Below are 288,358 nucleotides of genomic sequence, written 5' to 3' on the forward strand. Positions count from 1 at the left end.
CCAGTATTAACCTGGTAATACAAGCAAAGAAAATTGCAGGAAAATAAAACAATAGAATAATTACATTTTCCCCCCAAATACAGATGCAAACATTCTCAATAAAATTGTATCAAACCCAACATACAAAATCCATAAAAAGAGAAAATATATCATTTGGCAATTTATAATTGACTGAATAATACAAAGTTGTTTTAATATTCAAAAATCAATGTAATTTACTGTATTAGCAGACTAAAAAAGAAAAATAACATGTATTATATTATCAATAGACACAGAAAAGATGTACAAAACACTCAGTAAAGCATAAATAGAAAGAACCTCCTCAACCTCCATAAAACTGCAGAGAATATCACTCTTAATGGTGACAGACAAAATTGTCTGCTTACAAACAAGAAAGAACAAAGCAAAAATGTTTACTTTCACCACTTCCACTGAACATTTTACTGTAGGCTCTAACCAGTGCAAAAGGCAAGAAAAATGAATAAAAGACATCTAAATTGGAAATGAAGAAAAGAAACAATCTATGTAAACAACTGCACACAAACTACCAACACTAGTGAGTTTAGCAAAGTTCCAGAATATATGATCAATACACAATATAATTGTATTTTTAGGTACTAGAAATGAAGTTAAAATTCAATACCATTTACAATGGCACAAAATATATGAATAATAATTAAGGATAAAGCTAACAGAATATATGCAAATATGTTTACACTGGAAACCATAAACATTGCTGAGAGAAACTAAATAAAACCTAAATAAAAGGGGAGATATACTATGTTTATGATTTAGAAAACCCCTCTAAAGTGATGTCCAATCACTATTTCTACTTCCCCTCTTCTTGTTCTCCCTATATATCTTTTTTAAGCTTTTTATTGTGAAAAATATCAAACAAATCCAAAATAAAGGATAACGGTGTAATAAATATCCATATACTCATCACCCAGCTTCAACAATTATAAACTTAATACTTCATAATTCTAGTTTCATCAGTGTCAATAATTATTACTCTCTCCCCTGCCACAGGATTATTTTGAAGCCAATACCTGTTATAACATTTCATCTATAAATAAGGTTTCTTTTAAAAAAACATATATACACAACATAATTTTACCTTAAAACATTGACCATATTCCCTGATATCATCAAATAGATCATCACTATCCCAATTTTCCAAATTACCTCATAAATATTTCTTTTACAGTCTGTTGTTTCATTAAAATGAAGTCTATACCTGCATTTGCTTTATGTATCCTAAGTAGGTTGACTTTGTAATTTGTTGTCCAAAGTGGAACACATCTGAGAGTAAAAGGAATCATTATTAATAACAATGCCAGATAATAAACAGTATAATCGCAGGCAAACTGAAATGTGTGGTCACCATATTCCTCAATCTGTTTTAATCTAGGTGATTCCCCTTTTTCTTTACCTCTCCCCTTGCCTCCCATCCTAATGATAATGTGTTTATTGAAAAAACCAGTTCCTTTTTTCTAAGTTCATGCAGTCTGGATTTTGCCCATGTTGTTCCTGTCTTGCATGCATTTCCTAAAATCTAGTAGGTCCAGAAGGCTTATCTAATTCTGATTTTTTTTACAAGAATACTTCATAGAAGACTTTCCTTTCTCTCTTAAACCCACACCAGTCTTTTCTCTCAGCCCTAAAACAAAAATGCTGCTGTCAAGATTTCTTTAACTCCTTAGCTCTATCGCTAAACCCAGTTCTCATCTTAATCTATCAGTTTATGACTTGCTCCTTGTTGATGCCCTTTTATTGTTTGGCTTTCAAAGCTCCACATCTTTTGTTTGTACTTCAGTTTCACTGCTCCCTCCTTCTTAGTCTCCTTTGCTGGCTTCTCCTCTTCTCTCTAGCCTCTTAATGTTGGAATACATTCAACATTTGATTATCTCATCCAGACTCCTGGCTTTAAAAGCCATCTATAAATTGACAACATCCAGCTCAGTGTTCTTCCAGAATTTCAGAATTTTATTACTCATCGTGTAGAGTAGTAGTAAAGTCAATATCTCTACTCTGATATTAAATAAATATATTAAACTTTTCATGACCAAGACTAAAACTCCTGATTGTCTCATTAAAATTTATCCCTCCTGGCATAAGAAATAACATGGAGGACATTGGTAGATGGAGCGCAGAAGTGAGTTGGGGGAAACTGGAGGAGGAGACAAACCATGAGAGACTCTCAAAAACAAACTGAGGGTTTTGGAGGGAAGGGGATTGGGGGGTTGGGTGAGCCTGGGGGTATTATGGAGGGCATGTATTGCATGGAGCACTGGGTGTGGTACATAAACAATGAATGCTGGAACACTGAAAAGAAATAAAATAAAATAAAATGGGGGAAAAAAAAACCCAAACCTATTTCTCCTCAATTTTTTCCATCTCATTTAATGACAACCCACTGTTTCCAATTGCTTGGTCCCAAATAAACTTATAATCATCCCTAACACCTCTCTTTCATATCCCACATCATATTCATCAATAAATTTTGTTGGGTTTACCTATAAAATATATCCAAAATCTAACCAATTTGCACCACCTCTCCCATTACCATCCTGGTCTAAATCTCCATCATCTCTCACCTGGATTACTGCAATAGCCTCTTAATTGTCTCCACATTACACTCTTACCTCTAGTATTCATTTAACAGCAGTGAAAGTGATCCTTTTAAAATTTAAGTCATACTATATATCACTCCTTTACTCAAAGCTATCAAGGATTTCTCCTTTTCTTTTTTTTTTTTTAAGATTTTATTTATTTATCTGACAGACAGAGATCACAAGTAGGCAGAGAGGCAGGCAGAGAGAGAGGGAAGCAGGCTCCCTGCTGAGCAGAGAGCCTGATGTGGGGCTCCATCTCAGGACCCCGAGATCATGACCTGAACTGAAGGCAGAGGCTTTAACCCACTGAGCCACCCAGGCATCCCCCAAGGATTCCTCTTTTCAAGCAGAGTTAAGTTCAAAGTTCTTACAATGTCCTACAAGTCTCTATGGTCTCTCTCATGTTAATTCTGACCTCTTTTCATACTCCTCACACACTTACTCTTTTATAGCCATACAGGCTTTCTTGCTGTTTCTCAAACACACTAGATACATTCTCATTTGAAAGACATCTATTCTAGTTCTTCTGAAACATTCTTCTCCCTGATGTCCACTTGGCTAACTCTTATAAAAAGATCATCCTCTCCATGAGACCTACTCTGACCTCCTTTTATATATTGTAACACTCTCTAGGCCCCTTAATTTGCTTTACTTTCAGTTTTTCCACATCATTTACATCATCTAGCTTATTATGTTATTCATTTATATATTATGTTTATTGTTTTTTGTGTATCTTCTCCCACTAGACCAAAAGCTACTCAAATGAGAAATCTTTGCTTTGTTCCCTGAAGACCCCCAAGAGCCTTGATCAGCCCCATCTAGGATAAGCCCTCCATGCAGTCAATTTAATGTTTGTTGAATTAAAGCTGAATGAATAAAAGATTACTCCTACTATTGTGTGAATGCTTAATTTCAGTGGGGCAAGTATTGGGTTACTGCAATGGTCCATATGAGAGACACTTGTAGTCTGCTTCAGGGTGGCAGTAGTGCCGGTGAAAGGAAGTAACACATTCAAAACATAGTTCAGACATATAATGATGGATCAGATAAGGGATGGGAGGTGGGAGAAGGGAAAGAATCAAGAATAATCATTAGATTTCCTGGATGAGCAACTGGGTGGCTAATTATGTTACAGAATGGCTAAAGGTTGTGGGAGGAAAACAAAATAGGGGATGGATGAGGAGTTCATACTGAATGGTGAGTTTGAGATGCCTATGAGCCATCTGACAGGTAATTTCAAGTAAGTCATTAGATAAAAGAGTAAAAATTTAAGTTGCTATATTCAAAAATTTTGGAATTGTCGATATAAGAACAGAATTTAAATCTGCAGGAATGGGCTGATGAGAGAGTAGGCATATTTTATGCATCTTTTGAAGAGAATCTTATTCTGGGCCTTGGTAAAGGATACTAAGAAGAAGCAGTCAGTGAAGTTAAAGCAGAAGGAAATAGCATGGTGAGAGCCAAGAGACAAAAATATTTTAAGAAGCTGTCAAGCGTTCACTGCTTTTGGAAATACAGATATAATTAATGCTATCACTGGTAGATGTGATAAGGAAAATCTGTGCTTTGAGGTGGCTGACCAGTCCAGCAGGGGAATCCCAGTCCCAGCTCCAGGGCCATTCCAGGCTTTCCCCTAGCCCCACTGGCCACAGTGGCAAAAGTGGCACAGAAAGTACAAGTGTATAAAAACCCTCTTTGTTTGTGCTTAGGGCTCAGACCTTGAGAGATTACTCTCTTCTGGGCCTGCAGCATGAAATAAATATCTGATCCTCCAAGGTCTCAGAGTGCCGCTTGGTTTTTTTGGCCAGGATCCAGTCTGTGTTCCATAACAGATGCAGTCTCTGTGAAACGGTGAGGGTGGAAGCAAATTATGTTCCAGTATACCTCTATCTTTCCTTGTCATTTTATTATAGCAAGAAATAAAATTCCTACAATCCTTCAATCAGGTCAACCCAGTTACACACTTAACCACTCCAAGCTAACAAAATATAAGAGGTGGCAGACAAGTAGTATAGATTCGAAGTTGCCTTTTGAATCTAGAGATGTGGGTGGGTATATTGGGCTAATGGTAGCACCAAGTGGTACCGCCATTGCATCACAGAATCTAAGAAGGGGAAAAAATATTGAAGGAACATCTCAGAGAAAGGAAATGCAGGGCATGCAAATCTATTTTCATTAATCACAGCACTTATTCTTCATGAGCTGAGATAGTCCCACAGGCCCATGAGACTCCAGGCAGCCCTTACCAGTTGATCACACTTGGCATGGGAACTGAACCAATTTGCAATCCTTATCCTAAATCCAACCAAGTCCCATCTCCTTGCCTAATCCCATTTATTTCACCTCTAAAAGACCACAAGCAGTCTTTCAGCTTCTGCTTCAATAGGGATAGGAAACTTCTTTCCTTTTTTGAAGTAGAGCTAAAAGCTGCTCCCACTACTCTCCACTCCTTAGAAGTCAGTAGGACTCCAAGAACCACCATAACCTTTTTTAACCCAAATGTCAACCTCTCAGGTTTTTGAAGACAGCTGTTAAGTTTTCCCAGAATTTTCTCTTTTTCCACAGAAATAACGTTAGCATCTTTATCAAAGTATTTATTATTATGTAGTTTCTCCTCACGTATCACCTCATTCACTTTACCAGAACTCCCACTTGCCTGAAAACATACACACCTCCACAATTAAGCTTTACATACGCAGACTGAACTAGAAAACTGAAATACTGACACTAAACAACAAACAGAGAAAAGCATCTATATCTAACTTACGTGTAATCCCAGCTACCAGATGCTGGAAGTTTCCCCCCAAGGACAGCAGGGGAGTAAGAGCAAGTCTAAAGGGCTCCATGGGGATAAAGGGAAATCTTGCAAAGCAGGAATATGTTCCAGCTGTTGGAACTGCAGCAGTCTTAACTACAGAGTGGAACAGATGATATATTCCAGGACATTTTTCCCTTGGGCCATGTGAATTTTAGGATTGAAGAATCTAGCAGAATAAAAATAGTTTCTGAATAAAATTACAGCATATTGAAGATGAATAAATTTGTCTCTAATAGTCTAATAAAACAGGCTGCATTATCTTTTAGCCAGTTTTTACACAAAGGAAATGCTATTATCAAGCCCCTTTGAGCATTTGAAAGGAAAGACTTTTGCTTGATTTTCCAAGCTTCATATGAATTAGTTTATTAGGGCAAGATGGAAAATTAATCAAAACAAAAGCATTATATCATACTTCCAAATAGATTTTAACAAGATTTTATTTATTTATTTAGCGGACCAAGAAAGAGAAAGCAAGAGAGCGGAATCAGGGGGAAGAGCAGGCAGAAGGAAAGGTAGAAGCAGATGCTCCACTGAGCAGGGAGCCTGATGTGGGACTCGATCCCACGACCCTGGAATCAAGACCTGAGATGAAGGTATATGCTTAGCCAACTGAGCCACCCAGGTGTCCTTCCAAATAGATTTTAAACACCTTAAGAGCAAGGACCATTTTTTCCCTGTATTTCATCCAGTCACTAGAACATGGAAAATACTCAAATTTTGTGCTTATTAACATAAAAATAATTAATGAATAAATGAAAACATTTATAAGCAAAGGAAATGTCTGAAACTTTTGGTTAGTCTTCAATGTCTTTATTACTGGATCTGCATAAATAACCAAAATTTTCAAATTGTTCTTTGAGTTTTGATCTCTCTTGTGTATTTCACTGATAACCACAGTTATCATCCTACTGAAAAGCATTGAGGCCTTCCATTTGCACAGGACAAGAGGAAAATCTTATTTCTTAATCTTCTCTTCCTTGGCTCTCCAGTCTTTGCTAGTAACTTTTTATGATCATCAGCAGTTTCTCTTAAATAGCATTCTGTTACTCAAAAACCTCAACTACAGCCATCTCTTTACAAGACATCATGAATGTTTTAGTTAGTTTGGGTTGAGAGCCTCACAGCCTTGCTTTTTCCCTTTTTCTTTATTCAGTGTTTGACCCCATTGTTTCAGTTTCCAGTAAGTATTGTCACTTCCACTAATAAGAAAGAATGGAGTCACACTGCCTTAGATCCCATATCTCATGAGGAATATGTCTGCTGGCTATACATAAAACTTTTAAATTAATGAGGCTTCTTGAATAAGAAGTTGTCAAAATAACATTGGCAATAGTTGAGTAATTTGGAAAGATACTTATTAAGGGTGAGTTTAGAGAAGCTTGGCTTTAACCTTTCTCAGATAAATACTTATCAAATGAAAAATTCTTAGGATAAAACCGTTTCACACTATGGACAGGAAACTAGGTGATAAATATGTTATAGTCTTAAGGACACAGGAATACAGAGGAAAGGATGTTATTAAACAGTTCATTCATTGCCCTACAATGATCCTAGTCTTCTCCTACCTGGTCTAAAATTCCCATCAGCTTCACAACGCCTGGCACTTAATGGACTTATATGAATTAATCAACTGGGATTAGGTAAATGGAATCATTGCTCCTGTATGAACAGTGTTAACACTGGGCTGGAATGAAGAAAAATTATGAACTAAGCACAATAAGTCTCTGATATCCCTTTTGGCCTCTTGCCCCCACACCCCTTGCTTTTTTCTTTTACAACTTCAGAGGACTCTTTAGCTTCTAAAGTTGGCTCCCAGCACCATTCCTATGGGGGGTTTTAATTCCCAGCAATGACCCAGATCTTCCTACATTACCACACTGACTAGCTAAACTTATGTAACATGTCTTCTATTAAATCTATGTTAACAAGGTTCTGCTGTAGTAGACTATAATCAAGAGGCCACTACCACTTGCCCAATCCTTCAAATAATCTATAACTTGCTAGAATTTCAAATAGTGAGCCATAATATAAGGTTCCCCACATCTGCTAGCTTTAAAATACTGATCCCAATTGAGTAATTCTAGAATAGCAATGAGTCATAGGTAGGTATGCCCCTTCTCCAAACTCAGCCCCTCAACAGTAAACCATCATAATTCTCCTAGTTATTACCTTTGTTTCACAAGAGCTCCTAGATGTCTCCCACCAGAACCTCTCAATACCCTTTGTTCCTTGACATTCTCTTGTGTCAACAGCAAGGATTCAAGTAAAGAGTATTTTAATTTTTTTAAAGACTTATTTATTTATCTTAGAGAGAGACTATGAGCATACATGAGTAGGGGAGGGGCAAAGAGAGAGGGAGAGGAAGAGAATCTCAAAAGACCCTGGTCTTTTGACTGCAGAGCCTGACACCGGACTCAATCCCACAATGCTGAAATCATGACCTGAGCCAAAACCAAGAGTCAGACACTCAACCAACTGAGCCACCCAGACACCCCAAGTAAAGATCACTTTAGTTATCATCCAAAAAAAGTTTGTGAATTTTTTTCTCTGGCTAATCTAAAGATCTCTATTTTATAGACATTTAGAATATGTCAATTCACCCTTTCCAGTATTGTTTACTTTGGTTTTTTAAGATCAGTTGAAGTTTCCTGATCTTAATCATGTAGTTAATCATTCTCACCTAGAAACATTGACAAGAACAATTATAACAGAATATTTACTGAACGCTCCCTGTCAGTTAGCTAAACATGGTTTATGTTTAAACATGGTTTGTGTCATGAATTATTTTCAACCCTTTGACCTATATGCTATTAACATCCCTTGTTATGTTGATGTGGAAATTGCTAGATATGTGATCTTGGGAAAATTACCTATATCTTTCTAGATTTCTCTAAAATGGGAAAAATAGTAATCTCATTGAGAATTCAATAAAATAATCCATAATCCACATAAGATGTTTGTGCCTGACTTCCAGTAAGTACTCCCTAAATGTTAGCATTTATTGAGTAACTTGTCCCAGGTCATACAGCTAGTAAGTGGTGAAGCACAGGATTAAAGCCAGGTTATCAGCCTCTAGAAATGCACTCTACTGTCTCTAAAATAATATGTAGAAAGTACTTCTAAACAGTAGTTATTATCAAACATGAAAAGTCTAGATTCTGAAGCATGAAAACAACTATTTCCTTGCAGTTTGCTTTTTCCAAATGAACTTCAAGTTTGAATCCTAAGGTTTTAGTTTTACCATCTCCTTTTACAAATTTAAAATTCTGCAGGAGAAACAGTCTTATTCATTATAAATGCTGGCACATAAATGTTGTCAATAAAATCTTAAGTTCAAAACAAAATTAACAAAGTATGAACTTGTAGCAAGGAAACCCATCTTTTGTTTCAACAGAATTTCAGAAGTTTTAGTAAGGAAACTAAGTTTTATATGGGAAATACTGAGACAATCTCTGAGTGTGCCAAGTGTTCTCTATTATGGTGGGGATTTTGGAAGTAGAGACTTTCTAAATGGTCTTCAGATAAGTGGACATTCCTTGGCTAAATATAAAAACACTAGCAGAAGTTTAGGGACATTTCAAAAAGACGAAGGAAGAATCCTTTGCTGCTCTTTGGGGCAGAGGATCATCAGTAGCTGGGTATTTCCTGGAACAAGTGGGGTTGATGGTGGCTGTTATGGCAAGTCATTTCTCAATATTTCCAAGTGATCTTCATCAGAATCCTGTAAAGAAGATGCAGTCATTCTCACGCCCTCCATGGCCAGTAAAGAAATAGTAGCTGATAAATTAAGGCTTTCCAAGACCACACAGCTAATAAAGTGAAGCACCTGGACTAGAATCTACATTTTCTCATTCCTATTCTTTGTTCTCTCCACCACGTCATGTTGATTCCGTAAGTTTTTTGCTAATTTAGACATGTTTTGATTGAAACTAGGACTCCTTTATTTAATGTCGGTGCAAAGGATATTTTTGTCATGAACTTGAGAAATGATTTGGAAATCATTTTATTCCCACTAGCCATTAGAAAGGATTTTACTTTCAGAAGATGAAAGCCCCTGTAGAGGTATTCAAAAGTGTCTCCTGTTGACGTCTAAAACAAAAATTTGCTAGTCTTATCTTTTGTGCCCCCCTAGATATCTCTTAAAACAATGTAAAAACTATTCAATCACTATCCATTTTGTACACAAATAAATGTATTTCATATATAAGAGGTCATTTTTCTTAGTTTAGCCTTTCTAAGGCTTATTTTGTATGTCTTATTTCCTCTTTGACAGCTAAACCTACTGAGTTAAAGACTCTTTCTTGTAACTGGTGAAGTGGTCAGTAAAACACATGGTGACTTTTTTCCTCTGCATACAATTTCTTCTTCATTTTTGTAAGGTCTAGCCTCAGGCAATTTCTCCTTGCTCAAAAATAGAGTGACATTGTAGAGATACCTAAGTAGATTGAGGTCATTTAGGTGCCGAGCAATAGAACAGGCACCAGGAGACTTGCATAACTGATTTTAATAATTTGCATAACTGTATCTTTAAAATACAGTTATAGAGGGGTGCCTGGGTAGCTCAGTGGGTTAAAGCCTCTGCCTTCGGCTTGGTTCATGATCCCAGGGTCCTAGGATCGAGCCCCACACCGGGCTCTCTCTGCTCAGCGGAAAGCCTGCTTCCTCCTCTCTCTCTCTGCCTGCCTGTCTGCCTACTTGTGATCTCTGTCAAATTAATAAATAAAATCTTTTAAAAATAATACAGTTACAGAGTTCATATTCTAAAATATTTTAAAACTGTCAAAGAATTAGTAACTGTAGAAGAAAATGCATGCTGGGACCACCACAATCTCGATTATTTCATCCTCTTTCTCTCCCTTCCCTCTACACTCACCAGCATGAAAATTATTGATACTGGCAAGTGAATTAAAAGAATTAAAATCAGCATTCCCAAGAAAATCATATCCATTTTGATTACTGAAATTAGTAGTAATTACTATATTCCATCTATGGTAATGTAAGTACATTTTCTGGAAATTGCAAAGAAACTAGATTAAATTTTAAACTAAAAATCAACAGAGGAAGGTTAATATAACCTCTGAGGAATTTTTTTTTAACTCAATTGCTGATTTTTGAGAAAGGAATTTAGTTAATAATTTGTTATTAGCATGCATTAAAGAAAAAGAAGAGGATTCTAAACTAGCCAAACTATAAAGGCAAACTAAACCTTTTCTGTGGTTATGTGAATAGTCTGGGAAAGGGGAAATGGAAAGGATATACCAATGAGCTACCTGTTCCTGAAGCACTGCTTCATTGGCTGCTGAGAAAAAGAAACCAGACACTGAGGGCAAGATATTCCAAAGAGGGATCATGACTGCCTCTCATGAGTGCTCTCATTTCAAGCTAAAATTTTTGTGGGCTAATGGAAGCAACTGAAGGATTAGTGAGAAAGATAATGGATTGTACCTTAAACATTTATCTCAATACTTTTTTTTCTAAGTTATCATCTTTAAAAGAGTAGGGGCTTAACATTGTTTAAGTTTGACCACTCAAGAGCAAAGCTTGTTTTTATATAAAATAAAAATACACAGAAAAATAACAATTATGGGATGCCTGGTTGGCTCAGTCAGTTAAGCGTCTGCCTTCAGCTTAGGTCATGATCCCAGAGTCCTGGAATTGAGCTCCATGTTGGGCTCTCTGCTCAGAGGGGTGTCTGATTCTCCCTCTCCTCTGCCTCCACTTGTGCTCTCATTTGCTCTGTCTCTCTCTCTAACAAATAAATAAAATCTTTAAAAAAAGTAACAATTAAACCATAAAGAACACTACTGCTTAGAAATCCTAAAGAATGGTCCTAGAATTTAAATCTTTTAGCAGTAGCAGCTATTGTTACCTGGTGGCAGCATATCTCAGTAGCAGAATAATCTTTTTTTAAAAAATGGTATTAACTACTTGAATATAGAATCCAAAAATGAAGACATGAAATGATGTCTAATGAATTGTCATGACATATTTTTTGGGTGGGGAGCCTGGTTTTAATGATGATTTGCTTGTTTGAGGTCTCCTTTCATTTACTCTTTTTCCCTCATATTTTGTTAAATCTGAGAGTAACATTGTAAGAGCTAGCCTAAACTTCCGAGCATGTTTACTTGGCTTAGGAAAGAATTCTACAAAGTATTCTGAGGGTCAATTTGTAGAACAGTTAATTGGATCTAAATAACTACCTAATTTGATTACTATAAAAGCTCAATTATTAGAGATGAGAAATGGATGATTTCATAATTTTACCCATATTGCAACTAAACTGAATAGGCCATGTGGCCCACATATTAATTACTCATTAAGACAAGCAAGAAAATAATGAATATTGTACTCATCTGTGAAGACCATCATAGAACATCTTGTATGAAGGCTTCTAGTAGTGACTATATGAATATATATATATGATTTATATAGTACATATAATATATATGGATATATATGTTTATATTAAAGATTATTTGTTTATATGATTTATACAATATGTATAATATAGAACATATTTATATTATATATAATTTGATTGTATGATTGTATATGACATATAATATATAATTATATGTGATTAATATATTAATTATTAATTGATTACATATATGTGTTTTAGGATTTTTCTTTCTCTTCTATAGGACTTTGCTCATAACATACAAATTCCAGACAAGTTAGGACTGAATTGTTTAAGGTCCAAAATTAGGGTTGAATTTCCAGCTGCCCACTAGTTTTTGGTTATCCTTTCTAATAGTAAACTCAAGACCAAAGACAAAGGAAACTACATGTACCTAAGTCCTACTGTGTCAGGAATTTTTATTTATAGCATTGATTGAATCTTCACAACTAACCAGCATAAAAAGTATTATTTCCACTGTCCAGAAGAAGACCTTCAAGCTCCGTGAAGTTAAGGAATCAGCAAAAAATGCACTAGTATTAAGTGACAAAAGCACAAGTCTCCTCCATCCATACCCCTTCTCAAGTGGTTTTAAATTTCACTTTTTTTTTTTTATTTGACAGAGAGATATCACAAGTAGGCAGAGAGGCAGGCAGGGAGAGCAAGGAAAGCAGGCTCCCTGCTGAGCAGAGAGCCTGATGTGAGGCTCAATCCCAGGACCCTGAGATCATGATCTGAGCCGAAGGCAGAGCCTTAACCCACTGAGCCACCCAGGTGCCCCTAAATTTCACTTTTCAAATGGAAATCTTTTTCTGATGACATGTAATCATTGTAAAAATTAAATCATACAAAGAAAATTAAAAGATAATCTTTCTGCCAATTTAGTCAAACACAAACACTCCGGATATGACCATATAGCAATCCTGGCAGCTTCCTCCCTCCCTATGAGGAAGTATTCCTGACTGTTCAATTATTTTAATTTTTATTGAGCTGAAGTCAAATATGCTTACGAGGACTGCAGAACAAATAAAAGTTTTCTTCTGTGTTAAAAGTTTTTCCAACGTATCTGAAAACAATTCTCATGCCCCAACTTAATATTTTCTTCAGGCTTACCATGCTCAGCTCCTTCATCTCTCTCTCTCATATGACAGGATCTCTAACCCTACAATTTTCCTAGATATCTTAGAATTAACAATATTTCAGATATAGACTGATCAGCTGCAGAATACTTAACTCTTTCAATTTGGACACATGATTTTAAAGCACTTTCTTGAGCATAGTACTTTTATAACTGAAATTTAGCTTTGCATTTACTTCCTAGGGCATCTATAACAAATTTTCTCTTCCTAATGAGTTTACAAACAATTGAAATGCCTAAGTAATTTTGCCAGATTTTCTGCCTTCTATATTTGAACACTTATCTGTCTTAATCTAATTGCATATCCTCCACATTAATTCCTATCATATTACTATTATTTGCCTATAATCCAAATCTGCCAAAAATTTTTGAATCGGTGCTATCATCCATTATATTAATTATCCTTTCCATGTTAGCTCATTTCCAACTGAACTCATTCACCTCCTATGTCTTCAGGTCTTCAGGTCACTAATAAAAATGTCAAGCAGGTTAGAACAAAGGTCATATCCCTCAATTTGTCACTCAAAACACCCGTCTGACTTGATTATCAAGCCATTTATCAACTGCCTTTGTGTACTGTACCATGCCAGTCATTCAATGGTATTTTGAACTAGCCTAAATATCTCCTATGCTTCACTTAATGACTGCAGCATAAAATATGATAAAATCACAAAGCATTTGTATTCTAGATGACACATGGCCATTTTTTGTTGTTGTTGTTCATAGTTATACACTTCTTATATGGTATATTAGAAAAGATATCAGTGGTATATTATGAACCTGTGGCCTAATAGATATTTTCTTTTAGAATAAGGCAAGTTTAAGTCTTAAAAAATGAGCTGATTCAAAGAAAAATTTTAGGTATATAAAATAGAAATGGCATGTGAATGTGGCAAAGAAAAAAATTTAAAGTGTTAAGAAAATGACTAAAAATAGGAAACCCTGAATACAGAATATATAGAAAACCCTGTAGTTTTCAATACACAAATGCATCATCTGATCCTCATAAAATTATAATAGAGAGTATATGAGAGACATCAAATACATACAGAATGCCTTACAGAACACACAGCTACTATTCTCAGTCAGTAAGTTTCAAAAATAAAAACAGGAAAAGAGTTTCACACAATTTTACTTGTCTTATGCAAACATTTATAGGTTCCTAGGAATCAACATCTGCTTCTAATACTTTACGAAAGGACGCAGGGCTAAAATGTAACAATAGAAATGTACTTTTTAGTATTTTCCCTAAAATTCTCACAAGCCATCTGTCTAATAATCTGCTCTATAATTCTGTATGGCCTCAAGCTTTTGAGTCTATAATTCTAGTATACTTTTACACCCACCATGAAAATTGGAATACTGCCTATCTTCAGTCTTTTGACACTTCTATTACCCAAAATTCCTCCAAGATACCTGGCAATAGGTTCTAAATCACAGATGGAATTTTTTTGCTACTCTAGCATGTATTTCATTTGACCCCAAGGACTTGAATTAATTCAAACCATCTGCATACTCTCATCAATCAGTCAATAAACATTTTGAACATTCACTAAGTGCTGAGCAATATGTTTAAAATTGTTTCCCCTGAGAAGCTCAGGGTTTAGCAGGGGGGGATATATATGTAAATAAATATATATTTACTTACAATATTACAAGTATTGCAACAGAAATATGTATATAATACCATGTGGATACAGAGCAAAACCATCCACTTTACATGCTTTAAAAAGGTGGAGGTATGAGTTAGGTCTTAAAATTGTCCATGAATTCCCCAGAAAAAGAGCAGCATTTGCACAAAATCCAATCTTGAGGAAACACTGAGAAGTCTGGCAAAGCTGGAACTCAAAAAGCATGAAAGTAGTAGACAGATGAGATGAAAAAAAAAGCTCAAAACATTAACATGATGGGCTTTATGTACAATGATAAGAAGTTTGGGGTTAGTTCTATAAATTATAAAGAAAGAAAAAAATGTTTTTAAGCAGAGGAATGACAAGTTTTATTTTTAGAGAAATAACTTGTGGGAGTAAAGAAGTTGTTTTCCTTACTTGATCGGAGAGTGAGGGAAGGAAATGTATGCCAAGTAGCATCAAGAACTTTTAAAGAGGCTGCTGCGATAACACAGGAAAACAATAATGAGGGGACGAATCTATGTGCTGTCCTATTTGAGCCTTCAATTTCTCATCAATGTGTTCTTCTAACAATTTAATAATCAATCAGTTTTGATAGAAGAGGTTTAAAAGAGAGAGAGAGAATTAATTCTACCATTTCTCTATCATCTACTAATATTAGAATTTTCCCCAAGCGAGAACTATCACCTTCATTTTCTATGTTTATAAAATTTACAAAATTTTTTAAATAATCAAAAGCCAATTTTTTAACCATTTTCAATATGCTTTAGATTATTCTAGGCTTTTATCCTTTCTGACATTATTATTAAAGGTTTCTGTTATTCTCCTATTTGAATTTGGTTACATATATGTGGCAAAATTTACTAGCTTCCCAGTGCTATGTGTCTATCTCCTTTTAACTTAGTAACTCCAAAGAACTTAGAATTCCAAAACTCGAGGTAGAAACACAAATATCCAGATTTAGTTTGCATTTTCCAGCCTTCAGTATAGCTAGGTGCAGCCATCTGACTAATTTTGGCTGAGAGAAGTAAGAGCTAGTATGTGCAACTTATGAGTATCTTTATAGGGTAGAGAGAGACATGTGCTTTTTCCCTTCCTCCGTCCTGGTGGTTGGAATATACATGTGATGACTGGAACAGAGAAGTCATATTAGACTATGAGGTAACCTTGAGAATGGCATCCAAATGCAAAGGAGCCACACAGAAGCATGGGTCCAAAAGAACCTCATGAAGCACAGATACTATACCAGTCCTGGATTATCCACCTTCAGGCTTTAACAGGAAAGAGAAAGAAATTTCTATCCTGTTTAAGCTATTATAACTTTAAGTTCCTAGCAGCCAAATGTAATCCTAAGTGATGATACCCTTTTGAAATTTTAAATTTTAATCTCTTCCATCTTCTCTCTAAAGATCATTTAAATGCAAGTAGAATATAAGTACAAACACCACTGGCACTCTATCTCCCTATCATCCATTTCTTGTTACCACATAATTTATTTGGTGTCTCTCTTTCCTCCCTCATTGGAGTAATCTCAAATTTTAAAGTCAATATATCATTTGAAGGTCTGTCGTTATTACTGAGATGTCATTTCTTTTAAGTTTACAGGTCAAGGGAGTCTACTTATCTTTTCTAAAAACTCTTAGAAATCAACATTCTAGAAAAATAGTTCTAAATGCAAACTGCGTGGATTCAAATCCAGCTCTGCTAATTTTCTGTGTGATGTTGGGCAAATTACTTAATCTTTCTAAACCACAGTTTCTTCATCTTAAAACTGGAATAACAGATGTTGTGAGGATTAAATAATATAATGTAAAATACTTAGTACAATGCCTTGTATATTGCAACTGTTCAATAAATAAGAGCTATCATTACTGAGCATGACTTAGTGGGCTTGACATTCCCCCAATGCCTTTGTATAATTTACAAATTGCAGAAGGACATGGTCACTCTGATCCATGGTCTTTCACACCTTTACAACTCCAAGAAGTTATCTCTCATTGATCAGATTAAGTTCAGACAGGAGATTTGAATCACTGTTTCCTCTCCTTTTTGAAGGATAAAAATTCATAAGTATATTACCATTCTTTTGATATATTATTTGAATAAGTGTATCATTATGCCCTTTCAATATTCAGTTCTATTTCTAAACCCCATCCATTCTGATCTCAAGATAATAATCACATCCTTATCTAATATGTCAAGTTCACTTTCTTCATTATTTATGTTCTGCATTGGCATGGAGATATTTAAGGCCACAAGTGTTACTAATGACCCTCTTCCTATTTTCTCCAGCGAAAACAGTGTTAGACCTGCTATTCTATATATTATTTGGATTTAAAGTTTTTTTTAATAAACATTATCTCTATCTCCAAATTCCTTTTAAACCTGTTAAAAAATACTGCAGGTTTATTTCTAGTTTTACGAAATATATTCCAACTTTTCCCAAGTACCCAATTAGTCTGGAAAGCCTATTTCTAACTCCTGATACTATATATTCAGTTAGCTATTCACTAGTAATAAGTCCCTTTTCTTCACTATTTGAGTTTCCAGGATTCTAAGGTCATTTATCAAACATTCTATTTTTTTAATTTCCCTTAACACCAGAAGTGAATAATTGCCAGTAGTTTCAATGTCTTTCAGTTTTTCTGTCTTCCTAGTAAATCTTCATGCAGGTACAGGCATATTCATCTTCCATAAAGTGTAAATAAACACCCACCATTCAGACTTTTTCTCCTAAGTCATCAGGGGCTTTCTTAAATATATTAACTCTTCTGAATTCCTAATGTTAATTTTTAAATATGAAAACAATTTCAGTGAGGTTTCCAGTCACAGAATTATGGAACCATAATTAGAAGCCATTGTTCTTTCTGCTATACCACACAATCACAGAACTTAAACAACTTCATGCCTCAAACTCTTAAAATCTACTTAGAAACTAAAAGTAATACACATGGAGTAAATAATAAACAATAAAAGTCCATAAATTATATTACACAAAGGTATAAAAACCATTATATACTAAATAAGGTCAGTGCAAAAACATGAATACAATACTATAAGACAAAGAGATCTAGACAGAAGAGATTAGTAATGCTGTCATTAAGAAGTTTTAAGAATTTTAAGAATTCTTTAACTGTTAACAGTAAGAATTTTAACTGTGACTCATAATTCGGTAGGCAATAGTTTAGAGGAAGGTTTTCCAGGAAAGTAAAACATATACTAGGAATACCCACAACACATTCCTAAGAAGACACAGCCTAACAGTATCAGAAGGCACATGTTGTCACCAATGGTGTTTTCTAAGTAGAAATGATTCACAGTATGGTGGACCTTAAGGATCAGACATTGGAATGAGCATGGCATACCACAGTGTTTCTGTAACTGATACTTTATAAGCATAGCCTCAGTAGTCCACAAGTTTTCTGAAAAAATTTTTAAATTTTATGTTTTTCATTTGATTATTGAAGCAAAATTTATAGTTGGTGTAGATTTATCCATATGCCACCTCAATACCAAGTACTGACATGAGATCTCGGCACCTGCACATCTGTGTATGTAAGTATGTGATTATATTGGTGCTAATTGCTTTCATTATTGAGGGTTCCTGAGAACAAAATAGAAGTTGACTCAATACATAAGTGATGTATTCACACCAAACAAGGTCTAAACTTTGTCATAGAGTAACGTATGAATAAAGGTTCTGAAGCAATTCAAATGGAAAAAAAATGATATCACACAGTGACACAGACCTAACAAGGCAAAAGACCTATCTGTAAAATCAATATTATATTCATATGTTAAGCAGAGATTGGTTTCAGCAAAACATTATATGTTTCATTAAATTTAATTGAAATTTTACTAAATTTTTAATTTTGTTCATATTAAATTTATAAGATTTGTCTTTGCTCTTATATAAGAACTATAAACATAAATGGATTACATAAAGCTTTCTATATATTTATTTTAATTAAATAAAAATAAGTGAAATCAGTACTGGCTATCTATGAAAAATTTTCTTGTCTTTAAAAATTTCCAGGGACTAGAAATGCATAGCTTGATTTGAGTGGTAGTTAGCTGGATGAACATATATTTATAAATTCACTGAACTGAACACTTAATATTTATATACTTTACTGTAGCTATATCACACATCTCAATGAAAAGGTGACGAAAACCCCAAAACCCAAACAAAAAAACGTAGTCTGTATACTTCCTCTGTTTGAGAAAATATTGATACAGCAGCAATAGACAGATTTAACTCCTACTTGCAATTCTATCACTTACTAGCTGGGTAACATTGGACAGACTTCTTAGCCAGTATAAGACCCATTTTGTTCAATTGTAAAATGAGGATAAAATAGATTCTTATAATGGTTATAGGTAAATATAGGATTATAGATAAATTCTGTAGATAAAATACTAAAACAGACCTAATATATAGTGGTGCTCATTAATAGTGATAAAAGAAAGGAAGGAAGAGGGCATGGGAGGGAGAGAGAGAGAAGCAGAAAGGAAGAGAGGGGGACACAAGCAAGGTTTGGTTTAACATGATAGATGCATGCAGTGCATATGCACACAAACAACCACATGCACACGCATGATTCTGAAGGTTTTAAGGAAAGGAGAAAGGAGATGAAAGCAGTCCTTTAGAAACTGCAGTGTGACAGTGTTATTGAGGAAGGGTTAGAGTAGAAACTAAAGTATAGGAAGTCTACTAAAACTTCATCACAACTTGCAATAACCAAACTGTATAAATCAGTAAATTACATATCCTGCAATAAGAATTTAGAGAGCTTCAAAGACTATTTAGTCTATCTGGATTTTTCTCCAAAGTTTAAAAAAAAAAAAAAAAAACCCAAACCATTTATTTAGTCCTATTCGCTAGAGAACTAATAAAAAAGGAGCATGTTTCTGTCTATTTTGGAACATAGGAGCTAAAAGAATAGATAGGTCAAACAAATCATTAAAGTTAAAAAAATTACATATTCATTTTAGATTCAAGTAAAGAAATAATGGCTTTGGATCTAAAAGACCCAGGATATCAATTGTCAGCACTGTTTAGATCCCAGAAGAAGGGGAGGGCTGTTTCAGATAAGGTGGTCAGCAAAGGTCACTATGAGAAGATTACATCCAAGCAGTAGAAGAAGCAGCTAGCCAAATGGATGTTTGGAAAAAGAACATTCCTATAAAAAGGAAGAAGCCTGATGTATTCAGGGAAAAGCAAAGAGCAGAATGGGCTAAAGAAAAAGAAGAGCAGAAAATGAAATCAGAAAAATTGTGAGGGATAAGAACTTTTAGTTTGATTCTGAATGAGTTGAGAAACCACTGAAGAATTCTAAGCAAAGGAGTGACCCAATCTAACTTGAGTTCTTCAAAGAATTACTCTGGCTACTATTTTGAGACAAAACTGTAGGGAGCAGAAGACAGAGGAAGGGAGAATATTTGATGAGTGGATTCATAAAAGTAGAAAGCTCATTGGCTTTCTTCTCTTCCTCCAGTAGAAGAGCCACTAAAGAACCACTCTTAAAGACTGAAAGAACCTTAAGAAAGGGGAGACAAACATCTTACTTCTGGGGGTGGTATTTTGCTGAACCATAAAACCCAGAGGACCATCTTGGTATGACCACCAAGGCTGGAACTCTGAGAAGTTTAATATGTGACCCCAGTATTTGGGAATATTTGAGAATAGGAAAATAGACACTTGCCTCCCACATAAAAGTATCAAGTGACTGGAGCTTCCTATGATGGCAGCAGAGAGAGGAGATGAGAGGGAACAGACTACTTGTCTCCCATTGTTTGGGGAAAATACTGAATTCCTATGAGCTAATACAAAACCACAGAAGGTAACCAGGTTTAAGCTACCCTCAATACCTAACTTTCTGCCAGGAACAAAGAAAACCAGGATAAAAAGAGAGAGGGTATATCTCTAGGGGCAGAGGCTCAGGTTGGGTCATAAGAGCTCAGGCTAGATACACTCGTTGCAGAGTGCCTTCTTTTACAGGCAGGTTATGTAAGATTTTTCACTTTTCCTATACTCTTCCTTCTCTCACCATCTACCCCAGGGGAAAAAAACAAAACAAAACAAAACAACAACAACAAAAACAAACAAACAAACAAACAAAAACAAAAGTAGAAAAGAGGTAAAAAATAAAGTGATCTATTGGAAGAACAGCTTCCACCCCACCTTTCTTTATTTCATGAATGCTAACCCTTGCTATGCTCCATAAGCATTTGGGGGGAAGAAAATCATACCTAAAGGATTGCTTGTCTTTGGAGTCACTGCTACTCATTTCTCATTATAACCCAACTTGCATTATAAGGACTCAAGGTAGTTTACATAATATTTGGAATCAATACCATAGCCAAATATAGAAATGAGGGTATTTTTTTTCCTAAACAGAACATACAGAAAGAAGGTCATTCTTGTTTTCAATCTAAATGTTTCTGTCTTTGTTTGATCTTGACAGAAATTTAAATGCAACTGCTTGCATAATGTATAACAATACTTTGTTACCTGTAGGGAGCCAAAAAATGAAGCTTTAGAATTTCAGCTACTTAATACCCATGCACAGAGAATCATATAGCTAAATAACAGAGAAATTATATATATACATACACATATATATATATATACATATATATGTGTATGTATATATATAATAGAGAGAGAATAAATGATAGAGATCAATGATTGTACTGTATATTAAATACATGAAAGAATATATATTCATTCATTCAATAAGTACATGTTGACTATTTACTATGTGGTGGGCAATAAGTATTAAGTAGAGTCTTTACAATCCAATGGGAGAAATACATATTTTAAAAGTAAACCCAGAGGGTGCCTGGGTGGCCAAGAGGGTTAAGCCTCTGCCTTCAGCCCAGGTCATAATCTCAGGGTCCTGAGATTGAGCCCCACACTGGGCTTTCTGCTAAGCAGGGAGCCTGCTTCCACCTCTCTCTCTGCCTGCCTCTCTGCCTCCTTGTGATCTTCTCTCTCCATCGAATTAAAAAAAAAAGTAAACCCACAAATCATTATATAATTCTAAATTCAGATGAATACTATGAAGCCAAGGACAAGACACAGTGTAGCGTCAGGAACTCTTTACATTTGGGGGACAAGGGAAACTTCTCTGAGCAAATGACATTTAAGCTGACAACTGAAGGACAAAAAGGAACAGCAGATGAAAAGTTGGAGCAAAGGCCCTGATGTGGAAAAGAGTGATGTTCATCAGAAATTTGAAGAGAGCCAGTACAACAGTATAAAATAAAGTTGGGAAGAAGGGAAAGATGGAAGGGGAGTAGGAGACCAGAATTTCATCTGGTCCCAGGAATTCAGCTAGATAGCTATCAAACCATTCTGAACACCTGGAAACTCAATAGGATATTGAAGAAAAGAACAGCAGCAAATCTCTGAACAGAAAAAGCACCACTTTCTGGATGGTGAGACATGAAGAAAAGTGAATATGAGGTTATATATGGGAAGATAGACCATAGGGGGAAGGGAGTCTCACTCAGTCAACCACAGGCAAGTGATAGAAAAGCAGAGTACAAAATCAGAAATTTTTAAGTTAATGAAGAAAGTTTTAATTACTAAATAACAATACTGGATTCTCAATTAGAAATCAAACCCAATGCTAGATTCTTATTAAAAATATGACCAGCCATCACAAATTAGTGGTCCTAGGGCCAAATTCAGCCTATACGCTTCAAGCAGGGACCCAGCAAGGAGCAGATCCAGGGAGACTCCTCTTCCTCTTCCAGGAGGAGCAGCATGGGAGTGTCACAGTAATCTGCTGTGTTTGTAGACTCCAAAGGGCGTCATGGGCCAGAGATAGAAAAGCTTGCTCACAAGCCTGGTGAGTACTGAAAGCAGCAGGACACCAAGAAGACAGGAATAAATGACTGCTTTTCCAAGAGGGTGCACTGAGGAGTGGGTCCCTGAGCTACAGAGAGATTGAGAGGCCACCATTTTCATTCTCGTCCTCTACTGCTGTACATAAAGACTTCAGAGAATGAAAGCTATCAAGCTTTCAAAAGCTATCAAGAGCAAATACGAGCAGGTTAAATAGCCTGGCAACCAGTAATGGTAGTACAATTCCACCTGGGGCAAATGCATTTGAGACTCAATGCAACATGCTCCTCCCCCAGAAGATCAGCAAGAACATCCAGCCAAGACCAAGTAACCAACGTTACTTGTAATCAAGTAAACTGTTAATTCAGTGAGAACTGCAAACCTCCACCACTAGAGGAATAAAACACACAGAATTCATGGCTTTTTTTCCCCATGATTCCTTAGTTTTTCAAAGTTAACTTTTTAAAAGATTTTGTTTATTTATTTATCAGAGAGAGAGAGACCACAAGTAGGCAGAGAGGCAAGAAGGGGTGGGGGGGGGGGGCGGGAAACAGGCTCCCTGCCAAGCAGAGAATCCACTGCAGGGCTCAGTTCCAGGATAGTGAGATCATGACCTAAGCTGAAGGCAGAGGCTTAACCCACTGAGGACCCAGGCACCCAGGCACCCCTTAAACTTAATTTTTTTTAATTTTCTTTATTTTTTCTTTTTCTACTTAAATTTTTTATTTACTTTTTCAACAAATTTATCTTATCAATTCCTTCTACAATACAAAATCTTCTTTAACTTTCATTTTTATAGTCATATTCTATCCCTTCATTGTATTTAACCTTACTTCTTGTGTATCTATATATCTATATATCTATATCTATCTATCCATATATATATATTACTTTTTTCAAAATTTTGGGATACAGATTCTTCTAGCAGACCAAAATATACCCTAAATCTAGTGTATGGCTTTGTTGTATTGACCGACTTCATCATATTCTCTCTCTCTTTTTTTTAAATTTAATTTTTCTTCTATCCTTTTTCAACCAACTTCTTATCAATTCCTTTTCTAAATATCTTTTTTAGTTCTCATTTTTACAGTCCTATTCCATCCCTTCATTGTCTTTACACTTATTGTTGTGTATATGTTTTTCTTTCTTTAAAATTTTGGGAGGCACTTTCCTCTACCAGAACAAAATACACCCAAAATTGAGTATAAGATTCCACTCTATTCACCAGCCTGGTCATATTATTCTTGGTTGTTTATTTTTTCTTTTTCTCCCTCTCCAATTTTGGGTCTCTTCTGATTTGTTTAGTGAATATTTTTCTGGGGTCATTGTTATCCTTTTAGCATTTTATTCTCTAGTTCATCTATTCTTCTCTGGACAAAATGACAAGACAGAAAAACTCACCTCAAAAAAAAAAAAAGAAAGAAAGAAAGACAGAACTGACTGCAGGGAGCTAATCAACATGGACATTAGTAAGATGTCAGAACTAGAGTTCAGAATGATGATTATAAAGGTACAAGTTGGGCTTGAGAAAAGCATAGCAGATACTAGAGATACCTTTCTGGAGAAATAAAATTGAACCAAGTTGAAATCAAAAAGGCTATAAATGAGGTGCAATAAAAAATGGAGGCTTTAACTGCTAAGATAAATGAGTTAGAAAAGAGAATTAGGGATAGAGAAGACAAAATTATGGAGAATAAATGAGCTTAGAAAAAAAAGAGACAAAGAACTACTACATCATGAGGGGAGACTTCGAGAGATAAGTGATACCATAAGACAAAACAATATTAGAATAACTGGGATCTCAGAAGAAGAAGAAAGAGGAGAGGAGCAGAAGGTATATTGGAGCAAATTATAGCAGAGAACTTCTCTAATTTGGCAAAGGGAACATGCATTAAAATTAGGGGGCACAGAGAACTCCCCTCAAAATCAATAAAAATAGGTCCATACACTGACATCTAATAAAAAAACTTAAAGTCTCAGAGACAAAGAGAAAATCCTGAAAGTAGCTTAGGACCAGAGGTCCAAAGTCTACAATAGTAGAAATATTACACTGACAACAGACCTATCCACAGAGACCAGGCAAGTCTAAAAGGACTGGCAGGATACATTCAGGGTACTAAATGAGAAAAGTATGCAGCCAAGAATACTATACCCAGCTAGGCTATCATTTAAAATAGAGGGAGAGATAAAAACCTTTCAGGACAAACAAAAACTAAAAGAATTTTCCAACACCAAATCAGCCTATGAGAAATACTGAAAAGGGTCCTCTAAGCAAAGATAAAACCTAAAAGCAACATAGAACAGAAAGGAACAAAGACAATATACAGTAATAGTCACCTTACATGCTAAATACAATGGCACTAAATTCATCTTTCTATAGTTACTCTGAGTTTAAATGGGCTAAATATCCCAATCAAAAAACACAGGTTATGAGACTATATTAAAAAAACAAGTCCAATCTATATGTTGTCTGTAAGAAACTCATTTTACACCAAAGACACCTCCATATTTAAAATGATGGGTTGAGAAATATTTTACCCTGTTAATGGACATCAAAAGAAAGCAAGGTTGACAATCCTTATATCAGATAAATTAGATTTTAAGCCAAAGACTATAATAAGAGATGAAGAAAGATGCTATGTCATATTTAAAGGGTCTGTCCAACAAGAAGATCCAACCATTTTAAATATCTATCCCCCTAACACAGGAGCAGCCAATTATATAAACCAATTAATAACAAATCAAGGGAACATAACAACAATAATACAATTAGAGTGGGGAAGTTTTACACTCCCCTCACTGAAATGGACAGATCATCAAAGCAAAAGATCAAAAAAGAAATAAAGGCCTTAAATGGCACACTGGACCAGATGGACATCACAGATACATTCAGAACATTCCATCCCCAAAAAGCAGAATAGATATTCTTCTCTAGTGCACATGAAATATTCCCCAGAATAGATCATATCCTGGGTCACAAATCAGGTCTCAACCAGTACTAAAAGATTGGGACCATTCCTTGCATATTTTCAGACCACAATGCTCTAAAGCTAGAACTCAATCACAAAAGGAAAGTTGGAAAGAGCTCAAATACGTGGAGGCTAAAGAGCATCGTACTAAAGAATGAATGGGTCAACCAGGAAATTAAAGAATTTTGAAAATTCATGGAAACAAATGATAATGAAAACACAACTGGTCAAAATCTTCGAGATGCAGCAAAGGCAGTCCTATGAGTAAATAGCAATACATAGCAATACAAGCCTTTCTCAAGAAACAAAAAGGTCTCATGTACACAACCTAACCCTACACCTAAAGGAGCTGGAGAAAGAACAGCAAAGAAAGCCTAAACACAGCAGGAGAAGAGAAATCATAAAGATCACAGCAGAAATCAAAGAAATAGAAACCAAAAGAACAATGGAACAGATCAACAAAACTAGGAGCTGATGCTTTGAAAGAATTAATAAGATTGATAAAACCTTGGCCATATTTATCAAAAAGAACAAAGGACCCAAATAAATAAATCATGAATGAAAGAGGAGAGGTCACAACCAACACCAAAGAAATACAAACAGTTATAAGAACATATTATGAGCACCTATACACCAGCAAATTTGACAATCTGGAAGAAGTGGATGCATTCCTAGAGACATATAAACTACCACAACTGAACTGGGATGAAATAGAAAACCGGAACGGACCCATAACCAGTAAGGATATTGAAACAGTCATCAAAAATTTCCCAACAAACAAGAGCCCAGGGACAGAGGGCTTCCCAGGGGAATTTTACCAAACACTGAAACTGGAATTAATTCCTAGTTTCATGAAACTGTTCCAAAAAAATAGAAATGAAAGGAAAAGTTCCAAGCTCATTTTATGAGGCCAGCATCAACACCAGACAAAGAACCTATCAAGAAGAATTACAGACCAATATCCTTGATGAACACAGATGCAAAAATCCTCACCAAAATACCAGCCAATAGGATCCAACAGTACATTAGAAGGATTATTCACCACGACCAAGTGGGACTTATTCCTGGGCTGCAAGGTTGGTTCAACATCCACAAATCAATCAGTATGATACAATACTTTAGTAAAAGACAGAACAAGAACCAAATGAGACTCTCAATAGACGCTGAAAAAGCATTTGACAAAGTACAGCATCCTTTCTTGATCAAAACTCTTCACAGTGTAGGGATAGAGGGTACATCCCTCAAAACCATCAAAGCCATCTATGACAAACCCACAGAAAGTATCATTCTCAATGGGGAAAAACTGAGAGCTTTCCACTAAGGTCAGGAACACGGCAGGGATGTCCACTATCACCATTGTTATTCAACATAGTACTAGAAGTCCTAGTCTCAACAATCAAACAACAAAAAGAAATAAAAGGCATCCAAATCAGCAAAGAAGAAGTCAAACTCTCATTCTTTGCAGATGATATGATGATACCTTATGTGGAAAACCCAAAAGACTCCACTCCAAAACTGCTAGAACTCATACAGGAATTCAGTAAAGTGTCAGGATATAAAATCAATGCAGAGAAATCAGTTCCATTTCTATAGACCAACAGCAAGACAGAAGAAAGAGAAATTAAGGAGTCGATCCCATTTGCAAGTGCCCCCAAAACCATAAGAGACCTTGGAATAAATGTAACCAAAGAGGCCAAGAATCTGTACTCAGAAAACTGTAAAGTACTCATGAAAGAAATTGAGGAAGACACAAAGAAATGGAAAAACATTCCATGCTCATGGATTGGAAGAACAAATATTGTGAAAATTATACTAGCTAGAGTTATCTACACATTGAATGTAATTCCTATCAAAATATCATCAATTTTTTTCAAAGAAATGGGACAAATAATCCTAAAATTTATATGGAACCAGAAAACACCCCAAATAGCCAAAGGAATGTTGAAAAAGAAAGTCAAAGTTGGTGGCATCACAATTCCAGACTTAAAGCTTTATTACAAAGCTGTAATCATCAAGAGAGTATGGTACTGGTACTAAAACAGACACATAGATCAATAGAACACAAGACAGAGCCCAGAAATGGACCCATATCGACAAAGCAGAATAGAATGTGAATGGAAAAAAAAAGATGCTCTCTTAAACAAATGGTGTTTGGGAAAATTGGACAGCCACATGCAGAAGAATGAAACTGGACCATTTCCTTACAGTACACACAAAATATACTCAAAATGGATGAAAGACCTAAATGTGAGATAGAAATCCATCAAAATCCTTGAGGAGAACATAAGCAGCAACCTCTTCAATCTCAGCTATAGGAACTTCTTCCTAGAAACATCCCAAAGGCTAGGGAAACAAAGGCAAAAATGAGTTATTGGGACTTCATCAAGATCAAAAGCTTTCTTACAGCAAAGGAAAACAGTCAACAAAACCAAAAGATAATGGACAGAATGGGAGAACATATTTGCAAGTAACTTATCAGATAAAGGGCTACTATCCAAAATCTATAAAGAGCTTATCAAATTCAACACCCAAAGAACAATAATCCAATCAAGAAATGGGCAGAAGACATGAATAGATATTTCTGCAAAGAAGACATCCAAATGGCCAACAGACACATGAAAAAGTGCTCAGCATCACTTGGCATCAGGGAAATACAAATCAAAACCACAATGAGATACCATCTCACACCAGTTAGAATGGCTAAAATTAACAAGTCAGGAAATGGCAGGTGTTGGTGGGGATGCTGAGAAAGGGGAACCCTCCTATACTGCTGGTGGGAATATAAGCTGTTGCAGTCACTATGGAAAACAGTATGGATGTTCTTCAAAAAGTTGAAAACAGAGCTACCCTACAATCCAGTAATCATACTACTGGGTAGTTACCCTAAAGGTAGAAATGTAGTGATCCAAAGGGGCACATGCATCTAAATGTTTCTAACAGCAATGTCCACAATCGCCAAACTATGGAAAGAACCTAGATGTCCATCAATAGATGGATGAATAAAGATGTGGTGTATATATATATACAGTGGAATACTATGCACGCATTAAGAAAATGAAATCTTGCCATTTGCAATGATGCGGATGGAACTAGAGAGTATTGTTTTAAGCAAAATAAGTCAATTAGAGAAAGAATTATTGTATGATCTCTCTGATATGAGGAATTTGAGAGGCAGGACAGGGGTTCGTTGCGGGAAGGGAGGGAAGAAATGAAACAAGATGGAATCAGGGACAGAGAAAAACCATAAGAGACTCTTAATCTAAGGAAATAAACTGAGGGTTTCTGGGGAGTGGGGAGATAGGGATAGGGTGGCTGGATAATGGGCACTGGATGGGAATGTGCTATGGTGATGCCATGAGTTGTATAAGACTGATGATCAACAGAACTGTACCTCTGAAGCAAATAATATATTATATGTTAACAAAAAAAAATAAAAGAAAATGGGGGTTCCTCAAAAAGTTAAAAATTAGAAAATAGACTAAAAATTTAAAATAAGAATTACTATCCAACCCAGTAATTTCACTACTGGGTATTTAACCAAAGAAACTTAAAACACTAATTCAAAATGATATGCACATCTATGTTTATTGTAGCATTACTTATAATAGTCAAATTGTGGAAGCAGACAAATACCCAGTGATAGAGGAATGGATAAAAAACAAGTGGTATATGTATACAATGTAATATTACTTAGCCATAAAAAGAATGAGATCTTGCCATTTGCAAAGACATGGGTAGAACTAAAGAGCATTATGCTAAGCAAAATAAGTCAGTCAGAGAAAGACAAATACCATATGATTTCATTCATATGTGGAATTTAAGAAATAAATGAACGAAGAAAAAAGAGAAACTAAAAACAAAAAACAGACTCTTAAATATAGAGAACAAACTGATATTTGCCAGAGGGGAGGTAGGTGGTGGGCATGTATGAGATAAATGAAGGGGATTAAGAGTACACTTATCATATGAGCCCTGAGTAATGTATAGAATCAAATCATTATATCCTATACCTGCAACTAATATAACACTGCATGTTAATTATACTGTAATTTAAAAATAATATCAATTCAATACAAAAATAAATGAAATATCAAAATAGTTACAAAATAGAAATACCATACAATCCAGTAATTCCACTACTGGGTATTTAACCAAAGAAAATAAAAGCACTAATCTGAAAATACACAAAGTCTACTATATTTCCTGCAGTATTTTTTGCAATAGCCAAGTTATGGAAGTAATCTAGGCATCCATCCACAGATAAATGGATAAAGAAAAGTGCTGTATTTATACAAGTGGCACATTATTCAGGCATTAAAAAATGAAGATCTTGCCATTTGCAACAATATTGGTGGATCTAGAGGGTATTATGCTGAGTAAAGTAAGTCAGGCAAAGAAAGACAAATAGTACATGATTTCACTTACATGTGGAATCTAAAAGAACAGAACAAATAAATAAAGCACAAACAGACCTGAAAAATACAGAGAACAAACTGATGGCTGCAGGAAAGAAGGGATGGGGGGATAGGGAAAATGGGTGAATCATAGCAGATACAGGTTTCTAGTCATGAAATTAATAAGTCAGAGGACAAAAGGGACAGCATAGGAAATATAGTCAATGATATTTTAATAGTACAGTATGATGGTAGCTACACTTCTGGTGAACACAGCATAATTTATGGACTTGTAGAATCACTATGTCATTCACCTGAAACTAATGTAACATTGTGTGTCAAATACACCTAAATTAATAACAAAACAAAACAAAAAATGTTATTGGGACACCAGGATGGCTCAGTTGGTTGGGTGTCCGACTCTTGATTTTGACTCAGGTCATGATCTTGGGGTCGTGGGGTTGATGGCTCATGCTGCGTGGAGCCTGCATGGAATTCTCTCTCCCTCTCCCTCTGCCCCTCCACATGCTGTCTCTCTCTCTTCTCTCTCTCTCACAAAAGGGGGGGGGGAGAGAAGTTACAGTTCAAGTTTAGCTGTCAACTAATTTTTGTTCTGCTTAAAACAAAGATGATAGGTAAAAAAAAGTGGTTAATTTTAAAAATTCCACAAAGGAAATGTGTTTGGATCTCTGAAAGGTTGGAAAGAATAGACAAGTCAGCTGTCACGTTTGTAAATTTGCAAAACATAGATAAGAAATGCCTATCGGAGTCCAAAGATTTTGCTAAAAGGGAGTAAAATTACTAAGGAAATCAACATACCAGAATTACAGTTTAAAGACAGCATCATATTTTTTAGCAAAATGGATTGGCTTTGGTGAAAAGAACTAGCCATATTCAGAAACTTGTTATTTTAAAGAAATATTGATTCCTTTTTTTCCTCATTTTATTTCTTTTCAGTGTTCCAGAATTCATTCTTTATGCACCACATTCAGTGCTCCATGCAGTATGTGCCCTCCATAATACCTACCACCAGGCTCACCCAACTCCCACCCTCTTCCCCTCCAAAACCCTCAGTTTGTTTCTCAGAATCCACAGTCTCTCGTGGTTTGTCTCCCCTCCAATTTCCACCAACCCACTTCTCCTTTTCATCTCCCAATATTCTCCGTGTTATTGCTTATGTTCTACAAGTAAGTGAAACCATATGATAACTGACTGGCTCTTTCTGCTTGACTTATTTCACTCAGCATAATCTTTTCCAATCCCGTCCATGTTGATACAAAAGTATCAACTTTCCGATGAAGGCATAATACTCCATTTTATATATGGACCATATCATTTTTTATCCATTCATCCACTGAAGGGCATCTTGGCTCTTTCCACAGTTTGGCGATTGTGGCCATTGCTGCTATGAACGGTGGAGTACAGATGGTCCTTCTGTTCACTACATCTGAACATTGGGGTAAATACCCAGTAGTGCAAGTGCAGGGTCAAAGGGAAGCTCTATTTTCAATTTCTTAAGGAATCTCCACACTGTTTTCCAAAGTGGCTGTTTTGTTTGTTTGTTTGTTTGTTTTGCTCTTCCACCAACAGTATAAAAGGGTTCCCCTTTCTCCACATCCTCTCCAACACATGTTGTTTACTGTCTTGTTAATTTTGGCCATTCTAACTGGTATAAGGTGATATCTCAATGTTGTTTTGAGTTGAATCTCCCTGATGGCTAATGATGATGAACATTTTTTCATGTGTCTGTTAGCTGTCTAGATGTCTTCTTTGGAGAAGTGTCTGTTCATGTCTTCTACCCATTTTTTGAAATGATTATCTGTTTTTTGAGTGTTGAGTTTGAGGAGTTCATTATAGATCTTGGATATCAGCCCTTTGTCTGTATTGTCAGATACAAAAAGATATTTGCGAATATCTTCTCCCATTCCGTGGGTTGCCTCATTGTTTTGTTGACTGTTTCCTTTGCTGTGCAGAAGCTTTTGGTCTTGATGAAGTCCCCAAAATTCATTTTTGCTTTTGTTTCCTTTGCCTTTGGAGACATGTCTTGAAAGAAGTTGCTGTGGCTGATGTTGAAGAAGTTACTGCCTATGTTCTCCTCTAGGATTTTGATAGATTGCTGCCTCACATTGAGGTCTTTTGTCCATTTCAAGTTTATCTTGGTGTATGGTATAAGAGAATGGTCAAGTTTCATTCTTCTATATATAGCTGCCCAATTTTCCCAGCACCATTTATTGAAGAGGCTTTTTTCCACTGGATATCTTTTCCTGCTTTGTTGAAGATTATTTGACCATAGAGTTGTGGGTCCATATTTGGGCTCTCTGCTCTGTTCCACTGGTCTACGTGTCTGTTTTTGTACCAGTACCATGCTGTCTTGGTGATCACAGCTTTGTAGTAAAGGTTGAATTCTGGCAATGTGATGCTCCCACTTTTCTCTTTTTCAACATTTCCTTAGCAATTCGCATCTTTTCTAGTTCCATACAAATTTTAGGATTGTTTGTTCCAGCTCTTTGAAAAATGCCGGTGGAATTTTGATCAGGATGACACTGAAAGTATAGATTGCTCTAGGCCGTATAGACATTTTAACAATGTTTATTCTTCCCATCCACAAGCATGGAATGGTCTTTCATCTTTTTGTGTCTTCTTCGATTTCTTTCATGAGTGTTCTGTAGTTCCTCGAATACAGATCCTTTACCTCTTTGGTTAGGTTTATCCCCAGGTATCTTATGGCTCTTGGTGCTATAGTAAATGAAATCGATTCTCTAATTTCCCTTTCTATATTTTCCTTGTTAGTGTATCAGAAAGCAATTGAGTTCTGTACACGGATTTTGTATCCTGCCACATTACTGAATTGCTGTATGAGTTCTAATAGATTGGGGGTGGAGTCTTTTGAGTTTTTCATATAAAGTACCATGTCATCTGCAAAGAGAGTTTGACTTCTTTGTCAATCTGAATATCTTTTATTTCTTTTTGTTGTCTGATTGCTGTTGCTAAGACTTCTAGTACTATGTTGAACAAGACTGGTGAGAGTGGGCCTCCTTGTCTTGTTGCTGATCTCAAAGGGAAGGCTGCCAGCTTTTTCCCACTGAGAATAATATTTACTGTGGGTTTTTCATAGATTTTATGAAGTTGAGAAATACTCCCTCTATCCCTATACTTTGAATCATTTTAATCAGGAACGGATATTGTATCTTGTCAAATGCTTTTTCTGCATCCATTGAGAGGACCATGTGGTTCTTCACACTTCTCTTATTGATTTGTTCTATCACCTTGATTGATTTGTGAATGTTGAACCACCCTTGATTCCCATGGGTAAATCCCACCCGGTCATGATGGATAATCTTTTTAATGTACTGCTGGATCCTATTAGCTAGGATCTTGTTCAGAATCTTAGCATCCATATTCATCAGGGATATTGGTCTGAAATTCTCCTTTTTGATTGGGTCTTTGCCTGGTTTGGGGATCAAGATAATGCTGGCTTTATAAAAAGAGTCTGGAAGTTTTTCTTCTGTTTCTATTTTTTGAAACAGCTTCAGAAGTATAGATATTATTTCTTCTTTTAATGTTTGGTGGAATTCCCTAGGGAATCCATCAGGTCATAGGCTCTTGTTTTTTGGGAGGTTTTTGATGACTGTTTCAATCTCATTACTAGATATTGGTCTATTCATGTCTATTTCTTCCTGATTCAGTTTTGGAAGTTTATAGGTTTCCAGGAATGCATCTATTTCAACTAGGTTGCTTAACTTATTGACATATAACTGTTGATAATAATTTCTGATGATTGTTTCTATTTCCTTGGTGTTCATTGTGATCTCTCCCTTTTCATTCATAATTTTATTAATTTGGGTCCTTTCTCTTTTCTTTTAGATTAGTTTGGTTAATGGTTTATTGATCTTTTTGATTCTTTCAAAAAACCAGCTTCTAGTTTCATTGATGTGTTCTACTGTATCTCTAGTTTCTATCTCATTGATCTCTGCTCTAATCTTGATTATTTCCCTTCTTGTATGTGGGCTTGGCTTAATTTTGTTGTTGATTCTCCACTTCTTTAAGGTGTAAAGAGAGCTGGTGTATTCTGGATTTTTCAATTTTTTTGAGGGAGGCTTTAATGGTTATGTATTTCCCCCTTAGGATCACCTTTGCTGTATCCCATAGGTTTTTGGACCAAAGTGTCATCATTCTCATTGGTTTCCATGAATTAAGTTCTTCTTTGATTTCTTGGTTGATCTAAACATTCTTAAGCAAGGTGGTCTTTAGCTTCCAGTGTTTGAATTCCTTCCAAACTTTTTCTTGTGGTTGAGTTCCAGTTTCAAAGTATTGTAGTCTGAGAATATGCAGGGAATAATCTCAATCTTTTGGTATCAGTTGAGCCCTGATTTGTGACCCAGTATGTGGTCTATTCTGGAGAAAGTTCCATGTGCACTTGAGAAGAACGAGTATTCTGTTGTTTTAGGGTGGAATGTTCTGTATATATCTATGAGGTCTTTCTGGTCCAATGTGTCATTCAATGCTCTTGTTTCTTTATTGATTTTTTTGCTTGGATGATCTGTCTATTACTGAGAGTGGTGTGTTAGGATCCCCTACTATTACTGTATTCATATCAATATGATTCTTTATCTTGATTAACAGTTGTCTTGTGTAGTTGGCTGCTCCCATATGGGAGGCATAAATATTTACAATTGTTAGATCTTCTTGGTGGACAGACCCTTTAAGAATGACATGGTGTCCTTATTTATCTCTGACTGAAATATTGATTCCTAATCCCTACCAATGAGTCATTTTTTTCTGATTCCTTTATTAAATTAATTATGAGATAATATCAACTAGATGCAAATATTTTATATACCTTCATTTGTAATGGTACTTAAGGCAAAGTAAAAAAGTCTATCATTATAGAGTCTACCAGAGTTGGCAAGTATGAGTCATAATTTTGTTGATGAGTAGATAAGCCCTGCCCCAAACTGGTTTACCAAACGAAACCAAAGAGAGATTGATAGCTTGTATGATTGTGTGAACTGAAGAAAAACATTTGTGTTTGACTTTGTTTTTAGACTACTTATAAATGTAGGAGAAATTGGAAATTAAGTTCTTACAAAAAAGGACACATTAATGTTGGAAGTGACTCATTCAAAGACATTCACTGGCATCTTCCAGGTGCCAGGTCCCTCATGGAATTCATGGAAACTGAATGAGATAGTTGGAGATGAGCAGAAAATTAGCTCATGGGGGGGGGGGAGAACCCCCTTTATTGTTCTAAGTTCATGACAGAAACATGGATTAATAATATTTAGTATTCAGTACAGTTTTTCACAAAGGAACACTTTATAATAAGGAAGAAGTTCTTTCACCAAGTTGGACATTCCAGTCTTGACAGGTGAGAGTCCTTGCAGAGAAAAGTAACCAAAATATTAGACTAGTCTCAAATTCTACCATTTTCATCAACTAAAGTTCTCTGATGACCTCTTCTCTTCAAACATTATATCAGTGTTACCCCCATGGTTGATGTGTTTGATCAGGCCAAGCAACACTCCCATCATCCAATAGCTCTATCTACTTTGCTTATCTATTTTCCCCTCTTCAAGTATGTTTCCTGAATTCAAGGAATTTTTTTTTCATAATGTTATAGAAGGATACCAGCATGATTTCCCCTATATCTAATTCTATTCTCACCAGAGAAATTATGCCATTAACTTTTACTACTACTACTAAGAAGAAAGAGGGAGGGAAAGGAGAAAGAAGAAGAGGAAGAGAAACACTTACTGCATATTTATCATGTTCCTGGCATTGTCTCATTTAATTTTCACCAAGATAAATTGAACTTTGCTATAATTAACTCCACTTATAAATAACAAAACTAAAGCCTTGAGAAGTTAGATACCTTGGCTGAGATTACACAGTTTAAAATTACAGGAGCAGAGTTTAAACCAGCAGTCTAATGGATCCCACATGCTTAGTCCCTCTCTTACTGCTTCCTTAGAATCAACCAATAATCTTTGAGAGAGCTAGATAAGACTCACATCAGCTGTAAATGAAATAGTCAGGATTCAATCCCTGGTCCTCCAAATACAGAACCCACCACTTAGCCACTATCTATCCTCGCTTCCAGCACCGTGTCTCCAGGTTACTGAATGTTTAAACTATCAATAGAATAACCTTTCTCTAGCTTTGTCCCACTTTGTTAACCAAACCAGAAACAAAGAATTCAGACATTAATACCAACATTATAGCTAGGATACTCAGTGATTCCTCCAAAATCCTTCCTTTCCTCAGAAGTTTTGGTTTAGGGAGTTCTATAATCCTCCCATCCCCAAAATTGGGTCAGTCAAGCTGCACCTCATCTTGTAAGAATTAGATCAGCTAATCCTGTCAACATTATCAAATCAATAGCTGTAGAATCTTAAATTTAAAGACAAAACTTTGAATTTTCTTTAACCCTTAAAACATTGTAGACTATATGGTGCAATTACTGAAAATTCTCAATCGAATTTGTCAAGTGGGAAAACTAAATACATGGCCCCTTATTTGATAACCCTCCTCCCAGATTCATCATGATTGCTTATAACAAAATGAATTTTGGAAGATAAATTACCCCATCCTCAAAGCTTCAAAACCTTTTATCATAATATATACATTTTTTAAAGATTTTATTTATTTGACAGAGAGAGAGATCACAATTAGGCAGAGAGGCAGGCAGAGAGAGAAGGGGAAGCAGGCTCCCTGCCAAGCAGAGAGCCTGATGTGGGGCTCGATCCCAGGACCCTGAGATCATGACCTGAGCTGAAAGCAGAGGCTAAACCCACAGAACCACTAAGGTGCCCCAAAACCTTTTATCATAAATCTTGACAATTTAACTTTAGTAGAAATAAGAATGAGTAGGCCATAGGCATTTTGGTTAATGCCAAAAGTATTTCTGAATATCCTATAACCTACAAGAATTTTTATTTTTGATGTTGATGCAGCTGTGTGATAAGACACATCCAGCATTTCTTAACATACATGTTCTCCCTTTTAAGGTCTTAATTCTATAGCCTTTTTTAATTTACATGCTTAATGAACTCTTTGGAAGCTCAGAAATCTCAGTAAGCAAAGGCCAGATCTGGAAAGATTCTGCAAATCTTATTTATATCAGAATTAGGAAGAATGAATGCTTCCCAATATCTCTCCCATATCACATTTTAATTATAGTTTAATACTATTAAATAACAAAAAAAATTTTTAAAGTTTAAAGCATATAGCATTCTCAAATTCCTTCAGGACACAGGGATATAGATGTATATGGGGTTGAGTAGATATAAAAACTTAGAAAGTGGTGCTGCTTATGGTGAGCTACAGTGTACATGACTAGCCTAAAAAGGCATTCAAATTTAAGGATTTAAAAATACTCTCCACACTAATCCAAAAGAAAAGAGAGAAAACCCAAATTCATAAAATTATGAATGAAAAGGGAGAGATCAAAACGAACACCAAGGAAGTAGAAACAATCATCAGAAGTTATTATTAACAGTTATAGGCCAATAAGCTAAGCAACCTAGATGAAATGGATGCATTGCTGGAAAACTATAAACTCCCAAAATTGAACCAGGAAGAAATTGACCACTTGAATAGACCAATATCTAGTAAGGAGATTGAAGCGGTGATCAAAAACCTCCCAAAAAACAAGAGCCCAGGACCTGACAGATTCCCTGTGGAATTCTACCAAACTTTCAAAGAAGAAATAACGCCTATTCTCCTGAAGCTGTTTCAAAAAATTTAAACAGCTGTGAAGTGTGTAAACCTGGCGATTCACAGACCTGTACCCCTGGGGATAAAAATATATGTTTATAAAAAATAAAAAATTAAAAAAAAATTGAAACAGAAGGAAAACTTCCTGACTCTTTCTATGCAGCCAGCATTACCCTGATCCCCAAACCAGGCAAAGACCCTACCAAAAAGGAGAATTTCAGACCAATATCACTGATGAATATGGATGCTAAGATCCTCAACAAGATCCTAGCAACCTGGATCAAAGAGCACATTAAAAAGATTATCCACCATGACCAGGTGGGATTCATCCCTGGGCTACAAGGATGGTTCAACATTCGCAAATCAATCAATGTGATAGAACAAATTAATAAGAGAAGAGAGAAGAACCACATGGTCCTCTCAATTGATGCAGAAAAAGCATTTGACAAAATCCAGCATCTGTTCCTAATTAAAACGCTTCAAAGTATAGGGATAGAGGGAATATTCCTGAACTTCATAAAATCTATCTATGAAAGACCCACAGCAAATATCATCCTCAATGGGAAAAAGCTTGTAGCCTTCCTGTTGAGATCAGGAGCACGACAAGGATGCCCACTCTCACCACGCTTGTTTAACAGTATTAGAAGTTCTAGCAACAGCAATCAGGCAACAAAGGGAAATAAAAGGTATCCAAATTGGTAACAAAGAAGACAAACTCTCTCTCTTTGCAGATGACATGATTCTTTATATGGAAAACCCAAAAGACTCCACCCCCAAGCTTCTAGAACTCATACAACAATTCAGCAACGTGGCAGGATACAAAGTCAATGTACAGAAATCAGCGGCTTTCTTATACACTAACAATGAAAATACAGAAAGGGAAATTAGAGAATCGATTCCATTTACTATAGCACCAAGAACCATAAGATACTTGGGAATAAACCTAACCAAAGAGGTAAAGGATCTGTACTCGAGGAACTACAGAACACTCATGAAAGAAATTGAAGAAGACACAAAAAGATGGAAGACCATTCCATGCTCTTGAATCGGAAGAATAAACATTGTTAAAATGTCTATACTGCCTAGAGCAATCTATACTTTTAATGCCATTCCGATCAAAATTCCACTGGTATTCTTCAAAGAGCTGGAGCAAATAATCCAAAAATTTGTATGGAACGAGAAGAGACCCCAAATCGCTAAGGAAATGTTGAAGAACAAATATAAAACTGGGGGCATTACGCTACCTGATATCAAGATTTGGTGATCAAGCTGTGATCACCAAGACAGCATGGTACTGGCATAAAAACAGACACATAGACCAGTGGAACAGAGTAGAGATCCCATATATGGACCCTCAACTCTATGGGCAAATAATCTTCGATGAAGCAGGAAAAAATATACAGTGGAAAATGGACAGTCTCTTCAATAAATGGTGGTGGGAAAACTGAGCAGCTATAAGTAGAAGAATGAAACTCGACCATTCTCTTACACCGTACACAAAGATAAACTCAAAATGGATAAAAGACCTCAACGTGAGACAGGAATCCATCAGAATCCTAGAGGAGAACGTAGGCAGTAATCTCTTCGATATCAGCCACAGCAACTTCTTTCAAGATATGTCTCCAAAGGCAAAGGAAACAAAAGTGAAAATAAACTTTTGGGACTTCATCAAAATCAAAAACTTCTGTGCAGCCAAGGAAACAGTCAAGAAAACAAAGAGGCAACGCACGGAATGGGAGAAGATATTTGCAAATGACAGTACAGACAAAAGGTTGATATCCAGGATCTATAATGAGCTCCTCAAACTCAACACACACAAAACAGACAAGCATATCAATAAATGGGCAGAAGATATGAACAGAGACTTCTCCAACCAAGACATACAAATGGCTATCAGACACATGAAAAAATGTTCATCATCACTAGCCATCAGGGAGATTCAAATTAAAACCACATTGAGGGAGGAGTCAAGATGTAGAGAAGTAGCAGGCTGACACTACTTCAGCTAGCAGGAGATCAGCTAGATAGCTTATCTAAAGATTGCAAACACCTGCAAATCCATCAGCAGATCGAAGAGAAGAAGAACAGCAATTCTGGAAACAAAAACAACCACTTTCTGAAAGGTAGGACTGGCGGAGAAGTGAATCCAAAGCGACGGGAAGATAGACCCCAGGGGGAGAGGCCAGCTCCCCGCAAGCAGTGGAGCAACGGAGCACAAAATCAGGACTTTTAAAGTCTGTTCCGCTGAGGGACATCGCTCCAGAGGCTAAACCGGGGCGAAGCCCACGCGGGGTCAGCGTGGCCTCAGGTCCCACAGGGTTACAGAAGGATCGGGGCATCTGAGAGTCTACAGAGACAGAGACAGAGCCGACAGTAAGATCACAGCTCAGGGTTACCTTGAACCGGTCGCAGGCTCGGTGAGCTCGGAGCGTGGCCGGAGGTCGGGCAGACGGGAGTAACTGGGCGCTGTTCTCTGAGGGCACACTGAGGAGTGGGGCCCCAGGATCTCGGCTCCTCCAGGCCGAGACCAGGAGGCCGCCATTTGTATTCCCGTCCTCCGGAACTCTATGGAAAGCGCTCAGGGAACAAAAGCTCCTGAAAGCAAATCCAAGCGGATTACTCAGCCCCTGGTAAGGGCAGTGCAATTCCGCCTGGGGCAAAGACACTTGATAATCACTACACCAGGTCCCTCCCCCAGAAGATCAACAAGAAATCCAGCCAAGACCAAGTTCACCGACCAAGTAGTGTGGTTTCAATACCAAGGAGTGCAGCAGAATTTCAGAGGAGGAGAAAGCAAAGCAGGGAACTCATGGCTTTCTCCCTGTGATTTTTTTAGTCTTGCAGTTAATTTAATTTTTTTCTTTTTCATTTTTTTTCTCTTCTTCTGCTAAAATTTTTTTTAACTTTTACTCTTTTCTTTTTTAACGTTTTTTAACTAGTTTATCTAATATATATTTTTATTTTTTATATTTTTCTTTATTCGTTTTCTTTTTTTTAATTCTTTTCGTTTCTTTCTTTTTTCTTTTTTTTCTTTCTTTCTTTTTGAACCTCTTTTTATCCCATTTCTCCCCCCTCACGATTTGGCATCTCTCCTGATTTGGTTAAAGCATATTTTCCAGGGGTTGTTGCCACCCTTTTAGTATTTTACTCACTCCTTCATATACTCTTATCTGGACAAAATGACAAGGCGCAAAAATTCACCACAAAAAAGAGAACAAGAGGCAGTACCGAAGGCTAGGGACCTAATAAATACAGACATTGGTAATATGTCTAATCTAGAGTTCAGAATGACAATTCTCAAGATTCTAGCTGGGCTCGAAAAAGGCATGGAAGATATTAGAGAAACGCTCTCGGGAGATATAAAAGCCCTTTCTGGAGAAATAAAAGAACTAAAATCTAACCAAGTTGAAATCTAAAAAGCTACTAATGAGGTACAATCAAAAATGGAGGCTCTCACTGCTATGATAAATGAGGCAGAAGAAAGAATTAGTGATATAGAAGACCAAATGACAGAGAATAAAGAAGCTGAGCAAAAGAGGGACAAACAGCTACTGGACCACGAAGGGAGAATTTGAGAGATAAGTGACACCATAAGACGAAACATTAGAATAATTGGGATTCCAGAAGAAGAAGAAAAAGAGATGGGAGCAGAAGGTATACTGGAGAGAATTATTGGGGAGAATTTACCCAATATGGCAAAGGGAACGAGCATCAAAATTCAGGAGGTTCAGAGAACACCCTTCAAAATCAATAAGAATAGGCCCACACCCCCGTCACCTAATAGTAAAATTTACAAGTCTCAGTGACAAAGAGAAAATCCTGAAAGCAGCCCGGGAAAATAAGTCTGTAACATTCAATGGTAAAAATATTAGATTGGCAGCTGACTTATCCACAGAGACCTGGCAGGCCACAAAGAGCTAGCATGATATTTTCAGAGCACTAAATGAGAAAAACATGCAGCCAAAAATACTATATCTAGCTAGGCTATCATTGAAAATAGAAGGAGAGATTAAAAGCTTCCAGGAGAAACAAAAATTGAAAGAATTTGCAAACACCAAACCAGCTCTACAGGAAATATTGAAAGGGGTCCTCTAAGCAAAGAGAGAGCCTACAAGTGGTAGATCAGTAAGGAACAGAGACAATATACAGTAACAGTCACCTTACAGGCAATACAATGGCACTAAATTCATATCTCTCAATAGTTACCCTGAATGTGAATGGGCTAAATGCCCCTGTCAAAAGACACAGGGTATCAGAATGGATAAAAAACAAAATCCATCTATAAGTTGCCTCCAAGAAACTCATTTTAAGCCCGAAGACACCTCCAGATTTAAAGTGAGGGGGTGGAAAAGAATTTACCATGCTAGTGAACATCAGAAGAAAGCAGGAGTGGCAATCCTTGTATCAGATCAATTAGATTTTAAGCCAAAGACTATAATAAGAGATGAGGAAGGACACTATATCATACTCAAAGGGTATGTCCAACAAGAAGATCTAACAATTTTAAATATCTATGCCCCCAACGTGGGAGCAGCCAACTATATAAACCAATTAATAACAAAATCAAAGAAACACATCAACAATAAAACAATAATAGTAGGGGACTTCAACACTCCCCTCACTGAAATGGACAGATCATCCAAGCAAAAGATCTGCAAGGAAATAAAGGCCTTAAACGACACACTGGACCACATGGACATCACAGATATATTCAGAACATTTCATCCCAAAGCAACAGAATACACATTCTTCTCTAGTGCACATGGAACATTCTCCAGAAGAGATCACATCCTCGGTCCTAAATCAGGACTCAACTGGTATCAAAAGATTGGAATCATTCCCTGCATATTTTCAGACCACAATGCTCTGAAGCTAGAACTCAACCACAAGAGGAAGTGTGGAAAGAACCCAAATACATGGAGACTAAATAGCATCTTTCTAAAGAATGAATGGGTCAACAAGGAAATTAAAGAAGAATTGAAAAAATCATGGAAACAAATGATAATGAAAATACAACGATTCAAAATCTGTGGGACACAACAAAGGCAGTCCCAAGAGGAAAATATAGCGGTACAAGCCTTTCTCAAGAAACAAGAAAGGTCTCAAATACACAATCTAAACCTACACCTAAAGGAGCTGGAGAAAGAACAAGAAAGAAACCCTAAGCCCAGCAGGAGAAGAGAAATCATAAAGATCAGAGCAGAAATCAATGAAATAGAAACCAAAAGAACAATAGAGCAAATCAATGAAACTACGAGCTGGTTCTTTGAAAGAATTAATAAAATTGATAAGCCCCTGGCCAGACTTATCAAAAGAAAAGAGAAAGGACCCAAATAAATAAAATCATGAATGAAAGAGGAGAGATCACAACTAACACCAAAGAAATACAAAGTATTATAAGAACATACTATGAGCAACTCTATGCCAACAAATGTGACAATCTGGAAGAAATGGATGCATTCCTAGAAACATATAAACTATCAGAACTGAACCAGGAAGAAATAGAAAGCTTGAACAGACCCATAACCAAACAAAAGCCCAGAGCCAGATGGCTTCCCAGGGGAATTCTACCAAACATTTAAAGAAGAACTAAATCCTATTCTCCTGAAACTGTTCCATAAGGTAGAAATGGAAGGAAAACTTCCAAACTCATTTTATGAGGCCAGCATCACCTTGATCCCAAAACCAGACAAGGATCCCATCAAAAAAGAGAGCTATAGACCAATATCCTTGATGAACACAGATGCGAAAATACTCAACAAAATACTAGCCAATAGGATTCACAGTACATTAAAAGGATTATTCACCACGACCAAGTGGGATTTATTCCAGGGCTGCAAGGTTGGTTCAACATCCGCAAATCAGTCAATGTGATACAACACATCAATAAAAGAAAGAACAAGAACATATGATACTCTTAATAGATGCTGAAAAAGCATTTGACAAAGTACAGCATCCCTTCCTGATCAAAACTCTTCAAAGTGTAGGGATAGAGGGCACATACCTCAATCATCAAAGCCATCTATGAAAACCCCACCGCAAATATCATTCTCAATGGAGAAAAACTAAAAGCTTTTCTGCTAAGGTCAGGAACACGGCAGGGATGTCCATTATAAAAACTGCTATTCAATAGAGTACTAGAAGTCCTAGCCTCAGCAATCAGACAACAAAAGAAAATTAAAGGCATGCAAATCAGCAAAGAAGAAGTCAAATTATCACTCTTCGCAGATGATATGATACTATATGTGTAAAACCCAAAAGTCTCCACTCCAAAACTGCTAAAACTTGTACAGGAATTCAGTAAAGTGTCAGGATATAAAATCAATGCACAGAAATCAGTGGCATTTCTCTACACCAACAACAAGACAGAAGAAAGAGAAATTAAGGAGTCAATCCCACTTACAATTGCACGGAAAACCATGATACCTAGGAATAAACCTAACCAAAGAGGCACAGAATCTATACTCAGAAAACTATAAAGTACTCATGAAAGAAATTGAGGAAGACACAAAGAAATGGAAAAATGTTCCATGCTCCTGGATTGGAAGAATAAATATTGTGAAAATGTCTATGCTACCTAAAGCAATCTACACATTTAATGCAATTCCTATCAAAGTACCATCCATATTTTTCAAAGAAATGAAACAAATAATTCTAAAATTTATATGGAACCAGAAAAGACCTCGAATAGCCAAAGGAATATTGAAAAAGAAAGCCAAAGTTGGTGGCATCACAATTCCGACTTCAAGCTCTATTACAAAGCTGTAATCATCAAGACAGCATTGTACTGGCACAAAAACAGACACATAGATCAAAGGAACAGAATAGAGAGCCCAGAAATAGACCCTCAACTCTATGGTCAACTAATCTTCGACAAAGCAGGAAAGAATGTCCAATGGAAAAAAGACAGCCTCTTCAATAAATGGTGTTGGGAAAATTGGACAGCCACATGCAGAAAAATGAAATTGGACCATTTCCTTACACCACACATGAAAATAGACTCAAAATGGATGAAGGACCTCAATGTGCAAAAGGAATCCATCAAAATCCTTGAGGAGAACACAAGCAGCAACCTCTTCGACCTCAGCTACAGCAACATCTTCCTGGGAACATCGCCAAAGGCAAGGGAAGCAAGGGCAAAAATTAACTATTGGGATTTCATCAAGATCAAAAGCTTTTGCACAGCAAAGGAAACAGTTAACAAAATCAAAAGACAACTGACAGAATGGGAGAAGATATTTGCAAACGACATATCAGATAAAGGACTAGTGTCCAGAATCTATAAAGAACTTAGCAAACTCAACACCCAAAGAACAAATAATCCAATAAAGAAATGGGCAGAGGACATGAATAGACATTTCTGCAAAGAAGACATCCAGATGGCCAACAGACACATGAAAAAGTGCTCCATATCACTCGGCATCAGGGAAATACAAATCAAAACCACAATGAGATATCACCTCACACCAGTCAGAATGGCTAAAATCAACAAGTCAGGAAAAGACAGATGCTGGCGAGGATGCGGAGAAAGGGGAACCCTCCTACACTGTTGATGGGAATGCAAGCTGGTGCAGCCACTCTGGAAAACAGCATGGAGATTCCTCAAAATGTTGAAAATAGAACTGCCCTATGACCCAGCAATTGCACTACTGGGTATTTACCCTAAAGATACAAACGTAGTGATCCAAAGGGGCACTTGCACCCGAATGTTTATAGCAGCAATGTCCACAATAGCCAAACTATGGAAAGAACCTAGATGCCCATCAACAGATGAATGGATCAAGAAGATGTGGTATATATACACAATGGAATACTATGCAGCCATCAAAAGAAATGAAATCTTGCCATTTGCGACAACATGGATGGAACTAGAGCGTATCATGCTTAGCGAAATAAGTCAAGCAGAGAAAGACAACTATCATATGATCTCCCTGATATGAGGAAGTGGTGATGCAACATGGGCTCTTAAGTGGGTAGGAGAAGAATCAATGAAACAAGATGGGATTGCAGGGAGACAAACCATAAGTGACTCTTAATCTCACAAAACAAACTGAGGGTTTCTTGGGGGAGGGCGGTTGGGAGAAGTGGGGTGGAGTTATGGACATTGGGGAGGGTATGTGCTTTGGTGAGTGCTGTGAAGTGTGTAAACCTGGCGATTCACAGACCTGTACCCCTGGGGATAAAAATATATGTTTATAAAAAATTAAAAATAAAAAAACTGCATTGAGGTATCACCTTACACCAGTTAGAATGGCCAAAATTAGCAAGACAGGAACAACTGTGTTGGAGGGGATGTGGAGAAAGGGGAACCCTCTTACACTGTTGGTGGGAATGCAAGTTGGTGCAGCCTCTTTGGAGGACAGTGTGGAGATTCCTCAAGAAATTAAAAATAGAGCTTCCCTATGACCCTGCCATTGCCCTCCTGTGTATTTATCCCAAAGATACAGATGTAGTGAAAAGAAGGGCCATCTGTACCCCAATGTTTATAGCAGCAATGGTCACAGTCGCCAAACTGTGGAAAGAACCAAGATGCCCTTCAACGGACGAATGGATAAGGAAGATGTGGTACATATACACTATGGAGTATTATGCCTCCATCAGAAAGGATGAATACCCAACTTTTGTAGCAACATGGATGGGACTGGAAGAGATTATGCTGAGTGAAGTCAGTCAAGCAGAGAGAGTCAATTATCATATGGTTTCCCTTATTTGTGGAGCATAACAAATAGCATGGAGGACATGGGGAGTTAGAGAGAAGGGAGTTGGGGGAAGTTGGGAGGGGAGGTGAACCATGAGAGACTATGGACTCTAAAAAACAATCTGAGGGGTTTGAATTGATGGGGTACCAGGTGGTAGGTATTATAGAGCGCACGGATTGCATGGAGCACTGGGTGTGGTGAAAAAATAATGAATACTGTTATGCTGAAAATTTTAAAAAATATATATATATTCTCCAGGGCACCTGGTAGCTGAGTTGGTTGAGCTACTGCCTTTGGCTCAGGTCATGATCCTGGAGTCCCAAGACTGAGTCCCATGTCGGGTTCCCTGCTCAGTGGGGAATCTGCCTCTCCCTTTGGCCCTCCCCATCTCATGGTTGGTCTCTCTCTCTCAAATAAACAAATAAAATCTTAAAAAAAATAAAAAGTAAAAATTAAAAAGCACTATCCAGCGAAATGCATATATCTATAGGCTGAATTTGGCCCTAGGACTACTAGTTTGTGATGGCTAGTCATATTTTTAATAAGAATCCAGGACTGGATTTTATTTCATTTTTTTAAATATTTTATTTGTTTATTTGACAGCTAGAGAGAGAGCACAAGTAAGCAGAGTGGCAGGGAGATGGGGAGAGAGAGAAGCAGGCTCTCCGCTGAGAGCCTGATGCGGGGCTTGATCCCAGGACCCTGGAATCATGACCTGAGCCGAAGGCAGCCGCTTAACCAACTGAGCCACCCGGGCGCCCCTGGATTTTATTTCTAATCAAGAATCCAGTATTGTTATTTAGTAATTAAAACTTTCTTCATCAGGGCGCCTGGGTGGTTCAGTGGGTTAAAGACTCTGCCTTCTGCTCAGGTCGTGATCCCAGGTCCTGGGATCAAGCCCCGCATTGGTCTCTCTACTCAGCAGGGAGCCTGCTTCCCTTCCTCTCTCTCTGCCTGCCTCTCTGGCTACTTGTGATCTCTCTCTCTCTGTCAAATAATTAAATAAAATCTTTAAAAAAAAAAAAAAAGAAACCTGTTTTAAAAAAAAAACTTTCTTCGTTAACTGTTTTTTTTTTTTTTTTTTTTTTTTTTATAAACATATATTTTTATCCCCAGGGGTACAGGTCTGTGAATCACCAGGTTTACACACTTCACAGCACTCACCAAAGCACATACCCTCCCCAATGTCCATAATCCCACCCCCTTCTCCCAAACCCCCTCCCCCCCGGCAACCCTCAGTTTGTTTTGTGAGATTAAGAGTCACTTATGGTTTGTCTCCCTCCCAATCCCATCTTGTTTCATTTATTCTTCTTCTACCCACTTAAGCCTCCATGTTGCATCACCACTTCCTCATATCAGGGAGATCATATGATAGTTGTCTTTCTCTGCTAACTGTTTTGATACAGAACTCACAGTTGAAAGCTATTATTTCCCTTTCCATGTGTTCTGTTACCCTGAGTCTAACTGTTCAAATAGCTGGATCAAGTACTAAAGATGCTAAAAGGGAATAGAGAACTTTTTTCTCTCACTGCCTTCTGTGAGGACTTTCTATAAATTGTATAGGCTAAAATGTGCTCTGTCTGACCTATAAAACCTCAGGATTTGTAGCCTGTGGTAGATTTGATAAAGATTACCTGGAAGCCCCCCCGCCAAAAAAAAAGTCTATGACACTATCATGAAATGCATTACCCAGAGGAAGCTAAATACAAATGCTTCACGTTTTAGGCCTATTGTAAAGAATGTATTTCTTTAAAAATGTGGACTACTACAAGTTTTATTAGGAGGCTCTGCACAGGGATGTCTGGGTGGCTCAGCTGGTTAAGTGGGTGCCTTCGTCTTAGGTCATGAACCCAGGGTCCTAGGATCGAGTCTCATATTTGTATCCTTGTTCAGCAGGGAGCTGCTTCTCTCTCTGCCTGCTCTGCCTGCTGTTCCCCCTGCTTGTGCTCTCTCTCATTCTGATAAATAAATAAATAAAATCTTTTTTAAAATTAAAAAAAAAAAGGAGGCTCTGCACAATAAATGTAGATAAGATTCAGTATTGCAGGAGCTTTGGCAAGCAAAATAGAGGTATGACATGTTTCCACAGACAACAATGTGGCTTCTCTTGAATTTATAATCCTATGAGATATTCACCTTACAATTTTTAGCTCCAGAATTAGTAATGAAATCTAGATGATGTAGCCAAAGTGTTTTATGTTGGTGTTCGTGAGAGGTAAAAGTTTTAATATTATTAATTGTTGTTATGACTATGACTAGGCTATAATTTTAAATTCACATGACATCATTATCAATCAAAGAAAAATGTTCTTGTAACAAAATTCATCATTGGCAAGACATTTTAAAAATTTGGCTGCAGTGTTAAGATACTGGTATGGGTTTTTTGTAAGTTTATTGGTAATTTGTACTTATTTTGTAAAATGTCTATTCAAATCTTTGCAATAATTTCTTGGGTTTTTTTTTTAAGATTTTATTTATTCACTTGAGAGAGAGAGAGAGCACAAGCAGGGGAAGGGGGTGGAGTGAAGAAGTAGGTGGGGGTGACAGAGGGAGAGAGAGAAGCAGACTCCCCACTGAGCAGGGAGACTGACGCAGGGCTCCATCCCAGGACCTGGAGATCATGGGATCTCAGCTGATGGCAGATCATCTGAGCCGTCCAGGCACCCCAAGGGTATCTTGATTTCAATCAGTTTTAAAACAGTAATGATAACACTGCTCATGACTTTCTTTTTTAGGCAAACATAAAGATGTAACATTAAAAGTAACACCTCCTCTGGCACCTGGGTGGTTCAATCATTAGGCCTCTATGTTCTGCTCAGGTCATGACCCCAGGGATCCTGATTGAGCCCTGCATTGGGCCCTGCATTGGGCCTCCCTGGAAGCCTGCTTCTCCCTCTCCTGCTTCCCCCGCTTGTGTTGCCTATCTCGCTGTCTCTCTGTCAGATAAATAAATAAAATCTTTTAAAAAATTTTTAAAAAGCCTCCTCTCCTTTCACTAGCCTCTCCTCACTCCAAAAATCTCTTTCCATAAATTTCCTAGGCAAACGTGAAACATTATATATATGTATAATATAAGCAAATTTAAAATTTAAGTAAATGTAAACAAACATGATTTCTTGTTCTTTATTATTTATCAATATACTTTGAGAGCCTTTTTCCAAACGAATATCCTAGAATTTATAGTAAACTATTAATGAACATTTCACTTGTTTCCATGTTTTTGCTATTACAATCTATGGCACATATGATTTATTTTAGTCCAAGTCTCAAGTAGAGTAGGTAGTAGAAATTTTACAGATCAGATGTTACGTTTACCTCTGTTCTGTTACCTGTGTATTACCAAATTATTCTAATAGCTATGCTATATTCTAAACCCTAATGGTAGTCATGCCCAAGTTATATTATAATGAAGGAATAGAAACATGACCATAAAGATAATATCACAGTAGATCAGTGTACTTGTTAAATTTATTCTCTGAATATATTACTCCATACCATTAGAATAGGGTTTAGCATGCCTTGGTACAAAAAAAAGCGTATAGATTTTACCAGTATGACATGACAGGCATAGTTAAATTCCCACAAAAACTTTTTTTTCTTTAAACAAAGGACTGAAAATCTTTTGTTTACAGGAACAAAAACAAATGTCTCAGCAATTAGAAGTAGTTTGGTATTTGGCAGCTTTTTATTGTACTAGGGAGGGTAGGGACAGGGAGAGAGAGAATCTTAAGCAGGCTCCATGCCTAGCACATAGCAGGATGCAGATCAATGCATGGCCTGATCTCACTCTGAGATCATGACCTAAGCCAAAATCAAGAGTTGGATGGTTGACTAAGCCACCCAGGTACCCCTGGTACTTGACAGCTTTTTAAAGGACACAAATCTTCATTAGAATCATGATTTGGTATATAACAGATAATATTATTGTCTTTTTGGTTAAGTGATAATTGATTTTTAATAGTATTTCTGTATCAAAAAACACCACTGAGCAAAAATTTCAACAAGATACAATATTTCTAATATTTTTGTTTGTCTATTTAGGCCTGTCAATATTCCAGTGTAATAGCTCTCACTATTTGTGAATAAATTATAATTCAATATTTTCATCATGCAATTAATTTTATATAATAACTATCCAGACACTCCATGAGATTTCTGGACTAAAAATAATTTATTGACATTTTTTAGTTCAATCTAATTATTTCAAGTGAAAACATCATTGTGAAAAATGCACAAAAAGCACGAAGGAAATTTTCAAGAGACTTATTAGTAAGTATCATTACTAGTATAATCACTACTTTGAATGAAGTCACCAAATTGTAAAATATTTGAAACTATCTATAAATTGGGGGGATTTTTAAGATATTAAATAATAAATGTAAGTTTTCCTAAAGTATGTTTTTTACTAATTTTTTGACACTTCCTGCCACTGTATCCACTGTATAAATATGTGTGTGTGTGTGTGTGTGTGTGTGTGTGTATGCTGAGGGGGCATATGGCAAAATGTTCTCTCCAAATTAAAACTCATAAAAAACAATTTCAGGAGCAAGATGAAACAAAACTCAAAAGAGACAGCACAACTCAGCATCACTCAAATGGCCAAAATAGAACTACAGAAAAATCAATAATTTTGCTAATGTCTAATCATGATGAAATGGTTCTAAGTTTGCCTAATATTTTTAAGTTATTTGTATTGAAAATTGTCTATTTAATTATATTCTCATAATTAATTTTTAAAGTTTATGGAGAAACATTTTTTTATATCAGAAAGGATGTTATACGGTTATAAATAAAGGTAGTACCTATGAATAGCACAATCAACTATTTTGATAACACAAGGAAGAAGAGGTACCTTGCATTCTGCACTGAGGTTTTGTTTTTGTTTTGGGGATTGGGATGATTCAATTTTTCAGTTTTTTTGTCTTATTTTGTTATACTTCTTAGGAAAGGCACTGCACAGAAAGATGTCTTCCTAACTAAAATGTAGTATTACTTCTCATTACGATAAAACTGATTAACCACTTTAAGTAAGGGAAATATTTTATTTCTAATAAATTTAAACCCCATTCTGTTGATGATGAATTTCAAATTTCAAAAAACTGTTACTCTAATTTACTCACTGAATATATTTCCCTTCAGATAGATGCAATATCTGGTCATTTTATTTATTAAAATAGCAGTCCTGTATCTTACTTAAATTACTTATATCCTGGATATCCCCCAGAACTTTACCCTTTCTCCTAGGCAAGTTGTAGGTCTAGGTCTTTCTTAATCTAATCTACAGTAAAGAGACCTTGTGTCAGTTCGCCTAGGGCAATTCTGTTTTACACAATTACTGCATAATTGATAGGGTTTCCCTCCTTTTCACTTCAGAACAGTCCCAGTTTGGAAAATAAACTATATGGTCATTCACTGTAATAAAGAACACAAGAACTTCACCCATAGACATTCTAATCTTTGCCATTGTCATGCTTTTTTTCCTAATTAAGAGCCATATTAAGAACTATTTATGGCTTTTTAATGAAGCCATATCAGTTTTTAATTACTTAGCAGAATTGACACTACTTAAATTTCATTCCCATTGTTACAGATCTCAGATTTTCCTTGCAAACAATAGCCTCTTGATAAGAATTTAAAAGGAAAAAAAAACTTGCCTTTTGAATTTATACCTAAATAATGTGATACATTTTTCTTCAGCAGCATGTAGAAACATCAGCTTCATAGATGTGTCTTTCAACTTAATATTGAGGGTTAATGTGGCAGTTACTCTGCTGGGCATCTCTTCTGGGTTGATGGTATGGAAGAAGTAGTAAGAGAGAAGAAATTTGAAATGTGGAACTTCCAGTTAAATGTAATAGAAATTCCCTTAAAATGACATTAGAGGAGACCAAGTGGACAAGTATTAAAAGCAAACTTCTGGAAGGGAAAACCAACAGAGAAATGGTATCTCACAAAATAATTAGCACTGGAGTGGTTGGATAGCAAGAAACAAACCAATTCCTTCCCCAGAATCCAAGTATGGAGGCAACAGGAAGCTATTAGACCATATGTTTCAGTAAAATGAGGAGTCACTTAAAGAAAGAAAAAGAAATGGGAATCTGGAAAACAAGAAACCTGAAACAAGAGAGCAACAAAGGAAAATTTCAGGATGACAGCTTACACCAGGCCAAAGAATAGTCATTCAGATTTCTGCAGAGGACAGACCTTCAGGAGGGAGTTCTACAGTGCTGAAAAGAAAAAGAACTGACAGACTGGAATTGTGTTTGAACATTTGAAAAGCTTATTCATAGACTTAAGAGATCTGAGGAAGCACTGAAAAAATAGTAAATGCCACACTGAAAATAATTGTAATAAAAATGACTATAGATTGTGGCTAAGGAACAACCAAATAAATTAAAACTATCATAAAGCTAAAACAAAACAAAACAAAATAAAAAAACCTTGAAAGAAAAGAATTAAATTAAAAAAAATAATGCAAATTATAATCAGAGTGTAAAAATATAAGTTGAACCCAATCATGTGATGAAGAAGATAAAACATGAAAAAGACTGCTTAAGTACCAGGTAAGGAATTGCAAAACTAAACTCAAGAAGACAGCGTAGATTTCCAGGTCTCCATATACAGTGACAATGAGAATGATTCCAGAGTGCCCATTTATAATTTGGATAGAGTCACACTGCAAATTTACAGTCCTTAGGTCTAGCCTAGAATGTCTGACTTCCAAGAAAACACACTGAAATATGAAGTTTTTTATTCTAGTAAAATGCATTCCTTTTAACTTGGTTAAATGAGTTTACAACCTCTAGGAACTTGCAGAATTAACTACAGAAGTCAGAGTTTTTTGCATTTGTTCTAAGATACTATTATATAAAATGTTTATATTATCTGAGAAAATCTGACATATCAAGCTGTGATTTTAAGGTCTCAGGTATAGGAGAATTTTGCAAGTTGGTAAAAATATTAGAACACTTTAGATAATGTTTCTCTCTGTGTAATTAAGTTTATAAGGGTTGCTAAAGTTCTTGGGAAGTTTTGTTCACTTGGGCTATAAATCTGTCCTTTTGGATATTTGAAAGGCTAAAGTATTGAATATGTTTAACTTAATAATGAAATTTTAATGTTTAGGGCAATTTAAAAGTCTATTAATAGAACAAATTGTTTAGAGGAATTTAATCTGTCCCAACTGAATTACTTGAATTTTAATTCAAAAACAATGAAAAGAAATGTTATTTTTATTTTTAAAAATGCTTGACTTTAAAGGCTTAATGAAAACCAGATTTTGTAATATATAACTTTAATCAATCAAACATTGGTTTAAAACCACAAAATTATAAGATATTTTTCCATTTCCTCAATAAATATGTATATATGTGTTTCATATTATGCTTTTTAAGAAAAATTGTCTTATTACCTTATCACTAGACTTCTTTGGCCTCAATTTCCTTGTCTTTGTGACTAATACTATCTCCCTAATAGAATTACATAGAAAAATTAAAGGTACTTATATGAAAGGTTTTTCTAATTAAAACTAAAAAGGCTAAACAAGTATAGATGTTAATCCTATTTTATAACTGTGGTATCTATATAATATGAGGCTCCTACAGAGAGCCAGTAAATTTAGTAAAGGATTTTAAAAATGAGAACTGAAAAAAAAAAAAAGTTAGGGATGCTATTATTTTTAACCTAAAAAACAAAAATAATGAAATAATAGTTTAAGGTGCATATATAGAGGAAGGATTTGTATGCATAATATATTGAAACAGGAGTTTTAGGTGTCAGTTAATGTGCCTCTCCTCTCCTACACTTCCCTGTATGTGACCACGTCCCCTTTCATCCAGAGACATACATTATCACAAGAATGATTTACAATGAGGGATTTCCACAGTTCGGGTTGTTCTTCAAAAAGCCTACAACATAGCTAATAGCCCTGAAAGTCAAGGTTTTGTTTCAACAGGTGGGCTCTTAGGAGAAAGAAAAGTGGTTTTTGAACCCCAAAAACTAAAATCTTGATGGTTTCATCCCATAGCGCACATACTATAAACCATATAATGTGGAATAAAGAATGACAATGTAGAAACCTAGTTTTCCTACACATGTGAAAAAATATTTAAATCAAAACAAAACAAAAAAGCCTTTGGACTAAAAAGAAAGGAAGCTGCAAAGAAAGGGAAAAAAGAGAACCTGAACTCAGGTATGACACCTACTCTACCCTAAGCTGAACTTTAAGTCCCTCCTGGAAGAAGGAAAGAGGAAGGAAAAGGACAAGACCCTTAACTGATGATGTATTTATTTAAAAAAAAAAAAAAAAAGTGAGACAAAATTCCCAAGTATTTATGTTGACCATTTCTTAATGACTAGTTAAATTCTCTACCAACAGCAGGTTATGGAGGTTTAAGAACTAAGTATAAAGGAATAAATTTCCATTTTTGCATACCCAACTTTGTAGCTATGAAATTTCTACCCACTATAATGGCACAATGATCTTACCCTTCATTTGCACTAAGACAGAACAAGAGGGGAAAAAAATGTAAGCTAAATTTCTAATTATTTCATATTTTGGGTTATCTATACTCCTCTAATACAAAAAGTCATGAGTTGACTATATTAAAAATTCCTTCACTATTTTATTCTATGGAAAATATTCATATAGAGTCATAATGCATTCCAGATACTTCTAGGCAGTATTTCCCTAGGCAAAACAGTTTTAGACGGTATGTAAGCGTGTGTTTTTTATCTCAACATATGTCAAGAAAACACTTGTACAACAAATTATTTCATGGACATTATTGGTTGAGAGAAGACACAGAAAAAGCATTTAAGTTTAGTAATAGAATCAACCTAAACAATAATAAAGAAAAATAACATACGTAAACACTGCAAAAATAGACAAAGTGGTACACACATGACTGAAGTCCATAAAACAGTGTACTAAGGTAATGGATTGATCATATTATTAAGAAAAAAGAAAAAGAAAAAGAAGGTATGGTTCAGTGGAAGAGAACTAAACTAGAATTTGGGAAGCCTGGATTGTTGTGCTAGCTTCACAAGTGTGTGGTTGCAAGATCTTGTATAGGTCAGTCTTTCTGGTTCTTACTTTACCTATAAACCAAGGCAACTGAATTAGGCAACACTTATGCTTCTAATTCGAAGATTCTGTTATTTGTATAATAGTCTTTAAAGCATATTTATAGGTATCAATTTTATTTCAATATTACCACATTAATTATTGAATATTTTCTACATGCTGAATAATGTTCGGGATTATGCTTGGGATGCACAGAACAGATGAAAATGTGTACAAAACAGATGAAAATTTTTGCTGTCTCAAGGGGCTTATATTTTAGCTCTCATCTTGTAAGGTAAATATTATTTCCATTTTTTAAAATTTAAATCCAATTAATTAACATATAGTGTCTTATTAATTTCAGAAGTTTAGTGATTTGTGAGTTGTATATAACACCCAGTACTCATTACATTAAGTTCCCCCCTTAGTGCCCATCACCTAATTACCCCATTCCCCCCAACTCAATATAATTTCCATTTTACTGGGGAAGAAGTTTAAGGTCAGATGAAGGCAACTTCCCTAGACAAGTTAGTAGGAAATCGAGTTAAGATTCAGACTCCAGACTTCCAATTCATAGATTGTGTTCTCTCTGTACATTGTAAAGAACATAATTCAATAGGAAAACAACTTTAAGAAAAATAAAATCTGCTGCTAACTGAGATGGCTATTAGATAATGTTATCATATGTTCTTATTTGGGGGTCTTTGATGAAGTTCAAAAATCTTTTTTTTTTTAAAGAAATGAAACCCCTGATGGTACTAAATAAGGAATAGGTCTTATGAAACAGATGGTTTAGCAGATGGCAGATTGCTCCTTTTCTTCTTGGCACCTCTTGCTGAAAAAATGTGATATGCAGGATGGTTAGGTATGTTTGACTTCTTGGGTCTTAACTAGTGTATATTTCTGGAATAGATGCTGCTTCGTTATCCTGAGCTCAACAAATTCACAAGTACAGTCTGTAGCATTTCCTTTTCTGCCATTCTTCTCATATTGTGTCCAGTTTTATCAACTCTAGTTAAAATACTTTACATTAAAATATGATCTAAAATGAGTAAAGAGTTTCAGGATGAGTAACCAAAATTATTAGAAGCCCCCAGTTTTTCCCAATAAGATGTAAAGCAACTGCAACCTTTGGGCAAGTCAGTATTGCATTAAATACATCTTCCAAGCAACAGAATTTATTAGGCAAAAACAATGTGCAAGCCACTGGAAGATACAGGGATGATAAGATGTGATCTTGGTCTTCAGGGATTTTGTGGCATAGGACAAATCACTGTAATGCAAGGCAGACAGTGATAATTGCTATAAGGCTAGGTCAAGGAAAGAGTTAGGGAACTCAGACAAAGGAGAAATCACTTCCTCTTGGCTGGACTGGGATGCACCACAGTAGAGTTAGAGTAAAAGCACTTGCTAAGGTCAGACTTTGTAGGATGATGAGGATTCCTGCAATTAGAAATAATAGGGAGGACTTTTCAAATAGCATGTCCTTAAGTGCAGAGGTGGGAATGCTTACAGAAAAGTTATCAACTTTGACTAGAGCATATAAAATATATGAAGGAACTAGTTTGTGATTGATTTGCCTAGCAAATCAAGGCAAGCTATCTGAACTTAGATCACATTATAATACAAAATTATTGAAGGATTTTGTGCAAGAAGATGACACGATCCATGCTTTGGTTTAGCAACATTAGTCCTCAGGGGGTAGGTGACAGAAAAGAAACAGAAGGCAGTGAGACCATTTAGGAGGTTCTTGTTACACGCCAAAAAAAAAAAGAGATGAGGATCTGAAGTAGATCTGATACTTGTTAGAGAAAGAAGAGGAAGAAGATTACGAGAGATATTCACTATTATTTCCCCCATGAAGAGAGGAAAGACTGTGCCTTTTGCAAGGATTGAAAACCAAGACTTGATCAAGGTTGCTAAGAGACATTAAGTAAGTAAATCACTAAGGTAGGAGCCCTAGGGTTGATCAGACTACTTTCCCCTAATTTTATAAATTGCTAGAGAATGTTTATATTTAATATATACATCCAAATGATTTAAGGATCTCCTGAGCATTGAATTATTATTTAAGTACAACCTAAATGATAAAAACCTAAAGCAGAATTCAAAATTAACTTTTTAAAAAATATTTCATATTATGTAATGTAAGGTGCCCTCTAATTCTTCACTGTGATTATTTATGAGCATGCAGTATCATAAAAAGCAGGTATTATTAAATATTAATACATTTGCCTCTAACCAATCTTCTATCGAACATTAATACAAATATGTTAAAACAAAGTTGAATTTCTTATAGTATGTGTCATCCAAGGTTTTTTGTTGTTTTTTTAATTAAAAAAAAATCTCCATCTTTTAGAACTAAACGTATCTGAGATGTTCTGAGATCTGACACAAACCCATGAAACAAATCCAGGTTAAGTTCTTCTGAGCGAGACAAAAAAAAGAAGAGTGGTCTGTTATTGCTTAGAGCCTATAAAAGAGTTCAACAGCTCAAAGCTACCAAAGGCTCAAAGCTACTAAATCATGCTCCAGTCAGTCCCAAACATTTTAATCTACTACAGATCAGAGACTATTTTTTCCAACCCTGAACTTCAACCACATGAAATAATGTTAAATAATACTGTAGGTTCTAGCCAAAAACAATTATTATTCACTTTTCTTGGGACACCCTCCTGAACTCCCCATAAATCCTTTTCACATCTTCACTGCCATGTACTCTTCCTTAACTCTAAACCTCCATGGCCGTCTGTCTGAGCTACATTTTCAGGTTTGCTATTTTCTTAGTTTTAAATATTATTTTAAGGGTAGGTCATCTCCCCTATAATACTGTCAAGTTCCCTGAGGGCAGAGTCAAAATCTTGTTTTCACAGCTTTATGGTATCTAGCACTGGACTCTTTCCACACAAATCACTCAAGAGAAGCTGGTGAAGAAATGCCTAGGCCTCCATTCTGTAAAGAGAACTCCATTATTCAAGAAAGGTGGGGAGGGAGGGAACGAGGGAAGAAGAGAGAGAGAGAAAGGAAAGATGGAGGGAGGGTGGGTGAGGAAAAGGAAGGGAAGGGAAGTAGCAAGCAAGGGATGGAGGAGAAGTAAGGGGAGAGGGAAAGGGAAGGAAACAGAAAGGGGAAGAAAGAAAAAAAGAAGATTCTTTAAAACTTACCAACCTTGCTATAGAAAATTGGGTGACATCTCCTGGGTCTCAGTATCAATTACTATCACTCAGATCTATCTCAAGCTAAACCAACATTTCTCCAGTGGGATCAGGACTGTGGTTTTCATGTTATTCTTCCTTCCTTCCTTGTCATTTTTACTCCTTCCCCTAGGTTCCCATTAGAGATTTTAGAAGGACAATACAATATAGTCTAAGTATTTTCTTTTTCACAAATTGAAGTTTTTTTTTTTAATCGACTTTTTTTTTCAACATTTCACTAAAAAAATGAGAGAGACACAGTGAGAGAGTCTCACTGTGGGGAGTGAAAGAGGGATAAGCAGGCCTCCCACCAAGCAGGGAGCCTGACTCGGGCTTGATCCCAGGACTCTGGGATCATGACATGAGCAAAAGGCAGATGCTTAACGACTGCATACCCAGGCGCCCCTGAAGTTTTCTTTTTAGATGATCTTGTTTTGCCTTTTCCAGCTTGTCTTTTCCAGCCTTTATCACAATAATCTTTCCTTTATACAAAGATCTTTGCCCTCCTGGGAAGCAGTCATTGTGTTTTGAACTATAAATGGAAAATAATGTTATTATACAACATTGTGGGGCTGCTGTTCAAATTGCTACTTCTTTTTTTTTAATTTATTTTTTATTTTCAGCATAACAGTATTCATTATTTTTGCACCACACCCAGTGCTCCATGCAATCCGTGCCCTCTATAATACCCACCACCTGGTACCCCGACCTCCCACCCCCAATCAAAACCCTCAGATTGTTTTTCAGAGTCCATAGTCTCTCATGGTTCACCTCCCCTTCCAATTTCCCCCAATTCCCTTCTCCTTTCTAACTCCCCATGTCCTCCATGCTATTTGTTATGCTCCACAAATAAGTGAAACCATATGATAATTGACTCTTTGCTTGACTGACTTCACTCAGCATAATCTCTTCCAGTCCCATCCATGTTGCTACAAAAGTTGGGTATTCATCCTTTCTGATGGAGGCATAATATTCCATAGTGTATATGGACCACATCTTCCTTATCCATTCGTCCGTTGAAGGGCATCTTGGTTCTTTCCACAGTTTGGCGACTGTGGCCATTGCTGCTATAAACATTGGGGTACAGATGGCCCTTCTTTTCACTACATCTGTATCTTTGGGGTAAATACCCAGGAGTGCAATGTCAGGGTCATAGGGAAGCTCTATTTTTAATTTCTTCTGGAATCTCCACACTGTCCTCCAAAGAGGCTGCACCAACTTGCATTCCCACCAACAGTGTAAGAGGGTTCCCCTTTCTCCATATCCCCTCCAACACATGTTCTTTCCTGTCTTGCTAATTTTGGCCATTCTAACTGGTGTAAGGTGATATTTCAATGTAGTTTTAATTTGAATCTCCCCGACGGCTAGTGATGATGAACATTTTTTCATGTGTCTGATAGCCATTTGTATGTCTTTATTGGAGAAGTGTCTGTCCATATCTTCTGCCCATTTTTTGATACGACTGACTGTTTTGTGTGTGTTGAGTTTGAGGAGTTCATTATAGATCCTGGATATCAACCTTTTGTCTGTACTGTCATTTGCAAATATCTTCTCCCATTCCGTGCATTGCCTCTGTGTTTTCTTGACTGTTTCCTTGGCTGTGCAGAAGCTTTTGATTTTGATGAAGTCCCAAAAGTTTATTTTCGCTTTTGTTTCCTTTGCCTTTGGAGACATATCTTGAAAGAAGTTGCTGTGGCTGATATCGAAGAGATTACTGCCTACGTTCTCCTCTAGGATTCTGATGGATTCCTGTCTCACGTTGAGGTCTTTTATCCATTTTGAGTTTATCTTTGTGTACGGTGTAAGAGAATGGTCGAGTTTCATTCTTCTACTTATAGCTGCTCAGTTTTCCCAGCACCATTTATTGAAGAGACTGTCCTTTTTCCACTGTATATTTTTTCCTGTTTTCTCAAAGATTATTTGACCATAGAGTTGAGGGTCCATATCTGGGCTCTCTACTCTGTTCCACTGGTCTATGTGTCTGTTTTTATGCCAGTACCATGCTGTCTTGGTGATCACAGCTTTGTAGTAAAGCTTGAAATCAGGTAACGTGATGCCCCCCGTTTTATTTTTGTTTTTCAACATTTCCTTAGCGATTTGGGGTCTCTTCTGATTCCATACAAATTTTTGGATTATTTGCTCCAGCTCTTTGAAGAATACCGGTGGAATTTTGATCGGAATAGCATTAAAAGTATATATTGCTCTAGCCAGTATAGACATTTTAACAATGTTTATTCTTCCAATCCAAGAGCATGGAATGGTCTTCCATCTTTTTGTGTCTTCTTCAATTTCTTTCATGAGTGTTCTGTAGTTCCTCGAGTACAGATCCTTTACCTCTTTGGTTAGGTTTATTCCCAAGTATCTTATGGTTCTTGGTGCTATAGTAAATGGAATCGATTCTCTAATTTCCCTTTCTGTATTTTCATTATTAGTGTATAAGAAAGCCACTGATTTCTGTACATTGACTTTGTATCCTGCCACGTTGCTGAATTGTTGTATGAGTTCTAGAAGCTTGGGGGTGGAGTCTTTTGGGTTTTCCATATAAAGAATCATGTCATCTGCAAAGAGAGAGAGTTTGTCTTCTTTGTTACCAATTTGGATACCTTTTATTTCCCTTTGTTGTCTGATTGCTGTTGCTAGAACTTCTAATACTATGTTGAACAAGAGTGGTGAGAGTGGGCATCCTTGTCATGTTCCTGATCTCAATGGGAAGGCTGCAAGCTTTTTCCCATTGAGGATGATATTTGCTGTGGGTCTTTCATAGATAGATTTTATGAAGTTCAGGAATGTTCCCTCTATCCCTATACTTTGAAGCGTTTTAATCAGGAACGGATGCTGGATTTTGTCAAATGCTTTTTCTGCATCAATTGAGAGGACCATGTGGTTCTTCTCTCTTCTCTTATTAATTTGTTCTATCACATTGATTGATTTGCGAATGTTGAACCATCCTTGTAGCCCAGGGATGAATCCCACCTGGTCATGGTGGATAATCTTTTTATGTGCTATTGGATCCTGTTTGCTAGGATCTTGTTGAGAATCTTAGCATCCATATTCATCAGTGATATTGGTCTGAAATTCTCCTTTTTGGTAGGGTCTTTGCCTGGTTTGGGGATCAGGGTAATGCTGGCTTCATAGAAAGAGTCAGGAAGTTTTCCTTCTGCTTCAATTTTTTGAAACAGTTTCAGGAGAATAGGTGTTATTTATTCTTTGAAAGTTTGGTAGAATTCAAATTGCTATTTCTTGGAAATTCAACATACACTGGGATTCTCTGTCTCTTCACAGTGGCTGTTGTGTTAATCCTGGAAAAGCGCTATGGGCTTCTATCTCATCCATTTCAAGTCTATTTGTATAACACTTTATATTTAGTGTCATGAGCCTAGTGTAATGGCTCTGAAATTGCCAGACGGTGTGGGTGATAGATGGACTGTCACCGTTTAGTTTCCTATACATGCTGATCCAAGGCCTTTAATTTACTTGCCAGTTCCTCTCTGACTCTTGCCTTTGGACACACTAGGGATTAATAACAAAGAGGAACATCCTAAGCCTTCTTTACATGAGAATTTAGTGTGCACAGATAATATGTTAAAACAATAAACTGAAATTAGATATACAAAAAAAAAAAAAGATTAATCTGGCCGAAGCTGAGGGATTACCCAATCCAGCTTCTATTTTCCCTCACAACTCATTATATCACTAAGAAAATATTCAGGGTATAGGAAATGTCCTTCAAAGCTTGATTTGTGTTACTTTCCATCTTTCAACCCAAATGAGTTGACAAGGCATTATTCAGTTCCATTGGACTATTAGCTTAAAAATTCAAATTATCTGTAGTGTTCATACATGACAATGAGATTTTTTTAAAAAAGTTTAATTCTGGTATAGTTAATATATAGTGTCATATTTATTTTAGGTGTACAATATAGTGATTCAAAAAAATCTATAAATTACTCAGTGCTTATCATAATAAGTGTACTCTTTTAATCCACTTCATCTATTTCACTCATCCCCCACCAATCTCTCCTATGGTAACCATCAGTTGTTCTCTATAGTTAAGAGTTTTGTTTTTGGTTTGTCTATTTTTTTCCTTTATTTGTTTTGTTTCTTAAATTTTGCATGTGAGTGAAGTCATATAGTATTCATCTTTCTCTGACTGACTTATTTTGCTTTGTGTAATGTTCTCTAGATCCAACCATGTTGTTGCAAATAGCAATATTTCATTCTTTTTCATGGCTGAGTACATATATACCACCCCTACCTTTAGTATCAACGGACACTTCAGCTGCTTCCATAATTTGGCTATTGTAAATAATGCTGCAATAAATGAAGGGGTACATATCTTTTTGAATTAGTGTTTTTATTTTATTTTTTGTTAAATATTTTATTTATTTGAGAGAGGGAGAAAGAGAACATGAGCAGGAGGGAAGGACAGATGGATTGGGAGATGCAGTCTCCCTGGTGAGCAGAGAGCCCAACTCAGGGCTCGATCCCAGGACTCTGGGATCATGGCCTGAGCTGAAGGCAGATGCTTAACCAACTGAGCCACCCAGGTGTCCCAAGTGTTTTTATTTTGTAGTGAAATTACTGCATCATATTTTAAATTTTTTGAGAAACTTCCATATTGTTTTCCAGAGTGACTGCACCAGTCTGCATTCCCACAAATAGTATATGAGGGTTCCTTCTTCTCCATATCCTCGCCAACAGTTGTTATTTCTTGTGTTTTGGATTTTAGCCATTTGAGAGGTGTGAGGTGGTATCTCACTGTGTTTTGATTTGCATTTCCCTGAGGATAAGTGATGTTGATCATCTTTTCATGTGTCTGTTGGCCATCTGGATGCCTTCTTTGGAGAAATGTCTGTTCATGTCTTCTGCCCATTTTTAATCACATTTTTTTTGGAGGGGTGAGTTGTATATAAATTCTTTATATATTTTGGATGTTAACCCTTTTTTGGATATGTCATTTGCAAATATCTTCTCCCATTCGGTATACTGTCTTTTACCTTTGTTGGCTATTTCCTTCACTGTGCAGAAGCTATTTATTTTGGTGTACTCCCAATAGTTTATTTTTGGATAAATTTGACTTGGGAGACATATCTGGGAAGAAGTTAATATAGCCAATGTCACAGAAATTACTGTGTTCTATGATTTTTATAAAGACATTAGGTCTCTATGGTTCCACATTATGTCTTTAACCCATTTTGAATTTATTTTTGTGTGTAGTATGAGAAAGTAGTCCACGGTGTCATCCTTTTGCATACAGCTGTCCAGTTTTCCAACACCATTTAAAGACAGAAGAGATTGTCTTTTCCCATCGCATATTTTTGCCTCCTTTATCAAAAAATAATTGACTATATAACTGTGGGTTTATTTCTAGGCTCTCTGTTCTGTCCCACTGACCTTCGTGTCTGTCTATGTGATCTATAGCTTCCACTGATTTTGTGTCAGGACCATACTATTTTGATTACTACAGCTTTGTAGATTATCTTGATATCTAGAATAGAGATAACTCCAGATTTCCAAGATTGCCTTGGCTATTTGGGGTCTTTTGTGGTTTCATACAAATTCTAAGATTATTTGTTCTAATTCTGTGAAAAATACCACTGATATTTTGAGAGGGATTGTATTAAATCTGTAGATTGCTTTAGGTAGAACAAACATTTCAACCATTTGTTCTTTCAATCCATAGGCAAGGAAAGTCTTTCCATTTCTTTGTATCCTTTTTAATTTCTTTCATCAGTGTTTTATAGTTTTCATGCTGCAGTTTTTCAACTATTTAGTTAAGGTTATTCCTAGGTACTTTATTACTTTTGGTGCAATGGTAATTAGGATTCCTTTCTTAATTTCTCTTTCTGCTGATTCATTATTAGTATATAGGAATGCACCAGATTTCTGTACATTGATTTTGTATCCTGTGACCTTACTGAATTCATTTATTAGCTTTTGTAGTTTTTTCATGGAGTCTTTAAGGTTTTCAATCTATAGTAACATATCATCTCCAAACACTGAAAGTTTTACTTCTTCCTTACCAATTTGGATGCCTTTTCTTTTTGTTGTCTGAATGCTCTGGCTAGGACTTCCAGTACTATGCTGAATAAAAGCAGTGAGAGTGAACATCCTTGTCTTTTTCCTTGTCTTAATGGAAAAGCTCTCAGTTTTCCACCATTGAGAATAAAGTTCACTGTGAGTTCGTCATATAAGGCCTTTATTTTTCATATAATCATATATGTTTCATCTAAACCTAATTTGTTGAAGTTGTATTTTATCAAATGATTTTCTGCATCTACTGAAATAATCATATGGTTTTTATCATCTCTTGTTGCTGTGATGTATCACATTGATTGATTTGTGAATACTGAACCACCCTGGTATCCTAGGAACAAATTTCACTTGATCATGAAGAATTATTTTTTTAATGTATTGGTGAAACCAATACTTTTCCAATATTTTTTCACCAATATTATGTTAGCGTTTTTTCCATCTATATTCATCAGAGGTACTTGTCTGTAGTTCTCTTTTGTTGTAGTGTCTTTATCTAATTTTGATATCAAAGTAAAGCTGGCCCCAAAGAATGAATTTGGAAGTTTTAATACTTTTTCTATTTGGAGTAGTTTGAGAAGAATAGGTATTAACTCTTCTTTAAATTTTAGGTAGAGGGGCACCTGGGTGGCTCATTGAGTGCCTTTAGCTCGGGTCATGTTCCCCAGGTTCTGGGACCGAGCCCCACATCAGGCTCCCTGCTTAGCAGAGAGCCTGCTTCTTTTCCCTCTGCCTGTTGTTCTGCCTGCTTGTGCACTCTATCTCTCTGTCTTATTTATAAATAAATAAAATCATTAAAATAAATAAATAAATATTTGGTAGAATTTGCCTTTGAAGCCATCTGGTCCTGGACTTTTGTTTGTTGGAAGTTTTTTGCTTGTTGATTCAATTTCTTTGCTGATTATCAGTCTGTTCAAATTTTTTATTTCTTCATGTTTTAGTTTTGAGAATTTATGTTTCTTGGAGTTTATTCATTTCATCTAGGTTGTTCAGTTTGTTGGCATATGATTTCTTGTAATATTCTCCTACACTCCTTTGTGTTTCTGTGGTGTTGACTATTACTCTGCTTACATTTCTTACTTTGTTTATTTGAGTCCTTTCTTTCTCTGAGCTTGAGCAGCAGGAGAAGGGGCAGCAGGAGAAGGGGAGAGAGAATCTTGAGCTGGTTCCATGCTTAGTGCGGAGCCCAACACTGGGCTCAATCTCACAACCCTGAGGCAAAGTCAAGAGTTGATAATTAATCAAATAAGCCACCCAGGCACCCCAGAGTCTTCTCTCTCTTTTTTTGATGAGGTATGGCTAGAAGTTTATCAGTTCTGTTAATGTTTTCAATTAACCAGCTCCTGTTCTGGTTTTTTGTTTGCTTTATTCATTTTGTTTGTTAGTTGTTTTGTTTCTATTTTGTTTATTCTGCTCTAATCTTTATTATTTCCTTCCTTCTGCTGGTTTTGGGTTTTGTTTGTTCTTCTCTTTCTAGCTCCTTTAAGGTGTAAGGTTAGGCTGTTTGAGATCTTTCTTGCTTCTCTTGAGGTAGGCCAGGATTGCAATAGTCATCCCCCTTAGAACAGCTTTTGCTTCATCCCAAAGATTTTGAAGCACTGTGTTTTCATTTTCATTGGTCTCCATGTATTTTTTTAATTTCCTCTTTGATTTCTTGCTTGACCCATTCATTGTTTAGTTGCATGTCATTTAATTTCTGGGTATTTGTGTTTTTTCAGATTTGTTCTTGTAGTTGACTTCTAGTTCACAGCATTGTGGTCAAAAAAGATGCATGGCATGACTTCAAATTTTCTTATAATTTGTTAAGATTTATTTTGTGCCTTTATATGTGATCTAGCCTGGAGAATGTTCCATGTGCACTTGAAAATAATGCATATTCTGCTGTTTTAGAATGGAATGTTCTGAATATATCTGTTAGCTCCATCTAGTCCTATGTGTCATTCAAAGCTACTGTTTCTTTGTTGATTTTGTATCCCTCAATGTGAGTTGTCAAAGTCCCCTACTATTATTGTATTACTATCAATTACTTCCCTTTGTTATTAGCTGCTTTATGTACATAAGTGCTCCCATGTTGAGTGTATAAACATTTACAGTTACTATATCTTCTGGTTGGATTTTTCCCTTTATGATTATGTGATGTCCTTTCATGTCTCATGTTACAGTCTTTGTTTTAAAGTCTATTTTGTCTGATAGAACTATTGCTACTCCAGCTTTCTTTCCACTCCTATTTGCATGATAAATGTTTTTCCATCCCTTCACTTTCAATCTGCATTTGTGTTTGGGTCTGAAAGGGGTCTTTTGTAGGTAGCATATAGATGACTCTGGGTTTTTTTGTTTTTTTCTGTTTGTTTGTTTGTTTTTGTTTTTTAATCTATTCCAGCACTCCACATCTTTTGATTGGAGCATTTAGTCCATTTACATGCAAAGTAATTAATGCAGGTATGTCTTTATTGCCATTTTGTTATTTGTTTTATGACTGTTTTGTAGCTCTGCTCTGTTCCTTTCTTCTCTTGCTCTCTTCCCTCATGATTTGCTGGCTATCTTTAGTGATATATTTGGATTCCTTTCTCTTTATTTTTTGACATCTATTACTGGTTATTGATTTATAGTTAACCATTATGTTTATATATAACATCTTATGTATAGAGCAGCCTATATTTAAACCATTCTTTACTCTCCCTTCCCCTCCCCCCCAAATTTTAGGTATAGTGTCTTACTTTACATCCTCTTATTTTGTGAATCTCCTGATTTTTATAGATTCACTTAATTTTACTGCTTTTATGCTTCCTACTTCTCTTACTCCTGCTTATATTCTTTCCTTTAACATTTCTTATAGCGCTGGTTTAATGTTCATGAATTCCTTTAACTTTTATTTGTTTGGGAAGTTCTATCTCTCTCTCTATTCCAGATGAAAGCCTTACTGGATAGAGCATTCTTGGTTGCAGGTTTTTTTCTTTCAGTACTAAAAATATGTTATGCCACTTTCTTCTGGCCTGCAAAGTTTCTGCTGAAAAATCAGCTGATAGCCTTATGTAATTTTCTTTGTACATAATTGGTTTATTTTCTCTTGTTGCTTTTAAAATTCTCTCTTTATCACTGCTTTTTGTCATTTTTATTACTATGTGTCTCAGTATGGACTTCCTTGGGCTAATTTTGTTGAGAATTCTCTGTGCCTCCTGGATCTGGATTTCTGTCTCCTTCCCCAAATTTAGGAAGTTTTTTAGCTATTATTTCTTCAAATAATTTTTTTTCTTCCTTTTCTTGTTCTTCTCCTTCTGGAATCCCTACAATGCAAATGCTATTAAAGGTGTCACTGAGTTCCCTAAGACTATTCTCATTTTGTATAGCTTTTTTTTTTCTCTCACCTGTCCAGCCTGATTATTTTCCTTTAATCTATGCTTCAGGATGCTGATTCATTCTTGTGCTTCATAGTCTACTATCTGTTCCATCTAGAATATTTTTTATTTCATTTATTGTGTTCTCATCTCTGATTGGTCTGTTTTCATCTCATTGTTAAGGATCTCACTGATAACTTGGACTTTTTTCTCAAGTCCAGTGAATATGATCATTACTTTAAACTATTTACCAGACATATTATTTATCTCTATTTTGCTTAGGTCTCTTCTGTGATTTTGTCCTCCTCTTTGGTTTGGGACATATTGCTCTGTCTCCTCATTTTGTCTAACTTCCTGTGTCTATTTCTGTGTTTGGAAAGTCAGCTATGTCTCCTGCACTTGAAAGTAGTGGTCTTATGAAGAAGAGGTCCTGTAGTGCCTGCAGTGCAATGTCCCCTGTTCACCAGAACCTGATGCTTCAGAGGTGTCAACTATGTGTGTTGCATGTGCCCTACTGTTGTGCCTAAGCCACATTTGTTTTTAGTACAGTTGTCTCAATGGCTCTCTTTGCTTGTTGTGGGCAGGGTTTGGTTCCTGTGTTGTTAGTGGTCCAGTCTGGAGTTACCCTGGACTTGAGCTGAGTTAGACCAGGCATTTGCCAGAGACAGTAGCACCAAACCACAGGGTGCTTTCTGTGTGTTGCCCCCTGAGAAATTTTCATTGGTGGGACCTGAAGTTATACCCAATGTCTTCCCCCAGCCCACTGCTGGGGCCACAGCTGGAACAATGTATGTGGTTTTTTTCCCCTCTCTCTGGTGCAGGAGTCAATTTGGAGTATACTGGCCCCTCAGGGTTGCTTGCACACTGTCAGGCCTATGGCACCACTTTGAATGGGCACTGGCCAAGGGTGTAATGGATAGGGCAGGTCCAAAGGAGAACATGGGGGCAGGGTATGCGATACCAACAAGGTCTGCACTGATCTGCTGTGGGATGGGGCCTCCAACCACCTGGGAGAACTCCTGCCCAGTCCATAATAGAGGGTGTATTTCTTTTGGAGTGGATCATGCTCTTAGCATTCCAGGTGGAAAGTGCTTATATTGAGCTGGTTCCTGCTGTATCCAGGCTTGGGGGCAGGGGAGGGAAATGGCACCTACCAGCTGCTTTGTTCCTGGAGAAGTCCCTCAAAGATCCCTGCCCCTCCAGCACAAGCTCTAAGATTAGTAATAAATCTTCATGCATACCTCAGGAATTTTTCTTTTTACTTAAAACGTTAAGATGGTTTCCCCTGGGGCACCTGGGTGGCTCAGTGGGTTAAAGCCTCTACCTTCAGCTCAGGTCATGATCCCAGGGTCCTGGGAACGAGCCCCGCATTGGGCTCTCTGTTCAGCAGGGAGCCTACTTCCTCCTCTCTCTGCCTGCCTCTCTGCCTGTCAAATAAATAAATAAAATATTAAAAAAAAAAAAAAAAGATGGTTTCCCCTTCCTTTGTGGCTTAGGCCTTTTTCAGACTATGCTGAAAAGTATGGAAGGGCAGATTATGCACAGTTTTTAAGAACATGGCCGCTGGAACTAGATTACTTTGGTTTAAATTCTACCCCTGTTATTTACTGGCTCTGGAAGGTTAAGCCACTATGTTTCCATGCCTCAGTTTACCTTCTGTCAAGTTAGGATAACAACCTACCTACTTGTAAGTTTGTTGTGAAGAGTGTGTATATATCTATATCTATATCTATATAATGTATGTGAAGTCCTTAAAAGGTGCTTGACATGCAGTATGCTTTTTGTTTCTAATAGAGCTAGTTTTATCACAAGGTGATGTATTTAAATCTCACAGGCTATATGATCTGGTATTTTTCTGGCCACAACTGAATATTTGGCCAGTTGTCAGAAAATTGAATTTCTTATCTCTAAAGAAGTGAAGAGGACTTAGGTTTTTGATAATCTCAGCCATACCTATGTAACCCAGTTACTATCTGAATTCACACTGCCTTTGAGTTTAAATAAAATTAGAAGGACTATCCATTAGCCCAAGTGCTATGTGAAAGTGGTTTGGCAGTTTCTCCTTCCAACATAATCACCTTCATCCACCTCCTCTGCTGCTGTTTTTGCTCACCTATACCCAGAAATCCTTATTTATTTCTTATTCATGCTTTCTCTGAGGGCATCACTTTTCCACCTGACAAAGCAGTTTATGAAGATATTTTTCTAAACAAGGAAGTTCCCTTCCCAACAGGAATTCTGATGTCAGTTAATAAAATATTATTTTCTCTATTTACATATATTACATAGTATATTTTTATCACCACAAAAATATGGATTCAAACATACTTAATCTATTTCACAAATACTTATTGAGGTCTGGTAGGGGTTTCTGAAATATCAACAATGGATCCTGCCCTAGAGAGATGTAGCTCTTTCTAGCCACAACAAATACAAGATCAAAGTGATAAAGGATGTGTGAAAAGTCCTGAGAAAGTGGTATGAGGGTTTAGATTTAGATGAACTACTTAAAAGGGACCAGAGAAATGTTTTCAATTACTAATTCCATGTTCAACTTAAAAATGGTTGGTTATAAGTCAGTGAAACCACAAAGACTATCTAGCAATACATGAGAGAGTAAGGGTTATATATCTCTCAGGGATTATAAAACTTGTTATAATTTTCAGCTTTCCACTCAGAGTAGTATCAGATAGTTTATAAAGAACTGAAATTTTATTGTCTATAAATTCTATTCAATTCCTATCTCATTCTAAGCATGTAACAAAGGCAAAATAATGATGACCATTTAGCCAAAATGTGTGTATTAAGAAAAAAGACAAATATTTATGCAAGGAAGTTGTTAACTTATAAAATGATATAATTGTAAAATATTAAAATGTATAATTAAGTTTTATATTTAATTACATAATTTGATTTTTCATTATTTTGGCAGAAGAATGATCAAAATGAAATGATTCTGCTAAATTAAAAGGACACCAAGAGGGGGAAAACAATGTAATCAACTTTAAATAAAGAACAATGGCCTGTAATTACAGGGAGGAAAGATGGAGACACGTGAAGCACTCCTAAAGCAAATTAGGTCATTAATCTTTTGACTAGTAAAACAAACAATATAGCTAAGTGAGTTATCTATCTAACTTGGTATTACTAATTGTAACAGTTCTATATAACCATCATAAAAGAAGACTGAAATACTGAATTCATTTTTCTCTTGTTATAGGCTATTGGCTTTTAGGATCTATATTCAGATGAAGAAGATTTCAGAGATACAAGGGATTTTAGAGGTAAATTTTTCACTAAGAACAGTTATCTCTGTTACTATAACAACTCTGATAGTAAATTAGCATAAATCCTTTTAACATTAAATGTTTATTTAGTGCTGAATTTTAGGGAACCATATGGTCACCACCCTCCTAGGGCTCATTTTAGTAAAGAGGACCCTACTTTCAGACTATGCAGCCCTGTTTCCTTTTTGAATGACTTTAAATATTGAATTTTTTTTCTTTTATTGAACTAAAATCTGTGTCCTTAAAACCTTTATTCAAGGGGGCTCCTGGGTGGCTCGGTGAGTTAAAGCCTTAGGCTGAGGTCATGATTCCAGGATCCTGGGATTGAGCCCCGCATTGGGCTCTCTGCTCAGCAGGGAGACTGCTTCCCCCTCTCTCTCGCCTGCCTCTCTGCCTACTTGTGATCTCTGCCTGTCAAATAAATAAAGTCTTAAAAAAAAAAAAAACTTTATTCAAGTTATGCTTCTGTAATCATGAAAAATAAATTGAATCTTAAACCTTATCCTACAGGCAGAAAAGGCCTTTGAAAAATTACTCTATCAAAGTCACTTAAAAAATGTTAATAGGACAAGGCCAAATATATGATACTGAAGCCTACCATTAGTAAATTCCTTCTTAGTTTACTTCATTTTCTGCATACTGAACAAATTTTTTACAGAAACATGTTCATTGGTGATTAAAAAAAAATACATAACAAAGAAAATTTAAGAAAAATGGCAGTTTCATGCAATATTATATAAATATTTGATTTTTTTCAGCTAATGTTTACATAAGAATATGTGATCTTCACAGAATATTAAGTGGAAGAAAAAGTTGAAGAGACCAACTAGTCGCATACTGAACACATGAGTTTATCTTTAATTCCCTCACAAAATCCCACTATAATGCCAATAATTTTTAAAGTCATAAAATCAAAAGGATAAAACATGGAAAACATGATAGACAACAAGAGGTGATAAAAATAAAATTCTGAATTTGAAAAGTAACCAACATAGCAGAACAAAAGAATGTGGTTTAGGGAGCCAAAACATTAGCTGATTGACACCATATAATCCCAGAAATACTCATATTACAAAAATAAGGCTAAAAGTAGGGGTACAGGTAAGACTAAAAACACAAGGATTAATTGGGACTCCATATATACATGTATACATACTTACTTTTATTTGCCTTTATTTAAAAAGAGGAAATGATAAACCAAAGAAGAGAAAAGTAGAGAAATGCCTTCAAAATTCTAAAGAAGAAACATTCCCTACCTAGACATCTATGCCTGGAAACTATCAATCAAGCGTAAAGGTAAAATAAGGACATTTTGGACATTTAAATCTCAAAAAGTATACTTTGATGAATTACATCTCAGAAAGTCATGGAAGCTTATGTTCTACCAAAACAAGGGAATAAACTTTCAAAGAGCAAAGCATGAAACCCAGAGAAAAGGGGAACCAAGTCAGGAAAAAGATAAAGGTAATCCTTAGGATGACTGTGAAGGGAAGAAAGGCCCAGGAAGCCAGCTGAACAGCAGACTCAGAGAGTAACTCATCCACACTGGAGCATAAGATCAGATGGCTCCAGAATTACCACCAAGATAGGTCCTCCAAATCTGTCTCCAAGGAAACAATGAAACATGGCTTATGTGTTTGAATGATTAATAAGCAATTTACTTAATGACAGTGTATTAAAAACAAAATAAATTTAAAAGTTCTCCATTAAAACAAAAAATTTTAGAAGAAAATAAAACCATAATATACTGAAAAGCTGGATTAGAAATGTTTATATAATCATCATAATGAGAGACACTATATATTTACTTCTTAAAAAATTATGAGAGCTGCCTGGTTGGTATAGTCAGTTAAGCATGCAGCTCTTGGATTCAGCTCAGGTTGTGATCTCAGGGTCATGAGATCAATCCCTGTATCAGGCTCTGTGCTCAGTAAAGTCTGCTTATAATTCTCTCTCCCTTTCCCTTTGCCCCTCTCCTCCAAACTCACTCTCTCTCTCTAAAATAGATAAATAAATCTTTAAAAAAAAAAAAAAAACCTATGGCATAATAACATGGGAGAAAACAAAGTGGATGTGGTCTATGTATAAGTGGAGACTAGATAGTACTGGAGCAATACAGCAAATGCTCATCTTGAGTAAGGGACAGGGGAGGTTAGGTAGGGAAAAACACACAGGGGGCTACACAACCAGGCTCAGAGAAATCCCAGATGTGGAGAAATGTTATAGACAAGATATTAACCAGAGAGAATGGAACATAACAAACCCACCTTGTTTTTCTAAATATAGATATTTTCACAATATTTACATATCCACCTTATTTATCTTAAATATTATAGACAATATATTTACCAAGTTCCCAGGTCAGTTTTCTATAAAAGACCAACCATAAAAGCTGTCAATGGCAATCCATTCTCACTCAGTTCTGTTTTCACCTTCACCTAATAAACTTTCACTTCACTTAACCATTTTGTGTCTGCGAGATTCATTCTTTGACTGTGAGACAAGAACCCTGCAACAATTTCCCACAATAAAAAGTCAATAATTCTTAAAAGTCACATCATCACAGTAAAAGTCTGCTATTTATAAATACAAAAGTAAGTTTGCCCCCGCAAAAAGAAACAGTTAAATAGTAGTTGCTTCTAAGTTTGAAAAGAATAGATCAAGATACCTCTAACTTCCATTAGAAACCTTGAAGAACTATTTGATAAAGTGTATTAAAACAAATGATATTTGTACAATTTTTTGGACTTAATAAAAATTAAATCTAAAAATTACCTCTAGGGGCACCTGCGTGGCTCAGTCAGTTAAGTGTCCACCTTAGGCTCAGGTCATTATCCTAGGGTCCTGGGACTGAGTTCAGCAACAAAGCTGCCTGCTCAGGAGGGAATCTGCTTCTCCCTATCTCTCTCTCTCAGATAAATAAATAAATAAATAAATAAATAAATAAATAAATAAAAATGACCTCCAAATATTGTGTGCAAAAGCCCTAAAAGTAAGGACAAGAAATATATACAAATGTCAATGAAGTTTATATATAATTTGTTTTGTTACAATTTTCTTGGTGAGTCAAACCTTCTTTAATAAACACACACTACTAATATAATGAAAAATTTTAAATAAAAAGGAGCAAACGAGTATAACTTGTTCTTTGAACACTTGATATTTCATAATATTTAGCAGATTATTTCTATGTACATAAAAATCTACTCCAGTTTCTTTTCCAGAATTCTTTTAGAAATTGCTGTTAAATTCATTATTTTATTCCTAAAAATTCCTAAAAAACTTTGCCTACCCTTATCTAACACATACCCTTTACACAATCGAAACAGCTGCTATCTATCTATCCTGTCCATCTGCATTCTGCAGGGACTTTCAAAGTCACAAACTGACCTGTGACCATGATCACAAGCTCTTTCATACCCTGGGATTCAGTTTAATTAAGACTAAATATTTGAACTTAAAACAACTTATCACTTTCTTATTTATCTTTTCATAGTAGTCTGGAGTTTACACTATACTTTCCACTCTGAAGAGTCCTTTTAATGGGACACAGTAAAAAATCAGTGCATACTTATGTATTTTTACTGTGATTATTTAAACTTTTGAGAGTTTTGAATTGTTTCTCTTCAAATTCCATATAGATTATTAGCAAAAGTCTGTTTATGAAAAGGGAAAATTTCATTTTTAAAAAGTTTATCTTATATAATAAAGCCTTAAAATATCAAATACCCTGGGGTACCTGGGTAGCTCAGTGGGTTAAACCTCTGCCTTCAGCTCAGGTCATGATCTCAGGGTCTTGGGATTGAGCCCCACATCAGGCTCTCTGCTCAGCAGGGAACCTGCTCCCCACCGCACCCCCCTGCCTGCCTCTCTGCCTACTTGTGATCTCTGCCAAATAAATAAATTAAATCTTTTTAAAAAATATCAAATACCTTTATACTCTCATTCACATGCACTCCTTTACTCCTTTTCCTATCATCACTGTCTGAGCTCAGACTCTCATCAGTGTTCCTCTGGATTATTTCAAGTAACCTTAAAAGTGATTCCCTAGATGCTAAGATTTCCAAGCTATTACCTGTGTTTGGAGCACTGCTCCAAAGGATTTGTGCCTTCCTGCCTTCTGTATCTTCCTTATGCTGCTCAAAGTGTCCCAATGCTTGAAATCTTCTTCCCTATTCCTATAGCTGTAACTCAAATTACTAGATCATTTTCTCATGGTCTAGCTCAAGTTCCAACCCCATGAACCATACCCAACTTTTGTTGCTTGGAATTAGTCTTGCTCTTTATCTATTTCCCCTCTAAAATTTTTTGTACCTTTATTATTATTTCTATCTCAATCTATTTCAAATTATATATCATCTTTGAGTCACCCAAAATATCTAGCATAGGACTTTATTCATGGCAGAGGCACAATCAATGTTGGGTTAAAGCTCAAATGGACAAAGGTAGATCAAGTAAAAAATACCTGATAATACCAAAAATGAGACTAGAAGAAGACTATTTACCTTGCAACCATTGTAACTCTTATCTTTTCATAGAAATTTCTTTATTTTTAAGGGGATGCTTAGGTGGCTTAGTCAGTTAAATATTTGCTTTTGGCTCAGGTCATGATCTTGGGGTCCTAGAACAGAGCCCCACATGGGACTCCCTGCTCAATGTGGAGCCTGCTTCTCCCTCTCCCTGCTTGTGCTCTCTTTCTCTTATGTTCTTTCTCAAATAAATAAGATATTTAAAAATATATTTTTAAATTTACTTATCTCATAGGTACTTGGCAATTGTTTAAATTTCAAGATCTACTTATTAGTTTAGAGAGATGTTAGTTCACATGCACACATTTATTTTTTCTTTGATTCATTTTTCCTTCATATGGGAAATCTATTTTTCTGTTATCTAGATGAAAGAAAATTAGTCTGTCCACTGAATTGAATAATGCCTTAAATAAAGGACAAGTAAATGTCTGGATAGCTGTACAATTCTACTGTTGCACTCCATTTCCTTAAAGAGCATTTTAGGGAAATGAATGGAAATTATCTCAAAGGGCTCCAATGCTTTATCATACTTTTGGCATTTAATAAAAACAGGTAAAAAGGAGAGCAAACCACAGTGTGAACTTCAGGTTATTTTTTCACTCTGTCACCAGAACTCTGTTACCAAAAGTATCAATAAATAAAAAACAAGTTTAGAAACCAATAATATCAATAATGATCCCATAATTCAACTTTTTAAAGTTGGGTTTCCTTCAGTAAACTCTTTGACATCAGCCTCAACAACTCCTTTCTAGATGTGTCTTACCAGGCAAGGTAAAGAAAAGCAAAAATAAACTATTGGGACTACATTAAAAAATAAAATTTACATAATAAAGGACATAATCAACAAAACAAAAAGGCAAAGTATTGAATGGGAAAAGATATCTGAAAATGATATAGCTGACAAGGGGGGTAATATCCAAAACACATAAAGAATTTATACAACTCAACACCAAAAAAAAGAAAAGAAGAAGAGGAGGAAGAGGAAGAAGAAGAAGAAGAAGAAGAATCATCCAATTTTTAAAATGAGCAGATGACCTGGATAGAAATTTTTCCAAAGAAGACATCCAGATGGCCAATAGACACATGAAAAGATGCTCAACATCACTCCTCATCAGGCAAATGCAAATCAAAACTACAATGAGAGATTACCTCACACTAGTCATAATGGCTAATATCAAAAAGACAAGACATAGCAAGTATTGGTGAGGATGTCGAGAAAAATGAATACTTCTGCTCTCTTGGTGAGAATGTACAATAAACACTACTAGGTATTCACCCCCAAAAAATGAGAATAGCAATTCAAAAAGATATATCCACCTCTATGTTTACTGCATCATTTACAATAGCCAAAATACAGAAGCAACCTAAGTGTCAATCAACTGATGAATAGATAGAGAGAATTCGGTATAGTTATATGATGGAATATTATTTAGCGCTAAAAATGAAAAAGGGCTTGCCATTTACAACAACATGGCTGGAGCTAGATAGTATTGTGCTAAATGAAATAAGTCAGAAAAAGAGAGGGGTGCCTGGGTGGCTCATTCAGTTAAGCATCTGCCCATGTCTCAGCTCATGATCCCAGAGTCCTGAGATCAACTGCATTGTTGGGCTCCCTGCTCAGGGGGCGTCTGCTTCTCCCTCTGCTCTTCCTCCTGCTCGTGCTCTCTCTCTCAAATAAATAAATAAAATCTTCCAAAAAAGACAAATACTTTATGATTTCACTTATACATGAAATAAAAAAAAGAAAAAGACAAATGAACCAACAAAAGCAAAAACAGACCCATAAATACAGAGAACAAACTGGTGGTTGCCAGAGGGGTAGGTATGGGAGGATAGGCAAAATAGGTGAAGGGGAGTGGGAGAGGTACAGGATTTCAGCTATGGAATGAATAAGTCACAGGGCTAAAATGTACAGCATAACAAAATATAGTCAATACTAATATAATAGTGTTGTATGGTGACAAATTGTAGCTATACTTGTGGTGAGCTTAGCATAACATATAGAGTTCTCAAATCATTATGTTTTTCAGCTGAAACTAATGTAATACTGTATATCAACTATATTTCAATAAAAAATTAAAATTAAAAAAAATTAAGTTGACCTTCCTAAGCCTCCAGTGAAAAGGCCCTGTTTTGACTTGATGAATTGCCATAAAGATGCAATTTTTAAGTGTCATGGTCTTTAGTCCACTAAAAATTTTACATATATAGTTAATAAAATTTAAGAAGTTTCCTGTAAGAGCCTTATTCAACTTAGATGCAGGTAAATTGCATTCTTTCATTTCCTTATTTATAGTATTTCTCCAAATTCTTGGGATAAAATATGTACAGAACATCCTCAATTCATTAATACATTCTGTATCAGCCAGGGTACTCTAAAGAAACAGATCCAAGATAATATAGACATAAATACAGATATATAGGATAAACTTTATTTTAACTACCACATGATTGTGGGAACTAGCAAGTCCAAAATCAGTAGGGCAGGCTGGTCAGCTGGAGACTCAGACAGGAGTTAAAAGTTACAGTGTTGAATCTGACATTTGTAGGGCAGGCCAGCAAACTAGAAATTCGAGCAGGATTTCTCTTATAGTATTTGGTAGAATACCTTTTTCTCCAGAAACTTCCAATTTTGCTCTTAAGACCTTTAGTTGATTGAACGAGGCCTGTGGACATTATGGAAGGAGAAAGTCTGATTATACTGATTATAAATATTAGTCACATTACTAAATACCTTCATAACAACATCTAGACTAGTATTTGACCAAGACACTGGGAACTTCAGTATAGCCAAACTGACACATTAAATTAACAATCACATATTCAGTCATTAAATATTTATTGAGTATCTCCTATGGGCCTAAAACTTCTCCAGACTCAGACCTTATCCTCAAGGTCACTGCATTATCATATGCAGGACAAGCAAGTAAATTAACAATTATTTATCAGTGTGAAGCACTATGTTGAGGTTAGATTAAGAGCATCAAATTCAGCCACAATGATTTTGATAACCATTACAAAAAAGTTAATGACTGAACCAAATTTTGAAGGAAGAAGAAGAGTTACTGAGCTAGGCAGGAGAAAGAGGAGAGACAACGCCATATACAAAAGTTATCTGCATGGGAAAAAAGATGCAGGTGCATTTGATTTGTCTAGAGCAAAGGATGCAGATGCCACTAAGGCAGAAAACTGAGCTGAGTAAGTGGTCAGATGCCACAATACAAAGGGCTTCATGTGCCAAGCTGTGCCATCTGAACTATATCCTGAAGTCTATGAGAATTCATCCAAAAAGGGTTATACATCAATTCAGCATATCAGAAAGATAACCTTGACAGAGATGGAGCTGGGGCCAGAGTTGGGAGAGTGAGGTGGAACTGAAAGCAGAAACCAGTTCGGAGAATAATACATAGCTGAGAAACTGTGAAGACCTGTAGCTGTGGAGTGAAAAGGAGGTGGAATAAATAGGATTAGCGACTACCTGATGAGGGCTGAAAGAGATGGAGACATGCGTGATAAAATCAGATTTTGGAGTTAGATAAATATGAGCCTGAGGGCGCCATATCATAAATCTTGGTTAAAGAGGTCAAGCATGATGAGAAAGGTGGAAGAAGGTAAAAGGAAAAAATGAAGTGAAAAATACTCAAGCAACAACTATTACATCTTTCTGCATTAAAAGCAGATTAATTAAAATGATTTCATAGATTTCTTCCTAATCCTCTAAATTTCCTTAAACATGGACAAACTATGCTTTGTGCAGAACAAAACAGGTTTCTTAATGCTCCAGGGTACATTTGGTACTTAAGAATTTACTTGCTCGGGCGCCTGGGTGGCTCAGTGGGTTAAAGCCTCTGCCCTCGGCTGGGGTCATGATCCCGGGGTCTTGGGATCAAGCTCCACACTGGGCTCTCTGCTCGGCAGGGAGCCTGCTTCCTCCTCAATCTCTGACTATTTGTGATCTCTGTCAGATGAATAGATAAAATCTTTAAAAAAAAAAAAAAAAAGAATTTACTTGCAGGTGCCTGGGTGGCTCAGTTGGGTAAGCATCTACTTTCAGCTCAGGTCATGATCCCAGCATTCTGGGATCAAGCCCCACATCGAGCTCTATGCTCAGCATGGAGTCTGTTTCTCCCTCTCCCTAAGCCCCTCCCCCATCCTGCCTGTCCACACATGCACTCTTTCTCTAATAAATAAAAATTTTTAAAAAAGAATGTACTTGCAAAAGAAATTGCTCTGCTAAAATTATTTTTTGCTTCCTTAGAAAAATGGACAAAACTAAAATGCTGAATGGATTAGGTGATAAAAAGGACAACTGTTAGCTTGCTGCCCAGAAATTTCACTCTGATAATTAAACTACAACAAAAACAACACATAATGAAATATATCAGAAATATGCAGAATCTTAAAGAAACAGTTAGTTGTATTAAGAAACATAAACAATGTGTCCACTTAGAATTGAAGCAGAAATAAGTTAATGCTGTAGAAACAAACATAGGTAGAAGTAAAACAAGCATTTCTCAAGGAGTAGGATGAACATCTGGTCTTCCTGGCATGTATATTCCTACTGCTGAGATGCATGAATAAAGCTATTAAAATCTGATGCAATTAACAATTCAAATTCAAACTCCTTTTCCTATGATTACAGATGCGTTACCAGGTCACATGCTTAAAATTTGGCTTCTGAAGTAAATATCTATTTTCAGTCTGTCCCATACCATATCTTCTTCTGCATAGAACACTCCACATTCCTGAATCCCTTTCTCTTTTTCAGGGAACCACTCCTTCTCTTCTTCTAGCAATATAATTCAGCACCCACCATGCTCTTAAAAACTCAGCCCTTAGTTATGGTAGAAAACAATAGCAAACTGAGCCAATGAATGCAGAAAAACAGTACTGATGACATCATTTAAGCCTTAGGTTCAAACTGTATTTGAAAGCCAGCCATACTTCCTAGACCTTTTAGTCACATTAGGTATTAAATTTTGTATTTTGCTTATGCCACTTTGAGTTTCATTTTTTGGAACTTGCAACCTAGAGCCCTTATATTATACACCATTATACTATGAATAGGGGATATACCCTATCTGTAACCTATCTGTGAACTTGAAGCTCTATACATGATGAGTTTCTGGCCTTATAAAAAATTAGCTGAAACATCAAAACTACAATACCAACATAAAACTCCAGTTAATAAAGCAATCAAGTCTGACCCTCCAGGCCATAAAAATCTATAAAAAGTGACCTGAAAAGAACACTCTTCTCAAATTATGGTCTTTTTTTTTTTAATTGCAGGTAGAACAAGTAGAGAAAATTTTTATCTTTATCATTTTCCAAGTTAGAGAAAATGGAAGTGATAGTTTTATCTTAATTCATATAGAGATTACTGGAGTTTAGCTTCCATAGAAAGCCAAGAACACTGCAGCTTCCTCCCCTATGGGAGATTCCCCCTCTCTTTTTTAATTTAAGAAAATTACTCCAATGTCTCATTATTGCATTACTAAAGCATTCATAAATTCAAGTCAGAGACAGGGTAGATGATCTTCAAAAGTAGAATAAAATAAACTAAATAAAATTTAGCTTAATTATGTATTAAATGTGCTTATGAAGGCATAGTTCAAAAACAAAATGAATTATATATGAAATTGAGTTATGTTGCTGCTTTGATATCAAAGCCAAAATGTCTTACGGAGTCCACATGTAGGGAGTTATTAGTAAATACAGAAAGACAAGTTTGATTATTTTTGACACTGATTATATTTTAAAATTTATCATAATTTTATGAAAAGTTTTATCCAATGGCAAATACTTGTTTTCCCCTTTCCTACTAGGTTTGACAACTTAAATCAATGTCTACATAATTCTGATTGAGATCATATATCATAATTTCAAATCAATATTCTTTAAATCTTGGGTAACAGAAAGTATTTATACCCCTACACAATCTTTCACATAATAAAAAAAAATAATGACATCCTCCTCAAATATTATATCATGTACTATACAACCTCATTATAATAGGTGCAGAAGGAATTTGGAGAGGAGTATCCAGTAAAAATAATGTGTCTATATAATCTTCCATGCTCAAGGTCAGGAGACATAGCATTTGAACTGTGTTATAACATATCATCAAGCAACAATAATGGGTAAATATGTTCCAAACAGAGAGAACAATGGTTCTCAATATGGAGAAGGGGGTATTCCATGAGACAATATTGAATGATGTCTGGAGACATTTTTGTTTCTTGAACTGGAGGGTGCTACTGGCATATAGTGGATAGAAGACAGTGGGCCTGCTGAACATCCTATAATGCATAGGATGCCCTACAAAAAGGAATTTTCTGGGCCAAAATGTCAACAATGTCAAAGTTGACAAACCCTGAGCTAGGGAAATGGGAAAAAGAAATAAATTAATGTGTTTATTATTATCTAGTAATTACCTATTAGTTATCTACAAATGACTACAAATTTAGCAGTTAAAACAACATACATTTATTATCTCTATGGATTTCTGTGGGTCAGAAATTTGGGGACAGATTATCTGAGTCCTCTGCTTCAGGTCTCTCAGGAGGCTACAAATCAAAGTGTTGGCCAGGGTTGAGGTCTCATCTGAAGATTTGACTGGGAAGGATTTGATGCCAAGCTAACATGATAACTATAAGAATTCAGTTTCTCAGATTGAGTTCTTCAGTTTCTGGCTGGCTATAAGCTAAAGGCTGCACTCAGTTCCTTGCCATATGGGTCTCTCCACAGGGAAGCTTCTTTCATCACAGCCAGCAAGGGAAACAGTCTGTTAGCAAGACTATCTCTAACAAAATGATGAAAAAAATAGGCACTCAATAATTTGTTGAATCTAGATGAAATAAACATTAGATATCTGATTGATTAAGCATCTTCTTTGTCTGAGAAACTACTAAGTACTCTGAAGCCTCTATAGATAGATATAGATATAGATTATACAGATATAGGTATAGGTTTAGGTATATGGCATAGGTATATGGCTAAAGGCTCTTGACAAAATAAACTATAGTTAACAAAATATTAAATACATAATCATCAATGAACTTTAGAAAAAGGCACATTAAAACCAAATCAAGGAGTGTCTGGGGGACTCAGTGGGTTAAGACTCTGTCTTTGGCTCGGATCCTGGTCTCAGGGTCCTGAGATAGAGCCCTGCATCAGGCTCTCTGCTTAGCAGGGAGCCTGCTTCCCCCTCCTCCTCTGCCTGCGTCTCTGCCTACCTGTGATCTCTCTCTCTCTGTCAAATAAATAAAATCTTTTTAAAAAATCAAAAGAACTATGAGAAAAGAGATCAAATATCTATTCAAGGACTTCTGTGTACTAAGTAATTTTCAAACATTATTTTTAGCAAATGCTCATAAGACCTAAAACAACTCTTATAACTCAACAATAAGACAAATTAACCCAATTATTAAAATGAATAAAGGATTTAAATAGACTTTTCTCCACAGTAAATATACAAGTAGAAAATAAACACATGAAAATATATTGAACATCATTAGTCATTAAATAAATACATATTAAGGCACAATGAGATATTTGATAGTCAGTAGCTATACTAATAAAAAAATAAAATGGAAAATAACAAGTTTTGAAAGTACTAGAGAAATTAGAACTCTCATACATTACTGATGTGAAGGTAAAATTAGGACTCTCATATATTGTTGGTGTAGCCCACTATGGAAAACAGTTTGGTACTTGCTCTAAAACTTAAATATTAAAGTAGCATTTGAGCCAAGAACTTTAGTCCTAGACCCAATAGTAATGAAAACATATGTTCACACCAAAACTTACACACATATGTTCATAGCAACGTTATTCACAATACCTATAAAGTAAAACAACCCAAATGCCCATTGAGTGTAAATTTTAAAAATGTGACATATTGTATATGTGTATGCATATATGTGGCAATCTATAATTTCATAAGACTTATTATAAGGACAGTGAAAAGAAGAAATAAATGGAATATTATTCAGCAATTAAATAAAATGAAGCTCTGATATATGCTATAAGAATGAATCTTGAAATATAATACTAAATGCAAGAAGTCATTTATATGAAATGACCAGAATAGGCAAATCTATGGAAAAGACAGATTAATGATCACAGTCTAGTGTTGAGGGGTTGGAAAAAATGGGGAATGACTGCTAATGGGTACAGGGTTTCCTTTTTTTTTTTTTTTAAGATTTATTTATTTATTTTGGAGAGAGAGCAATCACATGCACTCTCACAAGCCAGAGCATGGGAGTGAGGTGGCAGAGAGAGGCCAGAAGGGGCCGAGGAAGAGGGAGATAGAAACCTCAGCAGATGCCACATTAAATGCAGAGTCCAACTCAATGCTGGTGTAGATCCTACCATCCCTGAGCCAAAACCCAGAGTCAGAAGCTCAACCCACCATGCCACTCACACACCCCTAGGTACAGGGTTTCTTTTAGCAGGGGTAACAAAATGTTCTAAAAGTAGATTATTGTTATGATGGAGTAACCCTGCAAAGTTGCTTAAAAAAAAAAAAATCCACTGAATTGTATACTTTAAATTGATGAATTGTATGTAATTTTAATTGTAACTTAATAAAGGTGATTTTTCAAAATAGATGTAAAGCCTCCAAAGTTTGGCTCCAAATCCCTTGCTACTATGCCAGTTTGTAATCCACAAAGAAGATTAAAGTATAGTTATGTTAAAGAAAAAAATACTTTGTTAAGTAAATTCTATTCCTGAAAAATACAAAAGGTAAATAGCTAAACAGAAAAGGATAAATTCTCAACATAATTTTGTATAAGCATTTTTTCATTTAATTTTTTAAACTGTATCCTTAGAGGAAAAAGATCAGGTCTTATCTTTATATACCCTTTACTAATTTTCACTTAATTATAAAAAGCTATAATCTAATAAGCACTAAGATGTTCACTTCTTTATGTTCCCTATTAGAATTAAATTAAATTAAATTAAATTAAATTAAATTAAATTCTAGTCCATACTTTGGACTGTTCAGAACCAATATAAATTTTTCTTATTCTACATTCATTAGACCAAAATGTAAGCATGACTTTTATATTAGCATTAACCCAAAGTTAAATCCAATGAAAATAAGTTTTTTGTGGAAAAAAATCAATAGCAAATTCGTAATTACATTATCATTGGTCAGACATAATCCTTAAAATCTACAGATGATAATGAAAAGGAAGGACTTTTCATTATCTAAAATGATAATGGGCTAAAATCATTTCATTCTGGGCTAAAATCACTTAGCCAAAAACCATGAGTCTCAAAGGACTCACAAAGCTTCTAGTCACCTTCAAACTGCTGTGTTGAAGCAACCTTGAGCTCTGAGCCTTTTTCCTCTGGGCTAGCATCTGGTTGTTTCCCTCCAGAGAGACTGTAATTCATTTCCATCATCCCCATCCTCAAAAGAGGCTGAGATATTTAACTTCAACTTCTTCAACTTAAATCCTACCTCTCAAAAATAAGAACCTTAATTATCACCCAAGTTGGTCTGTTTATATACTGGGCTAATATTGTCAACTCTCCTTGAGATCCCACAGACAAACAGACTAAACCCTTGATATCTACAAGGTATAGGTCTTGGTATCTTGGACAATCTCCAATTTGGAATACTATGCCAGAAAATAATTCTCCCTATAACTTGCACTAATGTATAATTTTATAAGACTCATTATAAGGACAATAATAAAAACAAAACATAAAAACCACATAAAGGGCGTGCCTGAGTGGCTCAGTGGGTTAAAGCCTCTGCCTTCGGCTCAGGTCATGATCCCAGGGTCCTTGTATCAAGCCTTGCATTGTGCTCTCTGCTCAGCGGGGAGCCTGCTTCCTCCTCTCTCTCTCTGCCTGCCTCTCTATTTGTGATCTCTGAGTGTCAAATAAATAAATAAAATCTTCAAAAAAAAAACACATAAAGAAATAATAATACCACCTACCATTGATTAAACATTTTCTCTATGCCAGGTACACTTTATCTGTATTAAATTTTTTAATCTTTGCAAATACTGAATAGTATTCTAAGCTCACATACCACAGCAGTGTCCTTCTTCTCCATAGAAACCACTGACTGTGCAATTAAAATTTGTGTCTTGGAAAAACAACTATACATTATGATATTGACCTTTTAGGAGGTTCACAAATAATTGAGACCATGAATGAATACCAAAGTTGATCAGACTGATAACCTCCCTCATCTTACTTATACCCCCACTTCCATCTTATACCCCTCACTTCCATCTCACAGCAGTATTCCAATAGTTCATCATTTCTTTATGACTGGCCTTAGTTCTCTTTCCACACAATGAGGAAAGGAAATAAAAAAAAAGTGGTAATTCTCTAATTAGAGTGTCCTCTCTCTCTTATACACATACATACATATATGTATATGCATATATTTCATAGGCATATTCAACAATAACCAGGACCAAAATTAGCTGATTTTTATGCTTTGTTATTGGGAAAACTTGACCAATGCCCAGTCAGGATAGCTCCCCTTGAAGCAGGAATTCCTCCTTTATTTCACAATTTCACTTTTCCTCACTGGCCTTATAAATTAAAATGCTTTTGCTTCAAGGACAGTGGGAAGGATATTGTTTTTGTTCATCATTATTTGGAGCCCTTCTTTCCAAATGATCTTCATGTTGAGACCTTACTGACAGGGTATTGGAAGGAGTAGAACCCAACCACCTGACCTCCCCACTAAGGAAACTTCAGAGAGATTTTAGCAATCATGGGTAGAGATGCACTAAATTGGGAGAAAAAAAAGCTTGGATCAGAGATCGTAAAAGTGCAGCCCCTTGGGCCAAATCTGCCTTGTAAATGTGTTTTGTCTGATTCACAGTTTTTGTTTTTCTTTGTTGTCAGCATTTCAAAATTGAGATTTTTTACATAAAGTATGTGGATTACCAGCTTTTATTTAAAAATCAAATGATCAAGGGGCACCTAAGTAGCTTAGTCGGTTAAGCAGACAACTCGATTTTAGCTCACAATATTGAGCTCCACATCTAGTTCCTCACTGAGCATGGAACCTGCTTGGGATTCTCTCTCCCTCTCTCTCTCTGCCCCTCCCTAACCCCACCCCTGGCCAGAAGTAAACTCTCTTAAAAAAAAAAATCAGATGATCTGGCTATACTGAGCCCCTGTTTTCACACATAAATAATCAGCTAGATCTGTGTTTCAGTGACTCTTTCATGTAAGCTGCATGCAACATTCCCTAACACCCTCTTTTATGTTAAAATACATAACCCTTAACTGTTTTTTACCTGGCCTTGGCAGCAGTTGACTTTGTGATCACTGACCAAGCTTCTAATAAACACTATGCTACCAATAAGCTGACTGACCTTCAGCAAGTCATTAAATCTCTTTTGGATTCAATGTGTGTGCTTGACACTGGGAAGGGGAGCTTAGGGCACATGATATCCTCATCTCTAAGAGTACTTCTAACTCTAATATGTATTCTAAAATTTAGAATACTCTTGACAGAAATGGACTTCCTGCTATAACTTCTACTATCAGTGAAATCCTGTCTTGACTATCATTAAACTAAACTTAAAGTAGTCAGTTTATTGAACTGAACACCTGGGGTCTGCAGACTTCAATTAGATTACAGCTGGTATTGTTCATTGTCTATTTAAAGCCTAACAAAGAAAAGAGAAAGGGATATAGTCAGTCTCTTCAATTAAATCTTCCACACAACTGATTTAGAAAGTGATTTTACCCATGATTTACCCAAGCTTTCTGTGTCATAATTACTTCACATTATCTAATTTGGATTTGTTTTCAATCTATTATTTCAAAAAATTAAGTCACTTAAAAAGCACTAATTTTCTTGCTAGTATCTGCCACTTTAGATACACTCAAAAGTGTATTTGCTGGATCAGACTACACACCAAGTGTATACAAAACCACTATCTTCAAGGATCATCAAAAAACCAATGATGATTTTCTAGGAAATAAAATACTAAATACGTGCTGGGAAGCGTATTAATTGTTCTGTCTTCACTTCTCATTACAAAAGGTCATTTTTATTTCTCCAAGTGAGAAGAATTTAATGCCTTGCCACACAAAGTGTAGTTTGTAAATAAGCAGCATCAGCATGCCCTGGGAGCCTGTTAGAAAAGCAAAATCTCAAGCTCTGCCCCAGACCTGCTACATAAGAACCCACAGTTTAGCACAATCCTCAGATGACTCATGTGCAGATTAGTTTGGAAAGTACTGATCTGAACACAGGAAGAGTACTCTTGTTAGAATGGGGAGCCCTGAGTTCTAAGCCTAATACTGTCTCTTATTAGCTGCACTTAATTTTACCTCAGTTTTGTCATCTGCATAGTAAGAGTAAATATTAATTATGTCAGTGGATGCCCCTGATTTTATCTACTTATTACATCTGACAACCATGATACAAAGTCTGTAATAAACACTTCCCAAGTCTAGCTACCATATATATATATATATATATATATATATATGATCACCCCTATAAAAATTCTGACCCTACCTTGAAGTTAAAACTCAAATGTACTTTTACAAATCAACTTTTTACCATGAGCTGAATCAGTTCATTTTGATTACAATATGGAATTATTTTCTTTGATGTTCATCTTAAAGCCTTAAATGAAGATTAAAAGAGAAATGGTTTCCTTCCTCTTCCCTCTCACTTCTCCGCCAACTCATCCCTCCTACAAACACAAATGAAGGTGAGAGGCCTAAAGAGAAAAAAACTGATTGAGCACTGAAGTGATTTTTCAGGATGTCCAAATGAATGTAATTAAATTAAATTTCAAAGCCCTATATGTAGCCCCAAAGGATCATGCTGTTAAATAGTTAAGTGATAAGATAGCAACAAAAAGCAAACTATCGGGGCACCTGGGTGGCACAGTGGGTTAAAGCCTCTGCCTTTCGGCTCTGGTTGTGATCCCAGGGTCCTGGGATCAAGGCCGCATTAGGCTCTCTGCTCAGCCGGGAGCCTGCTTCCTCCTCTGTCTCTCTCTGCCTGCCTCTCTGCCTACTTATGATCTCTATCTGTCAAATAAACAAAATCTCTAAAAAAAAAAAAAAAAAAGCAAACTTATCCACATCACAGATGCAATGTTTGGGTAAAAGCCTTGATCTGTTCAGAGAGAAGGCAGCAAAATAATACCAGAGATTCACTAATCTAAATGAGGAAAATCAAAATACACAACAGTACCAAATGTAACAAAGACTGGGGTGACTGGGTGACTCAGGTCAGCGTCTGCTTTCAGCTCAGGTCATGATCCAGGGTCCTAGGATCGAGCCCTGTGTAGGGCTCCTTGCTCAGTGGGGAGTCTGCTTCTCCTCTCCCACATCCCTGCTTATGTTCCCTCTCTCAGCTCTCTCTTGTCAAATAAATAAACACAATATTTTTATAAATAAATAAATAAATGTGACTAAGACACCATAATGGATACCTCCGAGTTACATGGATAACATATGGGATATAGGGGATGAACAGTCCCAGGCAGCTCCTGAAAAGAACCCTTTGACCAACATGGGACCCCAACTTTTGAACTATGGCCACACCAACAAACTGTAATATTCTATCATATTTGTAATACAAGAGAAATTGTTCTTCCAATTTTGGTTAATAATGGGTTTCTATACAAATAATGATCTTAGATTTCAAAATTTATTTTATAAAATACATTTTAACTTGAACGACTCCCTAGTTAACATTTGCTCATGGAGCTTAAACATGACTAATGTTTTTTCCCCATGCCACTAGAGTAATAGACCCCACTTGCCAAATAGCAGCCTTTCCATCCTCTGGCATCTCCTGGACATTACAAAGTGGTTGGGAATATCTCACATTGGATTTATACAACTTTCTATTTCAACTGCCCTTAAACTCTGGCTCTAAATGTTCCTCCCAAATTGTAACAGAAGATAATATAAGAACATAAAATCAGCCAAAATAAAGAGCTATTTATTGCATACAAAATTGACAAAGTTTTTGAAATGATATGTCTAAGGTTGGTAAGGGTGGGTAAGGTAAAAGAAGCTTCTCACATATTATTCACAGAATGGACTTTTTAGAGACCCATTTGGCCATTTATGGTGAGAATTTTGACACTGCTCATATCATGTGACTTAATATTATCACTCGTAGAAATGTTTAACTCTAAATAAATAATCAAAGATAAGGACAAGTATTTATCTTCAAGGATTTCAGCATTATTTATAAAGCTAGAAAATTGACAATACCCTAATTAACCAAAAGTAGACAAATGGCTCAATCAATTATGGCTCATGCATGTGATATTACACTGCCAATAAAAATCAAAGAATATTTACCACATAAATAAGTGCTACTCACATAACATTTAAAGAATGAGACATTAAAGATTACCACAATTTTATACAGGAAAACAATGTACCTTAAAATGCAAAAGGAAAGATACTAAAAATTTAATAGTGGAACAAGTCCTTGAAGAGTTTACACTTGAGTTGGTAGATATATTGAATTGGTATGTATATTATGTGTACACATAATATACAATAAACAAGTAATATATCAAAGCACAGAAGCTTGACCAACTAATTATTATCTGTGTACAGGAAATATTCTTTTCACTGAATCTGGAAGAATAAGTAGTTTTCCAGATGGAGAACTAGTAGAAAGGCATTCTTAGAGGAAGAAATAACGTATGCAAAACCACTGAGTTGTCCATTCCTGGTATCTAGGTCAAGGGCCAAATGCTCAATTAATGTTTGCTACATAAACTAATGAATGAATTAAAAAGAAACATAATTTCATGTTCTCTGACTTTTTTGTCTCCTATGTTTCAGTCACTAAAAGCTTACAATAACAACATAAGGATACATTACAAACATCCAAATTAACTAATTGTATATCAATTACATCTTAGATTACTTTTTTCTTGCAATTTCTTAATTTCATCAGTAATTTATCAGTAATTTATTGAATAATTAATGTAAGAGGAGTACCCCTCAGAAATTATTTAAACGTATTTACTCTTTACCTTATACTTATGGAACAGGTAACATTTAGACCAAGTGCCCTTTGTCTACTCACCAACTATAAATCGAAAGAAGAATATAATTGAGTTTGGACACATTTTCTTAAAAAAAAAAAAAAAACAAACAAACCTACTACAAGGAGATTGATATAATTTAGGCTTCTTTTAAAAAGATTTGTTTGCTGTTGTTTATTCTTCCTAAAATAATAAAGTGATATGTTGGCAATGTAGATGGCAAAATTGATATTAAAATCCCTGTACAGTTACTAAATTTCTGAGTCATTACTTAACTTTTTCACATCCATAAATACTGAAGTCCATCATCCTTCATCAGCAAGTAGAAGATGGAAGGTTTGGAGGGAAACTTGCTAATGTTTTTCTAATCTAATGATAGTTGACAGAAAAAAATGTCTATAGAAAGGAAAAGCAGAGGGATACAATCCCAACCAAGATTTAATGCATAGATGGAACTTATATTCAAGCAGATATTTATTATTAAAATAATAGTAACTAAAAACCCTTTTCTAGCCATTTTACTTACTGAATAACTCTATAATAGAGTATTATAAATCAGTATATACTATATATTATATATATTATAGCATTAGTACTAGTATTAATTAATATTAGTATTAGCAAAATGTTATAGATAAGGCATAGTGCTCCCACAAGGTATGAAATCTAACAGAAGATCCCCACATAGGGGTGCCTGGGTGACTCAATCAGTTAATCATTCAACTCTTGATTTCAGCTCAGGTCATGTTCTCAGGATTGTGAGATCAATCTCTAAGTTAAGTGTTTGCCTTCAGCTCAGGTCATGATCTCAGTATGGAGTATGCTTGGGATTCTCTCTCTCTGCCCCCCTTCACCCCCCCTCAAATAAATAAATAAAATCTTTAAAAAAAGAAGAAGGTCACCACATATCACCAAGAGCTACCTTCTGAACCTCAATAAGAGTTTATAGAAACAAAGAGCTCTGGCACCAAAGAGTACCTTTTAACTGTGAAATGTACTTTTAATTGTAAAAATGTCAAACTTCTATCCAAAAGAGCAAAGTTGGCCACATCCACACAAAGGGAAAAACCAAATGGATCACTCTTTGCTGTACAAATGGAGGTTTTGCAGTAGAGATGAATGTTGAATAAACCAAGTGATCACATGCATATGGATAGTTACTCATGCAGACTCATGAGACTCTTCACTCTTGAAATCAGCACCATATCAATATTGCAATTCATGATTTAGAGGGGAAAAAATGTCATAGTAAATCAATGTGGCTCATTTAAATTGGTTTTATACTTTTGTTTGTATTTGATTTGCAGGTTTTTTGTTTCATTGTTACATAAGTCTTGGACATTGTTACATAAGTCTTGGACATATTTTAAGGGTATTTTTTAACAATCTTTTTTTTTCCTTCAAGAGAGACTATGGACTCTGAAAAACAATCTGAGGGGTTTGAAGTGGCGGGTGTTGGGAGGTCGGGGTACCAGGTGGTGGGTATTATAGAGGACACGGATTGCATGGAGCACTGGGTGTGGTGAAAAAATAATGATACTGTTATGCTGAAAATAAATAAATTTTTAAAAAATTTTTAAAAAAGAGAGAGATAGAGGGGCACTTGGTGGCTCAGTCAGTTAAGTATCTACCTTTGGCTTAGGTCATGATCCTAGAGTCCCAGGCTCAAGCCCTATGCTGAGCTCCCGCTCGGTGGGGAGTCTGCTTCTCCCTCTCCCTCTGCCCCTCCTCCCACTTGTGTGCTCTCTCTCACCCATTCCTCTCTCAAATAAATACATAAAATCTTTAAAAAAGAGAAAGAGAGAGAGAGATACACGCTTTGATGGAATATAGGGTGCAGCTTTGCTAGGAACTGGCTTATCATTTCACTTCTTGTGCAGATCCACCTATATAGGGTGGAACTGTCACTCTGGCCGGAATGTGCCAGTAGCTATTTCCAATGGCAGTTATGGTGGCCATTACAAGTTGTGAAAGTAGTACTCTGCCCTATGTATCAATCTGTATGAACCTGGTTGAAATAGTTCTACCCTGAGGCAGGAATACAACTCAGATGAATTAAGTTGAACTATGTGAAACTGTCAGTTTTGTAAGTCAAAAAAAGTCAAATATCAGCATTTGCTTATCATGCAACCTAATATATGCTCAAGTTTCTTTTCCTTCAAGGACAGCCTGACATAAATCAGTATGAATGCATCAAAATAAAGACCTCTTAATGGGCAACTAACCTTCTCTGATGTAATCCTGATATTCACCAGTGCCATTTTTTCAAAGTAGAATTAAAAAGTAAAGGCTTTAAGGTACCTGGGCGGCTTAGTCCATTAAGCATTTGCCTTCACTTCAGCTCAGGTCATGATCTCAGGAGCCTGGGATGGAGCCCCGCATTGAGCCCCACATCAGGCTCCATGCTCAGCAGGGAGTCTGCTTCTCCCTCTGCTTTTGCTCATGTTCTCCATCTCTCTCTCAAATAAATAAATAAAATCTTAAAAATAAATAAATAAAGGCTTCTTTGTCTCTTCCTCAGTGATGCCTGTGGAGGCGACAGCCATTTTCTTCTCAGCATCATGGCTACCCTCAGACCTCTCATGAAGCCTGAGATCACTAAAAAGAGGACCAAGAAGTTCAACAGGAACCAGCCAGCCCGATATGTCAAAATTAGGCACAACTGGTGGAAACCCAGAGACACTGACAAGAAGATTCAAGGGTCAGATCTTGATGCCCAACATTGGTTAGAGGAGCAATAAGAAAACAAAGCACATGCTACCCAGTGGCTTCTTGAAGCTCATAGTCCACAACATCAAGGAGGTTAAAGTGCTCCTGATGTGCAACAAATCTTGCCATGCAGAGATTGCTCACAATGTCTCCTCCAAGAATCATAAAACCACTGTGGAAACAGCAGCCCAGCTGGCCATCAGAGTCACAAATCCCAATGCCAGGTTGCAAAGTGAAGAAAATGAATAGACAGAGAGCTTATGTGTATACTGTACTTCTGTTAATAAAGCCATAAAACTATATAAAAAGGCTTTTTTATATATAAAAACAATATAATGAACAAAACAGCTATTGAATACACTTTAATTCAATATCAAAAAGAAAGAAATCCAGAAGAAATATAAAATTATACATTAAAAATGGGACACTGGAGTTTTGAGAAAATGGTAGAATAGGAGGATCCTGAGCTCACCTTGTTTCACAGACACACAAAGATTAAGGCTACATCTATGCAACTAACTCTGAAAACAATCTGATGACTGGCAGAACAGACTTTCCACAGTTACCCATAGAGAAAAGGGCACATGTTAAAGGGCAGGAGGGGGAGAGACCCAGTTGGGAATGAAACCACCCCCCCCACCATGTGACCAATGACAAATGGAAGGGACATCACAAGCATGGAGAAGTGCTAAGGCACCCCTGACACAGGGCACCCCTACTGGGAAGACAATCTCCATAACACCTGGTTTGAAAACCAGTGGGACTCAACTCCTAGAAAGCATGAGGGCAATAGGAAACTGAGTTCCCATCCTTAAAGAGCCAGTATACTAAATAACTTGGCCCAGACACAGCAAAGAAGCAGTAGTTTTAAAATTACCTGGGGTATATGTGAAGAAGATTTCTGAATAATCATAGAACATGTGCAGAAGGGAAAGGGATCTGCAAGACATTTCTCTGCGAACAGAAGTGTTCACAGGCACCATTTCTCTTCTCCTTACCACCCTACTCTCCAACCTAAATGGCCGGAAACATCTGGAAATGAGTGCTAACGCTCTCCATCTTCTTTGCTAGCACTTCATGCCCCATCCTGGCACTCCCCTGAAGACCCAACCTGTCAAATTTACCTGCTTTGGTAGGCTTCTGTCTCCAAATTGACTCCTGCTCTGCTACACCAAGCAGGCAGCCCCAGCCAGAATCAGTGCCAGCCAAAGGTTTAAAAAAAAAAAATCAAAGCTTTTTAATATAAGATCAGGAAAAAGAAAAGGATGTCCACTCTCACCACTTTTATTCAACATAGTACTGGAAGTCCTAGCTGCAGTGACCAGAAAAGGGAAAAAAAGAAAAATCATCTAAACTGGTAAGAAATAAAACCCTCTATTTGCAGATGACATGATACTGCATACAGAAAGCCCAAAAGATTCAGCTTACTTTAGATCTGATAAATGAATTCAGTAAAGTTGCATGATACAAAATATACAGAAATCTGTGGAATTTCTATAGACTAATAATGAAGTAGCAGAAATTAAAGTTAAGAAAGTTAAGATTCCATTTATAACTCCCACCAAAAAAAAATAAAATATCTAGGAATATCTTATACACTAACAATGAAAACACAGAAAGAGAAATTAGAGAATCGATTCCATTTACTATAGCACCAAGAACCGTAAGATACCTGGGAATAAACCTAACCAAAGAGGTAAAGGATCTGTACTCAAGGAACAACAGAACACTCATGAAAGAAATCGAAGAAGACACAAAAAGATGGAAGGCCATTCCATGCTCATGGATCAGAAGAATAAACATAGTTAAAATGTCTACACTGCCTAGAGCAAACTATACTTTTAATGCCATTCTGATCAAAATTCCACCGGTATTTTTCAAGGAGCTGGAGCAAACAATCCTAAAATTTGTATGGAATCAGAGGAGACCCTGAATTAGTAACGAAATGTTGAAAAACAAAAACAAAACTGGGAGCATCACGTTGCCTGATTTCAAGCTTTATTACAAAGCTGTGATCACCAAGACAGCATGGTACTGGCATAAAAACAAACACATAGACCAGTGGAACAGAGTAGAGAGCCCAGATATGGGCCCTCAACTCTATGGTCAAATAATCTTCAACAAAGCAGGAAAAAATATACAGTGGAAAAAAGACAGCCTCTTCAATAAAGGGTGCTGGGAAAATTAGAGAGTTATATGTAGAAGAATAAAACTCGATCATTCTCAAAATGGGTAAAAGACCTCAACATGAGGCAGAAATCCATCAGAAACATAGAGGAGAACAGAGTCAGTAACCTCTTCGATATCAGTCACAGCAACTTCTTTCAAGGTATATCTCCAAAGGCAAAGGAAACAAAAGCAAAAATAAATTGTGGGGACTTCATCAAGATCAAAAGCTTCTGCACAGCAAAGGAAACAGTCAACAAAACAAAGAGGCAACCCACAGAATGGGAGAAAATATTTGCAAATGACAGTACAGACAAAAGGCTGATATCCAGGATCTATAAAGAACTTCTCGGGTGCGCCTGGGTGGCTCAGCGGGTTAAAGCCTCTGCCTTCAGCTCAGGTCATGATCCCAGGGTCTTGGGATCAAGCCCCACATCGGGCTCTCTGCTCGGCAGGGAGCCTGTTTCCTCCTCTCTCTCTGCCTGTCTCTCTGCCTACTTGTGATTTCTGTCTGTCAAATAAATAAAATAAAATCTTTAAAAAAAAAATAAAAAAAAAGAACTTCTCAAACTCCACATGCAAAAAACAGATAATCATGTCAAAAAATGGGCAGAAGACATGAACAGACATTTCTCCAATGAAGACATACAAATGGCTATCAGACACATGAAAAAATGTTCATCATCACTAGCCATCAGGGAGATTCAAATCACAACCATATTGAGATACCACCTTACACCAGTTAGCATGGCCAAAATTAACAAGACAGGAAACAACATGTGTTGGAGAGGATGTGGAAAAAGGGGAATCCTATTACACTCTTGGTGGGAATGCAAGTTGGTGCAGCCACTTTGGAAAACAGTGTGGAGATTTCTTAAGAAATTAAAAATAGAGCTTCCCTATGACCTTGCAATTGCACTACTGGGTATTTACCCCAAAGATACAAATGTAGTGAAAAGAAGGGCCAATGTTCATAGCAACAATGGCCATAGTCGCCAAACTGTGGAAAGAACCAAGATGTCCTTCAATGGACAAATGGATAAGGAAGATGTGGTCCATTGGAGTATTATGCCTCCATCAGAAAGGATGAATACCCAACTTTTGTATCAACATGGACGGGACTAGAAGAGATTATGCTCAGTGAAGTAAGTCAAGCAGAGAGAGTCAATTATCATATGGTTTCACTTATTTGTGGAGTATAAGAAATAACACGGAGGACATGGGGAGATGGAGAGGAGAAGGGAGTTGAGGGAAATTGGAGGAGAAGATAAACCATGAGGGACTATGGACTCTGAAAAACAATCTGAGGGTTTTGAAGGAGCAGTGGGGGCAGGGGGAGTTGGGTGAGCCTGGTGGTGGGTATTATGGAGGCACATTTTGCATGGAGCACTGGGTGTGGTGTGTAAACAATGAATTCTGGTACACTGAAAAGAAATTTAAAAAAAAATTTTAAATCTAGGAATAAATTTTATCAAGGGAGTGAAAGACCTACACTCTAAAAATATAAAATCATACACTCATGAAGAAACTGAACAAAAATGAAAAGATTACCAGCTCATGGACTGGAAGAACAAATACCATTTAAATACCATTAAAATGACAACCTAAAGCAAGATTCAATAAAATTCCTATCAAAATACCAACAGCATTTTTCACAAAACTAGAACAAACAATCCTAAAATTTGTATGGAACAAAAGACTCTGAATAGCCAAAGCAATCCTGAGAAAGAATAACAAAGCTGGGGGTATCACATTGCAGATTTTAAGATTTTAATGGGAGTCTCCTTGGATCTGCCTCTTGTGGCGTACCTGCTCCCAGAGCAGTGGCCGGACTGTGCCTTGGATGACAGTTTAAGGTAATCCTGATCTGAGACTCCCCTACCTCCTCTGGGAGGAGCAATACAACAGGAATCTGCTGGGTTTGGAGACTCCAAACAGGGCTGTGCACCAGAGATAGAAATGCTCAGTCACAGGCCAGGTGAGCACAGAGTGCAGCCAGAGACCAGGGAGATGGGAGGGATTGACTGCTTTTCTCTTAGGGCACCCTGAGGAATGGGACTCTGAGCTCTCAGCTCCTCCAGGCTGGAGGCGATTTTAAGCCCAAAGATACTTCCAGATTTAAATTGAGTGGGTGGAAAATAGTTCACCATGCTAACGAACATCAAAAGAAAGCTGGGGTGGCAATCCTTATATCAGATAAATTAGATTTTAAGCCAAAGACTACAATAAGAGATGAAGGAGGACACTATGTCATACTTAAATGGTCTGTCTAACAAGAAGAGCTAACAATTTTAAATATCTATGCCCTTAAAATGGGAGCAGCCAATTATATAAACCAATTGATAACAAATCAAGGGAACAAAATGACAATAATACAATTAGAGTAGGGAAGTTTAACACTCCCCTCACTGAAATGGACAGATCATCAAAGCAAAAGATCAACAAAGAAACAAAGGCCTTAAATGGCATACTGGACCAGATGGACATCACAGATATATTCAGAATATTCCAACCCAAACAACAGAATACATATTCCTCCCTAGTACACATAGAATATTCTCCAGAATAGAGTATATTCTGGGTCACAGTTCAGGTCTCAACCGGTACTAAAAGATTGGGACCATTCCTTGCATATTTTCAGACCACAATGCTCTAAAGCTAGAACTCAATCACAAAAGGAAAGTTGGAAAGAGCTCAAATACGTGGAGGCTAAAGAGCATCGTACTAAAGAATGAATGGGTCAACCAGGAAATTAAAGAATTTTGAAAATTCATGGAAACAAATGATAATGAAAACACAACTGGTCAAAATCTTCAAGATGCAGCAAAGGCAGTCCTATAAGTAAATAGCAATACATAGCAATACAAGCCTTTCTCAAGAAACAAGAAAGGTCTCAAGTACACAACCTAACCCTACACTTAAAGGAGCTGGAGAAAGAACAGCAAAGAAAGCCTAAACACAGCAGGAGAAGAGAAATCATAAAGATCACAGCAGAAATCAAAGAAATAGAAACCAAAAGAACAATGGAACAGATCAACAAAACTAGGAGCTGATGCTTTGAAAGAATTAATAAGATTGATAAAACCTTGGCCATATTTATCAAAAAGAACAAAGGACCCAAATAAATCATGAATGAAAGAGGAGAGGTCACGACCAACACCAAAGAAATACAAACAGTTATAAGAACATATTATGAGCGCCTATACACCAGCAAATTTGACAATCTGGAAGAAGTGGATGCATTCCTAGAGACATATAAACTACCACAACTGAACTGGAATGAAATAGAAAACCGGAACTGTCCCATAACCAGTAAGGAGATTGAAGCAGTCATCAAAAATCTCCCAACAAACAAGAGCCCAGGGACAGACGGCTTCCCAGGGGAATTTTACCAAGCACTGAAAGAAAAATTAATTCCTATTCTCATGAAACTGTTCCAAAAAAATAGAAATGAAAGGAAAAGTTCCAAACTCATTTTATGAGGCCAGCATCAACACCGGACAAAGAACCTATCAAGAATTACAGACCAATATCCTTGATAAACACAGATGCAAAAATCCTCACCAAAATACCAGCCAATAGGATCCAACAGTACATTAGAAGGATTATTCACCACGACCAAGTGAGACTTATTCCTGGGCTGCAAGGTTGGTTCAACATACACAAATCAATCAGTGTGATACAATACTTTAGTAAAAGACAGAACAAGAACCAAATGAGACTCTCAATAGACGCTGGAAAAGCATTTGACAAAGTACAGCATCCTTTCTTGATCAAAACTCTTCACAGTGTAGGGATAGAGGGTACATACCTCAACACCATCAAAGTTATCTATGACAAACCCACAGCAAATATCATTCTCAATGGGGAAAAACTGAGAGCTTTCCACTTAGGTCAGGAACACGGCAGGGATGTCCACTATCACCATTGTTATTCAACATAGTACTAGAAGTCCTAGCCTCAGCAATCAAACAACAAAAAGAAATAAAAGGCATCCAAATCAGCAAAGAAGTCAAACTCTCACTCTTTGCAGATGATATGATGATACTTTATGTGGAAAACCCAAAAGACTCCACTCCAAAACTGCTAGAACTCATACAGGAATTCAGTAAAGTGTCAGGATATAAAATCAATGCACAGAAATCAGTGGCATTTCTATACACCAACAGCAAGAGAGAAGAAAGAGAAATTAAGGAGTCAATCCCATTTGCAAGTGCACCCAAAACAGAAGATACCTTGGAATGAATGTAATCAAAGAGGCCAAGAATCTGTACTCAGAAAACTGTAAAGTACTCATGAAAGAAATTGAGGAAGACACAAAGAAATGGAAAAACATTCCATGCTCATGGATTGGAAGAACAAATGTGAAAATGTCTATGCTAGCTAGAATTATCTACACATTGAATGTAATCCCTATCAAAATACCATCCATTTTTTTTCAAAGAAATGGGACAAATAATCCTAAAATTTATATGGAACCAGAAAGCACCCCAAATAGCCAAAGGAATGTTGAAAAAGAAAGTCAAAGTTTGTGGCATCACAATTCCAGACTTCAAGTTCTATTACAAAGCTGTAATCATCATGACACTATAGTACTAGCACAAAAACAGACACATAGATCAATGGAACAATAGAGAGAGCCCCAAAATGGACCCCCAACTCTATGGTCAACTAATCTTCAATAAAGCAGGAAAGAATGTGAATGGAAAAGACAGTCTCTTCAACAAATGGTGTTGGGAAAACTGGACAGCCACATGCAGAAGAATGAAACTGGACTACTTCCTTACACTACACACAAAAATAGTCTCAAAATGGATGAAAGACCTCAATGTGAGACAGGAATCCATCAAAATCCTTGAGGAGAACACAGGCAGCAACCTCTTCAACCTCATCCACAGCAACTTCTTCCTAGAAACATTGCCAAAGGCAAGGGAAGCAAGGGCAAAAATGAACTACTGGAACCTCATCGATATCAAAAGCTTTTGCACAGCAAAGGAAACACAATGGAATACTATGCAGCCATCAAAAGAAATGAAATCTTGCCATTTGCGACAACATGGATGGAACTAGAGCGTGTCATGCTTAGCGAAATAAGTCAAGCAGAGAAAGACAACTATCATATGATCTCCCTGATATGAGGAAGTGGTGATGCAACATGGGGGCTTAAGTGGGTAGGAGAAGAATCAATGAAACAAGATGGGATTGGGAGGGAGACAAACCATAAGTGACTCTTAATATCACAAAACAAACTGAGGGTTGTTGGGGGGAGGGGGTTTGGGAGAAGGGGGTGGGATTATGGACATTGGGGAGGGTATGTGCTTTGGTGAGTGCTGTGAAGTGTGTAAACCTGGTGATTCACAAACCTGTACCCCTGGGGATAAAAATATATGTTTATAAAAAATAAAAAATTTTAAAAAAAAGGAAACAGTCAACAAAACCAAAAGACAACTGACAGAATGGGAGAAGATATTTGCAAAGACATATCAGATAAAGGGCTAGTATCCAAAATCTATAAATGATTTATCAAACTCAACACCCAAAGGACAAATAATCCAATCAAAAAGTGGGCAGAAGACATGAACAGATGTTTCTGCAAAGAATACATCCAAATGGTCAAGAGACACCTGAAAAGATGCTCAACATCACTCAGCATCAGGGAAATACAAATCAAAAGCACAATGAGATGCCACCTCACACCAGTCAGAATGGCTAAAATTAACAAGTCAGGATAGGACAGATGTTGGCCAGGATGTGGAGAAAGAGGTACCCTCCTACGCTGTTAGTGGGAATGCAAGCTAGTGCAGCCACTCTGAAAAACAGTATGGAGGTTCTTCAAAAAGTTGAAAATAGAGCTACCCTATGACCCAGCAATTGCACTACTGAATATTTACCCTAAAGATTCAAATGTAGTGATCCAAAGAGGCATGTGCACCCGAATGTTTATACCAGCAATGTCTACAATAGTCTACAACTATGGAAAGAATCTAGATGTCCATCAACAAATGAATGGATAAAGAAGATGTGGTGTGTATACACACACACACACATACACACACAGGAATACTATGCAGCCATCAGAAGAAATCTTGCCATTTGCAACGATGTGGATGGAACTAGAGGGTATTATGCTGAGCAAAGTAAGTCAATCAGAAAAAGACAATTATCATATGATCTCTCTGATATGAGGAATTTGAGAAGCAGAGCAGGGTGTTGTGGGGGGAGGGAAAGAAAAAGTAAAACAAGATGAGATCAGGAGGGAGACAAACCATAAGAGATTCTTAATCTCATGAAACAAACTGAGGGTTGCTGGGGGGTGTCGGGGTAGGGAGAGGGTGGTTGGGTTATGGACATTGGAGAGAGTGTGTGTTATGATGTTTGCTGTGAAATGTGTAAGGCTGATGACTCACAGACCTGTACCCCTGTGGAAAATAATATATTATATGTTAATAAAAATAATTTTAGTTCCAGTTATAAAATAAATATAAGTCATGGAGATGAAAATTACAGCACAGAGAATATAGTCAATAATATTGTATGTTGGCACTAACTGCCCCTATTATGGCGAGCACTGAGTAATGTACAGAATTGTTTAATCAATATGTTATCCATCTGAAACAAATACACGAATATATGTTAGTTATACTTTAATAATTTTCAAAGTAATAAATAAATAAAAGTGGGACACTGACTTGAACTTCTTGGCCACTGATTAGGGAGCCCTTCTCTTTAGGTCAGAAATTAGTCAATCTTTTTTTGTGTAAAGTAGTGCAGGAAAATTTCAAAACTCCCAAAAAGACATCAGTCAGTATAGTTTTTCAAAAAAGTTCTTTTTATCTTCTAATCAAAACAATATTAAGAAAGAATTAATTATTATACCCTCAGTATTTTCTCAGCCTTTTTTGGTGAGGCACCTTTTCTTTTATTATTTCAAATTTCCTAATAGTGATGAATTCCTACCCACATCTAACTGTAGGAAAAGAGGATGAATAAAGCTTTGTCCCATTATTGCTTCATTTGAGCTGAGGTGATCTGCTTCCCTGTTTCACATCAAACATGATTGTTAGTGACAATATCCAAATGTAACTTTTCTGGTCCCATTTGGGGCACTGAAATGCATATTCCACTTTCTCCCAACAAATATTTCAAAATAGAAAGCATGACAAAATCCTATGTTATATATAGGGCAAGAGATGAAGAAATCTGAGGAACACATCAAGTCCGTGTTACCTTTCCTGTTTAATGTTCAAAACCTATCTCTTGAGAAGGATATACCCCAAATCTTGTGTATAGTAGCTCCATATCCATTTGGTCCCCAAATAAAGGAGCAGCCCCTTGACAAACAGCCAATAAAGCCTGGCCTCAGAAACATGATATTCTATGACTTCTCTGGCATGACACCAAAGAGCTGAGGTTAAGAAAAAGGATATGTATTCACAGAAAAAAAAAATGTGATATGTTGAATCTATGAAAAAGAACTGAGTAAAATTATAATAAATGATAAAATATTCCTGAAGTTCTGTGATAGTAAAGTTATTCACTTGTTTATTCATTCAATAAATGTTTACAAGAATCTATTATATGTAAGGTATTATATTGATACAAATAATTAACATTGCTATTTCAGGTTATCACACTGATATTTTATGTACCTTATCTCAAAATTGTTATGAATTAGGTAATATTATCATCCCAATTCTCCAGAAGAAAAATTTAAAGTTATAAAGATTAAATAACTTGCTCAAGATCATAAGTGGCAGTGATGGAATTTGAATTTTTTATCTATTTTCTTTTTACCATTAGAACCACGTAAGAACATTTGAAGATTGAAGGACTATAAATATTCAGAGTACCTACCAATACAAAAATCAATACTATGTTTAAGTAAATATGAATCATTTTGAAGTTAGCCACCTAAATTTCATTTGGGGTCAAAAGCATAAATATTGAAATACTTTTTCAGTTGACAGTAATGTTTCCCAATCTCCTTTGTAGCACTTGCCAACAGCCAACATGAAGATGAATTTTATAGGGGTAACTGAAAAATTATTATTTTGTTGGCAGTGTGGAAATTTCCTGCTGGTTCCCTGTGGCAGTGGATTTGCCCTTCAAATCTAAAAAGCCTAGTCTGGGGGTGCCTAGGTGGCTTAATGGGTTAAACCTCTGCCTTCGGCTCAGGTCATGATCTCAGGGTCCTGGGATCTAGCCCCGCACTGGGCTCTCTGCTCAGCATGGAGCCTGCTTCCCTCTCTCTCTCTCTACCTGCCTCTCTGCCTACTTGTGATCTCTCTCTGTCAAATAAATAAAATCTTTAAAAAAAATTTTTTAAATAAATAAATAAAAAGCCTAGTCTGCAGAATGCCCAACACTGAGCTCTTCCCTATGTATTTGCCAAACAATAACCAGGAGTGGCAGCTACCCAATTCTTCTATTTTGACTTACATGTTAGTGGACTATACCATGATTATTTCATAGAGAACATGTGATTATTATTTTATGTATATAATAAACTCTTACTGAGTATCTATTAATGCAATCTATATGACAGGGATTTGTGTTCATTTTCTTTTTCTTTTTTTTTAACTAGCAAAATAAGTTTATTCAGGAATACCAGAGAATTGAATTTGGGACATGCAAGATATGGCAAAACCATAGAGAAGTTCAACAAAGGAGAAGAATATTATTTCATGAAGGAGGAAGTTCATTTATTTTAAAATAGTCCCATATAACCAAAGAAAATGTAACAAATAATAATTTGCAAATCTACATCCTAGCACATTTAGGATCATTTCTAATACTCAATTTGCATACATGCTCTATGGAAGACATGTTGAAAAGAATCTGTAACTACTTCCCAGTGCTCTAAATATCTCAGATCTTATCAGAAATAATATGTGCCTTTTTCACTATCTACCCCAAGCCTCATGTATATGCTTTGCATAGCTATTTTATACTAAAATAGTAAGTTTGTTGAATAAATGAGCTCTATATCTTTTCAAATCCTCTGACAGCATCCTTTTAAAAAAATAATAGTAGCCTGTGGGTCAGAGGCTGTGGCTCTAGTCCTGACAATATGTTGAACCACCATCTGACTTTAAACGAGCCATAGTAACAGACTGCTTCCATGAGACTCAGTGGAACAAAATGGGTGGCTTAAGTGTTAAAGAATGGTACCAGATGCTCCTTGGTATAGCACTAATGGCTTTCAGCTCATTTCTGAAAGAATGAGCCATGTAGATGAGGCCCTCCATCAGAGAGCACATGATGAACAAGCAGCCTTTTGGAGGTGACACTGGGAAATACTAGTGAGTGGTCCAAACCCTGAAGACCTAGAAACTATGGGGAAGATGACAAACTTTGGACCCTGCTGTCAGAATGGGCTCAGGAGTTCTAGCAAGAACGGCACAGTCCAAGGACTAGATGGCCCACCTAGTGGGCCCACTAGTGTCCCCTAGAGGGTTAACTCTAGGAGATAAAACTGACACTGGGCAATAAAAAGAAATATAATCATCAAAGTGTAACAGGTATCCTGGAAAGCCAAATAGGTGGATGGTATCTTCCAGAAGAAGTAACCAGTTTGGCCCCCCCTTACAGATAAAGCATGTTTAGAGAGAGTCTGACAGCAACCTACTTTCTGGAAGTCTGCAAGCAAGTGAAGTTTGCAGGTGGGGTTTGGGAGAAGAACTGTAGAGGCAGTAACTACGAATGGCACACAAGGTCAAGGCAGGACTCACCAAGGTTGGACTAATGTCTGACAGTCACAAAATTTCCCAGGGAGAGCTCTTAAAATCACCCTGCTACTCACTCCTTATACCAGTACTCACAGTCTGTGAAACTGACAACTGCTTTATGCAGGGAAAGTCTATTTATTTAATTCTATTTTTAACGTTTCCCTCAACTCCTGAGCTACCTACAGCCAATAGTTTTCAAATGGTTCTATGGATGACTCCTTTGACTAAGACTCAATGAAGACAATTAAAAATGGGTACATGATCACTTAGATCCTACATTATTCGGGATACTGGGATCATCATAGATCCCAAGATCACTGATGCCCCTCTTCTCACTATACATGCAAAGAACTACAGTGCAGGGAGGTTGAGTGACTTTTTTTTACATAGGCCAACTAGTTAGAGGGAGCATTTGGCCTAGAATCCATATCATGAACATGAACATGCCTAGGTCAGCACTTTTGTCACTGCACAGTACTGGTCCTATTATAATGAACACAGGAAACAGTAAAAAGGAAACTGTTTACTGTTTCCTGTCTTACACAAGACTTCATGAAGTAATATTCTTATCAGAGTATATTTCCCAAATAGCTTGCTTACTAAATCTCTCTTACTAAAGTAAATGTTTTATTTGTTGGACTTCTGAGTCTTGCCTTTCACTACTAAAAACAAACCAAAATTGTAGTGTCCAGTGGGTTTATACTTTTCTGACCATATAGGACTCAAAAACTATCAAATGCAATTTATGTATGGTAACCACTGTTAATAATCAATGACAATACAAAAATCATTAAATGGCTTAATTGATGGGATATTAAATCTTAGAGGGCAGGAGAAACTAAGAAATTCACATTAACGTAAGGACAGAGATCTAAAAATGCAGTGAAAATTATCAAAGGAGGCATTCCAGCTTTGCCACTAATTAATTCTGTAACTTCAGTGAACTCATTTAACCCCAGGTTAAAAATCAAATAATTCTTGATTTTTGCCTTTCACTCCACAACCTATCAGCAAGTCCTCTTAGGTCTGTCATTAAAACAAAGCCAGAATCTAACCATTTCTCACTACTCTAATGCTTTTCACATGATGCATCTTCATCCACATCCTCACCTGAAATATTGCAATTATCTCCTAATTGGCATCCTTTACTTTTAAATTTACCCTTTCACAGTCTAAACTCCACATGTGAGTAATCATTTTTAAAACATGAAACAGATCACATGAGCCTTCTACTTAAAACCTTCCTATGGCTTCCCATCATATTTAGAATGAAATTTAAACTCCTTACTAAGGCCTAACTTCACATGATCGGGCCCCAACTACCTCTCCCATCTCATCTTTCCCCGCCCTCCCCAACTTACTTCACTAACTTTCTGCCTGTTCCTCAAATATGCAAACTCATTCCTACCCAGACCCTATTCACTGGTATTTCCCTTTGCCTGGAATGCTCTTCCCAAAGACATTTATATGATTGGCATCTTCACATCATTCAAATCCGTGACTAACTGTATCTTCCACAAAGAGCAACACCTGACCACCCTATCTAAAACAACCCAACCTTTCATACCCTCCTCTGCATTTCTCCTCACAGCATTTGCCATCGCCCCAAATCACATTTGTAATTTAGCTGATGATAACCTTTTTGAGGGCAGAGACTTACGGTGTCTTGTTAACTAATTTATCTTCAGTGCCTAGACAGTACCAGCTATAATAGTAAATGTTCAATAAATATTAAACCAAATGAATTATCCTACAAGCTCCATCATTTTACGACACTGTGATACTCACAGGATCAGTAGAGTAGACTGACAGGCAGACTCTGTCAGATTCTGAATAGACTGGTAACTTCACCACCCATCTATCTTCGGGCACATTGCTTGGATTTGCTGCCCATAATGGCACTTTCCTTTCCAAATGCAGGTAGATGCTCCTATATGCCCTCTATGATGCTGCTTTTGTCCTCTATCCTCCTCTCCCCAGGATGGTCAGAGAAGATTTTCACTGTGTTTTTTTTTTCCTTTGAGATGGGTATACTTCCTCAGGTACTTGTTATACATTTTGCTATCTCAGTAAAACTTCCTGAAGTCTTAGAACTTCTGTGATGATGTTCTGTATTTTTTTCCTACCAAAATATAACTGTTATATATTTGCTGGGTGAGAGTTAACTCATTATCATTAAATGCTAAAATATTTACTGCATTAAAATTCCATGCCATGTGAAGACATAGAAATGAAAGCTGCCTCCTGCTTCTGCTCTTGACAATCTCTGTAAATTTTCTAGACTGCCCTGAGAATTCTTTTTTTTTGTCATGTGACTTGCTCAACAATCTTTTGTGCTCCAAATATTGTTTATTTATCATTACAAATGATAAGTTTCTGGCTAAGACTGATGTTTGTCAGCTCAGATGGAAACGTTGGAATAATTAATATCATTTATTTTTAAAAAACTATAGTTAGGTGGCATGCAGAATGTATTAAAAGGAAAAGCTGCAGCTTCCTGGAACCTGATTTCCTCATTATGAGAGATCAAAGAGGTCAAAGATAGCTAATACACAAAGCTGAAAAAGAAGCCCTTGTTTCTAGTGATAGTTCAAGAAAGTGTCTTAGAAGATCCCATTCACATGTTCCAAAAGCGTTAATTCTCACTTAAACATCTATGGAAGCAACAACTACCCAGTGATTTAAAAGACCATAAAACAGATACAGCCCATTTTCTTTCCATTAAATATCCCACTGCAAATTCTACAATTTCACTTTCATATGTTCAAGAAACAATAAAACTAAAAATTTCTAAACTGGCTGATTCCTCAGTTCAACCATAGAAGCTGAAACAAGTTAGTTCTTTCTTGATATCCAAAATAATATTAAGAGCAACAATCTTTTTCTATGTGCTTACAAGAACTGTGAATTTAATTCTCTAAAAAAGATATGAAGTCGTGCCCTCTGCAAACCTTCTACTGAGATTAGATCTACACATTTTAAATTCTATTTGGACAATAGACTACAGTTTCCGTGCCTCTGTCATTAAAATCAACCCAATGTAAACTGTAATCACAATGAACCAAGGAATTAAGGTGAGATACTTAGTAATTCATACAAAAGACAAGTTAGATTCCCTGCTGTCGGCTTCAAAGGTTATAGGTAATAAACTAAAAACTACAAGCAAATTGAGACAAAGGAAGAGAATATAACTCTTAAATTTGACTTAGGTCATTGGATCACTTTATCATATCTCTCCCAGATGACAAAATAGAGACTTGAAATGTTGATATCCTAACCAGACACAATATTAAAAATATTTTACAACAATCTTGATACCAGTACTGACCTAGTAAAACAGACTCGAACTTCACAAAGAGCAATTACAGCCCTTTTGGTCTTTGAGGACCCTTTTGTGGCAGGCATCAACCATTTAGTGGCTGATTTAGGGGAAGTCTCGTGGGTTCTGTAGGAAGGTCTAGGGCCAATGCAGTGAGGATGATGATAGGGCCACTCAAAATGTTTGTAGTAGAAGCTCTTTACCAACCAGTAAAATATTATTTCAGTACTTTAACACCTGGAAGAGCCATACCATGAATGCCAAGTGAACATTACCCTTTGCACTGTCATGAGTTTTGAGTGACTGCAGAAAGGAGAAAGGAAGGGAAGGGAGGAGCAATGAACATATCAGTCCCTCTAAAATATTTTTTTTTACTTTGCTATTTCTCCTCCCTTAGTGAGATCCTACTCATCCAACAGAATTCAAATGTCATTTATAAAGTCAAATTCCTCGCTCCCAACACAAATTCCCCACTTGCCTTGTTTTCATTCTCCCCTCACTGTAATCCTATGTGTATATTTGTTCAATAGTTATTTGTTTAATGTCTCCTTCTCTCTTTAGACTCTAGGTCCCAAGAGATCTTAAGACTTGTTCTTTGGCTCACCATTTTCTAACAAACAGAAAAAAATACTTGATGCACATTAAATATTTTTTGAATAAACAACAGCAATGTTTAAAATGCTACATACCATATAAGGTAAAATGAAACAGCAATTATCAATAGTTGCCTCACAGTGAAGGAGAAAATCATGCATGTAAAAAAAAAGAAGATAATAATTATAATATCTAACATTAATCAAGTTCTTACTAAAAATATTCAGTGTGCTAAAGTGTTTCAAATACTAACTTATTTAATTTTCCCAAAACCCTATGAGGTAAGCACTATTTTCAATGTCCCCATTTTGTAGATGAGGGAATTAAGGCTTAGAGGAATAAACTGTTAAAATTCCAGAGATAGTCAGTGATAGAACAAGGATCTGAAGCCAGGCCTATTGAGCACCAGAAGCTGAGTTCAGTCTCCACATATTCTGCTTCTTCATGTTTAATCCATCTCACATATGCCCCCTTCCTTTGGAGTGGATGAGCTGGCAGACATTTTGTACTTCTATACAGATTGGATTAAGTATGCATAAGAACCAAAGCAATACATTATAAGAGGAAAGATAACAAGGAAAAAAACTGCTGCAGATATATTCTGGTATCTATTCACTGAGCAGATGGTGTACTTCTGAGAAATACCGGGATATATGAAAGAAAACATTAGGCAACTGATGTTTATGTGGGTGTGGATTTCTGGCTACAGCAGATGCCTGTTGCTTCCTGACATCTGCCATATTCCACTCTAAGTACCAAAAAAACATACAGCTGACAAAGTTGCATAGATTGTAGCTTTGCATGTTAGTAAGTTGTACTTACTGGTCTTATAAGGCATCATCCAACCAAGAAGTCAAAAGCTAAAATTGATCTCTCAGATATCATAGCACAATAGAAAAAACACAGACTTTAGAATCCAACAAGCCTGATTTTAACTCAACACCAAAACAAACAAACAAAACAACCAAAAAACAAACAATTAAAAATTGGCAGAGACCTGAATAGATATTTTTCCAAAGAAGACATCCAGATGGCCAACAGACACATGAAAAGATGCTCAACATCGCTAATCATCAGGGAAATATAAAGCAACTCCACAATGAGATGTCACTTTACGCCTGTCAGAATGGCTAGAATGAAAAAGACAAGACAAGAAATAACAAGTGTTGGTGAGGACATGGAGAAAAAAGAACATCTTGCACTGTTGGTGGAAATGTACATTGGTGCGGCCACTATGGAAAACAATATGTTCTTCAAAAAATTAAAAAATAAAAATATCACATGATCTAGCAACCCCTCCTACTGGGTATTTACCCAGAGAAAATGACAACAGCAATTTGAAAGGATATATGCACCTCTCTGTTTATTGCAGCATTAATCACAATAGTCAAGGTAGGGAAGCAACCTAAGTGTTCACTGATCGATGACTAGATAAAGATGTTGAATGAATATTACTCAATCATAAAAAAGAATGAGATCTTGTCATTTGCAGAAACATGGATGGAACTAAAGGGTATTATGCTAAGTGAAATAAGTCAGACAGAGAAAAACAAATACCATATGATTACACTTATATGTGGAACCTACAAAACAAAATAAATGAACAAACAAAAGCAGAAACCGACCCATAAACACAAAGAACAAACTGGTAGTTGGCAGAGGGAAGGGGATGGAGAGATAGGCAAAACTGGTGAAGGGGAGTCAGAGGTACAGGCTTCTAGTTATGAATACATCATGGGAATAAAAGGTACAGCATAAGGATTATGGTCGAGGATATTGTAATAGTGTTGTATGATGACAGACATTAGCTATACTTGTTTTGAGCACAGCATAATTTACAGAGTTGTCCAACTGCTGTACATCTGTACTGTACATCTGAGATGAACATAACATTGTGTTCCAACTATACTTCAATTTAAAAATTTTTAATTAAAAAAAATCCTGAGTTTATAATCTTAGGCCTGCCATTTACATTCTGTGTACTCTTGAACAATGTTTTTTTAACCTCACAGAGCTTAAGTTTCTTTTTAATAATATGATGCAGTATTGCCTAACCTGGTTGCTATAGGATTCAAGTAGAAATAAAGTGCCTTACAAACAGTAGCCACTTAATAAATGCTACCCAAATATCCCAACCAAACCGAAGTTTGGTACAGATGATATGATGGTTACTTTAATGTGTCAATTTAGGAGGTGTTTTTGGATGAGAATAACATTTAAATGGGTCAATCTTGAGTAAACAGATTACTTATGAGGGTGGGTCTCATGCAATTAGCTTAAGGGCTAAACAGAATAAAAAGAGCAACCATCCTGACCAAGAAGGAATTCTCTAGCAGACTGCCTTCAGACTTCATCAGCACCACTGACTTTCCTGGTTTTCAGCTTGCTAGCCCACAGTGCAAAAGCCAATTCCTTATTACACACACACACACACACACACACACACACACACTTATGCATGTATACACACATCCTATTACATACACATCCTATCCTCTCAATTTATACATGTATGTGTATACACACACACACATACAGAGGCCTATCCTATTGGTTCTATTTCTCTGGAGAATCCTGACTAAATGTTCTTCAATTCTCTGATGAAACAGAACAATAAATTTTAGATCTAAATAAATATTAGATCTGGAGAGATGGAAGATAGGATTGGGCCCATGGAAAAAGCAGGTCTTGAAACTAAAGGAGTAATACCAAGTCAAGCCTAAAATATCCATCAGCCTAAAGACAATCTCCGTTTGGGGCAATCACTTAAGAAAAGGCTCAGAGAAAGTGAATAAAAGTGTAGGGAGTGGGTCTGCCAACAGAGAAGCTAAGAAGTAAATTCTAGGAACAGGCTATGGGATAAATCTGATGATTGCCCCTCTTGTAGGATAAGAGTTCCAGAAATCAGTTTGTGTTCAATTAAGGCTCAGAAGAAGAAAGGGGATGGCTGAAACAATGGCCCACTAGGTGGTAAAACCAAAGGGTTAATCTAGGACAGGGCTCTCTAATTAGCAAAATTTGGAGGTTTCCTTATAGGTCAACTCTCAGAGAAAGTCTGGGAGCTCAGAGAGATCCTTACCACACAGGAGCACCTAGCCAGAGACAATAGGCCTGAATATGTTTATGAGAAAGCAACAAGTCCCAAGTCTCCTAAATAAACAAAATCTCAGAGTAGGCTTCCTAATGTCTTGAGTAAAGTCACAGGAAAAATCTCTAATAAAATTCAGATCACTGAGATGATGCCTCTGCCAAAATCTTTGCTTCGTTCAAACCACACATTTTTGCTGAAACTGACTAATCAACAATCCATGCAGTCAAATTTGTTCCATTCGTGATTCAGCATATCAAACTTTTTTTAAGTCACTCTTACTTTGGACCAACACCAAAGTACTGGCTTTACTATATACATTAACCCATTATTAGGCAGTTGTAAACAAGAATGTATAGTCAAAATTTCCAGAGAAACAGAACCAATTGTGTCTGTGTGTGTGTGTGCATATGTGTGTGTTTGTGTGTATACACGCACGCACAGAGAAAGACAGATGGTGGGAGGAAGGGAGAAAGGACATGCTCATGTGATTATGGAGGCTAGAAGTCCCATCTGCAAGCTGGAGATCTGGGACAGCTGAACAGAGGTTTAATTCAGTTCAAGACTAAAGCTCTAAGAACCAATGGAGCCAATGGTATAAGTCTTAGTCCAAGGGCATGAAAGATCAATGTCCCAGCTCAAGTAATCAACAGAAAGGGCATATTCTCCCTTCCTCTACCTTTTTGTTAATTCAGGCCATTCTCAATAACGTGGGGCACCTGGGTGGCTCAGTTGGCTGGTTAAGCATCTGACTCTTGATTTCAGCTCAGGTCATGACTTCAGGGTTGTGAGATTGAGCCCTGTGTCAGCCTTTGCACTGGGTGTACCACCTGCTTAAGATTCTCTTTCTCCCTTTCCCTCTGCCCACCCCCACCCCAACTCCTGCTCATGCGCATGCACTCTCTCTTTCTCTAAAAAAAAAAACAAATAAATAGGTTAGATGATGCCATCCACACTGGAGAGGGCAAACTGACTCACTCACTGAACCATTCAAATTCTAATCTCATCCAGAAACATCCCCAAAAACACACCCAGAAATAATGTTTAGTCAAATGTCCCAGCATCTCATGATCCAATCAGGTTGACAAAATAAACCATCAGGAAGAATTTGGGTCATTATTCTGGGGATCTTATTTCTAAGTCCTATTGAGAAAAGTTGTAAAGTTGAGGACTGGTGATGCTGCTAATGGGGGGGGGGGGTCACTCAAATTGTTATAGTCTAGGCCAGGGGCTGGCAAACTACTCCTGTAAAGGGCCATATGATAACATTTTAGGCTTCATACATCATAAGGTCTCAGCTACTAAATTCTGCCTTTGTAGTACAAAAGCAGCCGTGGACAACACATAAATGAAAAGTGTAGTTGTGTCCCAATTAACTATTATGGACTCTGAAAACTGAATATTATATAACTCCCACATATCACAAAGATTATTTTGCTGTATATTTATTTTTCAACCATTTAAAAATATAAAAGCCACCCTTAGCTCACAGGCCATACAAAAACAGGTTACAATTTGCTAACTCTCGGTCTAGGCTGATAGTTCTTAAACTGTGGCCTTTGGTACTTTGGGAGATTCCCTTCTCCTAATGGTATCTGACTCAAAATTTTGAGTTCCTTCCTTGGTTGTTATGGACTAGATAAATGACATGAAATGCCCTAAACATATTGCTATGTACATGTAAGACTACTAACTAGTAATCTACTAACTGATTTTTTAAGCATTACTCAATTTTAATCATTAAAAAACTAAAACTGATCCAGTAGTAGAATTTCTCCCACCTCTTAGCCTTTTTAGCTTTCACAAAGATTACATGTTATAGCCCCCAAATAACCTCGCAGACATTATATGCCATCATAACCTTAATTTCTATTCCTTACCACTTACTATTATTGTAATTTAAAATCTGTCATTCCTAGTAGACTATAAGCTCTGTAAGATAAATAAATAAAATCTTTTTAAAAAAATTATCAGTTCAGTTTGTTGATGGTTGTTTACACTACTGTTTATAATGACTTCATGTATTTTAGGATATAATTTCGCATTGACAGTTCCTTGAGACTGCATGAAATATGGCTCTGAGTCATTCATACTTCTATTATTAAAAGTTATATGAAATTCACTCGTGGGGTGAGGGATGAAGGATAGAGGGGGAGGTTAATGCTTTATTTTTACCTCCAAATTCTTACTTCACTGGAAAGTGGTCAAGAGGTTTAAGAACCATTGTATTTGCAAGAGATGCTTTGTGAACCCTAGAGACGTGTATCTTTTAGTTGACACCCTTTGGTTTAGGGGTGATGCGCATTTAATTCATGCTTCTTCTCTACCCCAAGACTAGACTTTCATCCTGCTAAGCCTCACCTCAGCTTCACTTGGGGTGATGCAACCTGTACTAGCTATTTCTAAGGCAAGACAGGAAAAAGAAAGAATCCTCCCAACTCAAGACAATGCTTCCAAGTCATTAGCTCTCTATGTGTTTTGTTTTTACAAACATGCAGGTACAAAATGGAGCTCCAGGGATGATGGTGCAAACCTCCATGCCTTAAAAGCAGGCTAATGTGAAAATGAGCAAAACTTCCTTTAAAAATGTCAGGACTACTGATCTGTACTCAACAGCCTCAGATATAGTTTTAGTCTGATTAACCTCAGTATTTCTAGCAAGAAAGAGCCAATTCCAACGGTTCTTATTTTAAACTATTTCACTAAAGGCAAGACAAAGGTAATTTAGGTAAAAACAAAAGTTAAACAAAACAAGGGAAAGGAATGTTAATTACTTTAGGGAAATGTATAAACTCCCTCTTTATTGAATGCTCTATGGTTATTTGTTCTAATTGCCCTTTAGTGAGTATTTATCGTGCACATTCACAAGCTGCTCATTAGAATTGCTGATTTGATGATAAGAGGAAAACTGCAAAACTACCAATAAGTTCACCAGATAGAGAGAGCCTTGTAATCCTTTACATCCTTAACTCCTTCAGCAACCTCTGCACAAAGTTTTCAAAGAATCTAAAGACACAGTTCTGCCAAACCCCACCCTGATACTCTGATAAGTACTCAGAATTTAACCTGCAAGTTTTACACAGATTGACCCAATTTGGTAAAATTGAAAGAGGTGGCTAAATTGTTCCTGACACTATAACAAGTCCTTGAAAAGAGATCATCTTGTCAAGCTGTGATGTCTAGTGATCTCAAAAAAACAAGCTGTTTTTGTAAGTGTGGAAGTGTTTGTAAAGGAGAGAGCTGCTGCTGCTCTTCCTTTCCTTTTTTTCTTTCTTTTGAAAAATATTATAATACTGACAAAAGAAAAACTGTTTTGCCTTCCATCTTTGGCCTAGTTGATACAAGTGAACATCTCCCAGAGGGGTCTTTCTCTTGTCACCATCTATCCAGATCCTACCTGGTGTTTGATTCCAGCTAAAGCCTTCCCCTATCCCACTTCTGCCTGAGTCAGCTTCTAAATGCATCGGCCCTTACTGATTCTAAAGCAGCATGGTCTCTGATGCTCACTCTCTTTCTCTCTCTTACTTCTTGGTTCCTATGCTTTTATTGAACTGTTCCTCTTCTCCATAATCAAGAGGGCTAGAAGAGAGCTTTATTTCCTTTCCAAGCAGGAGGAGAGGAGGTATGAGAAGCTATTCATAGGGTACTGCGAGAACACCAACACAGATGGGAGGAGTTAGGAAAGACTGCCCAGAGAAGATACCCAAAAGCAACATTCTGTCATTCCTAGGCCACTGCTTAACCCAATGATCCAGCAAAGTCTCTGGTTCTCTTCATTTTCTTTCTGCCTACCCTTCCTTACAACTTTCTCTTTGAAAGTACATCTACTTTATACTCAGTCCTTTTGGTTCTTCTTCATCGATAAGACTTCCTTTCTTTTCTTCCTTGTAGGGGCAGAAAGCTGATATAGAAACAAGTCTGCTACAGGTTTAATGGGCACTCTGATGTATTTTTATTTTTCTCATACAATTCTGTATTATGTATGCCCTAGTGCTGTTGCATATGGATAGGTTCCAGGTCACTGGTTGTTAAACCTATACTCCAGTTCTGGAATGATATTTCACTTGCAGACTTCACTGTCTACTGAGCAAGTATGTTATTTGTGTCAGAACAGAAGATAAATAAATGATAATGCAGCAGACGCTCCACCCAGGGATTTTTATGTTCTGTAAGCAAGTGTAATAGTATACCCACTTTTTGAGTAGTCTCTGAGGATGGAGAAATTTTATGTATCTAAAAAGCATAGAAATGAACTTTCAAAAATGAACAAACTTTATCTCACAAGGGAAATCTAGATTTTAAAAAGGTACTGTTCTTATATAGTCACAGTCAGAGGCAGCATTCTTTATTTGGAGGTAAACTATTAAACATAGACATACAGACAGAAAAGACACAATGAAAGCACACTATAGACATTAAAAGAGTTGAAAAGAAGAGACATGAGCCTTATTACTCAAACCACACTGACTATGAAATATCTTGCTGTCAGAATGTTCTGAAATGTTCTTTATAGGACTAATTTTGGGGCTGTAAAAAAGGCTGTATGTACATTAAGGCTTTTGGATCACTGACAATATTTTTAACTATTTAATATTTTGTTACTTTGGGGGAGCCTGGGTGGCTCAGTTGGTTAAGTGTCTACCTGCAGCTCAGGTCGTGGTCTCAGGATTCTGGGTTCAAACCCTGTTCAGTGGAGAGTCTGCTTCTCCCTCTCCCCATGCCCCTTCCACCTCTGCTTGCGTGCTCTCTCTCTCTCCAAGTAAATAAAAATCTTTTAAAAAATGTTTTTAATATTTTGTTAATTTGGATTTTTATTTATTTTTAAAAAATTTTTTTAAAGATTTTATTTACTTATTTGGGGGGGCATGAGTGGGGTGAGGAGCAAAGGGAGAAGCAGACTCCCCACTAAGCAAGGAGTCTGATGCAGGACTCCATCCCAGGACCCCAGGATCATGACCTGAGACAAAGGCATTTTAAGACCGCCTTCTTCCCCTCATTTTTTTTTTCTTTTGGATAGAAAAGTAGTTCTTGGAGAGATAAAAACCACTTTATGTATTAGTTGTTTGAACCTTCTATAAGACACTTTTTGGCCACAAAAAGAGATTCCACAATTCTTAAAGATGTGAGACCTGAAACTTCAGGGAAGTTAAGCATAAAGATCTTTGGGTTGCTCTCGATACAAGTTACTTTGGCAATTCAAAGAAAATTGGAATATATATATATATATATATATATATATATATATTCGAGAGAGATAGAAAGAGAGACAGAGAGGGGGAAGAAGAATATAACCCAAAGTCATATCTGAGTTTGGGCAGGTTGGTCAAAGATGAAAATGTCCTGTTCCGTTCCTGCCACTGACATATGACACACTATGCTTTTCCTTCAAGTTCTGCAAAACACCTTAAAGAGACAGACCATTCCCTTTGGTGCATCTCCCCATGAATGTGTTTGCTCTTATTTTATTATTTAAATTGGAAACATAATTCGGATGTTGTCTGCCTTAAAGGATCAGTAACTACAGGGGTAAACTTGGCAAAAACATGTTATAATTTAGATTTCCATGTACCTAGTCTCTTGTTTCTGTCCTCTGAATAGATTCCCATCTGATCAACTTTTTGATGCATTGGAAATGCAGGTTACAATTCATCAGTCCCAAAGATGCTGATTCAGTAGGTCTAAGAATTTTAGTAGGATCTCCAGTTATTGTAATGCCCAATGGTGCTAAGATCATACTGTGAACAAAACTGCCTTAGTGAATTTAAGAAAATGCATTCCCTTTTCTAAATTATGTGTGTATATTAATTCCTATTTTCTAGTGTGGAATACACTTTTTATATTCCTATACATTGAATTTCAGATATTGTAGGTATGAGAAATATTTAGGAGCAGAGTAAATAAAAAACTACCTGGTATATGACGGTTATAGTGATTGAAAGAAAAGTTTTTAAATGGTGTTAAAATATGCATTTCTTCTAGAAAGCATTTTTTCACAGCTTAAATAGAAAAAAAATTAGGGGTCAATCTTATTTGTATAGTGCTACCTCTGACTGTGCCTATATAAGAACAGTGAATTTTTTAAAATCATAGTGTCCTTTGTGAGATAAAATGATACCTGTTAGCAACTAAAAAATAAAAATAAAAATACTGTGAATAAATCACTTTGGAATAATTACCTAAGAAATGGCCATCATCACTCTCCACCCCACCCCTTGGTGTTTCATACCCATGCCATATACGCAAGTACCCTGGGTTCAGAAAGCAACAACTGTGTGAGCAATATCCTCTGTGTGACACCAGAGACCAAAAAATGGATACGAGGGACGTTACAAAGAAGAATTGATTATGATGAAAGAAGAGCCTTTAGTTCTTCCTGACTTCAAGGATAGGAGAGGCTTAGGAGAGATTTAGGAGTCCTGCTTAAATCACAGGTTTCAAGCTGGGTAATAAGAGAATCATGATGCCACCAACAGAAACAGAAAAGAGAAGAGCTGATTTTGAAAGCAAAATGATGTGTTTCAAGAGATGATGAAATTTTCAAATTGATGACAGGATGAGATGCCCAAATAGAAATGTCTAGCAGACAACCACAGATACAATACTGCAGCTCAGGGGCACCTGAGTGGTTCAGTGGGTTAAAGCCTCTGCCTTCAGCTCAGGTCATGGTCCCAGGGACCTGGGATCGAGCCCCACATTGTGCTCTCTGCTCAGCAGGGAGCCTGCTTTCCCCTCTCTGTCTCTCTGTCTCTCTGCCTACTTGTGATCTCTCTCTGTCAAATGAATAAATAAAATCTTTAAAAAAAAAAAAAACAATACTGCAGCTCAAAAGAAGGGACAGCCCAGGAGATGGTGATTTGATTACTTTCACTTACGCAATGGTTATGGCAGTGTAATGGATGAAACATCGGAAGGGAAAGAGTGAAGAAAGACAATCAGAACATATGGCTCCAGACCTTTAAGGTAAGGAAAAGAACAAGAGAACAGGAGAATGTCAGCTGTGTGAAGCACAAGACAAAAGACCAGTGAAAATGGAGACCAAGAAAAAAAATTAGGTTTATAAATTTGGAAGCTATTAATATTCTTTAGGAGAGCTAGATTTTAGGATAATGAGGAAGTCAGAAAGAGTAGTGATATCTGCACTGGCCAACAGAAATAAAATGTGGACCACATATGCATCTTAAAATTTTCTAGTAGCTACATTAAAAACTAAAAACAGAACTATATTTTATTTAACCCAAAATTTCAATTTGCAATTTAACAGAAAAATTATTGAAAATTTTACATTCTTTTATCTTTTTTCATCTTATGGATTTAATGTATATTTTACATTTATAGCACATCTCAATTTGGCTGCTACATTTCAAGTGTTTATGAGCCACACATAAATAGTGGCTTCCTCATTGAATAACTCTGAAAACAGAAAGTAAACACATCCCATGAAACGTGGTAAAGACAGGAATGGGTCTTGGAAGCCAGTAACCAATGTTAAAAGTGAGGGATAAAGTAGGCTAAATTGATTATCTGAAGCTTGGATGAGAAATGGGAGGGCAGTGGCAGATACAGGTCTTAGAAATGACATTAGGGAGCAACGACTAGACCTCTGTTGGCAGTTCAATACACTAGGAGGAGAATGAGAAATGAGGATAAGGCCACTGTAAATGGGTTAAGGGGAAGGTGGTCCAACAGAGAGAGTCATATTTGAGTTATGTTGAAAGAAACATTTCATTATGAGTAAAAACAGTGTGGAAATAAATGAAGATCAACCAAATTAACTAGCAAAGGCTATTTATTTAAAGCTTGGTATAGCGAAGAAGTTAGCCATTATTACTCGCATTTTGGCAGACACTCAAACACGGGCAGAGGAGTGGAAAAGTTTTATAGTGGAGAAAAGGAAAGGCTTCACATATGCCTTGAAAGGAGGCTGTAGGCATGGGGAAGCCATATGCTATCTAACTACAAATGGGACATCCTATGTGACTGGTTATGGGTACATATTTAGCTCCTCTAGTTGGTCATAAATTGGAAACAGGGAAAATTTAGGAAATTATTTTTTATTAACCAAGTCCTGGCCATTTGGGGCAAATTGTAATAGAGGTTATTTTTGGTTTTCTTGATTGTTACCAGAGACAGCAATCTGACTTCCTGTAAGTCTGATTTATAGCAAGCTTTCTTGGGTGCTTATTGTAGATAATGGGTTAGTTTCCTACTTAGGTTGCTGCAAATTATGGATTAAAATTCTATTCATATATATGGTCTGGCCATTGTCCATTTATATATCCAGTTTTTCAGTAGCTTTGCTTCTATTATTCATTGGAACACTGTCCTTTGGAATTTAGTATAGCTCAGGAAGGTCATATGTTGGAAGTCAAAAGACTTGGGTCATAATCTCTATTCTTTCATTAATTAGTAATATTCCTAAACTCATCATAAAACTTCCCTATTCCTCAAATATTCTCATCCAAAAATTAAAGAAATCAAAGTTTTCAGAAATTATAAAAGGAAGGCAGAAAGAATCTGCACAGAAGAATCTGCTTGAGATTTTCTCTCTCTCCTTGCCCCTCACACTTGTGTTCTCTCTCTCAGATAAATAAATCTGAAGGAAGGAAGGAAGGTAGAAAAGGAGGGAGGGAGGAGGGAGGGGAAGGGAGGAAGGAAGGAATAAAAGACTGACAAAATTACATCAAAAATTAGAAAGAAAGAAAATAATGAACTGACAAAATTACATCAAAAATTAAGACAAAATTATAAGGTGTCCATATACCAACAGGGGCAATAAATGAGATAGGATATCATCTGAAGAGAAAGGATATCATCTGAAACTCATGAGCTAAAGAGAAGCCTAAGAAAAGAACACTAGTACTAAGGGCATTATATTAAAAAAAAATTATTACCATTAGTGTAAAGGTAACCACAAGAACAAAGAATATAAACCTTCTTAAATACCAAATCAATATAAAAAAAGGACAAAGAAAACATGACAAATGTGGATGACAGAGTCCAAAATTTACCAATGACATTAACAAATTCAAATGGACTTCACTAACATATTAAAAGAACAAGTTATTTCAGCTTATAGAGCAAACCCCAACTCTATGCTGTACATTAGAAAAACCCTTCAAACAAAATAATCTGAAAGTTTAAATATAAACAGATGTGCAAAAGTACTCCAAAAGAATGCAAACAACAAACAAAAAAGGAGGAGTTGTGATCTTAATATCTTACAGCCTAGAACTCAGTACCTTAAGCATTAAAGAAGACAATAAATGACAAGTCATTATGCAAAAGACCATGGGTATATAACAGCTTTGAATATTCATGTACCAAATTTCATTTTAATCACTTTATAAAGCAAATACTATAAGAAATGCAAGGAGAAATAACCAGAAACACACAATAATACACAAGGTTAATATACATTCTCAGTCCAAGACAGGTCAAGTGGACATAATAAAATAATGATATAGAAGCCCTGAACAACATAACCAATAAAGTAAATTATATGAATATATATCAGATTTTGCATCCCCAAAATAGAAAATACATCTTCTTTTCAAGACCAGATAAGCTTCCATATATTATGGTCCAAAGAAAATCTCAAAGAGCTTCATAAAGTAGAAATGATACAAGATAATTCTCTCATATTAAAAGTATAGATATTAATAACCAAATCAAAACATAATTAGGCCTTTCTATCTCATGTTATCTATTAAATGTGAGTCAAAGAAGAACTGAAATTTCAGAAATATTTATAAAAATAATAGATATAAAGACATTATATATCAGAATCAAAGTTAAATCAGTTAAAGCAGGGGCGCCTGGGTGGCTCAGTGGGTTGAGGCCTCTGCCTTTGGTTTGGGTCATGATCCCAGGGTCGTAAGATCAAGCCCCACATTGGGCTCTTTGCTCAGCAGGAAGCCTGCTTCCCCCTCTCTCTCTGCCTGCCTCTCTGCCTACTTGTGATCTCTGTCTATCAAATAAACAATTAAAATCTTTTTTTAAAAAAAAAGCAGTTAAAGTAAAGACCAGTAAGAAAAATCATAGCCAAATATGGTTATACATACACAAAAAATGAAAGAATTAATATAAATATCTACTTGAATAACAGACATTCCTTGTTCTTGAATAGTATTTATTTAATATCACAACAATGTCATTTCTTCAAGAGTAATATAAGCTTTAGAGCAGTTAAAAAGAAACAGAACACAGAAAGAAGGAAATATATAAAATAATGGAAAAAATGACAAGTTTTAAACAAAAAAAGTATTATAAATATATCAACATGCTGGTTTTCTGGAAAGAATCAGCAAAATCCAGAACCCACTAATTAATCAAGCAAAACAGAAGCAAAAATATGCAAAATAAGAAATAAGTAAATAACTGTTAAAAAAAGAATATTAAAATTAAAATCTTAAGACATTGTATGGCACAACTCTGTGCACATAAACTATGAAACCTAGATGAAATATACGTTCCAACAATTGACCCTCGTAGAAACAGAATGTCAAACAAACTAAATTCCATTGAACAAATACAAATAGTTTATCAAGACACTAGCCCACAAAAAGCACAAGGCAAAACAGTTTGACAAGGAATCCTAGCAAACTTCCAAAAATTATATTATCCCAATACTCCTATGTTCCAAAACATGGGGTGGGTGATGTGGAGATCTGCCTATTCTCCTAAATACCTCTTTAACCTGGCCCTATGATCTATTCTCACTACCACTGTCTGAGCACAGATTCTTAAAATCTTTTGCCTAGACTCTCCATTCCTTCTCCCTCTAATTTTTCCTACAAGCTGATGCTGGGTGTTACTTTTTTGAAAAAGAAAATATGACCACATATTCCTGCTAAGTAAGTTATAGGTGTGAAAACTACAACTGGGAAAACTCTATCATCTTAAACACATTCTGTCTAATAAGTCTAATTATCAATTCAGATGTGGAGTTTTAGGGGACCTTTGGTACATCCAGGAAGTTTGTTTGGGAGAGATTATAGAATTTAAAAGATGGCTAAAGACGGAATTATAGAAAACATATCAGAGAAAACTGAAGGAGAAACAAAGATAATTTAGTGGGGGGAAGTTAAGGGTATGAGACAGATCTTCCCAATGATTTTGTGGGGCAGTCAAATAACTAATCATTCTTATTTTGAGACCCTTCTCTCAAAACTTCTAGCGGAGGTCACTCACCTAGCATGTGATGTAGGCAGGACTAAAGCCCACATTACAGATAACCATGGCTGGCATTCCATATGCACTGCCTCTTTCTTCATCTAACAGTCCTTAGTGATCCTGTCCTCTGAAATGCCATGGCTTCTAATGTTGCCCCCTGTTGATAGCTGACTTTTCTTAGATTACATTATGTTCTTCATAAGAGCAAGAACCATACTTTACTATACTTTTTAATCAGTAAAGTTACCTAGCACACCAGAGCACTAATTTCTATTACTGAACACTTGTGTAACTTATCACTATAATATATATTTTCTTAAATCTAATCAATTTCTCTGAAGACTGGCACATATTTTTTGTGCTATTTTACTGTTGAAAGAGATTGAGAGGAAGTGTGCTACACGCATAGCAATGTTATGGCTTACATATATGTTTCTTAGGTCAACAGCAATTTCAAATATTTTGTTGCATTATCACCATCAATAGATGATATGATTTTTAAAAATCATATTCTTATTATTCAAACTGCTGTCCAAATGTGAAAGTCATGCTTTAAGTGAAGAGCCAAGAAAACCAGATGAGGTAAGAAAGTACCTTGATTAATGTAGTAAAGTGCTCTCAACATAAAGTACAAATAATATTCTGGTTCATCTACACTACTCAATATAGTCTATACCTTCAGGCTAGTATTGAATAACCACCTATTGTTAATCTTTTATATATGTTCAGCTAGTTCATTTTTTTTAGATACTGTATCACTAAAAATGTTTATCAGTGCTCATAATTCAGATTAATTAAAGAGAAGGCTAACTATGGTAAAAATTTGAATGAGAATGTTAAAATAATCTTATATACAGACTAATTACATGATACTTCATTAAGTTCTTCAGAAATTACTTCAATGAATAAATTTGAAATTAGCATATTGTAGTTGTGCCTTCCAAGGTATATGGGATGTTTTTAACATATATCTGCAATGTTGTTAATATTGCCAACTTTCCTAGGAGAAATTTTTGATCAACTAACCACAGGATATAAATTCACTGAGTGTAAATGAAGTTTTACTTGCATATAAATTGCTGCCATTTAATTTGGTGTGCATTTCTAGGTTATTTCTTTATTCATTTATTCACGGAAATTCAAGTAATCCTCTTTCTAGAACCTGGAGAGGTCAAAATGTACATTTGTGAGAGCACCGTGATACTTACACACAGCTACCACAGATAAGGAAGAAGGATTCCACCATGGTTGCATTAAAAGTTAGTTTCTGGAGTAACAGACTGGAAAGGAACCCAAAATCTAAAAATAAGTCCCAGCTAATAATATAAATACAACATACATAACTTCTCTTCACTAAAGACTTAACTAAAATTCTGTGTATTGAAAAAATTTGAACTCTTGATACTCAATTAAGCATTCACTATGAAGAAATAAATATTCAAATAGAAGAACTGATGATGAATTTTAAAACTAGTACATTAACCACTTATTTTTTAAAAATTTTTTTAATTTATTTATTTGGCAGGGAGAGAGACACAAGCTGGGCACAGAGGGAGAGGGAGAAGCAGGCTTCCAACTGAGCAGAGATCCTGATGAGGGGCTCAATCCCAGGACTCTGGGATCATTTTCCACTTATTTTGAAAACGAAGATAAATATCACTCAGGTCCTACCAGGAAGAGATGGGTCACTCAAACTAGATAATTGAGGAAAACTTAGTAGACTAGGAGAGCATGGGAAGTGTTATGGGAAATCAATTAGGAATAATGCTTTACCACATGGGTAGCAATTGTGAGGAAGTATTACTACCCTGCCTCTGATGGTGTGAAGGGAGAGAACAGCTGCTCAAATCTGGAAAGAGAAGGGCACTAGAGAAGATCTATAGCATTTGTAAGAGGGACCAGATCAGCCAACCTATGATCCATCAGGGAGACTCCTACAGAATAAATGCCCTGGATGTACACTACAGGGAGATTCCCATTGGCTGAACATAACTAGAAGCCAGAGGGCAAAAGAACTCTTTAATATAGTTCAGCTAGGTCAGTACCTTAGGGCACAGAGAGCAAAGAGTACATGGTGAATCTGAAGGACAAATGGAAAATACCCAATGTAGTACTCTTTTGCTGCACGTAACAGAAAATCTAACTTAAGCCTGTCTAAGTAAAGAAGGTAACTTATATATCTGACTTATGTATCTGAAAACTGTAGGTGTAGCTCTATCTTTAGGCCCAGCTTCTTCTAACATCTCAAAGGATGCGAGTGAGGCTCAGTATCTTTCCATCTCTCAGCTCTCTCTCAGCTCTGCTCTCTTCCATGTAGACTTTATTCAGTCTCCATGTGGTGGCAAAATATCTGACAGCAGTTTAAGATTGAAGTCCAGAAAAAATAGTAAAAGAATAATAATAAAGTAAAAAACACAAAGTTCTTAATTTAATCAGAATTCCTGGATTTGGCCCTCAGGGGCCAAGTCACTATCCATTCCTAAGCCAATCAAATTTATTAGAAGAACAAAACATGATGACTGACTTAAGTCATATATCTATCTTTAGACTCAACAGTATAAGACACCCAAAGCCCAAGGACAGAGAATGGGGGGAAGAGTGGATACTGGACAGAGAATGGGGGAAGAGTGGATACGGTTACCAGAATTAAGAAAAATGGATACTAGGCAGCTAAAATACAGTAAATAACCACTAAGGCCTATGTGGCAATCCAATTTGCTTCTCAGCTCTCAATTATCATGACATTCAGGAATATATGAATCCATTAGTTCGGGCTGATAAAGTAGCATTAGAAAAATGTGGTAACAATTTCCACCTTTCTTCTCATTTCCACATTTTATGCCAATGATGCCATGACACATTTATATATGCATATACATATATATGCTAATACCTATATAAGTATGCATATAAAACTCTCTATCATGTAATAATTTGATTTGTTTGTTGTGCTACACTACATTTATATTAACTTTCTATATCTATAAGCACTGTGCATATTCTTTTTAGGTTGTTAATTCCTGAAAAAAAGGAGCCATTTCTGTTTCAGTTGTTAGTTCAATTTTCCTCCCAAACTATTGGTACACAAGGATGAATTAATAAGTCAATTTGATGTTAATAGTGATAAAATTACACTTTGGTGTATCTTTCTCTGAAAAAGTATCGGGGGTTTTTTTTCCTAACATAAATGGTTTTGAAACCCAAATTATCACACTGTCACATAAATTTAAAGGTGGAAAGGCTCAGATTATTTAGAAACTGAGAATCAAAGCTCAAGTGACCTAAATCCAGATAGCATTTTAAAATCAATCTTGAAGAAATGAAAAGCTATGTCCCACAGAAATTACAGTGGAATAAGATAATGAGTAGAACTATTATATTTTAACCAGAGACACTAAATAAACTTGCAGACCATAGTGAATTTTATCACACAAGTGGCAAGGGACCATTAAGGCTGAGCCTAGAGGTATACCCTACTTACATCTTTCTGTTATGAGGAAAAAAAGCTTTAGCCAGGTAGATACAAGATTCAGTGCTCAGATCACATGGACTAAGTGGAGGGTTTTTTTTTTTTTTATTATTGCAGCTGTGTATTTGCTGATAAAATAAAGCGAAGAAAGCAAGTACTTAATCACCACATCTCTAAAGTGATACAGAAGACTATTTTTAGCTGTCTACTGTACTTTTTTACCTTTCCTCTCAATAATGTACCTACATATTAGTTTTTAAATCGCTTACCTACACAAGGTTCATTAGCTTCTCATAGGTTGGTAGCCTGGCTTCATGTTTATTCCTCTACAGAATGAGCACATCTCTAAAATTATCTAGTAATGAATCTAAAACTAGATGCTTAGGAAAGCAATTGGGGAGCAGGAAATCATTTTCTTTTAGCCTGTTTAACAAGAACCAAACTGAGACATACCAAAATGAAAACCTCAATACAGTAGTTCCCCTCATCTGCAGGGACACATCCAAGACCCCCAGTGGATGCCTCAAATTGTAGATAGTACTGAACACTATATATACTATGTCTATATATATATATATATATATATATGATTAAGTTTAATGTATAAATTAGGCAGAGTAAGAGAGTAACAATAATAACTGATAATAAAATAGAATAATTTAATAATACATTATTATAAACGTTTTATTAATGTGATCTGTCTCTTTTTTTTATGAACATATAATGTATTATTTGCCCCAGGGGTACAAGTCTATGAATCATCAGGCTTACACATTTCACAGCACTCACCATAGTACATACCCTCCCCAAAGTCCATCACCCAGCCACCCTATCCCTTCTTCCCCACCCCCCAGCAACCCTCAGTTTGTTTCTCAAGATTAAGAGTCTCTTATGGTTTGTCTCCCTCGGTCCCATCTTGTTTCATTTTTTCCCTTCCTATCCTCCACAACCCTCTGTCCTGCCTCTCAAATTCCTCATATCAGAGAGATTATATGATAATTGCCTTTCTCCCGTTGACTTATTTTGTTTATCATAATACCCTCTAGTTCCATCCACATCATTGCAAATGGCAAGATTTCATGTCTTTTGATGGCTACATAGTATTCCATTGTGTGTGTGTATATATATTTACATATACATATATATATATGCATATATCTATCTATCTATCTATATATATATATATATATATCTATACACACACACACATCTAGGTTCCTTCCATAGTTTGGCTATTGTGGACATTGCTGGTATAAACATTTGGGTGCACATGCCCCTTCAGATCACTACATTGTATCTTTAGGGTAAATACCCAGTATTTATGACAATTGCCATGTCGCAGGGTAGCTCTATTTTCAACTTTTTAAGGAACCTCCATGCTGTTTTCCAGAGTGGCTGCACCAGCCTGCATTCCCACCAACAGTGTAGGAGGGTTCCCCTTTCTCCACCGCATCCTCACCAACATCTGTCATTTCCTGCTTTGTTAATTTTAGCCATTCTGACTGGTGTGAGGGGGTATCTCACTGTGGTTTTGATCTGTATTTCTCCAATGCTGAGTGATGTTGAGCACTGTAATCTGTCTCTTTCAAAATACCTTATTGTACTGTATTTGTCTTTCTTGAGATGTTATGAGACTTTAAATGCCTACATGATGGGATGAATGATACAGATAGTGTGACTTAGCATTAGGCTACTATTGACCTTCTGACCATTCATCATGAGGAAGGATCATCTGATTCCTGACTGCAGTTGACCATGGTAACTGAAACTACAGAAAGTGAAACCATGGATGGGGGACCAGGGGGATAGTGTACTACTTAAGATTGCTTTCCCTTTGTCCTCTTTCTCCTCCCTGGTTGGTGTTGGGCTGGGAGACTTAAATAATGCCACTATAACATCCAGGTAGAAGGACGATTATCCACTTTGGATTTTAACTGGTCTCATTTTTGAAGCTGGTATCCTTGAAGATCATGTTTCCCCACTATATCAATAATCTGAGATGTGGCAGCATCCTCTTGATCTCTCTCCATCTTTCTGAAGGGTCTTCTCACCCTGGCTGAGAGACTGGTAAACCTCCTGAGAGTCTGCTGAGTCCTCATTTCTCACCTTTCTCTTCTGTCAAAACAGAGAACTGCTCACTGCTTTTCATACACCTCTTAGATGAGGGTTGTCAGCAGGCACTTGCTGTGCCATACCATTACTCTCCAGTTGCTATGGTGTGGTGAACCTCAGCAAGTCTACCAGAGTCCCAGAGAGAAAGGGTGATTCACAGAGAATAAACCTATCAGAGAAAGATGGGAAGAAGGGATCTATTACCTCTCTCTTCCTATGCTTGCTCCAAAATTTATTCCAAGGCAGAAATTTACACAAAAAATTCTAAAGCTCTTTCCTTGCCTCTCCCTTCATTTCCACTCTAAATCATTGTGCATATTTATAATAGTTGCTTTAAAAGTCCTTATCTATTAATTCCATCATCTCAGTCATTTCTGTTGCTACTGATAGATTTTCTTAACCTAGCTATGGGTCACATTTTCATGCTTCTTTGCATGTCTAGTGATTTTTTCTGGATGTTGGACATAGTGAAAGTTATTGCTGAGTGAGTACAAAGTTTCATTAAAGGGAGCTGAGTATTATTCTGGCAGGCTATTAATTTACTTGGAAATTAACTCGATCATATTGAAGCTTCTTTTCAACTTTGTTAGAGTGGCTCTAAAACAGACTTTATGACTAGTTTCAGCCCTCAGAACTAAAACTAAAAGTATAGCCTTTTTAGGATCTCTATTTAATTCTGATTGTCAAAAGGCCTATCCACCTTAGTTGGTCAGAATTCAAACATCCCTAAACCTGTGAAACTCTGATTGTTGCCCAGCTTACAGTTTCCCTGTAGTTGCTGTTTCTCTGGCCCTGTGAGGTCTTCTCCTATATACATACAGCTTAGCATTCAATCAAATACTCAAAGGGACATCTACGTGAATTTCCAGTTCTTTTCCTGCTTAGCTCACTCCTCTTTGGCCTTCTGCCCAATAAAACCTAACTGTTTAAGACTCCATAAACTGTTTTCTGTCTCCTCTGCTCAGTGAAGCTGCCATGCTCTTTCTGATTCTACCTCTCTGTATTGCTGTCTAGTAAATGCCTCCAGCCAGAACACTGGGCAATTGTAGGACTTAGCCAGCTTGACTTCCTTCTCTCAGACACTCTCAGATATAATCTGAAAACAGTTATTTCATATATTTTGTCCAGGGTTTTTGTTGTTGCTGTTGTTGTTGTTGTTTGTAACAAACGGGTTAGTCTGGTACCAGTCATAGCTACAAGCAAAAGTTAAGGCTTTTGATTTTTTCCATTTGTAATATTATTGGCAGTCCCTAAAATAATGGGTATCCTTCTATGCAGGTGTTCAATTGAGGAGAGAATCACCATTTAATCATTTGGGCCAGAAAAAAAAAAACAAATAATAATTCATAAATCATATTGTCACAACTTATTTCAACTTCCATAGATTTAAAAACTATATTTATAGTTAATAGTTTTGCTACTATAATGACTATAATGCAGATAGCCGATGTAGAAAATAAGACTAGAAGATTCATCCACAAAACAAGACAGAAAAGAACTTACTCGAAGGGAAAAGATTAGAAGTAAACATGACTTCGTGACTTCCTGGAGAACAAAGGAAGGATTAAATTCTCCTCCTTTATAATAAAACTAAGGAGTCTCACATTTCAATAACATAGGAACCTGCGGTCAGTGACAGATTAAGGAGCTGGTGTCCCCTTACTGCATGACTTGGGGAAAATAAAATATTGTGCACTAGAAGATAGCAAATAGAGGCTCAAGTGAGGAACATCTAAGTTCCTGGTTCCTGGTTCCTGCCAAGACTTGCAATATGATGTAGTAAGGCTAGCCCTAGAGAAGAAGTGTCACATGCACTAGGTGAACATGGGTCTAGCAAAAGTCTTAAGAGAAACTGAAATGAAAATTTATGATAGTTTTAGGAAAACTGAGAGTATATTCAGCCTAACTAGAAAAGCATGTCAAAAAGTTTCAGAGTTCTGAGAAGAGGTAAGGTGTCAATGTTTGAAAAAGATGAATAGGTAAATAGATTTATAAATAATGAGATTGCCCAGAGAATTTCAGCAGCAATATGATATCAATCCATTCAGTATTTTTGCAAAAAATATATTTTTATTTAATCATTTATAATACAACCTATCATAAGAACACTTGCTCACAATTCTACTCTCTCTCCATGAAATGTGGGAAAGGGGATTATGTTAATTCAGATATTCTATGAAATAAATTTATAGTAGATGGTAAAAAATATCACTGATTCAGTGCTTATGCTACTAATTCCAAGGGTCTCAGAGATTCTTTTGTTATATAGTTCAGGAAATGAGTTTTCCTTAATTTGGCCAGAAGTAAAAGCCAAAGACAAAGGCTTGGAAATATTTTAATTACACAGAGATGATCAATGCAATGGTATTTGTTACTGTGAAATTATACTATACTATTATGAATTTTATTCTCCTCCAAATCTTCGAATTGTAACAAAGATTTTAGATCTTTTGTACTGTGAAACTGATAAAAGCTATAAAAATAATCCACTTTTTCCATATCTAAGTCCACAGATACAGAATGAGTGATAATCAGCAATAACCATTTATGTTACCTTTTTTCAACTGGGATGTTTCTATGACTTGTTCATCACTGAATTCCCAGCACTTAGAACTGCTTGGAACAAGTAGATATTCAATAAATATTAGGTGAATGAATGAATTATGGCTCTCATATTCATTCTAGGGAACATGATACCAATGAAAATGAATACAATAAATTCTGGATCACCAGCTAATGAAAGGTCTAAGTGTCATAGAAAAATAACAACAAAAACAAAACCAAGAAAACTTTCCTAACATCACAGTGTTTGGTTTTGTTTATTATTATTGGCAAAAGGTTCAAATGTAGCCACAGAAATGGGTTTGAAATGGTTAACAGCAAAACCCTGGGCTGCTACAATTGGAAGTGATGTTTTACAGCCCAAAAAAGGAAGTGAACTGGAGTCAATGACTCATGCAAAATGGTAGAAAATTTTTTACTCAGCTAACATGGAAGTTATCTTGCAGAAGTCACTGCAGTGGATAAGAAATCTCCTTAAGTTCTAGATATTAGAAATAGAAAAATAAAAGCATTACAGGATTAGAAATTCTGTAATTGAAATTAATTGAAAGGCCCTTAATTGAAATTAATTTCAAGCCAAAAGACAATGAAATGTTTATAATCCATATTACAATTCTGATATTAGTAAGAAGTGATAATTCAACTCAGAAAGACATGAAGTATGAACAAGAGTAGAACCTGGTATATTGGTCAATGGAGAATTTCTAAACATTCCCAGTTCTTTCAGCTATTCTTCATATAATATGTTCTCCAGCTGCTTCACCATCAAGAGATTGTATTACTCCAAATAAAACTCAGTGTCTTAAAATGACAGACATTGAAGTACAACATGACAGCAATGGTTGATTTTGCACCAACTTGGGTGGGCTATGGTGCCTGGTTATGTGGCCAAACATTATTCTGGATGTTTCTGTGAGGGTATTTTAGGATAAGATTAACATTGAAATTGATGGATTTTGAGAAAGCAGAAGGCCTCCATTATGTGGGTGGGCGTCACCCAGTCAGGTGAAAGCCTGAACAGATCAAGAGACCTCTCTTTTTTTTTTTTTTTTAATTTTTTATTTTTTATAAACATATATTTTTATCCCCAGGGGTATACAGGTCTGTGAATCGCCAGGTTTACACACTTCACAGCACTCACCAAAGAGACTGACCTCTCTTGAGCAAAAAAGAATTCAGCCTGCCAAGTTTAGCCAGCAGATAGCCTGCAGACTTGAACTTCAACAATGGCTCTTCTTTGGTCTCCCACATGCTTAAACTGCAGCATTAGCCCTTCCTGGATTTCCAGCCCATGACCCCACACTGCAGATTTTGGACTTGCCAGCCTTCATAATCACATAAGGCAATTCCTTAAAATAAATCTCTTTCTATACATATACACACATGTTCCTGGTTCTGTTTCTCTGGAGAACCCTGCCTAATACAACAAAGATACAGATATTAGTCCTGTATGCACAGAACACCAGAACATCAGAAAAAACACTTTTAGAGACACAATGAAATTAACAATTAACAAAAGGTAAAAGACAAAAATCAAATGCAAACTAAGAGAAGAAAAAAATAGAAACATATATGACACACTATGACGTATCTTTTACTCTGCATGTGATATCTATATACACGCATTTGTACATTGTCATTGATTCACTCAAACATATTTATTTAATACCTGATATATGCTGGCACTGAGTAAGTTATTGAGTCCGGAGGCATGAACAAGACAGATAAGACCCTGCATTCATGGATCTTAGTGGGGAATACAGATAATAAGGAAATAAATTATGATAACTGTTTTGATGGAAAAAAAAGAGTGCTGTGATAAACAAGCTATCTTTGAGCTGAGATCTGAAAATAAAAAGAAAATTTTAAAAAGTAAGGGAAGAGCATTTCAGAAAATAGCAAGTACAGAAACTTTAAAGTGGGGAGAAAATTGGAGTATTTGGAAAATATCAGAAAATCTATGTGGTTGAAAGAAAAAAGAAAGAAAATCTATGTGGTCAGGGCCTAATGATTTATAGAGATGGTTGAAAATAGGGTAGTATACATAGGCAGAGACCATATCATAAAGGGATTCTTAGTGAATTTATTAGGGCAAAGAACAGAGCCCTCCTGAACTTGGAAACCAGATTAGCTTCTGAGAAAGTGAAACCTAGAAGGACCAAGCATAATGCACAAGAATCACCATTTGTGGAAGCGGCTACAAGCAAAGGATAAAACAGTGTGTGGCTGGAGAGTTTGAGAAATATTCAGTTCCAGAGTGACATAGTATAGACCTACAGAAGAAGGACCAGAATATGATAATAACTTAAGCTGAAACATAATCAATGATATTGAACTCCACCTGAAGAAGTAACATTAACAAGGCTGAGATAGTCCTTAAAGGTATCTCTCCAGACATCATTTAATACATGCACGGTTGGGGTGCAGGTAGAGGGGATTAATAGGTTGAGTTCTCACTATCTCTCTGTCACTGCTTCAACAAAGGTAGTTCTACAGTTATCTGTTTTGTATACTGGGCTTCCATTTTAAGAAAGTAAAATGAAAAATCCTTCAAAAGCAGCAGTTATATGTATACGGAGAATATAACTGCTAATAAAGAAAGAAAGAGAGGGCACCTGAGTAGCTCAGTTGGTTAAGCGATTGCCTTCAGCTCAGGTCATGATCCTAGAGTCCTGGGATCGAGTCCTACATCGGGCTCCTTGCTTGATAGGGAGTCTGCTTCTACCACTGACCTCTCTCCTCTCATGCTCTCTCTTTCTCTCATTCTTTCTCTCTCTCAAAAATAATAAATAAAATCTTTTAAGAAGAGACAGAGAGGGAGAAAGGGAGGGTGAGAGGGATTGGGGTGCCTATGTGCACAGATTATCTGATAGCTTTAATGGAAATACTCATATAGAGGAAATAAATGTACCAGATTATACAGTTTGAAGGAATTAGTCATTAATATCACCCAAAAGACTGCTTTTGCTCTGATTCCATGCTTACAAATAAACAACTGTAGTTGGCTTCTCATGGGAGAATATATTATATTCAATATAAGCTTCTGGTCCACATGACATCTATATTTCACCATTAAATATCATGAATATGGTTTCTAAATCAGCGTCTAGCTAGTTTGGTTAGTGCCTACCTGTTTGCTAAATCTGCTTTGAATTTTTACTCTTGAAAAATAGGATGCCAAATGCATGGACTACATCATGGAACTGTCACACTGAGACTACGTGAGACTAACCAGCCAAATTCTCTCTGTGACATATATCTATCTATCTATCTACAAATCTATCTACAGATTTTTATTTTAATTCCAGTATAGTTAACAGGTATACAATATGGTGATTCAATACTGCTGGTCTCTTTTCTAACCACAACCAACTGGAACAAGAGAAACTCATTCATTTAAAGAGACCATCCACAGTAGGAACTCACACTTAACAGCAATGCAATGCAATAGGAAAAAAAAAATCATACCGATTTCATAGAAAAAGATGCATAGTGGCTTAAAGAGAGACATGAAGTTTTAGCACTTCGATTGCTTTTATTATAAAATGGAGAACATAAAGGGTTAAATCTTAAAGTTTGCTGTGTCCAACCCCTTAGTTATATAGGTGGCAAGAGCCTTGGGAGATTATATTAGATCTCTTCTCTGCTCTGCAGAGTAGAGAGTCCAGATATGGACCCACAACTCTATGGTCAAAAAATCTTCAACAAAGCAGGAAAAAATATCCCGTGGAAAAAAGACAGTCTCTTCAATAAATGGTGTTGGGAAAATTGGACAGCTATGTATAGAAGAATGAAACTTGAACATTCTCTTACACCATACACAAAGATAAACTCAAAATGAATGACAGATCTGAATGTGAGACAGGAATCCATCAAAATCCTAGAGGAGAATATAGGCAGTAACCTCTTTGACATCAGCCACAGCAACTTTGTTCAAGACATGTCTCCAAAGGCAAAGGAAACAAAAGCGAAAATGAACTTTTGCGACTTCATCAAGATAAAAAGCTTCTACCCAGCAAAGGAAACAGTCAATAAAACAGAGGCAACCCATGGAATGGGAGAAGATACTCACAAATAACACTACAGACAAAGGGCTGATATCCAAGATCTATTAAGAACTCCTCAAACTCAACACACACAAAACAGATAGTCACATCAAAAAATGGGCAGAAGACATAAACAGACACTTCTCCAAAGGACATACAAAGGGCTAACAGACACATGAAAAAATGTTCATCATCATTAGCCATCAGGGAGATTCAACTCAAAACTACATTAAGATACCACCTTAAACCAGTTAGAATGGCCAAAATTAACAAGACAGTAAACAACATGTGTTGGAGAGGATGGGGAGAAGGGGAACACTCTTACACTGTTGGTGGGAATGCAAGTTGGTACAGTCATTTTGGAAAACAGTGTAGAGATTCCTTAAGAAATTAAAAATAGAACTACCCTATGACCTGCAATTGCACCACTGGGTATTTACCCCAAAGATAAAAATGTAGTAAACAGAAGGGCCATCTGTACCTCAATGTTCATAGCAGCAATGGCCACTATCGCCAAACTGTGGAAAGAGCTGAGATGCCCTTCAACAGACAAATGGATAAAGATATGGTCCATATATACACCTCCATCAGAAAGGATGAATACCCAACTTCTGTATCAACAAGGACGGGACTAGAGAAGATTATGCTGAGTGAAATAAGTCAAGCAGACAGAGTCAATTCTCATATGGTTGCACTTACTTGTGGGGCATAAGGAATAACATGGAGGACATTAGGAGAAGGAAAGGAGAATGAACTGGGGAAAATCAGAGGAGGAGACGAAGCATGAGAGGCTGTGGAATCTGGGAAACAAACTGAGAATTTTGGAGGGGAAATGGGAGGGGGGATAGGTGAGCCTGGTTGTGGCTATTAAGGAGGGAACATATTGCATGGAGCACATGGAGCACTGGGTGCATAAACAATGAATCTTGGAACACTAAAAAAAAGAAAAAAGTTTGCTCTGTTAAGGGACATCACTCCAGTGGTTAAGATGGGGGCAGGGGGAATCCTCAGAGAAATACTGTGGGTGCCTGAGTGTGGCAGATGTCCCAGGAATCAGAGCAGGGAAGACAGCTACAAAAATAGAGCCAGAGAGTGGGCTCTCAGCTCAGGGTTGCCATAAACTGTGACTCTCAGCACAGTAGGGCCATTAGTCTTCAAGTAGGGACAAAGTAGGGACACAATAAGTGGCAGATCCGGGGAACTCCCCTTCTTCTCCCAGGAGGAGCTGCATAGGAACCCACCATGGGAATCTGCTGGGTTTGGAGACTCCAAATGGAGTTATGCGCCAGAGATAGAAAAGTTCAGTCACAGGCCAGGTGAGCACAGAGTACAGCCAGAGACTAGGGAGACACAAGTGACTGCTTTTCTCTGATGGCGCACTGAGGAGTGGGCCCAGAGTGAAAGACCTCCCCCCCCTCGTTAACTAATTAACTGCTCTTTTGTTGTGTAAGAGTACCCCTCCTCCCCTTGCAATGAAAAGACCCTTCCCCCAGGGTTGAATTCAATGTAACTGCTCTTTTGCCTTTCTGTAACCCCTTGGCTTTTAGGGCATGATACTTGTCTCCTGTTTGAACAAGATACCTTCTCCTAATAGCCGAGGCATGGTCACGCAGGCAAGGGGGCTGCATGGTCACGTAGGTCACGTAGACAGGGGGCTGCATAGTCACGTAGACAGGATGTCTTTCTGCTGAGTAATAAGGTCAAACTTCCCCTCTTTGTTTCCCCTTCCCGCCTTTCTCTTCGCGTGAGGGGGTCTTCCAAAGCCAATCCGCTAACACCAAGTATGCCTTTTTTCAAATGTTCAAATTGTCAGCCAATCGGCCCCGTCCCATCCGGGACTTGTTTGTACCTGTCTATAAAAATCCTGCACCACCCCAGCCTGGTGTGCTCAGCTAGCAGGAGCTGCTGACCACCCGCAGGCGCCCGCGCTACAATAAAGAACCTCTTGCTGTTTGCATCCTGTGGCAGTGTTGAATTCTTGGGTAAGGGGATCCGCGGGTCTTTCAAGAGCTCCAGAGATTAGGAGGCCACCATTTTTATTCTCTTCCTCTAAAGCTGCAAAGAAAGCTTTCAGGGAATAAAAGCTATCAAGAGCAAACCCAAGCAGGTTACTTAGCCTGTTTCTAGCAAGGATGGTGCAATTCCACCTGGGGCAAAGACATCTGAGAATCAGTGCAACATGTCCCTCCCTCAGAATATTAGCAAGAACATCCAGCCACAGCTAAGTTTACTAATCAATGTGAACTGCAAAACTCCAGCTTTAGGGAATATAGCACACAGAATTTATGGCTTTTTTCCCATGATTATTTCATCTTTCGAAGTTAATTTCTTAAATTTTCTTTATTTTTCTTTTTCTATTTCTTTTTTCCCTCTTTCCTTTTTCAACCAACATCTTATCAATTCCTTTTTAAAAATCTTTTTTAATTTCCACTTTTACAGTCATATTCTATCCTTCATTGTATTTAACCTTATTTTTTGTACATATGTAAGTTTTTCTTTCTTTAAAATTTTGGGATACAGCTTTTTCTAACAGACCAAGGTATACCCTAAATCTAGTGTATGGCTTTGTTTTAGACTCCCACCTGATCACATTCCCTTTTTTTTTTTAATTTTTTTTCTTTTTTCAACCAATTTCTTATCTTGTCAATTCCCTTTTTTAAATCTTTTTTAATTTTCATTTTTACAGTCATACTCCATACCTTCATTGTATTTACCCTAATTTTTGTGTATATATTTAAGTTTTACCTTCTTTAAAACTTTGGGAGGCAGTTTCTTTAACAGAACAAAATACACCCAAAATCTAGTGTGTGGCTCTGTTCTATTCACCAGCCTGATCATGTTCTTTTTTCCTTTTTTTTTTTTTCTTTTCCCCCTGGTTTCGGATCTCTTCTGATTTGGTTAGCATATATTTTTCCGGGGTCATTGTTACCCTTTTAGCATTTTGTTCTCTCATTCATCTATTCTTCTCTGGACAAAATGATAAAACAGAAAAACTCACCTCCAAAAAAAAAAAAAACATGAGGCAACATGGACTGACATGGAACCTAATCAATATGGACATTAGTAAGATGTCAGAACTAGTATTTAGAATGATGATTATAAAGGTACTAGCTGGGCTTGAAAAAAGCATAGAAGATACTAGAGGATCCCCTTCTGGAGAAATAAAATCTAACCAGTTAAAATAAAAAATGACAGAAAATAAAGAAGCTGAGAAAAAGAGAGATAAACAACTACAGGATCACCAGGGGAGATTTGAAGAGATAAGTGATATCATAAAGTGAAACAATACTAGAATAATTGGGATCCCAGAAGAAAAAGAAAGAGAGAGGGGGACAGAAGGCATATTGACACAAATTATAGCAGAGAATTTCCCTAATCTCGTGAAGGGAATAAGCATCAAAATCCAGGAGGCACAGAGAACCCCCTTCAAAATCAGTGAAAATGGGTCAACACCCAAACATCTAACAGTAAAACTCTCAAATCTCAGAGACAAAGAGAAAATCCTGAAAGCAGCTTGAGACAAATGGTCTGTAACCAACAACAGTAGAAATATTACTCTCAGTAGACCTATCCAGAAAAGACTGGCTTGATATATTCAGGGCACTAAATGAGAAAAATACGCAGCCAAGAATACTATATCCAGCTAGGCTGTCATTGAAAATAGAAGAGATAAAAAGCTTATAGGACAAAGAAACACTAAAAGAATTTGTGATCACCAAATCAGCCTTACAAGAAATATTGAAAGGGGTCCTCTAAGCAAAGAGAGCCTAAAAGTAATATAAACCAGAAAAGAACAGAGATACAGTAACAGTCACCTTATAGGAAATACATTGGCACTCAATTCATAACTTTCTATAGTTAGCCTGAGTGTAAATGGGCTAAATGCCCCAATCAAAGATATAGAGAATCAGATTGGATTAAAAAAGCAAGACCCATCAATATATTGTCTCCAAGAGACTCATTTTAGACCCAAAGACACCTCCAGATTTAAAGTGAGGATGTAGAAAACCATTTTCCATGCTAATGGACACCAAAAGAAAGTGGGGGTGGCAATTCTTAGATGAGACAAATTAGATTTTAAACCAAACACTATAATAAGAGATGAGAAAAGGCACTGTACATATTTAAAGAGTCTATCCCAACAAAAACATCTAACAATTGTAAATATTTATGCCCTTAACATGGGAACAGCCATATATAAGCCTATTATAACAAAATCAAAGAAACACATTGACAATAATACAATAATACTAGTGGACTTTAACACCCCCCCACCAAAATGGGCAGATCATCTAAGCAAAAGATCAACAAGAAAATAAGGGCTTTAAATGACACACTGGACCAGTTGGACTTCCAGATATATTCAGAACATTCAAGCCCAAAGCAACAGAATACACATTCTTCTCTAATACACATGGAACATTCTCCAGAATAGATCAGTTCTGGTCTCAACCAGTATCAAAAATTGGGATCATTTCCTGCATATTTTCAGACCATAATTCTTTGAAACTATAACTCAGTCACAATAGAAAAGAACTCAAATACATGGAGGCTAAAGAGCATCCTTCTAAAGAATAAATGGGTCAACCAGGAAATTAAAAAAGAATTTTAAAAATTCAGGGAAACAACAAAAATGAAAACACAACTGTTCAAAATCTTTGAGCTACAACAAAGGCAGTCCTAAGAGCGAAGTATAATATAGCAATACAAGACTTTCTCAGGAAACAGGAAAGGTCTCAAATCACAACCTAACCATACACATACAAAGAAGTTAGAGAAAGAATAGCAAATAAAGCTTAAATACAGCAGGAGAAGAGAAATAATAAAGATCAAAGCAGAAATCAATGAAATAGAAACCAAAAGAACATTAGAACAGATCAAAGAAAGTAGGAGCTAGTTCTTAGAACTAATAAGATTGATAAATCCCTAGCCAGGCTTATCAAAAAGAAAAGAGAAATCCCCAAATAAATAAAATCATGAATAAAAGAGGAGAGATCACAAGCAATGCTAAAGAAATATACAATTATAAGAACATATTATGAGAAGCTATATGTCAGCAAATTAGATAATCTGGAAAAAATGGGTGCATTCCTAGAGAAGTATAAACCACCAAAATTGAACCAGTATGAAATAGAAAACTGAACAGATGTTGGGGCGCCTGGGTGGCTCAGTGGTTAAATCCTCTGCCTTCGGCTCAGGTCATGATCTCAGGGTCCTGGGATCAAGCCCCACATCAGGCTCTCTGCTCAGCGGGGAACCTGCTTCCTCCTCTCTCTCTGCCTGTATCTCTGCCTACTTGTGATCTCTGCCTGTCAAATAAATAAATAAAATCTTTAAAAAAAAAAAAACTGAACAGATGCAAAACCAGTAAGGAGATTGAAGTAGTCATCAAAAATCTCCCAATAAACAAGAGCCCAGGGCCAGACGGCCTCCCAGGGGAATTCTACCAAACATTTAGAGAAAAGTTAATACCTATTTTCCTGAAACTGTTCCAAAAAATAGAAATGGAAGGAAAACTTTGAAACTCTTTTTATGAGGACAACACCTCCTTGATCCCAAAACAGGATAAAGACCCTACCAAACAGAATAACAGACCAATATCCATGATGAACAAAAATTCTCACCAAAATACTAGCTAATAGGATCTAACAGTACATTAAAAGGATTATTCACCATGACCAAGTGGGATTTATTCCAAGGCTGCAAGGTTGATTCAACATCTGCAAATCAGTCAATGTGATACAACACATTAATAAAAGAAAGAACAAGAACCATATGATACTCTCAATAGATGCTGAAAAAGCATTTGACAAAGTACAGCATCCTTTCTTGATCAAAACTCTGCCAAGTGTAGGGATAGAAAGTACATACCTCAATATCATCAAATCCATCTCTGAAAAACCCAAAGCAATTATCATTCTCAATGGGGAAATACTGAGAGCTTTCCCCTAAGGTCAGGAACACGGCAGGGATGTTCACTGTCACCACTGCTATTCAACATAGTACTAGAAGTCCTAGCCTCAGCAATCAAACAACAAAAAGAAATAAAAGGCATCCAAATCAGCAAAGAAGTCAAATTCTCACTCTTTGCAGATGATATGATACTTTATGTGGAAAACCCAAAAGACTCCACTCCAAAACTGCTAGAACTCATATAGAAATTCAGTAAAGTGTCAGGATATAAAATCATTGCACAGAAATCAGTGGCATTTCTATACAACATCTGAATTGGCAGAAGAAAGAGAAATTAAGGAGTCGATCCCATTTACAATTGCACCCAAAACCACAAGATACATAGGAATAAACCTAACCAAAAAGGCAAGGAATCTGTACTCAGAAAATGATAAAATACTTGTGAAAGAAATGGAGGAAGACACAAAGAAATGGAAACACATTCCATGCTCATGAATTGGAAGAACAAATATTGTGAAAATGTCTATGCTAGCTAGAGTTATCTACACATTGATTGCAATCCCTATCAAAATACCATGAACTTTTTTCAAAGAAATGGGATATAACCAATCCTAAAATTTATATGGAACCAGAAAACACCCTGAATAGCCAGAGGAATGTTGAAAAAGAAAGCCAAAGTTGGTGGCATCATAATTCCAGACTTCAAGCTCGATTACAAAGCTCTAATCATCAAGACACTATGGTACTGGCACAAAAACAGACACATAGATCAATGGAACAATAGAGAGAGCCCTGAAATGGACCCTCAACTCTATGGTCAACTAATCTTCAATAAGGCAGGAAAGAATGTGAATGGAAAAAAGACAGTCTCTTCGACAAATAGTGTTGGGAAAATTGAACAGCCATATGCAGAAGAATGAAAATGGACCATTTCCTTACACTACACATAAAAATAGACTTGAAATGGATAAAAGACCTCAGTGTGAGACAGAAATTCATCAAAATCCTTGAGGGGAACACAGGCAGCAACCTCTTTGACCTCAGCCACAGCAACTTCTTCCTAGACACATTGCCAAAGACAATGGAAGCAAAGGCAAAAATGAACTATTAGGACTTCATCAAGATTAAAAGTTTTTGCACCAAAAGAAACAGTCAACAAAACCAAAAGACAACTGACAGAATGGGAGAAGATATTTGCAAATGACATATCAGATAAAGGCTAGTATCCAAAATCTATAAAGAAATTATCAAACTCAACACCCAAAGAACATAATCCAATCAAGATATAGGGAGAAGACATGAACAGACATTTCTGCAAAGAAAACATCCAAATGGCCAACACATGAAAAAATGCTCAACATCACTTGGCATCAGGGAAATACAAATTGAAACCTCAATGAGATACTGCTTTCCACCAGTCAGAATGCCTAAAATTAATAAGTCAGGAAAGGACAGATGCTAGTGAGGATGCAGAGATAGGGGAATCCTCCTACACTGCTGGTGAGAATGCAAGCTGGTGCAGCTACTCTGGTAAACAGTATGGAGGTTCCTCAAAAAGTTGAAAATAGAGGTATCCCAGGACCCAGCAATTGCACTACTGGGTATTTACCCCAAATATACAAAGGTAATGATCTGAAGGGGCATGTGCACTCTGATGTTTATAGCAGCAATGACCACAATAGCCAAACTTTGGAAAGAACCTAGATATCTATCAACAGATAAATGGATAAAGAAGATGTGGTAAATATATACAATGGAATATTATGTAGCCATCAAAAATGAAATCTTGCCATTTGCAACAACGTGGATAGAACTAGAGGGTATTATGTTAAGCAAAATAAGCTGATATAAGAAAGACAATATCATATGATCTCGCTGATAATGTGGAATTTGAGAAACAAGGCAGAGGATCATAAATAAAGAGAAGAAAAAATGAAACAAGACAAAACCAGAGAGGGAGACAAAGTATAAGAGACTCTTAATCTCAGGAAACAAACTGAGGGTTGCTTGAGTGGAGGGTGGTGGGAGGGATGGGGTGGCTGCGTGATGGAGTTTGGGGAAGGTATGCGCTATGGTAAGCACTATGAATTGCATAAGACTGATGAATCACCCTGGCACCCCTGAAACAAAATACGTTAATAAAAATAAAATTATGTTAATAAAAATAAATAGATAATTAAATATTTAATAAATATATTATATTATATTATATTATAATTAAATAAATAAATAAGTAAATAAACAAGGTGCATAGGATCATAGTTTAATCTTTACCCAGACATGCTCAGTCTTCCAATGGATTCCATTAAGGATAGGGCAATATACTAAAACAGTAATAGATTTCTAGTCTTAAAATTCTCCTTTGGTGCTGCCATCAACAAAATTAAAAAGCAGTTACTAATTAAAAGTTAAAAGGCAATCAATTACTCTTTTTCAGAGAAATGTCCAAATTGCATTAAAAATGAGTATCAAGTCAACCCAAAATGTATTGACAAAAAATATATTTATTTAGCATCAAATTGCCAATTTTTCTTGATTATAATCGTGACATGTACCCTGCTGGTGTAGTATTCTGAGAAACTGCCACAAAAAGAATCTAAGAAATGTGTGTGTTTGTATCTTTTAAGCTTTCTGGACAAAATACCTGGAGATAAGCACACTGACCTACTCCATGTATCATACACGTCTTTTTAACTGTTTTTCCTCCCCAACAATCAAGATGGATTTGTTCTGAAATATCCTCATCCTATTCTGTCTTTTTTGTAAACATAGGCAAACATGGGGAAAAAAATGGCTGGCTGAGAACAGCACTGCAGATGGCCACTGTGTATGGTCTAGTATTGCACATCTCTGGGAGTGCCACATATGTCATACATGGATTATGATGTAAACACAACAACCCCAACACCCTCATCCCATGCGGGGGGTTGTGCAATATTCACCCCTGGGTCTGTTCAGAGCTAACTGGCCTAAATAAAATTAGTGATTATCTTTCCTCTTAAAAAAATTCAAAATTACTGAGCTAATCAATCCTAGACCATGAAATCTGAGCTAACTTATATTAAAATAATAACCTCACCAAAACATTTACCAGCAACTAAAATATGGAGAAGGTGTTAGAGATATAACTATCTTAAAATGACTCTACACAGTAGGTCCCAATAACTTACTCCTGAATCTTTGTTTAATTGGCAGTAGGTTTTCTGGTAAAGGATAGAAAACTTGATACCCACAACGATCTTACAGCACCCTCATGTGGATAAATATTTGACAATGTTTTTCTTAAAGGGATGTGTTAATCTGTGATATGAAAAATAAGAAGAAAAGGTGGTATAATCCTTTCAAAGACTTCTGCATGAATGAACCTTTATCAGAACAAGTCTGAATTATTTCTCTAATAATGAGGATGAATTTTTGGCTGATTTAGCCATATTTTCCATTTAGTATTCCTCCTTCTTCCCTGAATTAACCCAGGGTGACTCTAAATATAACTCTGAGTAGAACAAAGCTCTATCTTCTATGGAAGCAAAGATGCCTTTTGCACTGTGTGCCTATGAATGAAACCAAGTGGCCCCATAATAGGGGGGAAAAAAGGTTCAAGGCTATCTTTAGAAGTTAACATAATAGGTATTTTTAAAATAAAATATGCTCTATACATGTATATTTACAAACTACATTCTTAGAGAGCATGGTTTCAGCTGACCCTCTAGATGGTATGGCATGGTAGAAAGAGTACTAGATATCCAGTAAGACACTGTGGATTCTAAAGTTAGTTTTTGAACTATTCTTAACCCTTCCATATCTGTTTTTTAATTTTTTAAATGGCAGTAGAAATAGCAGAAGCTACTAGTTGGTGGCTTCCTAGTATACTCAAGATTCCTTTCATTCCAAACCATAAATTTACTCAATTTGGCTTAAGAAACAATTAAAAAAGGGATTTTTTAAAGAAATAAATTGGGGGGAAAATTGCTGAAAAGTTAAAGGGAGGATTATTAACATACCTTTATGGTCTTATCTGGGTCCACCCACACTTCCCTGATACAAACACCTCATCCTTAACTCCAGGGGAGGATGAGGCTTTTTGATATTGTTTACATCAGAATTAAGAACTAGAAAAAAACCAGTCTACAGATTTTGTATGAAGTCATAGGTTATTTGTGTAAGTCCTTCCTATGTGGCAATAAACAAGTTTCTGAGATCCAGATACACCTCATCTTTTACATATTGTCTCACTAGAAGCTCTGCATGTTATTTTGGGAAACTTGGGGGAGCCAAGAAAAGCTACTTTAAGATATGCTGCTTTTGCCTTTACTTTTTGTGACTACCTTGCTCTAGCTAAGTTTTTAGCACAGGCATTTAGTCTGTGTGTGTGTATTCTCACACAGAAGAAACAGGGTCTCTTCCCACCAATATACAGTCTACCTGAAATGATACACATAATTAAAATGCCTGTAACTAAAATATCTCTACCTACCCGAATTTCACACTCGCTGTTTCCAGAACACATCTTTCTTTCTCACATCTCTACCTCTCTAATTATATTGCTCCCAACTCCTGCAAAGCACATACTTGCCTCCCTCTCTCCTCTCTTACCCCCATCAACTCCCAGTACTTCATCTCCCAGAAAAATAAGGGATCTAAGCAGACAACTAGTAGGTGTCCACAACAATAGTACTTACCACATGACCCACTTCTTCTTATGTCTAATCCTTTATTGGACTGTGCACCACTTAAAAATCAGGAGTTGTTTTCATTTTTCTATCTCCAAGGCCTAGAGAGTATGTTAAAAGACATACATATATGTTTATTTAAAAATTCAATTTGATACCACATTAAAATGGGCCCAGGATCAGACACCAAAGATCTGACTGTCTTGAATGCCTTACCTCACTTCCGTCCCATATAGTCATTTGATTATTCATACCCTTAATCTGGAAAACTAATCAAAAAATATTTTTAAAAGAATCTTTTAAAGGTCAGTAAACAAAAAATTAAAGAAAGAAGTGAAAGAAAAGTGTTTTCTGTCTATGTCTGCCTTGAGAAATCCTGCACATGGGACAAGTTTCTCCAAAATGAATTTCTCCAAAATGCTACTGTTTACTTTTGTTCAAGAGGACTGTACTAAACTATCCATATTTAAGTGGCACAGATTTTTAATATAGTGAAATAAAACAAAGTCATATTATCTCAAAATCAGAGAAAGTTAGGCCTTGTATATGATAAATATCCTCTCTTTCCCCTCACATCCTCTCCTCACTCCCTCCAGTCCTATGTCAACCACATAGTGCTCAGTCCCCTCCAAAGTCAAAGTATATCTATCCCAGCAGAAAATTAGCTCAAGTCCATCCATAACTGAAAAAGGCCTAACCCCATGCTGTGGGAGTAGTATTTGGAATGTGAAGACTAAGGTTGTCTCTGGCACTTAACTACTGCTGGCCCATTCAAGGCCAACACCAGCCAAAGATAGGACCCAGCTTGAGTCTTGATTATCACTGCTATGTACACAGCAAGCATTTGATAAATTTCACTCTTGAGGAACACTGCTTACCCTCTAAAAGCAGTTACTTTCTCCTGTTTCCATGCCCATACCTCAGCAATTTTAGATATTCAAGACATGGAGTCATTGTTTACTAGGCTGTTAAAATTAGGAAAAACAATAGACAAATCCTATAGTGATGAAGGAATGTTCTACTCAAGAATGGCTTCACAAGTTGGCTCTCTCAGGATAAGGGCCACTGTCTTCGCATCTGATTCTCAGATGCTGGGCTTCTCAGTCCCTCCAGAGATAATTAGATCCTTAATAACAGATCAACTCTAATGAAAATAATGTAACTTACCGGAATATCTACATAGTTCATTTTTGTGGTTGGCTTTCAGTGACAGTACCATCTTTCCTAATATCAGCCATTCTCTAGAACTGTAGCTTAACACCAATCAGTCTGTACCATTAAGTAAACTTTCCTCATAGTGGCTTAAAATGTATTGTTTTTTAAACTTGCATCTTTCTTCGTTGCATCTTCTCAAGTCTCCGTAAATGATTTGTCTGGATTTTTCACAAAATAGTGTGAAAGAATACACTGTATTCTGGACTGGGTCTTCTATGCAGGTGATGAGACAGTGAAAACACATAGCTGGAGATGAGGCAGAGTAACTGCTACTGTTTACTTTTGTTCAAGAGGACTGTACTAAACAATCCATATTTAAGTGGCACAGATTTTAATATAGTGAAATAAAACAAAGTCATATTATCTCAAAATCAGAGAAAGTTAGGCCTTGTATATGATAAATATCCTCTTACTCTTTCCAGCAACGGCGTTTGTGAAGATCTATTAAGACCAAGGTTGGAGGGGCGCCTGGGTGGCTCAGTGGGTTAAAGCCTCTGCCTTGTCTCAGGTCATGATCAAGCCCCGCATCAGGCTCTCTGCTCAGCGGGGAGCCTGCTTCCTCCTCACTCTCTGCCTACTTGTGATCTGTCCGTCAAATAAATAAATAAATCTTTAAAGACCGAGGTTGGAACCCTAACTATAACGTTTACCAAGTGAGTGACAATGAGCAATTTATTGAGACTCTCAGGCCTGTTTCCTTAACCTCTAAAGGGGGAGTAAAATGAATTAAGGTAATTAGGTTCTCAAGTCAATAACGGGGGATGGGAAGAAGGGGAGGAGAGAGGGGGAGGAGGGGAAGCCTAAATCACAATTACCTTTGTAAATCACTTTAATTATCTATAGTTTATTGACTTTAATGTATACAACACTACACTGTATATCTTATGGGCACTACGTTTTTAGAAGCCACAAACTAAAATAAAAAAGAATGCATATATGCATATGTCTAGACATTAAAGCCATTCTGATTTTAAGCTAACTTTAAAAATGACTACAATGAATGGAGTATGGATAGAGAACACAATTCCGGTGCTTAATAAATGTTAGTGTCCTTCCTTTCTTCTGGGCTTAGATTACCAAAAACTCTCCCACAGCAGTCATTTTTACGTGGTTATGTCTGAGATGCGGACAGTGACTTAACCAGCGAGTACTCTGAAGGAAGAAACTTTGAAACTCGTTTGGGGTTCTCACCCTGGCACTGGAACTTAAAAGCGCCCCAGTAAACAGGTGGATGAATTATTACTTAGCCTAGATTAAAGCCCAGGCCGTCTCAACGTAAAAATAATAACACCACAGAAATTTTAAAAAACAAACTTCACATCACTACCTCGAAGCGGTACGCAGCCCTTAACTCAGGAAATGCTTAGCCCAGTGCTTCCGGCTTCCGTAGTCTCGCTCCATTTCGCGAGACCGAGGCGGAGCTTCTCCGCGCAGCTCCTCGGTGCCGCCGCTTGGGGCGGTCCCGGAACACTTCCGGGAGACGGCTGTGTAAGTGTCCGTGATGTGCGCTTCCGGCCTCTTGCAGGCTCATTCCTTAGCCTCCGGGACCACCAGGCTGAAGTAGTGGGTACGGAGCGGGGTACTAGCGGTCCACCTGTCGTTGGGTCCAGCAGCCTCTAACCATGGACCGGGACCTTCTGCGGCAGTCACTGAACTACCACGGGCCGTCCCTGCTATCCCTGCTCCGCAGCGAACAGCAGGACAATCCGCACTTCCGGAGCCTCCTGGGGTCGGCGGCCGAGCCTGCCCGGGGACCGGCGCTCCAGCAGCAGTTACAGGGCAGGTAATGGGACGGAGGGCTGCGCCGCTGCGAGACCGGGGAGGGGACGCAGGTCGGGGCCCCAGTGCTGCAGCCGGGTGACTGAGTCGAGAACGAGCAGAGCCGCGGCCGCGAGCACGTGAGGATTTGCGGAGCTGCTGCAGAGGGCGGGTTGGAGAAGGCTCCGCTCTCTGGGAGTGAGGGAAAGGGGGGATGTGGGCTGAACTTTTTTCTTCGGTACTGCGTAGCAGAGGTACGGAATCTTTAGCCAGAATCCCTTGGGCTTCGTTATCGGGAGCTTCGGGAGTTACTTTGTAACTTTCCTCGCCCTCCACCTACAGGCTGGCGAATGAGGGAATCCCTGATTAAAACTTTTTCTTGGAGGATGTACGGTCCGGAGCTTAGGATGGACCCGATTGGGCGATGAAAACCATGAACTTATAAGCTTGGATGTACTGAAAGGTTTTGCCCATAAACCAGTTTTCATAAATTTTGTTTCCTTTTAAGAAGAGAGAAGAGAGTGGACAACATTGAAATACAAAAATTCATTTCCAAGAAAGCGGATTTGCTTTTTGCACTTTCCTGGAAATCGAATGCACCTGCAACATCTGAAGTCAATGAAGACAACGAAGGTGAGTTTTGTTAAAACATTTTGATTGCGGTTTGGGGTATTTTACTGCACCTGGGATGAAGCAAAGTACAATGCTCTTGTTAGTAATTTTCCTTTTTTTTTTTTTTTTCAGATGGTTATGCAGTCATGCCACCTTTAGAGCAGTTCATGGAGATACCTAGTATGGACCGGAGAGAGCTGTTTTTCCGAGATATCGAGCGGGGTGATATAGTGATTGGAAGAATAAGTTCCATTCGGGAATTTGGGTTTTTCATGGTGTTGATTTGTTTAGGCAGTGGCGTCATAAGAGATATATCTCACTTAGAAATCACAGTAAGTTACTTTTCAGTTATTTGATTGCTTCTGTTTTTGGTAAGAGTCCTGTCAATGCAAGAATTATGTCTTGCATCCACTTGTGCTTGGGTGTACGATGCTGACACAGTTTTGAAAAATAAATATTAACTGGAGAAAAAGTATGTTTTCCTTTTTAAAAAATGGTAACGATTATCTAGTTAGTTTCCTCCTCTATTTCTGGTTTCTGGAGGTTTATTTGGTTCCTTTGGTTGGCAGGGATAGGGTCCTTCTTTAAATGCTCAGAGATATCAGTGGATATGGTGAGAGTGGTTGGTATACCAGGCATATTTCTTCTAGCGGAACATGTTCTTATTTAGTATTTGGAATTAGACACCTACATGTGGATAATTTGGAAACAAATTTCTTATTTTTATATTTACAGTAGTTAAATGTAAATTATTTGTACACATACATTATAAGATACTTTGCCAAAGATGAATTGTCTTGAATTTGAAATAGTGTGTTAATTTAAAAGATTTGATAATTTGCTGTCTGTCAAGGCAGATGATCCAGGAAGAAAAAGCAGAATAGACTGGATAACGGACATAAACTTTGGAGAATTCACATTTAATTTTCATTAGAATTCTACTTTCTGGACAGTTTCACATTTTTCTTTAACAAGTATAAAATATAAAATATAAAAATATTGTTTCATAATCCGTATTTATATTTGGTTCCTGAAACTAATTGCAAATTTCATGAGATTTTAATTTTTGAACTGAACCAGAAAACTTGTTTTACTATGTTTGGGTACAGGCATTGCTTATAATTAAAATCCTTATTTTAGAGTGCTAGTTTTTTTTTTAACATTCTTGTCAACTATTAGCTGATTGTACTGAACAACTAGGGTAAAAAATTATACTTCTGGCATTTTAAAATACTTCTCCTTGCAGGCTCTCTGTCCATTAAGAGATGTACCTTCTCATAGTAACCATGGGGATCCTTTATCATATTACCAAACTGGTGACATTATTCGAGGTGATCATTTTCATCATATTAATAAAAAAGTAACATTTCTCAGATTTTTGTTTATGTTAATTTGGAAAATCTGTCTAATGAGAGTAGTGTTTGGAAAGATTTATGTATTTTTATGTTAGTTTGCATTTTCTTGTTAATCAGCTTAGTTTCCTTATTTTTTTAAGCTGGAATCAAAGATATTGACAGATACCATGAAAAGCTTGCAGTGTCTCTGTATAGCTCATCTCTTCCACCACATCTGTCTGGTATTAAATTAGGTGTAATTAGTTCTGAAGAGCTTCCTTTATACTACAGGTAACCTATCTACATGATTTAAAGAAATTAATTACAAAACAGTTCTTGATTAAAAAATAGCACATTATGTCCAATTTCTAAAATTAATTTCTCTTATTTCAAAATATGCTCATTTTATTTTTATAATCCTTAAGAAGCCAAAATAATATTTCCATACCTTCATGTATAAAAATGATATGAGTATTTCTTTTATAGAAATGGGACATACTAATTATGTTTGTCATTTTTATATTTTGTTCCATGTGTTTTGTTGTTTTAGGAAAAGTGTTGAACTAAATAGCAATTCTTTGGAATCCTATGAAAATATCATGCAGAGTTCCTTGGGATTTGCTAATCCAGGAGTAGTTGAATTCCTTCTAGGAAAACTAGGAATAGATGAATCTAATCCACCATCTTTAATGAGAGGTTTGCAAAGGTATAGTATATTAGTTATTATTAAGTGGTAAGGTAAATGGTGCTGAGCTCAAAATCTATATAACTCAGAGACATATTTGACTATTTTAAGCCTGATGGCAGCAATATGCCAAAGAGTGAATGAACCAGGTGATCCCAGTTTCCTTCTGGAATGGACTCTGTTGTGATTACATGTATAGAGAAAGACGAACAAAGTTTATAAGAATGTTTATATATTTATGTTAAAAATACTGTTGAATAATAATAGTCATTCCTGAGAATTTAAGAATATTGTTTTATATGAGAGGGAAGTAAACCATAAGGGACTCTTAATAAAAACTGAGGGTTGATGGAGGGGAAGTTAGGAGGAGATGGCCTAAATGAGTGATGGGTATTAAGGAGGGCACCTGTGTTGAGTGCTGTGTATTATATGGAAGTGATGAATCACAAAATTCTACTTCTGAAACCAGTATTCCACGCTACGTTAACTAATTAGAATTTAAATAAAAATTTGAAAAAAAAATACTGTTTTGTGGATGGAATATAAATTTTTTGCCTGGGATTTACTTTTGCGGTGTTGAATTTTTATCTATAAAGTATTACCCAAAAAAAGAAATGTATCGTTTGACTTTGATTTTCTTTGAATAGCAAAAACTTTTCTGAAGAAGATTTTGCTTCTGCATTAAGGAAGAAACAGTCTGCATCTTGGGCTTTAAAATGGTATGAAAACTTTGTTTTTCAACAATTGCATTATCTAGTCTAAAAGGCAGTAATTTTTAAGTCATTATTAAGACCAAATTCATTTATAAATGAATTGAAATGATGCCTTTTGACATTAACTTTTTTGTAGGTGTAAATGGTGTTATAAATTTAAGAGACTTAACCATTTTCCATGTTTTTCAAAAGGAATTAGTATATTGTTGTATTGATTTCATAAATATTTGTTAATGAAATTATCCAAAAGCAGGGTACTTCCTAGGTATATTGAGAGTACTGAAGACTAAATATTAACCACATTAGATTTGTTATAAAAATTTATTCATGCTAACATTGTTTGGATATTCTGAGAAATGTGTGTGATGCTTTACAAATATCTTTTTAGTGTGAAGATTGGAGTTGATTATTTTAAGGTTGGACGCCATGTAGATGCTATGAATGAATACAATAAGGCTCTGGAAATAGACAAACAAAATGTGGAAGCTTTGGTAGCTCGTGGAGCATTGTAAGTGAATCACAGCTTTTAAGGAATATTGATAAGATAAATGTGTATAAGATTTATGAGTAGCTCACAAGATAAATTCTCCTAATTTATTTCCTATCTCTAGATATGCAACAAAAGGAAGTCTGAACAAAGCAATTGAAGATTTTGAGCTTGCATTGGAAAACTGTCCAACTCATAGGAATGCAAGAAAATACCTCTGCCAGACACTTGTAGAAAGAGGAGGGCAGTAAGTAAGATTTTGTTTAAAATTAAGTAGAGATCTAATGTTCATCCAACTACTATAAATAAAATCTTGTACTTAACATAAGGAAATAGCATCTTTAACTCAATTCAGAACACCCTTAGTTTCAATTTTGGTTTAAAATGTTTTTCAAATGTAGTCCTCTTTAAGCTTTTTAGTCTTTTTTTCCGTATTACTGAGGTTCTTTATGATTGGAGTTTGGAGATATTTTAGTGTCTTAAGTTTATTGTTCTGAACATCTGTTTTCATTATGTAAAAGACAAGAAATTAAGTACTCTTTTCCTGGACATACAGAAGAAGTTTTTGTTTTAAACTGAGGGTTGCTAGAGTGGAGGGCGGGGTAGGAGGGATGGAGTGGCTGGGTGATGGACATTGGAGAGGGTATGTGCTGTGGTGAGCATTGTGAATTGTGTAGGACTGATGAATCACAGACCTGTACCCCTGAAACAAATAATATATTATATGTTAAATAAATAAAATTAAAATAAAAAGTTTTTGTTTTAGTAGGAATTTGATTTCTAATTCTTTTCTCATTCTGGTAATATAATGCCAGAAGTATGAATTGAGAGTTCTGCAGTTAATTGTGACTATTTTGCTCTTATGTTTGCTGTTTGCTCTGCTCTATGCAGTAAAATCCACAAACTCAGATTAAATGGAAGAGCAAATCATTAAGAACAAACCCTGCAATTTTTGTTACTATTCTGATATGCTGGCAAAATACCTAGCATAGTACTTGTGTTATAAATATTTAATGACTAATGGGCTAGTCTAATTCCTAAAATATTGTGAAGAAATAATATTCCATTATAAATAATTTTAGTAAGTCTGCTTTAATAATTAAGAATTTATAACAATAGTATCTTTTTGCAGCTAATTTTTTTAAATAGGATTATCTTCTTTCTGTTTCTTGAATTTGCCTAATTAATCCAGTTTGTATGATCATTCCAGAATTCCACATAAAGGAGTTTTGCAATATTTGTTTTTAATTCAACTTTAACTTTAGACTCAAGTGACTGTAGCAGCTTTTTACTTTCTCACTAGGTAGATAGTTACTAAAATATGGCTGTCTTATTACCCACATATTGGTTTCTTCTGGCTCAGTGGATAGCAACGTGATCTGTATGTTATCCAAGCCAGAAATGTTAATAGCTGATCCCTTTCTGCCCATATCCAGTCTGCTACAAAAGTGATCCTGTTGAAGCCCTTGGATTTTTGTGGGGTTGGGTTTTTTGTTTTGGGTTTTTTTTTCTTTTTCCTACTGTTAAAAAACTGAAAATATTTTCCAAATTCTTTTCTGCTCTGTATACACTTCCTGATTCCAATTTTTCATAGCAGAGACATGAGTTTCATCTAATAATTCTTTCTGCCAGCTAGTTGTGATATAACATGTATGTGTTGGTATTTCCAACTTCATCAGTGAATTTTCCTGGAAAATTTTCTGCAGAAAGGAAAATTCTTAATAAACTACTAGGAAAAACCAACCTGTGTAATTCTATGCTAAAGCTCAAGATTATACTAAATTTAGAAAAGACATTAGCTAATTGTGTTTTCATGTATCATACTGAAATCCCAAAGCTGGACATACAATATGGCTTTAGTTACCAGTAATGAATTGCTACTTTTTTTTTAATTGAGATATAATTGGCATATAACATTAGATTCAGATGTACAACGATGATTTGCTGCATATATATATATTTCAAAATAATTACCAAAACATTTGGTTAACATCTCTCATCACATATAGTTAACAATTTTTTTTTTAAAGATATACTCTTAGCTATATTCAAGTATGTAATATAGTATTACTAACCAAAGTCACCATGCTATACATTACATCCCCAGGACTTACTTATCTTTTAACTGAAAATTGTACATATTGACCACCTTCAGACATTTCACCAGCACCCTCCCAACCCCACACAACCACCTGTCTGTTCTCTGTATCTGTGAGTTTAGATTTTTTGTTTTATGGGATCTTTTTACCAAAGAAATAGCAGTAAGAAGTACATGATTTAGGAAATGCTAAATTTGGAAAATGTTACTAAACATGGCTATTCTCTAATAAGTTCTCTCATATAAGCTTCTGATCTATATGCATATTTGAGGGTTTTTTTTTTTATTTTTTTTTTTTGTTTCAAATTTAGGTTAGAAGAAGAAGAAAAGTTTTTAAATGCTGAAAGTTACTATAAGAAAGCTTTGGCTTTGGATGAGACTTTTAAAGATGCAGAGGATGCTTTGCAGAAGCTTCATAAATATATGCAGGTGATTCTTTATTTCCTCTTAGAAATTTAGTGATACTTGAAATTGATACCCAAACTTAACTTTCTTACAAGGAATACTATTCTAGATTACTTAGTCAAGACATTATGAAAACTGTCTTTTTAGATACAGCTTCTACTTGGGTTTGACAGTACTTCATAGTTCCTTTGTAGTTGGTACCCAAAAGTAAAAATAGCCCTATGAGAAATTCCTACTGCCTGCATGTGGTATGTGGTTTTCCGAACTATCCTTGTAGTGAGCTTTCCTAGTAGTTACAAATTCAGTGCTGTTGCTATAATTGAGCTAATTATAAATATCTCTTTGAGAAATATTTTAAATTGCCTTTTCCTGTAATACTGATGATGATGTTTTCTCATGCATTTTCTTCTGAATTGGACCATTGCTGCTGTGTCTGTGACATCTGGTGCTGCTCATCCCCATCCTCAAACTGGAAAATGATTTCTTATGTAATCATGCGTCCAACTGGGCTGTGCTATTTTTTAAATGGTTTGTATTTGAACATGGTGGTTCCTCCCTCAATTCACCTTAATGGAATTTATTTGAATTTTATTTTATAAATTTGCATCCTGTCTAAATTTTTCAATTTTTTTAAAAAATAATTTTTCATGTATTATTTATTTTATTTTTTTCCCTTTCTTGCACTCTGGGTCATGGGTACCAATGCAATGGCTTCCCCTTTTTTCATGGAATACCAACTGCAATATGGTCCTCGATGCTGTTCTGGCTATTCCAATGATTAATGCCAAACACTTGTATGATTAATTTTTACATGTTAAAAATACTTAATGCTGGATATATGGTGATTTGGGTGTACCCCATTTGGTTTCTGGTGGGGGGGGTCTTTTGGAAACTGGGTTTTATATATTCTGCTATTTTTAACGTGTGGTTTTTTCCGATATCTGGGTTCTAAAAGAAATCTTTGGAATTAAGAGAAAAACAAGCTGAGAAGGAAGAAAAGCAGAAAACAAAGAAAATAGAAACAAGTGCAGAAAAGTTGCGTAAGCTCTTAAAAGAGGAGAAAAGGTAAACTATAATATTTAGTATTTTTTTAACTTAAAGCAGCTACTGAGTTGAACCACAGTGCCATATGGAGGTTAAAGTAAGTAAAAAAAAAAGTATTAACATAACCAGTGATACATCGTAAGTATGTGTACCACAAATTTTTCTGTAAAAGAAAGAAAGCAAAGTGGAATCTAAAGGTAAAATTCTGCCCCCCAAAAAGAAAAATCTTAAAATATATAATAGATTGTTTTAATTATCTGTATTTGGGGAGAAGTGTTTTAGAACTAGAGCAGTGGTTCTCAACTGGGGGTGCCTTTTTTCCCCCAGGGACATTTTTGGTCATCATAACCGGTGAAGTAGTACTAACATCTAGTAGATAGAGGTCAGGGATGCTGCTAAACATCCTATAGTGATACCCCTGCCTCTACCATCACCCTGCCTTCCTAACAAAGAATTATTCAGGTGAAAACGTCAATAGTGCTGAGGTGGAGAAACTATTAGAGGTAGCAGATATAAAACTTTGTTTCTCTCCTTCATACATTCAGATGGACTTAAATTTTTTTGAAAATGTTGGAAATGTGACTGTCTCTTCAGAAATAATGATCTGCTTTCAATGACAGTTATCTACACAGTATTTTTTTTTCCCAGAAGTCATGAGTGATAGTAAAATTGGATATTGTAGTAACTGAGATTTACAGTAATCACTTATCTAAAGCCACAGCTTTTATGAAACCTTTAAAGAGAACAAAGTAGAACTAGAATCTTTATGGATAATCAAGAAACATTTTTGTACTTAACATATTTGATGGGCTAACTATATTTTTTAGGCTAAAGAAGAAAAGAAGAAAATCAACTTCTTCCTCTTCAAGTGTTTCTTCTGCTGATGAATCTGATTCTTCATCATCATCCTCTTCCTCTTCTGGTCACAAAAGGCATAAGAAGCATAAGAAGAACCGTTCAGAGTCTTCTCGAAGTTCCAAAAGGCATTTAGCTAAGGCCTCCTCAAGTCAAATAGATCAGAGTAGGAAAGATGAGTGCTTCCCAGTTCCAGCCAATACTTTAGCATCTTTTCTTAACCAAAAACAAGAAGTGGAAAAACTACTGGAAAAGCAGGACAGGTTACCATATCAAAAGAAACAGGTAAAAGAGAAAGATAGATGCCCTCTCTCTTCATCTTCAGTTGAAATACCGGATGATTTTGGAGGTAGGTCTGAAGATCCAAGAGATTTTTATACTCAGGCAAGTAGTAGCAAAACTGAAAAACCATATAAATCAGAAAAACATTTTTCCAGTAAAAGAGATTACTCAGATTCCTTTTACAGGAATTCAGAGGACAAAGTGAAAACTTACGGTTATAGAAGACTTGAAAAAGATACAGAGGGAAGAAAAGAGCACTATAGAAGGTGGGAGCCAGGTTCCGTGAGGCATTCCACTTCACCAGCAAGCTCAGACTACTCTTGTAAGTCAGTTGAAAAATATAAAAAATACAGTTATTCTGGATCACGTGATTTCAGTAGACATGAGCAAAGATATCCATTACATAAAAATCAAGGAGAATATGAAGTAGAGAGTAGTTATGAGGAGGACATTAAAACAGAGGTTCCAGAAGCAGATGGACTAAATAGAAAAGAGCAGTCAGAAAGTGGAATTAAAAAAAATTTACCTCAAAATTTACTCAATATATTTAATCAGATAGCTGCATTTGAGAAAGAAAAAGGAAATAAGCCAAAAAATTAATATGCCGGGGGATTCAGCACCATTACACAAAGGCTGTTAATGAAAGTTTTAGGTCTTCTAGTCTAGAAGAATCTCTGCTCCTAAAGCTATTTGTAGAGACTACAGAAAGCAGATACTTTTTTAGCTGTTCTCAAAGTATATTTGATTCAGTTGTGGGTCTCCTCACAGCTTGATTTTTTAGGCTTTTCATGTGTATGTTTCCATATACTATTTCTTACTGTAATGATTTAAACTTCACCTAAAAATAATTCTCAAAGTATTGCTTCCTCTCTGTATTATAGTGTATGAGAATTCCTTGGGTTCACCTTATCCTGCTGCTTGAGAAAAAATTAAATTTGTTCATTGAACACTTGGATTGTTTTCTTCAAAAATTATTTCATTGTCTTTTCTGTTAAATTTTCTTTTCCCTCAGCTTTTGAAAGAGATACACAGTATTTGATTGTTCCTTAAGTACCATTTTATTATTGATCATTTATTTAAATATCAAAACTTTTTGTATAACTTCTAAGATTATATACCGATTACCTGTCTTGCCTAATTGACTTCTAAAGCTTGATTTAATTAAAAATGATTTTTGTGCCAGCTTAACAAGTACTTTAGGAATAAAGCCATGAAAAGTTGAATAGGGACTCATTTTGCTTTTCTCTCTCTCTTTTTAAACCTTATTGTTAGCAGTATAGCCCTAAGAAATTTCTTAACTTTAAATATTGGCAAGACTTAGGGACTGTATACCAGGCAAGATTAGGTCAGAATAAAAAAAGAATCCTTTTATCAAAAACAGCAGTGACAAGAGAAACACTATAAATCTGGTTTTCTCCTAAGGGAAAGAAAATTGGGAAACTGTCCTAGTATTGCGTATGTCCAGTTGGGAAGGCACTGGGCATGTTTATAATTAGCCTACAGCTGGCTTACATTTCCTTTTTTTTTTTTTTTAAGATTTTATTTATTTATTTATTTGACAGAGCACACAAGTAGGCAGAGAGGCAGGCAGAGAGAGAGGAAGCAGGCTCCCTGATGAGCAGAGAGCCCGATGCGGGACTCGATCCCAGGACCCTGAGATCATGACCTGAGCCAAAGGCAGCGGCTTAACCCACTGAGCCACCCAGGCGCCCTTTCCTCTTTTCTTAATACATCTTTCCTGACAGTTCCCTTGATACCTCCTTTTTTAGGGTCTGGTTAAATGACAAGGCCAAAAAAGCCTGGTTTTACTCAAATTCCAGCAACTATAGCTGAAAAAGATTATGAAAAATCCTCCCAAATTTGAAAACAGAGATTTGGAGATAGACATAGGAGTCATGGTTGTTGATTTATAATGATCTTTAGAATCTTTCCAATTTCAGATTCCAGTGTAAGTGACAAGAGGCCTTTAATGCTACCTCTTCAAGTCATTCTGACCGGTTGTGTCCTGTTTGTGGACTTCAGACTTAAGCGTTGGCAGCCAAATGGAAAAGCTAAAGTTTGTTTTACAGTGGAACAGAGAAACTGGTCAAAAACTATGGGTAATAGCGGTAGAAAAGTCACTCACTCATCTTTGTACAAGAAACTCTTCTTAAAAGAGTCCCTGGTTCTTTCTGTGTATTAATAGTTCCTGTATCATTCCTACATAGACCTACATAGATAGTGGTTTTTGTAAAGAGTGAACAGTATCTCAACATGGTCTTTGACCTTTAGGAATTGCTAGTACATCTTCAGTATTTTATGTACACATTTACTAAAATCTCTGAGCATCACTATCAATCAGCACTATAATTTTCTAAGGTGTCTTTGTGACTTAATGTTACATTCATATACCAGACAACTAGGATAGTACCTAATACAAGCCTGCCTGAACTTAGGAATTCCATCTTCCCCAGAGTTTCTTTCCTGGAACATAACTAAACTTCAGAGTATACAAGCCAGTTTCTAAGGATGTGTTCAGGAAACCCACCACAGCAAAAGAATATGAAGGACTGACTTACCAAGAATTGTTAGTAATTATCTTTAGCAGTTTCTTTCCTTATCATTATGTCTATAGTTTGTACACACCCAGACTGTGTCTGGACTCCCACAAATAATTTTCTAACATAATAGGTAGATGTTAAGATAACTCCACATTTGGAGATAATGGGTTTGATCCCTGTGCCACCAAATTTAGCATTATTACACATACAAGGTTGGAACTGTTTGTTTAAGAGAGTTAAATAGACTTGTATGCTGGCCCAGAACCAAAAGAACCATTTCACAAATACTGTGCTAGCCTTTGGGTGGTAACTCAGTAATAGGAGTTACTGTGCAGTTCTTATGCCAGGACCTGTACATTTTGTATGTATTTGATCATTTCAGTAAACTTGTGTAGGTAATTCTTACTGTCTCAGTATGACAAGGAAGAAAGCATAGAGAAGCAACTTTGCCAAGGTCATAGAGCTAGTAAGACAATCCCTGCCTCGGTAAAACAGTGTTTAATATTGAATTGCAAGTTCCAAGTAATTTCCAAAGTAATACAGGGCAGAGAATAATAACTTGAGCAAACACACAAAATGACCATAAAATTAATCAGTTTTTCGATCTTAAAAATCTTACGCATTTAGAACCATATTTTACAAAAATATTTTACTCATTGGATTTGGTTATAGCATTCGCTGGCTATTTCTAAAAACAATAAGATACTTAAATAACAATCAGCACAAACAGGTTTACTGCAACTTCTGCCTTTCAGAAGGAACTGTAAATGACACTTCTAAATAATTAACAACGGTTGTGACAAATTCTTTTGAGGGTTGAAGGAGAAATAGTTAAGTATATAGTTTCTAAGTATATATAGCTAAGGATTTACTTAAAAGCCAGTTTTATAATCATACTCCACACTCTCCAAGAGTTGAAAATATTGGGCTCGTGTTTTATAGTATATTAAATGGAGTAACATTCTAAATCTGGTGGTCTACCTCCACTGTAAATTTATGGGATTCCTGTTGCAAATCAAATCACACCTAGTTCTTTGTCTACTACAAGAATGTCCTGGGGAAGAAAGGTTGAAAGTACATTCTTAACTCTTTATGCTTGGCTGTATCTTAACAAAATAATGTGTTTGACTTCTTTCAAGATCAGAATTAAGTAATTCCTAGAAATTTAAGCTGCATTTTTATTAATGTGCAGTGCTCTTTCCTATTGTTTTTTTTGGGGGAGGAAATAAATGCTATTTGGGGGTTAAAATCTTTAGAATCCTACCGAAAGAAGAAACAAAAAGACTTCTCCCCCCAAAGCCCAAAAAACATGTTTCTCTGACTAAAGCAAACCTAATTTTAGGATTTTCTAGGGTAAATGAGAATTTTAGTATTATAAACTATCACAGGACAGCAAATCTTAACAAATTTCCAGAAACACTATGTCACATTAGAACTGAAGTTGTTTCATGGCTAGCATGAAATAACTGAAGCAAAGTGTTTTCTAATCTAACAAACATCAAAATAACAGTGAAAAACATCATTTTCTCTGCTTATAAAACATGTAGCCTTGTTAAAGAATCTGCTGTTACTGCTTTCCTTTTCTGTGAAGAAAATAGTATGGCAAAGGCTAAGGAAATTAAGCATTTCTTTGTCATATGTGAAACCTAAATTGCTTGACTTTTTTAACTGTTTCACATTTTCTACTAAGTAAACTTTCATCTAGTTATTGCATATTTCTAACATGATCTCAGTGGGCCTCTCATCACTCCACAGCACCCAAAAGCGTAGGGTGGAATTCACTATCTTAAAAGTAAGATTTTTGCTTTTGTGTTTACAACTTATACAAAGAGGTTGAAATGTTTATTTGCTGTCCTTTTTGTTTTTATCATTATTGGAGCTACTGGTTGCACTTGGCGGCCTAGAAATGTCAGTCACTGAAGAGGAGGCAGGGAAGTTCAGCTCTAATACTTTAATTGAAGTCTGAGAGGTAGTACTTGTGGTACTTCTCGATGACCTACAGGAAAAGAAAAACAGCACTATTTTAAATTTAATTCAAAATCTATATTACTGAAGACCCCCTCACTAATGGCATTAGATACCATAACCCCATAAGGAATTAGATAAAAAAATATATACTAGTAATACTACTAAATTTTGGAAGCATAACCATTAATGTCAAAAAATTAGTTCAAAAGAAAAAGTAATGAACATAGAGTTTCAAACTAGTTCAACAAATATTTATGAAAAAAATATTTTCAGCTATAATCAATTTAGAGGTGGAATCATTAAACATTAAAAAGGTTTTGTAAAAATCATTAAGCATAAAAAGGCCATGGGAATTTGGGTGCTGGCAAGAGTGACTATAATAATAGGTTATGTAATCTAAGCTAAAGATAAGAAAATGAGACCTATTGACAGGATAAAGTGGTGGGGTCATTTGAAAAACATAACTAGCTATACAATGCTGAAATGCTGAGATTTAAAAATACGGAAATACAGTGATGATCAGGTGATTGCTTACCATGTTTATATAGAGAGAGTTTTGTTCTATTTTAATACTATCTTTTAGGGATACCCCTTTTATATTCTGAAAGTTCTCTGTGGACAAGTGAAAAGTAAATGGCTACTAAACATAGGAGGTTGGGAATTTTTAAACATAGGAGGTTGGGAATTTTAAAATTAGCATCATCATTAATAATTTTTATTTTGTCAGCAAATCACAAGAGTTGATTAAATATCAATCTACCCGATAGAATTCTGGGTAAATATAAACTGTAGAAGTAAAGAATAATTTCCTTTCTAGCAAAGCAGCAAAAATGAAATAAAATTCTGACTACTTAAAAACTTCATAATGTCGTTTTAATCATAAAAATCATACTCCATATGTCTGTACATCTAAGTTGCCTTTTTATAGTTTAAAAAATTTACTCCAGAGGTGCCTGGGTGGCTCGGTCAGTTAAGCAGCTGCCTTCAGCTCGGGTCATGATCCTGGAGTCCCTAGATTGAAGCCCACATCCTACATAGAGCTCCCCACTCAGCAGGGAGTCTGCTTGTCCCTCTCTCTCTGCCCCTCACCCTGCTCATGCTCCCCCCCCCTTTCAAATAAATAAATAAAATCTTAAAAAAAAAAATTCTCCCCATACTTAGGGTTAACCATGCAAGATGTAACCTCCAAAATTTTACCCTGCTGTATCCTACTGAAATAGCTAAAAGTCACAAAACACTCCATGTTCTCATAGAAACTGTGACTTCAGACAGAAACCAGAAGGAAAGAGTCTTGCTCTGCTGGCTGTTATCTGCATACATGATACTAACAGAAAGGTGGGTAAGGGTAAGAAGAGCACTGGTAGATATGGTGGCTGTGGTGGTATTTGCATAGGATAGAGTTAACGAGATGATTTTTAAACTTAGACTTACCTTGTTGATAACAGTGAAGTCTGTGAAGGAGATCTAGAACTCTGGCGACTGCCTTTTGGACCAGCTGTAGGTAGTTCTAAACCATTCTGGAGGAATATTCAATAGCGATCACTATTAGTACCACTCCATTTTCAAAAGAATATTTTTAATTAGACTTCACTTTATGATAAGTGCCATATTTATTTCATTAAATGTTTAGAAAATATTTTAGCTAGAAGGTACTATTGTTACCTGTTGAAAGTATGTTTGAAGGATAATACGGATCTCAGCATTTTCTTCCATGACATCAACTAGCATTTCATCAATGATCTTGTGGAAATGTTTTACTTCACGAAGTCTGATGTCTTGTTCTTCTAGTGTTTCATCTTTTGTGTCTTTCAGAAGTCGGATTTCCTTGATGAGTTTTGCACACTGTTGTTAGTCAATAGTAGTCAATTATTATTTAAAACTATTTCCCAGAACTTAATATTTTTTAATGGATGAAGGAGGATTTGGAACTCCAAAATAGATAAATATGACAGGTTTTTAAAAAGACAGCAATACCTGTTTAGTTACTCTCTCTAATTTTGGCTTCTGCTCCTCAGTTTCTCTATTTAGTTGAGATGAATAAGCCTGCTTCTCTGATAATTTTTCTTTGACACTATTTGTTAAATGTTCTATAACTTCTAAAGTATTTTCCATGCTCTGGAGAAAATAAAGTGTTAACATACTTATTGGTTAGAATCAATAACATAAAACTTTCCATTTTTCAAGTATTCATTTAATTTTAATTCATTTATTTTTGTATATAAATACATTATATTGGTAGTTAATAAGTATAATGGTCTTTGGATTAAGTTTTATATAGAATCCCACTAGAAAGTACTTTTTTGGTACTTGGGGGAAAATAAGTCAAACAGTGGCTATTAAAAGTATGCAATTTTCAAAGATTCAAAATTCATACCATTGGTTCCTTCAAATATTAGGAAAAACATTTTTAGTTTTTATATAGAGTTTGCCAAGCACATTGTTTTCTCTTTCAGTGATGTAGCTTAGTAACTACTTTCTACTAGACTATTTTTATCTTTCAAATTTTATTTAAGGGGGAATCTTTAAGGTAATCTTTAAGGAATTAAATGAAATAAAAGTTCATTAAATAAGTTAGTAGATATATCATGATTAGCTGGCTATGATTCAGCATCTAATTAACCAATCATTATCTGCTGTCCATCCTATGCTTAGTACTGTGGTTTTAACTAATTTATTTAATACTTTGGCCACTTATTTTTTTTTTCTCACTTTAATTAAAATGAAACTTTTACTACCTACTTTTAAAAATTATCTTCTTTGTACATGATAATAAGACAGTAGACATAATGATAGTTAACTTTCACTAAGGGCTTATTTCTAAAGCCCGTAGAATTTACCTGGATATCTTCCTGCAGTTCCCTGATTTGTCTTTGTTTGTATCTGTATTTTTCATCAATAGCTCTTTTTTGTTCTTCTAGTTGGATTTTTTGTTCATACTCATCACCTAAAATTAGAGAATTCTTTAAATTTTTAACATGTTATGTAGAAAGCAAGCTTCAAGTCTTACATATATTAAACTTACAACATCTTTGTATAGGTTAAAATCCTTATATCTCCTTGTTGAAAAACAGTATGAGCATGTAATGTAATAGCCATTCTTTTGTCAACACACAGCAGCCAATAGGCCGCCATTTTCTTCACATTTGAAATTAATTCGCAGAGAAGGGATATGCAATACTGCTAAACTAATAATGGAAATAACAACTTAGCCCTTAAAGGGAGGGGGGAGGTGATTTTCTGACTCAATTAAACATGGTACATTTTTGTTTTCCATGTCTCACAATGTTCCTCTTTAAAAATAATTAACTACCCTTTAATTGCCACATTCATAAAAAAATTTTAAAAACTCCTACATACTGGATGGAGTGACTTTTTTAAAAGATTGTTTGTAATTGTTGTTGCAATTTCTCAGCACTTGCAAGGTGTTTTCTAAAGCATAGATTTCTTTTTCAGCTTTGTTGATCTTAGCATCCAAACTGTCACCTTCCCTTTGAAGTTCTTCTTTTTCTTGAGCGGCCTGTGAAATACGGAATAGAAGTGACTGCACAAAAGTATTGTGGGAGAGAATGTCTGCTTCCAGGGCAGGAAATAGTTTACTCCCAACAATACCAATTTACCTTGGGGCCTACATGCAGCATTAAGCATTCATTCTTGCACTTGATTTAGAGTAGAAGACTAAATCCCCAAGGTCTTCAAAACAGAGTACACAGGATATAAACTGATAGAAGTGTAGCAGGTAACCAAAGCTTACATTGAAACTTTCCAACAAAAATTACCAGAAAGCTAAGCAGATACAAAATTTACTGGAAAGAGATAGGGTTAACTGGGACGTGGCTTCAAACTAGATCTATTTAATAAGGAGAATGCATGTTTCTGGCCTGAAAGAGGCTTAGAACACTTTCTCATTTTAAGTCTTAGGAATATAAGAAGTGAGTAAGGTACATGTAGAAAAGTAAATGCATATTATTTCCAACACAGTTATATTGTTATTAGAACTAGGATCTCAACATTTAACATTCAAATTTATGAAGCACTCTATATTTTCAAAGGAGAACACTGCATGATTCCACTCACATGAAGTGCCTATAATAGTCAAATTCACAGAAAGTAGCATGATTGTTGCCTGGGTTTGAGGAGAGGGAAAAATGGGGTCTCTGTTTAATGGGTAGAGTGTTTCAGTTTTGGAAGATGAAAAAGTTCTGGAGATGGAGGTTGGTATTAGTTGCACAACAGTGGGGATGTACTTCATACCACAGAACTGTACACCTAACAATTGATAAATGGCCAATTTTATGTGTATTTTGCCACATTTAAAAAATGTTTAAAAATTAGAGAAAAATAATTGATAAATATGGCTGGGAAAAAATGCAGTCTATAAATTGTTGAAAACCAAAAATTCTCAGTAGTGGACATACTCAGTGACTTTTTTCAGCTTAAATGTTACTGGGCTAAACTCTCTAGAGTTGTATCAAAAAAGTTCCAAAGGACTTCCGCAATTAAATGTTGGCAGGGATAACATGAATAGATATTTAAAAGTGCCAAAACCCATTTTTAATCAAAATTAAATAATTTCATTTGTTAATTTATCCAGTCCCAAGAATGTGTATTTAATACACATCAGAATGTGGCCATCTGGACAGTGTTTTGGTAATTCTTTATCTCTTAACATTTTCATGGATATTTATTATACTTCAAAATATATTAACACATTTTTACAGTAAATAATACATAATAAAAAAAGAGTTAATAAAATTTCTTAGATAAATTATAATCTATAGTCTAAAATTGGCAACCTTTTCATTTAAAAACATACTGTAGTGGAAGAGACCTAGTATGAATCAAAACAGCTAGATTTTAGTTGTGGATTTCTTATGAACGAGATGAGTAACATTAAATTAATACATCCTCCTTCTCCAAGTTCAGTTTCTTTATTTGCCAAACAAAGGGGCTGACGTTGTACATTTATATATATTTCTTGATCTAATTCCATATATACCTTAAACTTCTAAAAACTCTTATGATTCTATCTGCTTCTAAATCAGATTATAAAATATATACCTTTTATCCTAGATTTGAAAGCTTATATTAGAAACAAATTTTTATACCTTTCTGTCAGCATTTTAAAACATTTTCTAGTAATTTCATTTTCTAATAATTTCACTAAATTGTGGTCAGAATTGGACTCTATCCTTATGAAGACCACATAAGACACACTAAGTCTAGCTACAAATAAAGTTTCATTTTCACAAATCTGGCACATGTGAAGTCTTAAGAGTAAAACATTTAAATATGCTATGTATTGGGGCACCTAGGTGGTTCAGTTGTTGGGTGTCTGCCATTGGCTCAGGTCATGATCCCAGAGTCCTGGGATGGAGCACCGCATCAGGCTCTCTGCTCAACAGGGAGTCTGCTTTTCCCTCTCCCATTCCCTACTTGTGTTCCCTCTCTCACTGTGTCTCTGTCAGATAAATAAAATCTTAATAAATAAATAAATATATAAAGCTGTATAAAAATAAATTAACAAATAAATATGCTGTATAATGTGAAATGGAATAATGTGGCAAGCTGCAGACCCTAGAAAGGATGAAAAGTGAAGAGTGGCATTAGAAAATTGGGAAGGTAACTGATTGACTTGATTCATCTTACATATGCCTTATGCTGATATTTATCCAGCAACTTTGCTGTGAACAGAAGAAACACACACTTCGTCATAAAATCTGCCTGTTTTCCTGAGAAGTGGATGCATCAACATCAATCATCATCATCACAGCAATAACAATAATGACAGCTAACATTTACTGAGGGCTCATATTATTCCAGACACTGCTTAAGGGTTTATGTGTATTTCTTCACATATTTACTTCTCACAACAAAAGTAATAATATCCTCATTTTGCAAGTACGGGAACTAAGCCCACAAAATGATTAAATAACTTAATCAAAGTCACCTACTTTGTCAGTGATAGAACCAAGATATGGACAAATGCACTCTAACACGAGAGCTTTTCGGTAACATCACAGAACTTGTTGAAAGAGAAACTTAAGTGGAATTGTAATATATATATATTCTTCCCAACACTGAACAACCTAGAACCCACCCTTCACCCCTCAACCTTTAAAATCTGAGAGGAGGAAAGTCTTGTTAGTATCAGATCGAAGCCTGACGTACTACAGACTGATGAGTTACTAGAACGGTTTGAGAACTGGGATTCATTTCTCATGTAAGTTAGGTGGAATTTCCTGAGGCAAAGTGGCAGGCATATCACACTCAGTGTGTGTGTTGGGGCACACTCAAAGAAGGGCTAAGAAGGAAAGTGGAAGATTCAGTACAAGTCAAAGGAAAGGGAACATCTGTCTAAAAGGGCCATCCCCTAAGGGTGTGAATTGGGAGATCTTTCTACTCCCATCGGTGTATGATAGAGGAAAAATGAATTAACATTAAAATTTCCATTCCTTTCTGGTGTTTTAAGTTCCCAGAACTCTGTGTAAAGGAAATTACACCTGTTCAGTTTCTACATGGGAAAAAGGAGTATGGCAGGAAGGGAAATGCATCCAATTCTTGATCACTTCTCTATTTTCCCTTATGGGTTACTAGGTAAAGATAACCATGAAATGGCAGACAAAGCTCAAACACCAGAAGACAGCACGTTCACCACCTGACCTTTCTCTCTCCCATCTATCACGAAGACAAAAAACAGGTCTCTTCCTCTCTGGACATTTGCCATACCAGAGCTGCACTGGTACATTAGAGAATAAGATTTCAAAGGTGGTACAGCTCCAGGTGATGATATAGTCTAGGATGTAGCCATATGAATGGATGGCTATAGTGACATAAGCCCTTGAGCCTGAGGTGTTAAACAAGTTAACACATGAATAAACACATGAATAGTAAAGATAAGAAAGTGACAGCAGGTTGCAAGGCAAAACAGATTATGAATCTTGAATAAATGGGGGGAAATGACATGACACAAATGATAGCCCTCCCTCCAAAAAAAGATCAAAGAGCAGTCAAGTCCAGACCTCTTTTTGACCTCGTGGACTTGAGGTATATAAAAATAATAACTTCAAGGTGCCTGGGTGGCACAGGCAGTAAAGCATCCAACTCTTGGTTTTGGCTCAGTTCATGATCTCAGGGTTATGAGATTGAGCCCCATGTCAGGCTCTGCACCAAGCATGGAGTCTGCTTGAGATTCTCTATCCCTCCCCCTCTGCCCACCCCTCTAAAGCAAATAAATAAATCATATATTTATATTTATATATTTATAAATTTATATTTATTTATATATATATATTTATATATAAATATAAATATATATATAATATATATATGGCTTCAGGGGGCGCCTGAGTGGTTCAGTCAGATAAGCCTCTGACTCTTGGTTTTGGGTCAGGTCATGACCTCAAGGCTGTGAGATCAAGCCAGTGTCAGCTCTGCACTCAGTAGAGTCTGCCTGAGATTCTCTCCCTCTCCCTCTGCCCCTCTCCCTACTCATGCACTATTGAGCACCCCTGCACTCTCATTTAAATAAATAAATCTTTAAAAAATTATAGCTTCAGTACCTCCATTTAACAACTAATGTTTTATGGCCCTAATTAAGGGCAATAGCTACAAAACTGCTATGAAATTTAAAGTTGCAAGGCAAAAAAAAAAACAAAACAAAAAAACAAACAAACCAGCAAGCCATTTGGTTTACAGACTACAGACAAAGATACTTCACAACTATGAAATCAATTAAGATTACCTTTATCACATAATAGGCCTGTGTTTTCTCCTCTTCTCCTTCAGGAGGCAGCATAACAACAGTAAGAATTTCATATCTGTTCTTCAGCTTATCAATTTTACTTAGCCTCTCATGAAACTCAGCACTAACATGGAAAGAAAAAGAAAAACACTGAAAAACAAATAACATACTCTCTTTTAAAGGGCTGTTTTCTTATATAAGATATTTTCGTTAATACTGAAGTTAGACGCGCCTGGGTGACTCAGTGGGTTAAAGCCTCTGACTTTGGCTCAGGTCACGATCCCAGAATCCTGGGATCAAGCCCTGTATCGAGCCCCGCATCGGGCTCTCTGCTGGGCTGGGAGCCTGCTTCCCTTCTTCTCTCTCCGCCTGTCTCTCTGCCTACTTGTGATCTCTGTCAAATAAATAAATAAAATCTCTAAAATAAAATAACGAAGTCAAACAGGTTAAATATGTTCTCACTTTTCAATTTTCTAATTAGTGGGAAGCATCTCGGGTTTCAACCTATTTGAAAGCTAAGAAGTTAGGCTGTCATAGTTTCATGGATGTTGGCAGAAGACACAAGATTCCTAGGTCAGAGAAAAAGGACTTTGCCATTCATGGTACACCAAGTAGCATGCGCCTCCTGCTTGCAGAGTTCCAAAGTCCCATGCAAGTGAGGAGGAGCTCAAGTGGATGTTATATACACTGAAGGTTTATACCACAGCTGAGGAACCTCAAGCTTACATAGTCCAAATACCTTATAATAGGAACTAAGCAAATACATCCAATCTTTACTCCAGCAAGAGGATACCACCTCTAACTTCTGAGGCTATTTACTATCTAAACATCTTTTAAAAGATAGTTTAATGCAAATTAAAACCACAATACGTTATTACCTCACAGTCTTTGGGTAGCTAAGGAAAAAAAAAGAAAACAGAAGAGAAAAAAAGGAAAGTATTGCAGGGTGCCTCGGTGGCTCAGTTGGTTAAGCTGGCCATTCTTGATTTCAAGTCAGATCATGATCTCAGATTCCTGAGGGCTCTCAATGGGGAGTCTGCTTGAGATTCTCTCCCTTCTCCTCTCCCCCTCCCACTACTAGTGTACTTTCTTGATCTCTAAAATAAAAATATAAGTAAATCTTAAAAAGAAAAGTACTGACAATAATGTGGAGAAATTGGAACCCTTGTGCACTACTGGTGGAACTATAAAATGATGCAACCACTACGGAAAACAGTATTGCAGTTCCTCAAAAAATTCCAAATAAAACTATCATATGAGGGGTGCCTGGGTGGCTCAGTGGGTTAAAGCTTCTGCCTTCGGCTCAGGTCATGGTCCCAGGGTCCTGGGATCGAGCCCTGCATCGGGCTCTCTGCTCAGCAGGGAGCCTGCTTCCTCCTCTCTCTCTGCCTGCCTCTCTGCCTACTTGTGATCTCTGTCAAATAAATAGATAAAATCTTAAAAAAAAAAAAACTACCATATGATATAGTAATCACACTTCCAGTTACAAAGCCAAAAAAATCAGAAGTAGGTACTTGAAGAAATCTCTGCACCACAGTGTTCATAGCAGCATTATTTATAATAGCCAAGAGATGAAGCAACCCAAATATTCATGGACAGATGAATGATACATTAAATGTGGTATATACATGCAATGAAATACTATTCAGCCTTAAAAGGAAATTGTATCACCTGCTACATGGACGAACCTGAGGACATTATGCTAAGTGGAATAAATCAGTCACAAAAGACAAATACTGCATGATTCCATTTACATGAAGTATCTAAAGCAGTCAAATTCATACAGACAGAAAAAAAATGGTAGTAACCAAGGGTTAGGGGAAGGAGGAAATGATTAATGTTTAGAAGGTATGGATTTTCAGTTTCAGAAAATGAAAGAGTTCTGGAGATCTATTGCACTACAATGTGAATATACTTAATAACATCACTGAACTGTACACTTAATAATGTTTATAATGGTATATTTTATGTTTTCTGTTTTTTTACAAAAATTTTTAACAAGATAGTCCAGAACAGGAACGTTAGTACATTTCCTTGCAAGACACAGAAATATGAGAAACTAGAAAGAAGTGCCTCCCAAGATTTAGACTTTTTTTAATTTGCTGATTATTTTTTTCCTTTTATTCTGGCAGATTCATATTTTATGAACTTTTAAAAAACTTATTTGCCTACTACAACCTTATGAAAGTGTACTACCCAAGTATGGTGAGAAGAAATCTTCAACCTACCAGTTTTCCTACTCCTAAAGAAAATTTGGTGGTAAAATACATTAAGAAACAGAAGTTATGGCTTTGCTTATTTTTAAGTATTACTGTTGTATCATCACAAAATATTTAGTCAACTTTTATATGATTGTAAAAGACAAGACCTGTTGGTTTCTAGCCTAAGATGGTGAACTGAGCACTAGTACATCTCTTCTCCTTCCAAAAATGGAAAAGAATAAAAGGAGGGAAAAAACCTGCCACAGTTCTGGGAAAGAGAAAGACACAATTTTGTCATGAATTCATGAAAAAAATGGGAAACAAATGGGATTTGATTGATGGAGGGAGAGGGAGGATAGAGATAAAAACCGAAAATTATTAATGCAGAAATAAGAGCCACGTTTCATCAAAGAAGTCTGGAGAAAATTCAAATCCAAAAATAAAAAATAAAAAGACGAAGAGTGATCTCTTAGGCTAATATTAAGGTAAGTAATGAAAGGATTGTCTACAGAACATCTGGGCCACTCTCCTCAACCCCTCAAAGTTTATAGAAATGTTGGCAGGAATTATTTATGCTCCAATGATAAACCCCCAAATTAGCAGAGTTCCTAGCATTGTTTGTCGGCACTGAAGATAAAAGTAAAAAAGAGCATGATATAATTCCAGGTCCCCACAACAGTGGAGATTAATAAAAACCAAAGTTTCACCCATGAAGTAAATAGTCTTTATCATCCAAAATAAACTCCTTAAGGGACAAACTACTATGGTCATTAAGGGGCAAATTAGCCCAGTGCCCATAAACAGCCCTCCCATTTAGAGAAGAAACCAACTGGAGAAAAAGATCTATCTAATTGCAGAAGAAACCCATACCAGCTGCTATATCAATCACCATGATTATTAATTAAACATTTGTTATTAAATGTAACAGAAAGGCAAGGACTATCAGACCTTTTGGAAAGTTAACAGCATGAATGAAAAGAACAAAATCAGCAAACACAGGACATACCCTAAGAGAAGCAAAAATAATGCATGGGATAGAATAGAACTTCCAAAGTATCCCAATATCTCTAAAAGATGAGAGGATATTGATTCAAAACTATCCATTAATAAGAATGGACTGCTTTAAAAATAAATGACCAGTGAAGGAACAAGAATCCTTGCAAATAGTTTCCCCGTCTCAACTTAACACTAGTAAGTAATAAAGATTAATCAAGGATCTAGAGAAAGGGGGACGAAGAATGGAGAGTAGGCCAAAAGAAAGAGACTAGGGAGGGAAAAATAAGAATATCTTAAAAAGGGGAATAAAGAGAACAGAAATTTTAAAATGAGAGTAAAGTTAAGAAATCCAGAAGACAGACCAACAACCAGTAAAAATAAGCAACAAATGCAGAACACAGAGAGTGGTATAAGGAAAAAAAATTAAAGAACTAATAGAAAAATATTTCCCTGATCTAAAGAAAAACTTGATGAAATAATTGAGAGCTCACCAAGGTTCAAACAATAAAAATGAAAGCCAAAAACAAAACGCCAAAACAAACAAACAAACAAAAAACAAAACAAACAAAAAAAACACGCACCCAGACACACAGAGAAATTCTGAAACCCGAAGGATAAAAAAAGTGTTCCAAAGCTTTTCAGACAGAAAAAAAAAAAACAACCAAGTTCCTTACAAGATAAAATGAATTAGTCTGAGTCAGACCTCTCATAAAAACACTGTCATCTAAAAGAATATGAAACAATGCTTTCAAAGTCCAACTGTAATTCAAATATGAACAGAATAAGTATGCTTTAAACATGCAAGAACTCAAAAATTTCAGAAACCATCAATTCTGGAAAAAAAAACATACTCCAGAGAAATGAAATGGGAATCCAAGAAAATAAGATGACAAAGGATAAACAAAACAGTATTAAACTAAAAACAAGTAAAACATATAGGTAGGTGGAATTATTGCTGGCAATTGACTGTATAGTTTATGCAAGCTACAATAAAGGAGTTCTTTAAAAATAGAAACATAATATTAAAAACAATAAATAACAACCTGAAAATATAATTGGTGGTTTCAACAACACAGGTAAGGAGGAGAGAGGAAATGCAGCAGTAAGATGCTAGAAGTCTTATCTCTTTTATGAAGGAAAAAAAATTGTAAGCTAATTAATCCTCAGTTTTCACAGAGAAATAGGAAGGTTGAAGTTTCTCTTGAATTTAAGAATAACCAACAAGGGGTGCCTGGGTGGCTCAGTGGGTTAAGCCACTGCCTTCGGCTCAGGTCATGATCTCAGGGTCCTGGGATTGAGTCCCACATCTGGCTCTCTGCTCAGCAGGGAGCCTGCTTCCCCCTCTCTCTTTGCCTACCTCTCTGCCTACTTGTGATATCTATGAAATAAATAAAATCTTTAAAAAAAAAAGAATAACCAACAAAATAATAAAAATTAGAATGCAATTTTTAACAATAAAACAATAAAAGAAGAAAGAAGAGAAAAACAATTAGTAAAACCAATGAAAGACAGAAAAGACAAAAAAGAATACCTATCATATAATCCACTTCTAGGTATTTATCCAAGAGAAAAGAAAGCATATGCTCATACCAAGCACATATATGTTCAGAACAGCTTTATCTGTAATAGTTAAAACTCAGAAACAATAAATGTATACACAAATTGGGGTAGATATGGGTGCCTGGGTGGCTCAGTGGGTTAAGCCGCTGCCTTCGGCTCAGGTCATGATCTCAGGGCCCTGGGATCGAGTCCCGTATCGGGCTCTCTGCTCAGCAGGGAGCCTGCTTCCTCCTCTCTCTCTCTGCCTGCCTCTCTGCCTGCCTCTCTGCCTACTTGTGATCTCTCTCTGTCAAATAAATAAATAAAATCTTTTTTAAAAAATTGGGGTAGATATATGCAATGCAATATTACTATTAGTGATACAAATCTGGGGTCAATAAATCATCCTACCTATTACATGTTTTTGTACAGCCCATGAGGAAAAAAATGCCATTTACATTTTTAAAATGTATAATTAAAGAAAAATCAAGAGGAACATTATATTTAATGAAAAATAAAAATTCTATGAAATTCAAATTTCAGTGTCTATAAAGTTTTATTGGAATATAGGCATGCTCATTTATTTCCATACTATCTATGGCTGCTTCTGTTCTTCAATGGCAGAGTTGGGTTGTTGCAACAGAGACCACATGGCCCACAAAACCTGTAATACTTACTATTTATCCCTTATAAAAAATTGTGTAAGACACTGCTAAACTAATGTTTAATTTTCAAAGTTGAAATTTAACTCTCACTCTCTGCAGATAATATAATACTTTATGTGAAAAACCCAAAAGACTCCACTCTAAAACTGCTAGAACTTGTACAGGAATTCAGTAAAGTGTCAGGATATAAAATCAATCTACAGAAATCAGTGGCATTTCTCTACACCAACAGCAAGACAGAAGAAAGAGATATTAAGGAGTCAATCCCATTTACAATCGCACCCAAAACCATAAGATACCTAGGAATAAACCTAACCAAAGAGGCAAAGAATCTATACTCGGAAAACTATAAAGTACTCATGAAAGAAATTGAGGAAGACACAAAGAAATGGAAAAGCATTCCATGCTCATGGACTGGAAGAATAAATATTGTGAAAATATCTATGTACCTAAAGCAATCTACATATTGATTGCAATCCCTATCAAAATACCATCAACTTTTTTCAAAGAAATGGAACAAATAATCCTAAAATTTATATGGAACCGGAAAAGACCCTAAATAGCCAAAGGAATGTTGAAAAAGAAAGCCAAAGTTGGTGGCATTACAATTCCAGACTTCAAGCTCTATTACAAAGCTATGATCATCAAGACGGTATGGGACTGGCACAAAAACAGACACAAAGATCAGTGGAACAGAATAGAGAGCCCAGAAATAGACCCTCAACCCTATGGTCAACTAATCTGCAACAAAGCAGAAAGGAAATATTCAATGGATAAAAGAGTCTCTTCAACAAATGGTGTTGGGAAAATTGGACAGCCACATGCAGAAGAATGAAACTGGACCATTTCCTTACACCACACACAAAAATAGACTTAAATGGATGAAAGACCTCAATGTGAGATAGGAATCCATCAAAATCCTTGAGGAGCATACAGGTAACAGCCTCTTCAGCCTCAGCTGCAGGATCCTAGAAACATCGCCAAAAGCAAGAGAAGCAAGGGCAAAAATGAATTACTGGGATTCATCAAGATCAAAAGCTTTTGCACAGCAAAGGAAAGTTAACAAAACCAAAAGACAACTGACAGAATGGGAGAAGATATATGCAAACAGCATATCAGATAAAGTGCTAATATCCAAAATCTATAAAGAACTTATCAAACTCAACACCCAAAGGACATATAATCCAATCAAGAAATGGGCAGAGGACACGAACAGACAGTTCTGCAAAGAAGACATCCAGACGGTCAACAAACACATGAAAAAGTGCTCCACATCACTCGGCATCAGGGAAATACAAATTAAAACCACAATGAGATACTACCTTGCACCAGTCAGAATGGCTAAAGTTAACAAGTCAGGAAACAAAAGATGTTGGCAAGGATGTGGAAAAAGGAGAAGCCTCCTACATTGTTGGTGGGAATGCAAGCTGGTGGAGCCCCTCTGGAAAACAGTATGGAGATTCCTCAAAAAAATTGAAAATAGAGCTACCCTACAATGCAGCAATTGAACTACTGGGTATTTACCCTAAAGATACAAATGTAGTGATCCAAAAGGGCACGTGCACCCAAATGTTTCGAGCAGGAATGTCCACAATAGCCAAACTATGGAAAGAATCTATATGGAAAGATGTCCATCAACAGATGAATGGATAAAGAAGTGGCATATTTATACAATGGAATACTATGCAGCCATCAAAAGAAATGAAATCTTGCCATTTGCAACGATGTGGATGAAACTAAGGGTATTATGCTGAACAAAATAAGTCCATCAGAAAAAGACAATTATTATATGATCTCCCTGATATGAGGAATTTGAAAGGCAGAGTGGGGGTTTGGGGGGTAGGAAAGGAAAAAATGAAACAAGAAAGGGTCAGGAAGGAGACAAACCATAAGAAACTCTTAATCTCACAAAACAAACTGAGGGTTGCTGGGGGAAGGGGAGGAGAGGGGAGGGAGGCTATGGAGAGGGTAGCTGGGTTATGGATATTGGGGAGGGTATGTGTTATGGTGAATGCTGTGAAGTGTGTAAACCAGACAATTCACAGACCTGTACCCCTGGGGCAAATAATACATATATGTTAATAAAAAATTAACAAAGTTGAAATTTATAATTAGCTAAGTGTCTATCTCAAAAAGTTAAGCACATCAGAATAAACCCATAAAAATAGAAGGAAAAAATAGTAAATGTGAGAGCAGCAAGTAATAAAATAGAAAAGTGGTGACCTGGGTGGCTCAGTCAGTTAAGCATCCAACTCTTGGTTTCAGTTTAGGTCAGGATCTCAGGGCTGTGAGATCAAGCCCTGCATGAGGCTCTGGGCTTGACTTGAGGCCTACTTGAGATTCTTTCTTCATCCCTCTCCCTCCCTTTCTGCTCCTCCCTAACTCGTGCTTTCTCTCTCTCTAAAATAAATAAACAGAATCTTTAAAAAATAATAATAAATAATAATAAAATAGAAAATGGATTCACAATAGAAAAAAATGAACAAGGATTGTTTCTTTTCAAGGAATAATAAAATTGATTAACCACTGGCAAGACTTGTCCCACCTAAAAAAGAGAAGTCACAAATAATATCAGGAATGAAAGGCTACAAACACTATAGCTATTAAATAATAAAATGATACTATAAACAATTTTATGACAATAACTCAAAATTTAGATGAAATGGAAATTTTTTCATAGGGAAAAATATAATTTACTAAAACTTACTGAAGAAGAAATACAAAATCTGTGTTGTTTTATAACCAATCAATAAATTGAATCAATAGTTGAAAATCTTCAAAAAAGTCCAGACATCCAATGGCTTTACTAGTAAGATCTTTGAAAATTCAAGAAAGATATAATTCTACTCTTTTACAAACTTACCCAGACTACAGAAAAATAAAAAACACACAGAATTGTTCTATGAAAGTTGACATAACCTTAATTACCTGATCAATTGAGAAGGACAACACAGAAAGGAGAATAATAACCACAGATGTGACAACTATATACAAATACCATCAAACAAAATCTAGAATTATAGAAAATGTAAGAGAAGTTTTGTTTATTCCTGGATTGTAATGTTGTTTTAACCTTGAAAAATCAATCACTATATTTAACTATATTAACAGACTGACGGACCTGCATCATATCAATGAATACAGAAAAAGCATATAACAAAAGTTAACATCCATTCCTGATGAAATGAACTAAAACAACCTCTTAGCAAAGAATGAAAACAGATGGGAACTCCCTTGATATTTAAAAATTATCTCAAAAAAGTCTACAATTCATATTAATGATAAAATGATTCCCTTCCAGATCAGGTCCAAGACCAGGGGACCTACAATCACCATTGCCAGTTGGCACTGATCTGGAGGTCAGTCAACAAGGACAGTGAGACCAAAAAAAGAAAAGTTATAAAGACTGAAAAGAGAGACACAAAACTGTTATTTGCAATCGATGTGAATGAAATACCTAGAAATTAGAATCTACAGATCAACTGTCAGAATTAATAACAGTTTAAGCAATGTTGCTGGATTCTTAATACATAGAAATCAACTGTATTTCTATAATGCTAGCAACAAATCAAAATGAAACGATTTAAAAGAAAATAACATTTACAGAAACATTTTAAAAAGTAACATGTAGGGGTGCCTGCATGGCTCAGACCACTGAGCATCTGATTCTTGATTTCAGCTCAGGCCATTATCTCAGGGTCCTGAGATAGATCCCCACGTCATGCTCCATGTTGAGCATGGAGTCTGTTTAAGATTCTCTCTCTCTCTCTGCCCCCTGTCCTCCCCCTACTCATGCTTTCTCTCTATCAAATAAATAATAAATTAATTACTTAATTTAATCATATAAAAAGTAGCATGTAGTCAGGAATAAATCTTTTTTATAAAAGATATACAAAACCACTAGGGCAAAATTGTTTTAATAAATGCAGCCATAAGGAAAAGCATGTTATTGAACTCTCAACCAAAAAACATACTTGAAAATCAAACAAGGGAATTAGTGATCTCATTGCAAAAGGGATAATCTAGAGAATTAGAAGTTACCAAAGGAAAGAGTGAGGAAAAACCGTAGGTTTTTCATTAAAATGTGTCCAATATATTAAAAGCCTTTTCAGGGCGCCTGGGTGGCTCAGTGGTTAGGCCTCTGCCTTCGGCTCAGGTCATGATCTCAGGGTCCTGGGATTGAGCCCTGAGTCAGGCTCTGTGCTCAGCAGGGAGCCTTCTTCCCCCTCTCTCTCTCTTCCTGCCTCTCTGCCTACTGGTGATCTCTGTCAAATAAATAAATAAAATCTTTAAAAATAGCAATAATAAAAAAAAAATAAAAGCCTTTTCAAATAAGAAAAAGATGATCATCCAGTTAGTTCTTCTGATATCACTTACATTTTCAAAAAATTTTAGCAGTATTTTAAAGCCCAAATTACCTTATGTTCTGCCGTTCTTGATCAACATATCTTATTTGTGATGCAAGCATTGTTTTGTGAACCTTAATTTCTTCGATTCGTTCTTCCATAGCTGTGTGTAACTGCTGTTTTCTTTTTTCCAGAGAAAGTACTTCTTCTGCCTTACTGTGAAGCATTTCTCGAGTACGTTTAACTTCAAGTTTTAAAAGATTATCTTCTATCATCAAATCCTATCAACATAACAAAATTGTCAGATACTTAAATTATTACTGTTATACACAAACAAAAATGCTTTCTTCTATTGCCACAAAAGTCAAACTTGAAAATACAACTTTTTCTAATTTGACCACTGACCAAGATAACTAGGATTAAATTTAGATTGCTCTCAGTGATAACTCTTGGTTTTTCTTCATATTTAAGAAACGGATTTATTCCAAGTCTTATAATTCAATTTGAAATTTAAGTTTTACTTAAAAAAAAAAAAGGAAGATTCCCAAAATCTTACAATACAGGAAATACATACATATATATATATATATATATATATATATATGTATATGTGTATATATATATATATATATATTCCTATGGATGAAAATTTTTATATTCTAAACTAAATCTCACAAAATAACATGTAAATAAATTTCTATTCTAAACAATTCAGTCATGGATAGAGTACTGACAGAAGAGTACAAAAATAAATCACTTTTCAGAATAGAAAGTCCAGGAACAAACACTCCAGAACATAAGACTTTATTATTTCAAAACACAGCTTTGCAGTTGGAGAAAAGATTAGATCCCTACATCTCAAATGTACTAAAAAGATATTCCAGATTAATGAAAAATTTACTGTAAGAGATAATACCAATGCAGTTACTGAAATATTAAACATTTGTTTGATTTTTAGTATGACAAAGAAGTTTCTAAGTATAAAAATTATTTAGAGAAAAAGTAATTGATGTTAAAAAAAGTTTTTAATGTCAAAAATCTAAATAAAAATTTAAAGATAAATGGAAAAAATATTGATAATATGATAATATTTTTACATATGAAGGTCTTTTGCAAAGCAAAATATATATTAAAAAATATAAAACTTCTAATGGAAATATGGGCCAAGATAATAAACTAGAAATCCAAAAAAGAAAGATCATGGAATATAACATACATTTTTTTGAGAGGAAGAGAGCACACAGAAGTGGGGGTGGGGGTGGGGAGGGGGGCACAGAGGGAGAGGGAGAGAAAGAATCCTAAGTAGGCTCCATGCTCAGTGCAGAGTCCACATCCCACAACTCTGAGATCACAACCTGAACCAAAACCAAAAGTCAGACACACTTAACCCACTAAGCCACCCAGTCACACCTAAACATTTTTATTTAAACATAAATATTTTAAATTTTATGTTCAAACATCACGTTGTCACCAACTTAAAAAATATAGACTAATACAATGAAATACCATGTTTGCTCATCAAATTGACAACAATTTTATGAATTACAATATCCACACCTACTGATGATGAGTAAAATAGAACGCTCACACACTGCTGTGGGACTATTAGATGAACCCTCTAGAAGACAGTTTGGCTTGAAAATTAGTCTGGGGGCACCTGGGTGGCTCAATCAGTTGAGGGCCCAACTCTTGGGTTTCGGCTTGGGTCATGATTTCAGGGTCATGAGATCAAGCCCTGTGTGGAGCTTCCTACTCAGTGCAGAGTCTGCTTGGGAATCTCTCTTTCTCCCTCTGCCCCTCCCCTTGTTCATGCGTGCACTCTCTCGCTCTAAAATAAAATGAAATATTTTTTTAAAAAAATAGTTTTAAGACACTGAAAATATTCCTTCTTTTTGAACTGCAATTACATAGTTAGAAATTTCTCCTAACTCACTGAACAATTATACAACGACATATATGCACAGTATATGATAGTACTATATTTTCTTTAAGTGGGCTCCATACCCAAAGTGGAGCTCAAACTCATGACCCTAAGAACAAGTTGCATTCCACTGACTGAACCAGCCAGGTCCACCTGATAGTACCACTTAGAATAACCACACATTGGAAATAAACACATATCCAGAAAACAGGATATGGTTTAATGTTATGGAAACTCACATGCAATAAGCTGTAGGAAGACTTTAAAAATAATTGTTAAAGAATACTTAATGTTTAATATTTAATGTTTGCCAACATACATGGAAATAGATAATATATTTAAAATTTCTTTAAATAATATATATAAAGTCAATTTTCTTCAAAAGACTAGAAGGAAATACTATAACTTTAACACTTTATCTTGTATACAGTGATTATAGTGAGTTATTTTCATCTTTATAGTTTGGTATATTTTTTAAATTTTCTATAATTAGCATTAAAATGTGTTTTTTAATATTACATACACATACGATTTACTGCACCTGTTTCAAAGCTCTGGTTTTATTAAGTTCTTTCTCTGATCTGTCATTGAAAAGGTTTAGTTCATTTATTTTGGTCATGAGGAACTGTTTTTCATCACAATTTTTACTATTTGACTTCTTGATAAAGTAAAGATCATTCTATAAAAAGGGAAAAGAGGTACATAAATATATATTTTAAAATAACATTAAATAAACATATCTTACATTAAATTATGTTCCATCAAATATTTATAATAATTGGATCTTATATCTCATACTTCATGCTCTAATGTTTCTAATATAATACACGTGAATATTCACATAGAAACATATTCCTTTTTATCACCTATTGATTTTTTGTATTTGGTTTTGTTTCAATAATTCTGCAAAATATTATGTATTGTTCAACCCAAATTATTGGGTGATTGCCATTTATGGGGAGAAATATGAAGAGGAAGCCAAGCATCAGTTCAGTATACAGCTTACCTTTTGAAGTTCCTTACTTGATTCAACCCAAGTCACAGAAGGCAAAAACCTTCAGTCTAAAAAAGCATAGGGTTTTGGTTCCCAGTACAAGTTCTAGAATCAGATGGCCTTAATTACACATTAGTTATCTGACCCTGGTGGGCAACCTACTCTTCCTTAGTTTCCTCATTTCTAAAATGGAAATGGCAGTACCTACCTGCCTGGGCTGCTGTGAGGATTAGAGATGTTACTGTCAAAGAGTATCTACAACAGTGTTTGACACACAGAAGTGCCATGAATTTTTATTATTACTTAATTACATGTATAGTTATGTATTGCTAGTGAGAAAATGGTAGAAAAGTTCTAATTCCATCAGATGTGTAAGTGTGTCACACAGATCCATCAGATATCAGGTTCCTAGCTTTATAACAGCCTCCATCTCCCTACTCACCCAGACCTTGGAACAAGGTTTGTGCTCATAATCCCCTCTGGGAACCTAAAGCAAAAACTTTCTAGTTTCAAGACGTAGTTCTGTTCCTCTCTCTCCCTCTTTTACTCTCTCTTTCTCTCTGCCTCCCGCCTATGCCTCTCTCATCGCCTGTATTTCTCTTAGGTATGAAGCGAATTGCATTGCAGCAAGACTGCAAGAGGAATTTTTTTTGCGTGTATGATTTCCTAAAATCACACATAAAAGATGTGATTTCAAAAAATTGACTTTTAGAATGAAAAAAAATTTAACTTAAGGTGATTTTCAACCAGAAGGAATTAGTTTCTATTATTCAAAGTATGAGATGGAATAGCACGGAAGAGGTAATGCAGAATGGCTTCACAATCTCATGGTACTACTGAGAAGAGCAGACCTTCATTAGAAGGTTAACTAGCTTTAATATCTTAAAAACGTCACTTGCATTTCTTGTAATTTATTTATCTCTCTAATAGGCATTAATAAAGAGATAAATAAATTACATTTAATGCTAGCATTAAAGAGAGAGGCATTAAGTACTATATAGCTGTATAATGGACAGAGCCCAAGTAGTTAAAAGGCAAAACACTAGAACTATTCCTACACAGCAAAACAGATACCATTCACAGCAGAGTCAAGAAATGTGCTTGCATGCAAATGTCACCCTCCTATCATTCAGCAGCATTCATATTCTTATCTTATTCTATGTAATTAAAACAATACCATTTATCGAACACCCCCTAAAAGCACTGTGTTAAGATACACATTGCTTCTAATTCTCCCAAATACCCTAAAATAATATCAAATATTTTCTTTCATTTAATAGATGAGTTAACTAGGGCTCAGTTAACTGGGGCTCAGAAAAGTTGAAATAGAAGTACTGAAATAAACTTTATACTCACAACCACTTGTTTTGGATTCCAAAATACATGTTCTTTTCCACAAAGTTAAGGAAACGGTTTTTAAACATTTCATCAGGAAACAAACTACTCCAAACCATAATTTTGTCATCTTAAATTTTTTTAAAAAAATTATTTTAAAAAAGTAAGAGCTCCCTTTCACCCTTGCAGTCCTGAAGGAATTCAGGGCAATCCTTCTTATAACCACTAGAGGACACCGATCACAAGCCTTTCAAACTGTAAATGACACTCCTATCTTTTGGGGTTATTCCATTCAGGTCCCTGAGCTCCTTTACTTACTCTCAGTTGAACTTTAAAATACGATTTATATTACACAGGCTCCCCTAACATAGGATTTATATGACTATAAACAGTAAAATACCGAAAGATGAAGAACATTTTTATCTTATTAACAAAATAGAATCATTCAAAAAATTGTAAGTAAAAAAATGAATAACAATAGATGACCCATAACGGTCATTTCAAAGATAAAGGGCAATCAAGATATTCTGGCAAAAAGATAATAGAAAAAAAATTTATCAATGCTTTAAACCATGTACTGTTTAAGAGTATTTTGAAGTCCAGTGGGCTAGGTATCAAATCCTAGCACTCCATGTACTAGCTGTGTACAGCTTGGTTACATGTGTAACCATGGACAAGTTACTTGATTTGTGACACGAGTATTAATATCTCCCTCACAAGACAATGATAAAGATTAAATGAGATAAAATACTCAAAGCATATAATATACTTAACATATAGTAAATGCATAATCAATGGTAATGCTATATTCTCGTAGTCAGTATAGAAACATGAACATTAATTCATACATTTGTTATATATGCAAGTAGCTTGGCAATCATCCTATCCAAGCATGGTCTTAGAACCATGTTGACTTAAAACAGAATAACTAATGACTGGGATATTTGAAGCATTAAAAGTATTTTGGTTAAGTTACATGAAGTTTCTTGATCTGTGTTTCCAAAAGGCCAAATGTAGATTTTTTCTCTTCCAAAATCTTTTTAAGTTCAACAATTTTTGTTTCAAGGGCTTGTTTTTCTTCTGAATTAATTTCTCCTTTTAACCGTGACATTCGGCGTTCCACTTGTTGAATGTAAAAATCCTGTTGCATTATTTTAAAAACAGATAATGAGAAATAGACAGTTAAAACCATTTCTATAAATGTAAAAACACAATAAACACTTTCTTAAAGTTTAGTCTTAAGTGTCATCATTTATTAAAGTCACTTTAATTCATCAGTAATTTATAGTGTAAAATCCTTCTTAGCTCTAAGCAGAGAAATAGCAAACCATTCCTCAACAATCTAGTGCATGATAATGACATAAAAGTAGGTAATCTTCTGAAAATATAAGAAGTCAGCTAGGAGGATATTCACCATACTACTAGGATGAAACCTCAGTAAAACCACTGGATTTATACAGACATGGATTTTTGAGGACCCATTTTCTAAGGGATACAAAAAAAGTCATAAATTGTTAGCCATGGATAGCTCAAATATGGTGAACTTCCAATGAATTATTTTTAAAAGAATACTTCAGCATCTGTAATTTTGAGAAACTAATACATTAGATAAGGAAATTGAGATGTAGAGAGGGATGATATTAAAGAATTAACATGAGACAAAATATATAAATGAAACATATAAGTGAAAACTTCCAAAGTGCTTTTAAACTATTAGTTTACGGGCAGGGGTAGGGAAGCCCATGTTTGCATGACTAAGACTCAACATACAGTTTTTCCAGGTTTCAGATATCTCACTCCTTGTTTTGTTTTACTCCAGGCCCAATTGGCCCAGGTTCTTCTAAAGCATGGTTGTTTCTCACTAGAATTGTCTATCCTCTCACCTGTTCATTTCAGATCAAGAAAAAAATAGCTTTTAAGGCTCCCTTACCTTACTGCTGACCAAACGTGATATCCCATTTCAACATTTGTCTATCGCTCCAAGAATGCCTTAAAAATCTTTGCTTTTTCAGGACACTATGGTATCTTAACCATCACAACTATAACAAATCAATATGGAAGACATTCATAAGATTAATATCTACCTGACTGTACATAATTTCTTGCTGCTTCAAGGTTTCAAAATCCAGTTTATGTAACTGATGGTTGAGGTGCTTTAGAGAAGACCGAGTTCCTTCGATTTCTGATACAACAGCTTTTTCTTTCATTGTCTCAGTCTGTAATTCCTGAACTTTCTTAAATAGCACCTCTTTCACTATGTTCAACTGAACTTCCACTTCCTGGTGATAAGAATAATAGTGATCAATGAAATTATAGTAGCTTAAAATCTTTTATTTTATGAACATTATAATTTCAGGGGTCATAAGTTAATCCCCGCCAACATTTTTTAGCCTTTAAAAATATAAGAATGCCCTTCCCACAATTTCAACAAATCTCCAACATTTCTTATAGTCTACTCTCTTCCAGTACCTTGATCTGTCATCTTAATTCTATACCATGTCACCCTGACCTTAGAACTTGGCCATTCCACTGGTTTCCTTAGAAAATAAAATATACCAGAGACATACAACTTTCAAGTTCACAGAATTTGCTGAAGTCTTGAGGCTGTTACAGGAAAGAAATCATATCATGCAATCTCCCACCTTATTCTGGGCACTATCCAGTGGTGAGCAGGTAAATGTTTATCCACCAGTTTTCCAAAGGATGGGAGGTTAGGGGGAAGAAGCTGATTTTTCATTGTATAAATATTCCCACTATGGCCAATTTCAAACCACTAACATGATTCCGTTAAATGCAGAGTTGGGAAGAGAGGCAGTAGCAAACCATTACATAGCATTTCCACTATACAGATATAATAAATGTAAGTAATCTTAAGAGCATAAATAGATAATAGTAAAATCTAGTAAAATAATTTTGAAGTGATGAGTGTGGAGTACTTATTTTACTTCATTTTGAATGTTATATATTTAATTATAAGTCTAAATAACTTAATTTTTAATAGTAGCTATGTTAGCAGCTGACTCGCAAAATTCCAGGAAATTCAACTATCATTCGTTTTGAGCTGGTAAGTGCTGGTCCCAACATGCTACTGGCACTACCCTTTATTCACACCTTGTCTCCAGTTGGCCTCCCTACATGTGCAGCCTTCTAGGAAACAAAAACCAGTCCTCCATTCCCACTCCTCATTTCTTAAGAGGCAGATCTGTCTTGACCTCAGGGTTTCATGACCATGTGTTCTAGGCTTCAAATAGATCTCCCATGCCAAGCAAGATCTGTTGAAAGTTATCATTTTAAATGTTGAAATAATTTCCCTCTGTGTTCTTACACCCAGATAAGCCTATTTCCTTTTGGCAACAAATGACCCTCAATATGAAAAAAAAAATCTGTGACTGGCACATTTAAATTTTGACAAATTAAAAAACAATATAATCTTAAGAATGCTTTTTTATATATAATGGACAATTTTCATTTGTTTTAAGACCTTCTCAAAGACTGTCTGGCAGTTTTAAAGTCAGTGCTTGGTAGTATAACAGAGTACACTTCCAAAACTATAGGTTAGGATTTTTCCAAACAAAAACCAACAGCTACAAAAACCAAGATTATGAATAAAATGCTGCTATACATGCTGCCATAATGAACGGCAGCACACATGCTGCCAATCCCATTTTTTCTAATTAAGCTAATTTCTTCAAAAATGTCACCAGTTTTTAATGTCATCATCAAAGGTCTACTTTATATGGATTTCAGTCTTTATAGACTTCTAATAAGTTCTAATACTGTCCTATTACATGTGCTATAAAAACTCATGCCTTAGGGGGAAAAAAACAACTTTTTAAAAAATAATGTGATTTATACTCATATACCACTCAAGTCGTGACTTCATTATTAAGGGATTTTAAACATTGAACAGCACACCGAAGAAGCTTGATTCCATCCAACAATAAGTGAAACCATATTTGATATTTATCAAATGGAGGATATTGCCATGATATTACTCAGAAAAAGAGTAAAAGCAAGAAGTAGTATAAACAGTGTCAGAACACAGAAGTCACTTCAAAGTTTTCAAAGAGGAAATGATGAACCAGCCTTGTCCAGTTCCTCAAAAATTGGCCTAAATGTTACCAAGATGCCAAAGACATTCCAACAGAGTTAAGAGAGTAGAACACTTAAGAGTCCATTTACCTATAAATGGTGCCAGACCATCAGAGATAACATATGATAAAGAAATACAGGGAAGGAATGTAGACCATTGGGGGAAATTCGATCACAAAGAAAGGAAAGAAGAAAGAAAGAAAGAAAGAAAGGAAGGAAGGAAGGAAGGAAGGAAGGAAGGAAGGAAGGAAGAAAGAAAGAAAGAAAGAAAGAAAGAAAGAAAGAAAGAAAGAAAGAAAGAAAGAAAGAAAATGAACAGTAAGGGTAGAAATCAATTTTAAAATATGGGCATTTTTCAAGGTACCTCCGCAATATAAGAGCACATATAAGAATGGCAAGCAGAGACACACCAGGCATTGGGAAGGCACAAGATTACAGGTAGAGGGCTACTTGTGAAAGAAGACATCCAAGTCAAATGTCGAAAGTGAAGCAAAAGGAGAAAGAGAAGCTTTAAGATAGAAGGCCAGAAAAATCCTTAGAAGCCACACACAAAGAGGGGTCCAACAACTCAAAATCTTGATAACAAATGTGATCACACCAGAAAGCAGAGCCTCTTAAAAGACCTCCTACTCCCTGACTGCAAGAGTCTAATTCACTATTGCAAGATTCACTGTGACTCTTAAGAACTAAAACTAAACTTTACCTTTACATTTTTTTCTTCCTCCCTTAGCATATCTTCCAAATTGGTAGCTTTCTCTTCTACAGACATTGTTTTCTCAGTTATCTGCTTTAATTTTTTTCTCACAATCTGATTATGATTTTTAATTTTCTGTAACCTAGAGAGAGTTTAAGAGGAAAGACAGAAAACATATCTAAAAAGTAATACAAACAAGAAACAGTTTATCCTAAGATTTCTTCATATAACGTGAAGGTGTCTTTTGCCATAAACCTATTCATTACCTTTCTGTGACCTTTCTGTAAACCTTATATATTTATTAAACATATATTTAATAGATCATAAAAATATTGTTCCTAAGCCTTTACAAAGAAAAACCCAGAAAAAACTTTTTTTCAAGTTTAATCATTTAGCAGCTATCAGTTTACAATTATTAACAAGAGCTTAAATATTTGATAATTTTTCTAGAAGTAGTCAAGAACTAGGGTGCCTGAGTAGTTCAGACATTTAATGTCCAACTCTTGATTTCGGATCCAGGTGTGATGTGAGGGTCGTGAGATTGAGCCCTGCATCTTGTCCCTCTCCTTCGGCTCCTCCCTCTACTTGTTCTCTCTCTTTCTCTCCAATAAAAAAATAAAATCTTAAAAAAATAGAAGTAGTCAAGAACCGTAAACATATTTAAATATCTTTTTTCTTACCTTGCTGTTTCTTCATGAATGTCCTTCTTTATTTTGGAAATATTTCTCCTTATACCTTCTAAATCACTGGAACTTCTATTCACAGTGGCTTTTAAAGAATCCAGCTATTCATTAGTTAACATACAGAAATTAAATTTTTATTCTACATCTTATAAATTAATTTCATTTTTGAGAAGTTCTATTCTGAACATGTTAGTTTTTAACCTACATCACAACCATAAATACAGTGGCCATGTTGCTGTAAAACGTATTAACAGCTTCTCTTTTTGATTTGTATTATATTCTGGATGGCTTATAGCATGATAACGGCAAATTACAGACTCTACATAGATGTACTAAAGGTACATAGAGCAAAAGCATCACAGTATTGGATTTTGGCAATGATTTCTTGGATATGATAGGCAACAAAAGAAAAAAAGACAAACTGGACTTCATCAAAATTTAAAACTTCTGTGCATCAAAAGACAGTATCAACATAGTTAAAAAGCAGTCCAAAAATGTAGAAAATAATTGCAAATCATATACCTGATAAGGGATTAATATCTAGAATATGTAGATAATTTCTAAAACTCACCACCACCACCACCACCAAAAAAAAACAAAAACAAAACAAACAAACAAAAAAACCAAACTGATCCAAAAAATGAGTGAAGGACTCAAATAGACAATAGACATTTCTCCAAAGAAGATATACTAATAGCCAATAAACTCATTAAAAAAAAAAAAAAAAAAAGCTCAACAGCATCAATCCTTAGGGAAATGCAAATCAAAACCATAATGAAATACCACCTCATACCCTTCCATGAGAATGGCTGCTACCAAAAAAAGAAAAGAACAAGTATAGGCGATAATGTGAAGAAACAAATATTTGTGCACTCTTGGTGAAAATATAAAATGGTACAGCCACTACAAAAAGTATGCTGGTCCCTCAAAAAATTAAAAACATAATTACCATAATTATCATCCAGGAATTCTGAGATAATTGTACACCATGTTCATAGCAGCATTATTCACAATAGCTAAAACATGGCAGCAACCCAGATAAACAGAGAAGCAAAATGTTTTATATATATATAATATATATATATATTATATATACATATAATGGAATAGTATTTAGCCTTAAAAAGTAACGAAAATTTGACATCTACAACACCATAGATAAACCTTGAGAACATTATGCTAAGTGAAAAAAGTGAAATAAGCCAGTCAAAAAGAGAAATACTGTCTGATTTCATGTGTATGAAGTACTTAGAGTAGTCTCATAGAGAGAGAAAGTAGAATGGTAGTTACTAGGAGCTGGGCGGAGGTGTAGAATGGGGAGTTAGAGTTTAATTAGTATGTGGTTTCAGTTTTACAAGAAGAAAAGAGTTACAGAGATTAATGGTGGTGATGGTTGCATAACATTGGGAATTTAATACCACTGAACTGTATGCTTGAAAATGATTCGGATGGTAAACTCTATTCTATGTGTACTTTATCTCAAATTTTTAAAAATATGTTATTGATTTATTTGGGAGACAGAGCGAGAAAGAGAACATGAGCAGGCAAAAGGACAGAGGGAGAAGCAGATTCCCCACTGAGCAGGGAGCTCAATGCAGGGCTTGATCCCAATACTCTGGGATCATGTTCTGAGCTGAAGGCAGAAATTTAACTGACTGAGCCACCCAGCTGCCCCTAGTTCATCTCAATTTTAAAATTTAGAGAAAAGAAATGAAGTACTGATGCATGCTACGACATGGATAAACCTTGAAAATATCATGTAAATAAAATAAAAATGTCCAAAATAGGCAAATCCATAGAGACAGAAAGTAGATTAACAGTTCCCAGAAAAAAAAAAAAAAAAAACAGTTGCCAGGGCTGGGCTGGAGGAGGGAAGTAGAATGATTTTTAATGGGTAAGGGATTTTTTTTTTTTGAAAGACAAAGATAGCCTAAAATTAGATAGTGGAGATGGTGGCATATTCTATGTAATATTCAAAAACCAGTAAATTATATATTTTAATTTTTAATATTTTTTATTTTTTATTTTTTTTTAAATATTTTATTTATTTATTTGCCAGAGAGAGATCACAAGTAGGCAGAGAGAAGCAGGCAGAGAGAGAAAGGAGGAAGCAGGCTCCCCGCTGAGCAGAGAGCCCAATGTGGGACTCGATCCCAGGACCCTGAGATCACGACCTGAGCCGAAGGCAGCGGCTTAACCCACTGAGCCACCCAGGCACCCAATATTTTTTATTTTTTTATAAACATACAATGTATTACTACCCCAGGTGTACAGGTCCATGACTCGCCAGATTTATACACTTCACAGCACTCACCATAGCACATGCCCTCCCCAACGTCCATAATCCCATCACCCTCTCCCTACCCCCCGGCCAGCCTCAGTTTGTTTTGTGACATTAAGAATCTCTGATGATCGGTGGGCGCCTGGGTGGCTCAGTGGTTAGGCCGCTGCCTTCGGCTCAGGTCATGATCTCAGGGTCCTGGGATCGAGTCCTGCATCGGGCTCTCTGCTTGGCGGGGAGCCTGCTTCCTCCTCTCTCTCTCTCTGCCTGCCTCTCTGCCTACTTGTGATTTCTCTCTGTCGAATAAATAAATAAAATCTTTAAAAAATTAAAAAAAAAAAAAAAAAAAAGAATCTCTGATGATCGGGAGGGAGACAAACCATCAGAGATTGTCTCCCTCCCGATCGTATCTTGTTTCATTTATTCTTTTCCTACCCCCAAACCCCCCACGTTGCATCTCCACTTCCTCATATCAGGGAGATCATATGATAGTTGTCTTTCTCTGACTGACTTATTTTGCTAAGCATAATACCCTCTAGTTCCATCCATGTCATCGAAAATGGCAAGATTTCATTTCTTTTGATGGCTGCATAGTATTTCATTGTATATATATATACCACTTCTTTATCCATTCATCTGTTGATGGACATCTAGGTTCTTTCCATAGTTAGCCTATTGTGGACATTGCTACTATAAACATTCAGGTTTGCATGTGCCCCTTCAGATCACTACATTTGTATCTTTAGAGTAAATATCCAGTAGTGCAATTACTGGGTCATAGGGTAGCCCTATTTTCAACTTTTTGAGGAACCTCCATGCTGTTTTCCAGAGCGGCTGCAACAGCTTGCTTTCCCACCAAAAGTGTAGGAGGGTTCCCCTTTCTCTGCATCCTCGCCAGCATCTGTCATTTCCTGGCTTGTTAATCTTAGCCATTCTGACTGGTGTGAGGTGATATCTCATTGTGGTTTTGATTTGTATTTCCCTGATGCCGAGTGATGTGGAGCACCTTTTCATGTGTCTGTTGGCCATCTGGATGTCTTCTTTGAAGAAATATCTGTTCATGTCCTCTGCCCACTTCTTGATTGGATTATTTGTCCTTTGGGTGTTGAGTTTGCTAAGCTCTTTATAGATTTTGGATACTAGCCCTTTATCTGATACATTGTTTGCAAATATCTTCTCCCATTCTGTCAGTTGTTTTTTGGTTTTGTTAACTGTTTCCTTCCTGTGCAAGACTTCATCTTGATGAAGTCCCAATAGTTCATTTTTGCCCTTGCTTGCCTTGTGTTTGGCAATATTCCTAGAAGAAATTGCTGCAGCTGAGGTTGAAGAGGTTGCTGCCTGTGTTCTCCTCAAGGATTTTGATGGATTCCTGTCTCACATTGACGTCCTTCATCCATTTTGAGTCTATTTTCATGTGTGATGTAAGGAAATGGTCCAGTTTCATTTTTCTGCATGTGGCTGTCCAATTTTCCCAATACCATTTGTTGAAGAGACTTTTTTCCATTGGACATTCTTTCCTACTTTGTCAAAGATTAGTTGACCATAGAGTGGAGGATCTATTTCCAGGCTCTCTATTCTGTTCCACTGATCCATGTGTCTGTTTTTGTGCCAGTACCATACTGTCTTGATAATCACAGCTTTGTAATAGAGCTTAAAGTCTGGAATTGTGATGCCACCAACTTTGGATTTCTTTTTCAATATTCCTCTGGCCATTTGAGGTCTTTTCTGGTTCTATATAAATTGTAGGATTATTTGTTCCATTTCTTTGAAAAAAATGGATGGGATTTTGATAGGGATTGCATTAAATGTGTAGACTGCTTTAGGTAGCATAGACATTTTCACAATATATGTTCTTCCAATCCATGAGCATGGAACATTTTTCCATTTCTTTGTTTCTTCCTCAATTTCTTTCATGAGTACTTTATAGTTTTCTGAGTACAGATTCTTTGCCTCTTTGATTAGGTTTGTTCCTAGGTATCTTATGGTTTTGGGTGCAATTATAAATGGGATCAACTCGTAAATTTGTCTTTCTTCTGTCTTGCTGCTGGTGTATAGAAATGCCACTGATTTCTGTAGATTGATTTTATATCCTGACTCTTTACTGAATTCCTGTACAAGTTCTAGCAGTTTGGAGTGGAGTCTTTTGGATTTTCCACATATAGTATCATATCATCTGCAAAGAGTGAGAGTTTGACTCCTTCTTTGCTGATTTGGAAGTCTTTAGCTTCTTTTTGTTGTCTGATTGCTGAGGCTAGGACTTCTATACAATGTTGAATAGCAGTGGTGATAGTGGACATCCCTGCTGTATTCCTGAACTTAGCGGAAAAGCTCTCATAGGGTAGCTCATCTCTTATTATAGTCTTTGGCTTATTATAATAAGCTCATCTCTTATTATAGTCTTTGGCTTAAAATCTCCATTGAGATTGATATTTACGGTGCGTTTTCATAGATGGCTTTGACAATATTGAGGTATGTGCCCTCTATCCCTACACTTTGAAGAGTTTTGATCAGGAAGGAATGCTGTACTTTGTCAAATGCTTTTTCAGCATCTATTGAGAGTATCAAATGGTTCTTATTCTTTCTTTTATTAATGTCTTGTATCACACTGATTGATTTGCGGATGTTGAACCAACCTTGCAGCCTTGGAATAAATCCCACTTGGTCATGGTGAATAATCCTTTTAATGTACTGTTAGATCCTATTGGCCAGTATTCTGGTGAGAATTTTTGCATCTGTGTTCAAGAATATTGGTCTGTAATTCTCTTTTTTGATGGGATCCTTGTCTGGTTTTGGGATCAAGGTGATGCTGGCCTCATAAAATGAGTTTGGAAGTTTTCCTTCCATTTCTACTTTTTTGGAACAGTTTCAGGAGAATAGGAATTAATTCTTCTTTAAATGTTTGGTGGAATTCTCCTGGAAAGCCATCTGGCCCTGGGCTTTTGTTTGTTTGGAGACTTTTGATGACTGTTTCAATCTCCTTACTGGTTATGGTTATGGTTCTGTTTAGGTTTTCTATTTCTTCCTGGTTCAGTTGTGGTAGTTTACATGTCTCTAGGAATGCATCCATTTCTTCCAGATGGTCAAATTTGTTCGTGTAGAGTTGCTCATAATATGTTCTTGTAATTGTTTCTATTTCTTTGGTGTTGGTTGTGATCTCTCCTCTTTCATTCATGATTCTATTTATTTGGGTCTTTCTCTTTTCTTTTTGATAAGTCTGGCCAGGGGTTTATCAATCTTTTATTAATTCTTTCAAAGAACCAGCTCCTAGTTTTGTTGATTTGTTCTATTGTTTTTTTGTTTCTATTTCATTGATTTCTGCTCTGATCTTTATGATTTCTCTTCTTCTGCTGGATTTAGGCTTTCTTTGTTGTTCGTTCTCCAACTCCTTTAGGTGTAGGGTTAGGTTGTGTATTTGAGACCTTTCTTGTTTTTTTTTTTTAATATTTTATTTATTTATTTGACACAGAGAGATCACAAGTAGGCAGAGAGGCAGGCAGAGAGAGAGAGAGAGAGGAGGAAGCAGGCTCACCGCCGAGCAGAGAGCCCAATGCGGGACTCGATCCCAGGACCCTGAGATCATGACCCGAGCCGAAGGCAGCGGCGTAACCCACTGAGCCACCCAGGCACCCCCTTTCTTGTGTTTTGAGAAAGGAATCTATCGCTATATATTTTCCTCTCAGGACTGCCTTTGCAGTGTCCCACAGATTTTGAACTGTTGCGTTTTCATTATCATTTGTTTCCATGAATTTTTTCAATTCTTCTTTAATTTCCTGGTTGACCCATTCATTCTTCAGAAGGATGCTCTTTAGCCTCCATGTATTTGGGTCCTTTCCAAATTTCCTCTTGTGATTGAGGTCTAGCTTCAGAGCATTGTGATCTGAAAATATGCAGGGAATGATCCCAATCTTTTGATACCAGTTGAGACCTGATTTGTGACCCACGATGTGCTCTATTCTGGAGAATGTTCCATATGCACTAGAGAAAAATGTGTATTGTTGCTTTGGGATGGAATGTTCTGAATATATCTGTGATATCCATCTGGTCCAGTGTGTCATTTAAGGCCTTTATTTCCTTATTGATCTTTTGCTTGGATGATCTGTCCATTTCAGTGAAGGGAGTGTTAAAGTCCCCTACTATTTTTTATTATTGTCGATGTGTTTCTTTGATTTTGTTATTAATTGGTTTATATGGTTGTTTGCTCCCATGTTAGGGACATAGATATTTAAAATTTTTAGTTCTTCTTGTTGGACAGACACTTTGAGTATGATATCGTGTCCTTCCTCATCTCTTATTATAGTCTTTGGCTTAAAATCTAATTGATCTGATATAAGGATTGCCACCCCAGCTTTCTTCTGATGTCCATTAGAATGGTAAATTGTTTTCCATCCCCTCACTTTAAATCTGGAGGTGTCTTTGGGTCTAAAATGAGTTTCTTGTAGGCAGCATACTGATGGGTTTTGTTTTGTATTTTTAATCCATTTTGATACTCTGTGTCTTTTGATTGGGGCATTTAGCCCATTTACATTCAGGGTAACTATTGAGAGATATGAATTTAGTGCCATTGTATTGCCTATAAGGTGACTATTACTGTATATTATGTCTGCTCCTTTCTGATCTACTATTTTTAGGCTCTCTCTTTGCTTAGAGGACCCCTTTCAATATTTTCTGGAGAGCTGTTTGGTGTTTGCAAGTTCTTTCAGTTTTCGTTTGTCCAGGAAGCTTTTTATCTCTCTTATTTTCAATGACAGCCTAGCTGGATATAGTATTCTTGGCTGCATGTTTTTCTCATTTAGTGCTCTGAATATATCATGCTAGTTCTTTTTGGCCTGACAGGTCTCTGTGGATAACTCCGCTGCCAATCCAATATATTTACCATTGTATGTTACAGACTTCTTGTCCCAGGCTGCTTTCAGGATTTTCTCTTTGTCACTAAGACTTGTAAATTTTACTATTAGATGATGGTGTGTGGACCTATTCTTATTGATTTTGCGGGGAGGGGTGGTTCTCTGCACCTCCTGGATTTTGATGCTTGTTCCCTTTGCCATATTAGGGAAATTCTCTGCAAGAATTCTTTCCAATATTCCTTCTGCCCCACTCTCTCTTTCTTCTTCTTCTGGGATCCCAATTATTCTAATGTTGTTTTTTCTTATGGTGTCACTTGTCTCCGAATTCTCCCCTCGTGGTCCAGTAGTTGTTTGTCTCTCTTTTGCTCAGCTTCTTTTTTCTCTGTCATTTGGTCTTCTATATCACTAATTCTCTGTTCTGCCTCATTTATCCTAGCAGTAAGAGCCTCCATTTTTGATTGCACCTCATTAATAGCTTTTTTGATTTCAACTTGGTTAGATTTTAGTTTTTTTATTTCTCCAGACAGGGTTTCTCTTATATCTTACATGCCTTTTCCAAACCCAGCCAAGAGCCTTGAGAATCATCATTCTGAACTCTAGATCTGACATATTACCAATGTCTGTATTGATTAGGTCTCTAGCCTTTAGTACTGCCTCTTACTCTTTTTTTTTTGTGGTGAGTTTTTTTTCGCCTTGTCATTTTCTCCAGATAAGAAAATATGAAGGAGCAAATAAAATACTAAAGGGCGGCAAAGACCCCAGGAAAATGTGCTTTAACCAAATCAGAAGAGACCCCAAATCATGGGGGGAAGAAAAGAGGTAAAAAGTTCAGAAAAAAAAAATTCAAAAAGAAAAAATATAAAAAATAAATAAATAAATAAATATATATATATATATATATATATATTACTGGTGACTAGAACAGGGTCACCCACTTAACTTTGGGAGTATTTTGGTCTCTTAGAAGAAATTACCTCCCCAAATTTTAGAACAGGGTCTAGAACAGGGTCACCCACTTAATTTTGGGAATATTTTGGTCTCTTAGAAGAAACTACCTCAATTTTAAAAAATGAAAAACATATATAAGGGTAAACACAATAAAAGGATGGAATATGAGTATAAAGATGAAAAAAAATTTTTAATTTCTAAAAGGAGTTGATCAGATAAGTTGTTTGGGAGGATAAAGAAAAATAAAGTGTAGAGAAATTGCCCGTGCTAGAGACTAGAATAAGCCCAGTGTTAGATTTAGGATGTATTTTGATCTCTTAGAAAAAGAGATTTTTTTAGAATTTTTTAGAAGAAAATTTTTTAGAAGAAATTTTTTAGAAGAAAAAACTCTATGTGTACATAAAAAATAAAGTTAGATACAATGAAGGATAAAATATGACTATAATAATAAAGATTCAAAAAAGATAATTTTTTATGAAAGGTATTGTTAACATAAACTAGTTTTAAAACGTTTAAAGAGGAAAGGATAAAAGTTAAAAAAAATTTAGCAGAAGAAAAAATATTAAATAAAAAAATTAATTAACTTTGCAAGACTAAAGAATCATAGGGAGAAAGCCATGAATTCCATGCTTTGCTTTCTCCTCCTCTGGAATTCTGCTGTTCTCTTTGGTAAGTGAACTTGGTCTTGGTTGGATTTCTTGTTGCTATTCTGGGGGAGGGGCCTGTTGTAGTGATTCTCAAGTGTCTTTGCCAGAGGCAGAATTGCATCACCCTTACCAAGGGACAGGCTAAGTAATCCGCTAGGGTTCGCTTTCAGGAACCTGTGTTCCCTGAATGCTTTCCGGAGGACGGGAATGAAAATGGCAGCCTCCCAATCTCCAACCCAGAGGAGCCAAGAGCTCAAGGCCCCACTCCTCAGTGCACCCTTAGAGAAAAGCGCTCAATCACTCCCAATTCCCTGGCCTCCAGCCATGCTCCAAGCTCATCCAGCCTGTGACCAAGCATCTCGTTCTCTGGCACACAGCTCTGCCTGGAGTCTCTGAACCCTGCAGATCCCTGGGCTCTTCCGGGGGATCTCCCCGGATCTTGTGGGGATCCCACTCAGAGCACTGGCCTGTACCACAGATTACAGTTCAAAGTAACCTCAGATTGAGAGCTCACTCCTCGGCTCGGTTTCTGTAGCCAGGTTCCCTGCTCTAATACCTGTGAGCTCTGCAACACTCAGACACCCCTGATCCTTCCATGACCCTGCGGGACCTGAGGCCATGCTGTTCCCGCACTGGCTTCACCCCGATTTAGTCTCTGGAGCGATGTCCCTCAGTGGAGCAGACTTTTAAAAGTTCTGATTTTGTGCTCTGTTGCTCCACTGTTGCAGAGAGCCCCCCCCCCCCCCCCCCCGCGGATTCCCTTCTCCGCCGGTCCTACCTTTCAGAAAATGGTTGATTTTCTGTTTCTAGAATTGCTGCTCTTCTTCTCTTTGATCTCCTGTTGGGTTTGTAGGTGTTCGGAATGGTTTGATAAGCTATCTAGCTGATCTCCTGCTACCTGATGTTGTCTCAGCCTGCTACTTCTCCACCATTTTGACTCCTCCCCCAAATTATATACTTTAAAAGGGTGAATTATTATATGTGAATTATATCTTGATAAACAAATAATGAGTGAATGAATTCTGACATTTTTTAATACAATTGATTTAAACTTAAAAAATTTTAAGAATAAACTATTATCAGTGACATTTAATTTAGGCAAGAAATATGCTTATTTCACTTCTTCAGGATCAAATTTAATTACTCTTCTTGGACAGAAAAAAAATCTTTCCTTCTTTATCAGAAATAAAAAATGTAGGGGCGCCTGGCTGGCTCAGTGGGTTAAAGCCTCTGCCTTCAGCTCAGGTCATGATCCCAGGGTTCTGGGATCAGGCCCCACATCAGGCTCTCGGCTCATCAGGGAGCCTGCTTCCCTTCCTCTCTCTCCATCTGCCTCTCTGCCTGCTTGTGATCTCTGTCGGTCAAATAAATAAATAAAATCTTTAAAAAAAAGAAAAAGAAATAAAAAATGTAACAACTTATACAATGAAATGCTCTACACTATTCCAATTTCCAATCCCTTCACACCATCTGTGATATGTCTGGAACCCCTCTTGCTTTCACCCAGCAGGGCTAAAATGCAGTACCCTAAAATTCCACAACATGAAGGGACATAAGAAAAAGGGACTAGAAGACAGTTCCTTAATCAAAAGAGAGATTTTATGCTTATTTTTATAGTAATTTTTCATAAATACACAAGCCAGTCTTTTTAGTTGACATACCTCATCTTTCAGCTGACTTCTGTTTGTTTCATGACGCTGATACTCCATTCTACATTTTAAAAGTTTACGATCAACAACAGAAATTCTTTTCTCATATTCTGTATTATTCCCAATCTCATTTTCCAAAAACTTGATCTTTTCTTTAACCAAATTTTCTTTTTCTCGTATTTCCTGCTTTATCCTTGTTAATGCCTAAGGTTTAAAAATATGTTAAATATATGTTTAATACAATGAACAAAAGAAAAAGGAATTTAGTTTTTATTTTTCTATATTCAGTATTCTATCAAAACTTCTTAAGACAGTATTGTCTTTAAAGAGAGCCTACTTTGGGGGCACCAGGGTGGCCCAGTTAATTAAGCATGCAACTCTTGATCTCAGCTCAGGTCTTGATCCCAGGATCTTGAGTTTGAGTCCTGCATTATGCTCCACACTGGGAATGGAGCCTACTTTAAAAAAAAAAAAAGTCTATTTTTATCTGAATAAAAACAAAGTATTAATATGTTACACTGTTACACATCAGTATCTATAAGGTCTTTTTTTTTTTTTAAAGATCTTGTTTTCTTAACTGGTACTTTGCTGAAGAGAAAAATGTAAAGCTTTCATGAACAAAAGGTAATATTCTAAAAAATATAACACTTGAATATTTTTACATAGAAAGTTGAATTTCAATTATTTTATTATAGTAATATATCACAGGACCAGTTTTTTTTTTTTCATCTTTTGAGAATAATATTTTAGTTATTTGTTTCAATAAGAATGTCTTCACTGAGGGGTTTTGCTGGTCCTGGAGATACAAAATAAATAGAATATACAAGGTAGTAACTGAGACATGGACAAAGCACCATGGGAAAAAGAGATGATGAAGTCTACCAATGAGGAATTATTAAAAGGCATTACTTAAGAAGCTTCTTTTAAGTTAGGCCTAAAAAGATTAATAGAGATGCATAAATAATGTGGTGAAAGTATAGGGAGGGCAGGGACGGAATGGGGATGTATCAGGAAGGGGTGGGTACATATGAAAGGAATGAGGCTGGAAAGGTAGAATTAGGGTCCAATTGTGAAAAAATTCAATTTTTTAAACTGCCATGTATAAGAGGTTCAATTTTTAAGTAGTATGGAACAAAGAAGATTCTAGAGCTGAGGAATAAAAAGCTCACGTGGTTTTTACAAGTGATGTTGATGGCAACATGTTAAAGGAATTGGAGGAAGAAGTAAAATTTACTCTAAAATGTAATTCCAAAATGAGGTCCCACCAAACATTTAATCCCAGAAAATTAGGTTGAGGGAGGGTATATGTTCTAAAATTAGTAACTTTTAGGAATGCTGCCTCTAGGGCCCCACGGTGGCTCAGTCAGTTAAGCATCTGCCTTCAGCTGGGGTCATGATCCTGGGGTCCAGGGATTGGGTTCCCTATAGGGCTTCCTGCTCAGTGGGGAGTCTACTTCTCCCTCTCCCTCTGCTGCTGCTGCTGCTGCTCTCTCTCTCTGTCAAATAAATAAATAAAATCTTAAAAAAAGAAATGCTGCATGTAATACTGTACATATTGGCATATTAAATGGATATATATGTCTGTAATGTACTACATTTTTTTAAAGATTTTATTTATTTGCGAGAAAGAGAGCATGAGCAGGGGAGTGGGGTAGGGCAGAGGGAGAAGAAATGGGGAATGGGGTATGGCATTGGGGGAGTAGAATAGGGCAAAGGTCAGAGGGAAAGGGAAAAGCAGGCTCCCCCCTGAGCAGGGAGCGCAACTTGGCGCTTGATCCCTGGCTCCCCAAACTGAAGGCAGAAGCTTAACTGATTGAGCCACCCAGGTGCCCCTGCAAAGCATTACATTTAAAAATCCAAATCCAAAGCAACTTGGACAACCATGTGTATGTCAGAGCATTGATTTACTGCACTAAAATTATCCACTGACTTTCTCTTGTTTCACATTTCAAAGGGGCAGGATCTAGTCTTCATAATTATAATGCCATAAGTAAATAATCTTCATAAAATCACATATCTAAGTGCAAAGAGTCAGCCTTGAAAAACATTTACCAAAACTATCGAACCCTACTAAAAAAGTGATTTTTAAATAATGTGAGTTACATTTGAAATGAATACGTTAAATACAAAAGAGAATACCACAGTTGAACATTGCAAGGACCAAACAAGTATTTTACCAAGGCACCGTTATCAATGTCTCGATCTCTCTTCTGCATCTGCTCTATTGTGTTCTCCCACTGTTTAATGAGTTCTTGTCTTTCATTATGAATCTTACGAAAATCTTGTGCCGCTTTATCCAATTCTAACTGTCAGAGAGCAAATAAGATTTTTGTGAATTTAAGCGCTTTAGTATATATCCCTTCAATAATTAAGAAATAAGGTATTTCTTAATTGTCTTATTTCTTAATACTTAATTAGAAATAAACTAACCTGTGCACTCAGAGTCTCTGTAAGTTCATTGTCAAGTACCTTTCTTCTCTGATGACATTCCAAAGTCAGTCTTTCTAATTGCAGGGTCAATGCCTATAATGTAGTTGCATGTAAAAATATTCATAATTATCATTTAACTTAAAAGCTATTAGTATATCTCACATTAAGTACTATTATATTATAGATACACACTTATTTGCTATCTAAAACAACTATACATTGTCTTTTCACCCCAAAGGGCGCAATAAAAACTCAATTATTTCTAAAAAGACTTTTAATACATTTTAAAGTTAGAAAAAATTAAACAATAATTCGCCATTTAAAATTATTTGAAATAATGTATTTGGTATTAAATCTATAGAAAATAGCATGTTTCATAATATTAACATATAACACATTGAATTACAAGTAGATTTTAAGTAATGTTATAATAATATATTAAATAATACTATAGCCTCAAATCAGCAAACACTGTATATTACATTCAAACTATTATTTAGACAAAAAAGTTAAATTATTTATACATAATTCTAATATAAAACTTTCTTCTCTGAAATGTTTTCATTTCAAAATACTTTTGAAAACTCTTCTCAGTCAGGATTCTTAAGCTAGAGTCTGTGGATCCCTAAATGGTTAGAGGATTTCAGAGGATCTATAAAACTTTCAGCAAAATTTTATGAGTATTTAAGTATACTCACTTTTCTAAAGAGAGGATCCTTGGTTTTATGAGACTGTCAAAGGGGTCTCTGACCAAAAAAAGTTCAAGAACTATGGCATTCAAATTACAAATCTAATTTAGGTAAAAAGGTTCACATACTACAGATTTAGAGAAAACCTAAGATTACAATTTATAATTTCTCACCCTAATTTTATTATCATCTTGTTGTGCATACTTCTGAAGAGTGAGGGCATCATTATCTTTATGAGCTGATTCTTCTAACCAGGCTTCCAATGCTTGCTGGTCCCAGTTCATCTGACATTTCAAACCATCCAATTTTTGAGTAGTTTTAAATATGTTGTTCTAATTTCCAAAGAAAGGGGGCAGGAAGAGATTACAAAATATTATTTACTACACAAACTAAACTAAAACATAATATTACATATTACAGAACATATAAAAAGGAAGAAGTAATCCTGTCCCTTTCCCAACTTCCATGCACATCTTATTATATAACTATCATACTTGTATTTAATTATTCAGTTGTAAAATAGAGAGGAAATGATTATACAAAATTGAGAATAGTAGTTGAGTCAAAGACGGCTTAAGAAGGCTTTAGGGAAAGTCTCCCAGAGCAATCTCTAATATTAGTCACTCCGCCAAATCCACCCCATGTGGATATATGATCTTAGTAAAAATAATGTACTTGATATGCTAACTCAAGCCCAAGTCAAGTCCCCTTCAGCTCCACTTCCAATCAGATTCTTCCCTCTAAGAGATGTCTCCTATGGAAATTTTGTATACTTCTAATTGAAATAAATATAGTTGTTAAGAAGATAAAAATATTTCTGTAAATGAATCAGTCAGTCAGAGAAAGACAAATACCATATGATTTCACTCATACGTGGAATTTAAGAAACAAAACAGATGAACATAGGGGATGGGAAGGAAAAATAAAATTAGATGAAAACTGAGAGGGAGGCAAACCATAAGAGACATTGAATTCTAGGAAACAAACTAAGTTTGCTGGAGGGGAGGTGGGTAGAGGGAAAGGATAATTGGGTGATGGACATTAAGGAGGGCACTTGATGTAATGAGTCCTGGGTGTTATATGCAACTGATGAATCACTAAATTCTACCTCTAAAACTAATAAAAAAAATTTCTGGAAATGCATTCATTTAACAAATCTACAGTCAGAAAACAGATCAATATGCAAATAAATACAAATTAATATAATAAAATATGTATGTATATGTATACATATGCATACACATGTACATTTCTACATGTATATGCACATGTAAAGAGAATTGAATTTGTTTGTTTTGTTTTGTTTTGTTTTGTTTTTTGAGAACTGAATTTGGATAGATCTCCCAAATCAGGCAACTAAAACAAAGGAAAAGATAAAAAGAGGTTACAGTAGTTTATTGTTAGAATTACAGGCTAATAAATTAATATAAAAGGTAAAAATTTTGAATGAAAAATGAAACTCAATATTAAAAATAATTTTTTATTGTGGCCTTTTAAAAATATATGAATGAATTATACCTAGTAACATATGATACTTATGAATAAATTATGCCTAGTATCACACAATAGACAGCCAGTATGGTACTCTGCACATGGTGGCTCAATGACTGTTTGGTAAATGTATAGTGGGAAAATAAATATAATATCCCATCATTTCATTCAAATGACAATGCTGTATGCTTTTCATTGTCCAAAAAACAATGTAAGTAAATGTCGGGAAACTAAAGAATGCCTTTACTATACAGAAAAAAAAAATCAGTGTTTGATTCGTAAGGGAAGAAAGAACAATAGCACAAAATTTTAAGTAACATTTCAATACACACTTCCTTATCACTTTTCTTTTCCCGTATTGAAGCCATTTCATTTTCCAGTCGTTGGATTTCATCCTTCACTCGTCCCAGTTCTCTTTCAGCAATGATCTTAAAATGTTCTTCACTTTCAATCTCATGCTCCCTCGCTTTACAAAGAGACTACAAAATAATTTGCAAGATAGAAAGACTTTTTAATTTTTAGTATTATAGAATATTTATAATAATCCATTAGCCCCCCAAAAAAGTTCACACAAAATACTTAGATTAAGTATTATTAATTCCACTTCTCTGAAACCTAAATAATGTTAGACTTTATGATTCAATGTATTTGTGTTGCGTACTAGTTATAAGAAAGTCAGTTCATGGAATGACCTAGGAGAAAATATTGTTGTCAGCAATTTTCAGATATTATGTTGGTCTAGGGAAATTGAAGAAAACCAAAGTTTATAATGGTAAGACATAAAAATGCTTGGGAAATGGGATGTTTCCATAGACTGATTACATATTCTAATTAAGAGATAATTTATAAATGACTATATAAACACTGATGGTTATAAATAGTTCCCAAAACATATTAATAAACCATCAATGCCTTTGTGTAGTTTTACTTAACAAAATAGTATTTGTTGACTGTTGAGTTTGGAGTGCTTCGAAGTTATCACCATCAGTATTATTTTTAATTATTAGAGCTCTTAGTGCTATAGGAAGTTTATTGTCTTTTGTGTCTATTATCCGATTTAATTAAGGTTTGACTATAATCAAATATACCTACAGAGAATCTCTAACTTTCAAATCCCCAACTCAGTGATTTAATAACTTTAAGAAAAGATGTTCCAGTTTAATTACTCAATCATATTAAGATTCAAAAATTTGAAGTGTTGCTTTTAAAGTTCATTAAATTTTTAGTTTCCTAATAAGACTTATACACAATTAAGTGGTTACTTATCTGTATGAATTATAAATAGGTATTAAAAGCATACTTTGTTCAATTTAAAGAATTACATATCTTTCAAAAAAAGGTAGAATGCATTTTTTTAAAAATAGTTTGAAATGGAAGTTAGTAAACTCGTCAGTGCTGATTTGCTGGGCATCATCAGGGAATGATGTTCTACACATGAACAGACTATCTATAAAACAGAAGCTTACTTAACTAATCATCTTAAGTTTTAAGTTTATTATTTGTAATAATATTTCTAAAATGGATTATACTTTCTCTGGTTATCTTAAATAATACCCTAAATACAATTTAACTCTTCCATTATCGCAAAATCCTAAAATACTGTGGTGCCCTAAGGGCTACTGAAGTGTGTGAACTATTTGCCTCTACTCAAAATGGCCCAGCAGGTTCCACTGAAAAAGTGAAAAGAAGGTAGAAATGTTATCACATGTTATATTAGGTCTATTTTGGCTTAAAATCACTGATCACTAAACCCTTCTCATATAATCTGGTAACTAAATATTATAATATACTGTTTGAATGATTTCTTCTTTCAAATATATTAGTTATTCCTGAACTTGGTAGCAGCAGTGAGTTCCTCAATGCCTTTTTTTCCTACCTATTTTCAGGTTCAAGGTTATGTTGACAATAGTTTAGCTATGCTAAAGTTTCCTGTTGGATCCCTAAAATAAAATCACAGGTGTAAATGCAACGTGAAATGTTCCATGACTACATATGGCACAATCAACATTATATTGGGATAACTGTACCTGTGTAAATGAAAATTCTTGCTTAACATTTTTGAAGTGAGAAGTCATAGCATTAATTCGATCTTCATAGTCACGTAGCTGGTCTTGCAAGCTCGACCTTTCCTCTTGCAGCTTTGACAACTGTAAATAATATGTGTAGTAATTTAGAGATTACTATGGGAAAATTAGCATTATATTAAGACAATAGAAATCTCTCAGATTTCTCAGAAATCTCTCAGGGACCATTGCTAAGATGCAATTTTCACACAGCAGTACTTAAAGGGAAAAAATGAGATTTTATTCTGTAATTAAACCGCAAGATCTCTAGAACAAACAAGAGCATAATAACAGACATAACAATAACACAAAACATGAACCATAAATTTGAGTAGTGGGACACCAAGTATAATAGCTCCTCCTGAACTCCTACACAAAACCAACAGATTTAGGGTAAGCCATATAGAACAGAAAAACTAACTCTCATGTCCTTAAACCCTATTTTTTTTTTAAAGATTTAATTTATTTGACAGAGAGAGATCACAAGTAGGCAGGCAGAGAGAGAAGGGGAACCAGGCTCCCCAGTGAGCAGAGAGCCTGATGTGGGGCTCAATCCCAGGACCCTGAGACCATGACCTGAGCCTAAGGCAGAGGCTTAACCCACTGAGCCCTCCAGGCACCCAGACTCTATTTCTTAATGTATTTTATGTGTCATTGAATTAGAACACTGAGTAGAAACAAAACAATGCAAATGTATAACAAACCAACAAAAAAAACCTTTAATTACAAGATAAATTCTCAGGACAATTAGAATATATCAACCCTCAAAGCAATATAAAAGCTCAACAAAACAAAAATATCCTTTCCTATACTCTTGATCTGCGGTTCCCAAAGTTGGGGCTACAACCCAGGAGGTATACAACAAAATCCACTAAAGTACAAATGACAATATTTGAATTTTTAAATAAGGAAGAAAGAAGATAAATACTAATGTACTCTATGCTATATCCTGTATTTTATTGAACATACTAAGTAATATTAAATGTATTTTTTTATTTTTTATTTCATTAATTTGTTTTACTTTTAATTCTACTTTGTTGTTGTTTTTAAGATTTTATTTATTTGACAGAGATAGAGAGATCACAAGTAGCACAGAGAGGCAGGCAGAGAGAGGGGGAAGCAGGCTACCTGCTGAGCAGAGAGCCCGATGAGAGGTTCGATCCCAGGACTCTGAGATCATGACCTGAGCTAAAGGCAGAGGCTTAAGCCACTGAGCCACCCAGGCTACCCTGTTGTTCTTTTTTAAATTTTTAAGAGCAATTGATGTGACTTTTTGTCACATCAATTACTATGGACTAAATGTTTATGTCACCCACAACTTCATATATTGAGGTCTTTACCCACATGTGGTGGTATCTGGAGGTGGGCCTTTGACAGGTAAACAGGTTTAAACTAGGACCTGAAGGTAGGACCCTCATGATGGAATTAATGTCCTTATAAGAAGACGAAAGACCAGAGAGCTTCCTTTCTCTCTGCCATGTGAACAAAGGGAGAAGGCAGTCAGGTGCAAACCAAGAAGAGGGCTCTCACTAGACCCCAACCATACTGTGATCCTGATCTCAACTTCTAGTCTTTCAGAACCTTGAAAAATAAATGTCTGTTTTTTAAGTGACTCAGTCTATGGTATTTTGTTATAGCAATCCAAGCCAACTAAGGCACTGATTTAAAAATGATGGCATTTATCGGCTCAGTCCTGGGATTGAGCCCCACATCGGGCTCCCTGCTCCGTGGAGAGTCTGCTTCTCCATCTGCCTCACCTTGCTGTTCTACTTGTGCCCTCCCTCCCTCCCTCTCTCTCTCTCTCTCTCTGTCAAATAAATAAATAAAATCTTTAAAAAAAATAAAATAAAAACAAAGTCATGTAAGCCTGTAAATTTTCTCTCAGTAAGATTTTTGTTATTTCTAATGAACATAGGTGTTAATCACTCTTTTTATTGTTTTCTAAAAGCTGACTTTTTCCCTATCAATTTCTCTATAATAGAAGTGCTATCCAGGAATATATATCTGAGAAATTGGCCTAATGATTTAAGATGGATGTCTTAGTCAGCTCAGGCTGCCATAATAAAATATCATAGACTGAGTGGCTTAAAGATCAGAAATTTATTTCTCACAGTTCTGGGGGCTGGGAAGTCCAGGACTGAGGTGATAGCTAGCCAATTTGGTTCTGTTGAAATCTCTCTTCCTGACACAGTGCCTTCTAGCTGCATACTCAAATGGTGGAGACAGAGTGTGTTCTGGTCTCTCTTCTGCTTCATATAAAGATACTAATCGCATCATGGGAGCCACATTCTTATGACCTCATCTAAGCCTAATTACCTCCCAAAGACCCCACTCCAAATAACATTACATTGGAGATTAGGGCTTCAATATATGAAGTGGGGGAGAATCAGTCCATAACAATGGAGGATAATTTTAAAAATTATTTATTACAAATGCTGTTGGCTTATGATTAGAGGATGTGGCCTATAAAATTCCTACCACTCAGGCATCTGGATGGCTCAGTTGGTTTTGTGACTGCCTTCAGCTCAGGTCTGATCCTGGAGGCCCAAGATCAAGTCCCACATTGCACTGGGCTCCCTGCTCAGCAGGGAGTCTGTTTCTCCCTCTCACCCTCCCCCACTCATGCTCTCTCTCTCATTCTCTCTCTCTCAAATAAATAAAATCCTTAAAAAAAAAATTCCTGTCACTCATTTCTTTAATTGTGGCAAAATACCCATAACCTACTTTTTATCATTTTAACTGTTTTTCAGTGTGCCTTAAGAGTGGCATTAAGTACATTCATGTGTTGTGCAAACACTGCCACCACCCACCTGAAAATTTTCATCTTCCCAAACTGAAACTCTTTGCCCATTAAACCCTAACTCTTTATTCCCCCTCCCCCCAACCCCTGGAAATCGTCATTCTACTTGTTATCTTTTTGAATTTGATTACTCTAGGTATGTCACGTAAGTAGAACCACACAGTATTTTACATGCACCTTATTTCACTTCATATAGTGTCTTTAAGGTTTATCATTCACTTTTAATGTATTAAGGATTTTGTCCTTGTACAGTAAATGATCCACCTTTGTAAATGTTTTACTGACATATTCTTTAAAGTATTTATTTGGGGTGCCTGGGTGGCTCAGTCAATAAGTGTCTGCCTTTAGCTCAGGTCATGATCCCAGGGTCCTGGGATGGAGCCCCGCATCAGGTTCCCTGCTCAACAGGAAGCCTGCTTCTCCCTCACCCACTCCCCCCCTTGTGTGCCCTCTCTTGCTGTGTTTCCCTCTGTCAAATAAATAAAATCTTTTTTAAAAAATAAAGTGCTTATTTAAGGGATATAATGCTCTCTGTTTTCATTTTTATTGTATTATTCATAACTTTATATCCTTATTTTTACCTATTAGAATTGTCCAATTCTGAGGAGGTCAATATTGAAGTATCCTACTATTTTTTTGTCAAAGTCTACTTGTATTTATAACATCTTTCACTTTTATGTACTTAGTTATTATGTTGTTTGGTGCATACAGCTTTATGACTTTTTTCATCAGTTTTAACTTTTATGATTGCATAATGAACCCAGAGCAAAAGCATCTGCTTTTTAAATGAAAGCATAACAATTCACTCTCCACGAGCTGATAATTCCTTCCCTACAGAATTCCCAGACAATATTTTTTGTTTCTAAATACAAAAGGTCATGCAAGGACCACCAGATATTTACTGAAAACTTATATCATGTGAGGGATATCAAGATAAACAAAAAGATCCCAGAGGAAACATAATTCAAGGCACAAAGAAGAATTAATCACACACACATGCACACACACACACACACACACACACACTCAGCCAGACTGTAAATGATATTGTACTTTGAAAACAAGACCACATACTACAAAAAAAACAACCAGCAAATAACCTGAAAATTAAAAATATGGTTGACAGGGTTGCCAAAATAAAAACTATAATGTAAAAATGAAACAAAACCCTAAAAGCTTCCAGAGATTAAAATTATAAACTATGAAGGAATGGAAATCATTCTAATATCAGATTAACCAACCAACATCGCTACTGGAAGATAACACTTTCCAAATTCTGTGCAAAAAAATATTTTTAACCTAGAATATCCTATCTAGCCAAAACCATCAAATGTGAGATTAAATAAAAAACATCTTCAGATTCAGAGTGTTCCTCCTATACACCCTTCTCAGGGACACAAAAGAAAGTATTTCATTATTTTAAAAAAAATAATAATAATAAAGGAAATAACCCAAGAAAGAAGATATGTGATCTAGAAAATAGAGCATCAACCCAGTAAAGGAATAAAGGAAATTCTCAAGTTAACAGTTGGAAAATAGGCCCAGGAAAAAATAGTCCATATTACAAAACATAGTACTCTAGAAGGAAGAAGTAGAGGGAGAAAAAAGATCTGATACTATGATTTAAATATAAAGTTAATGCAGTCAATGCAAGAAATCAACTGGCAACCGAGGATGCAAGGAATCAAAAGCACAGTACTACAGACCCTTCTTGAAACAACTATTTGAAGATAGAACCTAACCAGTCAAAAGATGAATTAAAGTGAAAAGTCCATGAAGAGGTAAACTGAATAAAACTGGCTGCATTAAGGATCATCAAATCAGTTTACATATTACACTAAGACTAAACACTTGTAGCAAATTAAGGACATTGAGCAGAATGAAAAAATAAACCTTGATAATATAAAAATAATAAAACAGCTATTTTTTAATGGGGTAAAAGATCATGGAAAGAAGTATGAGAGCTAATTTCTTTGTTTTAAAAATGATAAATGAAATGAAATGGTAAATTTCTCATAAAATTCTCATATTAAAAATGAGAAATGAAAATCAGGGAGTCAACCCTTATTGTCAACAAATGAAGCAAAGCGTTTTTTCAAACAGTAATTTAACCATTTCATTTATTTTCTTATATAGCTTTTCCTAATGTTAAGAAAATTTTTTACCAATTACTATTTGTTGTAATCAAGTAATATATACCTAAAATTCAACAATCCCCTTATTTTTGTCTCTTAAAACAAGTAAAATTAAATTAATATTTTTATTAAATAAAAATTGTTATGTTAAAAACAGTACACATAGTAGGATTCCATTCTTACAATACTTCTGTTTGTCTTTTCAATCCATGTATCTATAGACCACGATATCTAGAATATTTGTTTAATGTCTTAATAGTCACACTTCTATAGTCAACAATAGGTATTTTAAAGAGGGAATACTCCATTTTTTATTTTATGCACTTCTGTTATACGTGAATGGCTTAAACTTACCAGAGTTGCTTTTTTAATGCCATTGTTTATCCAGGTGAAGCAATTAAGACCCTCACTCTTCTTTTATTTCTCTGTGATATTTTTAAAATACCTAATATAATTAACTGTATATAAAATCATGAGACAAATATTATGGTAATAATACCAAAAACTAATATCTGAAAGTTTAATGTACATTAATGTCCTTAGAACTGTATTACAATCCCGTGAAACATTTATTTCCAGTTTACAGAAGAAGAAACAGGCTAGTAATTAAGATCTGAACAGGCTAGTAATTAAGATCTGAACCCATGGCTGGATTCTTCTTATATTATTACTCTTCAGTACTCAGTGCTAAATCTGTTATATTCCCTAATGTTGTTCTTCACTAAAACAAAAAACTGCAGCCAACTAAGTTAGACATAAGTAAAAAAGTCAGAATATTTTGAAAAAAAAATCTTCAAAAACAGTGAAGGATTTTCATTTTCATTTTTCAGAGGAAAGAAAACTCTTCCATTCTATAACATAAACATCATCTGTTCTTGGACCCTCTTCTACACAACACATTGCCATGTGATGGAACTTTAGGCTGACTGTTAAAGGTTTTTAAAAGTTTTCTGAGCTGGCTGCAATTTTTTTTTTTTAAGACTTTATTTATTTATTTGCCAGAGAGAGGGGGGAAAGAGAACACACAAGCAGGGGGAGTGGCAGGTAGAGGGAGAAGCAGGCTCCCCGAAGACAAAATCCCAGGGACGGGGGGGGGGGGGGGGGGGGCGGGTCATGACCTGGGCTGAAGGCAGATGCTTAATTGACTGAGCCACCCTGGTGTCCCCGGATGCAATTTTATTTTTAACAACTATTATGCATTGGTTGCAAGCTGGCATAAAATATTCTTTACAACGTAAAATATTTTATATCACTCTGTGACAACATTCTCAGTTGGAAAAGCTGCAAATTGTACATTTTACATTTTTACTAGACGTTCCTCTTGAAAACATTTCTCCGAGTCACTTTCAACTTCCAACGTCATAGGCAGAAACTCAAAAAGAAACGTCAACCAGAACGTGTTTTGTTTATAAACATCCGTCAACAACTGTTGCTGCAAAAACCTCAGAAGTCCCTTTGCAAGGCGTGCTTAATTCTGAGGAAGGAAAAAGTGGACGTGGGGACCAGCCTTTCCTCTCCTGCCCAGGAGGCGGGAAGTGCGTACACGGAGCAGGAGAGGAGGAGAGAGTAACGACTTAGGCTTTATAGTCCTGAATATCAATTATTGTATCAATTTACGTTTTGTAAGCTTAGCAAGTTCCGAAAAGGGCGGGCAGGTGAGAGAGAAAGATGATGAGGCTGAGAGTCCGGCAGTGAAGAGATGAAACTGGGGAAGAAGATGGGAGGAACAAAAGAGTTGGGGTATTCCTGCCAACCAGAAAACTTCCCCCTTTTACCCCGCCTTCTTCACCTGATCCTTACCTGATCTTCCAGTATCTTGTTCTCCTCATTTGCCACCGGGATAGCAAACCCATCGTCCCAGTGCAGCTCCGCCAAGAATTCGCTACTCATGGTGGCAAGCCGATAGGGGACCTCCGACAGGCTGCGGAAGAAAGATCCGTCCTCCCGTACAGCCGAGGAGCCCGGCGCCAGCGGTCCCCGACCCCAGCAAAGCTCCCAGGCAATCACCGCCGCAGCCCTAGCAACCGTCCCGCGCCCTTAGTTACCAAACAGGAAGTGCTCAAACCGCAAGGCAAAACTTCCGGCGGAGAGCTGGGTCCCTAGACCTTGAGCCGCTTTTTCTTTTCGAGCTCCTCTGGAACCTTACTCCAGAGGTTCGCTGGGGTTGCCAGGCACCAGCATAAGTCTGCCTCCAACTGCGGCCTGGTGTCCTCTCCCCAGGCACTCCCGGAGGGTGTAAAGTCGGTGGCGCCTGCAGTCTCTAGGCTACACAGGGTATGGGAATGGCGTTGCGCTACGCAACCGCCGGATCGCAAGCAGAGGAGAGCTAAGGAAAACAATAAACCAGACTTCTTCTTCTTCTTCTCCTTTATTATTTGAGAGAGAGAACGAGAGAGTGAGAGCATGTAAGGAGTTCAGCAGGAGAAGCAGACTCCCTGACAAGCAGGGAGCGCATGTGGGACTAGATCCCAGTACTCCCGGATCATGACCTGAGCTGAAGGCAGACGCTTAACGATGGAGCCACCCACGTGCCCCTTCAGTTCTTCCTAATCTCGAAAAAGGAAACAGCCCACATAATCATGAAGGCATTATTCCGCTGAGGGGGCGCCCCCATTAGACTGGCAAGCACTTCGCCAATTCGGTAATTTGAATTACCAGCTTGGCACTGGTAGACATTTGAGTTTACAGCCTCTGTTCTACAGCATCTCAGAAATGGAAAGAATAAAACGATCAACTAATCTAATCCTTTCATTTTCCAGATTTAAAAAACTGAGGCTAAGGTGAAGCGATTAAAATCAGCAGGACCTAAACCAGGATGGAGATATACTACAAACTATGCTGTCTGCAATGAGAGATGTTCTTGGCTGAAATACCTCTACTATGGCATCAGGAGCTTAAATTAATTTTGCTTATCCAATAAGTAACTGTCGCCTCTTTTGCCCTTTTGAATTATTTTACCATTATGTTGTTACACTTTTTATTATAAAAAGTTTAAATATAAAAAAGTAAGGAGGGCGACAGGTGGGAAAAAAGAATAGAGCAGGGTATAATGAATGCCCACATACTCATTATCTTGATTTAACATATTTTGCCACATTCACTTTATCTGTATTTTTTGCTGAAGCATTTTAAAATCTCAAACATCATGACATTTCATCCCTAACTACTTGACCATGCATCATGGTTTAACATTCAATGTTTAACATTCAATGTTTTCTAACAAATACAGTATAATTATCACATCTATCAAAATTAACAATATCAAAATTCTTGAATATCATTTAATAACCATTTCATGTTTATATTTCATCAGTTGTCCTGAAAGTGTCTTTTTAACATTGGTTTATTACTATATTTTTGAAATCTTATAGTTTTGTTTCCTCGTGTTTACATGGTTTTCCATATATTTAAATCTTACGGACTATTTCTCCAGTCTAAAGACTAGAATTAGCTTTTTGTATTTTTAAAAGGATTTACCTTTTATCTTCTATCTTTAGAAACATTTTATACATATGGCATACTTTACAGATGTATTAAATGCAACATATGTGGCATATGTTACTTCACTGAATGACATTACTCAGATGCAATAAAATTTCATTATTCTTAGAAACAACTTTCATGAGTTTGACCATACATAGTATATTCCATGCATCAAAGTGTAATGAACACATTCCTTCACTGAAATACTGTGCTTATCTATATATACAACTATCATTTTTAGAAAGAATTTTTATATGTGTGCCTTATGGAATATATTAAATGCAGTACAGTATGGTAAACATCATTCACTGTAAACAACACTGTACTTACATATACAACAATCTTAGAAATATCTTCTATAGGTAGTAGAATTAGCACAGCATTTTATTTCTCACTTCTGCAATGCCTAAATTCCCAAGGTGGTGGAAGAGAAAGGCAGCTAGTAGGGGGTATTTCAACCTGTGTGGAATAATGGAAATTGAGAGTTTAAATAATCTTATAAAAGATTATCTTTAATTTTATAATAGTTTAGTCATCCCTACTAATGAAAATGTTAGTATTCAGCACATATTAAGATGGCATATAGTTATTTATACTGGAGATTTGTCACAGCAATAGTGCTTCCTAAAATTATTAGTTTGTTCTGTACATATGTTTTAAACATTCTTTTTCTAATTCCTCATCCCCATTACTAATGTGAATACTGAGGCAGCTGTCTCAGCCTGTGCCAGTCTGTTGATCCACCCCTCTCAGTGTTAGCAGGAGCTGCCAAACACATGACTGCAGCTGTCTTTGCTGTTTACTTCTGTAGGCCCCAAGGACATAAGAAGTCTGGCAGACAAATCCATGCAAAAAGTCCCATTTCCCCCCTCAAGGATTCTATTTCTTGAGTTTCAGGAATTTCCTTTCCAGACTCTAAGTGATTTAATATTCAGCCTGCCTTCAAGGAGGGAGATTACACTTTATCTCCTAAAAGGAGAGTACCTACATATATTATTTGAAAATTTTTCATAGTAAGATTATCTCTTCTCCATTTATTTATTCAATTATTAATTTATAGCACTATGGCCTGATATATACTTCATACTTCGGATTCCAAACTACGCTGTTTTGTTGCTCAATTTGCTCCAGCTTTAGCCATTGGCCCCTGTCTCTTTGACATGCCTTCATCTTTTTGAGCAATGCCTTACTTTCTGGCACTGCAAAACACCCCAGGACCATCTTGGTATTTTTCCTTAACCAGCCTAAGAATTAGCCATTTCTCCAAGGAGGCCTAGTTCCTTTTGGAGGAGAACGGTTTTTAGAAACCAAGACCTGGGCTCTAGGTATGTTTGCTGCTATGGGGTTGTCATTATTTCTGGGCCCTCTCAGCAGACAGAATTAGATAACATCTGTATGTACATTAGCCCAAGAATTCATACATATCTGTAATTGTCTTTGTATCCATCTACCTATATAAACTAAACATTAGTACCTACTGATGTCTCTGCCTCCAATCTAGTGCCACAGAGTTCATTCTAGCCTGCCTTTCTTATTTGAAACTTCCCTTCAGACAGTAAGAAACTCTGCTCCCACTATTCATCACCCATTTACTTATTTCTTCAACCTCAATATATATTTAAACTAGTTTCATAATTATTAACATATACTCTCAGTACAAGTCTTTTCAAGGACATGTATTTTTATTTCTCCTCGATAAATGCCAAGGGATATAATTGCTGACCATAGGGTAAGGTGTATATGTTTAGTTTTATAAAAACATGCCCAACCTTTCTGATTTACTTAGAATTAAATCCAAACTTCTTAACCTATCTACAAAGTCCTATGTGATCTTGTCCTTGCCTATTTTTCCAACCTCATTTCTTGCCATCTTTCCTCTCATTCACTATGTTTCAGCTACTCTGGCTTTTTAAAATTGTTTTGTTAGAGCTTCGTAAAACGAAGGTGTCTTCCAGCCTTGGGGGCTCCATATATGTTGGTCCTTCTGCCTGGAACATTTTCCCTCCCATGACTAGATTCTATAGTATTCTTCAGGGTTCCATAGTCTTCAGTTTTTATATAACCTCCATAAAGAGATTTTCCTTGCCCATTTAATCCAACATAGCTCTTTCCTGTTATTCTTTCTTAAAGCAACCTTTTCACATTTAGTAATTTCATTCAGACAACTCACCACAAATGGCAGTTAATGTTTTTATTTGCTTGTTTCCTTTTTTATTTTTAATATTTGCCATTAGATTACAATATGCATGGCAGTAGGAACCAGATACATTTTGTTCACCCTATATTCAGAAACTGGAAAAATAACTATACATGGTAGTGCTGAAAGAAATCAATATATTGATTATATAGATTTATATTATATTGAATATATTGATTCAGCAAAAATCTGCTGGAAGAATCAATATATTAATAAAAAGAGGAGTTTTAAATGTTTGTAATTAAATCAATATTATAAATAAAATAATATAAAATATAAATAAAACATATAAATAAAACATAAATATCAATAGCTTTTTTTAAAACCACACTAAGGAGAGCCTTTTCCAGAAGACCCTAAAAATGATGAACACAAGTTTTTCCAATATTCTTAGAATTATATATGAAGGGGTGCCTGGGTGGCCTAGTCAGCTGGGCATCCAACTCTTGATTTCAGCTCAGGTCGTGATCTTGCCTTTCTGGAATTGAGCCCTGCATCAGGCTCTGTGGTCAGGGTAGAGTTTGCCTAGGATTCTCTTTCCCTCTGTCCCTCCCCCTTACTCACACTCTCTAAATGAATGAATGAATGAAAGAAATCTTTCTTAAGAAGAATTATATATTAAAATTTAATGCACACAAAATTTATGTTTGTCTATAAGAGTAAGTAGATTCATAGTTCTTTTTCAAAACAAATAGCAATTTCCTCAGCACCACTTACCAAATAAATATCTTGCTTTCTGACTTGAAATGTATCCTTCTTAAAAAAAAATTCTCATATATACAAAGATATGTTCCTGGATATATGGTATTTCACTGACATATTTATCTACCTCTATAAAAGTACCACAGTTTCTTAATATGGTAGGGCCAAACACACCAGCTAGCACCACCATCACAATTATTATTGTCTATCCTCAACAACTTCCTTCAAATCAAGTTGTTAAGTTCCCCATCTCCCTTCCCAAAAAAAGACGAAGACTCAGAATCCTAGGAATTTCACTGAAATCTCTCTGAATATCCATAATAATTTCAGAAAAACTGAAAGTTTTGTTGTCTTCCTATCTAGAAAAATGGTAAATGTCCCCATTTTCTCAGATTTTCTTTTATGCAATTCATTCTTAAATCATTGCATATGATTCAGATTCAGAGCATTTACATATAAACTCAGAATAAACTTCCAAGACTGCCTGTGGCCACAACATGCACTGAAGCAACAACGCTTCTATACTGCTACCACTTAGCTACTCACTCCCACCCGAGGAAATCCATTTATTATAAAATAGATAATGACCTGGATATTGACATAACAGTCTTATCAGAAAAATGTCAGAGGAGTCTCATAACTGTCCTGTTCCTCAGTTTCCTTAAAGGACTGTATCAGACACTTGGATGCTCTGCTGGACCCTATTAATGAAAAAGATGGAGATAAGTCTTTACAAAGGAACATTTACATCACTCCCAATTTTATGCACTATTTTTGAAATCATTGTTCCTTTTTTTAATGTTTTTTTCATTGTTTCTGTAATGTCACATACTTGCAATGTCAATACTTGCAAAATTAATGAATAGATTATTCCTAAGGATTTACTTCCCCTGGTTACAGGAACCCATAACTATAGTTAAATAAAACATTTTCTACTACAGATAAACAATAGAAAAAAGACCTAATTATAGACTTTCTAATATCCTTTTCTAGGAAATATATATTCACAAAACTTATTTTGCCCACAGCAACCACTAACTTGTAAAATAATATTATTAAGTTGGGTACTCAGAGGATATTTGTGTGTGTGTGTGTGTGTGTGTGTGTGTGTGCGTGCGTGCGTGCAGGTGTAAAATCAATTGCTGTAGATGGGTAACTTTAAATCATTGCTAACAATTGTCTGTGACTATTTCTTACTTGCAAGGACAAAGGGAAAAAGAAGTCCTTTATATCAAAGTATTCTCATCTACCAAAAAAACAAAGCTCCAAACCAAAGAATTGATTAAATCAATACTATAAGAAGCTCTGATATTCATGGGTTCATACTTTTGCTAGTGGAAATCCATATTTTACAGATTTTATTCATTTACTCTAATCCAGTAGATGGTGCTACATGTCTGTATATGTAAAGTACCACAAATGCACTTTTTTTCCTTTTCTTTTTTTTTTTAATCTTTTCCCTCTTTCTTTTTTAGCCAGAACTCTCATCAAGGTTTACTATTATAATGAAGCTCATTATTCCTGACATCTGAGCCAAATCTCTGGATGTAGCATTAAAAATGTACTTAAGGAGAAACCACCACTCCTCCCACCTTGCCAAATAGCAGTGGACCAAATACCACTTTTCTTTTTCCTCAGCTCATTCTCACTCTAACATGACAAAATTTTCAGTGTTACACAGAATTCTGTATCTGTAGCTCATTAAAAACAAATTAGAATCCCTCTTATTCTTCTCAGTATGGCTAGTTGCTATTATTATGAAGCAGCCATAACAATGATGATAATTAATAATGAAAGCTTAAATTAAGAATGTAATGGGTAGATCTACCGTTTAAGAAGATAACATGGCAAAAAACTTCGGTATATAAATTTTGTAAAGATAAAGTTTATTTATTTTTTTATTAACATATAATGTATTATTAGCCCCAGGGCTACAGGTCTGTGAATCACCAGGTTTACACACTTCACAGCACTCACCATAGCACATACCCTCCCCAATGTCCATAACCCCACCACCTTCTCTCTACCTACCTCCCCTCGACAACCCTCAGTTTGTTTTGTGAGATTAAGAGTCTCTTATGGTTTGCCTCCCTCCTGATCCCATCTTGTTTCATTTATTTGTAAAGATAAAGTTTATTGTTAAATCAGCTATACAAACTGTTTCTTTGTGCATCATCAAAAACTGAAACCTCTATAAAAGTAGAGATTCTGTTTAGGTATCAACACAAGTAATCCATATCAGCCAGCAACCTACAAACAGTTAATTTATGTTACTTATGTATTATAAACATGAGAACTAAACTGGGCATATAATCTGAATCAGAAGGTATGTATTTTTTGTCTCCTTTTCCATGCAGATTGTAATTAGCTCACAGATTCAAAATGCTTTGAAATCATTATATTATAAACCAAGAATAAGGGGACATCAACTACTAATTTAAAAATTAGAACATTTTCAGTACCATACTAGTTTATTGTATTAAATTTTGATTTAGTTAACTGTGATGTGATTTTATAATGTCCTTTTACATTCTTTAATTTTTTTTTTTACTCTTTTCATTGTATCCAAAGAAAAATGAGAGCTGTAGTCACTAACTTTAGAGGAGTTCTATACATAATATAGGTATTAATAATCTGCTGACCAAAGGCTTAATAAAATGGTTTTATTCAGTGAATTAGATCACTTTAAGGACCAGATTCTAATACAAATACAGAAAAGTCAAAAGTAACCTTTCAGATGACTATTTTGTCATTTATGCTTTCCTTCATTCATGTTTTCATTAACTCTTTGACCAGTCCTTGAAAAAACTCACAAAGGCAAAATTGAATTGGCTACACCGAGGTTGGCTATACAATGTGAAAAAGCCATGATCTTAATCCAAGAATGACATCTTAATGAAAAAGACAGAAAAAAATAGTCAGTTATAATATTGATAAGGTAAGGTAATATAAATCAACTTACATACCTACTGAGAACAAGGTCAGGGTGGGGTGCCACAAAATCTCTTTTGTACCTAGATTACCTGGAAGCAGTAACATTGATTCAATGATTACATGAGCCACAAGGGACACAACTTCTTTAAGGAAGTGGCTTGTTTTTTGCCTTTCTGAGGTATGATAATGGACATAAGGAGAGTTCTTCATTCATAAAAGACACATCACATTTATTAAAAGACTGACCTAGTCTTCAAGTCACAAATTTGAAAAAGTGTTATCTTTCCCTCAAAGAGTTTACCATTAAGTAGAGAAACCAACCCTTAGATAGAGAAGCTGCCTCCGAACTGGTAACTGCCTTCATAATATCTATAAAACTGTCTCCACACCACAGAAAAAATGATTCTTCTAAATTTCAAATCTCAGTACATCATCCCTCCCAAAAAGGACTCCTCCTTGGCTCTCAGTGGCTTCCTTAGCATGGTTTATAAGGCGCTCATGAACTTGTCCTGCTTCCTCCCCAGTCTGATCTCTAACTTTCCCTCAACCTCACACTGGGAATTCTAGCTCAAATGAATCTGTTTACTTTTCTTCAAGATCTCTCTCACTTCGGGGCACCTGGGTGGCTCAGTGGGTTAAAGCCTCTGCCTTAGGCTCAGGTCATGATCTCGGGGTCCTGGGATCAAGCCCCACATCAGGTTCTCTGCTCAGCAGGGAGCCTGCTTCCTCCTCTCTCTCTCTCTCTCTCTCTCTCTCTCTCTGTCAAATAAATAAATAAATCTTAAAAAAAAAAAAAAAAAAGATCTCCCTCACTTCAAGACTTGGCATGTGTTTCTTCTGCCTGGGCATTCTTTCCAAATTTGTCCAGCTAGTGTCAACCTTCCTTGACCTATTCATGCTTCCCCACTATCATGGGGCATTATGTGGTACTTAAACTTTTTACTTCTAAAAAGTGAAGACTAAGTCTATCAATTCACTATTGTGGCATTTAAACTTTTTACTTCTCCACATTCCCTACTATACAGTAAACAATATAAGTCAGAGAGTATCTAGCTTATTTAACCCTGGCTTCCAAGCATTAGATACACAGTAAACATTCATTCATTCATTCATTCATTGTATAGTCTTTGAGCACCTAATGTGTGACGTGTTCCCTGTAGTAAGTGATAGGGACATGTATCAGTGAATAGAAGAGAGGAGGATGTTGCCTTTCAGAACTTTCATTAAATTAACTAAAGCAGACCAAGTGCACACAGTTTGGCAAAGTTATCAGGACTCTTCAGGGAAAGAATGTTTTCAGGTGGGAGGGATTTGGGGACAGATGAGTCACCCCCAGTGGAGTAGGGTCTTACCTGTAACTTCAAAGATGTGGCTACAGAGGTTCCTGGTGAAAAGATGAGGAAAAAAGTTGTGGAAAATCTTAAAACTAGGAGGTGAAGGGAAGTGAGGAATTACAAGTAGTTCAACACTGAACTACGGGGATTGGAGTGACTTTTGTAGTGTGCCATTTGCCTAAGAGAGGAACATGAGTTGAGGCAGGGAAAGTTGAAAGGTACACGGCCACAAAAATATTTTCTTGTGGATAACAGGGATACATCAAATAATTTTGTTTGGGAGAGATAAATAGAAAAGAGATCAGTAATGAGGATCTGAAATAGCAAAAGAGAAAAGAGGCAGATAGTCAGGCTTTGTGACTATTTGGAGGTAGGACTAACCATGAAAATGTTCTTCTCATCCTGTCAGAAATAACAGGGACCAGTGGGCTTGGGATGAGAAAAGCTAGCTCCAACATCTGCCAGCAATACTGTGCCACAAATAGCAAACTTTTCAAAACCTCCTTAAAATTATTCCATCAAAGTGTAAATGTGTTTTTGCCTAATTTCCAAGCCTTACATATTCTCCCACATGTTTGACAATCTCACTGTCATCAGAGTACATAGTAACAACTACAGGTACCTGCATGTTTGTGTGCATCATCAGCGTGTCCTTATTCTCCAGGGTCCATGATGGACACAGAAAGACACAGACAGGAGGTAGAGATCCTGTGTCGTACACCGTCCTGGTAGTTAGTAAAGGAAATACTAGTGATGGATTGGTAATGGGCTTCTTTGCATCCAGGACTGCTCTTCAAAATAATACAAAGATTCTTTCATTTCCTTCTTTGTTCTTTTCTAAACTTTCTAATATCTTTACACTGAGCAGAAAAAATACTTTGAAACAACAATACTCCCCCCAAAATCCTTGGGGGGTAAAGGGGAGTAGTGGCAACAATAAACAAAAAAAAAATATATATATACCTACCATATAACCCCTACATAGAAAAAGGTAGGGTAAGATACAGAGAAATGTGTGTTTGTCTTGATGCTGTACACACCATACATGAGAGCACAGCATTAAAAACAAAGCCGGTATGGGGCTGCAGCTTGCACCTGCTGCAGTATGGAAAAAGCACCCCTCCACTAGGCTAAGAAACTTGGCTTTTTTATAGTTAAGTCTTTAAGAAACACTGCAGAGAGGTGGCTTTCTTTTATTCAATGAGTTATAGCTCTCCATATAAAGTATAAGTTCACTTAAAATACTTTTTATCAGCTGTCAATTTGTTTCTTAGCTTGCACTTGGCTATATTTCAGGTAGCAAAGGTTTTTGCCCTGGGAGAACTAATTGTTGCCCATTACTCTAGTGAACTGGATATGGAAGTAATTGCTATTCTTCTGCTATGTTCCATATTAGTATTCACATACAATCTACTCAGTTTAGTCCGTGTACCTAGATAGTTGGAAGTGCTTGTCTGAAACTGTCTGACAGATGTTATCAGCGTTGAGACAGCTGTGAAGATGCACTCAGTCTTTCCTCTTGGAATCTGTTCAGTGTATCTGCCTGTACTCTACTGTGGACCAAGAGTTTTATGCTACCCATTGTTTTTCTTCTCTGCACACTGAATGCTGATTTGTCATTCCCATGTCATTATCTTACTCCAAACTCTTTTGTGAATGAGTTTCTTAAGTTTCAGTGAGAATTTCTGAAAATACAAACTATTCTACCAACTCTTTCTTTTAACTCTACCTCTCACTGAGGTTCATGTAAGGGTGGCTAGTAATGGTAGGAGAAAAAGGCAGAGAGAGAGATGCACACATTAACCAACAGTTTTCTTTTATGAACAAGAAAATTGGCCGTTTTCCTATTAGCATATGAGGAACCTAAGAATGTTCCTTGTTGTCAAGGCAACAGCTGTTCCTTGGGTAGCAGCAATAGAAAAGAAGCCAGAGCAATCTTTATAGGATCAAGTCTTTTTTATCATCAAATCATAGAAAGAAACCTAAGAGTCTACCCAGCCTATTCTCTTGCCTTCAGTTAATACCTGCTAAAATAATTTAAAACCAATACCAAAAAAAATGTCCTATTTTAAATAATTCTGAAGAGATTACATAGCTTTGTTGGTAATCACTTGCAATGTTTTATAATTCACACTACTAATAAATTTTTCTCAATCATTCACACTTAAATCTTTCATGCTGCAGTTTGAAATCCTCTTCCTATAGTTCTATGCTCAGTGGAAATAAACAACTAATTATACACTTTCCTCTCTGAGAAGAGTCTTGCCTGTACTTGAAAGAATTAACAAAATTGTCTGACTTAAATTCCTCAGAGTGAATAATGCTAGGTTCTTCTACCTTTCCAGCCATTTGTACTGTAGGTTTCCTCTGATGACATCCTATACTCTGCAAGACGATCTCTAATTAGGGAACCCAGTCCACCTTGTGACTTAGAGAAAGCTGACCAGCAGTGCCCAAAAAGAGCAGGCTACCACCCCATCCTCAGTTTAACTACTCAAGTATCTTAGGTTAATTTAAACTGTAGAATTATATTCATCATAAGTATTTTTGCACAGACTGGCTAATACAACTTTTGCGGCCTGGTTCGAGCATAATCACTCATTCCTATTTGGTATTCGGGCAACTGATTTTGCTTTTAAAGTAGCCATCTATCACTTTTCCTTGTAGAATCTTGTCTTTTTGGTTCTTCCTCTCAAGATAAAGTTCACTCCCTCCTGCCCTCACACTAGCAGGTTTAATGAGCATACTTTCTGGCCTCACTGTCCATGTCACTAACTAATAAATGCTGAGCACTAGTCACAGGAAGACATCCTGAAAATATGACTTAAAAGATATGACTTTATACTGGTCCACCATGCACAAAAAATGTATCACCTAGAACCAGATACATCCCTTTACACTAGATTTTCTGTGCCATTTTGACTTATTTATGACCTTAGTGCCTCAGCTGTGGATGAAATAGTTTCTGGTCCTAATTTTTCTCATCCTTATAAATGGAGAGACTGCATAGATAGATTTCTGGATCTCTTTTTTATGCTAGGCACTATACTAAGTGCTTTATTTAAATTATTTCATCATAGGGGCGCCTGGGTGGCTCAGTGGGTTAAAGCCTCTGCCTTCGGCTCAGGTCATGGTCTCAGGGTCCTGGGATCGAGCCCCACATCTGGCTCTCTGCTCAGCAGGGAGCCTGCTTCCTCCTCTCTCCCTGCCTGCCTCTCTGCCTACATGTAATCTCTGTCTATCAAATAAATAAAATCTTTAAAAAAATAAATAAAAATAAATTATCTCATCATAGCCTCACAATATGCCTGTGAGGTAGATATTAATTATCATTCCCATTTTATAGAAAATGAAAATGAAGCTTAGTATGGCCAAAGATATCCCAAGATATCATGGCTACTGGGTGATAAACTAGAATTTGAGATAAGGTAGCCTGGTCTCCCATACTTTTAAACACTCTGCCATGGAGGCAGGAAAATGGGTCCTCCACTTATATCCTGCTATTAGGACCATACATTAGTAGAATCCTTCTGGAAGGTAGTTTGGTACTACATATCAGAATCCTTAAAGAAAAACGCATATCCTTTGCTCCAGTATTTATTTCTTCATTTAGCAATCACTTATATGGTACTTGTTATGTGCCAGGTACTGCTCTAAGCATTTTCCATATATTAAAAATGAACCTTTATGCCAACACTGTAATGGACTAATATCTCTATTTTACAGAAAAGCAAATTGAGGCACTTAGAAATTAAGCAAGTTTTCCAAAGCTTCACAATTTATAAGATGTAAAGAGGGCTGTGGCTGCAGAATCATCTATTAATATGTTGGAAGAGAAGACAGTAGATAAAATAACATTATGGTAGATCTATTTATATATTTTTTAAATTTATATATGGGCACAAAAAACAGATTAAAAGAATATAATAAGAATAACAAATATAAACAGTGGCCTGTATGTTATGAATGGGTAATTTTTTTTTCTTGAATATATTTGTATTTTTTTTACTTTGTTTCTTTTTTTTTTTTTTTTTTTTTACAATGAAAGTATGCTTCTTTTCTAATTAGCAATTCTTAACTTGAGAGCAATTTGGGGGCACCTGGGTGGCTCAGTGGGTTAAGCATCTGACTCTTAATTTCAGCTCAAGTCATGATCTCAGGGTCATGAAATCGAGCCCTGCGTTGGGCTCCACTGGATGTGGAACCTGCTTAAGACTCTCTCCTCCTTACCCTCAATCCCTCCCGCACCCCCTCCCCTGCTTGCATGTGCATACTCACTCGTTCTCTCTCACTCTCTCACACTATAAATAAATAAATAAATAAATAAATAAATAAATCCTAAAGAGAATCTAATAGAATATCTCCGGGATCTTTTTAACAGCAGAACGGTGCTTATATTATGCAGTTTACATGAACAACCATGCTTAGAAAAAAATTTAATTGGAAATCTAGTCTTTCTAGTCCATCCTTTACTGGCTAGCAAGCAAGAAGGATGATTTGGTTTGCTTTAATGAAGCTTTTATGTGAGCTAGTGAACAACTCCTAATTTATTAATTTAGAAAAATTCACTCAACATGAGAACCATTTAACTCCTCTTGCTATATTCCCCGGTTATGCTGAAGGTATTTGTGATTCTAGAATAGAGTAATGGTTAAGAACCAGGTTCCAGGGATCAGGCCTCTATAGGTTCCATCCCTAAATCCACCCCATTTTAGCTATGTGACCTTAAACTCTCCAGGCTTTATTTTCCTCATCAGTAAAATGGGTATACTATAGCATGAAGAATACAGGGCTCTTGGGAGAATTAATTAAGATAATGTATGTTAAATACCACTCTATCAGGCACATAATAGTCAGGCAAAAAATGGTAGCTGTTTTTATTATTACTGTTTAGTACTGTTTAATGTCGTTAAAAAGTATATTTGAGGTTCTCTACTAAAAGATACCATGTACCTTCTAAGTGGTATTCCCACCTAAAGAATTTAAATTTTTCTTTAGTGGGGAGATGGAAAAAAAGCAGGGAATCATGTATGATCAGAAATATTTAAACTTATTAAAACTGTCAATATTTTAAATGACCCCTGTAGGTTTCTAAGGCCAGTTTTAAAAATCAATGTGATTACTAGGCCTATATTAGTTAATAATGAACCATTTTTTTGAACTATTCAGAATCCATTGTCAGCCTGATTATTTTTATTATGCCACAGACTGTTTGCTTTTGCATACATATACATACAGTCTTGAATCAAAATGTGGACCCTCATAGGTCATAATCCTCATCTGACACCAATGCTGGTTTCTATGGGAAAGGAATATTAGGTTAAATTCTGTGTCTTACAGACAAGAAAAATATTAGCAAAATAGCTTTATCTCATAGCACACTAGGGCCTTTTCCAAAAGAGACTTCTTCCATGTATCCATGTGGGGAATAATGAATGCGTGCACACACAGGTACACACACAGACACACACTTAAACTTCTTTTGAATAAAACAAATTAAGGGAGTGGCATTCCCATCCTTCTAACACCATTTTATCTGAATTCAAAAGAAACAGCTTTGGGAAAATTCTTGCTGTCTTTTGCCAATAGAGTTGTTACACCAAAATCTGAACCAGCTTCTCAACTGGATTTGGTCGTGTGAGTCAAAGCAGAGCTTGTGTTGTTGTACATCTCCCTGCCTCTCCCCCCTCCCCACATTAGTTGAGCCTCACTGCTCTTCACCATAATCCTCCCAGCCCCACTCTCCACATTGGTTGAGCCTCACTGCTCCAACAAGTAATGCACTTCTGACACAATGGGGGATGGCAGGGGCAGTGTGGGGAAAATCAGATAATGCAGACACAAGCTTCACAGACTCGCTTCTTTTCGAGTGCCACATTATGAACTGGCCAAGTGAAACATGAAGGTATTATCCTGCCTTATCTGGTGGTTGAAAGGGGTGCAGCCTCCTTAATGGTACGATTTTTGGCTTGTTGCCAAAGGATTCTCACTTTAGCTGCTTCACATGTTCACCCAGCATGCTGTCTCCTCACCTCCGTTAGCTGTTTTGACTCAACCTTCTCTGAGATGAGAGAAGAGAACCTGTCAGGACCAGGTAATATCTCTGCCAAATGGGTTCTATGAAGAGCAGGTCAGTTCTGAAGCCTAGATAGAAATGTCTGCAACTATAGAGTGAATTTAGGGACTCTGCGTTACCCTAAAGAGACACTAGATTTCATAGTGTTTCCCACTCTCGTGCATCTCCACAGGATTGGCTTTAGTCTTCTCACAGGAAAGCTGTCATTCCTGGATCACTGTCTTCCTATTTCAGAGAGGAGAGTATAAACACACACACATACACATGCACACATGCATACAAACACACTCTCTTCAGACGACTCCACATGGAAAAGATCCAGGGTTGTTTTTTTCTACATGCTCCACAAGTCAATCTAATGCCTAATCTAGTATTTGAGAATAATTGCCCACAGCATTCCTACAGTCCTATCCAGAGACAAACTCAAGGGCTAACTTTTTAAATTTATGAATCACTCTGATAGAACAAAAACACTCTGAAGTTCAAAGTTCCTGTTATTGCTGACAATAATTAGAATAAAATGTATAGCACTACTTTCAAAAAGATACCCAAAATGGATACTTACTTTTTATTGTTATAGCTAAATAGTTCAGTTTGCCAGACCAACAGCATAGCCCTTTTACATCATAATTCTACAAAAACCAACACACAGACCATCATCCTGTTGTTGTTTTTGTGACCCTAAAGAAAATTACTTAAGGTATCTGAGGTTCAGTTTCAATATGGGTAAAATGTATTCTCTGCTTACCTCCTAAAAATTTTCTAAGGATTAAAGATAAGTAAAGAGCCCTCCCCACTATCCAGGTAGTGTATAGCAGGCACCCAATCTAGGCCGACATCTTTCCCTTCTCTGTTTCTGTGCTTCCTTCACAAACAACTAGACTTTGCTTTCCACTGGACCAGAGACCTTAATTTACCTATTCATTTATGATGCCAAATAGCCATTCTATTCGAGTAATGCATACCATCCTAGGAATTCAAAGGCGTTTTTAGGTAATATTTCATTAAATGACATAAAAGTCTGATGTTGAAGGAGGCAAAGATTCTCATCTTCATTTTACATACACTTGAATTCTTTGAGGTTTTGTGCTTCCAAGAAAACAACCAATCTGTGACCAAGATGTAATTAAAACCCACGATTTCTAATTCCCAGGCTTTGACTCCAACCTCTGAAAATGCTTCAATTCAATGAAACTAATGGCACTTTGGTCTCTGGAATTAGATCCTGTTATCAATGACTTCCACATGGAAAGATCATTCCAAAATGTGTAATTAACCAAGAAAATGCAAATAAACCAATTTGTACCTGCTATTTAGAGGTAAGACATTGAAATGGCTTGAGTTCGTTATTTGAAAACTTAACCTTTTTCTGCTTATAGTGTAGCTCATGTTCTCCAGTTCACATATTTTTTTCAAAAATTACATTTTTAGTGAAACATTTTAGATTATTTGTGATTCTATTACAGAGCTTGGAATGGAGAGAGGACTACATGTTATCAGGCACAACAGGAAGAACACCTTTCTTTCAATAACCTTTGGCAATTCAATTTAATAAACATTTGTTTTAACTCTGCTGTGTACCAGGCCCTGTATTGAGTGGGGTAGGAGTTAAGCGCTCAATCTAGCCCAGTCAGAAACATGGTAACACTTGGTCAATGTTACTGAATGAAAGACCATAGTGGGATAGGTAAATATTGAACTATATCTTCTTAGAAGCAGACAGTAATTGTATAAGACAGGTCTGTAATGTATAGTCTAGACTAGACTGCCCAAAGGAAGAAATTTTTAAGCTAACCCTAGAAAACTACTTCTTTCAAGTAACAGACACTCAAGTCAAAGTAGTTTAAGGGAAAGAAAGGGGAAAAAAAAGCAACTATGAGCTGGCACTATTAAAACAAGGACTTGAACACCAGAACTTTTAGTCTCTCCACCTCTCTTACTTGAGACATTGGGGACATAGTCACTGGCAGCTTTGGGCTAAATATCATTCCAAATTAATGACTCACAAGGAAAGAATATCTGTCTTCCTACCTTCATTCTAAGAAGGACTCCAACTGGCCCAGCTTCAGTTACTTGCTCATCCTTGGATCAATCACTGTGGCCACAAGCATGATTTGCCTAGCCTGGGTCATGTAGGCAAAATTGAGGCACTACTGTGTTTGGCCTGTCTTCCAGAAGCACATCATTGCAATGGGAGAGAAGCAAATTCTTTTAGGAAAAGAGTTTCAGGTAAACCAAAAGAATGGATTCCATCGCAGTCTATTAAGATAGATTGGCCAAACAAGATGGGATTGGGAGGGAGACAAACCATAAGTGACTCTTAATCTCACAAAACAAACTGAGGGTTGCTGGGGGGAGGGGGGTTGGGAGAAGGGGGGTGGGGTTATGGACATTGGGGAGGGTATGTGCTTTGGTGAGTGCTGTGAAGTGTGTAAACCTGGCGATTCACAGACCTGTACCCCTGGGGATAAAAATATATGTTTATAAAAAATAAAAAATTAAAAAAAAAAGATAGATTGGCCAACCTCCAAGCTAACATGGAGAAAAGGGTCATTTTAAGCATAACAGTTTCAGCAAAGGCCCAAGGGGGAAGAAGGAAGAGAAAAGGGAAAATTCAGGGTATGCTGAGGAAATGGATGTTATTGTTGGTACACAGCGGGAAAGAATGGAAGATTGGTTGGAGTCAGATAGTGTGCGTATTTGAAGATCTATAAAGAAGCTGGTGCTATGTTCTCTAAGTAAGGTACAGGGTTTTTAAGGTTTTCAGAGTCACATAATACACTCTACATTTTAGAAAAATAGTTCACTTATATCATAGAGGATATACTAGATAGAAATGCTAGAGACAAGGAGATTGGGTAGGAGAGGCATGGTGGACATGTTTTTGCCTGAAGGCATTCATTTCTTGGGGAGAACTTCCTCTCCACTTGTCTTTGTGGGACTGTCAATCACCATGTTCCACAGAACCATAAGGCTGGGTCAGTGTTAATGCTGTATTTCCTGGGACGCGACTGGTTTGTGGGTAAGCATGTAACTCAGGCAGGGCCAAATTTGGGTCCTTTATTGAGGTTTAACACATGGATACTTCCAGTCAATACAGTCTAAGGATATAGACTGAGCATTCTCAGCAACCATCTGGCCATTACAAGGAGTCTGTGTAAAATAGATGTTAATACATTAGAAGTATGCAGGTAAAAGGAAAAAGACACATCTGTCAATGTTGTGCCATCCCTGGATTGACAGTGTCTTGAGATTCCCATTTACATGTGTCAGTATTCTTCATGTGTGTGTCTTTTAATTGCATTTATTTCACTCGACAACCAAATACAGAAGATACCAGCCATTTACTAAATAGCTATTACGTACCAGACATGGTGCTGGGTGCTTTATAGGCATTATCATATTAAACCTTTACAATAACCCTGAAAAGCAGATATTATGATTCCCCACTTTTATAGAGGGGGAAAATCATGACTCAAATAAGTTCTATAATTTTATTTAGTTATTAAGAGTTGGAAATTGTATTCTAAAGATTTGTTCAGGGGCACCTGGGTGGCTCAGTCATTAAGTGTCTGCCTTCAGCTCAGGTCATGATCCCAGAGTCCTGGGATGGAGCCTCACATCAGGCTCCCTGCTCAGAGGGACTCAGCCTGCTTCTCCCTCTCCCATTCCCCCTGCTTATGTTCTCGCTCACTGTGTCTCTGTCAAATAAATATATAAAATCTTTTTTAAAAAATAAAGATTTGTTCAACTCCAAAGCCTTTATTTTTTCCACTTTACTATATATATGCCACATTGCTTCTGTTCCATTAGAAGGCTATATTCTCAATGAAATAATAAAAGCCTGAAATAAGGCTTATAGCAGCCAGGATAGGAGGAAAAGATAGAAGAATCAAGAGATATTTAAGGAAGAGAAATAATAGTTCTTAGTGATCTTTTTTCAAAGAATTTTAAATGTTGAGGAAACATAAGAAATCTAAGATTATGAAATCAGGTTAATCTAAATATAGGTATAGGAGGAAAATCTGGCTGGAAGGGAACAAATCATGTTTCATTTAAAGTAATCGTTGAGGGGCGCCTGGGTGGCTCAGTGGATTAGGCCGCTGCCTTCGGCTCAGGTCATGATCAGTGTCCTGGGATCGAGCCCCGCATCGGGCTCTCTGCTCAGCTGGGAGCCTGCTTCCCCTTCTCTCTCTCTGCCTAGCTCTCTGCCTACTTGTGATCTCTCTCTGTCAAATAAATAAATAAAATCTTTAAAAAAAATAAAATAAAATAAAATAAAGTAATCGTTGAATAGCCAAATAGAGCCACCCAGTGAGTAACAATATAATTCTGGTGATCCATAAGAAGATCGCAATAAATATATAGGCTTGAGACAAATAAAGCTATAGCAGTGTTTACAGCCTCTGAAGTGGATGAAATTGTTCACAGACGGCCCCTAAAGTGAGAAATAAAAGATGGCAAAAGATGAACCCGCTAGATGTGAAAACATCAGCATTTAAAGAGTGGGCCTTTGCTCATGCTCCCTCCCTCTGGAGTGCTCTTTTCCCTCTGTCTACCTTATGAATGTATATTCATCTATAATGACATGACACAATCATAATATTACTTCAAGGTTTTGTTGGATCTTCCATTCTTCATCCTCTAATAGAACTGAATGCTTCAACCTTTGTGCCAAGCCCCTGGGACTTTGTACAATAATATTCTTATTGTAATTCTTATAATACTTTTATTCTGTAGCATGGAGGACCAGAGCCCAGACTACAGATTTAGAAAGACCTGAGTTGAATTTCCACTCTATGATCCACTAGTTGTGTAGCCTTTGGCAAATTATCTAACCTCCTTCAAGTTACAATTTTTTTCCTATGTTAAAAAAAAAAAAGGAAAATACCTTCCTTGCAAGGTTATTTTGAGAATAAAGGAGATATGTGTAAAGCTTTTGGTACAAGGACTAGCACATAGAAAACACTAGACTAACAGTAGGTATTTGTTTATAAATTTATTTCTACGTACCAGACTTCTCCAGGGTCTTACTCATCTTTGTATCTCTATTTTCTGACAAAGTAGCTGGCTCGTGACAGCCACGCAGGAAATGTGCGGAATTCATGCACGAGTACGTAAGAAGTCAAAGAAGTAAGAGGATAGTCAGGACAGAACAGGGACATGGAAAGAAGGGAGAAGAGCATTTCAAAAAATATGTTGTGGTGAACAGTGCCAAATGCTCTAGAAAACCATGGCAGGAGATTGAGCAGATAGGAGTTGGAGGATCTTTGTAATAGCAATTCTAGTGAAATGTAGAGTTTCAAAGGAGATTACCGTGACTGTTATGTAAATGAGATGAGGGTTTTGAAGGTAGAAAGTCCAGACAACTTTCCAAGAGTTGACTGATAAAGAGAAATAAAGAAATGTGGAGGAAATTTTAAAGTGAAACAAGTAGAAGGACAGGTTTATTTTTAACAATAGGAAAAAAATTTTAAATGTATATAACCAGAAGGGAAGGCCTTAATTGTGTTAGGAAAAAATATCCAAGACATTGAAAGGGGCATAAGCAATTATTAAATGTCTTCCTAGGACCTTCCAGGATTTATCTGATTTTGTAGCAACGCATAGTACCTCTAATGGACTTTCTATAAACTAAACTGTTTCACAACTCTATAGAGGTGGAAGTTTGCTTGTTTAAAAAAAAAAGAAAATGAAGAGTAATGCAAATTGATTTTGTTAATAGCAATGCAAATAAATTTAGTCCAGTAGATATAACTGACTTTTGCCCTGTAGAAAAGATAATCTCAAACATACCATTTTCTTGCCCTAAAGAATACTAACCAGTTTTCCATCTACTGGTACATTCATTTTGGCATTCCTAACTACTTGTACATATCTCTGCTTTTTAAATTTTCCCTCAATATCATCATAATTATGTCAATGACAGTCCTATTAATGAACTGAATAAAATTTTTTTAAGATTGATTTATTTGAAAGCAAAAGAGAGAGTGAGCGGGGACGGGAGGGGCAAAGTGAAAGGGAGAAGCAGACTCTCCTGAGCCAGGAGCCCAATGCAGTATCTATCCCTGGACCCTGGGATCACGACCTGAGCCAAAGGCAGATGCTTAACCAACTGAGCCACTCAGGAGCCCCAGAGCTGAACAAAATTTTTGCTATGTGTTCACTTATTTGTATGAGAGTCATTTGTATGAAAGTATGAGCCTCGTAATTTTAACACTTTGAAAATTGTAATTTAACAGTGGAATGGTGTCACTGAAGGAAGAGCAGAGAAGAGAGAGCTCTCTGCACAAGATTTTGGAAAAGGGATCAGTTAAGGAGTGGGTCTTGATGAAACATCTCTGCAAAAGGGGGAGGAAAACAAAGAGCCTTCATTTCTTGATGGTAATATGTAAGTCCAACATTTGATCACGCATTTTCCAATTTATTCTCCACTGACTATGTAACAAAATGAGCTCATTTCATACCAGATTGCTTTCACTGTCCCCTCCTTTGTGGGCTACGATATACAATGTATGTTCAGTTGGTGTGAGAGACACTAAGCACTCGTTTATTATGGCAGGTATATCCACTGTCCCTTTCCAAATAAGTAACAAAACAAATGGTCACATTTTCCTTTAACTCAAATATCTGTTATGTATTTCTGATTTGAAGACATTTTCTAAAAATTTTCTGCCTTCTGGAAACATTCAAACACAGTTTTCCAGGAACACAGGGAAAACTCAATATACTGATATCAAGTATCACGTCAATTTGGCATTATCTATTAAAGGGATCACAAGATGTGAATTAACTTCGGATTTAGTAATTCCACTTCTAGAAACTGATTCTGCAGAAACAAAAGCTAATACTGTATTTAAAAGTGTTCACTGCTAGGGGTGTCTGGGTGGTTCAGTGGGTTAAGCCGCTGCCTTCGGCTCAGGTCATGATCTCAGGGTCCTGGGATCGAGCCCCGCATCGGGTTCTCTGCTCAGCCAGGAACCTGCTTCCTCCTCTCTCTCTACCTGCCTCTCTGCCTGCTTGTGATCTCTGTCAAATAAATAGATAAAATCTTAAAAAAATAAAATAAAATAAAAATAAAAAACAAAAATGTTCACTGCTACAGTTGTATGATAAAAGAACAAAAATAAAGTTTTTCAAAAGGGAAATGGTTCCATAAATTATAGTATAGTGGATTACTGTCCAGTCAAGAGAAGCCCATTTTTAAAGATTATATGATAAATAGGACAAATGTATGCAATGTAATGTTTTAAAAAATCAGGACACAATTACAGATACATTATTGAAACCAGTTCTGTAAAATGTATATGTAAAAATGATTAGAAGGAGATACAAAAATATTCCATGCTATCAAAATTCAGTCCTGAATTCAGATAATAAGCATTCATAGTTAGAAACAGCTGGATGTTAAAACAGTAACTACTGGGTGCCTGGGTGGTTCAGTCCATTGAGTATCTATCTGCCTTCAGCTCAAGTCTCACATCTGGCTCCCTGCTCGGTGGGGAATCGGTTTCTCCCTCTACCATTCTCTCCTTCCCATGCTTTCTCACTCTCTCCCTCAGATAAATAAATAAAATCTTTTAAAAAAATAAATATCTTTAAAAAATAAAAATAAATAGTAACTATTTCTGAGATTACAGAATATTTTCTTCTACTTTTATAGATTATGCACTTTCCTGAATTAAAGTGCCTCTGTTATAAAGTTAGTAGGATACAAATATTTCTATTTTTATAAAGAGAAAAATTCTGTCCTTTTTTTTTTTAAGAGTTTATTTATTTGTCAGAGAGAGCATGAGCAGGGGAAGAGAAAGGGGGGGGAGGGACAGAGGGAGAAGTAGGCTCTCTGCTGAGCAAGGAGGTATACACAGGACTCCATTCCAGGATCCTGGGATCAGGACCTGAGCCAAAGACAGATGTTTAACTGAGGCACCCAGGTATCCCAAAACTCTTTCTTTTTAACTTCAGCTTTTAGGGAGGGGAAAAAAACACATTTTTCTACATCCTTGTGACTCTGTATCATTTCAGATCTCAGGAAAGGCACTTTTTCTCCTTTGCTGTCAGATGGTTAGAGAGAAAACCTAAACCAAATATGACTAAGTAAAGCAGCTTATGAATGTGAATGTGCCACCCATGTGAGTCATCTACAGTCTTCTTTCTTCTCAGTCCGCACTGATCATCCATCACTAAGAAGAGCATATGTTGCCTCCTGACATTCTTCAAACTGCCTACCTCTTGTCATCACCACCACTACTGTGTTCAGTTCACCATCTTTGTCCAGAATGATTTCACAGCCCTTAACCTGTCTTTGCACTTTCACCCTGGCCCCCAGCCCCTCAGTCTGTACAATAAGCAGAGTTATCCTAAAGAACAAATCTGACAAAGTAAAATCCTCAGAAGCTTCTTATACTCACTGTTAAGTGGATAAAGATTCAAATTCTTAACACAGTTCACGTTTTTGTATCTACTTCATCTTTTTGTATCTACTCACTTCTCCAGCCCTTTATCTTCTAATCTCTTTGTCATATTCTATGCCCCAGCACATGGACACAAAGCACCAGAACATGCCATGTTCTCAGGACTAGAATGCCTTTTCTTTCTCCTTTTCCCACTGTGCCTAGCAATAGCTGACATGTGGTTTTTCTGCAGGTCTTCGTGGAGAACTTTCTGCAGAAGGCTTTCCTTGATCTCTTGGTTTGTTTTCATTTGCTTTCATGGCATCCTATTATAAGCACTTATTGTATATCATGAGATCAGAAAGTATGCTATAAGATTTGATACAGAATATTGCATATTTTACATAACTATTTCCTTTTTTCTTGATATATTTGTTTACTTGTTTAGATTTGTTTGCTGGGATTTTTTAGTTCTCCTTAACTAGACTATGAGCTCCTTGAGGAGAAGTGCTCTATCTTATTTACTTCTATAGTCTGAATGCCCAGCATAGTTTCCGATATAGAACAGGGGCTTCATATCATAGAATGACTAAATGGACAAATGAATGAGAGCATCTCAAAGCCAAATCAAAATGGCCCTCAGCTTACCCACTAGACTCTGGGTTAACATAGATGGAGAGCAGTCACTATTCCACTACGGGCATGGACAGATGAGCACCCTATTATATATAAAACATGTGAATAACATGGAAAGCAGAGGTTTAAGAAATGAAATAAAGGAATGTTAACTGACTTTTAAAAACCAGTATCTAGCTATCTTTAATATCACTCACTGGGATGCCTGGGTGGCTCAGCTGATTAAGCATCTGACTCTTGGTTTCAGCTCAGGTCATGATTATGGGATTGAGCCCCGTGTCAGGCTCTGCAATCAGCAAGGAACATGTTCCCTATTCACTCTCCTCTCCTGCTCTCTCTCTCTCTCAAATAAATAAATAAAAGTTAAAAAAAAAAATCACTCATTGTTTTTGGGGCACCTGGCTGGCTCAGTCAGTAGAGTATGTGACTTTTGATCTCGGGTTTGTGAGATCAAGCCCCACTTTAGACATAGAGACTACTTAAAAAAAATATGTATGTCCCTGTTTTTAATTAAACAGAATTTCTTTATCTTTACCAGAAACTGAAGTCACCCACTGTTTTTCTTGTTTTTTAAATTGGTTCACTGTCCTTTCACTGTAGAGATGTAGCGCTCCATTGCTGCATTGCCCAAAAGGACATTCTACATAAGTGACCCTGGGTATGTACTTTGGAAAAAGGGGTTCCCAAATAATTTTGGGAGAGGCTGCTTTTATTATTTCCTGCTGTTAGAAAGGTCTGACATAAATGGCACACACTAACAGCTAAGAAACATTTGCTAGTTTAACTTACTTTTCAAGCCTACATTATCAAAACTTTTTGAGCTTGGAGCCCAAGTTTTTTTAATGCTGACACAGATAAAGAGGATTGGATTCAAGGGCAGGAGACCAGGTGCCAATTCTATTGGTACCACTCCCTGTAAGCCACTTCAATTCCAGAGCCTCAGTTTCCTGATTTGTAAAATGAGGGCATTGCACAAAATAATGTAAAAGACCCCTTTCAGACCTATAATTCTATTTTAATTCTATCACATCAAATAATTGTTGATCTGCATTCCATGAGACACTTAAGAAAAATATGTAAAAGATTATTTAATATAATCAAAGAGAGCTGAACTTTATTGAACTTACATTCTGCTTTTTAATTTGACATCATCATCTAGACCTGTACATGGACATTCAGATAACTAAAACCTATTTGATCTTCATTCACAAAAATAAAAAATAGTTAATCTGGCCATCTCTGCAATGGTTCTCTTAAATACATAGTGACATTTCCTTCTTTTCCCTCCTGATAAGTAACTGAAATAAAACTAATGGATATACAAGTACAAAGATATCATAAGGTTGGGACCTCTGAATCTGACAAACAAAAAGCCGATTCTGTGTCTGCAGCATGCTGTAGACACATCTGGCTTACTTTAGCTCACAATGGAGAAATATGAATTGTGCTAAAAAGCACTATTTGTGCAAATGCAAATAATATTCCATCTGCTCAGGATTTTTTTTTTCTTTTATAGCTTTTGTTCCAGTGTGGTAAAAGCCTGTTTCTTTACCCTGAAGTGCTCCTGCTGATGAAGAGTGAAGTACATGACAATGAACTAAAATCCATTATCAAACAAATACAGTGAGCTTTTCAGCAAGTCATCACAGGGAATGTTGCCTTTTTCTCTGGCATTAACTTGAAAGCGATTTGTGTTCATGCAAATAAGACAAAGTGGTAGGGTTTTTAAAAATTTATGTGTGTGTGTGGTGGGGAGGGGAGTATTCCATACACTGTAGTTTGCTCTGTAAATCTTTCATTTTTATCTCTCTCTTGGTGGGGGAAAGCATCAGAGAAGCATTTTGGCAGCCTTTACATTTCCTTATGGTTTGAGTAGTGATAAGTTCTCAACAGAAGAATTTGAGCTCTGCCTTATGTTGTCTTGAATAAACTTACTTGGGAATTGGCAGAACTGCTTTCCCAGCTCTTGAGAAGAGCCTAGGGCAAGTTGGAAGAAAACTTAACCCCTGTGCTACTGAAACCAAACACAGTAAGTTTCAAAAGCTCCAACTCCGGGATTTGCTGGTGGCAACAAAAGTAACTTATCCAAGTTCAATCTTCAATTAAATGTCTCTGAGCACTCCTCCATTCCTTTCGGTCACTGGGCCTTACTCTGAGGGCTTTGGGACAATTATACTCTTCCTAAAATTAACAGTCTAGTTTTCTATTTGCAGGATGATTATAGATCTGAGTGACAGTTATACTACGACTACAACACAAGACGTTGATAAGCCAACTCCAGAGAGCAGTCACGTTCAAGAAAATGAATTCAGCTTTTTTTTCAGTCCCCTTGGCCCTTAGCTTTGACCTCTGCTGCACTTCCTTGTCCCCTTCTCCTAAGATCTATGATTTCTATTTCGACAAAACTGAAAAAAAGCAAAAGAATTTGATCCTCTCTTCCTGAGATTTGAGAAGTAGGGCAGAGGAAGATTATAAGCTTGTATGAGCATGAAAACACACTTTTATTTTACACAAAATTGAAGGCTTATTTTTTAGCATTTCTGGCTGCTTTACTTATGCCCGATAATTTTATTGAATATTAGTTGAGTTTTAAATAATTTAACTAATATTTTGGTCTCTGTAAAATTTGAAGAATATTCTTTTATGGAGCAGAACATTTTTGGAGGTTTGTCTTTTTTATAATTTTATTGTTTATAAATTTCAGATTATGTGCTGCTTTTTCAGGTTTAAGTTTTATAATACTATTTTCAATTAACACTGATTTGTGAGTTTGAATACGGATGTTAAGATTCAATGAAATAATAGATGTAAAAAGCATTTGAATTATTCCAGAAAAAGTTGCTACAGACAACTAAGGTGTTAATGCTGTTAATGCATATAATTTATAATTCTGGGGGGAAAATGATCGCCAGAAAATAAACACTATTTCTTTTGTAGAGTACACTATAAACATCAACAGATGATTATTTTCTTACAGCTTACTTTCTAGAACATATATTACACTACCTTTTATAGCACAAGTAAAACCTGAAATTTAGCACTTGAATGCACTGTTATATCAACAGTTTTACAGTTAAGCTACCTGCAAATACTAACATTATTCCACAAAGAGTTTAACTGAACAGCTAAAAATGTGATCTAAAATGAATTAGTATTTTAGAACCAAAAGCTACTAAACTACAATGGTTATCTTGCTGCAGTGTCTATAATTATATTTACAATCTTGTAGTGTATTTTAGAGCTACTGAGAATTGTAAAGAAATATAATAATATTTGCCCTAATAAGGTCTCTTATATCAAAGGTGGTTTCTTTCTTATGTTAAGGCAAGATAACTTTTCACTCTTCTCAACTTCAAAGGAAAACGCATTATTCTAAATATGTTTTAAACTTTTAACATAAAATCCTTACCCATTAAACCATTAATATACGGTTGGTCAGGAAAATGTCTCATTCCACTCACAATAATGTCTCAGTTTAATTAGACCCTGAAAAGTAAAGGATTTAAATTCAAATCCTGGCCAACATTAATTATAGAATTCTTAATATTGTAGCATGCCCTTTACTAAGTTTCTAGGATATGTCCTATGCTAAATAAAAAGGAAAATTAACTTTTGGGGACAAAGGACTGATTCTTGTAAAATTATTGTATGTATTGATATGTGCTATGTCATCCTAAAGTCCTTTCCCAAGACTCAAAGACACAACAGAACTCTGAAGTCCAGGAATTTTGAACTTTGAAGGACTGGAACTTGCCATCATTTTCCACACAGGGAGGGGAGGGTGCCAAAGACCCACTGTTTCTAATAGCTGCGAGTCTGAATATTGTATCAGTCCACTTAGTAAGGAGATGACTCCCTTTGTCTCTCTTATATGGCACCTCCTTAATCTTAGTTAAATCCAGAGTTGGTTCACATATAGCAGCTACAGCCACGGCCAGGGAAGAAGGACTCCCAGGCCATTTCATCAACAGTAAGAACAAGATCTAGCAGTGACTGACAATGAAAATGCATAGGCACATGCCAGCTCCTCTCCAGGTCTGTTCTGAGATCTTTGCTAGCCTCTTCTCATTTCAGTTAGAGATGTTTTGCTTCTTTATCAGTTAATCATTAGGGGTTTTTGTGGGGGAAGATATTAAAGTAATCTCTACACCCAACATGGGGCTCAAACCCACAACCCCAAGATCAAGATTTGTAGGCTCCACCAACTGAGCCAGCTGGGTGCCCCAAATCAGTAGGTTTTTATTAAGCATTCATTTTCATATCAGGAATTCTGTGAACTGTCCCCTCACACAGCATGCCAAAGGGCAAAAAGCATGGACTCAGCACTCTCATCCCAGTTTTACCAGTTATAAGCCTTCTCTGTGACCTTGATCAGTCCCTTAGGTGCAATTTTAATGGGGCTCAGTTTTAAACAGTTAATAATACCTGCCCCATTTTCCTCTTGGCATTGTTCTAAGAACTAAAAAAAAAAAAAAACAAGTTATGGAGAGAATGCCTTAAAAATTGTAAAATACAGGGGCACCTGGGTGGTTCAGGGGCTTAAGGCCTCTGTCCTTGGTTCAGGTCATGATCCCAGGGTCCTGGGATGGAGCCCGCATGGGGCTCTCTGCTTGGTGGGGAGCCTGCTTCCCCCTCTCTCTCTGTCTGCCTCTCTGCCTACTTGTGATCTCTGTCTGTCAAATAAATAAATAAAATCTTTAAAAAAAAATTGTAAAATACAAAGCAGACAGAAAGCAGGAGTATTATTAGACTATATGTGATTAGTAAATTTATGTAATTTCTCAAGGAATAGGTATTAAATAACTTAAAAATTGCAAAAAAAATCTATTATGAAATTCACTTCAAATATCAAATGAACACTGTCAACTCTAGCTAGTTTTGGTAAGTAGTCAAATGATTTGAAAATTATTATAGGGCAAGCAATAAATAGATACTATTTTATTTTATTTACTATTTTATTCATTTACTTCTTTTTTTCAGCCAAAAAAATGGGCAATGACTCTGAATTTCCCAAAGTCAAAAAGAAACAATTCTTGCTCAATGAATATTTTGTAATTTGGTCTTAGATTAAGGGAGTAAGAAAAATTAAGTGGGATCACTAGTGTTCAGTGCAGGACTCCTTCTTGGCATCCTTAGGATGTTTGTATGTTTTTCCAAATTCCAAATTCTGAGAGAAAATTTTTTTAAGAAGCTGGATAATGAGAAATAGGTCATAATTACCTTTTGTGAGTTAAGGCTTAATGGTGAACAGACACAAGTTTGAAGGAATCCACTACCACCAAGTCAAAAGCAGAAAATACTATGTGCTGGGGCGCCTGAGTGCCTCAGTGGGTTAAGCCTCTGCCTTCGGCTCAGGTCATGATCCCAGGGTCCTGGGATTGAGCCCCACATCTGGCTCTCTGCTAGCAGGGACTCTGCTCCCCACCCCTCTCTTTGCCTATTTGTGATTCTATCAAATAAATAAATAAAATCTTAAAGAAAAGAAAAAGAAAACGATATGTGCTAAGTTACAGTTTACCCATTCTGAAGCATGGGTCTGTAGCTTCCTCACCAATCCCAAAACCAAAAACAAAAACAAAACCAAAAAGTAACCAAATTGTATATTCTAACAATCAGGAAGTAAAATTTATAGTTTGTTCGTAGATGCGAAATTCTGCCAGTAATCCAAACCAGTTTAGTCTTTAATAGACACTTTTAACTTGTTTCAAGGCCAAAAGCAATTTAAAGCAGCAAATCAGGAAGGGGGAGAAGGGCTGCAAAAACAGACCTTAGTTTATTAACAAGAAAGGACAATAAAAAAGGAAAAGGGAAAAAAGAGACACCATAAAAAGCAAAGCCTTGCTTTTCCTCAATTTCCATGGTAGCACAAACTATTCTTATTTTGTGCTTGTATCTGTGATTACAAGGTTTGTAATCAATACCATGGCCAGAATAAGGAGAGCCATTGCATCCATAACAGTGTGTCAACTAGAGTAATCTGTTGCTTAGGATCTGTTTTTCAACTGTTTCAACATGTTATCTCATGATTGCTGCTTTTGAACAAAAAAAAACAGATTTGTATAAAGGCTGTGTCAATTTTTAATAGCAGCTCACACTTGATATCTAACCAATGATCCCAAAGCAGAATGCTCACAGACCAAGAAGACTTAAGATAATCCACTGCCCTATGGGGAGAAATAATGAGTCTTTATTTCTCTTTATCCTAAAAAGGAATAAAATAAGCCCTAATGGTGTTTAATATACACTTGAGACTGACACCCTAAATTGGTCAACCTAACACAAAAGGTTTGTCATGGTGGAGGGAAATAAGCGACTTTAGAAACAGAGAGGGTCAAAAGGAAAGCCCTAATTCTTCCACAAACTTGCAGCATATTTTGGCCTATTGCAGTTTATGTGTGAGGCTAAATATATATCCAGATGTCACTTTAAAGAACAGAATCTTTACAATATCTGAGGTAGGTTGGGAATGAGCATGATGTATGCTGGTAGTATATTATAGATGTATGCTGGTAGTTTCTTCAAAAAGAGTTGAATGTAAAGGAGAGTTGTGACACTTTAGAAACAACTGCTCATGATTTGTTGACCTTTTCTAAGATGGTAAGTATTTGGCAATGGGTTGTTATCAGCAGATACTTTTATAAAATAAATTTAATAATGATGGTGCCGTTAGTGAGGAAAATGAGTTTTCTGTAACATAAATAAAATAAATGATTTTAAATTACATATCTCCTATTTATCTCTTCTAGCTCTTATTTTGTAAATTGTTATAATGTACATAATAATATACATGATTATATGTATCTAATATAGACTATTTTTCACATGTATATACAGTAATGCATCTAATAAATAAATATATCGAAGCTGCATGCTCAAAATTTTTTGTGGTAGAGTAGAGATATGTGATCCACTAACTCATGCATAATGACAGCAACATTTTCATATCTAATGACTTGGTGATGACAACCACATGTTATTCCTGGAAATAGTCTAAAGCTATGGAATTTGCTTATCATACTAATTTTGGAAGAGGAAATATGTATCAAACAGGATGCTTACAGCTGCAATTTTTTCCCAAGTCTTATTGGGCCAAATTAGCTTATACAGGACCTTATCTAAACCAACCTCTGTTAACCATGATAAGACCACCATAATTAGCCACTAAAGTATTGGACTTAAAATACCTAGGGAGGATTTGACCATAATTTTAACCACGTGCTATTCTCCCCATTTTGCAGATCCTTCACCTTTTATTTACCCCAAATGGGATATGTAGCTTAACTAAGGTTACCTAACAAATTGACTTGATTTGACTGAACTGATAATTCTTGTCCCCGTCATAATCACTTATTGTAATAATTATTGCCAGAATAATAAAATAATTAAGATTTGTATTGCATAAAAGAACACAGTATTACTGGGTAAATACTTGCAGACAAGTAGATCTAATAGATAACTGAGAAGTAAGTCAAAAAGTATCATAAGCCCATGAGATTTATCCAATACAATAAATAGGAAAAAGTAAAAAAAAAAATGAAATAGGAAAAGTGGCCTACTCTATGGAAAAAACAAAAATAACACCATATGTCTTCATAAAAACAAAAATTAATTTCAGAGGATTTGTATAAAATGTAAAAAATAAAATTATAAAAAGAATTAATTTTAAGCAATAATGTTTCTCTGAAGTAAAACATTTGGAAGTAATATTTATAAAGTATTAAAATATATATTATAAATAGAAAAAGGACTTTTTTTCAACATAAAAATGTAAAACCAGGGGTGCCTGGGTGTCTCAGTGGGTTGAAGCCCCTGCCTTCAGCTCAGTCATGATCCCAGAGTCCTGGGATCGAGCCCCCCATCAGGCTCTCTGCTCCGCAGGGAGCCTGCTTCCTCCTCTCTGCCTGCCTCTCTGCCTACTTGTGATCTCTATCTGTCAAATAAATAAATAAAATCTTAAAAAAAAATGTAAAACCATATAAGGTTTAAAACATTATAATACTAAAAGGCCAAAACTAAATGCAAAATGATAAAGGATTTACATTTTAATATATAAGTACTTCTTATAAGTCAGTAAGGAAAAGATAGTATACCAAGAAATAAATGATAAAAGGATAAGAAAAGATGATTGACCAAAGAAGACAATTCAAATTCCAATAAACATTTAAAAAGGTCAAACCTACTAGCAACAAGAAATTCTTATTTATGTTACATAAATTTACATAACAGCATTAAATTAGAAACAATCTAAGCATTCAAAAATACCAAATGGTTTGATAAATTATTGTAATATCGTTCAATTGAATATGTTGCAATTATTAAAAATTATGCTCATAAAAATATTTAAGTCAAAAGGAACCACAAATGTTCCTAAATTAAATGTGTATCAAATCTTAGCAAATACAATATGATCTAAATTTTGTAAAAAGATATATAGATTTATGTATAGAAGCAAGCTGAAAAGACAACATATTCAAAGATCTTTGGAATATGGAAATATTTTCATTTAACTTATATTGTTCTATAATTCCCAAATATTCTACAATGAATATCTAAGGATTTTCTTGTTGAAAAATGTATTGAAATTCTTCATATATTCAGAGTCCTTTTCCTCTTTTAAGAAACAAGATCTCTGCTTCATTCATGGATGTACATATAAAGGAGCTATATATGGAGGTCATACCAATACACTATAAAAACATATAGGACTTAAGAGTACAACAACAACAAAAATATTTTTACATACCTACAAATGACTAAAGGAAAGTTATACATAGAACTCTTACCTCTAATACAACAAAGAAATGTGTAAAATCTGAAGCACATTCTAAAAAGCCTTCCATACCTACAGCTGATTAAATGAACTAAAGTAAGCCTAATGTTTATTGAGCACCTACATACTCAAAAGTAAATAATTTTCATATATAATCTTATTCAATCCTCCCAACAAACTATGAGTAAGGTATTATCCCACTTTTATAGATGAAGAAACCGAGGCTTAAGTAACATTATATACCTAGCCAGAAAAACATCACTAGGTAATACGCTAACCAAGTTTCAAATCTAGCTGTCAAATTTAAAAATTCCTAGCTTTGTACAACCCCACGCATGCTGCCTTTCAATCAATTTACAGAGAAACAACTGATCAATTAAATGATGAATTAATTTAAAGCAAACAGTCTGACAGGAAAACAAGCTACAGTTTTTGAGGAGTAGCATGTGATCGGCTTATTTGCAATACTTTATTTTGGCTTTTTGTCTCAATTATCCTGATAATTTAATTTACTTTCTACTTTCAATTTAAATTTGTTTCTTCCCAGTGTACAAGCCTTAGAACAGATAGGAAGCTGTGTTTACACAATGTCAACCATGCTGACAACTTAAACTTGTCTGAAGGAATAGATGTTTCTCTTTTCATGCAGGTGCTAGACTTTATGCAGACACCTGGGGAGAGTAATGACTCTCTTGATTGTCTTCCGTGGGATTTCTTGGTTCAAACCACCAGTATCGAGGTAAAAACAAGACAGCTAAGAAGCTTCAGCTAGTTAAGTATTTTATAAACAGAATTAACATATTATGGTTCAAGGAGTTGACCAATCTTAAAGGCTATATTTTGTCTTTTGGAGACAATTGACAAAACTAATAAATTTCACTTTGCAAATTTCAGAATAGTTGTATTTTAAAGGCATCATAAAACCATTTAATTACACACTGAACTTTAGGATTAATGATGCTGGATATATAAACTGTATTTTTCATCAATTTTTAGGGATGAACAAACATCCATACATTTTATCACTAAACTTTATCAGGAAGAGAGAGGATTCTATTTGAACACCACTGTGGACAGACCCGAAAATGAAATTATCCTCTGGTATCTTACAACAACAGATTTTCAAAAGCATTTGTATGTCTTTTAGTTGTATTGCTAGGTTTGTTTGCTTGGTATTCTTTTTGAACATTCATTTTGAATATTAGTGAAAGTTCATTGGTTACCTTTGAACGATTTCTCCCAAAGAGGCAAAAAAAACGGTTAGGTAGGATTCGGGCACAGATGACAAAAAAAGATATTTGTCTCCATTCCCATTCCACCATACTTTCCAAAAACAGTTCCATTCTTACCTCACACATATAATGCAAATACATACTCTTTTTTTCTTTTTAATATTTTATTTATTTGACAGAGAGAGAGACCACAAGTAGGCAGAGAGGCAGGCGGGGGGGGGGGGGGGGGGGGGAGTTAAGCAGGTTCCCTGAGGAGCAGAGAGCCCGATGTGGGGCTCGATCCCAGGACCCTGAGATCATGACCTAAGCTGAAGGCAGAGGCTTTAACCCACTGAGCCACCCAGGTGCCCCCCAAGCTACTCTTAAAAACTATACTTAGGCACAAAACTTATATCAAAACACTATGAAAAAGATCTTAACAGCAGAAACTAATAAGCATGTTTTATTTTCCAGAATTAGGTTAAAACACTGCTTTTGTAATGTAACCATCCTTCCTGACACAGGATGCAATTGTCTTAAAAAAAGATCTCTTTATATTGAGATTTTAGGAAATGGCTTGAAGGGTTCTTTATTTTGTCTTTTTCATTATGAACCGCAGTTGAAGTTGCTTTTCAAACAGCATTTTGATAGCTCTTTTAACATCATAGTATTGCAAGGGTAGAGTCTCATCAATGTTTACTCAGCCTTCAAAGACATGGTCACCTGATACATTCTAGGAAATCTGTGATCGTAACTGCACAAAGCAATATAATTAACAGAAATTAGTCTTAAGTGATTGGGAACTTTGGACGTAAAAATCCTCTAGAAATAAAAAACTTTTCACCTGTCCTTAAAATCAAAAGGTCAAGTATTCATTGACCAATAAAGACCACCTTCCATCAGCTAGAAAACATCCTTTGAAATCCAATTAACTCTTTCACGCTGTCTTCATTTTCTGTTTTACCAGAAAGTTAAATTTGCCATCCTATACTCCAATAAAAGTTAAGTTATTTTGATCTGATAATTGTAAGATGTACTGTATGTATCTTAATTTGTAAATTTTTAATGCTAAAGCTCAAAGCTGTTCAGATATAACAGGAGTGCTGGAAATGAGGCACAAAATGCTGGAATTCAAATTAACCAATAAATATATTTTAATATATATCAGCAGGACTCTAGAGGATTCCATTAATGTTGAAAAATAGAAAGGATTTAGGTTAATTTGGTAAGAAGGCAGGTCAGAACGTTTACAACAGTGGTATAGAATTGTATAGAGATGCAAAATTTTTCAAGAGAGCAGAATTTTTTCAAAAACGCTGACTCTAGCTGTCACAGCCCTGCCTTGGCTAAATCCAGTAGAGAGATAGGAGGACTTTCTAATTTGCTTTCCCTCTATTTTAATAATAGCTGTGCATAAGTAATTTATGAAAGGCCAACCAGGCAGTGGGCAACAGAAAATTAAACTCATTTTATCTGAAAGCAGGTGGATTTCTATATATCATTAGCATGCATAGAATTCTCACAATGTTATTTCTCATACTGATGGAATGTAACAAAATAATATATGAGTTTTTTGCTTATGCACGAGTGAAATTTTTAGATAAAAGTGCCAGCCCCAATGGCAATTTTCTGCAAAACGAAAACTAATTCTGCGAAGCTTCTTATTACTGGAAAGACTCATTTGGCTTGCATTAGAGACTGACATAAGTGACTTTAGGATTTTACTAACAGATTAGATGAGATGTGCCACATACTGTAATATCATTAGAGAATGTAACAGCACTGGAACGCTCTGGGGCACTTATTAAGGGTACCGGCACAAGTAAATTGTTTTCCTTTATGACACAAGCTTTTGAATGTTTTCTCTGATTAGAATGCTTTATTTTTACGGATTTTTTTGGCATTTAAAACAACTTTTATTTTACACTCCCCAAAATTGCACACAAATTATGTTTTGCATGATTCAGCTCAGTGTTACTAAATGCATTATCTATGCCTTATTTCGTGAATATCACCTAGGCAGAGGGTAGATATGTATTAAGAAAACAGCTTACATAATACTAAAGTCAGAACTCTTCGAACATAATATTATCCTAACTTACAGCAAAGACTAATCTTCATGGCTCTGAGGAATTTTTGCTATTAGTACCTTTCACTAACTCAATGTTTGTGTGGGTTCTACTCTCAGCTTCTAACAAAATCTTAAAATTAGATCATGAAAAATGGTGATTATAATATGAATACTCCTATTGTTCTGTTTAACTTCCATCCTAAAATTCATTCAAATATATGAAATATTATAGCTTTTTAAATTTTGATTAATCTTCCCTTATCAAAAGTTATGTATCAAGCAAAATATTTCTTGCTAAGGTAGGCAAAAATATAAGGTGAAAATGGAAATGCTTGTCACTTGGTAAAAGAACCCATGGGAAAAGCTAAGGCTACTTGGGGAATGATTTTATACTCAGTATTTTTTCCTTTCTGAGTTATTTTTTCCAGGTAGAAGTTTTTACCTCTTCCTGGCTATAGAGAGGGCTGTTTTTATTTGTTTTTCCCTTTTTAAAAATCCTTTTACACTTCATCGTCAGAGAAGGAAATCAATGAGAAAATGTACTGAAAAAGTTACCTAAAGAACAGAGGCCACGCGAATGCATTTGGGAATGAGCTACTGGGTCTCCCGATCTAGAGTGGTGTGGTTAAGAGCTGTGGAATCACACACACAGTAGATTTGAATCTCAACTCTGCCATTTTCCTACCCACCTGATTTCAGGCAAGCGGCTTTCCTTCTCTGAGGTTTTATTTCCTCACCTATATAAGGGGATCGTGATAGCAATGACCTTGAAGGTTCACTGTTAAGGGATATCACCTACAATTGGATCACCCTGTGGTTCATATTACATCTCTACAGTGGAAGGGGAGGCATCTGGAAACAGAGAGTGGCCTGATGGGTTGAAAATTGTCAGACCAATTCTGGTAGGTGTCCCAGATTTCTACAAGAACTCAAGATTGTATCAGTTATAAAACAGAATGTGAAAATAATTAATGAGACAATCCTCCATGAAGTACCCAGAGCCAGGGACTGTATCTAATCTAGGAATAAATGAAGCCAGTCATTGCTATGCTCAAAAGTCTCCTTTCTGAGACTTGGACTGGGCAGAATTATTCAGAGTCATCTGCGTGTTTCTAATGCTATTTTTATTAGCACACTTAACCACACTGTGTGGGTATTATCTACTTAAATATCTTCCTCACACCTTGAACTCTTTGAGGGCAGGGACTTTGCCTTTTCAACTTTTTAACACCAGTTGCCAGCACACTGCCTGATATATATAAAAGAGACTAAAATGAGTGCCTATGAGAATTTTGTGAACTTGTAAAAAATATCTGAAACCTGAAAAGAAAAATTTAGTATGAAATACAAAAAGCCTTAAAAGTAAATTAACAAGTAAACTGGCACCATAGTGCATTCTTCATTGCCTACAAAATTATATATTTATAAAACTTTATTACTTTAAAAAAGGTATTTCTCATCACAAAGATTTTTGAAAATATACAATAATTACCAAGAAATTACAGTCAATCTTAAATAAGTTATCCAAAACTTAAAAATTTTACATGTATAAGTATCACGATCCTTTTAAACTGTTTTTACAGGAAAAAATTCAGTTAATGTGGGATGTCTGTGCATTTTGATGTGCTATGATGAGGGGTAGGGCCTGTAAAAGTGGGAGGTCTTTAACAGTCTGATAACAGTGGAAGAGTAGGCCAGAATTTAAACAGGCTGGCTGAAGCACAGTGAGACTAATCAAGAAAAGCTTCTTAGCAGAGGTTTCCCTGATCTTCAGTATAAAGGTGGGAGAGAGAGATGGTTTGGGAGAAGGGGAGTTATGCCTCACCAGAACTAATCTTGTAAGTAAGCAAAGTAAGAGACTGGGAGTATTTTCCAAGGTGGTGGACAAGATCCCTTGACTCACCTGCACCCCTACCCCACCCCCAGGAAACTTTTCCAATATGTCTTTTGAGACTTAAAATTCTACCAGTAAAGACTAACTTTATTATCTAAAACTTATGTGGGATCATAAATGTAGATGTGCCTAAGAAACATAACACTTTAAACAATATAATTGATTTAGACAATGTTGAGTTTAAAAATCTTCTTTCTCAGGGTTAGATTTGAAAGAAAAAAGGGCATGAAGGCACTAAGTGACCAAGCAGGGGTATGACTGCAGAGGAACAGTAAACCTTTACCCAAGATAAACACAAACTGTACTGAACCATCTGCTAGAGAAGTAGGAGTTGTATTTAATACAAAACCACTGAGGGTTCCTGAGTTGTGAAGCAACCTGATCAAACAACAAGAACAATTACCTGGATCTGAGAAAGGAACAGGGAACACAGAAAACAAACAACAGCAGCCATATTCTTATGGAGCCTCTGCAAGACAGAAAACACAGATTCAACCTATCAAGTTATTAAAGATAGAACAATCAATCTTAACATATCTATAGGTAGTTGTTTTACAGATTTAATTCTTAAAGTTTATCCGTATGTCCCAATGAATAGGTGAACTAAAATGGTCTCCAGAAGCAACCTATCAATGTCACATGGCCACTTGAAATGAATGCATGTGTAATGTTTAAGGTTAGCAACAGCTGGGAAAACACCCTACTAAGGCAATACTTTTTTACAGTTATTTATTTAAGTAATCTCAACACCCAACGTGGGGCTCAAAGTCATAACCCCAAGATCAAGAGTTGCATACTCTTCTGACTGAGCCAGCCAGGTGCACCTAAAGCAATATATTTTTAAAGGAAACTTAATTTGGGGTTCCTGGGTGGCTCAGTCACGTGTCTCTTGATTTTGGCTCAAGTCATGATCTCGGGGTCATGAGATGGAGCCCTATGTCAGGCTCTCTCTCTCTTTCTCTCTCTTTCTTAAATAAATAAATAATGTAAATATTTTAAAAAGAAGAAGAAGAAGAAACTTAATTCGATTTAACAAGGAAAACCCACAGTATAATCCCAGGAGAATGGCAGACAAAAAGCAATAGTAAGAGTTATCTGTGACTCTGTAGGTCTCTCAGAAAAGTCAAGGAAGCATGGAAATACCCAGACCTCACTGTTGGGGTTGAGTAGACTCAAGAGTTCATAGGAATTCTCTGAGCTCATTAGTGTATTTCTTATTAATACCTACATTTATTTTTTTTTACTCCTATAATGTAAATATATGTAATAGTTACGAGAAGAGTTGTTTTTATCCTGTGTTTTCCATGGGTAAAATGATTGGTATCCAAGGTATTATCAATGAGTTTCCCCTTTCTCCCCACAACATTCTATTTCCTAATCTCTTTTCTCTGTTCTCACCATAAAATGCTAAATCTCATACCCTGTAATATTCAGACAATTTCAGCTCAATCAAACTGAGGGAAGCATAAAATCATTCTGCTACAGTTTATCTCTAATCTGAGGAAGAGTCTAATTATTGATCTTCAAAGGACCTTTAGGAATGTTATGAAAATGGGTTAACATTTATTTTAGGAAGACTCATCAAGATCTTATTTAAAATAAACAATTTCATCCTTTCAAAATCAGGGAATTTAAAAAAAGGGTATTTTTCTCCAAGTGTGAATGCCACAAGGGTTTCTCACATTGATTCATTGCTTATAGATAAAAACAACTTAAGCTGATTTTTGTTGTTTATAGAGTAAGTGTAAAATGTTCCACCAAAATAGGTAATGACATTTTTGTGTCCATAAATGTGCATGTAAGTCCAATTATGTGTTTGTTGTCATTTAAACATCACCACCATTATTGAAACAGAAGTGCCAGTACTAATTCTTGCTGTCACATTTTCCAAAAATGAAAATAAGGCTTTTAAGTAAAATGCTAAGGTTTTCAATGTGAATTATTCATTCTTTGCATGGCCTTAGCAGAACACCCTTAGCAAAATAGCTAAACAAAAGCCTACCAGGGTTCTGGTTTCTAATCTGGTTAAGAAATACATTATAGGATTTTTTTTTTTTTCTAAACTTCACAGTTAATGGAAAAGTTTTCCTTTCCTGAAACTCAGCAAAGAGTTCAAGAAAGCTTCTCTAACTGCCACAGCCTCCATCTAATTGAAGTACCATGAGCAGACCTTGAAAACAGTGGCATTAGTCACACAGCTAAACAAACTACCTTTGATGGCACCAGTCAACCAATCAGAACCATTCCCCATATGATCTTTGTGGGAACAGCAATCCATTAATAATAACTGAAGCAATGATCTTTCATGCCACCTTTCTTTCATATAGGACCACTCCACGGGTAATATCTTAGGGGAACTATTAGCTACTTCAGTGTCCTTCATAGAGGGCACTATGCCTGTTCCAACATTTATTTCCACTGTAACATTTTTTTCTCTCTCTCTCTCACACAGAAGTGCCTTTTAGAAATTAAAATAATTCTCACTGTGGCTCTAACAGGTAGATAGGAAGTGAAGAAAAGAAGAAATGGGTAAAAAAATAAATGAGTTGAGAAGAAAAACACCTTTTCTCCTACACCTCGCTCTGAATTTCAAAGTTATCAAAGAAAAGTAATGCACTCAATTATAACATCCAATAGTTGCTCATCTTCACCATTCCTTGTCATTAAGGAGAATAAATTTGTATGTTTCTAAATGGTTCAAACTAATTATGAATAACATTTTGCAGAATTTTCTTACCCCTGATCTTAATGTATATAAACTAGGAAAGCCAGAGGATGAGAGGGTAACCAGGAGAAGCCCAGCTGTTCTGGCAACTACTCACCTACCATGAGCTCTCCAGGGGGGTGTGTTATTATTATTGTTTTCTCAGGTCTGGTGCCTTGCACAGCATAGGTGCCAACAAAAGTTTTATGAATAAATTCTATGCCATAGGGGATAAATCAGGGACAAAATTAGCCACTATATTGCTAGATATTTGATAGCCTGCACAGTAGCTGTCTTTGTCATTTTTTTATGTTAGCGTGCATATTACCACCACTTTAATACCATGTTTTACACTTACCGGCTCCTTTCTCTTACAGGAGCTTGTTAACATTTTCAAGAGTATGGTTACATCTGTTTACACAAACTCTCAGCCATGGAGGATAATTCCCATTAGCTAAACTGTGCAGGGTAACTCATATGGTATAATCTGTATCCCAGTCCTACTCCCAAATCTGCTTGCTAATTGCTTGATTAAAAAAACTTTTTCAAGCCTACAAAATATATTAGCAGTTACAAACTTTCTGCATTACTGTGCACATCTAACATGGTGAATAAATAACCAAAGGATCTTAGGGAAGTATTAGTTATTCGTATTTCTAATCATTAAATGTATCTATATCCGAAGTCTGAATTAACTGGTTGGTTTGTGTAAAAGGATGAACTTTGATATAATAACGAGATCTCTCCCTTCCAAGAATATGTATTAGTGTGACTTTTCTCACTTGGTCAGAACTAAGCATTATTCCGAGAGGGAGGGATGACCTAAAAGAATGCAGAGTAGAGAGGCATTCAGTTCTTATTTTCTGATTGTTATAACAGGCTCTTAGAACTCATGGCTTTAAAAAAAAAATTTTTTTTTCATTATGGAAATTCTCAAATGAATACAAAAGCAGAAGGACTAAAATAATGAACTCCTACATATACACCGCCTAGTTTCAACCATTATCTACTCAAGGCCAGTACTGATTTATCTACACCCTTACCCCACTCCACTCCACTCCTTTTTTTTTTTTTTAAGATTTTATTTATTTAAAAAAAAACAATTTTATTTATTTATTTGAGATAGAGGGGACAGGGAAAGAGGAAGAAGCAGACTCCCTGCAGAGTAGGGAGCCCAACACAGGACTCATCCCAGGACCCCCGGACCATGACCTGAGCAGAAGGCAGAGGCCCAAACAACTGAGACACACAGGAGCCCCTGCCCACTCCACTTCTATCCTGAAGTTTTGGGAGCAAATTCCAGGCATCATATCATTTCACCCACAAATATTCCAATACATACCTCTAAAAGATGGAGGCTTTTTTGTGGCTCTCTCTTTCTATACCAGTCCATTTGTTGCACAAGATGTATTAGCTAGAAGAAACTCTTCAAGAAAATATAACCAAAATAGCATACTCACACTTAAAAATTAAACAATAATTCTTTAATATCATCCAATATCTAGTCACATTTCTCTGAAGGCCTCTCAAAACACACAACTTTTTACTTGCAAAATCTGAGCTTAAAGCATTTCAAAACTCTAACCTGAAGGATTCAAAATGCAAAGCTTATCTGTTAAAAAAACAAAACAAAACAAAACTAGGAGGAGACAAGGTCTTATCCCAAAGGCTAAACAGAAGTTGTCTAGACTAGAGGAAGGTAAAGGAGAAGAGAAGGATGGAAAAGAAAATAGTGCTAGATATTTTAAAATGAATTGGAGACTAAATCCTGCACCCAGCTCCTTGAACCACACCCTTGAAACCTTTAATGAATGTGCTCCATATAAACCCTCCAAGATTAGAGGCCAACTTGAATTAAGCAGAAACTAAATTCCTGCTTCTCAGTAGAATGAGAGCAAGACTCAGATATAAATTTTACCTGTGGAAAAATAAAGTGCTTCTTGCTTGTGACCTGAGTATGTGGCCTATAAATCTATTCTCAGTCCACCAGATGATGTTTTGTTCCACAGTGCGAACTGGGAGCATGGGTTTGATGGGCTCTACATAGCTAGCCAGCCTCTTGGAGGACACAAAAATAATATTCAATCACACAGCTCTCCCAGAAAAGTTGTGTTCTTACCTGAGCCCCCTAAAAGAAGATACTATAGCCCCTGAAAATGGTTCCTTTGGGCCCTACAAAAAAAGAGTTTATAAATTCTTATTCCTAGAATAATTTGGCTTCCTTGTTGCAAATTTCATACAATGCCAAAATAATAGACAGATATAGACCGTAATCTACGAATAATAGCTATCTTGATAACAATAATAATAATTATCTCTAAGACACTACCAAGCACTTTATATAGGTTGTTGCCTCATTTAATATTCGTAAAAGCCCTTTGAAGTATTTGCTGTTATTCCCAATTTATAGATGAATGCACCAAAGTCACACTGCTAATGAGTGGAAGAGCCAAGGGATTAAGTCAGTCAGGTGTGTCACTCATTGGAGCCTACAGGTCTAAACACTATTCTACCCTGAATCCCTCTCTTGGTAATTAGAAAAAAATAATAAAACAAAAATTAAAAAACAAAAAAAGAAACTTCTCAAGGATATGGTCTACAGAAATGACATTTCCTTGAACTCTTAAGTATTCATATTTTTATCTTGAATTCTCAGTTTAAACCTCAAAGTACAGAATGAGAATAAAAGATACTTAAAAAATAAATTCTTCAAAATCCTAACCCATATTGATGCTTTACTATTGTTTTTTTAAAACTACAATAAGCTTTGTATTTATTATCAAACTGCTTTTTTCAAGCTACAAGTATAGAATTTGACCTGGTATTCATGACCAGGGTTTCTGTAATTCCAAAGTCAGAGTTATAAAAGAAAATTATGAGACAATGGTTGATAATATTGAAAAAAATTCATATTTACAGGAGATTTTTCAAGTGACTTACTATGATGTCTATTCATGAGAAGAAAGCTTTTGAAAAGACAAGTATATAAAGAAGTTATCCTACAGTGAACAGAACAAAGCCCATTAATGACAATGATGTGAACATTCAAGGAATTATTAAAAGAGCCTTTCACTTTGAGGGAAAATTAATTTACCCAGAATTTAGTGCAATTGTTGAAACAAGAAAATCAGGGAAGCAAGGCAGCAGACCTCATGGTCAAACTTTTGCCTGGAGCAATAGCAGTTATGAAGGAGACAGTGTTCTATTTTTCTCTTTTATGTTTTGTCAAAAAGTACTACAGGCATATACATTAGTGGCTCATAACATTCTCATTTCTTTAATAGCACAGTTTTTCCCCCATCAGAACTTAATTAACAGTCCATAGATATTTATCTCTGTTTTACCTATGCATACTTTAAAACTCCCATTTCCTGAAAATTAAGATAAAACAGCTTTATTTCACAAAATTCCAATTTTTAAATATTTAAATACATAGAGCATTGCAAAAAAGATGTAGGGGGTTATCAAAGACACTTGCCTTGAGGCAGAAAGATGGCTTCTCTGTCTGCCTTCACAATAAGTACCATTTTTGTTCCAGAAAGTACACTTCATAGTTCTAATTCTATGTAGGCACTTCTCTCCCCAAACTAACCAACAAACCAACAAGGAATAATACTGGAAATCAGGGAGGATAAAAAGAGTTATCAGACATGTCCCTAAATTTCACATTGCATATAGTATCCCCACTAAAGGAGAAATTCCTATTTTCTCTATTTATCAATCTATAGTTAAATTGCAACCTCAGATCCCACTGTTTCAAGGAAGAAAGGACACTGCCAAAAAATTAGTGAAGAGAAACAAAACTGGCCAATTCTTGTTTTTTGAAGAGTGCTCAGACAAAACTGGCCAATTCTTGTTTTTTGAAGAGTGCCATTTTAAATGGCAATTTAAAATATTCTCAGGGATCATCCCTATCTAAGAGTCAACTCTAGTAAATGAGTTGAGCTGTATTTCTAATGTTTTTTTAGACCACATATTCAGAAAAATATGGTACTATGGACCACAGGTCACCAAGAGTCAGGGAAAAAAGTTTCACACTGGTTATGTACGAGGTTTGAATTTCCCCTTACAGCACAAATTAATTTCAGATAAAAACAGATTAGTAATCTGATCCAAGAACTAGTCTAAGCAAAGGCCGCAGATGATAAATTCAAGACTCAGCAATGACCATTTAGGTTCCCAAGAAAGCCCGCCTGAAAGGGAATCCATCAGGGTGGCCACACAGCACATGAGGTTCCTCTATCTGTAGCATATTAAATGCTGACTTTTTTCATAAATGTCACTGTGTCATGGATGGAAAATAGATAGTATTATAGGACAGATTTAGCATCATTGTTTTCAGAATTTACCTCCAGTCCTGGCGCACCTGGGTGGCTCATCTGGTTAAGCGACTGCCTTTGGCTCATGTCATGATCCCAGGGTTCTGGGACCAAGCCCCACATCAGGCTTCCTGCTGAGCCGGGAGCCTGCTTCTCCCTCCCCTCTGCTACTCCCCCTGCCTGTGCTCTCCTACTCTCTGTCAAATAAAGAAATAAAATCTTTTAAAAAAGGAATTACCTCCAATCCTTTTCCCATAAAAGGTCCATGTGCTCCTATCAAATATGTGTGCTCCCTGCTACTTCCAGATGAAAATATGTCCTCTAGAAATTGATTATCCTTAGTTTTTCTAAGCCTTTCAGGCAACTCTTACCCCTCAAGAATTAGCTCAACCATAATTAGATACCTGAAATCTTCCCGGTAACTTCAATTCCTGAAAATGCCCCTCATTCACTTTAAGTGGGCTATGTAACTTAATTAACATTACCACACAATTATAATCATTGATTTTCCTACATTTTCTCTTACAAGATGGTTGTTCAAGAACATAAACAATAACTTGTTCATCTTCTGACTCTTAAAGCTCCAATTCCGATGCTGACATGCGTTAAATATACAGTTAGAGTTTTGCTTTTTTTGGTGGAAGAGAGGAGGAATGAACTTTAACTGGGAGTACCTAGGTGACCTCAATTAAGCAGATCAGAAACTATAAAAGTAAACATTAGAACAGAGAAAGCAAGTAGGGAACTTGTTCCCCCAGGCAAGCAGTACTAGACTAAACTGTGACTAAGGCATTTTGACTCTCAAGCCTTCTTGCTTAGGATCTCCAGGACCCCTGGAACTCCCAGGATGTCCTGTGAGCTCTTCACTTGGACCTGTCCTCCCAGGCTAGACCCCACATCTCATGCCCTTTTCTATTTCCTTTCCCCTAAGCCACCATTCTAGTATCTCTCTTAGCTTACTGCTCTCTTCTAGCAAATCTTAAAACTTCAGTGTATGGAAATACATCATAGCATCCCAGGTGTGTTCTGTAGACCCAAATCCCCTCAGCAGTCTTATTAAAAGGGATCTTCCCATTAAATCTGTAAGGTGTTTATAGAAATAAAATTCCCCTCATAGACTCAAATTTTGCATTAATATTTTAAAGGCTCAGAGAAATCTTACACTAAAGAGACTTTGATTCCATTTAATCCCATATCTTCCAAAATTCTTTGACCATGAAACCTGTTTTTATACCCCCTCTTAATGTCCGATGGGACTCCTGTTCCATACAGAACACACCCCAGGAAGCACCAGATAAGGATTAGCAGTTCCAAGTGACCTCTTTGCCATCACAACAGGTGTTTTCTAAAGACACTGTTTTAGCCCAAGGCCTAATTCTTGGGTTAGAATTTGGAGTGCTTACTTGTGATGGAGCTTTTGAGTACATAATCTCGGTGGAGCACAACAGGTTATGACATGATGTTTATTACGTACCAAGGAATGTAAAATATGTTGTCACCTGTCTTCTTCTAATTAATCTGAAAAACAATTCTATGAGATAGTTGTATGTTTACCCACTTTAAAAATGAAAAACTGGGGCGCCTAGGTAGCTCAGTGGGTTAAGTGGCTGACTCTTGATTTCTGCTCGGGTCATGATCTCAGGGTTGTGAGATTGAGTCCCACATCAGGCTCCATGCTCAGTGGGGAGTCTGCTTGAGGATTCCCTTTCACCCTCTCTCTCTGCCCCTCCCCCCACTCACACATGCTCGAGCTATCTCTTTATCTCTCTCTAATAATAATAAATAGATCTTTAAAAAATAAAAATAAAAATGAGGAAACTGAATTTAGAGGTTAAGTAGCTTGCCCAAGATCACACAATGAATAAACAGCAAGGATGAGTCAAATTCAGTTTTTGTTTTTTTTTTTTATTTGATAGAGAGAGATCACAAGTAGGGCGGAGAGGCAGGAGAGAGAGCGGGGGAGGCAGGCTCCCCGCTGAGCAGAGAGCCCAATGTGGGGCTCGATCCAAGGACCCCGAGATTGTGACCTGAGCCAAAGGCAGAGGCTTAACCCACTGAGCCACCCAGGTGCCCCTCAAATCCAGTTCTTATGGTATTAAATCTCATGTTCTATCAATGTCTTCATGCTACCTGAATTTGTAGATCAGTTTTCTCAAAGCTTTGTCCTAAAATACTTGTCAAAAAATTTATATTCGGAGGTTCTGTCTCAGATACACTAAACCTGAGTCTGGGGGCCGGACATGGAACAGGTGCTAAAAACTTAACAAGCTCCTCAGTTATTATACACACTCAAGTTTAAGAACGACCGTTCTAGGTATATATTACTTTTACCATGTTGCACTACTATCATCCAGCTAATTAATCAACCAACATATTCTATGAATGGTCTTAACTCACATCATCCTATTCTCAAGGCCAGCACAGTCACATCTTCATCCTACATTGTCTTTGAATGTCACCAGATAACTTCCCCTGATTAAGGTAACTCGACCCTGAGTATGAAATAAGTAACCAATCAAATTCTCACATTGAAAGCATTGTTTTTGTTGATGTTACAGGCAAAACCCACCACTTTTACTGCTTATCTTGGCTGGCAAAAACTTGAGAGCAAAAGATGTACAACAAAAGGCAGTACTTGAAATAAACGAAGAAACTCAAGGCTTTTGACTTTCTTCAGCAAACAGTGATTTAAAACAAAAACAAAAAACACAATAGATTTTGTGTCTCTTACAACTGATGCCTCTTACAAATCAGTATTTTCCTCTTTTTTTAAGATTTTATTTATTTATTCAACAACGAGAGACACAGCAAGAGAGGGAACACAGCAGGGGGAGTGAGAGAGTAAGAAGCAGGCTTCCCACCAAGCAGGGGGCCGAATGCAAGGCTTGATGCAGGGATTGATCCTGGGCTTGATCCTAGGACCTGGGATCATGCCTGAGCTGAGGGCAGATGCTTAACAACGGAGCCACTGAGGCACCCCTAGTATTTTCCTTGTTACTAATTCCCTAGACAAACCAGCTGACCTTCCTGCAAAATGATCTGCCATTAAGTGCAAAAAAGCCAAGTAACGGTCATCTTTCTCTTCCCCAGATCATGTGAAACATTTTCAACTATTCAGTGAGGTGCTCTGGCCAAAAAATAAGAAAAAAAAAATAATAATAACTAGAGTACAAGTTTGTGCGGAGGGGGACAGGAAAAAAAGCTGAATAGGTCCTTTTCCTCCTTGTTTTTTGTTTCTCTGAAACCATTTCTACCTCTCGTCTACCCAATTAACTGTTGTTATTACTATTATAGGCATTGCTTAATATAACTGAGGTTTCAGTGCTCTGTACATGCATCGAGGGGAAACCTGGTTAAAATAAATAAGTAACAGAATGAAGACTGGATATTAGAATAAGCATCTGGTTGGCATGCAGACACAGACTACTGGCTTCTAGTCTGATATTCATTCTCACCTTCTTCCTTAGTAATAATACAACACCAGCACATTACTGCCCAGAATAAAGAACGTAGTCCTGGCTTTCCTTGCTGCTAGGTGTAGTCATTTGATTAAGCAATGGCTTTAGAAATACAACTAGAAGAGCTTCTGGGAATCTCCTCTGCCTTCTGTCTTCTCGACCCTCACTCCCTCCCTCCTTTCCTTCGTTGGCTAGAATGCAAACAGGACAACTGGAGCTAGAATTGCTGTTTCTGGACATAACATAAACTCAGAATGGCAAAGCAGCAAGAACAAAAGAGCTCAGGTCGTTGGCGACCATGGAGTTACCACATCAGCCCTGGACTCATTGCCTCTACATTAATTCCACTTGAAAGAAAAATAACCTTTTAATCCTGTTTAAGTCTCTATAACCCTGGACTTGCCATCATATGCAGTCAAAACTTACGCTAACTGACACAGCCTCTATTGGCCCAGGGACTGCATACAGCATGACGCTAGACCTAAATTTGTTTTGATGTGAGTAAATCAAAGAGATTCTGTAATGATACCTTTGTTTAAAAACAACAACAAAAAAAGTCCTAGTTATCTTAAGAGAATATTCAATGCATTGTTACAAAGCTATGTGATTCCATTATTCTTCAATGGAATTACCTTCAATGCCATAAGATGGTATAGGAGACTGCAGAAAAGGCTGTGCCCATTTATATGTGATGGAGACAACTTTTCCTTGCACAAAAATGCAATGTCTAAATTGACTCAATTTTAAGTAACTAGATCACTGGTATTCCCACAGTTCCTACATCTGACCTTTTGTCTTCCATTCTAAGTATTATTTTCCTAATTGTGAAATTTGATTAACACCGAACGTTTAGAAAACACAAAATGTTTTTCTTTTCCTTTGTTTCTCCTTGCCCTTTGTTTCTTTCTGCACACAGCAAGATGGGGGAACTGACAAAATCTAGAGGAAAGTTCTAAGGAACCCAAAGGAAAGGAAGGGGTGTGACCTCCACAATCCCTTTTGCACCTCAGTTGTCATAAACTGGGTAGCAGTTTGAAGAGGAGCAGTTTACATGTCTGCTTTTTCAGAGCAAGTCTCACATTGGCACCTTCCTCTGTTGTTGTTTTTCCTAAACTTTCCCAGCTCTTTCTTCTTATGTAAATATATAAGTCCTGCACCCCATTTCATGCTTTATTATTCCCAAATAGCAAATGCATTAGGCCCTTTGATTCATCTGTGGAGAATGCATTTTGAAGCAAAGCTTAATACCCTGAAATGGTTAGTTCATGGGGTTTTAATTTTAGGAATATCAGAAAAGCATTAATTCATAGTCTTCAGTTGGCACAAAAACTCAACGGATCTCCTCATGGAAAATCCCCCCCTCCTGTCGTCCTTTGCTCAGAAGTGTGCAGGAGACTTAATGCAAATCAAAGCCCTCATAAAACTTGTATGCAACCCACTGGCTTCCTGGAGAATCTGTCTGGACCACAGTCTTGAAGAAATCTGCCTCCACAGGGAAAGCAAGTCCTTGAAGTCTTATGGTGGTCAACCAAAAGAAAACTCATACCATCTCTAGTCTTTCAAAAGGTTTCTATTAAAGACCTAGTTTTAGTCCCATGGCCAAAAGCAAGGCTTAAAGACACCAGTCTTATTTTAATTATCTGCACTCATCAAAGTACCCTGATTATTTGGTCTTTTTGTGAAAGTAGTATTGTCAGGTCTACATCATAGGAATTTTCATTCAAAATAGATGACGACTCATAAAAGCTGCATATGCTAATGGTAATTTTGTGACTATTATTAACAGGTCTTTTTTTTTTTCTCTAGCTGCAACACATAATTTGTTTGTTTAGGCTGTGCTTACTTTTTTTTTTTTTTTTTAACTGAGTAGGAGCAGTATATAACATAATTTTGAGGTATACAACATTACAAATCTGCATTTGTTTTCATTACAAGGTGATCACGTCCAAAAGTCTAGCTATTATCCATCACCATATATCTGACCTCCGTTGCCCATTTTTTTTCCACCTTCCATCCCCTTTCCTTCTGGTAACCACCAAAATGTTCTTTGTGTCTATGAGTTTGCTTTTGGGGTATTTTATTTTTATATACCACATTTGAGTGAAATCATACTGTTTTTGTCTTTCTCCTTCTGATTTATTTCACTTAATACCCCTAAGGTTGGTCCATTCGTGTTGCAAATGGCAAAATTTCATTCCTTTTTTTTTTTTAACTTATTTATTTGACAGAGAGAGCGCACAAGCAGGCAGAGTAGCCCATAGAGGCAGAGGGAGAAGCAGGCTCCCTGCTGAGCAAGGAGCCAGATGTGGGGCTTGATCCCAGGACCCTAAGATCCTGACCTGAGCTGAAGGCAGATGCTTAACCAACTGAGCCACCCAGGTGCCCCTCAATCCTTTTTTAATGGTTGAGTAGTATTCCACTGGGGATTAAAGCACATTGTCTACATAAGCATAACTTTGAGCAAAAAATCCTACCATAAAAGAAATGGTTTTATAGTTTAAAAAAAAAATTGAAAAACAATCACTGCAAAATAAATAAATAAATAACATAACATAACATAACATAACTGGGGCACCTAGGTGGCTCAGTCAGTTAAGTGTCTGCCTTTTAGTTCAGGTCATGATCCCAGAGTCCTGGGAGAAAGCCTAGTGTCAGGCTCCCTGCTCTGACCTTGAGCTCCATTTCTAGTAACTAGACTTCTGTCTCGACCAGGCATCTACCTTATACCCTTGAACTCAGTTCTGACTTATGCTCTGCACTGTGTTCATACCTCGACACCTACTTGGTTCTCCCCAGTCACCTGTGATTCTGGAGGCTTGTCCCTGAATTCCAGTCTGAAGCTGGAGGTCTAAGGTCTAGCTACCTACTTCCACTTTTGCCTCAGACTTCTTCCTGAATCTTCATATAGTTCCTAGTCTAGGGTTCTCTGTTGATCTTTGAGAATTCCTCTCTCTTACCATATCACCTAATGTTGCTATCTAACCAGACACCACCTACTGATATCTCTATGCTCTCGAGATACCATCTTGTGCCCAGCTAGATTTCCTTCAAGTGCCTGCACACTCCAAAAGACATGTAAATTTCCCAGGTCCTTCATGACTTGCCTGGCCAGACTCTAAGCTACCTACCACCCTCCAGTCCTAACACTGATTCCCTAAGATTATGTTTTTTCCCATGTCTGTCAACTTGCTAATTTGGGGGTTTTAGTTCTATGAGAAAAAAATAAAAAGATAATTATCTTTACCTAACTTCAGGATTCAAGCATCTGGTACAGAGACAAAAACAAAACAAAACAAAACAAAACAAAAACAAAAGCAGATACTCAGCATTTATTTTAAAATCCCAGAGTTGCAGGATCACCTCAGTGGCTCATCTGATTAAACATCAGACTCTTGGTTTCAGCTCAAATCATGATCTCAGCGGGGATGAGATGGAGCCCTGCATCAGAATCTGCTTGAGATTCTGATTCTCTCTCTCCCTCTCCCACTGCCTCCCCATGACTTGCACTCTCTGTCTCTCAAATAAATAAATGAAATCTTTAAAAGATAAATAATGATGATAATAATAATAAAATCCCACAGTCCCAGAATCAAGGAGAGATTATATATATGAACTTGTAGCTCCCTACTCACTGTAGACATCCTTGACAGATGATCCTCAAACCTTTCCAGACAACCTGTTCCATTGTTAGATATTTCTTCCCTATATTGAACTAAATCTGTAGCATAAAACACTCTGTCCACTAACAAATAAGGGACAAGTCAAATTCCATGATCATTCATCATTCAATGAACATAGAAGCAGGCACTGCACTACAGTTGCAAAAGAGGAATCCAGGTGACAGAGAAGCGAGCTGGAGACCAGAGGAATTCTGTCAACTAAAAGGGAAAGCTCAGATTCAAGAATGGGTAAGCTACTTGGGGTGAGATGGGAAACTGGGAGGAGAGAGTAGTTGAATCAGATGAAACAGGGAGCAGCATCTGCCTCTTTCATTGCCCTAGGGTCCCGGTAATGACAGATATTTCTCTATCAGAGGCCAGGCAATTCCTTAAAAAATTATGTAGAACTACTGGTTCCTTTAATGCTAATTTCCACTGCAAATTATGTGGGTTATTTTTTGTTTTTGTTTTTGTTTTCATTTCACAGATGGAAGTAGTAGTTTCTAAAATGTAGATAAAAATTGACAATTGGAGTACCTGGGTGACTCAGTTAAAAGTGGCCACCTTCAGCTCAGGTCATGATCCCCATGTCTTGGGATTGAGCCCTGTGTGGGGCTCCCTGCTTGGTGGGGAGCCTGCTTCTCCCTCTCCGTCTGCAGCTCTCCCTGCTTGTGCTCTCTATCAAATAAATAAATAAATTTTAAAAAGATTTGGGAATCTTTGGAGTAAAAATTATTCAGACTTCAATTTCTTCAGCTTCCAAGAAAAAGAATCAGAAGTCAAAATAATTATAATTAGATCCAGACTTAAATCTCAGATTCTGTCTGATCTTGAAAAAGCCATTTCACCTCTCTGAGCCTTAATTTTTCCATGTGTAAAAAATTAGTGTTTGAATATGTCTTTCCACATCACAGAGTTGTGAAGATACAAAAATAAAGACACCATTCATCAAACTCTGACTCTGGACTAGATTGCAAGCTCTGCGGTTGAGGTACATTACCTCACAAATCTCACAACAATCTTGCAAGATAAGAACCATTATCCCCATTTTCCAGATATAAAAACTAAGCCCTCCAAAGGAATTCGGAGGAATTTCGGGAATTTTCCACCGGAACTTTAAAGATTTTTTTTTTTAAGTCATTTGAGAGAGAGAGAGAGTGAGCATGAACAAGAGCATAAGCAGTGAGGAGGGTCAGAGGAGAGAAACCCGAGGAGCCCGACCCAGGGCTCAATCCTAGGATCATGACCAGACCCTTAACCAACTAGGCCACCTAGGCACCCCACCACTGGAACTTTAATCCACACATTATCTGATTCAAAAACCTCTGTGCATTAACTAAGTGCTAAACTGTGGGAAAGAGTCAGCAACTGGAGAAGATGCAAGGGTATGTTAGTAAGAACTTTTGTCTTCTACAATATGCTTTGTTTATATGGTTGGGTCTCTTATTATGATTACTTTCACTGCAAATTTTTTTAAAAGTGAGACTATTGTAAAAAAAAAATTTTCAAACAATACAGAAGTATGAGTAAAACCTTCATACACACTCCCCAACCTGCCAATTTCAGTCTCGTTTCATCTCACATATTAACAATTTCCAGAAATTTTCCATGTACTACACATATACGTAATGATGAAATAGATAGGATTACACCATATATTATTCTGAGATTCACCTTTTTTCATTAATCAATGGATCTCTTGATTTATAGCTATATCTCATTCTTATTAATGGCTGTATAACATTCTACATGTGGCTATACTACATTTATCTTCCTAATGTGGATAAACTCTTAGTGTGTCTCCAATTTTCTCTCATTATGAAAAATACCATCATGAATACCTTTATACATATATCTTTGAGCAAATTTGAAAAATATTTCTATTGGATTATTTTTAGAAGTAGACTGTTGGGTAGAAATATTTTTTACTTTTAATTTTTTTTTTAATTTTGATGGGTATTCACATTCTACCACAGTATGAGTGTGCTCTTTATATGCTCACCAACACTTAATATGAGTCAGCTTTTAAATTTCTGCTAGTTTAATGGATAAAAACATAACTTGTTCTCTTTCGTATTTCCCTAAATGCTAATGAGACTCCACATCTGTGTTTGTCACTTAGTTGTATCTCATCTTCCAAGAATTAATTGCCTCTCCATATCCTTTGTTCAATTTTCCATTGGATTTTGTTGGATTAGTAAGAGAACTTGACATATAGTAGATATTACTCCTTTGAATATTGTATGCATCATGGATATTTTCTTCTAGTCTATTGCTTGTCTTTTAGTAACTTTTTTTTTTAAATATTTTATTTATTTATTTGACAGTGAGAGATCACAAGTAGGCAGAGAGGCAGGCAGAGAGAGAGGAAGGGAAGCAGGCTACCGGCTGAGCAGAAAGCCCAATGCGGGGCTTGATCCCAGGACCCTGAGATCATGACCTGAACCGAAGGCAGCGGCTTAACCCACTGAGCCACCCAGGCGCCCCTTTTAGTAACTTTTTAATGGCCCTTTCTTTATAGAAAAGATTTTCATTTTTATGTAGTTAAACTTGTCACATCTTTTTCATTTATGACTTGACAGTTTTGCATTTTGCTTAGAAACTTTTTCCCTTAATGTTAAAATAAAATTCTCTTATATTTTCTTCTAGGATCTTTATGGTGTTATTTTGTTGGCATTGTTATGTGTTATCTGTTTGTGACATCAAGTTATTGCTTCCTGTGGACTTTTCTTGTGAATAGTAAGGAAATAATTGCTTTTTTTTTTTCAGATGGGCAAACAATTACCTCAACACATGGACTGAAAAGTTCATCTATTCCGCTGATTTGAAATATGCTTTTATTATAACTACATCCCTATGCATATACTCCTCTTATATTTATGTTCTGTCCCACTGAGTCCTTGGTCTATCCTTGAATCAAAACCCTTCTGCATATTAGCAGAACTTGGCTAACATATCTTCTGTTGCCACTGGTAAGGCAGGTCTCTAAACATCGTTCTCTTCCTAAATCTTCTTTATTATTATAAGAAATGATGCCACAGTATTCATTTATACCTTACATGCCCATTTATTCTTGTGAATTCACTAAATTCATAGAGAAAATAATGCTACTTTTGATGAAAACATTATTAATACATATTATACCAAGAAAAAGAAAAGAAAGTCTCAGTTTGAAGCTACTTAAAGTAACAAATTCAACCACTACATCTTTGGATCAAGGCCCCTAATGTCCCTGATTGAGTGCTCTGAAAACCCCAAAATCCTGAGAACCCCAATCTTTTCTTCTTTTCCCAAAAATATGGTCAACAGATAAATGTCTTTCAGATCTTGTCCCCTTGGAAAAGCAAGAAATTGATCAAAAATCCTAATTTTCATAACTGATAACACACTGACCATGTAATTTAGAGCATCCATTTTAACACACATTTTAAAATAATGATAATATATTATAGATATATTTAAATAATTAGAGCCAGAATAGTAAAGAGATTTAAATTATGAGATTTAGAATCAGTTCCCTGGATTCAAACTGCTAGGGTTTTTTCTTTAAGATTTTTTGTTTATTTTTGACAGAGCAAGAGCAAGAGAGTGAGAGAGCATAGACAGAGAGAGAGAAGTAGACTCCTTGCTGAGCAGACAGCCAGCAAAGTGGGGCTCAATCCCAGAGTTCTGGGATCATGACCTGAGCCAAAGGCAGATGCTTAACCAACTGAGCTACCCAGGCACCTCTCAAATTGTCGATGATGGTACTTTACTTCTCTGGACATTTAATTTCCTCATCTATAAAATAAAGATTAAAATGCCTACCTTGCAGGTAATTTGTAAGGATTAGAAATAATGTATGTAAAAGCATTTAAAAATTGCAACACTTAGTAGGTTTCTAATAAATTGTGACTGTTATCACTGTTATTCTGTTGTATCTCTTACATGCACACAGCGGTTTCTTTTTTCAAAGTGCTTTTGTGATCTTTTCTCTTCATGTTCTTTTTATGGATGAAAAATGGGCACAGGAACATTGAGAGGGAGGGCTGCTGTCAACTGCTGACTGTTGTGAAAGGGAGCAAGGCGAGCCTGAAAAAGCACCGTACACTTTAGTATCTCAAGGACTAAGATTCTTCCCACACCCCCAATCAAGACCTGAGAGGCAGAGCTTCTTTGAGAGCATTTGAGCATTAGAAATTTATAAGGTTTTTATAAGATGATCCATTTAATATAGATCAAATTTAATCCTATTTAGGATCTGGTTTAGATGAGCTTTTCTATATAACCATTGTAAATGGAAAATACTGTCAAAATTCTAACTTCCATACCTTCTCACAAAATTGGTGGGAAAATAAAGTTGAGTTTACATTTTTACATCATTTATTTGATCCTCATTTTAGGTCAATAAATTACATATTTAAAAGCCTCAGTGTGTCTAACTTGCTTACCTGTTAAATTAGCCAATCAATTGTGCTATAACCTTTACTGGAGGTGAAGAAATAAGCTTAACCAGGTAGGTGATGGTTTCAGGTCAAGCAATGAAAAACCGCATTTCTTCAACACTGTAAAAAATTCACCTTCTATCCATTTACTAAGAATGACTTCCCTAGCTATTTTCTTCTCACCTCTAGACCATTGAGCAACATGCTTTGGTATATGTGCAATGTAACACAGAACAGCAAAGCAATAAAGAAACCTCAATTTGCTCACAAAAGGGGTCATTCTGGGACCAAGTCAGAGAATATGTCTTTGTGATGGGGGCTGTGTGTGCAAAAAAGCATATTATAGACATTAATTGTTTATTTCAAAATAAAGTGTCAGTTTCTGTGACTCAGTGCCCAATATGGATCCTTTCAAAGCATGAGATTACATGAAAACTGACATCTGATGCAAAAGGCAGAATGAATAACATATTTTGGAAGTTTACAATATAGTATCTGAAACGTATACTTGTGAATAGCAATATAAAGATACAATTTTAAGCCAATTCATAAATGGACAAAGCAATAATCACATTTAAATGAAAAACAAGTTAACATTTTAAAAAAATAAAAGGGTCACTTGGTACATATATGACCATATATTTTTACATTTTGTATTTGCAAATAATGAAGCCTCAGATGGATTGTAATAATTGTTCCTGGTTTTTAATATTGGGCAAAGCACAAATACAAAATGTACTTGAAGCTCAGCTTTAAGTAGATTATGAACATTTAATATAGAATGTTATCATAATATTCAGAGCACCAAATTGCAGACTTCTGTCACCCACTTTCAAGCATGCTTCTGAAGATCATAGTTAATTCTGCTGATTTATGGTAATGCTGCAGCATTATCGTCCACAGCATCAGAAACCACTAACAAGCTTAGTATAAGCTTGGGCTGAAATGGTTTGAGGTTTAAATTTCTGTAACGATTATAAAGTAGAAGGAATAAAATCCCACTTCAGCAAAAAAAAAAAAAAAAAAAAAAAAAAGTACCGCATTTCCACTCACTATCACAACCATCCCCCACTGCTCAGTAGCCTTCCCCAACTGCGTCAAGAAAAGTAACTTTTAGTAACTGGCATTTCAAATTTTCCACGTAGTCTTTTCTGAATGGTAATATTCCTAATTCAAATATACAATGTTTACAGGTTTTCCTTGCTGAGGAACATTACTCCAAAAGTGGTTATCCTACCCTACCTTCTAAAATGGCTGTTAATGAATAAACAAACAAATAAATTGTTCTTTTTAAAACCAATTCCATTCTGGAGGCCCCTTTTCTGAATGTTGACTTACATTACATTTCATCTTCTAGAAAATAGTTAGAAATCAAAACATTTAATGGCCATTATCTCTTCTGGCCAAATGATTGTATCCTGTTAATTTATGGCCCTGAAGCAGATGAGACCATTTGTTGTCTTTTTACCGGCTGCTGAAGTCAAAGGAAGCCCTGGCTTGAATCAGCACAGTAAAATAGGGGCCTATCTACCCAGATTGTTACCCCAAAAACTGAGTGCATCTTTGTTACTGAACACAATTAACTGATGCTGAAAGCAGTAAGAGATTAATAACATCTTCAAGATGAAAAATACAGTAACAACTACACCATCCCTGCCGCAAGACAATGGAGCATCTCCCAAGCTACAGGAGGAAGCCCATGGCACACATTTGTGGCTCTATCCTCCTGCCTAGATAAGACAATAACAGATTCAACCAGAACCCGCTTCCTGTTTTCTATAAGAAAGTAAATTCAAACCACTATTCAGATCTTTATCAAGTATCTTTCTATGAAAAAGCCAGTCCTTGTTTTTTGTGTCTTGAGAAACAGCCACTGTTGAAAAATAGGATGGGGGAGAAGGGATGAATCATATGTTCCACAAAGGTAGGTGCCAATGGTCTGGGGTTGGGCAGGTTTTGGCACAGGTCTACCATGAAACCTTCCTGAAAGAATAAGAGATGGTCCAACAGCATGTACCTCCCAAAACTCTAATATCAAAATCAACCAAACAATATCTGGCCCTTAGAACACAGGGAAACAAACACATGGGTAATGAAAACAGAAAAATAATATGTGTTAGTTTACACTGCTCATCTCTGCTCCAAAAACCAAATATAAAGGAATAATCTCATGATACCTGTTTTCCTTTGAGGGAGAAATCTGAGTATTCCTGAAGGCAAAAATGTTGTTCAGGAAGAAACTCTGAGATTGTTCGAATTTTTCCTTCCTCTAAGAGGGTGAATGTTTTTTATTTGGGTGGAGAAGGTGTGTCTTCAGAGTCTATGCCTAAAGCACTGAACTCGGACCCTGCAGAGTAGCAGCTGATGGGAGTGAAAGTACAGGGGTTAAGTACAGTGAGGTTGGAGGGGAACTACGGAAGTAAGAAAGGAGATGGAAGGGTCTGTAAGGATTTGTACCATGGTGGCAAGCGGACCAAGGGAAGGGAGGCTTTGGGATTCCTCACCAAGGCAGAGCAGCAGCAAGGTCAGTAGCAAATTTCCAGCATAAAGTGGGTGACAGGTCAAAACAAACAAACAAAATCCAAACCAAGGAAGGAAAGTAACTCCTAATTTCACACCTTTCAGAGCCCAGAATGAAACGGGGAACCCACAGGTCTCCCTAAGATTTCGGATGGCTCATCTTCTGAAGTTCAAAGCCTGACTCCTCGCTATGGCTTTCTTTTCAAGATGCCATTCTCCCGCCTCCATCCTCACTACCAAACAAACATAGAAATCTACTACTGTTCTCCCCATGCACTCCATTTTCTTCCAATCTGAGAGCCATTTGTGTGTATAATTGAAAATTAGCAGTGCAGCTGTTTGAAGAGAGTAATTTATCACAGCGCATTGTTCGTGCCTGACACTTTAGACCTGGCTCTAACAAGCCAGTGGTTGCTGGGGGTTGAGCTACAGAAAGTGATTCGGCTGTAATGCTGCGTTTCCCGTGCTTTGTTGCTAATTGTAGCCTCTTTTTCTCCATTGAATTGGGAGTTGAGTAAAAGAGCTTGTTTGCTCTGTGCGGTGAGGCTGCCAGGGCCGCTTGGGCTATTATCACAAGATACTCTTGATCTTTTGAAAAGCAGGAAATAGAATTTTTCTCCAACAGGGAAAGTAATTTGCGATGCGTCCATTAGTTCTTCATTAAAGCAAGATTAAATTGCACGGCAAATCACATCTGTGTTTGGATGATTAAAGGGTGGCATTTTAGAGGCCAAAACTAATTACTAGTCAAAATGAATGGGAGTGAAAAAACAGTCATGTTTTTACATTAGATAGTGTGGCTTGTAATTAGATTCAAGCTAATTCCACTATTTCTTCTCTTTTAATGAGATGAGCCTGTCCTCATCTTTTTCTAGGCCATGCTAACAGCCCCAAATGTATAATTTTGATAATACTAAGAGTTTACTTTATTGAAATTTCTTTGCTACCTGCCACAAGTGACTGTTCTCTCCAGTGGTACTTCATTATATAGAAACACAAGGTACTCAGCAATACAGTTTACAACAGAGTCATCCCTACAGGAAAAAAGAGTAATTTTAAATAAATAAGTACAAATGTATACATGTAAAAATGTGCATTTTTAATGTTAGTGAAATTAGCCATCTCCACAAATGTGTGCAAAACAAATCCTGCTCAGTTGGGTATCTAAAACAAGTTTCTTAAACAATGAAGAGTAGGGAGTAAGGTTTGCATGCCGTAAAGTATTGAAGGGCTCCATATTCAATGTGCATTTTGGGGGGAAGTTTTTTCTGCCTTGCAATATAGTTTTTCTCCCATCTTCTATGTTTTTACCTTTTCCATGATTGAGCCATGTTAAAATGGACTCCCTTTGAGTTCAGTTTCTGTTTTTATTAAAAATAAACATTATAAATGAAAAGCACTGAATCAAGAAAAAGAAATGTAGTCTAAGACTCTTTAAGCAATTATGGTATTTCTCAAACATAGGTAAAATTTGCTCTCAGAAATCTGTTGTTATTTTTGAAGATAAGGAAAGGGTAATTTTATTTTTGGAATAACCAAGAATCATGTTTAGATGAGTCAAACAGCAATTGAAGGAAAACAGCAAGTAAACTGGCATTCCCTCTAACCTAAGTGCTCTTGGGTATTGCTTTATCCGAACCACCTTGAGAGGACCAGAAACCATTCAACTCTCTGGACTCAGTTTTTTAATTTAAGGGCCCCTATCAAGTAGAAGCCTACTGAACAGGACAACCAAAAGTTTTCCCTTCCTGGCAATTAATTCAGACTTTGACATCAGAATTTCCAAATATCTCACAATTAAGGCATTATTTTAATAAAATTCTTTATAGCAAAGTCCCCAGAAGAGAAAAGGGAATGAATGAATGAATGAATGAATGGAAAACAATCTTTGCAAATCTCTTCCTCAGTACTTTTCCAGTGACATTATGAAATATGACCTATTCTTTTTATGGTGACATAGACAAACCACACATAGCACTTTAAAACATGTGAACATGTAGCTTACATCTGCTGCCACTATAGAGACAAGGACAGAACTCCTGAGATCTAGTAATTATACCAGCACATGGATTTTTATATTAACCATTTTTTATCCATTTACTCTTTATGATGAATGCATCATATGGGATGAATGCATGCCATTTTTCAGCTGAACTTTATTAAATTAACTGCATTCTTTAACTGTTCATACCATAAGTTTCACATAACCAACATTTTATACACGATGCTTCCTAAGACAATAATTCTTATACCAGCTCCTATTTTGCCCTAATCTTTTATATCTTGTCACAAAAATGTCAGTGGCACAGACAAGCATCTGAAAGGTTTTTCAGGTACAAAACAGGAGAGACACAATGGAAAAGACTTTTCTGGTATAAATCAGGAGATAAACAGGAAATGTACAATGCAACAAATAGAGGCAGTCACAATGGGGTGATTTATATACTGGTTGTTCATGTGTGCGACGCTTTGACTGCAATGCAAGTGAATAGGTAAGAATGATTTCATTTGGCCCCAACTGAAGAAAATGGATAAAACCAAAGTTCATGATCCATGGTTCCACATGAACAAGTGGGTACTCACCAGTTCCCCTACTGACTACCTCAGGAGAAGGTTCAGTGTTTGAACGCTCCCTCAACCAAATGTCACTGGAAAGAAGTCTGTACTCAGCAAACTTCACTGAGGGCCTTTGGAGAGCTCTTTTCCTGTTGCTTTGCTAACACATTTCTTACCAAGGAATCTGAACTAAGGATATTTGCTGGTGATTTAAAAAAAAAAAAAAAAAAAAGGCAGCTACAACACAGAACATATAATCTCCTTCTTAGGCTGACAACTTGAAAGCTATCAGTTGTCATATTTACAGAGGTCCTACTGTGTGCCAGGAGCTGTTCTAGGTACTGGGATATAGCAATGCGTAAAAAATTTTCTGCTCTCATGGAGCTTATAACACAAAGAAACAAATGATAATAACTTAATTGTCTTAAGAATGAATAGGCCTTTAAAACACAGTATACGAAAGGAACATAATGGTGTTTATTAAGCAAGACATATCCAGTTCATTGTGACTTCTTTTTGAAATCCAATTCAGGCAAAAAATAATCACAAAGTTGTGGCTTTGTTTCATCACTGCTGCTCACCTCAACTCACTTGGGCTAGAGGGACAATTCAGTCATTGTCTGAATGAACAATGAAGAGAAAAAAAGAGCAACTGTCCTCTCTATGGGTAGCAAGTGGCTGAGGGGAGGAACCACTGGTGGTCCAAAACACCCTACTCCTGTCTGCCAGTAACTCCTTTCTTGCAAATTAAAGGCTAGGTGGGAACGATAGAACTTTATTAAGGGTCAACCTGGAAATAGGCAGTAAACCAGAATTTAACTATATATATATATATATATACACATATACACATATATACATATATATATGTTAAATATATATATTATATATAACTATATATATACACATATATACATAGTTACATATATATATATGTTATATATATATATATATGTTATATATATATGTAACTATGTATATATGTGTATATATATAGTTATATATATATATATTTAACATATATATATGTATATATATATATATATTTTTTTTTAAGACCCAGGCAAATTACACTGAGCCCAAACAATTTGGCAGAGTGCCAGAATGCCTATTTGCTCTACTCTATAGAGCTACAGTGCTCCTTGCCAATCCTCCTCTGCAACCAACTTTGGAAGATACAGAATGGCTGCTAAGCAAACTGATCTTAAAGCATCTTGTCCTGTGTTTTTCAACACCACCTGCTTCCTAAAGGAGAAATATTTTATTAGCACCTAAGTACCATTTGAGATCCTAAAGCCTAAGTACCATTTGAGATCCTAAAGCCCATTTGGATGTGATTATTTTTCAATCATTGGCTTAATCAGAACCATCATCACCGCTCCGTGTATTCTCAGAAAATAAGAGGGCATAAGCCTTAAATTATGGCATAACTAACCCATCTTAGAAATACTTTTTAATGTAGTTATTATAATGCCTGGTTGTGGGGGGCATAATTCAATAAATGCTTTGACAAAAACTATGAATGTCTCTCAGCTTGAACTCTGGGTTGTTTGGCTAGACACAAAACCAACAGAATACAATAAAGATTTTCAAAATAAATACTTAAATTATTTCTTTTCTTTAAAAAAGTACTTCCATCTATTAATCTCCAAAGTAGAAGAAGTAAAAAAATGAATGACAAAGAGAATACCTAACCAAGAAAGCCCATTTTCCTGCACAAACTCTAAGAGAAACTTAGTCACAGAAGAATCTACTGGCAAATCTGAGAAGAAAGATCTTAGTGAGGCTTTCCAAGGCCTCTCTGCTGGGAGACTGGCAGGATCAGGAAATGTAAAGAAGTTTAAATATGTGAAATTACTTTTTTTAAATTAATGGAAGCCAAAATGCTTCTGTAATTAATTTTATGTCCAGCTTCCCTAGCATCAGTTATCTTACACATGTATAATATGACATCACTTTACCAGAAAAAAAAATTTACACACACAACAAGGGTAGAAGAGATCTATATAGAGTGTATGTATGTGTGTGTGAGTGTAGACCTAAATATATGATTAAGGATGTATTTTATATTTTTATATTTATCAAGGTATGTATACTGGTTTTTATAACAGTGGGTAGGAGGGCAAATATGGAATACTTCCTAGTTTTTTTTTTTTATACTTTTGGCTTTGAATTAATAGCTTACAATATCTATGCTTTTTTTTTTTCCTTTAAGAACAGAAAGAGAGGAGTTTATCTCTAACTAAAGAGTGCCAGTGCTCCCAGGCTTTGGTGAACAGTCTGCAGCCAGGTCATTTTCTGATGCTCTGGGGAAGGTGCTCAGAAAGCTAATTCCTCAACCGCACCTCCTCCCACTGTAAGAATCTGGGAGAAGAGGCTGGAAACAGACCTGGCCAAAGTGTGTGACAGGAACCCAACTGCTTATACTGAGAACTGCCAAGGGCACTGCAGAGCTGCAGAGATGCTTTCCAACGGGATGCCAGAAGAAGTAACCTGACCCACCAAAATGTGTCCTGACCTTTTCTTGAAAAACAGCCTGGATGGAGTTAGCAATATTCCTCCCCTCAAAATAACTTTTAAAATGCTTGCATAACAGAAAAGGCAAGTGTAGGTAGGGTACATGGGTGGCTCAGTGGGCTAAGTCTCTGCCTTCAGCTCAGGTCCTGATCTCAGAGTCCTAGGATCAAGCCTGCTTCCCCCTCTCTCTCTGCCTGTCTACTTGTGATCTTTCTCTGTCAAATAAATAAATAAAATCTTAAAAAAAATAAAAAGGCAAGTGTGCACAGAATAAAAACCATTTTAAGGGAGAAATCACGTAAGTCTGGCTTAACTACTGGCAAAACTTGTTACAGAAAGAGAACTCCAATTTTATTTCTTATGTATCTCAAACCCTCAAAAGAGGGCCAGAAGGACATTACACAGACTATAGGCTCCACCCCCACTGACACATACAGAGAAAGAAATGGTGGATCAGCATTGTTGCACAGGCATGCCACAAGTGGGCTCTTCACTCCCTTGACCTTTTGATTTTCACAATTCTGTGTTTAGCAGATGAGGAAATTGAGTCAAGAGAAGTAAAGTTTACCTCTTCAAGTCAGAGTTCAACTATGTTTGAAACCCAATTCTATCAAATACAAAATTTCATATACATTCTGGTTGACCGCAATCTCTTCAAAAAGAAGCTACTGCTTTATGTAATAAAAGCAATAATGGTGATGATGATGCAATTAAATATAATTTTGGTAACTGTTTACAGCTAAAAGAAAATAGCTTACACAATAGGTGAAGTATTTATCCTCTTTGCAGCTGAAATTATAAATACTCTGATGCAAGACTATACATGGAAAGTGGAAAAAAAGTTCAGTAATTTACCAAGTGTGAAGCAGAAGATAGCGCAAATTGTTCTTTAAAGTAATAAAACTATCTGTATTTTTTAAAGTAATAAAACTACCTGTATTATAGAAATAAGCACTCTTTACATTTTGATTTATTTCATGCTATACTTTTAAAAATGTTTTATTTATTCAAAATCAGGTCAATACAGGACTAACAGATTTTTGTCCTGGGTTTAAAAGTTAAATAGTTAAAAATAATGAGAATTCCCTATATATCCTTCAACAATGATAGTACCAACAGGAATCTAAGTAGCTATAAAGTAATAAAATAGGAGCACCTGGGTGGCTCAATTGTCTGCCTTTGGCTCAGGTCATGATCTCAGGGTCCTGGGATGGAGCCCAGCATGGTCTCTCTGCTCAGCAGGGAACCCACCTTCTCCCTCTCCTTCTGCCTGTTTGTGCTCTCTCTCTTTCTGTCTCTCCATCAAAAAATAAATAAATAAAATCTTTTTAAAAAATAATAAAAGAGATCCATATGAACTAAGTTGGAAAGCTGCCTAGAATGTATTGTGAAACGAAAAAAGCAAAATGCAGAAAATGGAATGTATAATTCCATTAAAACCAAAAGATATTACACATATATGGCTACAGGTATGTATGTATAACATATATAACATATATATGTTTATTGTATAAACAATATAATATCCACTTACATTGTCTATTTTATATACTCATTATATTATTTAAATCGTTAGAGTAAGTATGTGTTTTATGGATTTAATGTATGGGACACCTCACCTCAGATCCCCAAATATATGTGTTGAAGTTCTTATCTCCACTGTGTCTGCATTCAAAGTAAGGAAGTAATTAAGATTAAATTAGGTCATGAGTGGGGCCCTGACCCAATGAAATTAGTGTCCTTATAATGAGAGACACAAAAGAGCTTGCTTTCTCTCTCTTTCCCTCCTATTTTCCCATCCCTCAAGAGCAGTATATGCTGACTTTTGTTAAGGATGGACCAAAGTTCAGGATCCTGGAGGATAGAGAATTAACCAAAGTTTGGTTAGTGAGTGTTTTGATCTAAATGATCAGTGGGAACAAGTAGTTTAGATGATCATTTATGAGGCAAAGAACAGGAATTCTGACGGTCTATATCTGGCTTTATCATACTTAATCTTTTTTTAAGATTTATGTATTTGAGAGAGAGAGAATGCATGTGCGCACACAAAAGGGGGTTGGGACAGAGAGAGAGAGGAGAAAATCTCAATCAGACTCCCCACTGACCACAGAGCCTGTCTATTCAATCCCTCAACCCTGAGAACATGAACTGAGCTGAAATCAAGACTCAGACACTTAATCAACTGAGTCACCCAGGTGACCTTGAGTTTATTATATTTAAACAAGGGAGGCATCTGTGAGTCATAGTAAGTCATTTTTCAGGATAGTAGAGAGATTTAACTTACTGTTTTCTAGAATGAGAAGGCTCAGGTAAAATTCAACATTGTCAAATTCTGTGAGTGAAGTTAAAAACGACTACCATTCCACTTCTGGAGAAGTTACTGGGTACCCTTAGTATTATGCTGGGCATATTCCATAAATATTTTCATAATTTTCTCAACACTTGTTTAATTTCCTAACAAACTGCTGAAGTAACAGCTATCATCCCCATTTTCACAAATAGGGACCAGGCTCCCAGAGGGTAACATTCTCAAGGTCACAAGACTACTAAGTAGATGTAGCAGGTTCTCAAACCCAGGGCTTTATGACTCACTCAGTCCCCCATACTCCACTGCCTTAATGAAGTCACACAAAAAGGGTTTAGAACTGGAAAGCTGGCAGGTTCCTTGGTGATCTTTAAGGGGGGCATGGATTTAAACAACCCAATTATCTTGGAGTTTATACTGAGTGCAAGTGACTTAGAGAAATGAAACATGGTGTGGTTTTCACATCAAACTGCCTGGTTCTAGGTCCTAGCTGCTGCTGCTTCATCTCCTCAATAAGACATTAGATGAGTCCCTCACTGTATTTGAGTCTCAGTTTCTCTACCTTTGTAAACCAGAGATTTAAAACAGTATTTCCCTGGGGTACCTAAGTGGCTCAGTGGGTTAGGCCTCTGCCTTTGGCTCAAGTCATGATCTCAGGGTTCTGGGATCGAGCCCCACATTGGGCTCTCTGCTCAGCGGGGAACCTGCTTCCCCCTCTCTCTCTGCCTCTCTGCCTACTTGTGATCTCTCTCTCTCTGTCAAATAAATTAAATTTAATTTAATTTAAAAACAGTATCTCCCTTACAGGATCATTTCAGGATTTCTCTGAGTTCATCATGATATTAAATGCTTTGTAAATTATAAAAAATCAGTACAAAGTTAGTTAATTAATCTTCATTGTCCTTCCTTATCAGCCAAGCAAATCTAAGAGGGTGCTATTAAGAAGTTAGGACTCATCCAATTTGGCTAGAACGTTCTATAGAGTAGCTGACATGTGAAGCTGAAGTTGTTATTTACTTCCACAGACAAATACGTAGAACTTTTTTAACAAGAGAATGATCTAGGACTAATAATTTAAAACCAACAGGGTCATCTGGGATTATGGTGCTTCATAAACAGAAGATGTGTTAAACAATCAGATGAAAAGAAACAGGGAAACTTACAAAGCACTTGACCAATAACACTGTGTATAAAAGCTAGGAGTGCTTTATTGAGATAGTGAAAAGATACACTTGCAGTCATAATATAGCAATGCACTCAATCCTCATTATACAGTGCTGCCTACAAACACTGTTAGAATTTATTCTGTTTCCATTATAATAAAACCCCACTTTTGAGGATTTATAATTCATCCAAAATAATTTGTTACAGGAGTGTTTCAAAAGACCTTTTTTATAACCCTTTGAATAAAACCCCAACATCAGAAATTCTAAACAATAAAGACCCTGCTGCTTCTAAAGCAGTTGTTGTATAAGTGTTAAATTTTTGGTCACATGGGCTTGATTTCTATTACATGAAGTTCTTCTAGATCACATCTTACTTTAGTTAATAGGTACTAATAGGAATTGGAGAGCTTCAGAACAGGTTGCTTTGGTATACTTTTTATTAAGAGCATAAACAGAAAAGGCATTTGAATATAAAGAAAAAAAGTTAACATGTAATTGCTAGAAAGTCACTTAGTCCAGCCCTGATAATTCAGATTTACAAAATACAAAGATTTTATTTTGTCTAAACTATAATAAAAGCAATGTGCCTGGGGGAGTTTATTAAATTTTTCAAGGTACTAAAGGGACAATGGGCAATACTGTTAACAGAAAAATTGCTTAATTCTAGATTTCCAAACTTTGTTCCTAGGAATACCATGTGTTAATAACTGGCCTAAACAATAAATTCAGTGAGTTATATAAGTTTGGAATATTCTACAAAAAAATAAGCCCTCCTTAGGAAGTCCCAGAGCATCTTTAGCATATTAAAAATGCTGAAAAATATATTTAAACCTGTTTAATATTTTAACTTAGCATTACCCACATTTATTTCTACCCTACTGCTCCCTTTTCACAATTAACCACTGTTAATCACAAAACAAACATTAGGAATCAGTGATTTAATCCACAAAGTTTCTCTTCACAGGGTGAGAGACCATCCCATCAGAATCCCTTATTAAAAATACAGATTCCAGGGTCCCAGCACTGACCAGCTGACTCAGACTCTGTAGAGTTGAGACCCACATTCTGTATAGTCCTGCCTCCTAGCCCCACCCCTGGAATTAGTATATATCCTAAAGCTTGACAGCCACAGAGAAGGTGTCCAATTGGATAACCCAAGGATATAAAATTGGCAGGTATTGTTCTCCTGGGATAGAATAGACATATTTTTTAAGAGACTTTTAAAGAGATTTTATTTAGAATCAGTCTCCTTATGGAGGACATGATTGGACAGGCAACGAAGTCAAATTAGTGTAACTAAAAAGATACCCGTGTAAAGTGCCTTTCAATAACATAGAAAGCCTCTTATTGAAAATTTCCTATTATCAGTTATGGTAGTCGAAATTCCAGTATTAGAAAGGTTATTGTTCTTAATAGCCTGTTCTTAAATTGACAATTTTTTTTCAAAAGCAGTTTTACATTAGATATCAAGACCTAAAAAATGTGAATGCCCTTGACCTCAGTGATTCCACTTCTGCAAAGAAAACTTAAATTAAGAAACATACATTTTGGGGGCACCTGGGTGGCTCAGTGGGTTAAAGCCTCTGCCTCCGGCTCAGGTCATGATCCCAGGGTCCTGGGATCAAGCCCCACATCGGGCTTTCTGCTCCGTGGGGATTCTGCTTCCTCCTCTCTCTCTCTTTGCCTATTTGTGATCTCTGTTTGTCAAATAAATAAATAAAATCTTAAAAAAAAAAAAAAAGAAACATACATTTTGCAAAAAAATCTTCATTACAAAACTTATAATAGGGAAATACTGGTAACAACCAAACTCTGACAGTGTTCAAATAGTGTCCAAAAATTAGAATAAGAAAAAGGAAGAAAAGAAGTAAAGTGCCTTTTACTTTTAACTTATAAACTGTCAGAATTTTTTTATAGACCATATGGATCATTTTGACAATTTTTTTAAATTAAGGTTAAAAATATCCTTCATCAGGGGGTTCCTGGGGGGCTCAGTCAGTTTGGCTCAGGTCATGATCCTAGGATCCTGGGATTGAGTCGAGCCTAGGAATCCTTGCTCAGCGGTGAGCCTTCTCCCTCTGCCTGCCATTCCCCCTGCTAGTGCTCTCTCTCTCTCTCTCTAACAAATAAATAAATAAAATCTTCAAAACAATTTCCCTTATAAATGTGGGGTTTTTTTCTTTTGGAGAGAGAGAGCATAAGCAGAGAAGGGCAGAAGGAGAGAGAATCTTTTCCTTTTCTTAAAATTTATTTATTTATTTTCGGGAGAGACAGAGAGAAAGCATAAGTAAGAGGGGCAGAGGGAGACAGAATCCCAAGGAGACTCCATGCCGAGCACGGAAGAGGGCTCCATTTCACAACACTGAGACCACGACCTGAGCTGAAACCAAGAATAGGACACTTAACTGACTACACCACCCATGTACCCCAAGGAGAGGGAATCTTAAGCAGACTCCACTTCCAAGTGAGCCACCCAGGCACCCCTGTACATTCCTTTATAGCCAAAGTATAAATTGTATTTTTTAAAAATTCAAGAAGCACTGAGCAGAGAAGTAGCCTTGTCCAGTATATTAAACAATAATTTCCCCCATAAAAAAGCTAACATTTTTTTTGGAATTTCTTCCAGAGAAATGCAAACGGAAAACTGAACCCAGTTACTAAAACTGAGGGGCTTAAAGGAGGAGCCAACAGATCTAGGACTTGAACCTGTGAGGAGGGAGCACTGGGCAGCAGATGCTGGAATCTCTGAGAAGCTATGACAAAAACAAGGCTGGTTCTAGAAAAACTGTAAACTAGAACCAACTATTCCTTCAGAAACCAACTGCTGCTGGAACCAACTAACAGGAATAGAAGTGAAAGCTGAACAGGAAGCAAACCAGAAAGGATCCATTCCTCCTCTAACCTTCCTGTCCCCCTCTAGTACCCCCATCAACAGAGCATAACAGGAAAGCAGCTAACAAAACAGAAACGCCATTGCAGGCTCCCAGGCCTAGCATAACAAAGAAAAGGGTGGTTTTGAAGCTGAATGGCAACAACTCAATAATCAGTACACACAACATACTGTATAAAACAAGCAACTTGCAAATGATTCAAAGACTAAACTGTGTCCACCTCTTTGAAGATTCCAGGAATCAGTGATTGCCTCCCTTTCCCTCAACCCCTATATTCTTTTCTTGGTTGTGTGTGTGTGTGTGTGAGTGTGTGTGTGTTTTAAACACATAATGAAATAATTAGATACTTGTTTTTAAATAATATTTAATGTCTTGTCTTAGAAATTTTTAAAAAGTAAAAAAAGTGAAATTAATTTTAATAATATATGTCATTTAACCCAAGTACCAAAATACTAAAATTTTTTATATACTGTATAAAACTATTGAGATACACTGCCTTCGATACAGTGTGTATTTTACAATTATACCACATCTCAATTCAGTCTAGTGATATTTCAAGTGCTCAGTATCCACATGTAGCTACTGACTTCATACCCAACAGCATAGTTATAGCAGATGAACTTATGCCAATGAAGAGATAACTGAGAAAACATCAGACAAAATAGGTATGGTATATATATATGTAACATGATTGTAGATAATTACAAACAAACAAAAAAAAAATGAAGACAAAAGAGAATGCTTTCTCTTTTGCTAATGTTCATGTTTACAGCAGCATTATCAATAACAGCCAAACTATGGAAAGAGCCCAAATGTCCATCAACTGATGAAGGGATAAAGAAGATGTGGTATGTATAGATACAATGAAATAATGTATAGCTATTAGATATGGTGACAAAGTAGAAGTAATGCAGCTAAGAAATGAGAGAAAAAGAGTGAGAAAGACAAAAGCTGTCGTCTGGGCAGCAAGGTCTCTTAACCTCAGCACTGTTGACAATTTGGGTCAGAAAATTCTTTGTTCTGAGGGCTTTGTAGGATGTTTAACAGCATTCCTAGTCTCTACCCACTAGACGCTAGTAGTATCCCTCAAGTTGTGACCACCAAAAATATAGCCATTGTCAAACATCCCCCAGGGGCAAAATCATTTCAGTTGTAAACCAATGCTATGTAGGTAACAGTTAAAGGGTACTAATTAAAAACTAATAAATCAATAGAACTACCCTGTGATCCAGCAATTACAGACTTAGGCATTTACCCAAAGGACACAAAAATACTGATTTGAAGTGGAGCATGAATCCTGTTGTTTACAGCAGCATTAACAATAATAGCCAAACTATGGAAAGAGCCTAAATGTCCATCAACTGGTGAACAGATAAAGAAGATGTGGTATATATAGATACAATGGAATATTACTCAGTAATCAAAAAGAAAGAAATCTAGTCCTTTGCAACAACATGGATGGAGCTAGAGTGTATTATGCTAACTGAAATAAATCAATCAAAGACAAATATCATATGATTCACTCATATGGAATTTAATAAACAAAACAAATGAATAAGCAAAAAGCAGAATCAGTCTTATAGATACAGAGAACAAACTGATGGCTGCCAGAGGAAAGTGGGGTAGAGAGTATGGAGTAAAATGGGCAAAGTGGAGAGGGAGATACAGGCTTCCAATTAGGGAATGAATAAGTCATGTGAACAAAAGATACAGTATAGAGAATATAGTCAATGATACTACAATAGCACTGAATGATGACAGGTCATAAATAAACTTGCGGTGAGCATAGCATAACATATAGAAATGGTAAATCACTACATTGTACACCTGAAACTAATGTAACATTGTTTGTCAACTATACTCAAATTAAAAAATAAAAATAAAAACCAAATAAATCAGGTAGCATAAGATTATGAGAAAATAGGGAAGTATGCTAGAAAAGATATAAGTACAACCACTAGAATAAAAATATATATCTTCCTAAATACTGAAAATAAAAATAAAAAAGACACAGAATACACACCTCATAGAGAGCAAATATATAACACAAATATATAACACAAATACTATAAATGTTATCTCAGAATTGAGACCAAATACCAGTCATACCAATAAATGTAAATGGACTAAACTCACCTATTGGAAAAAAAAATACTTTCTATTTGGCTTATAAGCAATACCCAGTTATATGCTGTATACAAAAGACACACTTAAGAAAAAATGATTCAGAATGACTAAAATTAAAAGGATGGATGAAGGTTCCAGGAAAATGAAAACAATAAGAAAGCTGTGATATCAGAACTCAAACCAAAGGACATTAAACATGACAAAGAAGATACCATTTACACTCTATAAGCCAAAATTCACAAGAAGGTATGTTATGAATTTCTATGCACCAAATAATATAGCAATCCTCTTTATTAAAAAAAAAAAAAGCTACAGAGATGAAAGGAGACAGAGACTGAAATACAGTAATAGGGGACTAATGCACTATTGTAAGGCAGATCAAGTACTCTCCTGTAAGCAGGGATACAGTAGACCTGACTATGTTGGAAAAATAGTCAATAAGTGTGATCTTTTATCTACACACCAAATTTTGCACCCTGTTAGAGACAATACAACTTCTCAAATACTCATGGAACATTATAAAAATTAATCATATCATAAAGGAAATATAAATAAATTTCACAAAGTAGAAATATTACAAGCAACATTCTCTGATCAAAACCCAATAAAATTAAAAATTACTAAAAAATTAAAAAGCAGAAAGAACCACCCACGTGGACTTTTAAAAAGAAACTTTTATTAAGTAAACCCTCATTGAAAGAGGAAATACCATCAGAAATTACCAAATATTTTTAAAATAATGGAAATGTAAATACTACACTGCAACATCTATGGCATACATTTACAAGAATGATCAAAGGAAAATTTATAGCACTAAGCATTTCTATCAATAAACATAAAAGAAAGAAAAGAAGTGAATTACATTCCCAACTCATAAAATGAGGGGGAAATAAACAACAAAGTAAGCCAAAAGAAATCACAAGCAATAAATAAGGAAGGTAAAAACAAAAATCAAGATGTAGAGGAAAGCACTAGAGCTAATTAATCTATCAAAACCCTGTCTTTTGGAGAAAAACTAACACAAGACAAATTGATGGTTATCTTGATCAAGAAAAACAAAGGAGGGGTCCCTGGGTGGTGCAGTCGGTTAAGTATTTGAGTCTTGGTTTGGGCTCGGGTTGTGATCTCAGGGTTCTGAAATCCAGCTTCATATTGGGATCTCACTCCTCTTCCTCTGTCCCTCCCACTTGTGTTCTCTCTCTCTCAAATCTTTCAATTATATTTCTTTTGAAAAGGAAAGTACCAATATACAAAATAAGAAATTATAAGGAGGAAATAAGCATTGTAACAGACCAATTTATTTATTTATTTATTTATTTGTTTGTTTGTTTTTACTCCTAGGATGTTAATTTGCAAACCTATATGGAAATTAATTTGAAAGCCTAGAAAAAATGGTTGATTTCTAGGAAAATACAGATAACCAAAACTGACCCTCTTGGAGATAGAAAGCTTAAAAATAACAGTTTCTACAGAAGAAGTAAAGAAAGTTATTGAAGAATTATCCCAGCAAATGCACAGGGCCAAGGTAATTTCACAGGGAACTTATACCTAAACTTCAAAGACCAAAAATTGATGTTCTCTATATTGTTCCTCCCTAATTCCATTAAGTAGAATGTTAGTAAATACATCTAAAAGCAGTATAAAAAAATGAAAGCTTCAGAGCAGTGCCATTTATGAACATCAATATGAAAATTCTAAGTGAAATGATAGCTACAGAATCCAAAATCACAGGAAGAAATGACCTGCTATGATCAAGTAGAATATATTCCAGAAACTCAAGGTGTAATCCACTCATTAGGATAATAGATGATATTAATAGATCTGAGAGAAATATGTACTTAGTTAACTATATAACTGCTGAAAAAAATCTCTGACAAAATTCAACACTTATTCCTGATGAGAAAAGATTCCAGAGGATAAAAATAATGTATTATTTTCTTACCTACCTAAAAAACTTATCTTAGCCCTAAAGCATCTTACTTAATGGGAAGACACTTGAGGCACTTCCATTAAGATCAGGGACAGGTAAGAATGCCAAATATCTCCATTACTAATCAGCTTTGTACTAGAGGTATTAGCCAATGCAAATAGACAAGAGGCATAAAAGTGGTTAAAGAACAATTAAAACTATCTCTATGACATGATAGTACACATAAAACCCCCTAGAAATTAAAAGTTAAAACTGATTCAAACAATAACAAGTTAAGTTAGAAAATTAACATACAGGAATCAATAGTCTTCATATATACAAATAATAACCAGTTAAAGCACATAAGGATAGAAAAAACTCCAGTAATAACATCAACAAAGAAAATTACTTGGGAATAAACATAACAAGAAGTGTGCAAAACCCATATAAGAAAAACTTTAAAACAATTCTGAAAGACACAAAAGTAAACAAAAACAAATGAAAAAGCATCTCCTGTTGTTGGATACTACAACTAAACACCATAAAGTTGTCAGTTCTCCCAAAGTGAGTTTATTAATTTGATGAAATATACCAATAAGCTTATTTATGGAGCTAGACAAGTTGACACAAAACTTCACATGGTTATTTTCAGTTTCATATCCAAT

General features: G+C 36.1%; 2 protein-coding genes, 1 long non-coding RNA gene and 1 pseudogene across 5 annotated transcripts; 2 read left to right on the forward strand and 2 right to left on the reverse strand.

Moving 5' to 3' along the window:
• Positions 1-78,010: 78,010 nt before the first annotated feature.
• Positions 78,011-148,893, reverse strand: LOC106005110. The gene is made up of 3 exons (XR_001178270.2): positions 148,800-148,893; positions 146,267-146,358; positions 78,011-78,343 (listed from the first exon to the last, which is right to left on the reverse strand). It is a non-coding gene; the product is annotated as an uncharacterized LOC106005110 (long non-coding RNA).
• Positions 93,271-93,667, forward strand: LOC106005109 (annotated as a pseudogene).
• A 43-nt stretch (positions 148,894-148,936) lies between the features above and the next one.
• TTC14 (tetratricopeptide repeat domain 14) lies at positions 148,937-158,692 on the forward strand. Of its 3 annotated transcripts, none has more exons than XM_013052548.2 (12): positions 148,937-149,255; positions 149,742-149,863; positions 149,975-150,174; positions 151,089-151,173; positions 151,338-151,467; positions 151,727-151,882; positions 152,509-152,580; positions 152,963-153,082; positions 153,186-153,308; positions 155,471-155,588; positions 156,520-156,629; positions 157,436-158,692. In XM_013052548.2, the coding sequence occupies exons 1-12, from the start codon at positions 149,095-149,097 to the stop codon at positions 158,343-158,345; spliced, it is 2,307 nt and encodes a 768-aa protein (XP_012908002.1). In that variant the 5' UTR covers positions 148,937-149,094; the 3' UTR covers positions 158,346-158,692. The 3 variants fall into 3 exon arrangements, 2 of the variants coding, with proteins under 2 accessions (XP_012908002.1, XP_004745127.1); XM_004745070.3 differs by having other exon boundaries at positions 148,938-149,255; positions 149,739-149,863; XR_006609159.1 differs by lacking the exon at positions 157,436-158,692 and having other exon boundaries at positions 149,739-149,863; positions 155,471-156,092; positions 156,520-156,576.
• A 2,072-nt stretch (positions 158,693-160,764) lies between these two features.
• CCDC39 (coiled-coil domain containing 39) lies at positions 160,765-213,484 on the reverse strand. Its single transcript, XM_004745071.3, has 20 exons — positions 213,238-213,484; positions 206,467-206,586; positions 204,772-204,918; positions 203,122-203,280; positions 202,260-202,352; positions 202,007-202,135; positions 199,842-200,033; positions 189,458-189,561; positions 188,787-188,919; positions 186,076-186,270; positions 184,968-185,132; positions 182,204-182,341; positions 179,814-180,022; positions 169,995-170,118; positions 165,611-165,770; positions 165,091-165,197; positions 164,228-164,368; positions 163,916-164,095; positions 163,685-163,770; positions 160,765-162,281 (listed from the first exon to the last, which is right to left on the reverse strand). The coding sequence occupies exons 1-20, from the start codon at positions 213,325-213,327 to the stop codon at positions 162,128-162,130; spliced, it is 2,826 nt and encodes a 941-aa protein (XP_004745128.1). The 5' UTR covers positions 213,328-213,484; the 3' UTR covers positions 160,765-162,127.
• Positions 213,485-288,358: the final 74,874 nt, after the last annotated feature.

The sequence above is a fragment of the Mustela putorius genome, unplaced genomic scaffold, assembly GCF_011764305.1.
Source record: "Mustela putorius furo isolate JIRA1106 unplaced genomic scaffold, ASM1176430v1.1 tig00003834_pilon_pilon_pilon, whole genome shotgun sequence".
Classification (NCBI taxonomy): domain Eukaryota; kingdom Metazoa; phylum Chordata; class Mammalia; order Carnivora; family Mustelidae; genus Mustela; species Mustela putorius.

Coding starts and splice junctions, on each gene's coding strand:
- TTC14 (XM_004745070.3), top strand. CDS start 149,095: ATGGACCGGGACCTTCTGCGGCAGTCACTGAACTACCACGGGCCGTCC. Junction 152,581..152,962: donor GCATCTTGGGCTTTAAAATG/GTATGAAAACTT, acceptor ATATCTTTTTAG/TGTGAAGATTGGAGTTGATT. Junction 153,309..155,470: donor CTTGTAGAAAGAGGAGGGCA/GTAAGTAAGATT, acceptor TTTCAAATTTAG/GTTAGAAGAAGAAGAAAAGT.
- CCDC39 (XM_004745071.3), bottom strand. CDS start 213,327: ATGAGTAGCGAATTCTTGGCGGAGCTGCACTGGGACGATGGGTTTGCT. Junction 204,919..206,466: donor AAGAATTTTCATTTACACAG/GTACAGTTATCC, acceptor ATTATTTTGTAG/TCTCTTTGTAAAGCGAGGGA. Junction 170,119..179,813: donor CAAGAACGGCAGAACATAAG/GTAATTTGGGCT, acceptor TTTCCATGTTAG/TGCTGAGTTTCATGAGAGGC.